General features: G+C 63.6%; 10 protein-coding genes across 23 annotated transcripts in view; 4 read left to right on the forward strand and 6 right to left on the reverse strand.

Moving 5' to 3' along the window:
* PPP6R2 (protein phosphatase 6 regulatory subunit 2) overlaps positions 1-49,377 on the forward strand; it is a 130,586-nt gene extending 81,209 nt beyond the window's left edge. For 2 of the 5 annotated variants that reach the window (XM_075429028.1, XM_075429029.1), the window contains exons 7-25: positions 410-522; positions 7,863-7,976; positions 9,548-9,674; positions 10,385-10,537; positions 11,212-11,415; positions 12,038-12,102; positions 16,237-16,352; positions 18,614-18,699; positions 19,041-19,121; positions 21,081-21,178; positions 26,963-27,020; positions 28,590-28,717; positions 30,636-30,808; positions 33,529-33,691; positions 34,080-34,168; positions 35,287-35,494; positions 39,064-39,087; positions 46,562-46,717; positions 48,812-49,377. In XM_075429028.1, coding sequence (XP_075285143.1) covers positions 410-522; positions 7,863-7,976; positions 9,548-9,674; positions 10,385-10,537; positions 11,212-11,415; positions 12,038-12,102; positions 16,237-16,352; positions 18,614-18,699; positions 19,041-19,121; positions 21,081-21,178; positions 26,963-27,020; positions 28,590-28,717; positions 30,636-30,808; positions 33,529-33,691; positions 34,080-34,168; positions 35,287-35,494; positions 39,064-39,087; positions 46,562-46,717; positions 48,812-48,863 — 2,208 coding nt within the window. In that variant the 3' untranslated portion in view covers positions 48,864-49,377. Of the gene's footprint in view, positions 1-409; positions 523-7,862; positions 7,977-9,547; positions 9,675-10,384; positions 10,538-11,211; positions 11,416-12,037; positions 12,103-16,236; positions 16,353-18,613; positions 18,700-19,040; positions 19,122-21,080; positions 21,179-26,962; positions 27,021-28,589; positions 28,718-30,635; positions 30,809-33,528; positions 33,692-34,079; positions 34,169-35,286; positions 35,495-39,063; positions 39,088-39,725; positions 39,971-46,561; positions 46,718-48,811 lie in introns of those variants that run through there. The other 3 variants (XM_075429031.1, XM_075429030.1, XM_075429032.1) reach the window with 3 other exon arrangements.
* A 19,002-nt stretch (positions 49,378-68,379) lies between these two features.
* Positions 68,380-159,146, reverse strand: SBF1 (SET binding factor 1). Of its 7 annotated transcripts, XM_075427826.1 has the most exons (44): positions 159,023-159,146; positions 115,137-115,222; positions 108,854-108,991; positions 108,538-108,672; positions 104,837-104,947; positions 102,255-102,278; positions 100,660-100,765; positions 99,103-99,235; positions 97,742-97,850; positions 96,470-96,583; positions 95,872-95,949; positions 95,178-95,291; positions 91,824-91,952; positions 91,521-91,619; positions 90,280-90,484; positions 89,806-89,918; positions 89,147-89,296; positions 88,942-89,010; positions 87,545-87,703; positions 87,114-87,373; positions 86,666-86,838; positions 86,400-86,473; positions 86,093-86,288; positions 85,566-85,693; positions 84,130-84,305; positions 83,505-83,582; positions 80,830-80,966; positions 78,647-78,851; positions 78,317-78,513; positions 78,088-78,225; positions 77,175-77,267; positions 76,820-76,897; positions 76,017-76,201; positions 75,752-75,928; positions 73,156-73,257; positions 72,887-73,072; positions 72,674-72,800; positions 72,465-72,595; positions 71,650-71,883; positions 70,617-70,727; positions 70,229-70,440; positions 70,005-70,092; positions 69,779-69,910; positions 68,380-68,998 (listed from the first exon to the last, which is right to left on the reverse strand). In XM_075427826.1, the coding sequence occupies exons 1-44, from the start codon at positions 159,075-159,077 to the stop codon at positions 68,900-68,902; spliced, it is 5,844 nt and encodes a 1,947-aa protein (XP_075283941.1). In that variant the 5' UTR covers positions 159,078-159,146; the 3' UTR covers positions 68,380-68,899. The 7 variants fall into 7 exon arrangements, with proteins under 7 accessions (XP_075283941.1, XP_075283944.1, XP_075283945.1 ...); XM_075427829.1 differs by lacking the exon at positions 102,255-102,278; XM_075427830.1 differs by lacking the exon at positions 83,505-83,582 and having other exon boundaries at positions 159,023-159,145.
* Positions 159,147-165,926: 6,780 nt separating this feature from the next.
* On the forward strand, positions 165,927-168,806 carry ADM2 (adrenomedullin 2). Its single transcript, XM_075428561.1, has 2 exons — positions 165,927-166,044; positions 168,082-168,806. Exons 1-2 carry the CDS (start codon positions 165,938-165,940, stop codon positions 168,788-168,790), a joined length of 816 nt encoding a protein of 271 aa, XP_075284676.1. The 5' UTR covers positions 165,927-165,937; the 3' UTR covers positions 168,791-168,806.
* A 6,046-nt stretch (positions 168,807-174,852) lies between these two features.
* Positions 174,853-178,755, forward strand: MIOX (myo-inositol oxygenase). Its single transcript, XM_075428728.1, has 9 exons — positions 174,853-174,915; positions 175,247-175,327; positions 177,461-177,623; positions 177,709-177,776; positions 177,880-177,989; positions 178,071-178,138; positions 178,285-178,334; positions 178,432-178,544; positions 178,646-178,755. Exons 2-9 carry the CDS (start codon positions 175,289-175,291, stop codon positions 178,752-178,754), a joined length of 720 nt encoding a protein of 239 aa, XP_075284843.1. The 5' UTR covers positions 174,853-174,915; positions 175,247-175,288; the 3' UTR covers position 178,755.
* Positions 178,756-178,988: 233 nt separating this feature from the next.
* Positions 178,989-188,755, reverse strand: LMF2 (lipase maturation factor 2). Its single transcript, XM_075429111.1, has 14 exons — positions 188,633-188,755; positions 185,971-186,224; positions 184,576-184,604; positions 184,279-184,475; positions 183,874-184,052; positions 183,566-183,704; positions 182,559-182,693; positions 182,351-182,456; positions 182,001-182,097; positions 181,721-181,903; positions 180,552-180,720; positions 180,105-180,216; positions 179,828-179,936; positions 178,989-179,758 (listed from the first exon to the last, which is right to left on the reverse strand). The coding sequence occupies exons 1-14, from the start codon at positions 188,727-188,729 to the stop codon at positions 179,429-179,431; spliced, it is 2,136 nt and encodes a 711-aa protein (XP_075285226.1). The 5' UTR covers positions 188,730-188,755; the 3' UTR covers positions 178,989-179,428.
* A 53-nt stretch (positions 188,756-188,808) lies between these two features.
* NCAPH2 (non-SMC condensin II complex subunit H2) lies at positions 188,809-197,870 on the forward strand. 2 transcript variants are annotated; one of them, XM_075428053.1, is made up of 21 exons: positions 188,809-188,875; positions 189,460-189,746; positions 189,903-190,004; positions 190,432-190,487; positions 192,168-192,243; positions 192,690-192,764; positions 192,900-192,979; positions 193,355-193,506; positions 194,395-194,484; positions 194,592-194,701; positions 194,822-194,893; positions 195,050-195,116; positions 195,371-195,478; positions 195,975-196,028; positions 196,555-196,625; positions 196,746-196,818; positions 196,928-196,993; positions 197,124-197,176; positions 197,287-197,388; positions 197,459-197,608; positions 197,686-197,870. In XM_075428053.1, the coding sequence occupies exons 2-21, from the start codon at positions 189,639-189,641 to the stop codon at positions 197,821-197,823; spliced, it is 1,803 nt and encodes a 600-aa protein (XP_075284168.1). In that variant the 5' UTR covers positions 188,809-188,875; positions 189,460-189,638; the 3' UTR covers positions 197,824-197,870. The 2 variants fall into 2 exon arrangements, with proteins under 2 accessions (XP_075284168.1, XP_075284167.1); XM_075428052.1 differs by having other exon boundaries at positions 192,693-192,764; positions 196,555-196,818.
* On the reverse strand, positions 197,698-199,815 carry SCO2 (synthesis of cytochrome C oxidase 2). Its single transcript, XM_075428057.1, has one exon. It carries the CDS (start codon positions 199,624-199,626, stop codon positions 198,502-198,504), a length of 1,125 nt encoding a protein of 374 aa, XP_075284172.1. The 5' UTR covers positions 199,627-199,815; the 3' UTR covers positions 197,698-198,501.
* On the reverse strand, positions 199,815-207,334 carry TYMP (thymidine phosphorylase). Of its 3 annotated transcripts, XM_075428056.1 has the most exons (9): positions 207,107-207,334; positions 206,161-206,363; positions 205,995-206,093; positions 204,514-204,643; positions 204,314-204,432; positions 203,168-203,330; positions 201,613-201,843; positions 200,542-200,682; positions 200,208-200,469 (listed from the first exon to the last, which is right to left on the reverse strand). In XM_075428056.1, exons 1-9 carry the CDS (start codon positions 207,231-207,233, stop codon positions 200,297-200,299), a joined length of 1,386 nt encoding a protein of 461 aa, XP_075284171.1. In that variant the 5' UTR covers positions 207,234-207,334; the 3' UTR covers positions 200,208-200,296. The 3 variants fall into 3 exon arrangements, with proteins under 3 accessions (XP_075284170.1, XP_075284171.1, XP_075284169.1); XM_075428055.1 differs by lacking the exon at positions 206,161-206,363 and having other exon boundaries at positions 199,815-200,469; XM_075428054.1 differs by lacking the exons at positions 200,208-200,469; positions 200,542-200,682; positions 201,613-201,843 and having other exon boundaries at positions 203,200-204,432.
* A 3,100-nt stretch (positions 207,335-210,434) lies between these two features.
* CIMAP1B (ciliary microtubule associated protein 1B) lies at positions 210,435-215,045 on the reverse strand. Its single transcript, XM_075428827.1, has 7 exons — positions 215,018-215,045; positions 213,006-213,172; positions 212,723-212,926; positions 212,537-212,638; positions 211,371-211,492; positions 210,654-210,794; positions 210,435-210,565 (listed from the first exon to the last, which is right to left on the reverse strand). The coding sequence occupies exons 2-7, from the start codon at positions 213,112-213,114 to the stop codon at positions 210,488-210,490; spliced, it is 756 nt and encodes a 251-aa protein (XP_075284942.1). The 5' UTR covers positions 213,115-213,172; positions 215,018-215,045; the 3' UTR covers positions 210,435-210,487.
* Positions 215,046-215,957: 912 nt separating this feature from the next.
* On the reverse strand, positions 215,958-219,248 carry LOC142362335 (struthiocalcin-2-like). Its single transcript, XM_075429574.1, has 5 exons — positions 219,182-219,248; positions 218,995-219,089; positions 217,949-218,110; positions 217,731-217,836; positions 215,958-216,025 (listed from the first exon to the last, which is right to left on the reverse strand). The coding sequence occupies exons 1-5, from the start codon at positions 219,246-219,248 to the stop codon at positions 215,958-215,960; spliced, it is 498 nt and encodes a 165-aa protein (XP_075285689.1).
* Between the last annotated feature and the right edge of the window lie 14,052 nt (positions 219,249-233,300).

A 233,300-nucleotide genomic window follows, 5' to 3' on the forward strand; every position in this document is an offset into this window, starting at 1 on the left:
TTAATACATAATATTTAAATTGTAAAGGATTTTATCAAGGCATTTATTTTTCTTCATGCAGGAAACCTCCTGAGTAGTGACAAGTAAGAACGAAATGCTTGTATTTGAAATTTGCAAGTCAACACACTTGGTCAGGAAGATCAAAAAAAGAGCCCTCACTTTCTGAAATCTTTCCTGCATTTAATCATTAAGTTCAGGAAGACCACCTCTTTGATTTTATAATCTGTTAATGCTTCCAATAATCCGCATCAGTGTTGTATTTGACAGGTGAATAATCTAGAGCGTGGTAGCACTTCTGTGGAAACGTTCTGGTTTGTTCAGCTTCTTGCATTCCCAGCGACGTGGAATTTTCTCCAAGAGCCAAGCAGAGACATTAGCGCTGAAATGTGCCCTGTGTCTTTGCTTGCAGAGGCAATCGAATGCTTCCCAGACCCTGTGTGATATCATAAGACTGAGCAGAGACCAGAGCAATCAACTCCAGGATATACCTGAGCCTGACCCACTTCTCACAGCACTGGAATCGTAAGTACTGGTCGGAGGAGTGTTACTAAACGCGTTGCTACTCACAGTGTTGCTGACGGATAGCCCTCGAGAGACACAAACTGCGTGTCAGGCCTTTGCTTGACTCATGACTTTTGAGCCAATATCGCTTTTAAATTGAGCTGCCTCTGTTGCAGTTTCTGGTTTTGGGGAGCTCAGCCTGAAGGCGGGAGCTCGGGGTTGGTGCTCCCCAAAGCTCATGGCCCGATTCAAGACAAGGCGACGCTCGTGAGCGTGTTAAAACGCTCAGAGAGGAGTTTGGAGGAGGGTGAACGGCGATGGCAGCAGCTGAGGGAAATCCCATAAAGGCAAATCTGAAGATTCCTGCATTGATGGTGTTCCTTGGTGCCAGGTGTAGTCACATTTTGCCGTCGGGGCCGAGGCTTTGGTCATACTTGGCCAAACAGTGGCTGTTACTCCCCTTCCACCACAGAGACGGGTCTCAGATCATGAAGTTGCTGTTCTTCAAAATGGGGAGGAAAATGCTGCGACAACGGGAGGAGTTTCTCACCACCGTAGCTCACATGTCCCCATGTGCTTTGTTTTGCCCCGGGGGGTTATCAGCTTGCCTCCCAGCCTTTGCTGGGGTCTGGCTGCACGCTCGGGGTGTCCTCTGTGTTTGGCTCCTGAGGCAGATATCGGTTGGAGAGTTCTTAACTCGTGTGAATCCTGAGCTGCATGCGCTCGCACGGGGATAAGGTGATGCGGGGGTGCTGCCTGATTTGCCTCACCAAAGGCCACCTGCCTGCCTGCTGCGTGGCCCGAATCAGGAATCTCCCTGGTTTTAATCTCCAGATGGGGTTGAACCCAAAAGAAATAAGCCTGCACGCTTTGAATCCCTCCCTGGTCATTGCAAAAGCTGCTCCGTTGGTTAGTGGCTAGATGGGGAGAATTCAGGTCTCTTCTCTCGCTGTACCATCCCCGTGGATCCCCTAACGCAGCAGAGTCAGCATCAGGGGCTGCTTTTTCCTCAGAGCCCTCTCACCTGCGACCACCGTGACCTCTCACCGTGCCTCGGAGCGTTGTGCGGTGCTTGAGAGGACACGTCACAACGCACACGTGTAATTGGTTTAACCATTTTCTGCCTTCTGCCCGATAAACTTAGCAGACAGGATTTGTAAGCAGAGATATTCCTGTGTGTGTTGGGCCTGGGTAAGCAGGGAAGGTTGGGGAGTGTTTTGTCGTGTTCGCGGGTGAACTCACAGAATCACAGAATAGTAGGGGTTGGAAGGGACCTCTGTGGGTCATCCAGTCCAACCCCCCTGCCGAAGCAGGGTCACCCACAGCAGGCTGCACAGGACCTTGTCCAGGCGGGGCTGGAATATCTCCAGAGAAGGAGACTCCACAACCTCCCTGGGCAGCCTGTTCCAGTGCTCCGTCACCCTCAGAGGGAAGAAGTTCTTCCTCGGGTTCAGCTGGAGCTTCCTCTGCTCCAGTTTGTGCCCATTGCCCCTTGTCCTGTCACTGGGCACCACTGCAAAGAGCTTGGCCCCATCCTCCTGACCCCCACCCTGCAGATATTTGTAGGCATTTATGAGGTCCCCTCGCAGCCTTCTCTTCTCCAGGCTGAACAAGCCCAGCTCCCTCAGCCTCTCCTCGTAGGGGAGATGCTCCAGGCCCCTCACCATCCTCGTAGCCCTGCGCTGGACTCTCTCCAGTAGCTCTTCAACTCGCACTGGACCAGGACAGCAGCTGGCTGGAAGGTAGCCTGGCACCAAAATACTGGCAGAGAGGGGGGGCGAGTGATTCCTGGGGTTCGGAAACTTTTGGGGGGGGTGTTGTGTTATAAGGGATGGAGGAATTTGGCAGAAAATAAACCCCCTTGCGCTCTAACTCTGCTCACCGGAGTGGGAGGCTGAGTGTGGCGAGGTTCAGATCCTGAGCGATGTCCAATTTGCCGCTGCCAGTCCGGCCGCGTGCGATCCGCGCATGGAACTGCCACGACTCTGGGCACGCTCCCAGCGCTCTGCACCCTCCGTCCAGGCGTGCTCAGGAACTGGCACGGCCACGTTTGGTCCCGTTCAGGGACAACTGGGTGCTGAAACGGGGCAGTTTGGTTTGTGACAGAGGTTTTCTGAACTGCCGGTGACAGGGACTGTCTGCGAGGAAGCCTGGGCAGATATAAACGCGTGAAAAGGTGATAAATAACACAGCCTGGCTGCAGACACGAGGGAGTAACTGTTCCCGAGAAAAGCGCTCGGTTTGAGTCTCAGCCCAGGCGTCCCAGGGGGGAGAAGCGAGGCTCAGCCCCTCGGCCGGTCCCGGCTGGTGGAGGCATCTGAGGTGGGGTTTCCCGTGACTTGCTCACGGTGTTCTCTTCTTCTTCTCCCCAAATCCCCCATTTCCCTGGCTATTTTTATAGCCTTTCTACCGTTAAGGTGGAGTTTGAGTGACTGCAGTCACACAGACCTTTTATCAGCGTTGGTGTAAAATTCTCTCTCTCCACGTTTAAAGGTAGAGTTCACCAAAAATCGAGGGCGCAGACTCGAGGAGGGGTGGTCGCACCTCGGAGGCGGGGAGCCTTCGGGATGGAGGTGTGTTTTGATATTAAAATGATATTAAACCGAGCAAAGTTCACGAGAGGATAGCACTCTGGCAAGGTTTTGTGAAGCTGTTGGCTCAGGGGGCCAGAGGAGCTGCTGATCAGTTCCAGAGGAGCATCTCTTCCCGCTTTATCCTCCCGGACCAGGGCCACGGAGTCTCCCCCCGCTCCATCCTCCGTGCTGTGGGGCAGGGAGCTGCTGCGTGAGTGGATTCCTCGCCTGCCCGCTGCGGCCGGGTCCCATCCTCAGAGCTCCTTTTGCTTTCCCTCACTGGGTGAACACTGCGACGTTTTCACATAAACCTTAATTTTCAGATGTAAAACCTTAATTTTACTAACAATTCCACAGGGTGTTGGGTGGTTCGGAAGATGTAGTCTGGTGATAAATGGCACTCGTGTGCAGTCAGCAAAAGAAACATTTGCGGTATTTCAGGTTTTCTGAGTTGCATTTGACAGGAGGTGTCCTCTCGAACAAAGGAGGTGAGGATGCTCGTGGTCCCAGCTAGCGGTGCCTCCAGGCAGCTCGCAGTCCAACCTGGAAGGATGTGTTTCATTTGAAGGTTTTTTTTTTTGGTTTGCATTGTTTTTTAAATCCAGAACTAACTTCTCGAGTGCTACTGAGGGAACAGATTGATGAGCAACTTGCGCTTTCAGAGAGTATTTTTTTTAGGAGTTATTTCCCAGATAACGTTAAGCATGAGCTGCGTCCCAGAAAATGTGGGGTTTTGAAGTCGAGTCTGTTCCCTTGGCGTTGTTTCTTTGCTCTTTAGAATGTAGTTTTGAATTACTCCTGTTCACCTGTTGACTGCTTCCTGTGTTTGCTTCAAACCTAAAAACATTTGCTGGAGGTTCACCGTGACGTTAAGACCAAAAAAGCACCTAAAAGCGCCATTTTGACGGAACAGGGATGGAACAGGAGGCTTGCAGTGAAGATCAGAGCATCTAGAACTAGGGCTCAAAATTCCTTCTACCTGTTTTTGTCAACCCAAAGCTTTCTGAACTTCTGTGACGTCGCTGCTGTTTGATTCTGAGCTGTCGGTTCATGGGTGGATACTGGGGACCTGTCCATATTGACAGGAATGATGTTGGATTTTCCGCACAAATCGTGTCCCTGGTTGGGGAGCCCTCGGCATCTCATCAAGTCACAGAATCACAGAATGAATCCCAGCGTGGCAAGGGTTGGCAGGGACCCCTGGGGATCCCCCAGTGCCACCCCCTGCCCAAGCAGGGTCACCCAGAGCAGGCTGCACAGCACTGCATCCAGCCAGGGCTGGAATATCTCCAGAGAAGGAGACTCCACAGCCTCCCTGGGCAGCCTGGGCCAGGGCTCCGTCACCCTCAGAGGGAAGAAGTTCTTCCTCACGTTCAGATGGAGCTTCCTCTGCTCCAGTTTGTGCCCGTTGCCCCTTGTCCTGTCGCTGGGCACCACTGGAAAGAGTCTGGCCCCGTCCTCCTGACCCCCACCCTGCAGATGTTTGTAAGTATATGAGTAAGTCGGTGTCAGTCATGAGCCCTGCAACGTCTGGAGGTCGGCCTCCAGCTTGGGCGCTTCTCCAGGGAAGCCTGGGGCCGTTAACGAGCCGGGGTTCACTGTGGTGGGCTGTGCAGAGCACAGTACTTCGACTTTTTCAGGAATTTTAGACTTCCTTCATAGTTTCAGACTTTCTCCATGGTTTTGGAGAGGGATGTGGAGCCCCGCTGTGTGGAGCCAGCAGGTTGCTGCCCGTGGGCTTTCGCGAGAGCCTCGGCGACAGCAGTGGTAGAATTTAAGCAAGTTTCCGTAATTATACAACCAATTAGACAAAGCTGGGGTTTGGAGCTTGAATTGTGCTTTACTTAGATGGTCTTTAGCTTCCTCCCCCTCGCCCCTCATGCTCCGTCCCGGTCGCCCTCGCTTCCCTGGTGCTCTGTGTGCTCTTTGCACGCATACAGGCACCACCTGTGACTTCCAGGAGAGCAAGAAATATGGGTTTGCACGGTCAAAAAGCATTTCTAAGAGCCATTATACCACTTCACTGTGGAGAACAAGAAGTATTTTGAATGAAAAGTTGGGCGGAGAGGAACCTGATGAGGTTCAACCAGGGCAAGGGCAGGGTCCTGCACCTGGGGAGGAACAACCCCAGGCACCAGGACAGGATGGGGCTGAGCGGCTGGAGAGCAGCTCTGCGGAGAGGGACTGGGAGTGCTGGGGGACGACAGGGTGACCAGGAGCCAGCAGCGTGCCCTGGGTGCCAAGAAGGGATCCTGGGGTGCATGAGGAGGAGTGTGGGCAGCAGGGCGAGGGAGGTTCTCCTGCCCCTCTGCTCTGCCCTGGGGAGGCCCCATCTGCAGTGCTGGGTCCAGTGCTGGGCTCCCCAGTTCAAGAAAGATGAGGAGCTACTGGAGAGAGTCCAGCGGAGGGCTACGAGGATGAGGAGGGGACTGGAGCATCTCTCCTGCGAGGAGAGGCTGAGGGGGCTGGGCTTGTTCAGCCTGGAGAAGAGAAGGCTGCGAGGGGACCTTCGAAATGGCTCTAAATATCTGCAGGGTGGGGGTCAGGAGGCCGGGGCCAGACTCTTCCCAGTGGTGCCCAGCGACAGGACAAGGGGCACCGGGCACAAACTGGAGCCGAGGAAGCTCCAGCTGAAGCCGAGGAAGAACTTCTTCCCTGTGAGGGTGACGGAGCCCTGGCCCAGGCTGCCCAGGGAGGCTGTGGAGTCTCCTTCTCTGGAGATATTGCAGCCCCGGCTGGACGCGGTGCTGTGCCCCCTGCTCTGGGTGACCCTGCTTGGGCAGGGGGTGGGGCTGGGTGACCCACAGAGGGCCCTGCCAACCCCCACCATGCTGGGATTCGGGGATTCTGTGATTCTGTGAAAGTGGGATTTTGCACAACCTACCTTTCTGCTGAAGGTCACGTTCTGTTACTTTTCGTGGCCAATTTTTCCAAGCATTGCAGGTAAACTTTTTCTGACCTTTGGATAACTTTTTTTTCAATCTGCGAATGGTGAATAAATGATCAGCGAGGGCAGCAAGAAGGAGCCGTGATCAGGGGTACGGAATAAACACCAAGTCCAGATTTTCAGCAGCGGATGGCTGCAGGCAGTGAAGTGAACTCAGTTAATCAGAGTACGCTGTTACTGCTTTTTGCTGACTCTGCCTCTTCTACTTGTGCTGATGGAGGAGAGGTTGAGGGAACTGGGCTTGTTCAGCCTGAAGAAGAGAAGGCTGCGAGGGGACCTTATAAATGCCTACAAATATCTGCAGGGTGGGTGTCAGGAGGATGGGGCCAAGCTCTTTCCAGTGGTGCCCAGCGCCAGGACAAGGGGCAACGGGCACAAACTGGAGCAGAGGAAGCTCCAGCTGAACCCGAGGAAGAACTTCTTCCCTCTGAGGGTGACGGAGCCCTGGCCCAGGCTTCCCAGGGAGGTTGTGGAGTCTCCTTCTCTGGAGATATTCCAGACCCGCCTGGACAAGGTCCTGTGCAGCCTGCTGTGGGTGGCCCTGCTTCAGCGGGGGGGTTGGACTGGGTGACCCACAGAGGTCCCTTCCAACCCCTACTATTCTGTGATTCTGTGATTCTGTGATTCTGAGTGTATTGAGATGCTGCTTATTAAAATAATTTCATCTCATGCGTTATTCATGTATTTTACGGTTTTAGCTCATATTTTATTTATACAAATGTCAATGAGATTTTTTCAAATGTTAGAAAATTGTAAAAATTGAACTATGAACTTGAGTAATACTGGTTTTAGCCGGACGTGCGACTGAGCAAGCCGGGAAGGGCGCTGGCTGAGGCCTGGGTGTCGGAGAACTGCGGCGGGGTTAGCGCGGGAAGGGTGCTGAGCGCAGCGGCGGGAGCGGGCGCTGCTGCCGTCGAGTCGCTGCAGAGGAGCAGCAGTGCCGGCCTGAGCCCGGTGCTCCCCGTGGCAGTTACTCAGCGTGGCGAAGAGTAGACTGGGGAGGGGGCCGGTACCTTTGCGCTCGTTGTTCTTCGGTTCTAAGGCCGCGCTGGTCTGGCAGAACAGATTTAACGCCGGGAAGACGCGCTGTCGTGGTTCCTTCGGCCTCCGGCGGTCTTCAGCGCTTTGCTTGGGCATCCACGTGCCCGGCCCCGGAGCTGTCGGTATTTGGAAGGCATCTTAGCTTGGTTTAAGGGCTCAGAGAGGCGGTGAATTGGTTAAAATATTTCAGGGAGGTCCTAGTGAAGACTGCTAGAAATGTGCGGGTTATTTACGGTTTGTGTTTGTTGGCCTCTGTGTCCAGGTCCTGGAGCATCTTCTGCCGGCGGCGAAGGGGAAGGGTCACCTTCCGCTGTCCCTTGTCCGTCTGTGCGGTTCCGACGGAGAACTTTAGACTGTCAGCTAGTAGCTTCATGATGGCTTTAATAAGTTAATTTAATAAATTAATCTGAGTTAACACTTGGGTTGTCTTCCCGTTTATGGTGAAGAGTTCCATCCCGTTGATAAAGGAGCCCAACAAGCTGGTTTGGAGCCTGACAAACTGGTTTGGAGCCCGACAAGCTGGTTTGGAGCCTGACAAGCTGGTTTGGAGCCTAGGCATCTATAACCAGGCCTTGCCTTAGTGGCGAGAAAGCAAGTTCAGAGACCTGATGGAGAACCATTCTGGTCGTATGAGACGTTAGAGAGGAATGTCTTCAGTCTTGGTCAAAAAAAACCCAAACAAACCAGGGAAAACTGCAGCCTTTTTTTCCAGGAAGCCCAGAAATGGATATATTGTGATTAAAACAACTGCCCGATGCTCGTAAATCTTACCCTGCTAATGCGTGTGCGTTGATCCACAGGCAGGAATGCGTGGAGCAGCTCCTGAAGAACATGTTTGATGGAGAACAGACCGAGAACTGCATCGTGAATGGAACACAAGTTCTGCTGACGTTGCTGGAAACAAGGCGCTCCGGGTAAGCTGGCGCTTGCTTCTCTAGCAAGCGCAATTCTGGGAGCTCCAGTTCAGTTTTATTTAGGCAAAAAAGGAAATGCTTTGGCCTAGTGTGAAGTGCTGCCTGGAAACGGGTATGAGAAAAGTCGTTTGGGTTTTTTGGAGGCTGTGCCTCATGGCAGTTGGACCAGCTGGCAACTGGGCCCTGCTGTGGGCTCTTCCCTGTCTGGAACAGCAGAGATCTGACAGCGAAGTGGGCGAGGAAAGGGGACAGCGTGCGTAATCTGTGGGATGATGCCTGCAGATGTACGTGGCTGCGTAGTTCTAATTTTGTTTTTCAAAATTATATCCGCCTTTTATTTCTTTTTGTGGAGGTAGAGGAGAGAAGAGGCAACAGAGAGTTCTGGGGAGGAAGGGAGACGTGGAAAATCACAATTTCTGCAAAAGGAGAAGATAGGGGAGAGTGGAGGAGATAATGGCAGGTTAGGAAGAGGCGCTGGAGAGCAGGACAGGAGATGGCACTGGGCGGACGGGTTGCCGGTCAGAAGGTCCCGTGCGGAGTTAAAGCAGAGAAGCTGAGATACCAGTTCTGCTTGGTGTCAGGAGGCCGGGGCCAGACTCTTTGCAGTGGTGCCCAGCGACAGGACAAGGGGCAACGGGCACAAACTGGAGCAGAGGAAGCTCCAGCTGAACCCGAGGAAGAACTTCTTCCCTCTGAGGGTGCCGGAGCCCTGGCCCAGGCTGCCCAGGAGGCTGTGGAGTCTCCTTCTCTGGAGATATTCCAGCCCCCCTGGACGCGGTGCTGTGCCCCCTGCTCTGGGTGACCCTGCTTGGGCAGGGGGTGGGCGGGGGATCCCCAGGGGTCCCTTCCAACCCTGCCACGCTGGGATTCAAGGATTCTGTGCTGTGTCTTGCGCCCAGGATGCCGGGAGAGTTAGGAGCTGAGGCTGGGGGGTTCCTGTCCAGCCCATTCCTGCCTTGCTGGAGTTACATTTCGTTACCAAAACGGAAGCGTTTCTGTTACTCCCGTGTGGGACTCTGCTGTTGGAAGGGGCTGTGATAGCTGTTGGAAGGGGCTGTGATAGGTGTTGGAAGGGGCTGTGATAGGTGTTGGAAGGGGCTGTGATAGCTGTTGCAAGGGGCTGCTTGCCAGTGGAGAGGCACGACCAGGAGCACAGCAACACACCTGCTCAGGGTTTTCATCTGTTAGTATATTTATGTACATCGCTTTGGACACTTGGGGAAGGTTGGCAGTTTTTAACAATAGTTTGTGGTGAACACTTGTGGATGTAATTTACTTTCCAAATGTTTGGGAAGAGCTGAAAACCGGGAAGCACTTCAGTAATTTGTCAGCTCTGCAGGCAGCTCGTTGTCTGTCTTCCCCCTCACCTCATTCACAGATCTGATTATGTAAAGATCATCCTGGAAATGCTGTACTAACACAGTGTAGTTATGTAAATATATTCAGTAGCTGGAAATTACTAGTTTTCATATTCATAGTTGTCTTTCAAGCTAAAAAGACCGACACGGTGTGACTGGAGACCCTTCTAAGATGTGGTCAAATCTGAACTGTTGTGCTTTTCCGCTTCTCAGAGTGGAAGGACTGATGGACTCATACACTCAGGGATTCGAAAGGTCTTACACTGTCAACAGCAGCATCCTGCGCGGCATCGAACCGCGGCTAAAGGATTTCCACCAGCTGCTGCTCAACCCTCCCAAGGTAACGCAGCTCAGCCTTTCTCCTGACCTGCAGTTCGGGGTTCCCCTCCCCTGACCCACAGGCGTCCCGGATCGTTTCTGCGAGCGCCGTGTGCTGGAACGGGCAAACGTCTCTGGAAGAAAAATTCCTGCTGAAAGTCTAGAATTCCGCTGCTCAGGGAGAATTCTGGGAGAGTAGGAATTTTGAAAGTGATTGTATTTGAGTAAAAGCTGAACCCAAGGAAGAACTTCTTCCCTCTGAGGGTGACGGAGCCCTGGCCCAGGCTGCCCAGAGGGGCTGGGGAGTCTCCTTCTCTGGAGATATTCCAGCCCCGCCTGGACAAGGTCCCCTGCGGCCTGCTCTGGGTGACCCTGCTTGGGCAGGGGGTTGGGCTGGGTGACCCACAGAGGGCCCTTCCAACCCTGAACATTCTGTGATTCTGTGAAAAGCGGGAAGCAGAGGTGTGCTGGGACCGGTGGTTTGTGTAAAGATGGCTAAGGAGTGAAGAGAAAGGAACTTTCAGCTAGTGGATAGTTTGATTTTAATCTGTGGTTTTGGAAGTAAGAGCCTCACAGTAGTCACACGACGCTGTCCTGCGTGGGCAGATGGTTTAGGTTTCCCTGCAGGGAGGATTTGTGAAAAGCCCTGGCTGTGTTCAGTCAGACCGTTGTGCAGACGCCCCGGAGGCACCGCTGCTCGCGCTGAGGTGCTGTCCCCTGCTTCTCCGACAGAAAACCGCAATCCTGACGACAATCGGCGTCTTGGAGGAGCCGCTGGGGAACGCGCGTCTGCACGGCTCTCGGCTGATCGCTGCGCTGCTTCACACCAACACTCCCAGTATCAACCAGGAACTATGCAGACTCAGTACCATGGATTTATTACTTGTGAGTAGCACGGTGTGACGCCGAACGGGGAGCGGGGCAAGAACCGGGGGCATCGCTGCTTCCCCTTCCATCTGCTCAGTGCAAGGTGGTTTGCTTCATGTGTGCCAGTGTCTAATTATTTTTCTTACCTGAGGAGGAGCATCCATCCTCGGAACAGCTTTGGTAGCACAAACGCAGTGGCTTGGTATTTTGAACTGAACCTCGCGCTGCCGATTGCTACAGAAGTTTGGTGGGGTGGATGCAGAGCGATGGAGAAAGCTTGGGTGTGTTCTGTCCGTCAGCTCGCACATCACCGAGAGCTGAGCTCCTGGGCTGGCTGTCAGCAGGGCCTGAAATCCTATACGACCTGGGCAGGCTTTCAGAAAAATATTTTTGTGCTTAGAAATTATGAATTTAATATTTTTCTTACGGTTAATTCGGCCACAGAATAGATAACTGGGTTTTTTTGGGGTGTGTCTGTGCTGTCAGCCCTTGCTGTGTGTGGTGTGCTGGGTTTCGGGGGAAGCAGACGTTCCGGCAGAGCAAACAGCGTGTCCGGCTACAAGTAGGAGTAAAACTGTTTTGGTGGAATTGCTGGTTAAACAGCTAGTTGGGCAGTGTTCTGAGATCATTTGATTGTTAAGGCTGGGAGGATGTATCTAGAGTGAATTCTTCTGTTCCTCATTTTTTTCCAGGACTTATTTTTTAAATACACGTGGAATAATTTTTTGCATTTCCAAGTGGAATTGTCCATAGCAGCTATTCTCTCACACTCTGTGCAAGAGGGCAGAACTACTACTAACGACCCAGAAAGCAAAGAAGAGGTGCTGAATGGAAACGTGGCCGCAGAGAACGCGGGGACTCCGGAACACAATGCGGAGAATATCATGGTTACTCACGTAAGTCTGGTCGTGTCCCCCGAGAGTTTCGGACTGACCGATGCCTCCTGAACACGCACGCACCCGAAATGGGGTGGGGAACTGGTCGGAGCCTGGCGTTTAGCTACGGGTGTCTGGGTGCAGCTTGGGTCTGTCGGTTCTGGGTGGAAGCGTGTGTGCTTTTGTAGATTTGGTTTTAGCATCCAGGTGCAAAATAAACACACCACCCATCTCATCTAATGGGCTTGTTAATCCATTTTTATTTAATTTTTTTAGTAAAGATGTATATAAACTTTGGACAAAAAAAATACTAACTGCGACTTGCTAACTACAGTTTTGCTTCTGCGTTGTGGCCCTAATGATGAGAACTTCGTGTTGCGTTTCTGTAACGACAGCAATGTTCCTCATTGCTGCTCGTGTGAAGCCCAGGAGCAGGCTGGAGACGTTTACAGGGATTGCTGTTTTCCCTGAATCCTCTGAGAAAAAACTGAGCAAGAAGAAACTTGAGCTCTTGAGAGAGAGAAGAGCTGAAGTTCTGGCTCCGTAGGAGCGAAGTAGTAGCGTAGGCTACCGAAGGTGGGAGTCTGTCTTTGGCAAACTTGTGAAATCTTCTTCCTGTCTCTCTTTTTTTCCTCCCCTCTAGCTGTTCCAGAAGTGCTGCCTGGTGCAGAGGATACTGGATGCCTGGGAAGCCAATGACAAAATCCAGTAAGGGCTTCGGGATCGGAAGGGCTTTGTTCTGGGGCTGCAGATGCAGAAGATTCCCTGGAATTATTCTTTCAGTTGTTCGGATAATTTACAATTTAATGCTGCCTAAAACCATTTGGATTTCGATTGTGGTTTGGAATTAGGATTATTTGCACGTAAAAAAGCAAATGTGGGCATGTAATTTGAAAGCGTGAATTTTTTTTTTTAAATACTTATAACATCTCAGCCCCAATACACAGTGTGGTTCTTGCTTGCTTTCTCGGGAAATTACGTAGCATATTAATTGTGTAGATATTAACTTTATTCTTTTTTTTTTATTTAATGAATAATTAAATTCTCCCTAGAGTGAGCAACTGTGTAGAAACTGAGGTGGGCAAGCATTTTTGCCCCACATTTAATATTCTGATTTTATAAAATACCTGGATTTCGCGCTGATTGCAATGATCAGAACTAAATAATTTTAAAACCCTGAAACCTATCGAAGTAGAAGTATTCTCCAGGCTTCTGGTTCCTTGTCTGTCTGAATGTTCTGGTCCTCCCTCACTATTCTGAGCTCTGGGGCTTCGGAGCGCTGTGTTGAAGTCCCCCTGTGATGATTGTGGGCTCCCTGTCAGGCCAGAACTGGTGGGTTGGCTTCTAGTTTGATTTTTGTGTGTTTGTCTTGGTTTGGGTTTGTTGTTTTTTGGGTTTTTTTTTCCTGTTGCAGCCCCTTGGGCTGTTGATAACAAATTTTGCTGATAGTTTCGTTGCACAGCTGTCATTGTGCACAGTTTTGTAGGTAACAGAAATATCTGTGGTTGCTGTTTAAGAGTTTTCCTAATTAATGAGATAGGAACTAGAGCTCATACGTATTTCATGGCAAGCAGTTCCAGTCACCACACTGGAAAGAATTTTAACAGCAAGAAAAAAAGTACTGAGTTAACAGAGAGGTGTCTCGGATGGTGTGCTCCAGGAAGTTTGAGTTTCTGTGAAGATTACTGAGTGCACTCAGTGAGGAGATGGAGTCAAGCACTGGGAGCCCCAGGTCAGAGATTCCAGACTGAGAGCTTGGGAATGATTTCTTAAAAATCATCAGCAAGAATGGTGGTGATGTATTTTCCTGTTGGAACGTGGAGTTTCTCCTTGGGTTCTCTTAGTTTTAGTTACTCCGTGTTTGTGATAAAGGACTTTGTACCTACTAGAACTAAACTTTTGGGTAGCCCACATCATTCTTTTGTTGCAGTCCATTTCGTCTGCCCAGGTAATTAGTATTTTAAATAAAGCCAGTCTGGTCAGCAAAGTGAGTTTATAGGAAACATCAGTTTACTGTAGCGCATCCTTCCTTGCCTTCCCATTCATGGAACTGTAGTAGATTGTGGTGGGGTTGGTTAAAAAGTATTTGGAAGTGTTGAAATAGAAGTTAATTTTGCGTGTTTGCTGCCTGCATTCCAGCAGCGCCGTAAGGACTGCTCAGCTCACAAACGACGTTGGATGGCTCACAGAATCCCAGCATGGTCGGGGTTGGCAGGGACCCCTGGGGATCCCCCAGTCCCACCCCCTGCCCAAGCAGGGTCACCCAGAGCAGGGGGCACAACACCGCGGCCAGGCGGGGCTGGAATATCTCCAGAGAAGGAGACTCCCCAGCCTCCCTGGGCAGCCTGGGCCAGGGCTCCATCACCCTCAGAGGGAAGAAGTTCTTCCTCGGGTTCAGCTGGAGCTTCCTCTGCTCCAGTTTGTGCCCGTTGCCCCTTGTCCTGTCGCTGGGCACCACTGCAAAGAGTCTGGCCCCGTCCTCCTGACCCCCACCCTGCAGATATTTAGAGGCATTTCCAAGGTCCTCCCAGGGCGTGCAGCCAGCGAGCGCCGATGCAGCGTTGCTGTCCCCTGCTTTGATCCCTCCACACTTTGTATTTCTGAGAAAGCTTTGCAGGTTTGCTGAAGAGCCGACAGTTTATAGAGAGCAGCAGGCGGCACGGCGTGCCCGTGCCCCGTCTGCCCACGGGTTCTGTCCTGCGGTCTGCGCCGGGGCTGTTCGCTCGCCCGGGCGTTCGGGGTGCGACGGACGTAGCCACGAGCCCGCGTGCGAAAGGCTGCAGCTTGGGAGCTCGTTTCCAGGTGTTCGTTGTATCTGGATAGTTCTAAACCCTGAATTTGGGGTTGGGGTGCTGTCCCTATCGTAGGACGTGGCTTGTGTTGGCTTTGTGCTCTGTTCTTAGGTATAGGAACGTGGTGAGGGGTAGGACAGGGGTTTTTTCCAGACCATCTGGTCTCCTCACCTGCATATGTTCAGTTCCAACATTAGGGGAAGCCTGAGACAACTTCAGTAGAAACTCACCCTTGTTAGAGATTGAGGAGGCGAGTCTTATGCTTTTCAAGAGGTGTAGGGGTCGTTAAAAAAAAATAAAGTTAAAAATGTAGCTGTACCTGCGTGCGCTGAGGAGAGCTGACCATGTCCGCTGGCTTTGCTGCTGCACCGAGCCCCCGGCAAAGGCAGAGAGGAGTTCCCGTGAGCGCTGCGTGCCAGCTCAGGGTTCACTCCGGTGGATTTGGTGTCATCCTTGCTCCCAAGGAAAACCGAGATGCTCTATTGTGCGTTGGCTCTGTTAGCATCGCAGAAAGCAACCTTAGTTTTGAGGCTGGAGACTTCGGAACACGTGGTGGTAACTTCTCGTCGTCCTGTTTGCAAGGGGTTTGTTTTTGTTTAGTTTGATTCTGACCCAGCAGTTTCATTTCTGGAGCCAGCCTCACGTGCTGCGCCGAGAAGTGAGCCTGGCTGCAGGATCTGGGATGCGTTGATGTGCACAACAGAACAGCGTTGCGTGTGAGAGCTGTGTCTGGGCTGCTGTCAGCACCTGCCAGCTGAAAGGCACAAATGCTGCTTCGAAACGTGGTGCTGTGGAGTCTCCTGCCAGGAATCTGCCACTGGGATTTACGTTTCTCTTCCCAGAGCTCATCAGTCCTTCTGCAGACGCTGTGGAAAGCGGAATTATTTCAGGCTTGTGGTGCCCTGATTTTCAGATTGCTTCTTCGCTTCCCGGTGAAGGAGGAGCACTGACGAGTCAAAGCAAAGTGACGTAGAGACTGCTTGGACTTAGCGCTCGCTTCCTAGACTGTTTTGTAAGGGGGAGAGCCAGTGGTTGTAGCTTAGTTCTTTTCTCTTGATTTCTGGAACCCCTCTGCTGGGAGGAAAGGCTGGGAGAGCTGGGGCTGCTCAGCCTGGGGAGGAGAAGGCTGCGGGGAGACCTGAGAGCAGCTGCCAGGGCCTGGAGGGGCTGCGAGAGAGCTGGGGAGGGGCTGGGACAAGGGCAGGGGGTGATGGGACAAGGGGGGATGGCTTTGGGCTGAGAGAGGGCAGATTTAGATCAGATCTAAGGCAGAAATTCTTCTCCATGAGGGTGGTGAGGCCCAGGCTGCCAGAGAAGCTGTGGCTGCCTCCTCCCTGGCAGGGTTCAAGGCCAGGTTGGACGGGGCTGGGAGCACCCTGGGCTGGGGGAAGGGGTCCCTGCCCGTGGCATGGGGTTGGAATGAGACAATCTACAAGGTCCCCTTCCAACCCACACCATTCTGTGATTCTGTGAATTCATCTGCTTAATACTTCAATTGCTGGTAAAACTCTAAAGCTTTTCCAGTAGTAGTGATGTAAATTCTTACTGCTGAGAGCTTTCTTCAGTGGAAATTGTAACGATAGCCTTTATTTCTGCGTTGGTCTCTCAAGGTGCCCGATTAGCTTACTTGTTATAACTGGCTTAGACTTCATCTGGTGCGTTCAAACTGGAGGAGTGATCTCTTCCCTCTCAACGCATCTTTAGAATGCCAAAAGGTTCACTTCTTGTGGGTAGACTCATCCCGTGCCCTGCCTGCCTGGGGAGCGAGCGTTCCTGCCGCTGCCCTGCTGCCTGCTCCGCTCGCCCCGGCTGCCGTGACGTGGGCGCAGCTCCGGCGATGGCCGCGGTGGGGGCTCCCAGCGTGCCTGGGTTAGGAGAGGTCCTGTCCAGCCTACTGTAGGTGACCCTGCTTCAGCAGGAGGGTTGGGCTTGATGACCCACAGAGGTCCCTTCCAACCCCGACCATTCTGTGATTCTGAGAGCTGCTGTGCCTGCGACCCAGGGGTTCGTGGTGCCTGGCTGGATTGCCACGGCTGCCTTCTCTTTGCAGGGCAGAAGGTGGAATGAGGCGAGGCAACATGGGCCACCTCACCCGGATAGCCAACGCCGTCGTGCAGAACATGGAGAAGGGCCCCATGCAGACGCAGATCAGCGAGTTCATTAAAGGTACGCGCTCCTCGCTCCAGTCCTTTCCCCCGCTCCCCATCCTTCCTTGATTAAATAGCCCGTGCAGGCCTTTTGGAAAGACTTGGGTTGCGTGTATTGTGTGAGGATCCCTTTTATAATAAAAAGAATTTCCAGTTAAATATCATAATTTCCCATAACTGAACAAAACGTCCAGACCTAGCTTGGTTGCACTTTGTTTTCATACAATTACATCGAAATTGTGGGAATTCTGTTTTCACAGCCGGAGGCTGAAGGTGTCCTTTTTGTGCTAAAGAATGCTGCTTTTCAGCCCGTTTTTCGAGTATGTTCGTAGTGCTTACTTACAGCGTTCTAGGGCAGTGTTTCTGAAAGGTGGTTCTGGACCTCCTTATTCTGACCCCTGTCCGAGAGGAAGAGACACGCCAGAGTCAATGGCCACAGAGGTCCTACATCTCCGCTTCATCGGAGATGCTCACGGTGCCAGGCTTTGTCCATCGTGTCTCCATCGGACTTCATTTGGAGAACTAGTTCCAGCTGACGTTTTTGTGTGAGAGGAAATAAGATTTCCCATCTGCATCTATTAAGGGAAACAATGAGCACAAATACGACTGGAGTTTCCACTTTTGGCGTCTAACAAGCATATCAGGTGGTAATGTGCTGACTCGGTGTGTCATCATATCTACATGAGAAATGAGAACTCATAAATATTTTAGTGAAGACTGAAAGTTTCGCAGGTGACAGTTACTTCTCTCCATTGCTTTACTGCGTTGGGTCTGGCTGGGCTGAGGATGGCTTTGTTCATGGCCGCTCTGTGGTGCTGGGTTTCAGATTTGGGCCTGAAGCTGTGTTGGTACCACACCGCTGTTCCAGCTCTTGCTGAGCAGAGCTTGAGCAGCGCCAAGGCTTTCTCTCCACCCGCTCTGTCCCCACCCCGGCTGGGTCACCTCTGCTGGGAGGAGAGGCTGGGAGAGCTGGGGCTGCTCAGCCTGGGGAGGAGAAGGCTGCGGGGAGACCTGAGAGCAGCTGCCAGGGCCTGGGGGGCTGCGAGAGAGCTGGGGAGGGGCTGGGACAAGGGCAGGGGGTGATGGGACAAGGGGGGATGGCTTTGGGCTGAGAGAGGGCAGATTTAGATCAGATCTAAGGCAGGAATTCTTCCCCGTGAGGGTGGTGAGGCCCTGGGCCAGGCTGCCCAGAGAAGCTGTGGCTGCCCCCTCCCTGGCAGGGCTCAAGGCCAGGTTGGACGGGGCTGGGAGCACCCTGGGCTGGTGGAAGGGGTCCCTGCCCAGGGCAGGGGGTGGAACGAGACAGAATCACAGAATGTTAGGGATTGGAAGGGACCTCTGGGGGTCACCCAGCCCAACCCCCTGCCCAAGCAGGGTCACCCAGAGCAGGCTGCACAGCACCGCGTCCAGCCGGGGCTGGAATATCTCCAGAGAAGGAGACTCCCCAGCCCCTCTGGGCAGCCTGGGCCAGGGCTCCAAGACAATCTACAAGGTCCCTTCCCACCCACACCATTCCGTGATTCTATGGTACGCAGAGGGGTTGGAGAAGAGGCTGGGAGGACTCACCGAAGGGCTGTTCCGTGCCACGTCCTCAGCAGCAGGAACTGGGGGGACCGTCTTTCCGAGGTAGCTCCTGCATGGAGACTGGCTGAGCAGCAGTCTGCTGGTGGGAGGTGTTGAGTGAGAGCCTTTGCATCGCTTGGTTTGGGGTTTTTCCCCTCTTTTCTCCACTTATTAAATTGTCTCAACATGGGAGTTGTTCTCACTTTGGTCTTTGAGTTCTGTTCCCCATCCTGCACTGGGAGGGAGTGACCAAGCAGCTGGGGGCTGCTGAGCTGCTGGCTGGGGTCAACCCACCACAACCACTCTGAAAGAAAAAGAAGAAAAAAGGAGAACTTAAGTCACGTGTATGATGGTTTTCAGCAAGTTGTAGTAGAAGTTCTCTGTCTTTAACCCACTGTAATTCCACGAGCGAGTTAAGGTTCTTAAGACCGGTAATATCTTAGATTCCATGAGCAAGTTAAGTTTGTTAAGACAGGTAATATCTTACCAGTTGGCCTAATGAAAGATGTTCCTTTCTCTGCAGAATTTCCATTTTTAGAAAGTCGCAAGGGACGTGTAATTCCCTTTCAGAGCACCTACATAACGCGTGCATTGCTTTGCCCCTGTGCAAGCGTCTGTGGCTGCTCGAAAAATTCCAGGTGCCCCGTGGGGCTGGGTGACTGGCTTCAGTCCGTCTCGTGAGCTGTGGTAATCTCTGTGGTGGCCTTGTCGTTACAGAGCTGCCTGAGGATTGCAGGGGGAGATGGGAGAGTTTTGTAGAAGAGACGCTGACGGAAACCAACAGGAGGAATACAGTGGATTTGGTGAGAACACTGATATTGTGCCTGTTTCACATAGGCCTGCTGGACTTTCTTTAATTAAAAAAGTAAAAAAAAAGAGATATTGGTGGGGTTTTTTCCTTCTTTTGCTGATTTTTACGAAATAGGCTTACAGGGGCAGAGTGTTTGTAGAAAACTTGCTCCATAAGTTCTTCAAGCACCCGCAGCTCTGAGCCGTGTTGGCAAACTCCAGTCCACGTTGCGGTGTTATTCACTGGGATGGTTTCTGCCTGCTGGGGAGTTTGGTCTTTGCTTGCTTGCATGGAACAAAAGCATTTGAGCCTTCTTAGCTCTCGCTTGTACTTATTGTTTTGTGCTTTTTGCAGGTGAGCACTCACCATCTGCACTCTTCCAGCGAGGATGAGGACATCGAGAGTGCTTTTCCCAATGAGCTTTCTCTCCAGCAGGTGAGCTGGCAGCGTGATCTTCACTGTTCCTGGGGAGCTTGCTGCTCTGATTTCCCCTTAATCCGTCCTGGTATAGAGCAGCTTCCCAAATTCTGCTCTTAGGGTGTTCTGTGTTTTGCCAGTATCGTTACTTATGTGGTGTAAACTCCAACTGGGAGTAAATTTGACTCAGGCTGCGTGCAAGTCCCAGGTACATGAGGTGTCTCACATTCCTGCGAGGCACTGCGTAGTTCTCTCTCTTTCCCTGTTTCTCTCCGTGCTGGGGGTTGTAGACCGGCTGCAGTGAGTTGCTGGGGGTTGTAGACCGGCTGCGATGAGTTGCTGAGGGTTGTAGACCGGCTGCGGTGAGTTGCTGGGAGTTGTAGACCGGCTGCGATGAGTTGCTGGGGGTTGTAGAGCGGCTGCGGTGAGTTGCTGGAGTTCCCAGCACCTACCTGCAGTGGAACTGGAGCGATGGAGGGGTTCTGCTTCCTTTTGGGCTGCGCAGGCTCCTGTTAAAATCTGAACGAGCTGTGCTAAGCTGTTGGCAGTAAAGAGCAGTCAACAGTAGCAGTAACAAGCCTTGACTTAGGAAGAAATGGAGGTGATTAAGGGCTCGCTTGCATTTACCAAAGATCTCAGGATCCTCAGAAGCTGAGGTACGCTGTTAAAGGTCCATCAGATACGCGGAAGCTGACGTTCAGGGTGAAGGATTTGGAGAAGTGTCCCCAGCCTTTTTGGATGCGAAGAACGTAAAGAGCGTTAGCAGAGCATGCAAGTTGCAGCCTACGGGGAGGAAAAAGACAATCTGAAATCGATTAAGGGCAAAAATGAGCTGAAAATAATTGATAGTTACTCTTTTGTCCAAATACTCCAGCTGGCTACTCTGACATTACAAATACCTTGCTTTTCCTCAGCTGGTACTTAGCACGTTAGAGAAGGGAAGTGCCTTGCCTTTGTTTTGTCTTTTGTTGTGCCAAGCGTCGACAGAAGCATTGACAGGAGCCCGCAGAGCTCCTCAGGCGGGGACGTGGTGTCACCTGCAGCGGGGTCACCACACAGCACAGCTGCGGAGGTGCACGTCGGAGCTCCGTGGCCGTAGCTGGGGTGGGCTACCACCAGTACTCAGAATTACCCCCCAAACAGGAGAAAGGATCTGGGAAAAAAGAAAAGCTGCAGCGCATCAGAGCAAGCGTGAGGTTCTGTTTCGAGGCAGAAGCAATCCTTTTCATAAATAGAGGATGAGGCGCGGATGAGTAGGCAAGAACGTGACCGAGAGCACATCTGGGCCATCATCCTGGGGTGTGTGCTGAAAGACAGGAGAGCCAAGCTGCTGTGGGAAACCAGACGCACGAGGTGTGGGAGCGTTGTCTCGAAGCCGTACGGAGTAACTTTTCCCTTCTCCTTGGGGAGTGTCCAGTTGGAGGCAGTGAGTTTCAGAAGTGATCTGTATGAGCAGAAGGTGAGCTGGAGGGTAGCGGTGGGAACGATCAGAGGTGGAAACATGGCGCAGGGAGATACGTTGGAAGAATTTGGTCCACCTGGTCAAGAGAAGACGAGATCAGGTGGAGACGTATGTCTCATCCTACGAGGAAGAGGGGCTTAGGGGAAAAGCCACCACCTTCCTGCCGTCCGTGGCGAGTTGAAGCTGCAGCAAGGTAAACTTCGGATTGCGGCAGGGAAAAACAAGAGAACGAAAGAACCCAGCACAACATTCGAGCAGGAGAAGGCAGGCAGCAGGCGGTCTCCTAGGAGGACTTCCTAACGCTCTTTGGAAGAAGTGAAGAGCAGGTCAGAGAAGCGTCTGTCCAGGACTTGCGGAAGTCGGATCCTGCTTTGAGGAAGGGGGTTGCAGTAGGTGGTTTCTCAAAGTTTGTCAGTTTTCCATGATTTTAATGCTTTTTAGAATATGGGTTTTCAGCCAGCTCAGCGGAGTATCTTCAGACACCTTCATGATAGCTCTTTCTTTCTGTTGCTCAGGCCTTCTCCGAGTACCAGATCCAGCAGATGACAGCGAACTTCGTGGATCAGTTTGGCTTTAACGATGAGGAGTTTGCAGACCAGGACGATAATATCAAGTAAGTTTATAAAACTTCAAGAGGCTTACATTTAGCATTTAAGCCTCTCTGCCTCTAATCTTTTTTTCTTCTGGTTCAGGTTTTAAAACGAAGCTCACTGTGTACCCCCTTTGGTTGGAAGCCAACAGGGGACCACTGGCTTGGAAAAGAGCTGACCTTGTTTGCTTTTTGTAGGAGACCACCCCTGACCTCCAAAGACAGTTGGAGAACCTAGGAAAAGTAGTGCTTCATTTTGAAGAGAAACACTTTTAATAAGACACACAGCTATTATCCAGCCATATTCTAGAATAAATTTAATTGCACAGAAGGCAAAGTGTTAGACCTAACTCGAGGCAATTATACAGATATTCTTCCGTGGCGTGAAGTCCTTATTGACGTTAGGAGCAGAAGGAATAGAGTTCTGGTGAAGTCCATGGAAAAATTCAGCCAGTTTCTTTCTTCTGAAAAAGGAAACGTAGACAAGGCAGGAGCAAATAACAGTTCAGAGAAGGCAGATATAGGTGGGTTTGATGTTACGCAGCTCGCTGAATTCGGTGTTCAGAAGTGGTGCTGCTTGTATAGAAAAACTGCTGTAATCCTGTGAAGACTGCAGCTCATCTTTTCACCTTAAAAACTGCGACTAAGGGTGTGACTGGGGCTGTAATTATCCTGCTTGTCCTTAATGGCTCAGAAACTGTCACCGTTTGGTACACGTTTACTGACAGAAGAGCGTTCCAAGGCCATCAAAAGGGACTTGAGGGCACTGGGGCGACTGGTTGAGGGATCAGGGGCACAAGTGGAGTTTTCCTCCATCCCAGCAGTGACAGGGAAGAGCACTGAGTGGGGCAGGAAGACTCACCTGGTTAACAGCTGGCTCAGGGACTGGTGCTGTCGGTGGAATTTTGGTTTCTTTGATCATGGGGAGGTTCACACAGCACCGGGCCTGCTGGCGACAGCTGGAGTCCAGCTGTCTCAAAGGGGAAAAGGATTCTGGCCCATGGGCTGGTGGGGCTCATTGAGAAGGCTTTAAACTAAGTTCAAAGGGGGAAGGGGACATCACCCGGCTCACTAGAGATGAGCCCAGGTGTGGCATGCTGGGGCTGGGGGTGAGATCGACAGCCCAGCTCAATTGCATCTACTCCAACACACACAGCATGGGCAATAAACAGGAGGAGCTGGAAGCCATCGTGCAGCAGGACAGCCATGACTTGGTCGCCATCCCAGAAACGTGGTGGGACGACTCTCATGACTGGAGTGCTGCGATGGAAGGCTACAAGCTCTTCAGAAGGGACAGGCGAGGAAAGAGAGGCGGTGGGGTGGCTCTGTATGTCAGGGACTGCTTCGATTGTGTAGAGCTCAACGATTGCGATGACGAGGTTGACTGCTTATGGGTAAAGATGAGGGGGAAAGCCACCAAGGCAGACATCCTGCTGGGGGTCTGTTATAGACCACCCAACCAGCATGCAGGGGTAGGTGAAGTTTTCTGCAGGAGGCTGGCTGAAGTCTCAGTTGCTAGCCCTTGTTCTCCTGGGGGGCATTAACGTACCAGACATCTGCTGGAAATACAACACAGCAGAGAGGCAACAGTCCAGGAGGTTCCTGGAGTGTGTGGAAGAGAAATTCCTGACGCAGCTGGTACGTGAGCTACCAGGGGAGGTGCCTCGCTAGACCTGCTGTTTACTAACAGAGAAGGACTGGTGGCAGATGTGGTGGTCGGAGGCCGTCTTGGGCTTAGTGACCATGAGATGATAGAGTTCTCTGTTTGAGGTGAAGTAAAGAAGGGGGGTCAGCAAAACCACCACCGTGGACTTTCAGAGGGCAGACTTTGGCCTGTTCAGGATGCTGGTTGAGAGGGTCCCCTGGGAGAAAGTCCTGAAGGGCAAAGGGATCCAGGCAGGCTGGACGTTCTTCAAGGAGGAAGTCTTAGAGGCACAGGAGCAGGCTGTCCCCATGTGCCGCAAGACGAACCATCGGGGAAGACGACCGGCCTGGCTGAACAGGGAGCTCTTGCTGGGACTCAGGAAAAAAAGGAGGGTCTACCAGCTATGGAAGAAAGGGCAGGCGACTCAAGAGGAGTACAGGGCTCTTGTTAGGTCGTGCAGAGAGGAAATTAAAAAGGCAAAAGCCCAGCTAGAGCTCAGGCTGTCCACTGTATAAAGGATAACAAAAAATGTTTTTGCAAATACATCAAGAACCAGTGCTGGAAGATAGGGAAGGAGAGCAGAATAAACCTCCCATAATCCAGGAGGAAGCAGTTAATGACCTGCTATGCCACCTGGACACTTACAAGTCTATGAGGCTGGATGGGATCCACCCAAGGGTGCTGAGGGAACTGGTGGAGGAGCTGGCCAAGCCACTCTCCATCATCTATCAGCAGTCCTGGCTATTAGAGGAGGTCCCAGATGACTGGAGGATCACCAATGTAACACCCATCTACAAGAAGGACCAGAAGGAGGATCCCAGGAACTACAGGCCTGTCAGCCTGACCTCGGTGCTGGGCAAGACTACGGAGCAATTCATCCTGAGTGCACTCACCGGGCATGTGCAGGGCAACCAGGGCATCAGGCCCAGCCAGCATGGGTTCATGAAAGGCAGGTCCTGCTTGACCAGCCTGATCTCCTTCTGTGACCAGGTGACCCACCTAGTGGATGAGGGAAAGGCTGGGGATGTCATCTACCTGGGCTTTAGTAAGGCCTTTGACACTGTTCCCCACAGCATCCTCCTGGAGAAACGAGCTGCCCGTGGTTTGGACGGGTGCGCTCTGCGCTGGGTAAAGAACCGGCTGGATGGCCGAGCCCAGAGAGTGGTGGTGAATGGAGTTAAGTCCAGCTGGTGGTTGGTCACGAGTGGTGTCCCCAGGGCTCAGTTTTGGGTCTGGTCTTCTTTAACATCTCTATCAGTGATCTGGATGAGGGGACTGAGTGCTCCCTCAGTACGTTTGCAGATGACACCAAGCTGGGTGGGAGTGTTGGTCTGCTGGAGGGTTGGAAGGCTCTGCAGAGGGGTCTGGACAGACTGGATCCATGAGCCGAGGCCAACTGCGTGAGGTTCAACAAGGCCAAGTGCCGGGTCCTGCCCGTGGGTCACACCAACCCCACGCAGGGCTCCAGGCCTGGGGAGGAGCGGCTGGAGAGCTGCCCGGTGGAGAAGGCCCTGGGGGTGCTGGTCGGCAGCCGGCTGAGCAGGAGCCAGCAGTGTGCCCAGGTGGCCAAGAAGGCCAACGGCAGCCTGGCTTGGGTCAGCAATGGGGTGGGCAGCGGGAGCAGGGCAGGGATCGGGCCCCTTTGGGCCCCTCGCTCCCAGCAGGACATGGAGGGGCTGGAGCGTGGCCAGAGAAGGGCAGCCAGGCTGGGGAGGGGGCTGCAGAACAAGTCCCCTGAGAAGCGGCTGAGGGAGCTGGGGCTGCTCAGGCTGCAGAAGAGGAGGCTGAGGGGAGACCTTCTCGCTCTCTGCAGCTCCCTGACAGGAGGGGGCAGGGAGGGGGGGTTGGGCTCTGCTCCCCAGGACCCAGCGACAGGACGAGAGGCGATGGCCTCAGGCTGCGTCAGGGGAGGTTCAGGTTGGAGATTGGGGAAATTTCTTTGCTGAGAGAGTGGTCAGGGGTTGGCCCAGGCTGCCCAGGGCAGTGGGGGAGTCCCCATCCCTGGAGGGGTTCAGACACCGTGTGGCTGTGGCACTTGGGGACAGGGTTTAGCAGGCGTGGGGGGGTTGGGGTGACGGCTGGACTTCATGATCTTGGAGGTCTTCTCCAACTCTAATGTTCGTCCCGGTGGAAGGAAGGACTTGCCATCCAAGGTGGCGGGGGTACATGCGGCAGTGCCGGCTGCGCGTGCCGTCCTAGGGCTGATTCTCACAGCCCGGCAAATGCTGGCTCTGCTCCGCAGACCTGCAGGACCCTGGTGTGCTGGAATCCGGCAGAAGCTGGAAGCTTTTACCCCAGAAAGCGCTGGGCATGCCACATCGCTCCAGCTCTTTGGCAGCTCCAGATCTATTTTGGTGAGGATTCATTTGCTGGTTCTGCTCAGATCCTATTTTTAGCCGCTGTTGGGTTCCATGAAATATCTTAAATGACATGAAAATGTGGAAATAGTTTGGCTGCTTCAGAGTTGCTTTCAAGCGTGAATCAAAGTAGGGAGTCCTAAGATCCCTGGGGTCACAGGAACTCCGTTAAGGTGTTTGCCAGATAGTTGGGAGCGGTATTCTAACGTGGAGAAAGAGGTTTGGAGTCCAGCGTTCCTGTCTCTGTTTTTTCTGAGCATTGCAGATGTGCAGAACTTTAATAAGGCCAAAAAGTTCCAGACTAGAATGAGAGTTCAGTTGAACAGGAATTGCTTAGTTCTATACATTTTTAAAAAAATAAAATACACTTTTAACTTCATATCAGACAGCAGCAGATACTGAACTCGTGTGTGTGCAGGTGGGGGGGAAGAGTTAACTTCTTTGAGGAGCTGCTGAAGATAGCAAATGTCCATTTTAAAGTGAGCGTGAAACTGAACAAAATGGGCAACTGGGATGTGCTGGTCTTCTCTAGAAGGGGAAGGAACCCCCTCTTCTAGGGGAAGGAACAACCCCAGGCACCAGCACAGGCTGGGGCTGAGCTGCTGGAGAGCAGCTCTGCGGAGAGGGACTGGGAGTGCTGGGGGACGACAGGGTGACCAGGAGCCAGCAGCGTGCCCTGGGTGCCCAGAAGGCCGATGGGATCCTGGGGTGCATGAGGAGGAGTGTGGGCAGCAGGGCGAGGGAGGTTCTCCTGCCCCTCTGCTCTGCCCTGGGGAGGCCCCATCTGCAGTGCTGGGTCCAGTGCCGGGCTCCCCAGTTCCAGAAAGATGAGGAGCTACTGGAGAGAGTCCAGCGCAGGGCTGCGAGGATGAGGAGGGGACTGGAGCATCTCTCCTGCGAGGAGAGGCTGAGGGAGCTGGGCTTGTTGAGCCTGGAGAAGAGAAGGCTGCGAGGGGACCTTGGAAATGCCTCTAAATATCTGCAGGGTGGGGGTCAGGAGGCCGGGGCCAGACTCTTTGCAGTGGTGCCCAGCGCCAGGACAAGGGGCAACGGGCACAAACTGGAGCAGAGGAAGCTCCAGCTGAAGCCGAGGAAGAACTTCTTCCCTCTGAGGGTGACGGAGCCCTGGCCCAGGCTGCCCAGGGAGGCTGTGGAGTCTCCTTCTCTGGAGATATTCCAGCCCCGGCTGGACGCGGTGCTGTGCCCCCTGCTCTGGGTGACCCTGCTTGGGCAGGGGGTTGGGCTGGGTGACCTACAGAGGTCCCTGCCAACCCTGACCAGTCTGTGATCCCTGGAGGAGCGCAGTGTAATTCCTGGGTGAAACAGGACTGGAATCCCAGAGCAGCTGGGTGCGGCTCCGTCTCTTTTTAGTTCATTATGTTTGGTGGTTTTCTATAAGATGTGGTTCAGCTGGAGAGACCCAGTGCGGCGACTGAAGGCAGCCTTCACGCTGCGTGGGTACCGGGGGGGCTGCGAAACCGCAGGCAGGCGTTGCTGTGGTCTTCATGAAGCCTTAGAATACCCCATCTCCGAGACAGCGACAGAGGCTGTTTGCTCAGGTGTTGAATCCGACCTAAGACTGCAAACCCCACGTGTTTTTTTGAAATATTCACAAACACGAAATAATGTTTCATCTCAAAGAGGGGAGCCCACGGCACGCAGCGCCAAAGTGGCTCTTCGGGGTTCGAACGCGGGCGGCGGCGCGCGTCTCGGCGGCGTGAGCCGTCCTCGCGGCTCGCGCTGGGGCTGCCCAAGTGCTTCGTTCCCCCCGGCCGTCGCTGAAGCCTCTTCTGTTTCTTCTTGCAGTGCTCCCTTCGACCGGATCGCGGAGATAAACTTCAGTATCGATGCTGATGATGACAGCGTAAGTGGGCGTCTGGGGATACGGGTTCCGGCAAGTTAGTTCCTGCTTGAGTTAGCTGATGCCATTTTGAAGGAAAAAAGATTGCCCTGCAGTTTTGGTAGATGAATACTGGGAAGGGGACTCGTAGCTGAGTCCGGTTAAGGACCTCGGGGCGTTCCGTGTGCCCTCGGAGAATCTCCCTACGTTTTATCGCCTTGTTGAGGTTCAGCAGAAGTCCTGCTCTGCGTTGGAGGAATCTCTGTCTCTGCACTATGGATTGTCCTGATTTCCACTTTGGTAATCTTTCCATACGCCGTCAAGGGAAAAATGCAAATAGAGAGGGTTGGGTGTCCTGTGGGTCTAAATATTGCCATGCCGTGTCTTGCCTTTTCTTTTTTAATGTCCTAAATCGGTGCTGATGGAGGAAGCTGGACAGTGGCTTCAAGCGGCGATTCCAAGCTCCTGTCTGACCAAAGCTCCTTTTAGTCAATACTAACACTTAGGTTTCCTCAGTCTTAAAACATTTTCCTTTTCACCTAAAAGGTCCTATGAAGAGTATTTTTTTTCTCTCTCCTGGCTGCTCTAGGCAGTGCTGTGCAGATACAGAAAACTTGGTTTCTTTCCGAGTCTGCCAGCGAAGTCTGCAGCCACCAAGGGCTGATCTGAACGCGGATTTTTCCCCCCCGAGTGGACAGTTTTTGTGTGTGGTGGAATTCCCGTGGGCTGGGCACCCCCTGGAACAGAGCACGGGGTCTTTTAGCTCAGAGGTCCCGGGATGCTCGGACAGGGAGAGCGTTCGTGGGCTTACAGGGATGGAAGGGTGCGTGTCTGGGGGGGGTGCACCTCGCTTCCCCGGTGCTGGGTGCTGCCAGAAGGGAAGGGTGCGTGTCTGGGGGGGTGCACCTCGCTTCCCCGGTGCTGGGTGCTGCCAGAATGGAAGGGTGCGTGTCTGGGGGGGGTGCACCTCGCTTCCCCGGTGCTGGGTGCTGCCAGAAGGGAAGGGTGCGTGTCTGGGGGGGGTGCACCTCGCTTCCCCGGTGCTGGGTGCTGCCAGAAGGGAAGGGTGCGTGTCTGGGGGGGGTGCAGGGGCCAGGTGTTGTCAGGCTTGCTCAGAAGCTCCCTGCAGATCTGGCAGGAGAATGCAGTCGTTCCAAGAAATCGCGCTGTGGGTTGTTAGTCCGAGCGGGACAGCTTGCGTCCGTGCCATCGCTGTGGCATTCTCCGCGTCCCAGCCTGGTCGGTTTGCGAAGGGAACTGGTCCCAACCCTCTTCTGCGGTGGCTTCGTGTGCAGGGACGCAGCCAGCGCCGTGTGACAGAACAGCCATGAGCAGCGTGCGGGGGTTCTGCTGTTTTGGAAGCAGCGTGGGCCGAGACGCCGTCGTGTTTCTTTCTTGATCCGTCACGGGCTCGCCGCTCCCGAGCGGGCTGTGCTGCTGTTCCTCTACAGCTTGGGATGTAAAACGGGATGAGTGCAGACACCTTCGTGCCATTAGTTGTGTACAAATGCTATGAGTTTCCTCATCACTGAAGTTCTTGCTTCTGTCTCCAAAGAATGAATGGAATTTGATTTCTTTTTAATACCATTTTAGCCCAATGCTTCCCTCTTTGAAGCCTGCTGCAATGAACGGATCCAACAGTTCGATGATAATGAGGAGGAGGAGGATATCTGGGAAGAGAAGGAGATAACCTATGCAACCCAAGTTAAATCAAGGACACGGTAAGGTGAAAACAAAAGATCAGTGTCTTCCTCCCCCCCGAAAATGCTACGAAACTTCAGTTTGGTTCGGTACAAACTTAGTTACGACTCACGTGCTGCGAGGCCTTTTCCTGGCATGAACCAGAGTGCTTCCGTGTCACGCTGCAGCGGAGAGAGGGGGTGGTTTGTCTTGGGTGTGAGGCAAAGATGTGGTGACGATGGGAACACCCGGTTACTGAGTCCTGGCTCCTTCCTTCACGTTGGAGAGGAGGAGGCTGAGTTGCAAGACGGAATATTCTTGTTCAAAATGCTGAAGAAAGTGATGTTTTGCGTGAGAACGAGTGACCTCCCGTGGCGCGTCTCTGGCATTGCAAATTATTTACAGGTCTTCATCCCCTTCACAGAATCACACAGAATCCCAGCATGGCGGGGGTTGGAAGGGACCCCTGGGGATCACCCAGCCCAACCCCCTGCCCAAGCAGGGTCACCCAGAGCAGGCTGCACAGGACCTTGTCCAGGCGGGGCTGGAATATCTCCAGAGAAGGAGACTCCACAGCCTCCCTGGGCACCCTGGGCCAGTGCTCCGGCACCCTCAGAGGGAAGAAGTTCTTCCTCATGTTCAGACAGAACTTCCTGTGCCTCAGTTTGTGCCCATTGCCCCTTGTCCTGTCGCTGGGCATCACTGAAAAGAGCTTGGCCCCATCCTCCTGACCCCCACCCTGCAGATATTTATAAGCATTTATAAGGTCCCCTCTCAGCCTTCTCTTCTCCAGGCTGAACAAGCCCAGCTCCCTCAGCCTCTCCTCGCAGCAGAGATGTTCCAGTCCCCTCCTCATCCTCGTAGCCCTGCGCTGGGCTCTCTCCAGTAGCTCTTCATCTTTCTTGAACTGGGGAGCCCAGCACTGGACCCAGCACTGCAGATGGGGCCTCCCCAGGGCAGAGCAGAGGGGCAGGAGAACCTCCCTCGCCCTGCTGCCCACACTCCTCCTCATGCACCCCAGGATCCCATTGGCTTTCTTGGCAGCCAGGGCACACTGCTGGCTCATAGTTAACCTGTCGTCCCCCAGGACACCCAGGTCCCTCTCCACAGAGCTGCTCTCCAGCAGGTCCACCCCAAGCCTGTACTGGTGCATGAGGTTGTTCCTCCCCAGGTGCAGGACCCTGCACTTGCCCTTGTTGAACCTCATCAGGTTCCTCTCTGCCCAGCTTTCCAGCCTATCCAGGTCACACTGAATGGCAGCACAGCCTCCTGGTGTATCTACCACACCTCCCAGTTTGGTGTCACCAGCAAACTGGCTGAGGGTACGCTCTAACTCTTCATCCAGGTCGTTGATGAAGAAGTTGAACAAGACTGGGCCCAGTACTGACCCCTGGGGATACCACTTGTTACCGCCCTCCAACCAGACTCAGCGCCGCTGATGCCAACCCTCTGAGCTCTGCCCTTCAGCCAGTTCTCTATCCACTTCTCCGACTTTGATATAGTCCATCATTAAATAAAGTTAATTCTAGAATTCTAAACCTGAAAATGCGATCAAATGAGACAGGGAACAGTGGCCGAGACCTTAACGTCTGTTTGCCTGGCGTCAACAAACTGATTGTCCCGTTCAGACACAGAATTGATGCCAGACTGGTGCTGCCCTTGCCGCGGTTTTGCCCGCCCCGGTCGGTCCCCAGCCCTCCGCGTGTCCCTGCAGCACAGCTCCCGTCACAGCGCTGCTGACGCGCGGTGACCAGCGCAGCACTGCGGGGCCGCAGCGGGAGCGGCTGGGGGGGTGCCTGCTGCTGCCTCTCGAGCTCTGTGCCTGGGGGGGGGGAGATGAGCCCTGCACCAGGCGCGGGCAGTGCAGTCTGCGCTTGCTCCCTGGGGCGGGGAGGAGGTGGGTGAGGGGGGAACCGGCTGCCGGAAGGGTTTTTTCTAATCCCGAGCTCTGCGATGCAGATTTGGAGCGTCTCAGACCTCCGAGAGTTCGTCAAAAAGCGATCTGGAGAACGGAGATCATGATGGCAGCGTGGACTCGGAGGAAGAGGAGGAAGCAGAACAGCAGCCACCTCCTCCCTCAGCAAACAACAAGAATAACGTTTCTGAGCAGAAAGACTCTGACTCCTCCGAAGGTAAAGAGCTCAGCACAGCATCGTCGCGTTGGAAGCGCGGTCTGTAACCGTCTCTGCAGAGCAGCAGCCTGCAGATTTCTGCCAGGGTTCACAGAATCACAGAATCACAGAATAGTAGGGGTTGGAAGGGACCTCTGTGGGTCATCTAGTCCAACCCCCCTGCCCAAGCAGGGTCACCCAGAGCAGGGGGCACAGCACCGCGGCCAGGCGGGTCTTGAATATCTCCAGAGAAGGAGACTCCCCAGCCTCCCTGGGCAGCCTGGACCAGGGCTCCGTCACCCTCAGAGGGAAGAAGTTCTTCCTCAGCTTCAGCTGGAGCTTCCTCTGCTCCAGTTTGTGCCCGTTGCCCCTTGTCCTGTCGCTGGGCACCACTGGAAAGAGTCTGGCCCCGGCCTCCTGACCCCCACCCTGCAGATATTTAGAGGCATTTCGAAGGTCCCCTCTCAGCCTTCTCTTCTCCAGGCTGAACAAGCCCAGCTCCCTCAGCCTCTCCTCGCAGGGGAGATGCTCCAGTCCCCTCCTCATCCTCATAGCCCTCCGCTGGACTCTCTCCAGTAGCTCCTCATCTTTCTGGAACTGGGGAGCCCAGAACTGGACACAGTACTCCAGATGAGGCCTCCCCAGGGCAGTGTAGAGGGGAAGGAGAACCTCCCTCGCCCTGCTGCCCACACTCTTCTGGGGTTGTGTAATCCCACCCGGGCCGATGTGGAGTGTGAATGTCAGGTGCTGGCTTTCCCCTCTGAAATGCCAGGGAGACGGAGCCGTGCCCGGCTTCCACGGCGCAGCCGCGTGATGCTTCCGTTACGCTGGGAGAACCCCACGGTGCCAGGGACAGTAGCACCACACGTGCAGCAATGCTACTAGCTCTTAATACAAGTGCTAACGAACAAAATGTGAGTGGAGGATTATGGCATTAACTCCTGACATCATAGTGCCAGAGTTTCATGCGGACCCTTGCCAAGTATTTCCACGCTCCGTGTATCTGCCTGCTCTGCCTGATTGCCCCTCTGGTCTTAGTGTGCGTGGTGCCAGCCCCTGCGTACAGTGCCTGGAGGGAGACCGGAGAGGCACGAGGTTTGCCCGGACCACGGTGTGAATGGTGCTGTGCAAGCTCACGAGGCACGCGGTGCTGTCGGCAGAGCAGACTCCGTCAGCCGAAGCAAAGGGAGCGAAACGTCGGTGGCCGTTCCGTGTGGAGCGAGCATTGTCGGTTTAAAAGCGTTTGGTTTTCAGGGTGACGGCTTTGTGCTGTAACTGTGAGCACACTGCCTGTTTATTGCCGTAATCGGCTCTCTACACAGAATCCCAGCATGGCGGGGTTGGCAGGGACCCCTGGGGTCCCCCAGCCCAACCCCCTGCCCAAGCAGGTTCACCCACAGCAGGGGGCACAGCACCGCGGCCAGGCGGGTCTGGAATATCTCCAGAGAAGGAGACTCCCCAGCCCCTCTGGGCAGCCTGTTCCAGGGCTCCGTCACCCTCAGAGGGAAGAAGTTCTTCCTCGGGTTCAGCTGGAGCTTCCTCTGCTCCAGTTTGTGCCCGTTGCCCCTTGTCCTGTCGCTGGGCACCACTGCAAAGAGTCTGGCCCCGTCCTCCTGACCCCCACCCTGCAGATATTTAGAGGCATTTCGAAGGTCCCCTCTCAGCCTTCTCTTCTCCAGGCTCAACAAGCCCAGGTCCCTCAGCCTCTCCTCGCAGGAGAGATGCTCCAGTCCCCTCCTCATCCTCGCAGCCCTCCGCTGGACTCTCTCCAGTAGCTCCTCATCTTTCTTGAACTGGGGAGCCCAGCACTGGACCCAGCACTGCAGATGGGGCCTCCCCAGGGCAGAGCAGAGGGGCAGGAGAACCTCCCTCGCCCTGCTGCCCACACTCCTCCTCATGCACCCCAGGATCCCATCGGCCTTCTTGGCACCCAGGGCACGCTGCTGGCTCCTGGTCACCCTGTCGTCCCCCAGCACTCCCAGTCCCTCTCCTCAGAGCTGCTCTCCTTTCAGTAGTGTCAGGTAGTTTCAATTCTCAAGATGAACCAGTATAAACAACCTGTGGGTAGCGTACACCAGTTTAGTCACCCTTCCAGAGACTGTGGTTCAGTTCTTGGGTGAGCGTAGACTTGGTGGATCTCTTCTACTCTCCGTTTTGTTGCGTGCAGATCAGTTTGCGCAACAGACCCCCGCAAAGCTTTCTCTTTCTTGAGAAAAGGTGATGAAAAATGTTTTTTTAAAAAATTGTGGCGTTCAGAAGTGTGTTATAATGACTAAGGAGTAGGCTGGGACTGTAAAAAACAAATTATGTTCTTAGTCTTGCTCAAGATCACTTCTGCGATCTTAAACATTTTAACCTACGTATCAATTCCTCGCCTGTAATTGCCAAAATTAAACAATTAGTGATTGAAGTGGTTGACAGCCACGCCACGTAGCTTTTGAGGGGAAACCAAGGCGCTTGGAGCTCAGCTGACAGTCACTGGCTCAAAGAACGAAGGCATTCGTGATCTCGTTTTTCTAAATTGACGCTTCTCCTCTGTGGATAATGTTAAGATTTATCAGGAGAGGGATTTTTCAGCGGGTTGTCGGTAAGCAGTGAGGCAGGCACCTTCCCGTAGGTCTGAGAGGAGTGCTCTTGGGCGGTCGTTCTGCTTTTGTCTCTGGGACCCCTGGAATCCTTCTGGGATGGCCAGAGGTCCTGAAAGCTCACGGGAGCTGCGGGCTGTTGTGCTGTGTCTCCAGGGTCTGGATGGACAGCGGTGTTCGAGCCCGTGAACTCCAAGCCCCCCGCGCCCTGCGTCGCCATGGATGTTGGCTCGAGCGTGTGGGATTCGGCGGCCCCGGAGAACACCACGCCGGAGGAGAAAGGGTGGGCAAAGTTTACAGACTTCCAGCCTTTCTGTTGGTAAGAGGCGCGCGTTCTTTCAATTCCTTTATCACTTTGGAATGAAAGAGTGTTTGAAAGGTGGTTTGGTGGAGTACATTGGCTGTCATCTTTTCTTCTGCCCTTTCCCTTCCCCTTGCTACCCCTTCTGTTTTGTAATGTTGTCTGAGTGTTCTGGATCAGGGCTTCATACTTCTCTCTGCCTTCCAGTGCTGCTAACTGGTGTTAGCGCTCATGTCTGATGATACAGGAATAATTCGTGTATCATCACGGCTGCTACGCTAGGAGTATCAAATAAGTAAATGAATTTAAAGTTAAAAGCCCAAGTGATTTCTTCTGTTGGGGATACTGGGCAGCGCAGCCAAGATACCTGTACTTCATTCTCAAGACTTTTCCCCCCCTGCTTTAGCTCAGAATCAGGTCCACGATGCAGTTCTCCTGTCGACACGGAAAGCAATGATTCCGAGGGAAACCCGAAGCAGAGTCAGGACAAGAACTGTAAGTGAGAATGTTACCAGGAGAAACAGCTGTGTTGTTTGAGCCGTTTGAAATTCTGCGTAGCGTACCAGGCCTGCTGGGGAGAGCGTCCCTCCCGTGTCGTCTGCTTCGCCTTGCCTGAAGGCTGCCTTTCGTATGAGATCAAGCTATTGAAGTAGGAACGCTGCAATCCTGAGCCTGTGTTGGGGTAATATTATTCAGGGAGAAAAGGATGAAATTGAAGTTAGTGAGAGCTGATGGCACGGAGATGATTTGTTTGTAAACTGTTTGGAAGTCCTGTTGTAACTGTACGCTTGGTTGTAAAATCACTTGCCAGAAATGGAAAGGATGGGGTAGGTGATACTGCTGGTAATTGTGCCGAGCCAGCTGGTTACCTTCCGTCTGATTTCTTTCCCCACGTCCTTTCTGAGCAAGGAAAAATAAAATTTAACAAAGGACTTCCATGGAGCTAAGTCACCCTTTTTCCTGCAGTAACCACCGCGAGGTGGATAACGGTGGCGGGGAGGGCACGGTCCCTTTCCCTGCCGCGGGCACCGTCGGGTGGACTCTGCCAGCGGCGCTCGGTTCAGCGGAGCTCAGGCCGGCTGTGATCCCCGCTTTGGGTGTCCCCTGAGCCCGCCCGGGCCGTGCTCTCCGGCCAGGCGCCGGGCGTCACGTCGGGCTGCGGGAGCAGATGCCAGCCGTGGGAGGAAGAACACCTCCTGGCCGCTTTGGCGAGGGGCTTTGCTGGCACGTGGAGTCGAAACCAGTGACCGCTTCAAAACGTGTCGCTGCTTAAATTGTACCATCACGAGTTCTCCGAGCTAAGTTGAGGTAGCAGGGACCCCAGGGACTGCCTCAGGCCTCCAGGCAGAGCTGTCACCGTTCAGCAAGTGGAGGAGATGGTCTCTGCGGTTTGTAGGAACCACAGGCAGGAGGTGGTGGAGCGGGGCTGGGGTTTTCCCTTGCTTGCAGAAATAATCCTGCGTGCTGTGGGACCTGCACGGAAGCCATCATCCCAAACTTTGCCGTGGTTACAAAGACCCCATTTTCCACCCCCCTGCTTCCCCGGGCGGCGCCTGGGGAGCTGTTCCTGCGGTGTGGTTCGTTTTGCCATGCGAGTTATTTACTTCCCTCAGTCAGCACTGCCTCTCCCTGCGTTTGGAACGTCTGCGTCACGAGGAAAGCACCGCTGGTGGCCTCGGACAGCAGCTCCTCGGGAGGCTCCGACAGCGACGAGGAGGAGGACAAAGCCGATGTCGTCACGGAAACCATCAGCACAGGCTCGGGCCAGGAAACCATCAAGCTGACGATGGATGCGAAGAACGAGAAGGCTGTTTTCACCAGGTGCGAGGGGCATCTCCTTGGGCTGGGGCCCTGCGCTGCCCGGGTTTGAGCCCCCGGGGTGGTGGGGGTTAGTGTGTTGCTCTTCCCTTGTAGACACCGTGGTTCCACATGTCCTGGGTGAGGATGTCTTACAGCTCTCTTGTCACAGGGGGGTTTGTTTGAAGAAACATTTGCGGCTCACGTCACAGAAGCGTTGCCCGGCCGGCCGGCTGGCTGCCCAGGAGCTGCAGGCCTGGGCTGGTGGTGGGGATGCTGGGTCGCATGGCACAGAAGAGTCAGGCAAAGCCTCCTGTGATGGCAAGCGCAAGGTGCGACGTGGAAGCAGTGGGCGGTCTGGCAGGGGAAAGATTTAAGTGACCCAAGTTGTCATCTTCCTCTCATTGTCACAGTAGCATGTTATAGACAATGAATGGAAGGAGCCTGATGAGGTTCAACCAGGGCAAGGGCAGGGTCCTGCCCCTGGGGAGGAACAACCCCAGGCACCAGGACAGGCTGGGGCTGAGCTGCTGGAGAGCAGCTCTGCGGAGAGGGACTGGGAGTGCTGGGGGACGACAGGGTGACCAGGAGCCAGCAGCGTGCCCTGGGTGCCAAGAAGGCCGATGGGATCCTGGGGTGCATGAGGAGGAGTGTGGCCAGCAGGGCAAGGGAGGTTCTCCTGCCCCTCTGCTCTGCCCTGGGGAGGCCCCATCTGCAGTGCTGGGTCCAGTGCTGGGCTCCCCAGTTCCAGAAAGATGAGGAGCTACTGGAGAGAGTCCAGCGGAGGGCTGCGAGGATGAGGAGGGGCCTGGAGCATCTCTGCTGCGAGGAGAGGCTGAGGGAGCTGGGCTTGTTCAGCCTGGAGAAGAGAAGGCTGCGAGGGGACCTTCGAAATGCCCCTAAATATCTGCAGGGTGGGTGTCAGGAGGACGGGGCCGGACTCTTTGCAGTGGTGCCCAGCGACAGGACAAGGGGCAACGGGCACAAACTGGAGCAGAGGAAGCTCCAGCTGAACCCGAGGAAGAACTTCTTCCCTCTGAGGGTGCCGGAGCCCTGGCCCAGGCTGCCCAGAGGGGCTGGGGAGTCTCCTTCTCTGGAGATATTCCAGCCCCGGCTGGACGCGGTGCTGTGCCCCCTGCTCTGGGTGACCCTGCTTGGGCAGGGGGTGGCACTGGGTGACCCACAGAGGTCCCTGCCAACCCCGACCATGCTGGGATTCTGTAATGATAGAAACCACAAAGTGCCAGAAGCAGATCTGGCCGATGTGGAGATGTGTTAGCTCTGGGGCGGCAGTTTGGCTGGAGTTGCGTGGCCTCAGGTCTGGCCTGCTCCAGTCATCTGAGAGGGGAAGATGCTTTTCAAAAAGGAAGCGTCTAGTTCACGTTGGTGCATCCAGAAATGCTCCCCAGTTCTAAGATATTTGGGTTTTTTCCTCATAGTCCTTAGAAGTGTGTGGGGTAGGATTCAGCTAGTCAGAGTCCCGGTGTTTGTGCCTCTGACTCAGGAGCAAGTGTTTACGTTTGTAAAGCTGTGGTGAGGTGACTTTTTTAGATGGGCAACGTGAGCTGCTTGTCGTGTGTACACGCTCCAGCAAACGGCTACTAGGAGGTGAAAAGCAGTGAGTTAGGAAACAAGCGAGGTTACAGAACTAGGTCAGACTGTGGGAGGAAGTTGACCAAAGGTATGTTTGGTTGGGCAGCTCAAAATTGGGTTTTTAATAACGTGACTGTTTGTTGTTTTGATGTCCACCTTAAGTGGCCTTTGCTCCTCGTGCTTGGGATGAGTGAGATGCCTGGGATTTCTTTGTTTGCGGCGCGGTGTTGATCAACAGAGTTCGTCTGTATGCGTAGGGGTGGCATGGCCAGGCGGGCTGGCGTCACGAAACGTGGAAGATGAGGAAAACCAGGACGCTGCCTGCTGTGCTCAGACCAGCGTCTCCTTTTCCAGTTTTCACCGCACTTGATTTACATCTAATTAAATCCACTGGCACGTGTGTCTAAACCGAACTCTGTGCTCCAGATGTTTTTCCTCTCTGAGCGGGTGGAGTTTGTGAGTGGAGTGTGTCCCACGTGGGACTGTCTCGGCTCGCAGCAGCGGGGTGAATCTTACTTGGCCTGTTCTTCTGTCTTCCCTGTGTTTTGTAGCAGGTAGCGGATTTTTTTCCGGTTGGACTGGGTAGATGATGTGGGCTCTGCTGCTGTGCCAGGCAGCACGATGTGGAATGTGTTTTTCTCTCCAAGTGTATGTATCTTGAGCACTTGCAGTAAGGACCAGGCTTCCAGAACGTGCTCGGTTTTACGTGGTTGCAAGTCTACAAAACTAATTCCATCCTGGCAAAGAGGGTAAATACTTGAATAACCACGGTCTCCACTTTAAGGGTGCCTGTAGCTTTCCACGACTAGAACCGTAGCCAAAATAGCAGCTGTGGGAAGACAGAAGCCTGTTGCAGAGCTGGTGGTGTCGGCTGCTCCAGGTTTCTTCTGGTGTGTGAATCGCCGTACCGACCGGCGGTGATGCTGGAAGCGTCCTGGTGCGCTCGGCTCTCCCGGACCAAGCTGCCTTCGGCTGGAACGGATGGAGTTTAACGCAGCCAGCCAGGAGTGCAGATGCTCATTCCTTACCACGTTCCCTGATGATTCCAAGGAAATGAACCATACTGGAGGTTTAAGGATTTCTGAGACTGAGTGTGTGGTTCTTGATGACTTTGGACAAGCGCTTCCCCAGAAGTGCTGAGCTTTCAGCCCACCACGTTCCTGTTTCTGTAGAAAAGGGTCTCCCCTCGCCTTTCGTCCCTCCCTGCAGTACTCAGATCTCCTCGGAGTTCCACAAGGACTCTGTAGATCCCACCATCGCTAGGGTCCTGAAGGCCCCAGATGTTCCGGTGTCCGCCTCCGGTACCGCCCATGACCAGCATCTCAAACACTGATGCTCTGCCAGCCCGTACCGCCCCAAATTTAATAACTTGTCCTTGTGGGGCTTGGTAGAGTGTCCCCCATGGCAGTGCTGCTTCAAGTAGCCGTAGTCGTAGTTTAAAAACCTAAATACATCTGAAAAAATACATCTAAAAACCTAAATACATCTGAAACACCTTCTTTGTGTGTACAAAGAAGAAGGTGTTTCAGATGTATTTAGGTAACTTTTCTAATTTAAACGTATTTAGCTAACTTCCTTTCCCATATCTCATTCCACATGGTAGTTTCCTGTGAACAGTTCTGCAGAAGTTCTCTGAAGAGCTTCCAGTATTGCCGAATCCCGCTCTTTGGTAACTTGAGGGTTGGACTAGATGACCCACAGAGGTCCCTTCCAACCCCTACTATTCTGTGTGATTCTGTGATTCAGAATGTGCGTGAGGCTGGAGAAAGATGCTTTTGTTGGTGTATTTTATGTGGAAAATGCCGTGTTCCGTGGTTGTACTCTTTGAAATGTTCCCTCCTGTGTCCTCCTGGCAGGAGCACTGCCTGAGGACACGGTTGCAAAGTTATCTCCTCTGTCTGTTTTTTCAGCAATCTTGACTGTTTTCTTTTTCTTCCTTTCTTTGCTTTCTGTTTCTGCCTCTCTCGCTGCCTTTCTCTCTTGCTGTGGGTGTTGCTCAGAGTACTGAGACCTGCGGTCGGAGGGTACGTATGACGCTCCCCTGCTCAGCGTTCCAAACATCCACCTGACAAGTCATTGCTCCCATTAATTACTTCATACTGGGCTGGAAAAAGAGCTGTCGGACTGGGAGAGCTCTTTTCGCAATTAGTTAAAACAGATCCTAGAAATTATATTTTGAAAACATAATTTGAAGTTGCGTGTAGTCCTTTGGGAAAGCACGCGCGCGGCCGGCGTGGTCGTTGCCGAGCCGCTGGAAAGCAGACGCCGTGTTCAGCGGCGGCGTGCGGCGTGCCCTGGAGCTGCTGCCGCTCCTCCTGTTCGTGAGCTCCGTCTGCACACGGGGCTGCTGTCGTGATTTGCGGAGGGAGGTGCGTGCTGGGGTCAGGATGGCTGCGGGAGAGCCCTGCGGGCTGCCGCTCGCCAGCGCACGCGCTGCCGGAGCCGCTGCCTGCGTCAGGCACCCGGGGTGCTGGGCGCGTCGCACAGCAGCACCAACAAATATTTTGCTTGTATCTATAAACTCGTGGTCGGTGTGTTTTCCAAAGGCTCTATTTTTAAAAAAATGCTGTTTATTTTTCCCCAAAAGTTTTCTTTCTGTTTTAAATTGTGGGGTTCTAATGATTACTATCTGTGATTCATCCATTTAAATGAATTTTCCCAGCTGCTGTGCAAACCAGCAAGACTTCGCTGCGAGTTCTGGATCAGAAATCAGAGACAAAAAGAGAAATTCCCTGTAGCGAGCATGTCTTGTGACTGTTCTGTTTGAGAGGAGCGTGTTCCAGAGCCGCGTGAGCTGCCAGATCTGGAGCAGAAGCAGCGCCCGACTGCTCCGAGCAGGGGTTCGGGAGACGCAGCCGGAGCCTGGGGGCTTCCAGAATTGGAAGCGGTCTGGTATTTTGAAATAGTTGCGGTTAAAACATGTACTTAGGTTACTATTTAAATAATTAATAATGTCATTTTAACAGCCTTCTGAAAGTTTTCTGCCTCTTTTGTCAGCGGGCGAGTACGCACGGCGTCTGTCTCGCAGGACGCGCTGTCAGGCAGTGCTTTTTGCCGGAGGAATTCAGGAATATTCCAGCGGTTACCAAGCGATCCGAGAAGCTGTGCCAGGAGCGCTCCCGAAGCTGCTCAGGGCAAGCACGAGCTGCGACGGTCTCGGGAATTCCTGCGAGGCTTTGCTGCAGCTGGGGAAGGCGTCGATGAACGAGAGGGCTGAGCGTGAGGGCTCTGCCGGGCGTTCGCCCCGGCCGCGTTCACCGGTCTGTGGCCGACAGGACCAGCAGGAGTCAGACTTGGTTTTATGGGGAAAGCAGAATAACGAGCGCAAAAGTGTGCGCGGTGTGAGCAGTGCTTCTCGTGGGAGACGACTTTTTAATTGTATGTGATTAACCTGAGCTTTTGCGTTTCTTCTTCGTGATTTTCAAACGCTGTCGGAAGCGTTCTGCTGCTGAGGTGTTCCAAGAAGGTTCCTAAGCAGCTGCTTGGAAGATGAGCTGCGCTGCATTAGTTAAAAATCTGGCTGTTGCTCTGTATGGTGATCGTGGGCTTGGGCTGTTTGTAACTTCTAATTTTTCTTTCAGTTTGTTAACTTCACCTGAAATGCTTTTTTCCCCTTTTATCTTTTCTTTTTTTTTTTTTTTTTTTTTAGTTTTTTAAGAAAAATATGTTTGCTGTCCGCTTCTCCCCAGTGCCTCCTCACCTGCCTGGCTTGGATAAGCAACTGAAAAAGAATTTCTAGAGGGGAGGCCGGAATCCATCTGAGCAATAGCGCTTGCTGTCTCTTAAAAACAAATGGATTTCTTCAGGGTCTGTGTGATACAAACTCTCATTTAGTCCGTTCCTCAGCTTCGCAGGCAGGCCCTGCGAGTGCTGCAGCGGTTTCCTTAGAACCGGGATGAAAACAAGACACCAGGAGCCACTTCTGCATTTTGCAGGAGTTTCCGCACTGCGGTTTCTGTAAAATCACGGCAAAAGTCTCCTCTTGCTTCTGCCCCGACGCGGCTCGGGGGCGACGGTGCTTGGCTCCCGTTCCCACAGCAGCGACGAGCCCGAGTGGTAGCTCAGAAATAGCAGCTGGCAGCGGTTCCTTCTGGGGCTGGGGGGACCCCGGGACCCCCATCTGGGCTGCCGGGGCGCGTTGGGCGACGGCGACGGGAAGCGAGCGTGCCGCGGGAGGTGGGGCGCGGAGCGTGACGCCACTGCTGCTGTGACCTCCTGTGGAGTCTCCTTCTCTGGAGATATTCCAGCCCCGCCTGGACAAGGTCCTGTGCAGCCTGCTCTGGGTGACCCTGCTTCGGCAGGGGGTTGGACTAGATGACCCACAGAGGTCCCTTCCAGCCCCTACCATTCTGTGATTCTGTGACCTTTGGCTGCATGTCCCTGCGTGTCCCTGCACTGTTCTTCAGAGAGAAACGTAAAAGTGACTGATCCGAGGTCCCATTTCGCCAAAGCTTTCCCAATCAAAGGTGAACACTTAATGCACTAATTGGCATAGATGGGATCTTCGAAGCTGACACAAGAAACATGTAAGTTCCGTCTGAAGATGAGGAAGAACTTCTTCCCTCTGAGGGTGACAGAGCACTGGAACAGGCTGCCCAGAGGGGCTGGGGAGTCTCCTTCTCTGGAGATATTCAAGACCCGCCTGGACAAGGTCCTCTACAACCTACTGTAGGTGACCCTGCTTTGGCAGGAGGTTGGACTAGATGACCCACAGAGGTCCCTTCCAACCCTGACCGTGCTGTGATTCTGTGATCTGAGATCCCATTTCACCAAAGCTTTTCCAATCAAAGCTGAACATTCAATGCAGTAATTGGCACAGATGGGATCTTCTGAGCTGACACAAGAGACATGTGACTGATCTGAGATCCCATTTCACCAAAGCTTTTCCAATCAAAGCTGAACACTTAATGTGCTAATTGGCACAGATGGGATCTCCTGAGCTGACACAAGTGTGGGCCGTTTTCGTGGAAGATTGCACATGAATTTGGAAGCCAGACCTGCCGCGTTGTGTGACTTTGATCAACAGCCAGCGAAGAAGTCCCCGGCGTGGTGAGCAGCACGGCTGCCCGTGCACCTCTGCGTGTCTGCCTGGGGCTGGTCCCTGCAGAGCCCGGGTTTCGGGGACTCGGCGTGGGGCTGGTGTTCAGGAACGCTTTCTCTGCCCATCTTGCTCTTTGTTTAGAGTGCTGGTGTTCTTCCTAGCGTGTCTTCACCGTGTTGGGTGCTCTGTGATAGGAGTTGTTTGCCAGAGAGGGTAGAAAGTGTCTAAAGCGTGGCCTGGGAGCCGTAGCAAGCTGCAGAGGTGGGTGGAACAGAACTCCAAGGCTGTTTCCTTCAGCATCTAATCCTTCTGTCCCGAAACACCTGAAGCCCTCCGATCGTGCGGGACCACAGCCTGCGTTCTGCACGGACCCGCTGGCGGTGAGGTGCAGGTCAGCGCTGCGCCCGGCGTCGGGGGAGCTGCGGCGGGTGCTGCCGGCAGCGCGGCGGGCACGGCGGGGTGGGCTCAGCCTGTGCCAAGCCACCAGCGAAGCTCTCGCAGCTTGGGTCGGCGGCCGGGGTCGCCGTGGCCAGACCGGTGGGAAGACAGGGTGAGAGAGGGTGGGTTTTGCGGTAGCGCTGTCGAAACGGGGGTGAAAAAGAAGTTTGTGCAGTGAAACTGGGCCAGAGAGGTGTTCAAAAAAAATGGCAGTGCTGAAGTGTTTTGTCTGTAAAGCTGGTGGAAATCTGCAGGAAGGACTGGGTTGTCAAAAGGGAAGCGAGCTCCTGAGGTTTGCATCTTCAGAAACAGGACAGCACGTCGCTGTATTTTAGCTGGGTGTCAGTTTTGGTACAGAATGGGTTTCTGGCAACTCCAGTGATGATGAAGCGTGCACCTGGTTGAGTCCTGTTTTTCTAAGAAGAAATTGCAGCTCAGGGAGCACAGTTGTGTCGTGAGCCGGAGGAAGCTTTGCACTTGCAGGATTTGGGCATTACAGCAAAAAGTAGTGAGCAGCCGGTTTGTAGCACCAAAGGTCGGGCAGGAGGATGTGGAATGGTTCTTGGTTTCATGTATCAATATCATATTACATGTAGAAAAAGCTGAGAACGCCATCCTTATGGCAGATTTCTCTCTACAAAGTTGACAGAGTTGAACCCGTTGCTTGAGCGAGCTGCCAGTTCTCAGCAGCGCGTGAAGCGCCCGTCTCTGCGAGGCGTCCACACGAGTGCGGGAGAGCGAGTCCTGCGCCCGGTGCGGGCTCCTTCCCGCGGGGCTCCCAGCCGGAGGGAAGCCTTCTCCAGTGGCCACTGGGAGCCAGAGCTCGTTGTCCTGAGTCCCTTGAGCCAGCAGCGTGCCCTGGGTGCCAAGAAGGCCGATGGGATCCTGGGGTGCATGAGGAGGAGTGTGGGCAGCAGGGCGAGGGAGGTTCTCCTGCCCCTCTGCTCTGCCCTGGGGAGGCCCCATCTGCAGTGCTGGGTCCAGTGCTGGGCTCCCCAGTTCCAGAAAGATGAGGAGCTACTGGAGAGAGTCCAGCGCAGGGCTGCGAGGATGAGGAGGGGGCTGGAGCATCTCTCCTGCGAGGAGAGGCTGAGGGAGCTGGGCTTGTTGAGCCTGGAGAAGAGAAGGCTGCGAGGGGACCTTGGAAATGCCTCTAAATATCTGCAGGGTGGGGGTCAGGAGGCCGGGGCCAGACTCTTTCCAGTGGTGCCCAGCGACAGGACAAGGGGCAATGGGCACAAACTGAAGCAGAGGAAGCTCCAGCTGAACCCGAGGAAGAACTTCTTCCCTCTGAGGGTGACGGAGCCCTGGCCCAGGCTGCCCAGAGGGGCTGTGGAGTCTCCTTCTCTGGAGATATTCCAGCCCCGGCTGGACGCGGTGCTGTGCCCCCTGCTCTGGGTGACCCTGCTTGGGCAGGGGGTTGGGTGGGTGACCCCAGGGGTCCCTTCCAACCCTGCCATGCTGGGATTCTGTGATTCTGTGAAAATATTTACAGCTCCTAGCATTTATTCTAGGCTAGAGTTCAGTAGTAGCCCTCCTGCGTGGGTCGTAGCGTTCTGTGTTCCACCCAGCTCCCGGTTTCCCTTCACCCCTTAGTCGGGGCTGCGGGTGCCCGGCTGCGGAGCTGTGCGTGTCCGGCTTTGCTTTTCCGTGAGCCTGTCATGGAGAGATAACTCTCCGTGCCTCCTCAGCGGTCAGATCACCTCAGGACTTCAGAACATCGGAATCCTTGAGTCACGGAGGCTTTAGTGACTGAGTTTGGGAGGTTTATCTCCGAGCTGCTGAGATCTCGTGAGCTCCAGTTGCTTGCGTGGGAAGTCATTTTCCGACATCTCGGGCAGCTCCGCTCCGTTCTCTGCTGTCTCGTCTCTCCCCGGCGCTTTCTCCGAGGAGTATTTTTGTCCCTGCGGTACTTCGTTTTGAGAGCGTGTTTGCCCTTTAGGGAGAGAAATGTTTTGATCTCATTATTCCTCCTTTTTTGATGTATTTTTTTCAAGAGCACACAGAAATAGAACCTTGATCTGCAAATCTCTGTCACATGTCTTAATTACCAAACTGTGACGATCCGTGCGCGTTACGAGCTCCCCCGGCAGCTGGCGAGAGGAGTCCAGCTCAGCCAGCGCCAGAGCTTCCCTGCCATTGCTGTAGGCTGGCTCTCTGGAAGGAGAAATCGGTCCTGAAGCTGGGCCTGGGTCCAAACTCGGAGGAAGATCATTCACATGCAAGCTTGTCCTCTGCCTTAGAAGGTGAAAAATGGAGGTGTTCACAGAAATCCCTTCCCCGGTTAGAAATAGCGGCTCTTTTAAATGCAGTTGTAGAAGATTTGGAGGTTTTGTGCTAGCAGGTTTTTTCCTTTACCAGCATTTGAGCTTCTGGTTTGCTGTAGGGAGTCGTCACTGGAAACAGTGTCCCTCAGGCGTGGGAATCTGCCGTCTGCCGTGTCGCCGAAAGCGAGTTAACTTCGCCGCGTTCGGTTTCTGAGGATACCGCTTGGGAACGTCCAGTCAGCTTTTTGTCTTCCTCGGGATTTTCGGTTCTGTGCTTAAATTGAAGTCTTTCCTCGGTGCACACAGAAGCATGAGGTGCCACTTGGGAAAAATCTAGAGAGCAGAGCAGGGTAGAAGAAGTAGGCTGTGCTGTGGTCCAGCAAGCCCTGGACAGGCTGGAGAGTTGGGCAGAGAGGAACCTGATGAGGTTCAACCAGGGCAAGGGCAGGGTCCTGCCCCTGGGGAGGAACAACCCCAGGCACCAGCACAGGCTGGGGCTGAGCTGCTGGAGAGCAGCTCTGCGGAGAGGGACTGGGAGTGCTGGGGGACGACAGGGTGACCAGGAGCCAGCAGCGTGCCCTGGGTGCCAAGAAGGCCGATGGGATCCTGGGGTGCATGAGGAGGAGTGTGGGCAGCAGGGCGAGGGAGGTTCTCCTGCCCCTCTGCTCTGCCCTGGGGAGGCCCCATCTGCAGTGCTGGGTCCAGTGCTGGGCTCCCCAGTTCAAGAAAGATGAGGAGCTACTGGAGAGAGTCCAGCTCAGGGCTGCGAGGATGAGGAGGGGACTGGAGCATCTCTCCTGCGAGGAGAGGCTGAGGGAGCTGGGCTTGTTGAGCCTGGAGAAGAGAAGGCTGCGAGGGGACCTTGGAAATGCCTCTAAATATCTGCAGGGTGGGGGTCAGGAGGCCGGGGCCAGACTCTTCCCAGTGGTGCCCAGCGACAGGACAAGGGGCAACGGGCACAAACTGGAGCAGGGGAAGCTCCAGCTGAACATGAGGAATCACAGAATCACAGACTGGTAGGGGTTGGAAGGGACCCCTGGGGATCCCCCAGTCCCACCCCCTGCCCAAGCAGGGTCACCCAGAGCAGGGGGCACAGCACCGCGTCCAGGCGGGGCTGGAATATCTCCAGAGAAGGAGACTCCCCAGCCCCTCTGGGCAGCCTGGGCCAGGGCTCCGGTCACCCTCAGAGGGAAGAAGTTCTTCCTCGGCTCGGAGGGCGGCTCGGGGAGGTGACCCCCTCCAGGCTGCCCTTCCCACCACCCCCGTGTGCTGCTGCCGGCCGTGTCCGGTCCCCGAGGCAGGCGGGCTGCTGCTGCTTGGTGGCTCCCCGTGGTGAACCTGGCTTTCTGGACCCTCTGAACTTGCAGGGTCTCGGCCAAACGTGCTTTGCATCCTCCTCCCGTTTGTTTTCTGTGTTTGCCCTCCGTAGTTGCGGAGGGTGGCGAGATGTCTGGTTTGCCGGCGATGGGGGTGCGTGGGGAACTCCTTGGCCGGATTTTGCAGCAGGAGGTGGGAATGGTTTTCTTGAGGAGTGATCGTTCTTGTGCTTATTTGGTGTCTGGGTGATTTTTAGGATCCGTAGCCTCCAGGATGCTTACATTGCTTTTTGATTCCAGTTTATTTTCAGTTCTCATTTCTTTATGGGATTTTTGTGGCCTGTGTTAGGAGGACTTTTGTTTTTTCCCCCCCTCCATTGGAGGCTGAGCCCCATTAATTGACATTTTAACGTGAACTTGGCTTCTCCCCACGCAGTGATGCGGACTGCATGGTTATTGACAAGCTGGCCATCACGGACATCGGAACGACAAAAGCCTCCAAACCCCTGCACAACGTGGCCCAGCACGCGGAGGAGCACCAGAACACCGCCGCTGTCGTCACCGCTGTCACGGAAAGCGCCACAAAAGACAGGTGAGACCGTCAGGCCTCTCCTCCACCGGCCCCTGCCCAGGAGTTGGTTTGTGCCCTGTCACTGAGTGCGGTTATTGTACCATCAACATACAAAGTTACTCAGGTAGTATGTCTGGAGCATCGTGGAGGGCGTTGTACTGCAGGCAGAGCTCGTACTGTGATACCTTGCACTTTCAGTTCCCCAGAAGGTCTGCCACATCATCTGTTTTATTAAAATTATGGACTTCTCGTTTCTTACTCATGCATAACAAATACTCTGCTAGTATGGGTGTGTAAGTCAGGTGAATGTATAGACATTTGCAGCTGAAATATTACGAGGAAATGTGGGAATGTGTTTTGGTAACCGAAACTGGAAGTGATCTCGAGGAGAAATGATATCAATAATTCTTGTGAATGGGACTGTTTAGGTCTTGTAACATACAGACCCCAATCCTTCTGCGTATCTAGTGCTGTCACCTCCACCGCTCTGCCATGGCTCCTGGTTTTGGCCAGAGAGACGCGTGTCGGTGACGAGGTGCTTCTGCTCTGCTTGAGCGAAGAGAGCCTCTGGGGTGGCTCCGTCCTTCCGGAGCGCGCTCGCTGCTCGTCTCCAGTGACGGTGCTTAGCTGCAGCCAGGCACCTGGGCCATCCGAAGGGATTTCTGCTGTTGGCTGCCTGTGGTGAGAGGAGGAAATTCCAGCCAGCGCTTTGAGCTTCGTGCAGCCGATCCACTCTGTTAAAATCTGGTCTGGCTGTTGGCACTGTTGCTGCTCACATCTCCCTGGCGCAGCGGCTGCCTAGCATTTGAGCTCACCATTTACAGCCAGTCTCACACTTCTGGGGCCAGTTTAACTCGGGTTTGGGAGGAAGCTGAGTATCCCATTGAGTTAGTCCTGCTAGTCCATCCCATCCTCCCCCTCTGCTCTGCCCTGGGGAGGCCCCATCTGCAGTGCTGGGTCCAGTGCTGGGCTCCCCAGTTCCAGAAAGATGAGGAGCTACTGGAGAGAGTCCAGCGCAGGGCTGCGAGGATGAGGAGGGGCCTGGAGCATCTCTGCTGCGAGGAGAGGCTGAGGGAGCTGGGCTTGTTGAGCCTGGAGAAGAGAAGGCTGAGAGGGGACCTTAGAAATGCCTCTAAATATCTGCAGGGTGGGGTCAGGAGGCCGGGGCCAGAGTCTTTTCAGTGGTGCCCAGCGACAGGACAAGGGGCAACGGGCACAAACTGGAGCAGAGGAAGCTCCAGCTGAAGCCGAGGAAGAACTTCTTCCCTCTGAGGGTGACGGAGCCCTGGCCCAGGCTGCCCAGAGGGGCTGTGGAGTCTCCTTCTCTGGAGATATTCCAGCCCCGGCTGGACGCGGTGCTGTGCCCCCTGCTCTGGGTGACCCTGCTTCGGCAGGGGGTGGGACTGGGGGATCCCCAGGGGTCCCTGCCAACCCCTGCCATGTTGGGATTCTGTGATTCTGTGGGTCGTTCTCACTGCCGCACCCTGGGTGCTGTCGGGGCCCTGAGTGTACCAGCGGCAGAGGGAGCTGAGCCGGGACCCCAGGGTGACAGCAAAGTGGGGACAAAACCCCTGCAGACGGGGTGCCCAGTCCCACGGGCCCAGCGATTGCCATTCGTGTCCTTGTCCTGGGACGAGGCGGGTCCCAGAACGAGCCATGGAGCCCAGTCACCAGGTCTGCGTCGGGACGGTGCGGGGCCCGTCACGGCGTGGCTCCGGCAGAGTCCTGGGTCCCACTCCCGGCTGATGGTGGAGGGTGCTGGGAGGGGCCCCCAGATGGGGCTGCTCAGGTCGGAGCCTTCTGGTGGCCTCAGGACCCCGACTGTCACATTCCAAGCTTCTGGTTCGATATATTAATTAATGTTGTGTAATCAGCGGTCAAAGCTGACTTCTCAGTTTCTGTTTTGATTTCTGAGTGTGGTATTTTGTAAAGGTTTTGGAGGAGGTTCTCGCTAGGAAGCTAATAATGTTTTAGCAGGCAGAAGGAACAAAACTAGAGGAAGGATGGCATAGGTGTTACCACAGAGGGAAGTTTCCAGCCAGGGTGAAAGCTTTAGGAGCGAGCGTGTTCCGGTGGTTACATTTCTCTAATGTCACTCTTTGGGTTTCTCTCTAGGAAAGAAGAAGTCTTGCCCTGTGCTGAAGCCACGTTAAATGGCCCTGCTTGATGACGCAGATGCAATGGGACGTGTGTGATCCAGGCCAGGCTGCTACCTGGTGATGCAATTTGTCAATTTTTTTTTTTTTTTTTTTTTCCATTTTAATTTTATTTTTTAATAAATGCTGCATTGATGAGAGAGCTGGCATTCAGGACCAGACACGCAGTTTCAACACCAACAATCTGTTCTGAAAGACACTTGCATTGTCTAAATGTAGCATCGATCAGTTAGTCATCACAGGAATGATGGGCTTCTTCCCGAGCAAGCCTTCTGCCTAACTTCAGTTCCTTGTCCCCCTTCCCTCTCTCCCTCGTTTTTTTGTTTTGTATTTGGGGTTCAGTCCTATTTTCTTCGTGTTATTGCACACAGTATTCAGCTTCTCTTCAGAAAGGTAGCAGGTCTAACGCTGGGACTGGGACAGCGCACAAGAGTCCCGCAGTCGTGTGACCAAAGTTCCCGATGGAGCTGCCCTTGGGCAGCATTTGCACCGCTTTTGTATAGCAATAAAGCCTTATCAGAAACATTTCATAGGAGGAAACGATGCAAACACTTCGAGTGGGGTGAAGCAGGGAGGGAGTTTTACGTTTTTGTGGGGTGGGAGGGAAGCCGCTGACGTTGTCCTGAGCCGGAGGCCGAGTAGCCCCCGTGCTGCGATGCCGAACTGTGGTGGGAAACGGGGAGTCTCTGCCTGCGGTGGCCTTGCCCGGCGCGCTCTCCTCTGGAGACGTGGTGGCTCGCCGCGGGGTCTTGGGTCGGTTAGCAGCTGGTCTCTTCTGTCCGAGCCCTCCAACCTCAGCTTCCCGGCTGTCGTCCTCCCTTGGCTGGAGAGTGCGTGGAGAAGGCGGCCGTCGTCTGCCGGCTGCGAGAGAGGATCGGGATCCGCTGGACTGGTGCCGCGCAGGAGCGAGAGCAGGCGTGGCACACACAGGTTATCGGGTGTTTGCTGGCTTTTCGGAGACTGATGTATTTTCAGATTACTATGGAAATCCTTTTCTGTTTGTTTTGTTCTGTTTTTAAAGTTTTTAATGGATGCAGGAACAGCAACACTTTTGCACTTTGTACCTAGCGACAACGTTGGAGAGTGAGATGGCCCCAGCGCGGGACTCCTGCTGTTCCTCCCCAGGTGGTCACGGAGAGGGCTGGGTGGGGGGCACGCGTACCGCTGCCGCGGGCTAGCAGAGGAAAACGGTGTGGGGAGAAACGGGCTGCGGGTCCGCCCGCCTGGGAGCGAGGTCAGCCGGCGGCGCGTGCTTGGCTCCGAAACGCGGAGGCTGAAGGACCTACGCCGGTATAGCCCGTACCGGTTCCAGACGCGGTCTGTGCTGAGCGGTGCTGGCCTCGGCGCTGAGCTTGCTCCCAGACCGGGCTGGTGCACGCGGATCGTGCGGGTGTAGGTGCGGGGCCGCTGGCAGAAGCGGGCTCGGGCTGGCGACAGCAGATCCCCACGACCGGTGCCCGCGCGCTCGTCCCCTACCCCGTCGTCCGGAGCCGGAGCTGGGCCGGCTGGCGCGAGCGAGCTGTCTGCTGAAATCCGCCTGCCGCCTGTTAAACGCCGCTTATCTCGTTAGTCCAAGGCCTAAGCTGGAAAATCATTCACTTTGGAATAAAAGCATGAAGCTTGACACGTAGGTAGCCACATAGCTGATTTTCAGACACCTTCTCGCTGCTGCGTAGCGAGGGACTCGACCCTGCGAGTACGAAGAAGTGCCCCGCACCCAGCTGTGGTTACGAGCAGAGGCATCCTAGCCAGAGTTCAGTCTTAAAAAATACTTCAACTGTGATATGTATGTAGTGCATCTGAAATTTCCTTTACTGTATTGAGAGGTGGTGTGGGGGGGGAGTGAGATGAGCAAGACGTTGTCGCCGTTCGCGTCGGTCTGTTCTGCCGGGTCAGTACCCACGGGTGACGTGCCCGCGGCACGAGGTTATCCCCGTGTGCCCAGGGATAACGTGCTTTTGTTGTGCTCTCAGGGAAAACTGAGGGTTTGCTTTGCTGGAACACCAGATCCCGAGGTTGCGGTGCAGCAGGCGGGAGGAGAGCCCTGCGTGCTGTTGGAGGCTGGGTGCTGGGTGCTGGGTGCTGGGTGCTGGGCCGGCCGCGTGCTGCTGGCATCGCTGCGCTTTTCTCGGCTGCAGTTTCTCGCCAAGCAGGTGCTTGCAAGGCACAGCACTGGTTGTTCTGGAAGTCTTCTCACTCCTTGTGATTTAAAGTAAATAATTTAAATTTACATTGCGCTGGGAGGGGAAAAAATGTCACTTTCTGCTTTGGTTACCCTGCTTGCTGTTTGGAGCTCAGTCCCACGGTTAGCCGGGATCGTCAGCGGTGGTTGGTGGTTTGGAGTTGCTAATTGGAGACACTTTCAAGTCTTAACTCTCAGAGGATTGGTGCTAGAGGTTTTCTGAAAATCAGGTTCTCTTTGGGCATTCTTTAAACAGGCAGAAAGATACTAGGGAAACTGAAAGATTGTTCTTCTGACGCAAGATCAGGGCAGCTTATTCCAGCAGCTGGTTGAAGACCACCATTGGGCCTCAGTCCCAGTAGATACCAGGTGATGGCAACGGTTCCCTTCCAGTCTGTTCGCATTCGCGGTCCTTGGCCGTGGTGCTTGCGGGTTCCACCATGCTACAGTGATGACCAAGTCCATTTAGGATCATGAGGTCATGATGTCCCTAGCAGGCACAGTTGGATTGTCCTTCTGGCTTGATACGCTTCCAGCCGCCTTGCTGAGCAGATAAATGATCTTTGCGCTAGGTTACGTCGTAGACAGGGGTCACCTTGGCTCACCTCGAGGTGTGGGCCGGGGTGGCAGGGACGCTGAGGAGCTGGGCCCGCCTGATCTGGTGGTGAGGCCTCGGGCTGGGGAGCAGAACCCTCCGGCTGAGAAGATGTGTCGAGATCTACGCAGGGACGTGCTGCTCTGCGCCTTGCGTTGCCGGTTCCGAGCTTGGCATTTGCGAGCTGTTGGCTTTGAGTCTGTAAATTTAAATGAAAACTTTAATAATGTATTTAAACACATCCAGTAAGCAGATCTAAAAACACAGTTTTAGTTACTGAGGGGCTCATTACCTAGGTTTATTAGTTTGAGTACTTGCGTCCAGTTACTCTTGTGATAAGACATTTCACCAGTGGTTACACAGACTTGTAGAAACGCATAAGCTCTCCTGCTTTTGTGACAGTGAATGATTCCTCCACACTGGGGATTTAAGCTCCGAGTTACACCTGATCGCTCCCGCACCAGCCAGCAAGCTGATCTGGAGAGCATTCCTCACCCTTGGTGTGCTGGAGTTCGCGGCTCAGAACAGACCCAGGGCCAGGTGGTGGCTTCTTTGCCTGGCTCAAAGAATTTTGTAGGTAAACCGTGCGTAAATTGCCTTCTCGTTGTAAGGTCTGAGCTTCCCATCTGTCTGGAGTTGGGGTGGGTTTGTAGAGGTTGGTGGGTCCCACTGCCTCTTGCCCGCGGCCTCTCTCGCTCCCCGTCGCTGTCTGAGCGTGCTTCCTCGCCGTCTCAAGCTGCTGCCCAGCCGTGCCCGCTCGCTGCGTTCAGGTGGCCGTAGGGGACGGCACGCCATGACGCTACCAAGCCCTTTCGGCACGCCGGGCCATGCCAGCGCTGTCTCCGCAGCGCGTCTTCGCGGTGGCACCTCGGGCGGGCTCTGACCGCCGGAGAGCTGAGTTCCCTGCTCGCCCGGCAGCCGCGTGCCCTCGGGAAGGACTGTGACCCGGGGCTGGGGCGGGACGGCTCGTCTGCTGAACGTGGATTTGCTGAGCCCGGCGGTACCGTCAGCAGCCCCTGGGCTTGCTCGGCCAGAGAGCAGTGAAGGCTGAACAGAAGTCACTTGGCACTGTCCCTCCTCGTTCCTGTGCAGTATTTTCAATCTGTCCATATCAATAGGGTATATATAATTTTAGGTTTGAATATGTATACTGATGAGTGTGTATATAGATATATATTTGCAATATGTATTATTCCATGTATATTTATACACACACAGTTGGATGTTGTGAGAAACCTGGTGCAGCAGACACTCAGAGCACAGCGAGCCCACCCTTTATACCTGCGTGCAGCCCCGTGACCAACAGCGAGTCGTTGACAAACATCTCTTGAGCAAGGCATCCCTTACTGGGGGGACACGGTTCCGCTAGACCGCCCTGGCTCAGCGGCGTTACGCAGCGGGGCGTCGAGGTGGTGGGTTACAGCAGGGCAGCGGCTTGTCCCGTGGCCCCGCTGCTGCTGCAGAGCCTCTCACAGAATATCACAGAATATCACAGAATATCACAGAATATCTCCCCCCTCCTGCTTTCACGCTGGGGGAGGCGGGGGTCTTTTCTGCACAATTAGCAGTTAAAAACTGATCAGCCGGCGCTAAAGAATTCTTGACTCGCGGCACGTTTGTGGCTGGTTGGGTTGTGGGAGACGATGCTCCTTCGGAGGGTGCGGCCGTAGGGGGGTCCCGCCGTCACCCCAGCGTTTCGCTCCGTTCAGGCGCCCGAACTGCGGCGGTCGGTGCCGGGGGAGCGCAGCAGATGAAAACTCACGTGGCTCAATTATTTCGCTACGGGCTGTTGGTGCTGGGCGTGGGGAGCAGGCAGGTGGGTTCGTGGCCTCTTCATGCCGGGGGAGACCTGGAGTTGGGCGCCAGGGTTGGAGTTGCTGACCCAAAGGGGTCAGGTCCCGTCTGAATTTGTGTCCGCACCGCTGCGGGTGTGTGAAGCAGCTTCCAGGGAACGTTTAGGTGAGAGAGTCCGTTGAAGGACGGGGATCGAGGGACGTGGTTTGGGGTTTGCTGAACAGTCTCTCCAGTCTGCTAACATATTCCACCACGCAGATATAATTTATTGCTTCTTCTCTTGAGTCTTAACAGTTAAAAATCCCAGTTATTCATCTGGATAGGGTGTCCTCAGCGAAGCCTAATGTAAATTTTGTGATGTCCCAGGGCTTTGCTGCCCTCTTGGCTTTTGAGAGAGCTGCAAGGAGAATGGAAAACCCGTGGGTTCACAGGGTGAAAAAAAAATAAAGGGAGGAAAAAAAAAACAACAAAAAAACCACAGTCTTCTCAGCATCTGCTCAGAAAATCTGAAGCATCCCGGTTTGCCAGCGGAAAGGTTTTGGGTGTGGTGCGGTGGGCAAGGTGAGGGCAGGCTCCGGGGCGTTCCGAAATAACAGAGCTAAAGGAAATACGTGAAACGGCGTCTCAAAATCATTGTTCCAAAAATCAGCCAGCCAGCTGTAGGCGAAACCCTTATTTATCAGTGGCAGAACTTGGAGAAGAACCGCACTGCCGGTCGCTGAAGGTTTACACCGCGGTGTACGCTCGGTTTTTACACCTCTTTCTTTGCACTGAACGCTCTTCACCAGCTTCCGCGGCGTTTTCGTCAGCGTTTGCTAGCAGGTTTTGATTTTCGACTTCGCCTTCCGTGGCGCGCAGCACTGTCTCGCCGCGGTGATGACCACCGCGCGGCTGCGTTTTCTCCGGCGGTTCGGTTGATCGGGCAGGGCAGGAGCCGCCGTACGGCCGCGTTCCTGCGGGTGCGGGAGACCCAGCGGTGTGCCGGTCGTGGTGGAAGAGGTGCGGCGAACTCTTGTGAGTACTCTGATGCCGTCCGCGCGGTTTGCTGTCCCCCGAGACTCTCGCCTGGCTGCCAGAGGGGTTGTGCTTGGTAAAGAAGATCATTTGCTGGTTTTGCAAGGTAATACGTGACTTTCCTGATGCCACGGAGCCCCTCATCGTGCGGTCTCCAAGCAGTTAAGGAACAGGTTCTCTTCTCCTCTTGAACAGGTTCTCTTCACCTCTTGAACAGGCTCTCTTCTTCTCTTGAACAAGTTCTCTTCTCCTCTGGAACAGGTTCTCTTCTCCTCTTGAGCAGGTTTTCTTCTCATCTTGAACAGGTTTTCTTCTCATCTTGAGCAGGTTTTCTTCTCATCTTGAACAGGTTTTCTTCTCGAGCGGGTTTTCTTCTCCTCTTGAACAGGTTTTCTTCTCTTGAACAGGTTTTATTCTCCTCTTGAGCAGGTTCTTTTCTCCTCTGAAACAGGTTCTCTTCTCCTCTTGCTCTTCCCAGAGCGGTGATCTCACCCTGAATCACCTTCAGAAATTACAAACAGTTGATTTGTTGTTGCAAGATGGTTTGTTGTCATTAGAAAAAAAGAGATGAAATCCACTGTTTATGATGGCATGCTAATTTTCTTTATTTCGTTCGGTTTTTGGTATTTTTATCCGGCGTCGGTTCTCTCTGAGATCCTCTCCTGCCACGTGCTCTGTTGTGCTGAAAGCATCGGTACCGCTGGTCGCGAGCTCTCGCAAGGCGAGCGTGATGCACCGAGACGTTCTTCTGCCAACCCCCGCTCTACAATAAAACAGTTTGAGGTGCTGAAGTGAAATTCAGATTCTCCATCTCCTCCCGGCCCCGTGGTGTGAGGGGGGATCAGGCTGTGGGGGCTGCGCGGTGCAACACGCGTTCGCCATCAGGAGCAGTGGGCACAAACTGAAGCATAGGAAGTTCCGTCTGAACATGAGGAAGAACTTCTTCCCTCTGAGGGTGACGGAGCCCTGGCCCAGGCTGCCCAGGGAGGTTGTGGAGTCTCCTTCTCTGGAGATGTTCAAGACCCGCCTGGACAAGGTCCTGTGCAGCCTGCTGTAGGTGACCCTGCTTCGGCAGAGGGGTTGGACTAGATGACCCACGGAGGTCCCTTCCAACCCCTACTATTCTGTGATTCTGTGATTCTGAGCGCGGCGCGGCGGGGTTCATCTCCAGTTTGGACATCACCGGCCGCTGAAATCCAGCCACCCACCCGGGTGAAAGACGCTCCCATGTGCGGAGAAGGTCTGGCTCAGGTTGCGTGGGATTTTACTTTGGGCGGAAAAAATAAAAAGCAAAAGTTTGGTGCGCAGGAGAGAGCCGGAGGAGAACGGGGAGCCGCGCTGGGGGGCATCCGCCGTCACGACGCCACGTCGTTCGGGGGCTCGCCGTTAACTGGCGTGAGCTAGGACGCGTTGCGTGCGGTGCTGCGCACAGAAACTGCTCGTCAGCCTCGGAGCGGGAGATGGGCGATGCCGCACGCTGCGGAGTGGGCTTGGAGAAGCCGTTGCGTTCCTTGCAGAGCGCGTTTCACATCGCGGGTGGCTGCTGGCTCCGTAGCGCCTTGCGCTGCTGCCGCTGGCTGTTCTGGTCTGGTCCGAAGGTCTGGAAGGGTCTGTTGACGCTGGTCACTGTGACCATTGAGTGATCTGGAGTAAGGCTGTGTGTAGGATGGTGAACACCAGGCGTGGAAGGATTTAATTTGATTTCTGAGGGCAGTGCGGGCAGGGAGGAGCTGAAGGCTCGCTGGACGCCGATGATTAAACTGAAACCTTGGCTGTGGAGGCTCTCGGGTGCGTTGACGTTGCGTGCGGCGATGTCCATCTTTAAAACACCCAGGGCCTGGTTCGTAGCTGTTCTCCGTTCGGCGCGGTGGGGAACTGGCGGGGTTGCAGCAGGGTTTTTTGCCTTGCCCTGCGGAGGTGGAGCGGGAGCTGGTGGTGCTCGGCAGTTCGGATCCGTGCTGAGCCGGAGCCGCCGGGAGCCGGCGCTCGGGGGGAGCAGTGGGGCCGAGCGCCTCACTGGGTTTTGGAAACGGGGGGGGAGAACGTTTGGAAGGTGCGCTGGGGCGGACCTCACGCAAGTGGGTTCTCCCCCTGTTCTTGATAAAGGTCTTGTCTTGGCAGTTTCTGTTTCATGGCTAGAAGATACCAATGTTGCTGTTTTTCCATCAAAGCGAGGAACATTTTTTGAGCAAATGAGAGTCCCAAACTCAAGAACGACCCAAACCCACTCATCAAATCTTAGAAAGAGACGTTTGGTGTTAATTATTTCTCGGGAAGGTTGCAGCAGTGTGTTCGCTGAGTCAGCATGGAGTGTTTCGTGGCTAGAAGATACCAACGTTGCTGGTTTTCCATCAAAGTGAGGAACGTTTTTTGAGCAAACGAGTCCCAAACTCAAGAAAGACCCAAACCCACTCATCGAATCTTGGAAAGAGACGCTTGGTGTTAATTATTTCTTGGGAAGGGTGCAGCAGTGTGTTCGCTGAGTCAGCACAGAGTGTTTCATGGCTGGAAGATACCAGCGTTGCTAGTTTTCCATCAAAGCGAGGAACATTTTTTGAGCAAATGAGAGTCCCAAACTCAAGAACGACCCAAACCCACTCATCAAATCTTAGAAAGAGACGTTTGGTGTTAATTGTTTCTCGGGAAGGTTGCAGCAGTGTGTTCGCTGAGTCAGCATGGAGTGTTTCGTGGCTAGAAGATACCAACGTTGCTGGTTTTCCATCAAGGCGAGGAACATTTTTTGAGCAAATGAGAGTCCCAAACTCAAGAACGACCCAAACCCACTCATCGAATCTTGGAAAGAGACGTTTGGTGTTAATTATTTCTCGGGAAGGGTGCAGCAGTGTGTTTGCTGAGTCAGCACAGAGTGTTTTGTGGCTAGAAGATACCAACGTTGCTGGTTTTCCATCAAGGCGAGGAACGTTTTTTGAGCAAATGAGAGTCCCAAACTCAAGAAAGACCCAAACCCACTCATTGAATCTTAGAAAGAGACGCTTGGTGTTAATTATTTCTTGGGAAGGGTGCAGCAGTGTGTTCGCTGAGTCAGCACGGAGTGCCACATCCCAGACGCAGCTCCGTGAGCTCCAAGCACGGGATTTACATTATTACTGAATTTTAAAGCAGCTCAGGGTGAAGTTTGAAGTGATGGCTTTACCTTGGCAGGACAGCTAGCAAAAACTAAATCCTTCTGGTCAGGGGAACCGCGCGTTTTTACGCTAATTGTGGACAGTGCCTTAGCTTGCTTCCAGAATTATGCATCATGAATTATTTTTGTAGGTCTTGGGTAGCAGAAATGGCCACCTTAGAGCCATGCCAAGGATTAGACCGCTTTCAAAATTCAGTTCGGTTTAAGATTCTTGGGGAGATGGGTTTGATACAGTTCCTGTGGACCTCATGCTGGCTGAGGTCTCCAGCTTTATAGGGACCGCGGTTTCGCTTGGGGTGGGGAAGTGATTTCTGGTAATGGTTCCCCCCAGGGCAGCTGCCGGCAAAATGCCGGCGGATAGGAAGTTTGTCGTAAACCTACGCAGGTATTTTCTGTGTAATTTACGGAGGAACTTCCTGACAAATTTGGATGCAGAATATAAAAAATTTGGCTCCTGTGTGTTCGCTTATCTCTCTGCGACGCGCAGAGGGGAATTGCGTGACCGGTCCCCGCTCCCGGCTCGTCTCTGTACGCAAGATAACTCTTATTTCCTAGCGACTGGTACCTGCCAGCTTTCACAACCGAAGCGTGCAAAGGTTAGAGAAATACGCCTATATGTAAATCATATTTTTATATTTGATGCTGATTGGGAGAGAAGAATCCGTTTTCTCTCCCGGAGGTTGGGGGGCTTTTATAAAGGACATGTCCTTCCCCGTCTATTTTTTATCTTCTCAAGTGGTTTGGACAGATGTAAACTATTGAAAATCTTTTATCGCCTAATTTTGACGCTGATAGCAGTTTTTCAGAACTTTCTAGGCATTCTAGAGACGCTGCAGAGAACCTCCCGCTGCCGGTGGATTTGGAGGGCGCTTGGCTGCTGCAGGAGAGCGTGCCGTCGCGGGCGCTGCGAAGGCGTCTCCTAGGCTCGGTCGTTAACGGAACTCAACCTGAAACCTAATTAACGAGAGGCACAGCAAGTGCTAATTGAAAACTTCTCGTCATGCACAGCGTGGGACTATTTCTTACTCGTTGGTGAGCCCGTGGACATCCTTTGCCCAAAACGCTGAACGTTGCGTCCCAGGCAGCTGGTACTGCGTGGCTGGTGCCGTGGTCCTGAGCTGCGACGCCGGTGCTGTGATCCTGAGCTGCGACGCCGGTGCCGTGGTCCTGAGCTGTGACGCTGGTGCTGTGGTCCTGCTCTTGCTCTGACCTCCTCGGGTGCTGCATCCACGTGGGCTTTGGTTGGCAAAAGAGGTGCTGAGGAGTGGCCCGCGGTCCTCGCTCGCACTGGAGGCTGTAGGTGGGGGCTGGCTTCTCTTGCTGGGAGCACCATGGTGGCTCGTTTGGTGGACCTTGCATTTGGTGGATCTCGCGTTTGGTGGTCCTCACGTTTGGTGCTCCTTGCATTCGATGGTCCTCGTGTTTGGTGGACCTCGCGTTTGGTGGACCTCGCGTTTGGTGGATCTTGTGTTTGGTGGACGTCGCGTTTGGTGGACGTCGCGTTTGGTGGTCCTAGCGTTTGGTGGACCTCACGTTTGGTGGTCCTCGCGTTCGGTGGTCCTCGCGTTCGGTGGTCCTTGCGTTTGGTGGTCCTCATGTTTGGTGGACCTCGCGTTTGGTGGTCCTCATGTTTGGTGGTCCTCATGTTTGGTGGTCCTCATGTTTGGTGGGCCTCGCGTTTGGTGGTCCTCATGTTTGGTGGTCCTCATGTTTGATGGTCCTCATGTTTGGTGGTCCTCATGTTTGGTGGGCCTCGCGTTTGGTGGGCCTCACAGCGTGGCAGTGACTTTGCACTGAAACTTCAACCCTTTTCCAGCTCGTCTCACCTCCAGACTGGGGCTCAACCCCCAAACCGTGACTGACTGGCCAGGGCGACCTGGAGAAACAGCTTTACGCAGAAAATGGCCTCTCCTCTCCCCACCGAGGTCAGACGGCATCCGACCATGCGCGGCGCTGCGTTCGCGCTGCCCGGCCGCGCTCCACGTGTCACCGCCGCCCCGGGGCTGTCTGCCCAGACCCCGCAAAGGACGAGCGGGCAGAGCGGCGTGTGCAGACCCTCAGCGGGGGTCTGTCGGCTGTCGGCAGCGTGCCGGTGCCGGTTCGGGGAGCAGAGGGCCCCGGATGTGCCGTGAGGCGCATGGATCACGTGCGAGTTCGAAGAACTGATCAAAGAACAGGAAGGAAACGAGCCCTGACCTCGTGCTGTGAGAGGGGGAAGTTTGGCTGTAACGTGTGGATCACCGGGAAATGCGCGCGTTACGGCAAAACGCTGGGAGTTAGAAATGAGAAGGAGCGTTCAGTAAAGAACGCAGCAAGCCGCAGCGGCGAATTCAGTGTTCGGCTCCTGCACGTGGTGGGAAACAGAAGCGTTGTCCTCGTTAGGAAGATCTTCGCAGTCGCTTTCAGAGCACCCTGTGCTTTTTGCCCGAGAATTTGAGCAGACTTTTCTTTCTTTCTTTCTTTCTTTTTCTTTCTTTCTTTTTCTTTCTTTCTTTCTTTCTTTCTTTCTTTCTTTCTTTCTTTCTTTCTTTCTTTCTTTCTTTCTTTCTTTCTTTCTTTCTTTCTTTCTTTCTTTCTTTCTTTCTTTCTTTCTTTCTTTCTTTCTTTCTTTCTTTCTTTCTTTCTTTCTTTCTTTCTCTCTCTCTCTCTTTCTCTCTCTCTTTCTCTCTTTCTCTCTTTCTTTCTCTCTTTCTTTCTCTTTCTTTTTTCTTTCTTTCTTTTTTCTTTCTCTCTCTTTCTCTCTTTCTCTCTTTCTCTCTTTCTCTCTCTTTCTCTCTCTCTTTCCCTCTTTCTCTTTCTCTCTCCCTCTCTCCCTCTCTCCCTCCCTCCCTCTCTCCCTCTTTCCCTCTTTCCCTCCTTCCTTCCCTCCTTCCTTCCCTCCTTCCTTCCTTCCTTCCTTCCCTCCTTCCTTCCCTCCTTCCTTCCTTCCTTCCTTCCTTCCTTCCTTCCTTCCTTCCTTCCTTCCTTCCTTCCTTCCTTCCTTCCTTCCTTCCTTCCTTCCTTCCTTCCTTCCTGCTGTCTTTCTGTCTTAAAACAAGCTGGCCAAGGCACAGGCCGACAGAGCTCAGAGTACTGGGGACTCCTCCGTGTCCTTTCCCAAACCTCTCTTCGCGTGACGCGCAGCCCATTAACTCGTCATTAATTCCCGCTGATTGCAGCACATCCCTCCTGCGTTTTCCCTCGCAGCCTCGGGACGGTTCCTCGCCCGCGGACCTGCGGGGACTTCACCGGGGGAAGGCGTTTGTGCTCACGCGGGTGCTCACCAGCTCCTCGCTGCGTGCAGCCTTGCTTTTGCCGTTGGTAGCTTCCGTTTCTCTCATTCCTCGCGCTTCCGTACTTGACCTTTGATGGTACAAATCCACGAGACCACCCCTCCCCTGGAGCTGCCCGCTGTGTGCCTCCTCCCTCGCGGCACCGTCCCACCCTGGAGCCCGTCCTCGCGCCGGCGGAGAGCTCGCCCCGTTTGCCCGCCACCGAAGCAGCGAGCTGTCGCCTCGTCCCGAGGGCAAAGCCGCCATCAGCAATAAGAATTCCGGATCCAGAAACACCAGTGCCTTTCTCCTCGGCCGGGAGAGCGACGTCGTCTCGCTCCAGCTGCGCAACCCAGTCGTGTTCCACCTCCAGACAGCCAGGCAGCAGGGACAGGGAGCGGGATGCGCGGCAGGACCCCGCGCCGTGACGACAACGATTTTCAGACGCCCCGCTGTCGTGCCGAGTGCCTTATCTCCGTCCGGACCCCGACCGAAGGTATCTCTGCTCCTTGTGGCTTCCTCTCACGCCTCCCAACCTCACGCCGGCGGCCGCCCCGGCGCAGTCCGGCGAGGGCTGCACCGCTTCCCTGCCCCCCATCCCCTCCCCCCTCTCCGTGGGATTTTCTGTGGGGCAGGGAGCGAAGGGGGGATCCGAGGACCGCGGTGCCGCCTCGTCGGCGTCGCCGTGCCTCCTCGCCAGCTCGCGGGTCGGTTTTCCGCCGGGGAGGAGAAGCTGGCGATGGGGTCGGCCGCTCCGTGCGCAGGGTCCGTGGGTGGGCTCTGGGGACGGGGCTGGAGGAGAGCAGGCGCCGGCTTGGGAAGGCGACGCGGTGGGGCGCAGCGTGAGCGCGGGGTGGGAGAGGGGGGTCTGGGGTGGGCAGAAGGTTTTCCTGACGTCTGGCAGAAAAACACACATTGGGTTTGTCCTCCAAGTGTTGGAGAAACGACGCTGAAAAGCACCTGAGGCATTGATTATACGGAATTTTGTCTTTTAAATATAACGAATATTTAATATTAAAAATTTTATTATTTAATGCGTAATTTAAATCAAAACCTCAGTTTTCAGTAGGGGCATGTAAATATTTTCCCTTGTGAAATATAAATATTCCTCACCTGAATTTCGATTTTTAAATGAAAAGCAATTTTTCTGTCAAAACAGTCACTGAGAAAGACTTGAAAAGCCGCTGACCAGCTTCTCCCTGCTAGAAATTCTTCAGACCCTCAACGGCAGCGCGATACCGGCGAGGCCGAGCGTCACGGGAACGTGAAAACGTTCCGTGCTGGAGCGGCAACGCCGGGCCGGGACCTGCTCTGGCCGCTGGACTCGGTGCACGCCAGCGGTGCCGCGCCGGTGGCCCGGTGGCAGAACATCGCTGGCCTCTAATTAGCAGATCGTTAGTCCACAGCTTGGCTTAGGTAAAAACCTGCGTCTCCATCCTGCGTTTCGCCGGTGCGGCCCCGGGTAGCGTGTGAGGGACGCGTGGGTGCCACCTCCCTGCCGAGGGATGCTGGACCGGGCAACGCCGTGAGCCGGCCGCACCGGAGGGGTCAAGCTCTTGGCGTGGCTCTTGGCCGCGGAGCGCGGCGCCCGCCTCTCCGGCACGGCGGTAACGGCGGAGGTGCTGGCACAGGGTTGTCATTCGCCCCGGACCCTGGAGCCGAGACGTGGCTGGGGCCGGCGTCGCCAGGGCAGCTGGGCTGGGCGACATGTGGGGAGAACGCGGCGGCAGGCAGGGAGAGCAGCCCGGCGGCGTGCCGGGGCAGCCGGTCGGTGCGGGCGGACGGACGGACGGTCGGGAAATAACCTGTGAGCACCGCATCCCTGCGACCCGGAGCTTCCCGCTCGGGGTCCGGCTTGGCTGAGGACGTAGGCAGCGGGCTCGGACCCCGAGACGGAGGAGAAGCGACACGACCTTGCGATGAAAGGAATTATTGGGATTTCAAGGAAGAAAATTCTTTCTGCTGCCAGCCTTGGTGGGGTTCACAGAATCACAGCATGGTGGGGGTTGGCAGGGCCCTCTGTGGGTCACCCAGTGCCACCCCCTGCCCAAGCAGGGTCACCCAGAGCAGGGGGCACAGCACCGCGTCCAGCCGGGGCTGGAATATCTCCAGAGAAGGAGACTCCAGAAGCGAGAGACGTCCTGCCGTTTGCTGGCTGTGCCTGAAGCGTTGGTCACGTATTTCTGTGAGATCTCCTCGAAGCACCAGCTCTCCTCTCTGCGTGCAGGAGGCTGCGCCCCGTAAAAGCGGGGGCCGTTCTTGGTGGGACGAGGGCTGCGCTGGCAGGCGGCTGCCGGACGGGCGCGAGCCGACCCCGGGCAGGCGAGGGTTTGGTGGAAGGAGCTGCTGGCCGCAGAGCGCTGGCTTTGGACCTCCCTGGCTCTCTGTTCCCTCCCTCCGCTCTCCATCTTCAGCTGTTACTGTACATAGGGACTATTTATATATATATATATATATATATTTCTAAATTCACCTTAAACCTATTTTTCTCAGAGCTTTTGGGTTTGCGTAGAACTTCTCGCTCAGTAAGCGTGCGCCTGCTAAAACGGCTTCGTCGCTGGGACAGGCAGGAGGAGTCAGGGGTACGGGGCGCACGGGGAGGCTTCGCGGCGGGGCCGGGTGCGCCGGGGCTCGCCGAGGCGGGAGGGCGGGAGATGACTCATGGTTTTTTTCAGTTCAAGAGAAAACGCTATTTTGTACTCGTCGCCCTTTTCTCTGGGTAGGGAAAGCGGTGTCTTCAGACGGAAGCGCTCGAGGGTGTTTTCCGTTTTGGCGTTTTCCTCGGCGAGGCTCGCGGGAAAGGAGCTCGTGGAGTTTTCGCCGGGGTTTCGTGTCCGTTCCTGCCGTTCGCCGCCAGCCCGGCGCTCGGCGGCGTTCAGAGGAGCAGCTTCCGTTGAAATGTCAGGGTTTGTAGAAACTCTTTTCTGGATCTGGTATTTTGTAAACTAAACCTTTTCTTCCACGCAGCCCGCGTCCCGGCGGCAGATCGGTTTGGCAGCGCCGGAGGCGGGCGTCACACACGTCCGTGTGTGTGTGTGTGTGTGCACACGTGTGTGCACGTGTGCATGGAGTGGGTCAGACGTATCATTGCACATCAACCTGTCCATGGTCCCATGTCTGACCCTCGGGTGTATCTGCTCAGACAAACAGAAGCTTCCTTCCGAGGCTCCGGTTTTCCTGGCTCGACAGGACGCCGTCGTTCAACCCGTTAATTTGCACTTCGCATATTGAAAGCAATCAGAATATTAATTACCCTTTCCCACCTCCCCCGGGTCCACAGACTGCTGAATTGGAGCTTCTGGAGTTGCTTCTCCGGGGCTTTCCCGTCAGCTCCGTCGGTTTCTCCGCCGCGTGCGGGGCGGCTGCGAGCGGGGGGCTCTCCCGCCGTTAGCGCCCAGCGCCGACGCGGGGCCCGTCCGCCCGCTGCTGCCTTGGCCGGGAGGACCCAGAATGCTTCTTGGAACTAAAAAATAAACCAAAACAGTTCTGTGGGGTTTTTTTTAAAGAAATTATTATCCCCAGGAGGACAGGAGGCTGTGGCGGCGGCAGCGATGTGATCGGGGCAGGTCCAGCGCCGCGACTCCGGCCGGGGAGGCTGCAGCCGCTGCTGTCAGGAGAAGATGGTGGAGATGGCCACCGCCACGGTCCCTGCGTCGTGACCACGGCAGGGCCGAGGGCCGGGCTGTGAGGCGAAACCTTCCTGGGAACGGGGGGATCCTTCGAACCCGGCGGTCCGGGCTGCGGGGGCTCCGCGGCCGTGGGCAGGGTGGGGACGGGGCAGCGGCGGGCGCGGGAGCTGGGTTGTCGCAGCGCTCGGTGCCCAGACGCGAGCCCGGGTTTCCAGCATCGCTCTGCGCCCGCGTTCCTCCGCTCCCTGAACGTCCGCTCGCCGGGGTCCGGTTGCCCGGAGGATCTGCCTCCGGCCCGCTGTCGGGGAGCCCCGCTGCGACGCGGCTCGGGGGCTGCTGCGGGGCGCGGGCGGGCGCCGGGGGCTGCGACGGACCCCGACCCGCGGCGCGGGGCTGAGCGCGGAGCTGCATAGCAATAAGAACCAGTGGGCTGCGCGGACGGGGGGCCCGGGCTGCGGCCGGCGGGCGAGACCGGGGCCGGCGTGGGGAGGGTCCCGGCAGAGCCCGGCGACCGCGGGGGTCCCGTGGCCGCTCCTCTGACCCGGGTGGCGAAGGGGTGCCCAGCGGGGTGAACGAGTTCAGTGCAATGACGTAGGGGAGCCTTTCTTCTCATGATGCCTACTGCCCTTAAATGTCGAAACCGGGTCTTTGTAAGCACTGTCTGTGTATCTATGTGTATATACGAGGGACAAATTTTAAATTACTGCCTTTTTTTTTTTTTTCCCCTGTTTATTTTTCTGAGTAATTCCAGATGTACTTTAGTCTCTCTACTGTCAAAACTTTTATATTGTAAATCTGATGCTGGTGGCTTTTGGTTATTTTGGTTTTTGTTTTTGTAAAAAAGAAAAAAAAACAGCAAAAAAAAAAAGAAAAAAGAAAAAGAAAAAAAAAAGTCTGCATCTCTCTATGTTGTCAGTTTTAGGCTGTAAATTCCAACTATCAATAAAAGCTCGAAATGGCCGTGCCCGTGGTGGATTCCTCCATCCTGCAGCACACGCTGAGCCCCGCTGAGCCGCAGCCCCCGCTCCGGCTTCGGCCCAACCACCGCGCGCGGGCAGCGTGGGCACGGTGCCCGCAGACACCGGGACAGCTGCCGGACCCGCGGTGGGGGGCTGGAGGAGCAGCCTGGGGGGCTCGGGGGGCTTCCCGCAGCCCCCGGTGACAGCGGAGGCTGGGGGCTTGCTGGTTTTCAAGCCTTCCGGTATGGTCAAAGGCAAGAGAGAAGGGCCCGGCGGCTTTCCAGCGTCCGCGGTCCCGTGGCTGGGTTGGCAGAGCCTCGCCGCGGCCGTCGGACGCGTGCGGCTCTGCTCTTCGTGCACCGCTTGCCCCCGGAGCACAAGCGCGGTGGTCCCGGGGGAGCGGGGCTGCGAGGCGAGGAGGCGATGGGTCTTCTCCCTGCCACCCCCGGCCGTGCTTTCGCTCACCCAGGTTGGGTCTTCACCACGGCCCCGGCGCGGGAGCCGGCAAACCCCAGGCAGCGAGCAGGGTGCGGTGGCCGGCAGCAGCTGGGCCAGATGTTTGCTTCTGGACACGGCCGGGCCCCGTTCGTTGGATTGCGTTGGCTGCGTTCTAAGAAAAGCTCGATCCCGCGGCTGCTTGGGCCGAAATCCTCGAGCCCTCACCCTGCAGAAAGCAGCTGAGGCTGCTCCTCCTGCCTGGGGGCCACCACCCCGGGGCATCCTCGCAGTTGGGGCCACGGAGACCTTTCAGGGCGCTGCGACGAAGCCAAAGCGTGGAGCCTCCTCTCCCACCCTGTCTGGGGCTGCGGCAGGAGCAGGCTGGGGAGCGCTGCACGGAGTTCCCGTGGTTAATGAAGTTCTTGGGTTGGCTGCTCGAGGGGAACCGGGCGCTGGCTTGGGACCAGGGGCCTCCTGGTCTCCAGTGCTCCCCAGTTCCGGCCAGTGACGGGGAGAGCTGCAGACTGGCACCACTGGGTCTGGGTTTCTTCCCAGCTTTCCTTTGACGCCGTTTCCCATCCGCTGCTGCGGAGCAAGGTGGTTCTCAGCGTGCGTCAGCTCAGCAGCTCCGGGCAGCTGCCCTGCGGAGCCCAGCCCCGTCTCCGGCTGCTGGTGATGGTCTCTGGGCGCAGCGGTCTGCTCTGCAGGGACGCGCGTGGTGCGGTGGGGTTGGGTGAAGCGGCCACCAGCCATGGTGCAGCCCCACTTGAACCCCCCCTTATGCAGGGGCAGAGGAATCTGCTGCAAGCCCAGAGCCCACGCAGGGAGGAACACACCCAGGCAAAGCAACACGGCAGAGCCTTGGTGACACCGGGCTCATCAAACTGGCATCCCTTGGAGGGTTACGAGGAGAGGCTGAGAGAGCTGGGCTTGTTCAGCCTGGAGAAGAGAAGGCTGCGAGGGGACCTTCGAAATGCCTCTAAATATCTGCAGGGTGGGGGTCAGGAGGCCGGGGCCAGACTCTTTGCAGTGGTGCCCAGCGACAGGACAAGGGGCAATGGGCACAAACTGAAGCCGAGGAAGCTCCAGCTGAACCCGAGGAAGAACTTCTTCCCTCTGAGGGTGCCGGAGCCCTGGCCCAGGCTGCCCAGGGAGGCTGTGGAGTCTCCTTCTCTGGAGATATTCCAGCCCCGGCTGGACGCGGTGCTGTGCCCCCTGCTCTGGGTGACCCTGCTTGGGCAGGGGGGTGGGCTGGGTGACCCCCCAGAGGTCCCTTCCAACCCTGCCATGCTGGGATCCTGGGATTCTGTGATTTGACTCTGCTCGGGCACAGCCGGGTGCTGTGCCAGCCCCTCTCCCTGCGGCTGGGGACAGCCCCGTGTCCCTGGGCCAGGAGCAGCTGCGCCCACATCCTGTGGTTGCTGCAGCTCTGGCAGGAGAAGCGCGGCCGATACCGGCAGCGGTGAGGCGAAAGGGCACGCGTCATATTAATTTTTTTATTAAATTCAGTTAGTTTTTCTCTTTATAGAATAACCTTCTTCCTCTAGGCACAATACAATACAAGGACTCTGTCGGTCTGACACAATGTACAGAAACTTCGATAATCTACAACTGCTGGGGTAAGTTACAAAAACCTCCGCGTGACGCCAGCGAGCGGCCACAGCCACGACTGTACAGGAAAACCGGGGGGGGGGGGGGAGCCGGGGTTAAGACTGTACAAAGGTCTCCGCGCTGAAATAAAACACTGTACGCCTTTAAAAACAAGAGAGGGCGAGGAGCTGGCCGAGCGTGGGGGGATCCAGAGGGTCGGGGGGGCCAACCCCCCCCCCCAGTCCCATGTTCACCCCGGTGCAGGGGAGCGAGGAGGTGCTGCGGGGTCCGTTCTGTACCGAGATGTCCCCTTCGCACTGGTGCTGTGACAGCAACAAGCGGGGAGGGGGTGGGGGGACGTGCAGACCCCCCCCAGCAGTGCTGCTGCAGGGCTGTGGGGTGGGGGGGCTGCGGGGTGGGGGGCTGCAGCCGGAGCCCACTGCCTGCAGGCTTGGCCGGAGAGCCCAGGCAGAGCACACGTGTGGGGCTGGGTGGGGGTCTCGGGAAGAGCCCCGAGATGGGGGGAGAAGATGGCAGCGCTGTGCGGTGCCCCCGGGGGGGGGGCTGCCCCCCTCCTTCCCGCAGGACCTGGAGGGGGGGAACTGTGCAAAGAGACCCAGTGGCACCCCCAGCACCGCTGCGCCCAGCCCCGGCGTCACTGCTGGCACCGACCCTCACCCACAGCCGAGCAGGACCCCGGGGGCCAGCCTGGGCCTCCCCCCACCCAAGGTGGGGGACATTTCCCCCCCAGTGACAACAAGCCTGACCGAGGAGGTAGAGCCCGAGCCCCAGGCAGGACAGGGAGCCCCGCTGTGAGCCACGGCCACGTCCCCAGCGAGACGTGGGGTGCAGCCACCCCCAGCCTGGTGCCGCCGGGACAGCCGAGGCCGAAGGGCTGGGACGCGCTGCCCGCCGCACGCCGGCCGCGCAGGGTGGTCCCGGTGCTCAGGCGCGTCCCCTCCGCCGTCACCGGACCCCTGAGCTGCAGAGCCCTGGGTCCAGCGAGGCGGGAGCCGAGGCCGGGGCGCGCCGTGGCCCCAGGTCGGTCTCTGCTCGCCGCGCTCCGGCAGCCGTCGCAAGCCAGGGCAGGGAGGCAGCGCGGGTGGGGGGCACGGGGAGAGGGGACACGGTAATGACAGGGCTCAGACAGGCCTGGGAGGACGGAGCGGGACACGCTCCCGCCCGCAGCCCCCGACCCGCTTCAACGCGCAGAATTCCTCCACTCCGCAGTCCCACCGCGGCGTAACGCACCGATCCTGCCCCGCCGCTGCCGGGGCGCGGGGCCGCGGGCCCCCAGCTCCGCACGCCCGCGGCAGCCGGGCGGGAAGGGCCGGCTGCTCCGCTCCGGACAGTCCAGCCGCGGCTCGGACGCAAGCCCGGGCACGGCCTCTGCTCCCTGCGCCGGGGCCCGGGAGACTCCGTGCGGGGACGGCGGCTCCTCCAGGCAGCCTCACGCGTCCGACAAGCAGCTCTGGATGCGGTCGATCCACTGCTGCGCCAGCTGCACGTCCTGGGCGCAGAAATTGTAAACTCGTTTTGTCGTCTTCAGCTGCAGGGGAGGAGAAAAGAGGAGCGGGTGAGCGGGGCTGGGCGGCTGCACCCCATGAGTCGGCTGCACCCCATGAGCCAGCAGCACCCTGTAAGGCAGCAGCACCCCATGAGCCTGCAGCACCCTGTAAGGCAGCAGCACCCCGTGAGCTGGCTGCACCCCGTGAGCCAGTGGCACCCCATGAGCCAGCTGCACCCCGTTTGCCAGCAGCACCCCGTTTGCCAGCAGCACCCCGTGAGCCGGCAGCACCCCATGAGCCAGCAGCACCCCGAGAGCCGGCTGCACCCCATGAGCCAGTGGCACCCCGTGAGCCAGCTGCACCCCATGAGCCTGCAGCACCCCGTGAGCCGGCAGCACCCCGTGAGCTGGCTGCACCCCGTGAGCCGTCTGCACCCCATGAGCCAGCAGCACCCCATGAGCCGGCAGCACCCCATGAGCCGTCTGCACCCCGTGAGCCAGCAGCACCCTGTAAGGCAGCAGCACCCCGTGAGCTGGCTGCACCCCATGAGCCAGTGGCACCCTGTTTGCCAGCAGCACCCCATTTGCCAGCAGCACCCCGTGAGCTGGCTGCACCCCATGAGCCAGCTGCACCCCGTGAGCCGGCTGCACCCTGTGAGCCAGCAGCACCCCGTGAGCCAGCTGCACCCCGTGAGCCGGCTGCACCCCGTTTGCCAGCAGCACCCCAGCCCCTGGAGCTGCTGGAGCCCACGGCAGGGCTCGGCATCGCGGCCGCGGGCTGCTGCGCTCCCTCCCCGCGGCGCAGCTCCCCACCGCACTCACGTCGAAGAACGCTTTCTCGTCCACCATCTTGGGGGCCCCCATGGTGGGGGTTCCTGGGGTGATGGACTCCACCTCGGCCAGGTCGATCACCCCCTTGCACTCCGTGTCCATCCGGCTGTCGTAGTACCGCAGCTGCGGGGAGAGGGCCCGCAGCGTCAGGGCGCGGCGGCAGCGAGGGAGGGGTGGACGGACAGGACGGACAGACCCCCGCGCTGCCCCTCGCTACCTGGTGTTTGGTTTTATCCAGCACGAACCAGCGAGGCTTCCACGGCTTCATGAAGGCTCCTTTCTTGTAGAGCGAGCCCTCGTAGGACCTGCGGAGCCAGGCAGCGCGTCAGGGCGGAGCGGAGAGAGCACGAGAAGCGGCCGGGGTCCACGCGTAGCAGAGCCCCCCACGCCTCCACCCCTCCCCGGCGAGGGATCCCCCTGCCCCGAGCCCCCCGCGCCTGCCTGTTCTCGCTCTCCGACATCTGGAACTGGCTGTAGAGCGTGCTGGTGCTCTTGCGGGCGCCCTGCTTCCCGCTGGAGGGGGTGGAGGTGCTGCTGGCGTCGCTGTCGAGGCTGAGGTTGAGGGTCGAGCCCACCCCGCTCTCCTGCAGGTACACCCCGAGCGAGCGCCGGTGGTGCGAGAGCCCGGAGGACATCAGCAGGGAGCTGGGGGTCTGGGGGGAGCGGAGGGCACGGCGTGAGGGGGAGATGGCCCCGGGGCCCGAGGCGGGGGAGCACCACACCCCCTCCCCAGCCGCAGGAGCCAACACCCGCTTCGCTCGAGGCACCCTGGGGCAAAGCTGAGCCCCCCGCCCCGACGCCGGCACCGTCCCGCAGCCCCCCTGCCTACCCGGCTGCCCTCCTGCCGCGCCTCGGTGCGCTGGGAGGCTTTGACCTTGTCCCACGTGTCCTTCCAGCGCTCCGGGATCTGCCCCAGCTCCATCTCCAGGTTGTGCAGCTCCTGCGGGGTGGGACAGCGGGGGGGATTCTGGCATCAGCCCCGGAGGGGATGAGACCCCCGCCATCCCTGTCCTGGGGGCTCGACCGATGGCAACCCTGCCACGACCCCGTCCCACGGCGTGCGTGGGGCAGCGTCCCACCCCGGGGAGCGCGGGCCAGGGCCAAGCGCGGACTCCACGCACGGGTGGCAGCCTTGGGGTGGACCTGCTGGAGAGCAGCTCTGTGGAGAGGGACTGGGAGTGCTGGGGGATGACAGGGTGACCAGGAGCCAGCAGCGTGCCCTGGGTGCCAAGAAGGCCGATGGGATCCTGGGGTGCATGAGGAGGAGTGTGGGCAGCAGGGCGAGGGAGGTTCTCCTGCCCCTCTGCTCTGCCCTGGGGAGGCCCCATCTGCAGTGCTGGGTCCAGTGCTGGGCTCCCCAGTTCAAGAAAGATGAGGAGCTACTGGAGAGAGTCCAGCGCAGGGCTGCGAGGATGAGGAGGGGACTGGAGCATCTCTCCTGCGAGGAGAGGCTGAGGGAGCTGGGCTTGTTCAGCCTGGAGAAGAGAAGGCTGCGAGGGGACCTTGGAAATGCCTCTAAATATCTGCAGGGTGGGGGTCAGGAGGACGGGGCCAGACTCTTTCCAGTGGTGCCCAGCGACAGGACAAGGGGCAATGGGCACAAACTGGAGCAGAGGAAGCTCCAGCTGAACCCGAGGAAGAACTTCTTCCCTCTGAGGGTGACGGAGCCCTGGCCCAGGCTGCCCAGGGAGGCTGTGGAGTCTCCTTCTCTGGAGATATTCCAGCCCCGGCTGGCCGCGGTGCTGTGCAGCCTGCTGTGGGTGACCCTGCTTGGGCAGGGGGTGGCACTGGGTGACCCACAGAGGTCCCTTCCAACCCTGACCATGCTGGGATTCTGTGATGCCACCGCCGGCCGCGCTCACCTCCAGCAGCTTGGAGATGGCGTCGGGCTCCACGCGGCCGCGGTTGTCGTAGCACGGCCAGATGATCTTGCGCTTGGTCTGGGGAGCGCCGGCGTCCTGCCGGTCCGGCTCCTCCACCTGCTCCGGCTGCCCCTGCGCCAGCTCCCAGTCGTACGAGGGGCCCTCGGAAAGCGTCTCCTCCGTGTAGTAGTCCCACACCTTCAGGTTGGAGATGTTGCTGTAGGGCCTCAGCACCTGCGGAAGCAGCAGGGTGGTGACGCTCGGGAGGGTTGGGCCACCACAGGGACAAGCTGTGGGGATGGGAAACGAGTCCCCGCACGACGAGCTCTGCCCAAGGGTGATGGGTCCTGACCAGCAGGAAGCAGCAGCCCAGGCTGGAAGGGGGGTCAGGAAAAGGCAGCACCGGGCCGGGGAAAGGCAGAGCTGCTCCCGGCTTCGGCCAGGACAGAGCCCAGACCAACGGGGAGCTCCGAGCAGCTCGGCCCATCAGCCCCACGCCACCGACCCGCTGAGGCCACGCTGAGGTCCTCCCCCCGAGGAAGGACCTTCCCAGCTCCTGGTGAAGACCCCCAACAGCTCCAGCCACCAATCTCCCCCTCCACAGCCTCACCCCCAGCCCCCAGAGCTTGACGCTGCTCATGCCCCCCCCCGAGATGGCAACCGGGCGAGACCGCTCCGGTGGGCAAACGCCGCGGTCCAGCCGGCGAGGGGCTGCTCGCTCGGCGGCACGTGGGCGAGGAGACCCCGGGGTGGCCCCGGAGAGCCCACCCGAGCCGTCTGCACCGCGCGGGGCCGGGCAGGAGCAGAGCTCTCACCTCCCCGTCCTCAGGGGCGTACATGTAGTTGAAGAAGATGGGGGCTTTCTTGTTCAGCCGGTCGATGTAGTCCCAGATGGACTTGTAGACCTGCTGGCTCTTCCGCTCGCCCTTCTCCTCGTACAGGAGGCCTGCGGAGCGGGGAAGCGGCGTTACTCGGGGCACGGCACCGGGCCGGCGTCCGCGTGGGCCCCACACGCTGCCCTCACCCAGCTCGATGCGCTCGTAGTCGGAGTCCAGCAGGAACGTCCGGAAACGGTTGGAAATGTAGTGGTAGCTGAGGAACTTCAGGTAGTACTGGCTGAACTCGAACTCCATGGGGAACTGCAGGTGGATCTGCAAGGAGCAGCACGGGCGAGTCCTCAAACCGCAGCTCCCCGCTGCACGCGGAGGCGGCCGGCCCCGGCGCGCTCGGCGCTCACCTGATGGACGCAGTCCAGGAACTGCAGGAAGATGGGGGCAAACCCACTGCTCTGGCCGGCCAGGGTCTGGGCTCCGCGGTGGCTGAAGCGGTGGCCGAAGGACAGCCACTCCTTCTCCACCAGCAGGCGGAAGCCCTCCAGCGTCCGGTAGTAGGGGTCCGACAGCAGCTGCACCAAGGAGACCACCTGCGGGGACAGGGGGGCTCGAGCCGCTCCCGGGGAGACGGCCACGGGGCGGGCGTCGCGTCGAGCGGCTGCAGGGCTCCCACCTGCGTGGTGATGTCCCAGCCGTCCTCGAGGCTGACCAGCACCGAGGAACCCGTGTCCAGGAGCTCCACCACCAACACCGAGATCTGCAGGATCTTGTGGATCTGCCAACGCAAGGGCCGAGGGTTACTGGGGTGCAGGAGACTCGGGTGCTGGGCATCGCACAAATCACAGAATCACAGAATGGTCGGGGTTGGAAGGGACCCCTGGGGATCCCCCAGTCCCACCCCCTGCCCAAGCAGGGTCACCCAGAGCAGGGGGCACAGCACCGCGTCCAGCCGGGGCTGGAATATCTCCAGAGAAGGAGACTCCACAGCCTCCCTGGGCAGCCTGGGCCAGGGCTCCGTCACCCTCAGAGGGAAGAAGTTCTTCCTCGGGTTCAGCTGGAGCTTCCTCTGCTCCAGTTTGTGCCCGTTGCCCCTTGTCCTGTCACTGGGCACCACTGCAAAGAGTCTGGCCCCGGCCTCCTGACCCCCACCCTGCAGATATTTAGAGGCATTTCGAAGGTCCCCTCTCAGCCTTCTCTTCTCCAGGCTCAACAAGCCCAGCTCCCTCAGCCTCTCCTCGCAGGAGAGATGCTCCAGGCCCCTCCTCATCCTCGCAGCCCTGCGCTGGACTCTCTCCAGCAGCGAAGCGACCCTCGCTCCCAGAAGCGGGCGAGCCAAACGAGCGTGGGGGTCATGCAGGGCCAGGACGCGCGACCCCCGCGTTCAGACACCCTGCAGCACCCTGGGGCTGCGACCGCACGGCGCGTGGGGCAGAACCACCACGCCACGGGCAGAGCCGCGGGCCCCTCGCTCCCTCCAGCAACCCCAGGGTCTGGCCCCACAGCAGCTCGGCAGCGGGACCAGCCCCACGGAGCAGCAGCTGCCGGGGCAGCCTGGGTACCGCTGGCACTGCCGCCCAGCACCCGCGTCCTGCCATCCAGCCTCCCCAGCCGGAACACACGCAGCTCTCACGGCCAGCACCACCGAGCAGTGCTCTGGACTATTTTATCCTGTTATGGCCTCAGGTTGTGCCAAGGGGGGGTTCAGATTGGAGATTGGGGAAAATTTCTTTCCTGAGAGAGCGGTCGGGCATTGGACCAGGCTGCCCAGGGCAGTGGGGGAGTCCCCATCCCTGGAGGGGTTCAAACGGTGTTGGGGTGATGGTTGGACTGGATGATCTTGGAGGTCTTTTCCAACCTTAATGATTCTAGGATTCTATGACTTCATCCATAGCACAAAGTAGGCACGGTGATGTTGGGTTGATGGTTGGATTTGATGGTCGTAGAGGTTGATGGTTGGATTTGATGGTCTTACAGGTGTTCTCCACCTTAATGATTCTAGGATTCTACGGCTTCACCCATAGGACGAGGTAGGCATGGTGGTGATGGGTTGGCGATTGGGCTGGATGATCTCAGAAGTCTTTTCCAACCTTAATGATTCTAGGATTCTATGACTTCATCCATAGCACAAAGTGGGCACGGTGATGTTGGGTTGATGGTTGGATTTGATGGTCGTAGAGGTTGATGGTTGGATTTGATGGTCTTACAGGTGTTCTCCACCTTAATGATTCTAGGATTCTACGGCTTCACCCATAGGACGAGGTAGGCATGGTGGTGATGGGTTGGCGATTGGGCTGGATGATCTCAGAAGTCTTTTCCAACCTTAATGATTCTAGGATTCTATGACTTCATCCATAGCACAAAGTGGGCACGGTGATGTTGGGTTGATGGTTGGATTTGATGGTCGTAGAGGTTGATGGTTGGATTTGATGGTCTTACAGGTGTTCTCCACCTTAATGATTCTAGGATTCTACGGCTTCACCCATAGGACGAGGTAGGCATGGTGGTCATGGGTTGGTGGTTGGGCTGGATGATCTCAGAAGTCTTTTCCAACCTTAATGATTTGAGGATTCTATGACTTCATCCATAGCACGAAGTAGGCACGGTGATGTTGGGTTGATGGTTGGATTTGATGGTCTTACAGGTGTTCTCCACCTTAATGATTCTAGGATTCTACGGCTTCACCCATAGGACGAGGTAGGCATGGTGGTGATGGGTTGGCGATTGGGCTGGATGATCTCAGAAGTCTTTTCCAACCTTAATGATTGTAGGATTCTATGACTTCATCCATAGCACAAAGTAGGCACGGTGATGTTGGGTTGATGGTTGGATTTTATGGTCTTAGAGGTGTTCTCCACCTTAATGATTCTGGGATTCTATGGCTTCACCCATAGGACAAAGTAGGCATGGTGGTGATGGGCTGACGGTTGAGCTGGATGATCTTAGAGGTCTTCTCCAAACTTAATGATTCTGTGATTCTATGACTTCGCCCATAGGACGAAGTAGGCACGGTGGTGTTGGGGTGACGGTTGGACTTGGTGATCTTGGAGTTCATTTCCAACCTTAACGATTCTGTGATTCTGTGATCCTTATTCCTCCTACCCACCTTGCTCCCCGAGTGTCCCCCAGTCTGTGCTCTGGAGAGGGCACCCGGATCCCCCTTCTCACCTTGCCAGGAGGTAGGAGCACAGGCCCTCACGCGCCAGCCAACAGCAGAGACTCCCACCGCGGGGACAGACCAGGGCCCCTCCAGGCTTTGGGTGACGACTGACCTGGGACAGCCACTCGGACTCCTCCAGGGACCGTAGGTAGGCGACGCTGGGGTCGGTGGAGGGGCAGCCGGGCACGCAGGCCTTCATCAGCTTCTTGAAGCTGGCCTTGACCTGCCGCACGTCGAACACCTCGATGGGCACCACCTCCCAGTGCTGCAGCGGGTCCGGCTTCACCCCCTGAGGGAGCAGAGCATCAGCGTCACCCCGAGAGCAGCCCACCCACTGCCCCCGGTGCCCATCCGGGGGGAGGCTGCGTCGGGGCTACCTTCAGCTGCGACTTGTCCCCGATGATGTAGAGCGAGGCGCGGTGCTGGCGCAGGAAGCTGGCCTCCGCCGCCGTGCCGTTGTGCTGGGCACCCAGCAGGTCCTTCCCGGCCAGGCGCGACCCGATCTCCACGTTCAGGGCGTAGCTGCTCACGCGCCCGCTGGCGCGGATGCTGCCCCACTTGCCTGCAAGGCAGCGGGCGGTCAGGCCGGGGTCGCGGCCGCGCTGGCGGGCTGCGCCGGCGGCCGCGTTCCCCCCAGCCGGGCCGGCGCGGCACGGCGAGCGGCGGTCGAGCTGCCGTCACCCCGCAGCCCGGCGCCCCAGGAGCAACATGCCGGGAGGATGCTGGGGACCAGGTTTGCTTTCGCTCCTTCTCCTTGCTGGGCGCCGTCGGACTTCCACCCCGCGGGATGCGGACACCGAGCCCGGCGGCTCCGCGTCCCGTCACCCGCACGGCCGCAGCACGCTCCTGCGCCCGCGCCGCCGGGACCTGCCCCGTCCCCGCCAGCCAGACCCGGCCCCGGCCACCACCACCCAAGCGCCAGCAGAAGTGCCAGGAGCCCAAAGCAAACCTGCGAGGACGCTGCGGGATCGGCTGGGGACATGCCCGGTACTTACCGCTGGCACCGCGAGCCGGACCAGGCCAGCGCCGTGCTCGCTGGAGGTGTTAGCGGGCTGCGGTGGGGTGTTACTGGGGTGTTACTGGGGCATTAGTGGTGTGCGGGGTGGGAGTGCGTGTGGGGGGGTCCGTCGGTCAGGTTAGCGCCCGGGCGGTGGTGGTTAGCCGGCCGGCGGTACCGTACCTCGGGGCGACTCGCGGCCCTTCGCCGACACGCACTTGGGGGTGGAGAGAGTGATGACCCTGGCTCTGTGACCGAGCCCTGAGAGCACAGGACGAAAGCGGCCTCAGCCAGGGCACCGGGGCGAAGGCGGACGCACGCCGGGCGGGCACGGGGCGCCCGCCGACCCGGCCGCCATGAGCGGGACGAGCGGGACGGCTGCGGAGCGTCGCCGCAGCTCCCACCCTCCCGCCCCGCGGCCGCCCCAGCGCAGAGAGCTCGGGGGGGAGCGGGGGGGAAGCGTCTACTCTACGAGAGCTGCGCCCGGGCGGGGGTCTGGCGAGGCCCCCACGGGCAGCGTCCGCTCGCACGTCCTCACCTCCGCGGCTAATAGTACCGGGCCCATCGTCCTTCCCTCCCATCACCTGCTTCATCAGCGATCCCAGCTTAGGCTGCCTCTTGTCGGAGAAATCTGTAGCACCAACAAAACGTCAGCTCCCGGCCTCGCCGTGCGGCTCCGGAGGGGACCCCCCCCCGCCACCTCGCCTCCCCACGGCTGCTCGGGAAGGGGCCAGGGAGAGAAAGCGGCAGCAAGCAGGAGAGCCCGGGGTGGGAAGCGCCTTCCAGCTGGAGCCACGGCAACACGGCAGCGGGTGCAGCGGTGGGGGGGGGGGCCCGACCCTCCGGCAGCCTCGCAGCGTGGGGGGATCCCCCCCAGCCACGGCCCCTGCAGCTCCCTGGCCACCACGCCAGCCATGAGCTGAACCTCCCTCCCTCAGCCGCAGCTCCCGGCACGTCCCCCCTTGGAGGGGCTTTCGGCAAGCCCCCCTCCTCCCCAGGCTGCAGGGAGCCCCGGCCGGGTGCCCCCCGCGGTCCGCGCTGCAGCCGTGGTGGGGTGGGATGGCGGGGATGGAGCGGGAAGGGGAGCGCAGGCTGCTGGGAGAGCGCAGGCGGCAGAGACTTACCGAGGGTTCCTGCCAGCGAGCCCGAGCACGGCTGCCCGAGACGGTGCCGAGAGCTCAGCTGGGGGGGTCCGTCCCCACCCGAGCGCCGGGGACCCCAGCACCAGCGCTCTCAGCTCCGGGGCCGCTGGGCTCCCCACAACCCGTCCCCACCACCCCCTCGGGGGTCCAGCCGGAGCCGGGAGGGCTCTGCGGTCTCCGCTGACGCGGGAGACGGGGGGACGGCAGCTCACCTGGCCGCCGGGCTGCGGGACGGACAGCACGACCCACAGCCGGAGCCCCCCGCACGGGACCCCCAGCCCTCGCGCGTCCCGCGAGCGAGCCCCTCACCTGAGCTGCTCATGTGCGCGGAGGTGAAGCCGCTGAGCGTGTTGCGCCCGCCGGCGTCGGCGTAGTGCGGCATGGAGTTGATGACGGCCTGCAGGTACTTCTCCTGCTCCAGACTGGTGGAGTCCGCCTGCGAGGGGCCTGGCGGCAGAACCGCCAGCGTCACCGCCGCGCCGCGAGACCCCCCGCGCAGGGGTCTGCAGCCGGCACGGGGACTGGAGGGGACGGGCACCTGCGGCGGGGGCGTTCTGGGACTTGAAGAGGCCCACGACGCCCTTGCCGTGCAGCCCCCCCGAGCGCAGCAGCACGGCCTTGGTGCGGGCGTTGCGCCAGCACACCACGGGGAAGCGGTTCTGCCGGTAGCAGCGGGAGATGCGCTGGATCGTGTTGTCCTGGATGCTCTGCGGCACGATCAGCAGCCCGGGGTAGCTGCAGGAGAGACCGGAGGCTCTGTGGAGCCCGGCGGGGCACAACCACAAGCCCTCCACCCCGCCCAGCGCCCACAACCCAGGACAGGCCCCCGCCGCCCTCTCCCCACGCTGCGGGCCCCGTCGAGGCTCACCTCCGGCAAATGGCGTACATGCGGTTGACGGTGGAGATGCGGAAGGGCTCGTTCTTGGAGCGCGTGAGGCTGCTGCTGAGGGTGCCCAGCCCCATCCGCTGGTAGTCGCGGCAGCAAGCTCGCTCCACCAGGTTGATGGTCATCTTGTCCGAGGGTTTGATGGTGGTGGTGGGGGTCAAAGTGCTTCTGTCCATCTCCTCAGACACTGCGGAGATGAAGGGGAGTCTGGGTCCACCCTCGGCACCGGCATGGCGTTCCTCGGGAGGACACGGCCAGGCTGGAGGCATCTCCCGTTCGAGAAGACACTGGACAGAGCAGGAGCTCCCTCCCACCACCCTCACCCGAAACAGGAGAGCTCAGCTGCCCCGTCCAGCGGGCTGGGGACCGGGCTTTGGGGTGAGAGCCGTGAGGTTAAACTACTGGCCTCAAGTTGCGTCCAGTTCTGGGCTGCGCCCAGTGCTGGGCTCCCCAGTTCAAGAAAGATGAGGAGCTACTGGAGAGAGTCCAGCGGAGGGCTGCGAGGATGAGGAGGGGACTGGAGCATCTCTCCTGCGAGGAGAGGCTGAGGGAGCTGGGCTTGTTCAGCCTGGAGAAGAGAAGGCTGAGAGGGGACCTTCAAAATGCCTCTAAATATCTGCAGGGTGGGGGTCAGGAGGACGGGGCCAGACTCTTTTCAGTGGTGCCCAGTGACAGGACAAGGGGCAACGGGCACAAACTGGAGCAGAGGAAGCTCCAGCTGAACCCGAGGAAGAACTTCTTCCCTCTGAGGGTGACGGAGCCCTGGCCCAGGCTGCCCAGAGGGGCTGGGGAGTCTCCTTCTCTGGAGATATTCCAGCCCCGGCTGGACGTGGTGCTGTGCCCCCTGCTCTGGGTGCCCCTGCTTGGGCAGGGGGCTGGGCTGGGTGACCCACAGAGGGCCCTGCCAACCCTGCCACACTGGGATTCAGTGATTCTGCATCAGGGGAGGTTTAGATTGGATATTGGGAAAAATTTCTTTGCTGAGAGAGTGGTCAGGGGTTGGGCCAGGCTGCCCAGGGCAGTGGGGGAGTCCCCATCCCTGGAGGGGTTCAGACACCGTGTGGCTGTGGCACTTGGGGACAGGGTTTAGCAGGCATGGTGGGGTTGGGGTGACGGTTGGACTGGGTGATCTTAGAGCTCTCTTCCAGCCTTCATGATTCTGTGATTCTGTGAAAGGGACCAAGAGCAGTCAGCCACCTGGGTACTGCCGTTGGAGCAGATTTCTTTGCTGCTTTCACACCACTTGATACCACTGCGAGATGAGGAACAGCCCAACACTGCTCTGTCCAGAGCCGCTCTGTCCCGCTGGTCTCATGTCCTCCCTCAGAGGAGACCAACACGGGCGAGACCGCGGCCCCAGCGAGGCTTCCAGCCCAGGACACTTCCAACCGGGCAAAATCAGTCAGGCGGACACAGCCCGCGGCGCCTGCTCTCCGCAGGCAGCTTTCCTGATCTTCCTCACGTTCCTACTGCCAGAACTGGAGGACCCAACAGATCTCAGAGGCATCTCTCTCGTGGGGTCTGAAGGCAGCCGGCGCCTTTGCTCATCACTGGGGTGATGGACAGAGGAGGTTTGTAACGTTTGTGGCAGACCTCGAGCTGAAAAGTGCTGCAAACGGAGTGGGGAGCGAACACAAGGAGCAGAGTCCCGAGCATCTCACCGAGCAGAAGATCCACAATCAGCCACGTCCAGGGTGCCGGCGCAGCCCCACGCGCGGCCGGAGGGACTGCTCCCCACTGAGACCCTACATCCCATCCACCATGTCTCCTCCGAGGCCTTCCCACCTGGGAAGGCTGCAATCTTCAACGTGGAGGACTCCTCTCCCTCCCAGGCCTTTGTTGCTCTCAAACCAGTCAAGGTCTTCTTCCGTCTAACCTAACCTGCCCGGCCACATCTTCAATCCAGGACTTCTCATCCGAGGAGCCTCTGTGAGGTCCCTCCTCTCCGCAGCGCTGGAAGCACGCGGAGCTGCTGACCGGCCACCACCAGCAGATGAGAGCTGGTGGACCACCGAGGCCATGGAGAGGCGACCACGGTGGCAAACCTCTGCGCCCCACGCCTGCTCCCCTGCAGAGCGACGGCCGAGACCTCTCCCCGCTGGAAGATGCTCCAGCAAACGTCCCGCTCCCCACAGCCTCCCTTCCCTGCTCGGGACGCTCCCAACCTGAGATCTCGTCCTCGTCCTCTGCGAAGTGCTGGCTGCTGCGCTGCTCCCACGTGGGCGGCGTGTATTTCTTCCGCGTCACGTACTGGCGGCCGATTGTTTTCTTGGCGTTTTTCACCAGGTTTTTGGAAAGTGTCCTGGAAGCAGAGGAGAGGTTGAGGCCAGCTGACCCCACCGCCCGCACGTGCGTGACGACAGCCCAGCGCGGCCGGAGGAGCAGCCTTGAAGGGTGAGAGACACCAGCACCGAGAGCGAAGCAGAGACAGGAGCAGCTCTCACCACCAGCTACAGGCGGGGGGTCACAGTCACTGTCACCGCGGGAGGGGACGTGTCTCAGGAGCTGCCTCCTCAGCCCCAGGAGAGCCGCCAGCACTGGCCCTCCCCTGGGGACCCGGCTGCCCGGGGGTCAGGACAGGGCAGCCAGGCTGAGCAGGCGTCCCAGCCTCCCGACCCGAGGGGACACCAGCCTTGTCCCAGGCTCTAGGGCCATCACCTCCGCGTCGGAGCTCGCACAGGCAGTGACCTGGCTCGGCCCCCAAGGAGATGGGCTCCAGCCCACGGCAGGGGCCAGGGGATCCACCACAGGGACAGGCTGGATCGATGGGCAGAGGCCAACTGTGTGAGGTCCAACAAGGCCAAGTGCTGGGTCCTGCCCGTGGGTCACACCAACCCCACGCAGGGCTCCAGGCCTGGGGAGGAGCGGCTGGAGAGCTGCCCGGCGGAGAAGGCCCTGGGGGTGCTGGTCGGCAGCCGGCTGAGCAGGAGCCAGCAGGGTGCCCAGGTGGCCAAGAAGGCCAACGGCAGCCTGGCTTGGGTCAGCAATGGGGTGGGCAGCGGGAGCAGGGCAGGGATCGGGCCCCTTTGGGCCCCTCAATCCCAGCAGGACACGGAGGGGCTGGAGCGTGGCCAGAGAAGGGCAGCCAGGCTGGGGAGGGGGCTGCAGAACAAGTCCCCTGAGGAGCGGCTGAGGGAGCTGGGGCTGCTCAGGCTGCAGAAGAGGAGGCTGAGGGGAGACCTTCTCGCTCTCTGCAGCTCCCTGACAGGAGGGGGCAGGGAGGGGGGGTTGGGCTCTGCTCCCCAGGACCCAGCGACAGGACGAGAGGCGATGGCCTCAGGCTGCGTCAGGGGGGTTCAGGTTGGAGATTGGGGAAATTTCTTTGCTGAGAGAGTGGTCAGGGGTTGGGCCAGGCTGCCCAGGGTGGTGGGGGAGTCCCCATCCCTGGAGGGGTTCAGACACCGTGTGGCTGTGGCACTTGGGGACAGGGTTTAGCAGGTGTGGGGGTGTTGGGGTGATGGTTGGACTGGGTGATCTCGGAGCTCTTTTCCAATCTCCATCATTTCTACGGTGCTGCCAGCCCAGGCCAGACGCAGGGCAGAGGGGAGGCAGTTGCAGAGGGTGACCTGCCCGAGGCTGGGTAAGGGACAGGGACAGAGCAGCAGGGCTCAGCCTCTCCTCAGGGTAGACCGGGAAAAGCAGGGAGATCTTCCAAAACCCGTGGGTGATTAGGCTGCGTGGCCAGCACAGGCTCTGCACGATGGAGCTGCAGATGGCAGGAATTCCTAATAACCTAATAAATGTTTTAGAACCTAATAAATGCCTCTAAATATCTGCAGGGTGGGGGTCAGGAGGCCGGGGCCAGACTCTTTCCAGTGGTGCCCAGCGACAGGACAAGGGGCAACGGGCACAAACTGGAGCAGAGGAAGCTCCAGCTGAACCCGAGGAAGAACTTCTTCCCTCTGAGGGTGACGGAGCCCTGGCCCAGGCTGCCCAGGGAGGCTGTGGAGTCTCCTTCTCTGGAGATATTCCAGCCCCGCCTGGACGCGGTGCTGTGCCCCCTGCTCTGGGTGACCCTGCTTCGGCAGGGGTTGGGCTGGGGGATCCCCAGGGGTCCCTGCCAACCCCGAACACTCTGTGATTCTGTAATTCCTGCAGGCAGGACGGGGCTGCCCACACGCAGGACCTCACGCTCATCACCATCTCTGTGAGCCCCTGGGCTCAACGGGGAACAACTTCAGGAGACGGGGGATCCACACCAGCCAGGGCAGAGGCCACGTCCAACCCGGGACAACAGCCACGCTGACGCAAAGACATTCACCCTCTCGAGACGGGGGCCAAAGCGGGGCGAGGAGGTGCCTTGTTCTGCTTTGCAGAGCAGACAGTGAGGGAACCCAAGTGTGCCCTACGCTTGCCAAGGGAGGGAGAGCCTTCGGAGTGGGGAGGAACGCTGTCCTGAGAACAAGTGCTCAGGTACGGAGGTGAGGAACGGGAGGGCTTCCTAACCGGAGGGACAAGGTCTGCAGACAGCGTGGGACACTGGAAGCAGACTCGGAGGGCGGTGACAAAGCACATCTCACAAGTTCAGAGCCGGGCCCGGCAGCTCAGGAGGTCTCTGGAAGTTGGTGGCACAGGCACAGCTCCCTCGGCACGTCCCAGGCTCCACCAGAGCGCCGTGGGGCACCGGGATGACTGACGGACCCACCGCCTCCGGGGACTGCGACGGTGAGAGCGCGCACCCCACACCTGCACGGCAGCCCGGCAGCGGGCGCTCCCCGCGTGGCAAGCCCGCAGCCCCGGCCGCATGCAGAGCGGTGAGAAGAAACCCTGGGAGCAGTGAAGGCTGCAGCCTGAGCCAGTGCCACCTCGCAAGCTCCCACCCAGGGTGAAGGCGTCTTACGTGGTTGAATGGCCAAGGTGCCCAAGGGACATGACCCCCACTGTCAGGCCCTGGAACATATCGGTCACCTGCTGGGAGCTGAGTCACAAACACACGGGAGAGATGCTTAGAGTCCAGCGCACGCCAAGCACGAGCGCAGCAGCGACCAGACCCCAGCGCTACAGCATCGCTCAGCCCAGGCCCCGAGCGCAGGAGCAGGGCCCGGCTGCAGGTCAGCACCACGCAGAGAGCCTCGCCGCCGCCCCGCCGCGCTGCCCGTCCTCCGGCACAGCACGAGCTGCTCCCTCGTCCCCGCCAGAACCGCTCCCGCGAGACGGCTCCGCGGGGCTGGTGATGTTGGGGCGCGGGCCACGGGGCAGGGAACGCCGCTGAGGGAAACACCCCGCTTCCCGAGCTCGCCCGGTCCTCGGCGCGGGGCTGGGAGACGGCTGCCGGGCGTGTGGCACGTCCCCTCCCGAGGATGAGCCCAGACCCCGTGCGAGGAGAGGGCTGAGCCAGGTACCTCCTGAGCCCCAGCTTTTCTTGGGTCTCTGCCGGGTGGGCGGGAGGAGGGAGAGGAGAAGCCCTGCAGTGCCTGGAAGGGTGAAGCGCAGCCCGGGAGCGGCTCTCCCCACGGCACGGGTACCTGAGCGAGGGGTTCTTCTCCTTGGCTTTGGGCTGCATGGCTTGCTTGGGCGACTGGCCGACGGTGAAGGCGAAGGTGCCGCGCACGTGCTGGGGGTAGCGCAGCTTGTGCAGGTGCTTCCTGAAGACCTCAGCGCTGTCTGAAGCCACCTCCTCGTCGAAGCCGATCTTCAGCAGCTGCAGGAAGAGCAGAGAGCAGGCTGAAGGGTCGGTCACGGCGTGCTCAGCGAGGGAAGGGCTCTTCCCACGGCACAGGGCAGAGCTCAGGTCCCGGTCGGGAGCCGGGGCTGCAACGGGCACAGGCCAGGCTGGGAGGCTGCCCCGTCTGTCCCCCCGTGCCCGTTACTCTGTCCCCCCATGCTCCTTCCTCCCGGAGACCGCCCCGTACCCGGCACTGCTGCTCCTGGGACGTCTCCAGCGCCCGGTCACTGCAGCTCTGAGCACCTCTAAAGGTCCCTTCCAACCCAAAGCACTCCATGATTCTGTAAGACGGGCAGGAAGGAGCTGCCAGCACACTCCAGGCGCTCTCCTCCCAGCACTGTTCCACCTCCACAGGTCTCTCAAAGATGTAAAACGCTCAGTAACTACTCGCCCTGTGACATCTCTCCCTGCTGTGTTTCTCTCCCTCAAGACCTGCTGCCAGGCTTCGCAGAACCACCTCCCAGGGTGCCGCGTGGGGACATCTCACACCTCCTCGGGGCTCCAGCAGCCTCCAGAGCAGAGCTAATGAGCAAGAAGTTGCTCCTGCGTGTAACAGGACTGCGACTGGAGCACCTCCTCCATGAGGAAAGGCTGGGAGAGCTGGGGCTGCTCAGCCTCGGGAGGAGAAGGCTGCGGGGAGACCTGAGAGCAGCTGCCAGGGCCTGGGGGGGCTGCGAGAGAGCTGGAGAGGGGCTGGGACAAGGGCAGGGGGTGATGGGACAAGGGGGGATGGCTTTGGGCTGAGAGAGGGCAGATTTAGATCAGATCTAAGGCAGGAATTCTTCCCCGTGAGGGTGGTGAGGCCCTGGCCCAGGCTGCCCCGAGGAGCTGTGGCTGCCCCCTCCCTGGCAGGGCTCAAGGCCAGGCTGGACGGGGCTGGGAGCACCCTGGGCTGGGGGAAGGGGTCCCTGCCCAGGGCAGGGGGTTGAACGAGACGGTGTGTAAGGTCCCTTCCTACCCAAACCATTCTGTGATTCCATGGACCACTGCCTACTCCTTCCTCTGCGAGGAACCTCCGGCTCCGTCCCCTCAGCTGCGCCGTCGCCTGCTCCAGAGGTTGTCTTTGGACCCCTCAGGAGAAGCACCCCCAAACCACGTCAGCCCGGGCAGCGAGTGCCTCGTCCCAGGTGACGGTGCCAGGCGCGGCCGCGTACCTGCCGGGTCCCCCCAGCAACGCGCTGCTCAGCCCCGACGGCGCAACGCCAAGGAGCAGCCCCCAGCCCCAGGTGGTCTCACCTGGAATGTGCAGGAGCGCAGCTGCAAGCCCTCCTGGATGAACGGATCCACCTGCGCCTGGATGTTGAACTTCTTCTCTTTGGTCAGCGAGGCGATGGGGAAGGACCGGATCACCACCTGCTCCCCCACTGGGCACAAGCACGGGAACAGGTCAGCCACATCCCGCCGCCTCGGCCCGGCCTCTCTGGACCACCCTCGGTGGCCACCACGGAGAGCCCCGTAGGATCTAGTGGCCAGAAACCGGCCAGACACACCACAGCCAGCCCATGGTGACGTGTAGATGACGCCTGGGACGGGCGTGAGTAATGGATCATCTACCAAAGGCGGGGAGCAAGGGCAACCACCTCCTTGGTAGGACTGGGAGCAACCATCGGCCGTGCGGAGGTTGCAGCAGCCCCAGCGAGGCCCAGTGCTGGCCGGTCCCTCACCCAAGGCAACCCCCCGAGACCCCCGCCAGCAGCAAGCCACCGCCTCCCCGGCACGACCAGCCCCGCAGACAGCAGACGTGGTGCACGCGAGACCCCTACCCAGAGGGTCCGTGGGAGTGCCTTTGAAGATGATGCGGTAAGTGGTGAGGAAGATGGCTCCTTCCGCGGGGAGGAGGGGCGGACCACCGATATTCCCTCCGGCAGCTTCTTCCCGTCCATCGGGCATGAGGTACACGCGGAGCCCCTCCATCACGCACTCCTCACCCACCAGCAGGTTGGGGCGCAGCAGCTTTGGCTACGGGGATGTACGACGGGCAGCTCAGACCCGTGGAGACCGCGGAGGGGGACGCGACAGCCCCACGCGGCCCCAGCACCTTCCCCCCACCGCAGCGGGCCGGCTCCTGACCTTCTGGATGGGAGGAAGCCTCTTGCTCTCCCTGTGCACAGCGTCCAGCGTCTCTATGTGCATCTGCACAATATCTGCGGACAAATATGGAGTTAGCGAGCGCAGGCGAAGTCCTGTCAACCCGCAGCACCGTGCGTGCCTTCTCCTGGCCCTCCCACCGCTTCTCGTTGAAGCTCCTCTTGAGCAGACCCCTGAGCTGACCTGGAAGGGTCCCCAGCGCGAGCCCACGGCCGCCCGCTCCCCAGCGCTGCCGCAACGCGCGTTACCGGGGATCATGACGTGCAGCCCCTTGAGGTGCTCGTTGGTGACTCCGCTCTCCGTGCAGACTTTGTCCACAAAGCGGTTGATGAATCGCACCACGTAGTTGGCCACGTCCGAACTCTCTGCATCCTCAAAGCCACTTTCTGTGTCGTAGCTCTCAGCCACGCTGCCGGCAATGCTGCCGCGCAGGAGGAGAGAAGAGTTACCCCACAGCATCTCTCTCCTCTGCTGTAACCCACACCAGGCAGAGCCCAAAGGACTTTCCACTCTTGATAGGAACCCAGGAGAGCTTCCACTCTTGGTATGAGATGTCCCCAGGCACTAGGACCTGCGCCAACCCTGCTGGCAGCCGCATGACCCCGATGCCCACGGCACCGTGGAGCTCCGTCCCCAGCTGAGTTTGCTCCGGTCTCCCTGCAGCGCGGCGCTGCCCGGCTCCCCGGCCCTGCTTACCTGTTGGTGACGAAGCTGTTGCTGACGCTCTCCACGTCGCCCAGCCCAGAGCTGCGCAGCAGGCGGTTCTTGCTGGTGTCGAGGGGCAGCAGCAGGTAGCTCATGCGGTTGGCGTAGTGGATGGCCTGGCTGAAAACGGTGCTCTCCTCCTTCTGGATCAGCTCCTGCTGCTTCTCTCGGCTCATGGTGGGCCAGAGTCTCAGCTGCTCCGATGCTATCTCTAGGGCAGACCTGGCTTCCTGGGGCCCCTCCGTGCTCTCCTGAAGGAGTTGGAGGGAGACATCAGTCGTCTCCATGGACGGGAGACCCGCCAGCCCTCACCCCACGGCTCCCACGGGGATGTCCCAGAACCAGCTGCACGGTTCGGCATCGCGGTCAGCCCGCGGACCTCAGGGAGAGCCGCTTCTGCAGAGGGTTCTGCACCCCCTCACCTCGTCCGCGTGGTTCTCCTCGTTGTTGTCCAGGTAGAGGGCGCGGATGTGGTTCTGCACGTCGCAGTAGAACATGGCCTCCCAGAACTGGATGTTGGTCCACACCACGTGCTCCTGCACACAGCTGTAGGCAAACTGCGTGATGCCCGGGCCCAGCTTCTGAGGACGCAGAAGGTGGAAGAAGAGTTTCACACACGCGCGGCCTCTGGCCAGGCCCTCTCCTCCAGGTGATCCCTGCCCTAGGCTGTGGCTGGGAAAGCCACCGCACCCTGGGCTGGCAGGAGGGACACCTCGCATCAGAGCTCCTCCAAGCACTGCTCGCAAACCCTGCCCAGATCCACCCAGCGCCCACCCAGAGCCCCGCGGGGCCTCACGCCACAGGCGCTTTGCAGGAGGCGGAATCTTGTCACAGCCCAGCTCGACCCACAGACCAAGCTGGCACCTGAGGGCAGCCCCGGTTTCCGAGCACCCCTCTGCAGGTGTTCCAGGGAGCCTGGGGCCCTGAGAGCGGCACAGCCAGCCTGGCCACGCTCCCAGTGGCTGGAAGCTACTGGGCAGGACCCCTCACTCTGAGAAGCCTCGAGGGGACCCTCAGCCCTTCAGTCCACTGGGCTCTGCAGCCTCCAGGGAGCTCCGAGTCGGCGAGGGCCACAGAATCACAGAATGGTCGGGGTTGGCAGGGCCCTCTGTGGGTCACCCAGTGCCACCTCCTGCCAAAGCAGGGTCACCCAGAGCAGGGGGCACAGCACCACGTCCAGCTGGGGCTGGAATATCTCCAGAGAAGGAGACTCCACAGCCTCCCTGGGCAGCCTGGGCCAGGGCTCCGGCACCCTCAGAGGGAAGAAGTTCTTCCTCGGGTTCAGCTGGAGCTTCCTCTGCTCCAGTTTGTGCCCGTTGCCCCTTGTCCTGTCACTGGACACCACTGCAAAGAGTCTGGCCCCGTCCTCCTGACCCCCACCCTGCAGATATTTAGAGGCATTTCGAAGGTCCCCTCTCAGCCTTCTCTGCTCCAGGCTGAACAAGCCCAGCTCCCTCAGCCTCTCCTCGCAGCAGAGATGCTCCAGGCCCCTCCTCATCCTTGCAGCCCTCCGCTGGGCTCTCTCCAGTAGCTCCTCATCTTTCTGGAACTGGGGAGCCCGGCACTGGACCCAGCACTGCAGATGGGGCCTCCCCAGGGCAGAGCAGAGGGGCAGGAGAACCTCCCTCGCCCTGCTGCCCACACTCCTCCTCATGCACCCCAGGATCCCATCGGCCTTCTTGGCACCCAGGGCACGCTGCTGGCTCCTGGTCACCCTGTCGTCCCCCAGCACTCCCAGTCCCTCTCCGCAGAGCTGCTCTCCAGCAGCTCAGCCCCAGCCTGTCCTGATGCAGGGGGTCGGGCGACGGCAGAGACTCACTCGGCAGAAAGCGGTGACCAGCGGCAGGAGCGCGGCTGCAATCCCGTGCTCGTCCATGGCAGTGCAGTCCTGGGGAGGAGAGCGGCGGTCACCAGAGGATTCACCGCAAGACCCCCGGCCCGCTCCGTCCCCTGCACCGCGCCGCCTCCCACGAGCGCAGACGCGGTCCTTCCCAGGAGCCGTGCTCTCCCCGGCCCCCTCCTACCTGCAAACAGCAGTTCATCATGCGGATTATGAAATCAAACTGCTGGTGATCCAGCACCGCCCGGTTCTGCTGCACGTGCAGGTTCAGCTCCTGGGTCAGGCAGTGCCTGGCTGCTCGGCCCTTCATGGCTCGCAGCACAGCGGGGAATAACTGCAGGGGAAAGGAGAAGTCACGGAGCAGAAAGCCGGGGCGCACGGAGCTCTGGTTGCAGGGCGTGCTCAAGGGCAAGCCCACGGCGAGGAGGTGCAGGAGGGGCTTCCCGCTCCGGCCGCGTCGGCTGACGCCAGGGTGTGGACAGACAGCTCGTCCGCACTCGGACACGGAGGGAAACCAGAGCGACATCCCACACCGGCTGCCTGGAGCACAGCCCTGGGGTGGTCCCTGCCCAGCACGGCCGGGGAGGACCCCAGCCTGGCCACCTCCCCAGGACAGACCCCGAGGGGCACCCGGAGATGCTGACGCAGCGGAGCGACCAGCCGAAAGCCCAGGGCCACAAGCAGGAGGAACAGCGCTGAGGGAACGCGTGGAGATACAGGAATGGAGCTGGGCAGCAAAGCTCCAGACACGGGTGGGGAATGTCCTCTCCAGCCGGAGACGGAGGAGAGGCAGAGCCACCCCCCCCTCCCCTCAACCACCGGCTCCTCGAGAGCCACTCTCACCTTTTTGGCTTCTAACATCTTGTTCTCGAAGACGTAGGAGATGCAGTTCCTGACCACCTCCAGGCGACGGGCGCTGTTGGCCAGGGCATTGCCGTTGCGCTCCATGATGGCAGCTGGGGAGAGAACCGGCTGTTAGCGCGGCCGGGGCAGAGCTTCCACCCCGGGGTGGGGAGAGGCGGGTGCCCCCTCTCCAAATCCACACGGGCAGGGCTCCAGGCTCCCAGAGCTCGTGCTGGAGGAATACCACGGGGTCTTCAGCCGTCCCCTCATGGTGGGGGACAGACCTCACGGAGCTCTAAGCAGCCTGAGGGGCAGAAGCTAATGGGGACAGTGCTGCTGCTTCTCCACGGCACATTTTGCTGACGTGGGACCCTCGGCCGTGCCGTGGTGTGAACAGGAGCCAGCAACACCGTGGTAAAGCTCCTCCTGAGCAGGGTTTCTCACGGCAGGGGAAGGCCCTCTGCGCACACGTACCGATGGGGGGTCCCGAGGGCACCATGCACTTCTTCTCGGCCTTCACAGCAGGAGGAGCGGTCTGCAGCTTGGCAGTGGCCTGGTCGATGATCCACTGCACTGTCCCCTCGTCCAGACGGGGAAAAGGCTTCTGGTGGAGCCGCAGGTGACAGCCTTCCGTGGGCTTCTGCACCTTGTGCATGGTCACCGCCGGGTACGGGTTCTCCTGGCACGGCACGGACAGTTTCTTTTCAGGCACGCAGACGTCACGCGTCCTCTCCCAGGGCAGCAGCCCCAGCGAGGCATCCTGCAGCAACCTCTGGGGCCAAACGCTCGCCCAGCCGGCAGCCACAACCCCAGCAGCCCGCAGCCCTGGGGGTAGGCTGTCGGGGCTCCCAGGAGCCGCCAGGACAGCTCGCTTCGCAGAATCACAGAATCACAGAATAGTAGGGGTTGGAAGGGACCTCTGTGGGTCACCCAGTCCAACCCCCTGCCGAAGCAGGGTCACCTACAGCAGGCTGCACAGGACCTTGTCCAGGCGGGTCTTGAGTATCTCCAGAGAAGGAGACTCCACAGCCTCCCTGGGCAGCCTGGGCCAGGGCTCCGTCACCCTCAGAGGGAAGAAGTTCTTCCTCGGGTTCAGACGGAACTTCCTGTGCCTCAGTTTGTGCCCATTGCCCCTTGTCCTGTCGCTGGGCACCACTGGAAAGAGCTTGGCCCCATCCTCCTGACCCCCACCCTGCAGATATTTGTAGGCATTTATAAGGTCCCCTCGCAGCCTTCTCTTCTCCAGGCTGAACAAGCCCAGTTCCCTCAACCTCTCCTCATAGGGGAGATGCTCCAGTCCCCTCACCATCCTTCGGCTCTGAACACAGCAGCCAGCGAAGCACCGCTCAGCAGCTCCGTCCCGAGACGGCCGAGGGGCCCGCAGCCGCTGCTCTGCTTTCAGGGGACCTTTGCTGGCCCACCCTGGACGAGACGACATGCGCAGCGGCTGCGCTGGAGCAAAGGCGTGGGGTGCCTGATGCCCGGGGCTGCTCGAAACTGAGGACTCCTGCTCCTGGGAGCAGCTCACACCAGGCCAGACCCTTCTGGGCTGACCAGCGGGTGCCCTGCCACACCGGCAGCGCAGGGTGGGACGGGATCGTGCACCGCGAGCAGCAGCTCCAGCGAGAGGTGACGGAGGGGGGACAGAGCTCTGACCCAGGCTCCCCCTGCCCCGTACCCCCCGCTCCTCCGGCACTCAGGCCTCCAGGACTCACGTTTTTGTAAAGTTTCTCCGCCAGCTCCTTGATGTGCCGCAGTATTTTCTGCTTGTTCCCCTCTTCCACGCGCATGCGCTTCACTTCGTAAGCCACAAGCTGGGAGGAGAGGAGACGGGTGAGAGGAGCGGCTGCCTGCGGGGCAGGATCCGGCCACCCCATCCCTGCTCCGGGCGCAACGCCGCAGCCGGAGCGTCACAGCAGGTCCCCGGCTCGGTCCCTCAAGGGTCAGGGGGAGCTGAAGGGAGCAAGGTGGTGTGGGGCAGCCAGGCAGAGGGGTGCTGCTCCCAAACTGCCGCTCACCTCATCAAACAGGTCGATGGAGCGGTACGGGGCCCCCCGCTCGGTCACGAAGCCAGCGAAGGCCATGCCCTCCAGCACCTTGGTGAGGAAGTCGTCCTCCGTCAGCCCCCGCTGCCCGAGGAAGGCTGCCTGGAAGAGGGGAGAGCGTGCGGTCGGCCGGGCTCCGCAGGTGACAGTCGTCCCGGCTGACGCGGCAGCGCGGGTGACACCGCTACCGCAGCGAAGGACGGGCGCCCGGGCGGCAGCGGGATCACGCCGTCACCTTCCCCATCCCACGTGGACGCAGGGACAGGGTCTGCACAGAAACCTGCCCCTCTGCCCCGCTCTGCTGAGACCCCCCGGGAGTCCTGCGTCCAGCTCGGAGCCCTCAGCACAGGACAGAGCTGGAGCTGTGGGAGCGGGGCCAGAGGAGGCCCCAGCCATGATGCGAGGACTGGAACCCCTCTGCTGGGAGGAGAGGCTGGGAGAGCTGGGGCTGCTCAGCCTGGGGAGGAGAAGGACAAGGGGAGACCTGAGAGCAGCTGCCAGGGCCTGGGGGGGCTGCGAGAGAGCTGGGGAGGGGCTGGGACAAGGGCAGGGGGTGATGGGACAAGGGGGATGGCTTTGAGCTGAAAGAGGGGAGATTTAGATCAGATCTAAGGCAGGAATTCTTCCCCGTGAGGGTGGTGAGGCCCTGGCCCAGGCTGCCCAGAGTGGTGGTTGATGTCCCATCCCTGGGAACACTCCAGGCCAGGTTGGATGGGGCTCTGAACACACTGACCCAGCTGGAGATGTCCCTGCTCACTGAGGGGGGGTTGGACTGGGTGGGCTCCGAAGGTCCCTTCCCACCCTCTGCCCCGCTCTGCTGAGACCCCCCGGGAGTCCTGCGTCCAGCTCGGAGCCCTCAGCGCAGGGCAGAGCTGGAGCTGTGGGAGCGGGGCCAGAGGAGGCCCCAGCCATGATGCGAGGGCTGGAACCCCTCTGCTGGGAGGAGAGGCTGGGAGAGCTGGGGCTGCTCAGCCTGGGGAGGAGAAGGCACCGGGGAGACCTGAGAGCAGCTGCCAGGGCCTGGAGGGGCTGCGAGAGAGCTGGAGAGGGGCTGGGACAAGGGCAGGGGGTGATGGGACAAGGGGGGATGGCTTTGAGCTGAAAGAGGAGAGATTTAGATCAGATCTAAGGCAGGAATTCTTCCCCGTGAGGGTGGTGAGGCCCTGGCCCTGGCTGCCCAGAGTGGTGGTTGATGTCCCATCCCTGGGAACACTCCAGGCCAGGTTGGATGGGGCTCTGAACACACTGACCCAGCTGGAGATGTCCCTGCTCACTGAGGGGGGGTTGGACTGGGTGGGCTCCGAAGGTCCCTTCCCACCCTCTACCCAGCTCTGCTGAGACCCCCCGGGAGTCCTGTGTCCAGCTCTGGAGCCCTCAGCACAGGGCAGAGCTGGAGCTGTGGGAGCGGGACCAGAGGAGGCCCCAGCCATGATGCGAGGGCTGGAACCCCTCTGCTGGGAGGAGAGGCTGGGAGAGCTGGGGCTGCTCAGCCTGGGGAAGAGAAGGACAAGGGGAGACCTGAGAGCAGCTGCCAGGGCCTGGAGGGGCTGCGAGAGAGCTGGGGAGGGGCTGGGACAAGGGCAGGGGGTGATGGGACAAGGGGGGATGGCTTTGGGCTGAGAGAGGGGAGATTTAGATCAGATCTAAGGCAGGAATTCTTCCCCGTGAGGGTGGTGAGGCCCTGGCCCAGGCTGCCCAGAGTGGTGGTTGATGTCCCATCCCTGGGAACACTCCAGGCCAGGTTGGACGGGGCTGGGAGCAGCCTGGGCTGGGGGAAGGGGTCCCTGCCCATGGCAGGGGGGTGGGACTGGGTGAGCTTTAGAGTCCCTTCCCACCCAAATCACTCTGTGACTGTGACCAGCCCCGGGGTGCTCCCCGGGGGAGCAGGGGCACGGCAGCCACAGGCTCCTCGTGCAACAGTGACAGGGACCTCACCCTGAACAACGCCTGTTCACCCCCCTCCTGCCCAGATGTGCTTCCAAGGAGCCTCTCACCAGCTCCAAAGGGAGCCCAACGCAGCAGGTTCCCTGCGTCTGCAGAGAGCCCTTAGGACCTTCCCCGTGGCAGATGAGCGCAGGAGCTCATCCCACCTGAGAACCATCGGCCACGGCACAGCACGTGCCTTCAGGAGAGCCGGTGGGAACAGCTCTTCCTCCTCCCAACACCCTCACCCGCTCGCTGCACCGAGTGGGATGGGATGAGGGTGCTGCAGCAGGGATGGCTCAGCCCCAGCCCCAACGAGGCTACGGACCCCTGGGCCACTGTGAATCACAGAATCATTGAGGTTGGAAAAGAGCTCCAAGATCACCCAGTCCAGCCGTCACCCCAACCCCCCCATGCCTGCTAAACCCTGTCCCCAAGTGCCACAGCCACACGGTGTCTGAACCCCTCCAGGGATGGGGGCTCCCCCACTGCCCTGGGCAGCCTGGGCCAACCCCTGACCACTCTCTCAGCAAAGAAATTTCCCCAATCTCCAACCTGAACCCCCCCTGACGCAGCCTGAGGCCATCGCCTCTCGTCCTGTCGCTGGGTCCTGGGGAGCAGAGCCCAACCCCCCCTCCCTGCCCCCTCCTGTCAGGGAGCTGCAGAGAGCGAGAAGGTCTCCCCTCAGCCTCCTCTTCTCCAGCCTGAGCAGCCCCAGCTCCCTCAGCCGCTCCTCAGGGGACTTGTTCTGCAGCCCCCTCCCCAGCCTGGCTGCCCTTCTCTGGCCACGCTCCAGCCCCTCCATGTCCTGCTGGGAGCGAGGGGCCCAAAGGGGCCCGATCCCTGCCCTGCTCCCGCTGCCCACCCCATTGCTGACCCAAGCCAGGCTGGCGTTGGCCTTCTTGGCCACCTGGGCACACTGCTGGCTCCTGCTCAGCCGGCTGCCGACCAGCACCCCCAGGGCCTTCTCCGCCGGGCAGCTCTCCAGCCGCTCCTCCCCAGGCCTGGAGCCCTGCGTGGGGTTGGTGTGAGGGCAGCTTCTGCGTGCCTGGAAGGCTGCTGGACAGCAGGCACACGGACGCCAGCTGCAGCGCATCCGACCACACACGGGCATAAACAGGGAAGCGCTGTCAGACCCGCCAGACCTCGAGATGGTCAAGGACAAACACGGGATGCAGCTGGACGCGGGAGCAACGCAGGAGAGGTCACCAACGGAAGCGCAGAGCTGCCTTGTAGACCCAAAACCACTTCACAAGATCACCTCACCTCAACCTCCTCCTCTGAACCCTCCCAGACATGAGTTACTCCATAGGAGAGTGTGAAAAAATAATTCCGCCGCGCGGACAGGAGGCCGCAGCGCAGCCAGGCTGGCAGACCCGGCGCGTGCCGGCGCCGGCGCCTCACCTTATGGAATCGGATGACCGGCTCGGGATGGATGCGGATGATGTGCAGACACCAGCGATAGCCCTGAAGCAGCTGTGCAAACAAGCGGAGGAAGACGGCACGGATCTCCTTATCCTGCGAAGAGGGAAGGGCTGCGGTCACGGCGTGGTCAGGCACAGGGTGCGGACGAGCCAGCTGACGGGGCAGGAGCTCGCACCCGGCACCGAGGCGAGGGGATCAAACCACGCGTCAGAATCACAGAATCACAGAATAGTAGGGGTTGGAAGGGACCTCTGTGGGTCATCTAGTCCAACCCCCCTGCCGAAGCAGGGTCAGGGTCAGCTTCTGCCGAGCAGAGCAGGAAACTCGGCAGAGATTCCAGGGAAAAAGGGACGCGGCCGGCTGGATTCGCCATCCTGCCACCCCGATGCCCCACACTGAGGAAACGGGAGCTCTCGCGGCCCCGGGGTTTGCTGCGGTGCCCGGCTGCTCGGTGTCTGCCTCCAGCCCCTGCTCTGGTGCCACAGAGCCACCGGGCAGCTACGGCAACGGCCCTGCTGGCTTCCAGGCCACGGCGTCCTGGCAGTAACGTGCTGTGCCTCAACCTCAGCAACCCCGCGACCGCGCCTGCCTGCGCCGTGCCCGGGATCGGGGTGTCCGGCAGCGAGGGCAGCCTCGCCGGAGGGGCCCCCCCCATCCGCCCCGCTCCACCCACCTGCATTTTGAGAGAAGAGGCAGAAATGGTTGAAGGGGGGAACGCGATATCTGCCACCTCCAGCTCCGGGTCCAAGACCTACACAGACAAGGCACGAAGCAGGCTCAGGCCCGGGCGCAGGGGCATCTCCACCTTCCCAGCCGGAAGAGCGAAGCGGCGTTCCCCAGAGACCCACCAGCACCCACAAAAAAGGCCCCAGGGGCTCGGAAAGAAATCTGCGGGGCTGGAACCACCAGGCAGAACCGGCCCCGGCTCCCCCGGCCGCGATCGAGGAGCGGAAGCCGAGGCGTGCGGCGTTTTTTCGGCGCGGCCGCCCCGGGCCGCTCTCGCCCGCCCGGCCGTCTCCGGGAACAGCTTCGGGGCTGCAGCTGCTTCCTGGCAGCCAGCTGCCGGTTCCCAGAAACCTTTGGCAGGAGAACCCCGTGCCGGCACTGCACAGAGGCCACCGGGATCGGGAAAGGCAGGGTCAGCAGGACCCCAAGACACGGACCGCTGCTCTGCGCAGCCCCCGCTGCTCCGCTCCCAGCTCCCCGTGGAAACGCGCGCCGTTCCCGAGGCGTTCGCGCCCTGCCGAGGGGGGAAAGGCTGCGGCACTCACCATGGAGAGGGCTTCCCGGGTCTGCTGGAGCAGAGGTTCAGGGAGCAGGGAGATGTGTACGCACTCGGGGACGTTCACGGTCCCGCCATCCAGGTCGGCGATGACAACATCCAGCTGGAAGGGGCGGGAGAGGGATGAGACGAGGCCAGGCTTCCCGACACCCTCCCACCGCCTCTCGCCGGGCCACGGAGAGCCAGCGAGGGGTAAGCCCAGCTCGGGAGAGGAGGGCCTGGGTCTCCTCTCCATCTTCTGTGAGTCCTCCAACCCTCGGCAGCGATCTTTTCTTACCCGCTGTCACCAAACCCGAGCACTGGCCAATGCACAAGCTGGAAGGGGATCCCATCACTGCTGCCAAGGAGGTGGCAGGGGAGGACATTTATAAATGCCTGAGTCTGAGGGGTGGGGGTCAGGAGGCCGGGGCCAGACTCTTTGCAGTGGTGCCCAGTGACAGGACAAGGGGCAACGGGCACAAACTGGAGCAGAGGAAGCTCCAGCTGAAGCCGCGGAAGAACTTCTTCCCTCTGAGGGTGACGGAGCCCTGGCCCAGGCTGCCCAGAGGGGCTGGGGAGTCTCCTTCTCTGGAGATATTCCAGCCCCGGCTGGACGCGGTGCTGTGCCCCCTGCTCTGGGTGACCCTGCTTGGGCAGGGGGTTGGGGTGGGGGATCCCCAGGGGTCCCTGCCAACCCTGCCACGCTGGGATTCGGTGACAGCCTGGCAGGGGAGGGATGCAGCTTTGCTCAGCAGGGACCTGCCATGGTTTTGTGGCATCCTCAGCACCTCGTCAGCTGGGTGAGGCGTCAGACACAGACCCCGGCCCAACACAGAGGCCACCCCGCTCAGCCAAACCGCACGCTGCCGCTTGTTCAGAGAGCTGCACGAGAGCTCGGTTCAGTTCCCATCAGACTCACTACGCTCTGGTTTAATTCACTTCCCGAACCGAAGTCTGCAGTGCCAACACAGCCTCTCGGACCAACACTGCCCGCCGAGTTTCAGAACCAGACGCTGGGCCAACGCCAGCCCTGGCGCGCAGGCTCCGCAGCCCCAAGCCCCGACGACGCGCGGCCCGGCCGGCCGGCTTGGCTGCTGCGGCACGCCTGGACCGCAGCCCGGGCCGGCCTCCGCACGCAGAGCCCGTGCGAGGCAGCGTGCTCAGCCGGCCGCCCTGGGCACCCTCACGACTGCGTTCGCTGCTCTCCGAGGCTGCCGGCACACGACCCCGCTTCTTCCTCGGACCGCTCCCGGCACGAGGGCCGGGGTACGCAGACTCTCACCAGCTCCTGCGTCTCCGACTGGAAGATGGAGTGGACTCCGATAATGAAGGGCGTTGGCGTGCTCAGTACCTCAAGGAGCTGTGCAGGCAAGATGGGCACGTACGTGAAACTGCAACCAAAAAAGAGCATCAGTGCGGGCAGTCGAGCCCCGCTCCCCGCCCGAGCGCCGTCCTCGACACCGGCTGACGATCCCCTCGCCAGAGGCCACGGGCCGATGACGTTAGCCTTCGGACAGGACGTGCCCTGCAGCTGTGCAATGTCTCCGGGTGCTCGTGGACACTGACCACGATCAGGACACCGACCACGATCGCTCTCTGGCCCAACCCGAGCCTGACCAAGGGAAAGGTTTCCAGCAGAGCAATTTAACTCCAAAAGAAAGCTTTCTTTGGAACACAAATAGCCCTTCTGCCGCCTGGGGGTACTGTGGAAACAGTGCGAGGAGCTGGCAGCAACAAGGGCCTGTCTATCTCAGCCGGCCTGCTTGGGCGACGTGCAAATACCCCCCGTGGGCGCCGGTCTGCCAGCCGGCATCCCCATCCCCATCCCGGCCCCGCGGGTCAACAGCATCCCCAGCTCGCGGGGCTGGGGCGAGCGGGGTGCCAGCCGCCCGCCGGAGTCACCGCGACGGCTTGGCGCCCGCCACCGGCTCCGTCACAAGAGCCCTGTATGCCCGTGCCCCTTCCTAGGAAGGGCAGAGTTGGCACCACGGCTTTCTGGAAGCCTCCCAGTGCCCAGCCGCGCCGTCCAGCGAGGCTCTGTGCCCGGGGCCGGGAGGGAGGGCTGCCCACGGCAGCAGCGCACCGCTGCAACGCAGCCCAGAGCAGGGAAACGGGATGGATTCCGGAGAGATCAGCACCTCTGGCCTCTCCCATGCACACCACGGGGTGATCACGGGGCCGGACCGTGTCCCACAGCCTGGCGGGGTCGCTCCCCCCCGTCGAGAGCTGCCATGGCTAGGAACAGTACGTGCCAGCAGCTCCCGGAGCTACGGACACTGCAGGCGACGCCGCGCTCCCCGCCGCCAGCACCAGAGCCCTGGTCGTGCCCTAGAGACGGGGCAGGCAGGGGTGGAAGGTTCGCACCCCTGCGCTGCTGTGGACACCCTGGAATCGCATCGCTCTGCACGCCCGGGGCTTCAGGAAAGGGGCTTTCAGCACGGCCAAGACCCTTGAGCAGTCACCAACCCATCCCTTCGCCGGCAGTGCCCCGAACACCATTATTTAGAGTGAGACTAGCGATGAAACCAGGAGGCAGCGAGAGGCAGGACGGCCAGCGCGGGCTCGGCAGGCGGCTGCACCGTAGCTGGCCCCGGGGTGCTGCCGGAGCGCCGAGGGGCTCGGGGAGCGGTGGGGTCCCCTCACCTGTACTTGAGGGGGAACATCAGTGCGAGGAGAGCCCGGCAGGCATCGGTCAGCCTCTGGTAACTGCTGGAGAGAAACAGGATCTTGTGCTCGGTGAGCGCCGCGCAGAACAGGTACAGCACATTGGTGATGCCTGGGGAGGAAAGGAGAGAAGAGCGCTCAGAAACGAGGGTTCCCCTCTCGCAGCCCACCTGAGACCACTCAACCCCCCCCGAGCCGGATCCCACCCCCCATCTCCACGTTCCGCACAACAGAGGAGAGTTAGAGCGTACCCTCAGCAAGTTTGCTGGTGACACAGAACTGGGAGGAGTGGTGGATACGCCATACGGCTGTGCTGCCATCCAGAGAGCCCTGGGCAGGCTGGAGAGTTGGGCAGAGAGGAACCTGATGAGGTTCAACCAGGGCAAGGGCAGGGTCCTGCCCCCGGGGAGGAACAACCCCAGGCACCAGCACAGGCTGGGGCTGAGCTGCTGGAGAGCAGCTCTGCGGAGAGGGACTGGGAGTGCTGGGGGACGACAGGGTGACCAGGAGCCAGCAGCGTGCCCTGGGTGCCAAGAAGGGCAATGGGATCCTGGGGTGCATGAGGAGGAGTGTGGGCAGCAGGGCGAGGGAGGTTCTCCTGCCCCTCTGCTCTGCCCTGGGGAGGCCCCATCTGCAGTGCTGGGTCCAGTGCTGGGCTCCCCAGTTCAAGAGAGATGAGGAGCTACTGGAGAGAGTCCAGCGCAGGGCTGCGAGGATGAGGAGGGGACTGGAGCATCTCTGCTGCGAGGAGAGGCTGAGGGAGCTGGGCTTGTTCAGCCTGGAGAAGAGAAGGCTGCGAGGGGACCTTGGAAATGCCTCTAAATATCTGCAGGGTGGGGGTCAGGAGGATGGGGCCAGACTCTTTGCAGTGGTGCCCAGCGACAGGACAAGGGGCAACGGGCACAAACTGGAGCAGAGGAAGCTCCAGCTGAAGCCGAGGAAGAACTTCTTCCCTCTGAGGGTGCCGGAGCCCTGGCCCAGGCTGCCCAGGGAGGCTGTGGAGTCTCCTTCTCTGGAGATATTCCAGCCCCGCCTGGACAAGGTCCTGTGCAGCCTGCTCTGGGTGACCCTGCTTGGGCAGGGGGTTGGGCTGGGGGACCCACAGAGGGCCCTGCCAACCCCTGCCATTCTGTGATTCGGTGATCCTGTGATTCAACACCCTCCCCAAGAGACACTTCGGGGTCAGCCAGGCGCGCAGCCCCCCCAGGACAGACGCTCAGCACCCCTGCTGAGCTGCCAGCGTCCTCTACCCCGAGGCGCAAGGCTGACGGCAGCACCCCCCCGGGCACCCCTCCTGTCACCCCGGCTGTTTCTCTGGCCACGCGTCCGCGCCGGGCGAGCTGCCAGCCCCTGCCCTCCCGGGAAAGGGAAGGGAAGGCTCAGTCCGAGGCGGCTGCAGCTGAGGAGAGCCCTGAGCCGACGAGCCGGGCTGAGGAGCGCGGTGGGAAGCGACGCGCAGGGAACTCCGGCCCGGGACTCGGCCAGCTGGCTTTGGCACGGGACCCGGTGGGAAGGCGGCGTGGGGAGAAGTCTCACCGAGCTGGCGGAAGAGCAGGGCCACGCTGCAGCTGCTGACGGGAAGCGAGTCATTGATGGGTGTCTGGATCACCTGCCGGTCCCCCGCTCCCAGGGAGATCGTCCTCTGCAAGAGAAACCAGACCCGGTCGCTGGGCGGCCACCCAAGCCGGGGCGAGCACAAGCGCCGGGGGCGAGCCAGCTGCCCACCACCCCGAATCCCAGCAGCCCGAATCCCCCCGGAGCCCAGGGCCGGGGCGACGGTGCCCTCGGCACAACCCTGGTACGCAGCAGGCAGCACGTCCTCCCGCGGCGCGCTGCCGCACCGCAGCACGGCCACCGCAGGGCGAGGGACCTCGCCACAGCGCACGCCGCGTGCTCGGCCGGGGCCACGGGCTCAGGGGAGCAGCGAGATCCGCCGAGACGGCCAGCACCCCCCGCTAGCACCAGCGACCAGCAAGCCCCGAGAGCCACACGGCGACGCGGCACGGGAGGGCTCTCCCGAGGGGGTCGGCACGGCCGAAGGGCAGCACCAGCGCTGCCGCCTCTGCTGTCACCCAGGCAGGGCGGGCAGGCCCCGACGGCTGCGGGCGGGAGGGCTGGGGACGGACAGGTTGGGCACGGTCTCACTGCTGCTTCTCCTGCAGAGGAGACCGGTGCCCGGCGGAAAACGACCTTGGGCTGTTGGTTGGCAGCCGGCTGAGCAGGAGCCAGCAGGGTGCCCAGGTGGCCAAGAAGGCCAACGCCAGCCTGGCTTGGATCAGTGATGGGGTGGGCAGCGGGAGCAGGGCAGGGATCGGGCCCCTGTGCAAGCACTGGTGAGGCCACACCTTGAGTGCTGTGCTCAGTTTTGGGCCCCTCACTACAAGAAGGACATTGAGTGCAGCTGAACCCAAGGAAGAACTTCTTCCCTCTGAGGGTGACGGAGCCCTGGCCCAGGCTGCCCAGGGAGGCTGTGGAGTCTCCTTCTCTGGAGATATTCCAGCCCCTCCTGGACGCGGTGCTGTGCCCCCTGCTCTGGGTGACCCTGCTTGGGCAGGGGGTGGCACTGGGTGACCCACAGAGGTCCCTGCCAACCCCCACCATTCTGGGATTCTGTGATCCTGTTTTTCCCCAGACCTAAGCTCGGTCCCAGCAGCCCGGAGAAGCCCACACGTCCCCTCCCTCCCTCCATGCTGCCGGCGCTGCGGCAGGACCGGATCGCTGGCCCTCGTCTCCTCTTTCCACACCTCTCTGGGGAACACGCTCCTCTGCAACAGGAGGTTTCACCACGCAGCCCACCTCCTCGCTCAGCCGTGAGAGCTCACGGCGCAGAAATCCTCTCCCCACGGCCGCAGAGCGGGGCGAGCACCCCTGACCCGCTCTCCCAGGCCAGGCCACCGCGTTTTCGCGGCCCCAGCTGACGGAGCGGCAAGCAGCGCGCAGGCAGCCCGCTGCGGTGCTGGAACGTGAGCCCCTTCCCCAGCGCCCAGCGCGTTGCGCTCCCCGCTGCCCGTCGGAGCAACACGGGGTGCTCCGGCCGGGGAGCAGCGCCCGGGCTCCGACCCCGCTCAAGCACATGAAGACAGAGGTCGTTAACGAGGAGACAGACCCCACGAAGGGAAAGGTGTGCGTACCGCTGCTTCGTCGTCCGCGCCAGGCTGAGGTAGAGACAGACAGAGACAGCACAGTCAGTTAGAGACAGACAGCGAGACAACGCGGGCAGAGGGCAACAAGCAGCAGGGGCTGACACCCTGGGAGAGAGGAGACGCACACAAAGCGAAAGCAAGAGCTGCTGCGCTGGAGAGGAGCGTGTGGGCACGGCAGAACGGGCGAAGCGCGGGACGGGGAGTGCCGCCGACGGACTGTCCTCCCCGCAGCACACCACGCGTTCCCACAGCGCGGATCCGACCCTGCCAGAAGCGGGAGGCGACGAATCGTCGTGCCAAAAAGCGGTGTTCAGCGAGCCACGGCGGCTCGAGAAGCCTCTCCCGTCCCGCACGGCCGCTTGCACGTCCCCCCGGGGAGGAACCAGACGGGGCCGGAGGGACCCGGGCAGAGCGGGCCCGAACGCCGCTGCTCTCGCCCTCTCGGCACGCAGCCGCAGAGCCCCGGGCGCGGGCAGCACCCCGCTTTCCTCTCCGCGGGACTCGGACATGACCGGCACCCACCCTTCTCCTGCGAACACCAGGAACCATGCTGGGCCCTCCCAGGGCTGGCATCGCTCTGGGTTATCAGGGGAAGCCCCAAAACTATGCCAGGCACCAGCTCTACCCAGCAGCAAGCACCTGCCCCAGAAGCCTGCATGGACACGGGTTCAAGCCAGCAGCCTGCCCCGGGGTCACGGGTGGCAGTGGTGGGAGAGAGCTCGGTCTCCAGGCAGCAGAGACGTGTGGGGTTGGGGCAGCCCCACAAGGCTCCTCCACCTGGGTGCAGCCTGTGTGCGAGGGAACGAGACAGCGTCTTGTGCTGGGGGAAGCGGAGCTCAGCTGACAGCGAAGCCGCTGCAGGAGCCAAGTGCCCACCGAGGCCAAGGGCCGGGTCCTGCCCGTGGGTCACACCAACCCCACGCAGGGCTCCAGGCCTGGGGAGGAGCGGCTGGAGAGCTGCCCGGCGGAGAAGGCCCTGGGGGTGCTGGTCGGCAGCCGGCTGAGCAGGAGCCAGCAGTGTGCCCAGGTGGGCAAGAAGGCCAACGGCAGCCTGGCTTGGGTCAGCAATGGGGTGGGCAGCGGGAGCAGGGCAGGGATCGGGCCCCTTTGGGCCCCTCGCTCCCAGCAGGACATGGAGGGGCTGGAGCGTGGCCAGAGAAGGGCAGCCAGGCTGGGGAGGGGGCTGCAGAACAAGTCCCCTGAGGAGCGGCTGAGGGAGCTGGGGCTGCTCAGGTTGGAGAAGAGGAGGCTGAGGGGAGACCTTCTCGCTCTCTGCAGCTCCCTGACAGGACGGGGCAGGGAGGGGGGGTTGGGCTCTGCTCCCCAGGACCCAGCGACAGGACGAGAGGCGATGGCCTCAGGCTGCGTCAGGGGGGGTTCAGGTTGGAGATTGGGGAAATTTCTTTGCTGAGAGAGTGGTCAGGGGTTGGCCCAGGCTGCCCAGGGCAGGGGGGGAGTCCCCATCCCTGGAGGGGTTCAGACACCGTGTGGCTGTGGCACTTGGGGACAGGGTTTAGCAGGCATGGGGGGGTTGGGGTGACGGTTGGACTGGATGATATTAAAGCTCTTTTCCAGCCTTGATGATTCTGTGATTCTATGATCCCTGGTCACACTCCAAGTGTTAGCATGGCCAAGAGCTCCCGGGCGTCATGCTGCTGCCTCCCAACGCCTCCTGCCACAGGGTCCAGCTGGGCTCCCTCCTCTCCTGCCATCTCCAGGCCAGCTCCAGTCAGCCCTTCCTCACCCCTCTGCCGCTCACAGGAGCCAGACTGAGCCCCGCTGGCCTTCCCAGGGCGGGAGGGGACCGCGAGAGGAACACCCGGCTCAGCGGGGAGAGCAGGAGGCTGATCCGACGGCCTCAACTCCGGGCACGAGCGAGGCCGCTGCTCCTCACGCCCCGTCCCTCGGAGACGCTGGCCACGCACGGCCACGCGCCAGCGGTTTGAGGGGAGAGCTCCGGGCTGCTCGGCTGGCAAACGCCGGCCGTGCTCGGCCCGTCTCCCTCGAGCGGCTTCGTCCCCGCTCTCGCCGACGGCCCGTGACCGCTTGGCTCTGGAGCACCTCTCCGGGCAACCCCGCCAGGGCTGAGCGGAGCAGCGAGACCTCCCTGATGCGGGAGTGACCAGGGACCGTGGCAATTGTTTGCGCAGATCCGTCGGCGACTGCGTAAGGCAGGTGGTGGGCAAACCGCCCAGCAGCCCTTCCCGGAGGGGGCGAGGAGCCAAGGCCACGCTGCCTACTCACGGCAAGCTGTAGCTAAGCGAAGCGGCAAGAGCTTCTCAGGTGATGGAGGAGCTGAGCAGCTGCAGACCACACGGGGTTTGTTGTTTCCACACGTGGGAAGGCGCTGCCTGCACCAGCCAAGCGCTTGCCAGCAGCAGCGCACCGCAGCAGCTCCTCAGCTACCGGCGCGCTGAGCCAGACTCTGCCCACGAGGCAAACCAGCCTTGCTCAGCTCGCCCCAGCACAGCAAAACCAGAACACGGCCGAGCAAAGCCCCCCTGGTTCCATCGGAGCTGCCGAGGGGGCCGGAGCACGGCGGGGCGAGAGGCAGCGGGCAGGTCACCCACCTGAGCTCCGCCGGTGATGGGGATGGTGCAGGTCAGGAGGTTCCCGATGACGTTCTCCAGCGACACGCTCAGTCCGTCCACGTAGATGGTGTAGATCAAACCCAGGCTGTTCTGGAGAGGGAAGCAGAGCACGGCTGAGCATCAGGGTGGGCAGCAGACGTGTAGCGGCGCAGCGGGGGGGGGTTCCAGTCTGGAGCACCGTCACTCCGAGGGGCTCCCAGCGCTTGTCACCAGACGTACCCTGCCACAGTCAGCTCCTGGGTGCAGGGCTCAAGGTCTTCCCCCTCAGACCTCACCAGCTCGGACTGGATATTCAGCAGGTACTCAGGGTGCCCCCAGCCAGCAGCACCTCCCTGTCCCAGCACCCAGCCGTCCCCAGATGTCCCCTGGGCGAGAGCTCAGCAGGAGCAGCGCGGAGCGGGTTCAAAAGCTCCAGGGGCAGAGGTGACTGAAAACAGCTGGACCTCTCCAGCACCCCCAAGCACTCCCAGTTCTTGCAGATTTGCACCGACTTTCTCCAAAAGCCCCGAGCACGGGATGGGAAGGACACCCGCTTCTCCACCAAGGGCTGGCCAAGGCACCCGGCCAGGCCCCGCTCCGCTCGCTGCCCACCCGCAGTCGGGAAGCCAGGCCAGCCCCAGCGCAGAGCAGGGCACGAGCGCAGGACAGCACCCCACACAAGCTACAACACGGAGCATAACACGGAATTTGAGGAATTTGTCTTCAAGGCACCCTCTGGGTGTTTGTTTTTTTTTTTAAACTCAAAGCATCTCCCCATGGCAGCAAGGAAAAGAGAAAACACAAACACCGGGGCTTTGGGGAGCAGCGGCCCGGCTGCACGCTGGAATGCCCGGCCGAAGAGCGAGCTCACGCTGCGGCACGTCCCCACGCACAGGCTGCTCCGCTGGACGCTGCATGGAGGAAGCAGGAGGAGACCCGGGAGAAGGCGCCAGAAGGGAGGTCCAGGGTACCCAGCCCCTTCCCCGAGGGTGGGAGCTGCCCAGCTTCAGGGGGCATGGCCGCTACGGCCCCACAGCTGCTGGCCAGCAACACGTGTATGGTGTGACCTCCCCCTGAGCACCAGGTGGGCCCTCAGCCCAGCATCACCAGGGCCAAGAGGACCAACAGGTCCAGGTCCTGGGCTACAGAGACCTAATCAGAGCAGAGCAGGAGCCACAACAACCCAAGTCTTGTGCTGGGGAAGCAAGAGGCTGCACTTGCGGGTGCTGGTCGGCAGCCGGCTGAGCAGGAGCCAGCAGTGTGCCCAGGTGGCCAAGAAGGCCAACGGCAGCCTGGCTTGGGTCAGCAATGGGGTGGGCAGCGGGAGCAGGGCAGGGATCGGGCCCCTTTGGGCCCCTCGCTCCCAGCAGGACATGGAGGGGCTGGAGCGTGGCCAGAGAAGGGCAGCCAGGCTGGGGAGGGGGCTGCAGAACAAGTCCCCTGAGGAGCGGCTGAGGGAGCTGGGGCTGCTCAGGCTGGAGAAGAGGAGGCTGAGGGGAGACCTTCTCGCTCTCTGCAGCTCCCTGACAGGAGGGGGCAGGGAGGGGGGGTTGGGCTCTGCTCCCCAGGACCCCGCGACAGGACGAGAGGCGATGGCCTCAGGCTGCGTCAGGTGGGGTTCAGGTTGGAGATTGGGGAAATTTCTTTGCTGAGAGAGTGGTCAGGGGTTGGGCCAGGCTGCCCAGGGCAGTGGGGGAGTCCCCATCCCTGGAGGGGTTCAGACACCGTGTGGCTGTGGCACTTGGGGACACGGCTTAGCAGGCGTGGGGGGGTTGGGGTGACGGTTGGACCGGGTGATCTCAGAGGTCTTTTCCCACCTTCACGATTCTGTGATGGTGTGCAGCCAGTGCAGCCCCTCCACTCACCCGAAGCGCAAAGGCAGGGTTTCCACCCATCGCCCTTCTCCTGGCAGCGACAGGCAAACGCGTCTCAGCAGGCCAACGCACCGTGCCCTGCCACGCTCCGAGCCTGGACGCAGGGCTGCTTCGGCTGCCCTCGAGCAGGTCAGAGAGCAGAGACCCCGCTCAGAGACCCTCCGGGCACCCCAAGCGACGTTCCTGGCTTCGCAGCACGGCGACGGGGCCGAGGGAACCCACGGCCCAGAACACCGGGGCTGCGGCGCTCGCCTGCGGCTCGGAACTCGCGGCGCAGGATAACGCCAGCTACGAGCAGCGAAACCAGGCAGCGAAACACACGACGCCGGCGTTACCAGGCCTCCTACCAAACCAGCCAGGGAAGACGAGCGGTCAGGACGGCAGAGAGCGAAACGAGCCGGGAGCCGTCTCCGTGCAGTCCCCGGGGCAGAAGCTCTGGGAGGAAGCATCTCTTCTGGCAGGAGTTGCTGACCCGCTTTCCTCCAGAGCCATCCCCAGCCACGATCCAGCTTCCGCCCGGCAGGAGAGCGGCCGACGCCGCAGCCCGGCTGATCTCGCTCCGCTCTCCCAGGCCTCAGAAAATCCACAGCTCCACGGACGGAGCCGTGGCAAACCCACCGCAGAGGCGAGCATGACCGCACGATGCAACTGCTTGCAACGAGGGAACGGGACTGACGACCCGGGCTCGTTTCTGCTCGTATCCCCCCTTGCTGGACAGGAGTTGCTGTTTTAACATCACCCATCAGCCGAGAAGGCTCGGACAGCGTCCTGGTAAAACACCCAAGGCTCCTGAGCTTTTTAGTGCGAGCGTGGTTGAACGCTGGCACGGGTTTCCCAGAGTTGTCCAGTCTCCATCCCTGGAGACATTCGAAACCCAGCTGGACGCTACCCCAGACAACCAGCTCCAGCGGACCCTGCTCCAGCAGGGCTTGGACCGGGGACCTCCAGAGGTGCCTCCAACCTCAGGCACGCGGCGTGGGGCTGCGCGTCCGTGAAGCCCGAAGTTCCTGCTGTTTGAAGCGGCTCCGAGCCAGAGCAGGGAGTCATTATTTCCCCCCCTGTCAGTTATTAACACCTTGAGCACCGAGCGCCCCGAGGGAACACCGTGTGCTCCCACTCACCCAGCGGGCTGCGGACAGGGCGTTCAGAACCCAGCAGCGATGTCCCCGCGGCGGGAGGGGGGAAAGGCAGCACGTGGCGTGCCCTGACGGAGAACGCCGCCCTGCCACAGCCCCAGCAGCCGGCCACGCTAGCGGAGAGCCCACCGAGCCCACCGTCAACGCCGACGGCTTCCCCCTCCGGCCCCGGGGCGCGGCGAGGCAGCCGGCCGGGTCCAAGAGGCTGCCCACAGCCCGCCCGCCCCGGCCACGGAGCTGCCAACACCACGGGAGCCGAGGCAGTTTGCAAACACGCCAGCTCGCCAGCCCGCGCCCTCCCGAGCCTTTCACAGCCACGTAACGCGTCGTGTTTACAGAAAATAAAAGATGGCAAAGATAAACGCTCCCTCAGGAACGGGCTGTTCCTCCCGGTTTTTCTATTAACAAAACTGGGTGAAGGCCACCAGCGGCCCGGCGCGGCCGAGCCCACGGCTCGCTGTTCGGCGGCCACCGGTTCAGGTTCAGCGTGCAGCCGCTGACCCGGCTCGTGGAGCCGGAGCGGGACCCAGCGAGCGGGCTGGGGACGGGCCGCTCTCCCACGGGTGCTGTGCCAGGGTGCTCCGACAGCTCCTGCTCCCGGCAGCGACTACGTGGCTCCTGGTTTCTCCCAGAGCTGGAATGCCTCTCCCAAGCTCTCCCCCCGCCCCAGCACAGGGCTTCCCGGACTCACCCTGAAGACCTCGGCGTGGTCCAGCCGCGACACCAGCACCAAGCTTTTGGGAGCAAAGAGCTGCGCGGGTTGAACGGGAGACGACGGTTCCTCTTCCTCCTCCTCCCCTTCACCATTCCTGGGGTGGCTCGGAGGCTGGGGAGACACGTCAGCGCAGGGTTAGAGCAAGGATGGTCTTCCCTCTCCCAGACCCCTGACGCCAGGGCCCGCATTCCTCAGACGCAGGGAAAGCGGGAACGGCTGGGCAGAGCCACAGGGAGCCGGACGCTTCCCCGCCGGTGCTGCTGACGCCCTTCCCCAGCCGACCCCGCAGTACCTGCACGCTCTCCACGGCCTCCCAGAAGGTGAAGCAGGCGCAGTAATGCCGCTCCGAGTTGATGTCGGTCAGCACGGCCACGAAGAAGGTGGGGGGGTTCCTCTCGGTGAAGAGCTGCCAGCCGCTGGGCTGGCAGAACTGCAAGGGAATCACAGAATCACTGAGGTGGGAAAAGAGCTCCGAGATCACCCAGTCCAACCGTCACCCCAACCACCCCATGCCTGCTGAACCCTGTCCCCAAGTGCCACAGCCACACGGTGTCTGAACCCCTCCAGGGATGGGGGCTCCCCCACTGCCCTGGGCAGCCTGGCCCAACCCCTGACCACTCTCTCAGCAAAGAAATTTCCCCAATCTCCAACCTGAACCCCCCCTGACGCAGCCTGAGGCCATCGCCTCTCGTCCTGTCGCTGGGTCCTGGGGAGCAGAGCCCAACCCCCCCTCCCTGCCCCCTCCTGTCAGGGAGCTGCAGAGAGCGAGAAGGTCTCCCCTCAGCCTCCTCTTCTCCAGCCTGAGCAGCCCCAGCTCCCTCAGCCGCTCCTCAGGGGAATGACCGAATCCCAGCATAGCAGGGTTGGCAGGGCCCTCTGTGGGTCACCCAGCCCAGCCCCCTGCCCAAGCAGGGTCACCCAGAGCAGGGGGCACAGCACCGCGTCCAGCCGGGGCTGGAATATCTCCAGAGGAGGAGACTCCACAGCCCCTCTGGGCAGCCTGGGCCAGGGCTCCGTCACCCTCAGAGGGAAGAAGTTCTTCCTCGGGTTCAGCTGGAGCTTCCTCTGCTCCAGTTTGTGCCCGTTGCCCCTTGTCCTGGCGCTGGGCACCACTGAAAAGAGTCTGGCCCCGTCCTCCTGACCCCCACCCTGCAGATATTTAGAGGCATTTCCAAGGTCCCCTCGCAGCCTTCTCTTCTCCAGGCTGAACAAGCCCAGCTCCCTCAGCCTCTCCTCGCAGCAGAGATGCTCCAGTCCCCGGACAGACTTGTTCTCAGCCCCCTCCCCAGCCTCCTCAACCCAGTGAGGGCAGGGGACAGCGCTGAGAGGGACCAACCAGCCCGCGCCGCTGCCCTCGCTCCCCGCATCGCTCCCGGGGGCTGCATGATTCGAAGGCAATCCCCCAGGTACCACCGGCGCCGGGCACCGGCTCCCGGGGCACGGAGCTTCGTGCGTCGCCGACAGAGCAGTGGCAACGTGTCCATCCCTGGGCGAGCTGCCGGTGCCCGGCGATGGCTCCGGGAGGTGGCACTCCCGCCCCGGGGCAGGCAGCTGGAAACCACCAGCCCGGCTGTGCCAACACCACGGTGCAGGCAGCGCCGAACACAGCCGGCCCGGTTTGTGGGGACTTCCCAGTGGGTAACTCCAGCCACGGGCCCCAGGACTCCCCCCCGGGTTTCAAAGTCTCGAGGGAATTTTCTTTATTTCCCCAGCATCTGCATTCGGCTGGTGAGGAGCTGTGGAAAATTCCCAACACTTCTGGGTCCCCCCTGAGACAGCTCCCCAGGGCAGAGAGCCCGGCTCCTTCTGGGGCCGTGGCCCGATGCACCCTGACGGGGAGGCGACCGGAGCAAAACCGAGGACGAGAATAAAGTGGCAACGGGGCCAGACTGGCAGCAAGGGCTGACACGCCACGAAGTCACAGAAACCGCCGCTCCAGCCCAAACCCTTCTGAGTCGAAGACGGTTTCAGCCTGGTGAAGTTTTCCCAGCCGTTCCCCGCTCCTTGTGCCCACCGTCCCGCTCCCGGTGCACGCACGCTCTGCAGCACAGACCCCGCTCTGCCCCTCTCCTTGGCAGCCCGGCGCAGCCGCAGCTCTCAGAGTTGGGCATCAGCTGCAGCACGAGACAGAATCACCAAATCCCCGAATCCCAGCAGGGCAGGGGTTGAAGGGACCCCTGGGGATCCCCCAGTGCCACCCCCTGCCCAAGCAGGGTCACCCAGAGCAGGGGGCACAGCACCGCGTCCAGGCGGGGCTGGAATATCTCCAGAGAAGGAGACTCCACAGCCTCCCTGGGCAGCCTGGGCCAGGGCTCCGGCACCCTCAGAGGGAAGAAGTTCTTCCTCGGGTTCAGCTGGAGCTTCCTCTGCTCCAGTTTGTGCCCGTTGCCCCTTGTCCTGTCACTGGGCACCACTGCAAAGAGTCTGGCCCCGTCCTCCTGACCCCCACCCTGCAGATATTTAGAGGCATTTCGAAGGTCCCCTCGCAGCCTTCTCTTCTCCAGGCTGAACAAGCCCAGCTCCCTCAGCCTCTCCTCGGAGCAGAGATGCTCCAGTCCCCTCCTCATCCTCGCAGCCCTGCGCTGGACTCTCTCCAGCAGCTCCTCATCTTTCTGGAACTGGGGAGCCCAGCACTGGACCCAGCACTGCAGATGGGGCCTCCCCAGGGCAGAGCAGAGGGGCAGGAGAACCTCCCTCGCCCTGCTGCCCACACTCCTCCTCATGCACCCCAGGATCCCACTGCCCTTCTTGGCACCCAGGGCACGCTGCTGGCTCCTGGTCACCCTGTCGTCCCCCCGCACTCCCAGTCCCTCTCCGCAGAGCTGCTCCCCAGCAGCTCAGCCCCAGCCTGTCCTGGTTCATGCAACTTCCACCCGTGAAAGCGAGACAGTTCTGTGTGGAATTGCTCTCAGATGCCACGCCAAGGGCAGAAGCTACAAATTCCCGCTCCCTACACACACCCAAAAACCTTCTCCCGCAAAAAGCTGCTAAAAAGCAATGCGGCAGCGAGCGCACCGCACCGCACAGCCCAACCCCCACTGGGTGGGCTCCGTCCGATTTTCGGGAGCTGCCTCAGCTTCGGCCCGACGTGCCGCTGGCCCCGGACACGGCTCACTCCCGACAGCTTGTGGGAAGCCTCGGAGCCACCCCTGGCTCCCAGCAGGACGGGCTCCAATTGTTTAAATTCCAGGGATTTTTTGGCTGGACAGTTTGACCCTTGGGAAAAAAAGCAGCTTTTCCCCTTTCTTGGGACAGTTCCCAAGTCCCCTGCGGACAAGCAGGAAACACTAACCAGAAAAATAATGTATACTTCTGCCTCAGACTAAATAGCACATAAATGTCCGAAATTGCGCTGGGGTTACGGTGAGCACGCGATAGGAAGGAGCCGGCCACCGATGCTAATCCCGGCGACTGGCCGCGCTTGCCGGCAGGCGCACGGCACGGCTCGGCGGCTGCAGCGGTAACACCGAAGCCGAGCGCCCAGGACAGGGTAGAGGGACGAGGATGGTGACGAGAGATGTGTCCAGCTCCGATGCTGGGTGCTCCTCTCCTTTGTGAGCGCCGGCAGAGCCCCTCGGGCTTTGGTTAATGAGACACGAGAGCTTCGGAGGGCACACGACACAGAATCACAGAATGGTGGGGGTCAGAAGGGACCCCCGGGGATCCCCCAGCCCAACCCCCTGCCCAAGCAGGGTCACCCAGAGCAGGGGGCACAGCACCGCGTCCAGCCGGGGCTGGAATATCTCCAGAGAAGGAGACTCCACAGCCCCTCTGGGCAGCCTGGGCCAGGGCTCCGGCACCCTCAGAGGGAAGAAGTTCTTCCTCGGCTTCAGCTGGAGCTTCCTCTGCTCCAGTTTGTGCCCGTTGCCCCTTGTCCTGTCGCTGGGCACCACTGGGAAGAGTCTGGCCCCGGCCTCCTGACCCCCACCCTGCAGATATTTAGAGGCATTTCGAAGGTCCCCTCGCAGCCTTCTCTTCTCCAGGCTGAACAAGCCCAGCTCCCTCAGCCTCTCCTCGCAGGAGAGATGCTCCAGTCCCCTCCTCATCCTCACAGCCCTCCGCTGGACTCTCTCCAGTAGCTCCTCATCTCTCTTGAACTGGGGAGCCCAGCACTGGACACAGCACTGCAGATGGGGCCTCCCCAGGGCAGAGCAGAGCAGGTCCTGACCAGCCTCCAACAGCCCCAGCTCACAGGGAAGTTCTCCAGCACCAGCACACACAGAAAAGGAGATGACCGCTGAGTCTGGATGAGGCCACCAAACATGGGAGGGCAGCCAAGGGCAGAACTGAGTCCGGACGGGTGAGTAACGTTGGCCACAGACCGACCGCTCAGAAAACGAGCGTTAAACCGTGCCCAGGCCACGAACCGAGACGCCGGCCGGGCCGCCGGCCCTGCAGCCACCCAGAGCCCTGCACGTGGGCAGCGCAGGGCAGAGCGACCCAGGCCCCTGCGCTTCCCGCGGGCATCGATGAATCACAGAACAGAATAATAAGAGTAATAATCTCAAGATGGAAGGGATGCATAAGGACCCTCGAGTCCAAGCGAGAGGATGACCCTGGCCTTGGCAGCTCGTTTCCGTCGAGCTCGCCCTTTGCTACGCCGGGTGCCCGGGACTCCCTTGGCCAAAACAAGTCCCCTGGCCCACCACGCACGAACGCCCTTCGCCGCTGGGCAGCGACGCCGGCCGGGCTCATCCGAGCAGGGGGGCACAAACCCTCTGCGCACACCCACGGCGGCAGAAAGGCTCAGCTGCCCCCGGCTCCTCCACCCCAGGCGAGGACGGGGGGTCTCGGCCCGGCAGCGGCCCCACACCGACCATCGACCCCGTTTGAGGGTGACGGAGCCCTGGCCCAGGCTGCCCAGGGAGGCTGTGGAGTCTCCTTCTCTGGAGATATTCAAGACCCGCCTGGACAAGGTCCTGTGCAGCCTGCTCTGGGTGACCCTGCTTCGGCAGGAGGGTTGGACTGGGTGACCCACAGAGGGCCCTTCCAACCCTGAACATTCTGTGATTCTGTGATCACACCCCAGCCTCGCCAGCGCCGACGTCTCCCAGCACAGCGAGGCTCCGGCAGCGAGGGAACCTCGAAAGCCTCCTCTGTCTCCAGGCTTCGTGCTCCGCTGCGGTGGGAACAGGGAAGGACTGCGGGGAGGAGGAGGAGGGCAGCTCAGGAGGGGGCTTGGTTCAGGGTGCAAAGGGGTCTGCACGCCCGGCAGCCCAACCCTCTCGCTTTCGCCGGCAGCGCGGCTCCGGCTCCTCTCCGTCGGAGCTCGTCAGCGGCAGCAGCAGCGCGGCGGGGTCCGAGAAGAACTTCCACTCCAATTTAGCAGCGGAGGAGAACAATCCCGTTATCCTTCATTAGCTAAAAGCTGGTTTGGGAAGAGCCCGCGCGGTGCCACGTCAGCCTGGGTGTGCTGCTTTACGGGTACGACCCAGCAGCCATCGCAGCCTCGGAGGACGGGCAACAGCGGGCGAACGTGTCCGGAGGGCCGGGGCAGGACCCGGGGCCCAGCAGAGCACGGCCAGGCGGGTCGCCCGCCGGCACGAGGCGGGGAGCGGCGGGCTGGGCGGACGCGGCAGAGCCCTGCGGTTCGTGACGGGGATGTTTATACGGACGCGGCATCCGCGCGGCTCCTCGAGGAAGCGTTCCAGTATCCCGAGCAGCTGATCCCGGAGGAGCAGGGCGAGCACAGCAGGCGGGAGAGGGCCAGTCTGGGTAGGGAGTGCAGCAGCCATCGCCTCGGGACAGCTCCGGGATGGATCCCAAAGCTCTCCAGAGCTGGAGCCGCACCGGGGGACAGAATCACACAGGATCCCAGAATTTGGCTGGAACATCTCCCCTACGAGGAGAGGCTGAGGGAGCTGGGCTTGTTCAGCCTGGAGAAGAGAAGGCTGCGAGGGGACCTTCGAAATGCCTCTAAATATCTGCAGGGGGGGGGTCAGGAGGACGGGGCCAGACTCTTTCCAGTGGTGCCCAGCGACAGGACAAGGGGCAATGGGCACAAACTGGAGCAGAGGAAGCTCCAGCTGAACCCAAGGAAGAACTTCTTCCCTCTGAGGGTGACGGAGCCCTGGCCCAGGCTGCCCAGGGAGGCTGTGGAGTCTCCTTCTCTGGAGATATTCAAGACCCTCCTGGACGCGGTGCTGTGCAGCCTGCTCTGGGTGACCCTGCTTCGGCAGGGGGGTTGGACTGGATGACCCACAGAGGTCCCTTCCAACCCCTACTATTCTGTGATTCTGTGATTCTGTGATTCCAGGATGGTCGGGTTTGGAAGGGACCCCTGGGGATCCCCCACCCAACCCCCTGCCGAAGCAGGGTCACCCAGAGCAGGCTGTAGAGGACCTTGTCCAGCCGGGGCTGGAATATCTCCAGAGAAGGAGACTCCCCAGCCCCTCTGGGCAGCCTGGGCCAGGGCTCTGTCACCCTCAGAGGGAAGAAGTTCTTCCTCATGGAAGAGGTGGGAGCCCCTCTCCCGTGGGACCCCCCAGCCAGACCCCCCGTGCCCAGCGTTCTCGCTGTGCGCACGCCATGCCACGGCGTCACCGGCCACGCTTCCCGGCGGGCAGCACACTCACCAGCTCGATGCCTTGGGGAAAGGGGTTGTCCTCCCAGTCCTTCTCCGGGAAACGCTGCAGGATCTGCCCCTGTCCATCCCCGCTCCCTGCAGAGACAATAGCAGGATTAGAGGGCAGGCAGCCGGTGCCCAGCCGGCATTTCGGCTGGAAGCAAGGCCGGGACGCTCCGGCACCGCGTCAGCCTGCTGTAGGTGACCCTGCTTGGGCAGGGGCGTTGGACTAGATGACCCACAGAGGTCCCTTCCAACCCCTACCATTCTGTGATTCTCTGATTCTGCGACCCCAGCCCGTTCCGCAAGCACAGCTGCACGGCAGCGCGGCCCCCGCCGCGGGCAGCAGCCGCCATGTAACGGAGTCGGGAGCAAACAGCTCACAAACTCCTGATCGGGAGGAGCGTGACCGGCAGAGCAGGTCTCCGGCCCAGGTTACGTTTCCCTCCTCGTGCTGCTAACACACGGTTGTGCACAGGGATCTCGAGCGGTAACTCACCGCTCGCCGTCCGCAGCCCGGCACCTGACGTCTTCCCCGAGCGACGGCATCGTGCTGCGAGGTTTTGCTTTCGGGTTCCCCCAGAGCTGCCGTTTGCCCCGACATGGCCGGCGTGGGGAGGGCTCCCACCGCGCCGGCCCTTCACCCCACGCCAACCCAAACCAAAACCCCACTCTGCGTCCACGTCGCGCGCTGGCCGAGCTGGCCAGGCGAGCGGTGAGCGGCACACGGGGAGCGTCCAGCTCCGGGGACAGCCCGCAGCAGTGGCCAAGACACCCTGAAACCCAGGCAGTAAGTTTGCTGGTGACACCAAACTGGGAGCAGTGGTGGACACACCGGGAGGCTGTGCTGCCATCCAGCGAGCCCTGGACAGGCTGGAGAGCTGGGCAGAGAGGAACCTGATGAGGTTCAACAAGGGCAAGGGCAGGGTCCTGCACCTGGGGAGGAACAACCCCAGGCACCAGCACAGGCTGGGGCTGAGCTGCTGGAGAGCAGCTCTGCGGAGAGGGACTGGGAGTGCTGGGGGACGACAGGGTGACCATGAGCCAGCAGCGTGCCCTGGGTGCCAAGAAGGCCGATGGGATCCTGGGGTGCATGAGGAGGAGTGTGGGCAGCAGGGCGAGGGAGGTTCTCCTGCCCCTCTGCTCTGCCCTGGGGAGGCCCCATCTGCAGTGCTGGGTCCAGTGCTGGGCTCCCCAGTTCAAGAGAGATGAGGAGCTACTGGAGAGAGTCCAGTGGAGGGCTGCGAGGATGAGGAGGGGACTGGAGCATCTCTCCTGCAAGGAGAGGCTGAGGGAGCTGGGCTTGTTGAGCCTGGAGAAGAGAAGGCTGCGAGGGGACCTTCGAAATGCCTCTAAATATCTGCAGGGGGGGGGTCAGGAGGACGGGGCCAGACTCTTTGCAGTGGTGCCCAGCGCCAGGACAAGGGGCAACGGGCACAAACTGGAGCAGAGGAAGCTCCAGCTGAACCCGAGGAAGAACTTCTTCCCTCTGAGGGTGCCGGAGCCCTGGCCCAGGCTGCCCAGAGGGGCTGTGGAGTCTCCTTCTCTGGAGATATTCCAGCCCCGGCTGGACGCGGTGCTGTGCCCCCTGCTCTGGGTGACCCTGCTTGGGCAGGGGGTTGGGCTGGGGGATCCCCAGGGGTCCCTTCCAACCCTGCCATGCTGGGGTTCTGTGATTCTGTCCACAGAGCCCGCGAGGCTGCGGCAGCACTTCTACATCCTTCCAGCTACGAGGCTGCTCAGGGTAAAGCCAGGGGACCAAGCTGGAGCCTGGGAACTGGAAATCCTGAGCAGGATTTAGCCCCGACGGCTTGGCACAGCCACACTGGCAGGCAGCCGCTGCCGAGCGGGACCTCCGCCGTCCCTCGCCGTGCAGCCGAGGGGTTACCGCTCCGTCCCGGGGGACGATGGCTTCTCCTGTCCCTTACAGAAACGCCCGCCGTCTTCGGGAGCACAAGCACTGCCGGCCTCCCTGCGGCACAGCCGGATTTGGCCCCAGGGCCAGGGAACAGGAGGAGCCTCACCAAGCGGCGCGCACCGCCGAAGGACTATTTTCGGCATCTAGACCCGTTTCCACCGCTCCACTCGCCACCACCCAGCCACAGCTGAATTTAGCAGAACAAGGCATCAGAGAAGATGCCACTTATAGTCGGGGGACCAAAATGGAAAGGTCAGTGCCACGCTGTGAAGAAAATAGCATCGAGCAGCAGGTTAAACAAACCCCCCCACCGTGCTCAGACACCACCTCCTCCCCAGACAGCATCACTCGCTGCAAGGAGGGGGACCTGGGAGTGCTGGGGGACAACAGGGTGACCAGGAGCCAGCAGCGTGCCCTGGGTGCCAAGAAGGCCAATGGGATCCTGGGGTGCATGAGGAGGAGTGTGGGCAGCAGGGCGAGGGAGGTTCTCCTGCCCCTCTGCTCTGCCCTGGGGAGGCCCCATCTGCAGTGCTGGGTCCAGTGCTGGGCTCCCCAGTTCCAGAAAGATGAGGAGCTACTGGAGAGAGTCCAGCGGAGGGCTGCGAGGATGAGGAGGGGACTGGAGCATCTCTCCTGCGAGGAGAGGCTGAGGGAGCTGGGCTTGTTGAGCCTGGAGAAGAGAAGGCTGAGAGGGGACCTTTGAAATGCCTCTAAATATCTGCAGGGTGGGGGTCAGGAGGATGGGGCCAGACTCTTTCCAGTGGTGCCCAGCGACAGGACAAGGGGCAACGGGCACAAACTGGAGCAGAGGAAGCTCCAGCTGAACCCGAGGAAGAACTTCTTCCCTCTGAGGGTGACGGAGCCCTGGCCCAGGCTGCCCAGAGAGGCTGTGGAGTCTCCTTCTCTGGAGATATTCCAGCCCCGGCTGGACATGGTGCTGTGCCCCCTGCTCTGGGTGACCCTGCTTGGGCAGGGGGCTGGGCTGGGGGATCCCCAGGGGTCCCTGCCAACCCCTGCCACGCTGGGATTCTGTGTTCACGGCCAAACACGCTGAGCGAGACCTTCCCGCGCTGGGCTCAAGCTGCAGAGACCGGAGAAGCCCTCTGAGACAGGATCGCGGTGCTCGGATGCGCTGCCCCGGGGAACTCCCTCAGGCCATCAGACTGGGTGATCTTAGAGGTCTGTCCCAACCCGAACCATTCTGTGATTCTCTCTCGGGCCCGCGCCCTCCACCACAGTTCCACTCCAGCGTCTGCACTCGTAAGGGGAACAGATACAAGACCGTTCTCCACACGCCTAAAAATCACTCCAGGGGTTTTTTAGAGAGGGGAAACTTGACCCCCTGGGTTTCCTCAAAGACAAGTGCTGCCATGTGCTTTAGCGGCCCGTGGGCTCCATACACCCAGATTTTCGGGAGCGGCATCATCAAGCAGCCCGGCTCACAAACCGCGGCCAGCCAAGGCGCTCGACGCTCTCCTCAGCTGCCCCTCAGCCGGCCTGGTCCTCGCCTTCCTCCTCCTCGCCGTCCCGCAGACGCAGCGTCCAAGCCGCTCGCCGGCCGTACCGGGCCGTCCGATCAGCGCGTCCCTTCCTGCGGAGGGGAGCGGAGTGGCCCCGCCGCGACGCCTGGGAAAGCATTGTGAGCGGCGAACGCTGCCCTTCCGGCAGCTGCCCCGCTGCCTTCCTTCCTGCCTCCTCCCGCCGCCGCGCCGCAGAAAGGCCGGCACGGCCCAAGGTGACACCTGGTCACTGCTCCCGGGGCAGCCTGTTACCGTCTAAATTAGCGTTAAGTTATATTTGGAAGTTTACGAGATGTTATCGTAATACAGGAAATTCTAAATAAGCAAAAAAGTTAAACACTCAGCTGACACAACACAAGCAGGTGACCTTAGCTCTGGGGCAGGGCAGCGGTGAGCTGGCACGCCGGGGACGCTCTCCAGGAACGGCCGGTTCTCGGTGCAGAAGGGTCATGGCCAAGCGAGAGAGTCCTCATCGCTTCCCTTGCCCTCCACATCTCCTGCCGGACGTGAGCAGAGGAGCTCGGAGCGAACGTTCTGGAGAAAGACTACGCCAGGACTCCATCTCCCGGGGCCATGTTTCCAGTCCCCGGCAGAGAGGTGTCCACCATCCCCAGCAAACTCACCAGCAATGTCCTGCCAGCTCATGGGGAACAGCGACGGGGTCACAGAATCCCCGAATCCCAGCATGGCAGGGGTTGGCAGGGACCCCTGGGGATCCCCCACCCAATCCCCTGCCCAAGCAGGGTCACCCAGAGCAGGGGGCACAGCACCGCGTCCAGCCAGGGCTGGAATATCTCCAGAGAAGGAGACTCCACAGCCTCCCTGGGCAGCCTGGGCCAGGGCTCCGTCACCCTCAGAGGGAAGAAGTTCTTCCTCGGGTTCAGCTGGAGCTTCCTCTGCTCCAGTTTGTGCCCGTTGCCCCTTGTCCTGGCGCTGGGCACCACTGGAAAGAGTCTGGCCCCGGCCTCCTGACCCCCACCCTGCAGATATTTAGAGGCATTTCGAAGGTCCCCTCGCAGCCTTCTCTTCTCCAGGCTCAACAAGCCCAGCTCCCTCAGCCTCTCCTGGGAAGGGAGATGCTCCAGGCCCCTCCTCATCTTTTCACCCACGGACGTCAGCTCCTCCTTCCCGGAGCGCAGGGAGCAGCTTTGGGGATTTATGAAACAACAGGGAGAGAACAAGGCAGGAACAGGGATGCAAAACGGAGCCCAGCGAGCCACCCTCACCCAGAGGCTGAAGTCCTCCCCCCGTCCCACCAAAGCCACCGCACCGGCGGGCACGGCAGCCCCAGAACAACACGACGAGTGTCTGCTGGGAGGACAACGACCGCTCTGTTCCCTCATTACATATTTATGAAAGGAGCACGAAGAATGGCTTTTCTATGGAGGAAAACAAAAGGGCTGTGTGCGGGGCTTCGCTCCTCCCGGCCACCATCCCAGGCGCCCGAGCCCTGCCCCGGGGAAACCCACCCGCCCCAGACCCACCGAGCAGAGTCCTCGGCCACGAGCAGCATCCCCCGGCACGGGAGGGGATGCTCCGGTCCCTACCGCGCCGTATCGGGTGCCGCCCAGCCGAGGGGATGCCCAGGGCACAGCTCTCCTCCCGCAGCCACCCGGGACAGGGCTTGCTCACAGAATCACAGAATCATGAAGGCTGGAAAAGAGCTCCAAGATCACCCACAGAATCACAGAATCACAGAATCACAGAATCAAGAAGGTTGGAAGAGACCTCTAAGATCATCCAGCCCAACCGTCACCTCAACACCCCCATGCCTGCTAAACCCTGTCCCCAAGTGCCACAGCCACACGGTGTCTGAACCCCTCCAGGGATGGGGACTCCCCCACTGCCCTGGGCAGCCTGGCCCAACCCCTGACCACTCTCTCAGCAAAGAAATTTTCCCAATCTCCAACCTGAACCCCCCCTGATGCAGCCTGAGGCCATAGTCACGTGAAGTGGCACTCACTGGACTCCCACCGTCCCCTCCAGCCCCCCCGGATGACCACGTCCCTGTCACCTGCTCTGTCTGCACAGGGGCCAGCACGCCAGAGCGGCAAACGACACAGGTCCCCATAACCCACACGTTTTCCTTCGCTCCACGTTTCAGTGCGACTTCACAGGAGCAGAAACCTGGGAAGGGACAAAGCTCGAGCCCTTCCCTGGCTGCAGGAGCGCCAGAAGCCCTCGCAGCAGCCCAGTCCCCGGCACCTCGCACGTGGCCACGGGCCGGGGGAGACCGGAGCCGGGTACAGACACGCACCCGGCAGCAAGTCCGCAGGACGGGAGCGGGATGCCGCCGAAACTTTCGGCTCTTACAAAGCTCCTTTTGATGGTCTTTAAGGCAAAAGTTTCTACAAAGAGAGAACGACACCAAACTGGGAGGTGTGGTAGATACACCGGCAGGCTGTGCTGCCATTCAGCGTGACCTGGACAGGCTGGAAAGCTGGGCAGAGAGGAACCTGATGAGGTTCAACAAAGCCAAATGCAGGGTCCTGCACCTGGGGAGGAACAACCCCAGGCACCAGTACAGGCTTGGGGTGGACCTGCTGGAGAGCAGCTCTGCGGAGAGGGACCTGGGTGTCCTGGTGGACGACAGGGTGACCAGGAGCCAGCAGCGTGCCCTGGGTGCCAAGAAGGCCGATGGGATCCTGGGGTGCATGAGGAGGAGTGTGGGCAGCAGGGCGAGGGAGGTTCTCCTGCCCCTCTGCTCTGCCCTGGGGAGGCCCCATCTGCAGTGCTGGGTCCAGTGCTGGGCTCCCCAGTTCCAGAAAGATGAGGAGCTACTGGAGAGAGTCCAGCGCAGGGCTGCGAGGATGAGGAGGGGACTGGAGCATCTCTGCTGCGAGGAGAGGCTGAGGGAGTTGGGCTTGTTCAGCCTGGAGAAGAGAAGGCTGAGAGGGGACCTTCGAAATGCCTCTAAATATCTGCAGGGTGGGGGTCAGGAGGATGGGGCCAGACTCTTTGCAGTGGTGCCCAGCGCCAGGACAAGGGGCAACGGGCACAAACTGAGGCACAGGAAGTTCCGTCTGAACATGAGGAAGAACTTCTTCCCTCTGAGGGTGCCGGAGCCCTGGCCCAGGCTGCCCAGAGGGGCTGTGGAGTCTCCTTCTCTGGAGATATTCAAGACCCGCCTGGACAAGGTCCTGTGCAGCCTGCTCTGGGTGACCCTGCTTCGGTAGGAGGGCTGGACTGGATGACCCACAGAGGTCCCTTCCAACCCCTACTATTCTGTGATTCTGTGATTCTGTGAACGTCGCAGCCGGAGCACCAATTCCTGTCTTGAGCAGATTTAAAAAAAGAAAAGAATTAGGGAAAAAATGCACTCGTTCTGCGTGTAACGCTCGCCCTGGTGACGTTTGAGGACACGTCCGACCCTCTGTAAACAGACGACGATAAGGATCAGCAGGACAAACAGCTGGGGATGGGCCCAGCGCAGGGCCGGGTGGCGAGGGAAGCCGTCCGCATGCGACGCCGAGCGGCCCGGCCCGGCTGACACGGCCCCGCTCCCCGCAGGGGCTGGACGGGATGGCTCGAGGGGTCCCTTCAGCCCAAACCACCCCGTGGCTCTACGAATTCCAACCAACACACCACCAACTCGTCGTTGGGAAGGTTCCTTACGACGGTGGAACATCTCCCCACGGCAGGCACCGTGCCCCGTTCCCGGGTCGCTCGCCCCGAGATGAAACACCCTGGAGAAGGGTCCGTGGGAACGTCACCGCCCGTGGCGAGGACCCGCTCGTGCTCTCCCAGCGCAGCGCTTCCACTGCAAGGCACGGCTCCCGGAGGCTCTTCTGGATGAGCCGCTCGGCAGCGAGATGTTTATAGAAGAGCTAAAATTAAAGCCTCTGCAGAACTGGACGGTGTTGTGCTCCTTTACGGAGCTTTTCACCATTCTATTTTCACACCATTCCTTCCCGGGGCTCCCGGCGCCGTCCCCGAGCTGTCATTACCTTCCTCAAACCTGTTCTTACTCCCAAACTCAGGAGGAGGAGTGTTGGTGAGACACCCCAGCGCACCCCTCCAGCGGGCAGCCCGCCTGGGGACCGACCCGCTCCCCGGCAGCGCCAGGAGCTGCGAGGTGCAGACGGGGTCTGGCACGCCAGGAAACCCCCGCGGGACAAGGTGTCGTGGCTGGAAAACCCTGGGAGCCGCGCGGGGATGGGGAGCCGGTCGCTCTCCCACCACGCTGGCTCCCCATGGAAAGCTCCGCTTGGGGCTCCCCGCTCTTCGTGGCCAAGCACGATGCTTCTTCTCCCCAGGACCCCGCGACAGGACGAGAGGCGATGGCCTCAGGCTGCGTCAGGGGGGGGTTCAGGTTGGAGACTGGGGAAATTTCTTTGCTGAGAGAGTGGTCAGGGGTTGGGCCAGGCTGCCCAGGGCAGTGGGGGAGTCCCCATCCCTGGAGGGGTTCAGACACCGTGTGGCTGTGGCACTTGGGGATGTGGTTGAGCAGGCGTGGTGGGGTTGGGTTGGCGGTTGGACTTGATGGTCTCAGAGGTCTTCTCCAACCTTGATGATTCTGTGATTGTATCTCCCTGCCATCCCTCTCCCTGCCACCACCTTCTCCTCCTGCCAGAGGAGAAAAGGCCAAGAGGCAATGGCCTCAGGCTGCGTCAGGGGAGGTTCAGATTGGACACTGGGAAAAATGTCTTCACAGAAAGAGTGGTCAGGCATTGTCCCAGGCTGCCCAGGGCAGTGGGGGAGTCCCCATCCCTGGAGGGGTTCAGACACCGTGTGGCTGTGGCACTTGGGGACAGGGTTTAGCAGGCATGGGGGGGTTGGGGTGATGGTTGGACTGGGTGATCTTGGAGGTCTTCTCCAACCTTAGTGGTTCTAGGATTCTATGACTTCATCCATAGCACAAAGTAGGCACGGTGATGTTGGGTTGATGGTTGGAGCTGACGTTGTTAGAGGTCTTCTCCACCTTAATGATCCTAGGATTCCATGGCTTCACCCATAGGACGAGGTAGGCATGGTGGTGATGGGTTGGCGGTTGGACTGGATGATCTTAGAGGTCTTCTCCAACCTTAATGATTCTGTGATTCTATGGCTTCACCCATAGGACGAGGTAGGCATGGTGGTCATGGGTTGGCGGTTGGGCTGGATGATCTCAGAAGTCTTTTCCAACCTTAATGATTCTAGGATTCTATGACTTCATCCATAGCACAAAGTAGGCACGGTGATGTTGGGTTGATGGTTGGATTTGATGGTCGTAGAGGTTGATGGTTGGATTTGATGGTCTTACAGGCGTTCTCCACCTTAATGATTCTAGGATTCTATGGCTTCACCCATAGGACGAGGTAGGCATGGTGGTGATGGGTTGGCGATTGGGCTGGATGATCTCAGAAGTCTTTTCCCACCTCGATGATTCCAGGATCCTGTGATTCCAGGACGACACTCGGCTGCCCCGGCAGACGGCCCTAACCCTCACCCTGACAGCCAAACTGGTCAGGGAAGATCCCGGAATCCAGGACCGGTCGGCCGAAGGCAGGACCAGCTGGGCAGGACCTCCCGTTCAGCACGAAATAAATCCTCCTGGGCTGGGAGCGGGAGCGACAGATTTACTGCCCGGCTACGAAACAAACCGCAGGTTTGGAGCCCAGGCACGGCACACGCTGATACGGAGCGTCGCTCCGCCGTGAAGCTTTACTGCTCCTTGAGCAGACGCCAAGAGGAGAGCTCTGTTTATCTTTAGAAACATTAAGGCATAAGAGGAAGTAATTAAAAAAAAATAAATAGGTCCGTTTCCGAGAGCCGGTCCCGGGAAAGCGCTGCTCGGGGCCCGAGGGTTACTGGCAGGGAGACGGAGATAAGCGCTCCGCAGCTGCCCGCCGCTTGCTCACCCACGGCCGATTCCGAAAACGCTCCCTGCCCCTGCGGAACGGGAACCCCTCGCAAATACCTCGGGCTTGACGCGGCGAGCGGGGCCTCCACGCAAAGATGGGGTCCCCAGCTGCCCCCCACGCCGTGCCTCGGCCGCTCGCCGGCTGCCGCAGCGAGCACCCACTGCCCCCGGACCCGGGGGTCCCTTCGGAGCAGCCCCCCGGGAGAACGGTCCCCGCAGGGACAGCTCTGAGGGCTGCGGCGCTCGGAAGGCGACGGCGAGATGGGCGTCCGGGGGTTCCTCCGATGCCGGAGGGACCAGGAGCGACGCGGAGCTTTGGAAGCTGCTGGGAGCAGCGTCCTCCACCCCGTGCCACCCGTGGGAAACACTCACGTCAACCGCGGCTTTCGCTCTGTCCCGAGGGAAGCGCTGGCTCCAAACGGCAAATCCTTGCTGCTGGAGCTGCGAGCGCCAGCTGAAGCGGGGGTTGACGGCCTCACCCCCCCGAGACACGGGGTGACCGGAGCTGGAAACGCTGCGAGGCTCTCCCTCCGCCCAACCCCACCGCAAACGGCTTTGCCGGGCTGGTACCCTGCAGAGCGGTGAGCCCTGCAGCTGAACCCCCACGGCCCCGCAAAGCACCGCTCGGGAGCCAGCGCTCCAGGGAGAGCTTCTGGAGGATCCAGCTGGCCGGAACGCGAGGCTCGTGCTGCAGAGGGAACCCCACAGCCCTCAGCCCAGGGCAACGCTCCACAGAATCCCAGCATGGCAGGGGTTGGCAGGGACCCCTGGGGATCCCCCAGTCCCACCTCCTGCCCAAGCAGGGTCACCCAGAGCAGGGGGCACAGCACCGCGGCCAGGCGGGGCTGGAATATCTCCAGAGAAGGAGACTCCACAGCCTCCCTGGGCAGCCTGGGCCAGGGCTCCGGCACCCTCAGAGGGAAGAAGTTCTTCCTCATCTTCAGCTGGAGCTTCCTCTGCTCCAGTTTGTGCCCGTTGCCCCTTGTCCTGGCGCTGGGCACCACTGCAAAGAGTCTGGCCCCGTCCTCCTGACCCCCACCCTGCAGATATTTAGAGGCATTTCGAAGGTCCCCTCGCAGCCTTCTCTTCTCCAGGCTCAACAAGCCCAGCTCCCTCAGCCTCTCCTCGCAGCAGAGATGCTCCAGTCCCCTCCTCATCCTCGCAGCCCTGCGCTGGACTCTCTCCAGTAGCTCCTCATCTTTCTGGAACTGGGGAGCCCAGCACTGGACCCAGCACTGCAGATGGGGCCTCCCCAGGGCAGAGCAGAGGGGCAGGAGAACCTCCCTCGCCCTGCTGCCCACACTCCTCCTCATGCACCCCAGGATCCCATCGGCCTTCTTGGCACCCAGGGCACGCTGCTGGCTCCTGGTCACCCTGTCGTCCCCCAGCACTCCCAGTCCCTCCCCGCAGAGCTGCTCTCCAGCAGCTCAGCCCCAGCCTGTCCTGGTGCCTGGGGTTGCAGGGTCACCTACACGAAACAGAGCCAAAACGTCAGCGTCTCCTTCCCAGCGCAGGTGACACAACGGGAGGGTTTGGGCTGCCGTGGTGGCAGCACGCTTCGCTGCCGAGCACGCCGGTGTTGAGGGTCCACTGCCTTGTAAGGCGAGAGGAGACCTCGCCGTGTATAACCCAACTCGGTCCTTCCACGTTCACAAAGCCCCGTGTCTGAAACGCCGCCAGACCCCACGGCCCAGCGCAGGCTCTCCCGCGGGGCAGCAGCGGGGTGCGGGTGCACCCCAGGGCTCGGGCCGGCAGCACCCGGCTGCGACCGCGTCCCCAGCTCAGCCCGAGAGCAGCCTCACGGCACGGGACGCGCCCACCACCGGCCCCACAGCCCAGATTTCACCCTGCAATGAAAACAACGCCGGCATCCCTCCCCCTGCCCCAGCGCCGCCGTCACGCCGAGCGGCACCGCGGCCGTGGCACGCGGCGCAGAGCACGCAGCGCGGCCCACGCACGGCTCCGCCGGCGCGTGGCGAGCTGCTAAAAGCGGTTCGGGGAGGAACCCGCTCTATTTTTACCTGATGGCAAATTCCAGCTGCTTCCCAGGGGAGCCAGTAGCCAGCTCCACCGGCACCCCGTCCCGGCAATTACAGGGCCACACCACCAACATTTACCCAGCACCTAAAAACAGCACGTGCCGCGCCGACGGCCACTCCTGACCCGGCAGCGCCCGCGGGGACGCGCCGGCCTCCCCGGAACGCACTCGGCCGCGCCGGCAGGACACGGCGGCACCCAGCAGCTCGCCACGAGCGGCCAAGTGTCACCACGCAGACCTCCAGCACGCATCAGGCACTCCCACGCCGTTCCGCCATCGAAGGCGAGGGACTGGGTTTAGCACCGAGGACGGACACACGCGCCACGGACCTGCCCCTCAGGGACAGCCCCTGCATTGGGGGGTCCTGCCTCTGCGCCCCGACAGCCCAGCCCGTGGCCGTCTCCAGGCCAGCATCGCCGGCCACCAAGGCTGCTCACAGTCACCGTCTCTTCTCCAGTCACAGAATCACAGAATAGTAGGGGTTGGAAGGGACCTCTGTGGGTCATCTAGTCCAACCCCCCTGCCCAAGCAGGGTCACCCACAGCAGGCTGCACAGGACCTTGTCCAGGCGGGGCTGGAATATCTCCAGAGAAGGAGACTCCACAGCCTCCCTGGGCAAACTGAGTCGGCACAACCTCAGCCCCTTCTCTAATCAGTCCGGGCTGGGTTCTCGTTGGGTATAACCTCCTTTTAACGCCATTTTAACGCCATTGCCAACACATGTCCCAGAGCACAACAGCAGAGTGAAAAGGGACACAGAAGGCTAGTAAGGCCCCATCTGCAGTGCTGGGTCCAGTGCTGGGCTCCCCAGTTCAAGAGAGATGAGGAGCTACTGGAGAGAGTCCAGCGCAGGGCTGCGAAGATGAGGAGGGGACTGGAGCATCTCTCCTGCGAGGAGAGGCTGAGGGAGCTGGGCTTGTTCAGCCTGGAGAAGAGAAGGCTGCGAGGGGACCTTCGAAATGCCTCTAAATATCTGCAGGGGGGGGGTCAGGAGGACGGGGCCAGACTCTTTGCAGTGGTGCCCAGTGACAGGACAAGGGACAACGGGCACAAACTGGAGCAGAGGAAGCTCCAGCTGAACCCGAGGAAGAACTTCTTCCCTCTGAGGGTGACGGAGCCCTGGCCCAGGCTGCCCAGGGAGGCTGTGGAGTCTCCTTCTCTGGAGATATTCCAGCCCCCCTGGCCGCAGTGCTGTGCCCCCTGCTCTGGGTGACCCTGCTTGGGCAGGGGGTGGGACTGGGTGACCCACAGAGGTCCCTGCCAACCCCGACCATTCTGTGATTCTGTGATTCTGTGTGAAGGCTGAGAGGACCGACCGAGCTGGGAGCACGGCGCGTTCGGAGGCTGCCCCGAGGGGAGCAGCGAGGCCGGGGAAGCCGAGCAGGCGATGGCAAAGGAAGTTGAGGGCACAGGGCCGGAGCAGCCATCGGGGCCAGGGATTTGGGGGACAACATGAGGACAGGCCAGCCGGCGCTCGCCAAGCCATCCCCAGCCCCTCAGAACGCAGCGGGCTCGGTTATCCCCCCCCCAAACACAGTAAAACACAAATCCCCGTTTCCTGCTCCAGGCACGGCTTCTGCCCGCCCCGCTCCCGACAGCCAGCTTGTCGGGAAGCTGCAGGGACAACAGCACGGCAACCCCAGCTGGGAAAGGGAGCGAGGGAGAGCCACGGGCACACAGCAGAGAATGAAACCAGCTCCAAGTTTTGTAGAGTTACTGAGGATGGAAAAGACCTCCAAGATCACCCAGTCCAACCGTCACCCCAACCCCCCCATGCCTGCTAAACCCTGTCCCCAAGTGCCACAGCCACACGGTGTCTGAACCCCTCCAGGGATGGGGACTCCCCCACTGCCCTGGGCAGCCTGGCCCAACCCCTGACCACTCTCTCAGCAAAGAAATTTTCCCAATCTCCAACCTGAACCCCCCCTGACGCAGCTTGAGGCCATTTGTTTCCAGACAAAGCAACCACCTCACCGCCAGCACCTCTCCCACCCCAAGGGCCCGCTCTCCACCTTGCTGGGGAAGACACCGTAAAGCAGACAAGGACAGAGGGCAAAAACCAAACACCCAGACTGGACCGCTCTCCTTTGGCTCGCACGTGAGCACCCCGACTCCCTGCCTCGTCGAGCAAGCCAGGAAAAAAAGAATGACCGAAGCGCCAGCTCAGTTTGCCTCGACCCCGCAGAACCCGTTCACATCCGCAGGGTTTGCCAGGATCAACACCTCCCACCGCTGCAGAAGGAGCTTTTGTTCCCGGTGCCCGGCGCAGGAGGCGGCTGCAGGGAGGAACGCCGGGGTCGGGGCTGCCGCCAGACTGGGGAGCGCGGCACCTTCGGAGGGGAAAAAACACACGGAGAGCGACAACATCGAGAACGGCCGGGATACGAAACTCAGAAACGGGAGTCGAGGTCAGCTTCCACCTGGACAGGCTGGAGAGTTGGGCAGAGAGGAACCTGATGGAGTTCAACCAGGGCAAGGGCAGGGTCCTGCCCCTGGGGAGGAACAACCCCAGGCACCAGTGCAGGCTGGGGCTGAGCTGCTGGAGAGCAGCTCTGCGGAGAGGGACTGGGAGTGCTGGGGGACGACAGGGTGACCATGAGCCAGCAGCGTGCCCTGGGTGCCAAGAAGGCCGATGGGATCCTGGGGTGCATGAGGAGGAGTGTGGGCAGCAGGACGAGGGAGGTTCTCCTGCCCCTCTGCTCTGCCCTGGGGAGGCCCCATCTGCAGTGCTGGGTCCAGTGCTGGGCTCCCCAGCTCAAGAAAGATGAGGAGCTACTGGAGAGAGTCCAGCGCAGGGCTGCGAGGATGAGGAGGGGACTGGAGCATCTCTCCTGCGAGGAGAGGCTGAGGGAACTGGGCTTGTTCAGCCTGGAGAAGAGAAGGCTGTGAGGGGACCTTCGAAATGCCTCTAAATATCTGCAGGGTGGGGGTCAGGAGGACGGGGCCAGACTCTTTCCAGTGGAGCCCAGCGACAGGACAAGGGGCAACGGGCACAAACTGGAGCAGAGGAAGCTCCAGCTGAACCCGAGGAAGAACTTCTTCCCTCTGAGGGTGACGGAGCCCTGGCCCAGGCTGCCCAGAGGGGCTGGGGAGTCTCCTTCTCTGGAGATATTCCAGCCCCGGCTGGACGCGGTGCTGTGCCCCCTGCTCTGGGTGACCCTGCTTGGGCAGGGGGTGGGACTGGGTGACTCACAGAGGGCCCTGCCAACCCTGCCACGCTGGGGTTCTGTGACTCTGGGTGCCTCAGCCAGAGCCGGCAGCGCTGGTACGACGGAGCGACTCGCGTTCAGCGCTGGGATGGGGTGAAATGTTCTCATGAACACGTTACTAACGCTGCCAGCAAGCCCTGCCCCCGCACACCCCCTGTCCTGGCACAGCGCAGGGACGAGCGCATCGACCCTGCCCAACAGCCACTGTCCGCAGCACAAACTGAACGCCAGAGCTCTGCGGGGCAGCCGGACCACGGTGCTCAGCCCAGGCAGCAGCACCCCGGCTGCCCTGGAGCCGCTGTGCGAGGCGGCCTCGCCGGGGTCCCTCCATCAGCTCCCCCTCCAACCCACCAAAGGACCAAGCGTACCCGAGCGAGAGAACAACCGAGACGAGCTCTCAAGCAGCCACGATCCACACAAGTCAGAGGCATCCCCCAAGTGCCACAGCAGGAGAGGACACGGCTCCTGCTGCCCACGCCGGAGGAAGGCTGAGGAACCCCTTGGCTCCGCTGCCTCAGGGCAGACCCACAGGACACGCAGCCACCGGCTCCTCTTCCGAAGCTCCGGCACACTGCGTTCACGTGCAGTGCCTAGGGTTGGACTAGATGACCCACAGAGGTCCCTTCCAACCCCTACCATTCTGTGATTCTGTGGTGCAAACCCTTCCCTGGGCAGGGAGCACAGCGCGGAGCTGCAGCTCGCCCCAGGGTGCCAGACAGCTCGCCGTGTGCCCGGGTTTCCAGCTCTGCGTGCTGGTAGATGGAGCAGCTCTGAGAATCACCAAATCACAGACTGGTCGAGGTTGGAAGGGACCCCTGGGGATCCCCCAGTGCCACCCCCTGCCCAAGCAGGGGCACCCAGAGCAGGGGGCACAGCGCCGCGTCCAGCCGGGGCTGGAATATCTCCAGAGAAGGAGACTCCCCAGCCCCTCTGGGCAGCCTGGGCCAGGGCTCCGGCACCCTCAGAGGGAAGAAGTTCTTCCTCGGCTTCAGCTGGAGCTTCCTCTGCTCCAGTTTGTGCCCGTTGCCCCTTGTCCTGGCGCTGGGCACCACTGCAAAGAGTCTGGCCCCGGCCTCCTGACCCCCACCCTGCAGATACTTAGAGGCATTTCCAAGGTCCCCTCGCAGCCTTCTCTTCTCCAGGCTCAACAAGCCCAGCTCCCTCAGCCTCTCCTCGCAGCAGAGATGCTCCAGTCCCCCTCCTCATCCTCGCAGCCCTGCGCTGGACTCTCTCCAGCAGCTCCTCATCTTTCTGGAACTGGGGAGCCCAGCACTGGACCCAGCACTGCAGATGGGGCCTCCCCAGGGCAGAGCAGAGGGGCAGGAGAACCTCCCTCGCCCTGCTGCCCACACTCCTCCTCATGCACCCCAGGATCCCATCGGCCTTCTTGGCACCAGAGGAGGACCCAGCTCCGAGACTGACTCCCACCGGAGCCGGCCGGGCTGTGGGACGGAGGGGGCTGGGGCAGAGTGTGGGGCTGAGGAGAAGTGAGGAGCACGGTTCCTGCAGGAACCTCTCAGTATGAGCCAGGCAGCCCGGCCCGGAGGAGGAAGGGGCTGATGCTAACGAGAACCGAAAACACCCTCAGTGACAGAACTGCTCGAGGATGGAGAACTCACCCACCCCCTCCAGCCCTCAGCTTCCACACCGACGGTTCCTCAGCGATCCGGGCACGCTTCCCTACGCGGCTGAAGCCCTCCCAGGGCAGCAGCTCCCGTCCCAGCGAGCGACAGCAGCCCCCAGCCCCCCGAGCCAGGCTGACGCGGCAGCCGGGACGCAGAGCCCCTCCGGGAGAGGAACCCCGCTCTCCCCCGGGCTCGGGACCGCCGTCCCTTCCACCCCCCGCACCGGGACGGGACGCAGCAGCGAGGCACGCAGCCCGGCCGGCGGTCTCGGTCTCTGGCCCTCGCAGCTCAGGGCCAGCAGGCAGCTCGCCGCCTCTAATTGCTTCGTAATTAGCAGATGAACAGGGAGACGGTCGCTGCAGCGGGGAACCCAAGCCCCGCGGTGTGCCAGCAGCTCCGCGCCCGGCCGGGGAGATCGCCGGGACTGACGCGTCCCCGGCCGCCTGCGGACCCCACCGACACCCGCGCCGGGCTCGTCCCGGGTCACAGAATCACAGAATCACAGAATAGTAGGGGTTGGCAGGGCCCTCTGTGGGTCACCCAGCCCAACCCCCTGCCCAAGCAGGGTCACCCACAGCAGGCTGCACAGGACCTTGTCCAGGCGGGGCTGGAATATCTCCAGAGAAGGAGACTCCACAGCCTCCCTGGGCAGCCTGGGCCAGGGCTCCGTCACCCTCAGAGGGAAGAAGTTCTTCCTCGGGTTCAGCTGGAACTTCCTCTGCTTCCATTTGTGCCCATTGCCCCTTGTCCTGTCGCTGGGCACCACTGCAAAGAGTCTGGCCCCATCCTCCTGACACCCACCCTGCAGATATTTGTAGGCATTTATAAGGTCCCCTCGCAGCCTTCTCTTCTCCAGGCTCAACAAGCCCAGCTCCCTCAGCCTCTCCTCGCAGCAGAGATGCTCCAGTCCCCTCCTCATCCTCGCAGCCCTGCGCTGGACTCTCTCCAGTAGCTCCTCATCTTTCTTGAACTGGGGAGCCCGGCACTGGACCCAGCACTGCAGATGGGGCCTCACCAGGGCAGTGTAGAGGGGAAGGAGAACCTCCCTCGTCCTGCTGGGCACACTCTTCTTGGTGCACCCCAGGATCCCATTGGCTTTCTTGGCAGCCAGGGCACGCTGCTGGCTCATGGTTAACCTGTCGTCCACCAGGACACCCAGGTCCCTCTCCGCAGAGCTGCTCTCCAGCAGGTCCACCCCAGCCTGTGCTGGTGCATGAGGTTGTTCCTCCCCAGGTGCAGGACCCTGCAAGCCCACCTTGTGTCAGGTAAACCCCCGCACCCTCCGCTCCAGGAGATCACCCGGGAAGCCCCAAGAGGCAGGGCTGCCTCCGGAGGTCCCCGGAGCCGAGCGGGAAGGCCCGGGCACAGGGCAGCAGCCGGCGACCGCTCCCTGCGTGGGGAAGTCCAAAGGCACGTCCCGTGCCCGCGCGGCACGCCAGACCCCCGTGAGCCCAGCGGGAACAGCCTCCTCCCTTTGCAGAATGACCGATTTCAGCCCAAAGGGAGCGAGAATGACCGTTTTCAGCCCCAAGACTGCTTCCAGGCAACCTGAAGCGCAGTCACGGCCTCCACCCACGCAGCAGATGCACTATTTGATGGGTTGGGCAAGGAAACGCCGTTCAACCTAGTTCTTCTGAGCAGGGAACAGAATTCTCCTCCTCCTCCCCAAATCACCAGACCTAAGGCATTGGGCAGGCAGCAGAGCATCTCCTTCATTCCTGGTCCTAAAAGCAGCTCCTGGAGACCAGAGGACAAGGCTGGAAGCACTTCTACGTGGCTTGAGGAGCAACCTCATCTCCACAAGCCCAAAATTTCAAATCTCCTGGAAGAATGCAGGTTAAACCATCAGGTAATTCAGAGCTGGTTCTGAGGGCAAGGGAAGACAGGAAAGCTTCACAGGAGTAAGCAAGGCCTTAGCAGACTGAGCGCTGCCGCCCGCACGACTGAAATCACAGCCGGGAGCACGGAGGAACGACCCCAGCACCGAGCCATCACCCAGAGAGGGGATGGTGGCACAGCTCCGTGCGAGCACGGCCGAGCGGGGGCTGCATTTTCTACCTGTGACAGAGATGAGGAGCTACTGGAGAGAGTCCAGAGGAGGGCTGCGAGGATGAGGAGGGGACTGGAGCATCTCCCCTACAAGGAGAGGCTGCAGGAGCTGGGCTTGTTCAGCCTGGAGAAGAGAAGGCTGTGAGGGGACCTTCGAAATGCCTCTAAATATCTGCAGGGTGGGGGTCAGGAGGTCGGGGCCAGACTCTTTCCAGTGGTGCCCAGCGACAGGACAAGGGGCAACGGGCACAAACTGGAGCAGAGGAAGCTCCAGCTGAAGATGAGGAAGAACTTCTTCCCTCTGAGGGTGCCGGAGCCCTGGAACAGGCTGCCCAGGGAGGTGGTGGAGTCTCCTTCTCTGGAGATATTCCAGCCCCGCCTGGACGCGGTGCTGTGCAGCCTGCCATGGGTGACCCAGAGCCAGAAATTGTTCCATGGACAGGAGACCCTGAACATGCCCAAGATGCAGCTCACCACTACCCCGTCCCCTCTCCCATAGCATCCCACCGTGCCCCACAGTGCAAAGAAAAAAAAAGCATGGCAGCACTGGAAGGTCTGGACGAGTCTCGGGTCCCCCTGGCGCCCACGGTGACCACGCAGCCAGGCGAGCCCGCGGCCCCGCTCGCAGATCTCCCACCGAGGCCACCAAGCCCGCTCGCAGCCCCAGGGCCCGGCACCTCCACCACTCGCACGCAGCCCGCCGGGCTCTCCCGGGTCACGCTAGCTTTTCACAGAATCACAGAATGGTAGGGGTTGGAAGGGACCTCTGTGGGTCACCCAGTCCAACCCCCCTGCCGAAGCAGGGTCACCCACAGCAGGCTGCACAGGACCTTGTCCAGGCGGGTCTTGAATATCTCCAGAGAAGGAGACTCCACAGCCTCCCTGGGCAGCCTGGGCCAGGGCTCCGGCACCCTCAGAGGGAAGAAGTTCTTCCTCGGGTTCAGACGGAACTTCCTGTGCCTCAGTTTGTGCACGTTGCCCCTTGTCCTGTCGCTGGGCACCACTGCAAAGAGCTTGGCCCCATCCTCCTGACCCCCACCCTTCAGATATTTGTAAGCATTTATAAGGTCCCCTCGCAGCCTTCTCTTCTCCAGGCTGAACAAGCCCAGCTCCCTCAGCCTCTCCTCGCAGGAGAGATGCTCCAGTCCCCTCCTCATCCTTGTAGCCCTCCGCTGGGCTCTCTCCAGTAGCTCCTCATCTTTCTGGAACTGGGGAGCCCAGAACTGGACCCAGCACTGCAGATGGGGCCTCACCAGGGCAGTGTAGAGGGGAAGGAGAACCTCCCTCACCCTGCTGCCCACACTCTTCTTGATGCACTCCAGGATCCCATTGGCTTTCTTGGCAGCCAGGGCACTCTGCTGGCTCATGGTTAACCTGTCGTCCCCCAGGACACCCAGGTCCCTCTCCGCAGAGCTGCTCTCCAGCAGGTCCCCCCCAAGCCTGTACTGGTGCATGAGGTTGTTCCTCCCCAGGTGCAGGACCCTGCACTTGCCCTTGTTGAACCTCATCAGGTTCCTCTCTGCCCAGCTTTCCAGCCTATCCAGGTCACGCTGAATGGCAGCACAGCCTCCTGGTGTATCTACCACACCTCCCAGTTCTGTGTCGTCAGCAAACTGGCTGAGGGTGCGCTCTAACTCTTCATCCAGGTCGTTGATGAAGAAAGTCCCTCGCTCTTCGCTACGCCCACTGCACCCCCCAAGACGAAGATTTCCACCAGGGTGACTAAACGCAAAGCAAAGCCAGGAGGATCTTCCGAACCCCCTTTTCACCCACGCCCTACAACGCACCGCGAACACGGGAGGGCACGGAGTTGCGGCCCTCTCCCCGGTAACGCCAGGCACGTCACCAGCTGCTAGCTGAGACCTTTTTGTCTGTAGAGCACTGTCTGGGTTCTGCTCTATCCAAATCAAAATTATTTCTTAACAGGAAAAAAGTCATCACGGCCCCTTCCACCCTGGAGCAGATCGACACTCCCACCCGACTCGCTGTCACCTGCGAACTGACTGAGGGAGCGCTCAGTCCCCTCGTCCAGATCATTAATAACGACGTTAAACAAGACCAGACCCAACGCTGAGCCCGGGGGCCACCACTCCTGACCGGCCGCCAGCTGGGTTTAACTCCGCTCACCGCCACTTCTGCACAGCGGGGACCTGCAGATCGGCTCGTCCCCCGCCGCCGCTCGAGCCGGGCGGAGGGTTTGGAGTCACCCACAGCCCACGCCGGCACAGCCCACGCCGGCACAGCCCTCGGGAGCAGCACTGACTCCCAGGCCGCTGAACCCGCGTTTCTGAGACGCTGCCGGGGACGGGAGACGCGTACGCAGGGATGCTGGGGTCCTCCGCTGCGAAAACCACTGCGCTGTGCCCTCCACCGGCGCAGCCGAAGGGAAGAGCAGCAGAGAAATGAGGAGGCTGCGTTCTCCTGCCACTTCAGGAGAGGGGACGCAGGCGCCCTTCACCGCAGCTGGCTTCCAGACAGGCTTCAAATGGTTCCAGAACTTATTGTGGGTCATCACAGGAATGCCCTGTACCACCGCGTCGCCGCTCCGCTCTCAGCCTCCGCAGGCCCCACTCCCTTCACCGCGCTCGGCACCGCCAAGGCCCTGGACCCCTCCGGAACCCGAGGCACCACGGAGCAGCCGGCGGATCTCCCGGGCACCGGCGGGGACGGCCAGCGCTTGGGAGGACACCTTGAGATCCAGGGATAGAAGATGTCAGGAAACACAGCTGGCTACGTCCCCGGATCCTCTCCCAGATGTGGGCTCGAGCAGCTCGGCGTCGCAGGAGCAGCTCCCGGCACGGGGCCACGAGGGTGGGCGGCAGCCCCACAACCGGGCCAGGGTGGGGGGCCCAGCCAGGGGACACGCCGTGGGGTGCAGGGGGCTGGACAAGACGTGGTACGGGGGCTTGAGGAGGGGAAAGGGAGCGGCGGGGAGGTCCGGGGGCCACAGGGACCGGGGATGAGGAGACAGAAGGGGTCAGCTGCTGGTGAGCGAGCACCGGACCCCCGTGCCCCAGCAGCACCCCTCTGCTAACCCTTCCCGGGCGGGGGGCTCCGCTGTGGGCACAGAGGGGGTTCAGGGGCGATGGGTCAAGCTCACATGTCAGGCTGGGGATGCAGGCGAGACCACCGGAGGGTCCCAGCCAGCTGCCGAGCCCCCGAGGCGCGGGGTCGCGCGAGAACGGGACACGTCTCCGTGGGGCAGCCGGGCCCGGTGCGGCCGCGGGGGATGGCGTGCCTGCACCCCGCTCCCCGAGGGCTGCGCGGGGCCGGGGTACGCCGAGAGCGGGCACCGCGCTCCCGTCTCCCCTCCTCGCACCAGCGAGGCCAGCGCGGAGCTTGTGTCTATATAAGGGCAGGCAGCTGCGGGGCTGCTCACGCTGCGAAAACCCCAGCTTCCCCTCCCGTCCCCTTCCACCCACAGAAGCTGTTTTTGTCTTTTGAGAGCGACAGCAGCAAACAATACCGGGAACTCGACTTTGTCAGCTGCGAGGTAGAGGAGGGCAAGGCAGGCAGCACGGCTTCACCCAGGGCGAGTCCGGCCTGGCCAGCCCCGCGGCTTCCCGTGATGGCGTGACCACGGCAGCGGGCGAGGGCAGAGCGACGGACGGCGTCTGTCCGGGCTGCTGCACAGCCTTCGGCACAGCCCCGCACAGCGTCCTGCTCTCGGACCTGGGGGAGATGGGTTTGATGGGGGGGCTGTTGGGTGGATGAGGAATCGGTTGGGAGGTCGCAGCCAGAGGGTAGTGGTCAATGGCTCGATGTCCAAGTGGACACCGGTGACGAGTGGTGTCCCTCAGGGGTCCGTACTGGGACCAGTGCTGTTTATGGTCTTCACCAATAACCTACACAGCGGGATCGAGCGCACCCTCAGCGAGTTTGCCGGTGACACCAAGCTGAGTGGGGCGGTCAAGACACCCGAGGGACGGGATGGCATCCAGAGGGACCTGGATAACCTGGAGGGGTGGGACCATGCCAACCTCAGGAGGTTCAACGAGGCCAAGGGCAGGGTCCTGCACATGGGTGGGGGCAACCCCCGTTGTCAATACAGGCTGGGGGTGAAGGGATGGGGAGCAGCCCCAAAGAGAAGGACTTGGGGGTGCTGGGGGTGAGGAGCTGGACACGACCCGGCAGCGTGCGCTGGCAGCCCCGAAGGCCAACGGTGCCCTGGGCTGCATCCCCAGCAGCGTGGGCACAGGGACAGGGGGGGGATTCTGCCCCTCTGCCCCACTCTGCTGAGACCCCCCGGGAGTCCTGCGTCCAGCTCGGAGCCCTCAGCACAGGACAGAGCTGGAGCTGTGGGAGCGGGGCCAGAGGAGGCCCCAGCCATGATGCGAGGGCTGGAACCCCTCTGCTGGGAGGAGAGGCTGGGAGAGCTGGGGCTGCTCAGCCTGGGGAGGAGAAGGACAAGGGGAGACCTGAGAGCAACTGCCAGGGCCTGGAGGGGCTGCGAGAGAGCTGGAGAGGGGCTGGGACAAGGGCAGGGGGTGATGGGACAAGGGGGATGGCTTTGGGCTGAGAGAGGGCAGATTCAGATCAGATCTAGGGCAGGAATTGTCTACAATGAGAGTGGTGAGGCCCTGGCCCAGGTTGCCCAGAGAAGCTGTGGCTGCCCCCTCCCTGGCAGGGCTCAAGGCCAGGCTGGACGGGGCTGGGAGCACCCTGGGCTGGGGGAAGGGGTCCCTGCCCGTGGCAGGCGGTTGGACTGGGTGGGCTCTGAAGGTCCCTTCCCACCCAAACCGTTCTGTGAGCCTGTGATTCCATAAGGCAGGAGCAGCACGCGAGCCCCGCGTCTCCCCGAGCTCGGGCGGCACAGCAGCGGGTGCAGGCTCCTCTGGCGAGCAGCCCGAGGCCAGCACGCGGGGACCCTGCTGCTCCAGTCTCCCCAGACACCCCCCACCCCCCGACACCTCAGCACCAGTCTCAGGACAGGCGAGGCCAGCAGAACCCCTACCCCACAACAGTGGCCGCTGACTCACGAGGAACACGCTGCGACAGCATCGCTGCCACGTGCTGGCACCAGGGAACGAGCTGCTGTGACGAACATCCACCACCCTGCACGGTGGGAAACCAGGGAGGAATACAGTCTAGTCATCCTCCTCCATTTCTGTTTGTCAAGCCCTCTCCGATTACCTCTTCTCAGGAGAGATGCTAACGTTCTCCTCTTTGGGAAGCACCTTGCTTGATCCCAACAGCTCCATCCCGGAGCAGGAGGAGCTGCCGTAGCCCTGGCACAACCGACAGCGAACCACAGCGGTGTGAAACCCCCCGAGACCAAAACCTGCCGGGATCCTGAGGACAGGGAGAAGCTACGGATGGGGGGAGCTCCAGGAACGAGAGGTCCCTGCTTGCATTCCAAAGAGCAACCAAACCCACGATGGCTTCATCCCAGAACCCTTCTGGGAATCTGGAAGCCACCGCACGTCGGAGCAAGCTGCTGTCGTCTGCAGTGAACACAACATCTCACTGCAGGGTCAGCCGGAGGGTCCGTGGCTGGAGCTGCTGCGGGACGGGACCCTCGGCGCCAGCGGCTTCACCTACGGACCCGCCTGGACAAGGTCCTGTGCAGCCTGCTGTGGGTGACCCTGCTTCAGCAGGGGGTTGGAATGGGTGACCCACAGAGGGCCCTTCCAACCCCGACCATTCTGTGATACAGACCTGCTCCTGCCGCGCTCCGAGCCGTGCCGACACGGGCACTGTTCCTCTACCACCTTGCCTGTGTGGTCATTGCCACACCAGCGACTCCAAAGCCCTCTGGAGAGGAGGGGAAGAGGTAGAGCGCGCTCTCCCCACCCTTGACCTGGTCAGGCCGTTCCCAGCCCCAGAACCCTGTCAGCCCGGACGCTCAGCTTCTGTCTGCCCACCCTCTCCTCTCACCCCAAACCGGGTCTGTGATTCCAGGCAGGAATAAAGAGTCAGAGCGTACCCTCAGCCAGTTTACTGGTGACACCAAACTGGGAGCAGTGGTGGATACGCTGGCAGGCTGTGCTGCCATCCAGCGAGCCCTGGGCAGGCTGGAGAGTTGGGCAGAGAGGAACCTGATGAGGTTCAACCAGGGCAAGGGCAGGGTCCTGCACCTGGGGAGGAACAACCCCAGGCACCAGCACAGGCTGGGGCTGAGCTGCTGGAGAGCAGCTCTGCGGAGAGGGACTGGGAGTGCTGGGGGACGACAGGGTGACCAGGAGCCAGCAGCGTGCCCTGGGTGCCCAGAAGGCCAATGGGATCCTGGGGTGCATGAGGAGGAGTGTGGGCAGCAGGGCGAGGGAGGTTCTCCTGCCCCTCTGCTCTGCCCTGGGGAGGCCCCATCTGCAGTGCTGGGTCCAGTGCTGGGCTCCCCAGTTCAAGAGAGATGAGGAGCTACTGGAGAGAGTCCAGCGCAGGGCTACGAGGATGAGGAGGGGACTGGAGCATCTCTGCTACGAGGAGAGGCTGAGGGAGCTGGGCTTGTTCAGCCTGGAGAAGAGAAGGCTGCGAGGGGACCTTCGAAATGCCTCTAAATATCTGCAGGGTGGGGGTCAGCAGGATGGGGCCAGACTCTTTCCAGTGGTGCCCAGGGACAGGACAAGGGGCAATGGGCACAAACTGGAGCAGAGGAAGCTCCAGCTGAAGCCGAGGAAGAACTTCTTCCCTCTGAGGGTGCCGGAGCCCTGGCCCAGGCTGCCCAGGGAGGCTGTGGAGTCTCCTTCTCTGGAGATATTCCAGCCCCGGCTGGACACGGTGCTGTGCCCCCTGCTCTGGGTGACCCTGCTTGGGCAGGAGGGTTGGGCTGGGTGACCCACAGAGGTCCCTTCCAACCCCTACTATTCTGTGATTCTGTGAAAGCAAGCGGCATCTTCTGCGGTGGAAGCCAGACAACCCCGGCGGGCAGAGCCCACGGCAGCGAGCACGGCGGCCGCCCCGCCTGCCCCGCAGCCCGACGTACGACCGCGACTCCCCTCGCTGCTCGGCAGGACCCCACGGCTCCCAGCGGCTCGGAGAGCCAGCAGCCTCGGCGTGCCACAGCTCTCCCCACCGCATCCCTCGCCGGGAACAGATTTCTCCAAGCAAATGATTCAGAGGACCAAGGCCCCTGTGCTTCCGTGAAACACTTGCCTCATGACTTTACCCGACAACGAGCCTGCAGAGTTTGGTTTTCTAGAGAAACCGCACTCGCAGTGCCGCCCACCCATCCCAGCGTGCTGGGACCGCCTCAGACGACGGACCACATTCATCCTCCTTGGCCTGATGCCACCTGGGACTTTCCATGTCCAGAAGAAACGGTCAAGACATGGCCACGGATACGTGGATGCTGACGAAGGGCCTTTATGAGAAAGCCACTTCTTCCTGGGCAAAACCTTCCCTGAAGAGGCCAAGACCTTAACGAAGAAGAGGTTACGATGGTTGTCTCGGGGAGGTCTGCCCGCCTTCTGCACTGGTGACACGGGATCTGGATAACCTCGCTATGAGACCCTTCGACGCACCTCCGAGCAAGTCGGATGACGGCTGCACACCCCTGAAGCGGCGTTTTACAACACTCCGTCCACACCTGCCAAAAACAGTTCTCTAGAGTTTATTTTATTTGTTCCCCATCAGGTCTGGTGCAGCCTTCCTCTCCTGCAGGTCCTGGAGGGGCCAGGGTCAGCAGCCCCTTCCGCGCCCACCTCCAGGCCGCACCACGAGCGAACACAAAGCCCCCGAGCCCCGCAGAGACATCCTGGGCTCTGCCGAGAACGGGGAAAAGCAGCATTAATGTCATGAACAAGGATGGTATTAAATGTCCTCCTGAGCAGCCAGCTCCATAACCCTGCTTCAGAAGACGGCTATTTCGAATCATAGAATAGAACCACAGAGTCATTAAGGCTGGACAAGACCTCCAAGATCACCCAGTCCAACCATCACCCCAACCCCCCCACGCCTGCTAAACCCTGTCCCCAAGTGCCACAGCCACACGGTGTCTGAACCCCTCCAGGGATGGGGACTCCCCCACTGCCCTGGGCAGCCTGGCCCAACCCCTGACCACTCTCTCAGCAAAGAAATTTCCCCAATCTCCAACCTGAACCCCCCCTGACGCAGCCTGAGGCCATCGCCTCTCGTCCTGTCGCTGGGTCCTGGGGAGCAGAGCCCAACCCCCCCTCCCTGCCCCCTCCTGTCAGGGAGCTGCAGAGAGCGAGAAGGTCTCCCCTCAGCCTCCTCTTCTCCAGCCTGAGCAGCCCCAGCTCCCTCAGCCGCTCCTCAGGGGACTTGTTCTGCAGCCCCCTCCCCAGCCTGGCTGCCCTTCTCTGGCCACGCTCCAGCCCCTCCACGGCCGCAGCCTCAAAACCCGGCCGCGTGTTTCCCTCTCGGAGGGATGAGCTGCGAAAGCCCCATCGGTGAAGCCCCACGGCAGGGACAGTTGGCCAGCAGAATCGGCAAGGATTACCCGTGCTGCCCGGGGAGGGCACGGCAACAGACCCCCACGGCCGGGCTCGTGAGCCGAGGGGCACCACTGCAAAGAGTCTGGCCCCGTCCTCCTGCCCCCCACCCTGCAGATATTTAGAGGCGTTTCCAAGGTCCCCTCGCAGCCCCACCGCACCCACTCCTCGTGCTCGCCGCTACCCTCGGAGGAGGATGGGTGCCAGTGGGGACTCCGCTCCTGCACGAACAGCGCATGGGCCGGCCCCGGGTGAATTCCTCCGGGTGAAGCAGCTCAAGGAGCCGCTGGAGCTGCGCCTTGAACCGTTCGTTCTGACCAGACGCAAGCCCAAACCGTACGGCAAACCCCAAGATCGTGCAGCAGCGTTTTGAGAAGCGTACAGAATCCTGGCACCCTCCACGGAGAGGAATTCCCAAGGAATGCAACACCTTGAAAAGGTGCTTCTGTAAAACCAGAGTTGCCAAGAAAACTTCGGGTCGACAGCAGGGACTCCACATTCCCACGCTCTACGTGAATACGATGTTGAAGTGACCTCCACGGCCGGGACTTGCAGAGGGCAAAACAAAACAGGGATGTAAACGGAAGATGGTAAGGTTAAAACAGTAAAGACACCGACCGTTCTGCAGAACGAGCACAGCTGCCTTCCACCACCGCCACAAACCCGTCCAGAGCGAGAGGAAAACACAAAGTGAAAACACGGCCCAGAGCCAGGACAGCCGAGAGGGACCCGCAGAGCCTGAAGCCACAGACTGACGAACACGGAGCGTAATTTACTGAGCCCGCGGCCGGAACCCCCCCCCGAGCGAGGCCCAGGCTGTGGGGCCGCAGCGAGGAAGGAGCCGGGTCAGCACAGACCGGTCACGGCCGCAGGACACAGCGGGTTTGCTCGCCGCGCCGCTGTCCCCTCTCCTCCGGCCGCCCCAAGCTGCGCCGGCACAGCACCAGGGCAGCGCTTTGGCCGCAGCCACGCTTCGCAGCATGGAACGTTTCCAAGGAATTCCTCAGATGGGATCTTATGCTTTCCTGTCCATCACAGAATCACAGAATGTTGGGGGTCGGAAGGGACCCCTGGGGATCCACCACCCACCCCCTGCCCAAGCAGGGTCACCCAGAGCAGGGGGCACAGCACCGCGTCCAGCCGGGGCTGGAATATCTCCAGAGAAGGAGACTCCACAGCCTCCCTGGGCAGCCTGGGCCAGGGCTCCGTCACCCTCAGAGGGAAGAAGTTCTTCCTCGGGTTCAGCTGGAGCTTCCTCTGCTCCAGTTTGTGCCCGTTGCCCCTTGTCCTGGCGCTGGGCACCACTGCAAAGAGTCTGGCCCCATCCTCCTGACCCCCACCCTGCAGATATTTAGAGGCATTTCCAAGGTCCCCGCGCAGCCTTCTCTTCTCCAGGCTGAACAAGCCCAGCTCCCTCAGCCTCTCCTCGCAGGAGAGATGCTCCAGTCCCCTCCTCATCCTCGTAGCCCTTCGCTGGACTCTCTCCAGCAGCTCTTCATCTTTCTTGAAGTGGGGAGCCCAGCACTGGACCCAGCACTGCAGATGGGGCCTCCCCAGGGCAGAGCAGAGGGGCAGGAGAACCTCCCTTACCCTGCTGCCCACACTCCTCCTCATGCACCCCAGGATCCCATCGGCCTTCTTGGCACCCAGGGCACGCTGCTGGCTCCTGGTCACCCTGTGGTCCCCCAGCACTCCCAGTCCCTCTCCGCAGAGCTGCTCTCCAGCAGCTCAGCCCCAGCCTGTCCTGGTGCCTGGGGTTGTTCCTCCCCGGGGGCAGGACCCTGCCCTTGCCCTGGTTGAACCTCATCAGGTTCCTCACTGCCGATGCCCAAACCTCAGCCATGTGCTGTGCCCGCTCCCCTCTCCGCACACGGCCCTCGGGGCTGCCCTCAGCCCCCAGACTGCGGGGCTCTGCCCGGCTCCCTCGCGAAACTCTCCCGTTATCGTTAGAGAAAACTTAAATTTGTTCTAGAGCAAATCACAGCAAGAGCCGAGCAGCTCCCCAAATTATTTTTGTGCTTGAAGACACTGCCAACTCTTTCCCTCCATCTTGTATCGGCTGCAAATGTTGACAACATATGGTTCTCTCCTGGCTCATTAAGGGAGGCTATAATTAATCTGTGCCAACCCTGCCACGGTTGCACCTCCCCACCCAGCTCTGCCCCGCGCAGCTCTGCATCACCGGCTGTTTACACCCCCCAGCCTCCTCCTCGGCGAAGCACGAGTGCTCCCACCGCCGCTCTCCGGCGCAGCGTCCCTCGCCGACGCGACCGTGGGGACGCCGTCCTCACCCCCCTCGCCCTGCAAACACCGCCGACGCTCAGCGCTGACCCACCGCCGGGACGGCTGCCGTCCCGCTTCAGCGTCCAAGAGCCCTCAGACAGCGGCACAACCACCCCTCACCTTTTTTGGGGGGAAAAACCCAAAAACCCCACTGCCTCCCGGCCATCACAGCCCGTACATCGCTAATCTTGGGTTTTGCCACACCGGCAACCACGCTGTGGTCTCCTCCTGTGAGGAGAGGCTGAGGGAGCTGGGCTTGTTCAGCCTGGAGAAGAGAAGGCTGCGAGGGGACCTTCGAAATGCCTCTAAATATCTGCAGGGTGGGGGTCAGGAGGCCGGGGCCAGACTCTTTGCAGTGGTGCCCAGAGACAGGACAAGGGGCAACGGGCACAAACTGGAGCAGAGGAAGCTCCAGCTGAACCCGAGGAAGAACTTCTTCCCTCTGAGGGTGACGGAGCCCTGGCCCAGGCTGCCCAGGGAGGTTGTGGAGTCTCCTTCTCTGGAGATATTCCAGCCCCGGCTGGACGCGGTGCTGTGCAGCCTGCTCTGGGTGACCCTGCTTGGGCAGGGGTTGGGCTGGGGGATCCCCAGGGGTCCCTTCCAACCCCGAATATTCTGTGATTCTGTGATTCTGTAGCTGTCCCAGGAAACCAGGCTGCGTTTTCCTCACCCAAGTCAACATCTCCAACAAATCTAACGAACTGGAACCGTCCCACCAAGACCAGGTGCCCAAGCGCGGTCTCCACCACGGGCCAAGCGCGGCTGGAGCTGCCACGGCCTGCAGCGACGCTTCCACCGGTGTTCTCACCCACGCAGTCAGCTAACAACTCACCAGACGTAGCGTTTAAGCTCCCTGCCTCATTGATAACCCGCTGCTCCTGCAGATAATTACCGCATAAATCAGCCCGGGGCTCATCCTCCTCATCGGAAGGTGAACTGGAGCAGCCTATCTTTGGTACATCCCACCTCCCCCCGTGTGCTGTCTGACCTCCTTCCTAACGAGGTCTGCTAAGCTCACACTTATCTCATCCGGGCTTATCTCTGCCGGCTTCTAACCGCTCGCCGCCCCGCAGCCAGCGCTGCCGTACCAGCCCCGCTGCCGGCCGGCCCCACCGTGCCATCCGAGCACCGCCGGCTCACCGGGCGCGCGAGAACGGCCGTTTCACCCATTTCTCAACACATGACGCAGCCCCTTGCTGGTCGCCCTGCTGCCGCCGCAGCCGCTCCTCCAGGAGAAGCTGAAGCGAACGATTGTCCTCCGGCTTCGCCCCGCTCAGCGCCCAACAGAGACGCTGTGTCCGAAGGCGTGCGCAGGGCAGCGTCCTCACTCTCCGCTCGGCAGCAGCTGCCATGACCGGCTCTCCCAGCCCGGTGCCCCACGGCCCGCCGAGCGAGCCCCGGCCACGCCGGAGGGACGGCCGCCACCGGGCAGCCGAGGAGAGTGTGGCCAGCAGGACGAGGGAGGTTCTCCTTCCCCTCTACACTGCCCTGGGGAGGCCTCATCTGGAGTGCTGTGTCCAGTGCTGGGCTCCCCAGTTCAAGAAAGATGAGGAGCTACTGGAGAGAGTCCAGCGAAGGGCTACCAGGATGGTGAGGGGACTGGAGCATCTCCCCTACGAGGAGAGGTTGAGGGAACTGGGCTTGTTCAGCCTGAAGAAGAGAAGGCTGCGAGGGGACCTTATAAATGCCTACAAATATCTGCAGGGTGGGTGTCAGGAGGATGGGGCCAAGCTCTTTCCAGTGGTGCCCAGTGACAGGACAAGGGGCAATGGGCACAAACTGAGGCACAGGAAGCTCCAGCTGAACCTGAGGAAGAACTTCTTCCCTCGGAGGGTGACGGAGCCCTGGCCCAGGCTGCCCAGAGGGGCTGGGGAGTCTCCTTCTCTGGAGATATTCCAGCCCCGGCTGGCCGCGGTGCTGTGCAGCCTGCTCTGAGTGACCCTGCTTGGGCAGGGGGCTGGGCTGGGTGACCCACAGAGGGCCCTGCCAACCCCTACTATTCTGTGATTCTGTGATTCTGTGAGAGGAGATGCGGGCACCCCGCACCACGCCGTCTGCCCGGGGCCCAAGCTCTGCTCTCGCCCCGGGGAGGTGCGTTCTGAAGTTCACCACCGGAACGGCAGAGCTGGAAACCTGGCAGACGAACACGGAGACAACCTGCACCGACGACGCCATCGTGGCTGTGCACTGCGTCAGCGCAGACGGCCGTCCCGGAGCAGCACGCGCCACGGGGGACGACGCGAGAGCGTTTATGCTGCAGCAGAAGTGATCAGGCCCCTGTGCTCGGCGCTGGCATGGCCACCCCTCGAGTGCTGCGCTCAGCGTTGGGCCCCTCGCTCCCAGCAGGACACGGAGGGGCTGGAGCGTGGCCAGAGAAGGGCAGCCAGGCTGGGGAGGGGGCTGCAGAACAAGTCCCCTGAGGAGCGGCTGAGGGAGCTGGGGCTGCTCAGGCTGGAGAAGAGGAGGCTGAGGGGAGACCTTCTCGCTCTCTGCAGCTCCCTGACAGGAGGGGGCAGGGAGGGGGGGCTGGGCTCTGCTCCCCAGGACCCAGCGACAGGACGAGAGGCGATGGCCTCAGGCTGCGTCAGGGGGGGTTCAGGTTGGAGACTGGGGAAATTTCTTTGCTGAGAGAGTGGTCAGGGGTTGGGCCAGGCTGCCCAGGGCAGTGGGGGAGTCCCCATCCCTGGAGGGGTTCAGACACCGTGTGGCTGTGGCACCTGGGGACAGGGTTTGGCAGGCATGGGGGGGCTGGGGTGACGGTTGGACTTGGTGATCTTGGAGGTTTTTTCCCACCTCAATGATTCCATGATTCTGTTCTGTAGCTGCGGGGGTGTCACAGCCTGGCCCCCGCACTGCGCCCTGGAAACGCCTGCCGGTTCTCCAGGCAGCCCGCACGCCCCAACGGTCTGGCCGCGAAGCCTTAGACGTCATTTGCCGCAGGTTCTCCAGGTCATAGAATCATAGAATGGTTTGGGTTGGAAGGGACCTTAAAGATCATCTAGTTCCAACGCCTCTGCATTGGGCAGGGACCCCTTCCACCAGCCCAGGGTGCTCAGAGCTCCATCCAACCTGGCCTTGAACCCTGCCAGGGAGGGGGCAGCCGGAGCTTCTCTGGGCAGCCTGGGCCAGGGCCTCACCACCCTCAGAGTAAAGAATTTCTTTCTTATGTCTAGTCTAAATCTCCCCTCTTTCACTTTAAAGGCATTACCCCTTGTCCTATCACTACAGGCCCTTGTAAAAAGTCCCTCTCCAGCTTTTTTGTAGGCCCCAGTCAGGTACTGGAGGTACCACCTGTGCTTGGGATTGCCCTGACCCTGGTCTCCATCAGCAGACGCACGTCTCCGTTCTCAAAACGTTAGACGCCTGACCGCAGCTATCTGGAACACCACCAAGCCAAGAAATACACGGGTAAGGTCCCTAAACCAAAGCAGAAGTCTCTTCCCGCTCTGAAAGCGCAGCACCGTCGCCGTTCCGGGGCAGAGCTGACTCGGCGGCTGCGAGAGGACCGCTGCAGCGGGCCGGCCGGGGCAGCCAGCGGGACCCAGTCTCGCCCCGGGGTCTGCAGGAGCCGCTCCCCTCCGGCCGCAGAGCCGAGCCGCAGCGGCGAGCGCGTCGGGGCTGCGACCGCTCCGACCGGCAGCTGCCCGAGCGGTGCCTCTCCGGGAAGGGTGCGACTGCCGGACTGGAAAGCGCGGATCTCCGGGCCGTCAGCGCTTCTCGGAGAGCTCCGGTTCGGGGAGGAAGCTGCCGCGCGGAGCAGAGCCAAGCAGCCTGACCAGCTTTCTGCTCCACTCCCTACAGCTACCCACGGCACAGAAACACCTCCAACGAACAGAGGCAGAGAGACTCGGCTTTTCCAGCCCGAAAAACTTCCTGCTGCACCGTCTTGATCGAAAAGCGTTCAGAAACAGAAAAATAACGTGCGAGACTGCCCAAATCGCAGTTACGCGGCAGCTGCCAAATCCGCAGGCGGTTTCCTGCAGACTGACACGTGGCACTTCCGAGCCACCCCATAAACCAAAACCCGTTCGAATCGGCGTGAGGGAAAGGCCTCCGCTCCCGGGAAACGCCGGACCGTGGCGGGCTGCTCCTCCACCGCTGCCCCTTCTCACCAGCAACGGCTGCCGCTCCACCGAACCCTCTGCGCCTTCCCTTCCACCAGCTGCAACGCTGGGAGGGATCAACGCGCTTGGACAGCGGAAGGATACGTTCCCCGAAGCGTCTGGTTCGGCCTAACGACCGTCCCGTGGTCGGACACGTTGTGGCCAAGCGAGGGAAGACCGGCAGCCCGGCCCCGGCAGGCCCCACGCCACGGCGAGAGCGGAGGGAAAAGCTGCCCCGGCCCAGCGGTGCTGCCCCACCGCTCCCCGACCCCCCGGGGGTCTCGTGGTGAGCGAACCGAAGGGGTTTCACGGTGACCTCCTCCTCCTGCCCCACACCACAGGTGGAGCTCCCTCAGGGCACGCAGCTCTGCAGCCTGGGGAGCTCCACAGAAAACCAGAATCCCAGCATGGCAGGGGTTGGCAGGGACCTCTGTGGGTCACCCAGTGCCACCCCCTGCCCAAGCAGGGTCACCCAGAGCAGGGGGCACAGCACCGCGTCCAGCCGGGGCTGGAATATCTCCAGAGAAGGAGACTCCACAGCCTCCCTGGGCAGCCTGGGCCAGGGCTCCGGCACCCTCAGAGGGAAGAAGTTCTTCCTCGGGTTCAGCTGGAGCTTCCTCTGCTCCAGTTTGTGCCCGTTGCCCCTTGTCCTGGCGCTGGGCACCACTGCAAAGAGTCTGGCCCCGGCCTCCTGACCCCCACCCTGCAGATATTTAGAGGCATTTCAAAGGTCCCCTCTCAGCCTTCTCTTCTCCAGGCTCAACAAGCCCAGCTCCCTCAGCCTCTCCTCGCAGCAGAGATGCTCCAGTCCCCTCCTCATCCTCGCAGCCCTCCGCTGGACTCTCTCCAGTAGCTCCTCATCTTTCTGGAACTGGGGAGCCCAGCACTGGACCCAGCACTGCAGATGGGGCCTCCCCAGGGCAGAGCAGAGGGGCAGGAGAACCTCCCTCGCCCTGCTGCCCACACTCCTCCTAATGCACCCCAGGACCCATTGGCCTTCTTGGCACCCAGGGCACGCTGCTGGCTCCTGGTCACCCTGTCGTCCCCCAGCACTCCCAGTCCCTCTCCGCAGAGCTGCTCTCCAGCAGCTCAGCCCCAGCCTGTGCTGGTGCCTGGGGTTGTTCCTCCCCAGGGGCAGGACCCTGCCCTTGCCCTTGCTCCAGGGCACGCTTCAGGCCAGGTCGTCTTTGCTTGGGCTTTAGCATCCATAAAACCACAGCTGCTCCCCAAGCCCAGCATCCCTGCGCTAGAAACTGGAAAATGAAACTCTCCGCAGACAAACTCTTGAGATCCCTGCTCAGACCCAGCCAAACACCAGCTCGAGCAAGAGAAGAGAACAAGAAGTTTGCACAGTTCTCACAGGCAGCACACAGCAGATGAGTAACAGCTGAAGAATCTGGTTGCAGCCCGTGTTTTAGAGCGATGCTTCCTCCTCCTGCTCGCCCACCTTCCCCAACCCGCGACACCAGCGTTACACAGCCGTGCACCCAGTGACGGAGACGACGGCGGGCGTCTGCGGCAGGGACATCCAGCCAGCCATGGCAGAGTCTCCTCCCAAATGCGGAGAAACAGAATCCCAGCATGGTCAGGGTTGGAAGGAACCTCTGGGGTCACCCAGCCCAAGCCCTGCCGAAGCAGGGTCACCCAGAGCAGGCTGCACAGCACCGCGTCCAAGCACCTAAAAGCTCCCACGCCAACTTCTCCTGTGCAGGTGCTGCTCCAGGACCAGAACGACTCGCCCCACGCTGACACAAAACACGGTTATTCCCCCACGAAGAAGGAGGATCCCCCGAGAGGGGGTAGGGAGAACTTTCCATCTCCTCTTAGCCGACACCGCAGGTCCGCAACCGGCGGAGGCGAGCCCGTGGAAAGCTTTCCACCAAGGCGCGTATTTAGCCCGTCTCAAGGTATCGTCCCACTCAGCGACCTTTGGGAAACGGAGCTGCTGACCGCACCAGGCAGCCGCAGCGGCTCGGGCTGCCCTGGCACTGCCGGCGTGCGCCGAGCAAACCGAGCTCCGGCAGCGACAGGAAACAGCCCCAGCGAGAGGCAGAGGGCAGGGAGCAGCCCTGGCGGGGGGAGAAGAGGCCTCACCGCCGCTATGCAGACCGCGGCAGCGGGGAACAGGCACCCCAGCAAGGCCCAGCGCCAGCCAGCGCGCCCCGGGCCCGGCCGCAGCTCGGGGACGGGCCGGCGATGGGCTCCCCGGACCCTGCAGGCTCGGGGGGTTTCAGAGGTGCGAGATGATCGCCCGGTAGCACCCGCGCTGGCGCGCCCGTGACGGTGGCAGATGACAGGCTGCGGCTACACCGCCGGCGCGCTCACGCCTACGCAGCACCCGCGCCGCGCTGCTGGCCCGACGAGCAGGATGGACTGAAGAGCTACTGGAGAGAGCTACTGGAGAGAGTCCAGCGCAGGGCTGCGAGGATGAGGAGGGGACTGGAGCATCTCTGCTACGAGGAGAGGCTGAGGGAGCTGGGCTTGTTCAGCCTGGAGAAGAGAAGACTGCGAGGGGACCTTCGAAATGCCTCTAAATATCTGCAGGGTGGGGGTCAGGAGGCCGGGACCAGACTCTTTGCAGTGGTGCCCAGCGCCAGGACAAGGGGCAACGGGCACAAACTGGAGCAGAGGAAGCTCCAGCTGAACCCGAGGAAGAACTTCTTCCCTCTGAGGGTGACGGAGCCCTGGCCCAGGCTGCCCAGGGAGGTTGTGGAGTCTCCTTCTCTGGAGATATTCCAGCCCTGCCTGGACAAGGTCCTGTGCAGCCTGCTGTAGGTGACCCTGCTTGGGCAGGAGGGTTGGACTAGATGACCCACAGAGGTCCCTTCCAACCCCTACTATTCTGTGATTCTGTGACTCGCACCGCCGCAAAGAAACAGCACGGAGCGCACACGGCGCGTCGCACCTCAGCGACAGCAGGACGCTTCCCTGCTGGGGTACAACAGCACCCGAGGGAAGCCGGGAGGGCCGAGACCGACCGACGGCCGGGCACTGCTGGGCGAAACCCACACCCTGCCCATCAGACCTGGCGCTGGCTGAAAGCAGATCTAACCCCGCGTCACGTCCCCGGCTTTCGATCCGCAGCACGCAGAGCTCCTCCGCCTGGGCTGAAGTTCAAAGACAACGAGACAAGCCTTAATAGGGTATTAATTTGGGAAAGGTGATGGAGCAGCTTATCCTGGAGGCCATCATCAAGCGAGTGCAGGAGAAGAAGGTTCTCAGGAGTAGTCAGCATGGATTCACCAAGGGCAGATCATGCCTGACCAATCTGACAGCTTTCTACGATGGCATGACCGGCTGGGTAGGTGAGGGGAGAGCCGTGGATGGTGTCCACCTCGACCTCAGCAAGGCTTTCGACACAGTCTGCCATCACATCCTCCTAGGGAAGCTCAGGAGGTGTGGGCTGGAGGAGTGGTGGGTGAGGTGGGTTGAGAACTGGCTGAGTGGCAGAGCTCAGAGGGTTGGCATCAGCGGCGCTGAGTCTGGTTGGAGGCCTGGAACCAGTGGTGTCCCCAGGGGTCAGTACTGCGCCCAGTCTTGTTCAACTTCTTCATCAGTGACCTGGATGAAGAGTTAGAGCGTACCCTCAGCCAGTTTGCTGGTGACACCAAACTGGGAGCAGTGGTGGACACACCGGCAGGCTGTGCTGCCATCCAGCGAGCCCTGGGCAGGCTGGAGAGTTGGGCAGAGAGGAACCTGATGAGGTTCAACCAGGGCAAGGGCAGGGTCCTGCCCCTGGGGAGGAACAACCCCAGGCACCAGCACAGGCTGGGGCTGAGCTGCTGGAGAGCAGCTCTGTGGAGAGGGACTGGGAGTGCTGGGGGACGACAGGGTGACCAGGAGCCAGCAGCGTGCCCTGGGTGCCAAGAAGGCCGATGGGATCCTGGGGTGCATGAGGAGGAGTGTGGGCAGCAGGGCGAGGGAGGTTCTCCTGCCCCTCTGCTCTGCCCTGGGGAGGCCCCATCTGCAGTGCTGGGTCCAGTGCTGGGCTCCCCAGTTCAAGAAAGATGAGGAGCTACTGGAGAGAGTCCAGCGCAGGGCTGTGAGGATGAGGAGGGGACTGGAGCATCTCTCCTGCGAGGAGAGGCTGAGGGAGCTGGGCTTGTTCAGCCTGGAGAAGAGAAGGCTGCGAGGGGACCTTCGAAATGCCTCTAAATATCTGCAGGGGGGGGGTCAGGAGGCCGGGGCCAGACTCTTTGCAGTGGTGCCCAGCGACAGGACAAGGGGCACCGGGCACAAACTGGAGCAGAGGAAGCTCCAGCTGAAGCCGAGGAAGAACTTCTTCCCTCTGAGGGTGACGGAGCCCTGGCCCAGGCTGCCCAGGGAGGCTGTGGAGTCTCCTTCTCTGGAGATATTCCAGCCCCGGCTGGACGTGGTGCTGTGCCCCCTGCTCTGGGTGACCCTGCTTGGGCAGGGGGTGGGTGGGGGATCCCCAGGGGTCCCTTCCAACCCCGACCGTTCTGTGGGTATCTGGGATCAGAGGAGCTGCGGTTCCTGGGCTGCCGGGGAGGGTGACCCCTCGACGGGCACCCACGCTGCTCGCCGCAACGCCCTCCCGATCCAGGTACCGGGCAGGTGACGGGCAGCTCCGCACGCACCACGCACAGGGATTACATCTCCTCTCTCCGAGGTGCCCTCTGCAAATATTTATCCAGCACACAGCGCTCGCCGTTAGCAACCACTGGAGGCATTTCGGCGTACGGGACGTGCGCATCACCAGAACCCGGGCTGAGTCAAACCGATGAGTCACTTGGCCAGGTCAGCGCACGACAGAGCGAATCGTATTTTCACTGCCAGCCAGAAAGGCCTCCCACCGGCGAGAGCTGCACGGCCACCTCGCAGCAGCAGCGAGCCCGGCACGCTCGGACCGCAAACCGACCCAAAACTGAGGTGGGATGAGGCAGGACGAGCTGCGAGACGCTTACTCCAGCTCCTCTGGCATTAGCTCCTCGCTGCAGGCGTCGGCCCCATCTGCGCAGTGCAAGAGCGGAGGAGCTGCGAGCTGCTCGGAGAGCACAGGACACGTCACGCCGGCGTCCCCGCTCCTCCGAGCGCCGGCACGGGGCCTGCGCTGCCGGGAGCCGCGGCAGAGGCTCCACACACGGAGATGGCAGCAGGCACGGCGGCAGTTCCCTCTCCGCACCCACCCTCACCCCCACAGAAGCTCCCACCCAAATTATCGGGTCCATACGCCAGTCCCCACCGCGGGAGCCAGACTCTCATCCCAGATGGAAAACCGGCACCCTCCTGGGCTTCCAGGCCTTGGGAAGCAGCAGCAAGGTGGCTTTTGGATCAGAAACACCAGGGTTGGGGCGGGCTGCACGGCTGCAAATCCGGACATGGCTAGAAACAGAGAGTCCAGTGGAGGGCTGCGAGGATGAGGAGGGGACTGGAGCATCTCTCCTGCGAGGAGAGGCTGAGGGAGCTGGGCTTGTTCAGCCTGAAGAAGAGAAGGCTGAGAGGGGACCTTCGAAATGCCTCTAAATATCTGCAGGGTGGGGGTCAGGAGGCCGGGGCCAGACTCTTTCCAGTGGTGCCCAGCGACAGGACAAGGGGCAACGGGCACAAACTGGAGCAGAGGAAGCTCCAGCTGAAGATGAGGAAGAACTTCTTCCCTCTGAGGGTGACGGAGCCCTGGCCCAGGCTGCCCAGAGGGGCTGGGGAGTCTCCTTCTCTGGAGATATTCCAGCCCCGGCTGGCCGCGGTGCTGTGCCCCCTGCTCTGGGTGACCCTGCTTGGGCAGGGGGTTGGGCTGGGGGATCCCCAGGGGTCCCTTCCAACCCCGACCATGCTGAGATTCTGTGATTCCCAGTGGCTTATTCTGAAACGCACGTACTGTGGCCCCCACTTTCTCTTGTTGTTTTCTCACTCCCGACGGGGAAGGGGCCGTGCCTTGCTCAGCGCTCCACACAGAAAACTCTCAGATCAGCCCTTCATCAACGCTAAACGTGTTTTGAACCTGAGCTGTTCCAGGCTCCGAGACAGGCCACGGGGGACGCACAAAGAAAAACCTCTCGGATCCCGAGGCGCAAAGCAGCCAGAAGTCCTGGCTTTGCAATGCAGCCATTTGTCCGCACCAGCGATTCGAGCCGAGGGATTCACAAACATCCACTTAGGAGAATAAAACAAGCAATCATGACTCAATATGAGAAACACTCACATATGAAAAGAGCCATTCCCCGCTGCCAAGGCGTACGCCGCTCCATACGTTTACCCGGAACCCCGGAAGCGCGCGGCCATCCCGCTGCAAGCGCTCGGACGCAGGAGCCGGCTACGATCCCACCCGACATCGGCGTCAGGCAGCCGCAGCTCCCGGTGCGACGGCTCGGATCGCTGTCCCGTGCCGGTGCTGCGCTTCCCTGGCAGCAAGCCCTGCAGCCCCGCGGCCCAGCACAGCGGAGCGCGGACGGCGAAAGCGGGGGCCGAGCGCGGGGACGAGCCTGCCCAGCTCACGGTCAGGCCGGCTGGCCGGGGGATCTCACGCTGTGCCGCAGAGACACCGGCTTCACAGCCAGACAACGCGTTTCTTGGAAGAGCCAACGGTCCTTTTCCGAGCTGAATGCAGCAGAGACGCTGCTTCCATCGCGCCTCTGCCGCACATCCCGGGAGGACCGGGCCTGTCGGGAAGGCAACGCTCAGCACCAGGAGCGGATGCCGCCGGCAAACAAACACGGTGCAGCCCACTGCCGCAGCCCCCGGGGCCTCCAGCCAGCCCCACGCCAGCCCTGCCAAGCTCTGCTCGCTGCCTGCTCCGGCCCTCGAGACGGTCGCTCTTGCTTTCGGTTTTGTTCCCACAAACGGTGCTGAGCTGCGTTAACACCCTAAGAGGAAAGGCTGGGAGAGCTGGGGCTGCTCAGCCTGGGGAGGAGAAGGACAAGGGGAGACCTGAGAGCAGCTGCCAGGGCCTGGGGGGGCTGCGAGAGAGCTGGAGAGGGGCTGGGACAAGGGCAGGGGGTGATGGGACAAGGGGGGATGGCTTTGGGCTGAGAGAGGGCAGATTTAGATCAGATCTAGGGCAGGAATTGTCTACAATGAGAGTGGTGAGGCCCTGGCCCAGGTTGCCCAGAGAAGCTGTGGCTGCCCCCTCCCTGGCAGGGTTCAAGGCCAGGCTGGACGGGGCTGGGAGCACCCTGGGCTGGTGGAAGGGGTCCCTGCCCACGGCAGAGGGCGGGACCAGATGGCCTGTAAAGGTCCCTTCCCACTCAAACCATCCTGAGTCTGTGATTCCACCTCTGGAGCCGACGCAGAGCTGCCTCAGGTCCCACCACCCCAGCAGACCTCCCGCTTCCACCGTCCCCAGCAGCAAACCCGTCCCTGCCCGCCATTAATCCTCCCGGCACTGAACTCCTCAGCAGCCACCGCGCCTCGTCCCACACCCACACGTCCCTGCAGCACGCGCCCGCCCGGCTGCGGGCAGAGCAGAGCCCACACGCAAGGTCCCATCCAGCTCCCGCGCAGCCGAGCCCCCCCCAGGTGCTGTGCCGGCGCCCAGCACCGCTCAGCCCTTGCTGACAGCCGGCAGGGAGGTGCCAGCACGGCCCGGCCGTGGCACAGCAGCCTGCCGCCCCGGTGACAGCTCGGCCGAGACTAACCCAACCTGTCAAGCAGTTAGTCACTCGCCGACGAGCGCGGCGTGCCCTTCCTCCAAACGCCGAGCTCGCGGCGGTGAGGGGAACGGGCCAGCGGGACACACGGACGCAGCGAGCGCTGCCACATCGATCCCAAAATCGGCCAACCGCCACCCGGCAGTCTTGGCGTCCGCAGCGGACGGGTGCTTGGGAGCGCTGGGGACGTCACTCGGACACACGTCCGGCTCCAAACCGCCCGTCACGCTGCTCGGGACAGCGCCGGGGCACCTGCAAACCGGGGCTGGGAAGGGTTTTGCTTTCAGAGAATCACAGAATCATTAAGGTGGGAAAAGAGCTCGAAGATCATCAGGTCCAGCCATCACCCCAACACCCCCATGCCTGCTAAACCCTGTCCCCAAGTGCCACAGCCACACGGTGTCTGAACCCCTCCAGGGATGGGGACTCCCCCACTGCCCTGGGCAGCCTGGAGCATCTCTCCTGCGAGGAGAGGCTGAGGGAGCTGGGCTTGTTCAGCCTGGAGAAGAGAAGGCTGCGAGGGGACCTTCGAAATGCCTCTAAATATCTGCAGGGTGGGGGTCAGGAGGCCGGGGCCAGACTCTTTGCAGTGGTGCCCAGCGACAGGACAAGGGGCAACGGGCACAAACTGGAGCAGAGGAAGCTCCAGCTGAAGCCGAGGAAGAACTTCTTCCCTCTGAGGGTGACGGAGCCCTGGCCCAGGCTGCCCAGAGGGGCTGTGGAGTCTCCTTCTCTGGAGATATTCCAGCCCCGGCTGGACGCGGTGCTGTGCCCCCTGCTCTGGGTGACCCTGCTTGGGCAGGGGGTGGCACTGGGTGACCCACAGAGGGCCCTGCCAACGCCGACCATTCTGTGATTCTGTGTCCAACCCCTGACCACTCTCTCAGCAAAGAAATTTTCCCAATCTCCAACCTGAACCCGCCCTGACGCAGCCTGAGGCCGTCACCTCTCGTCCCATCACTGTCACCTTCAGAACAGACATTCACAGGGTGCCGGCCAGCGTCGCTCTCCGGCAGAGGATGCCCCGGCGACCCCGCCTGTGACTGCGCGTTCCACGATACCACTTCATGATTCGATCTCGGCAGCATGGAGGCTCGGTCTCTGCAGCAGAAGATCCTGGACACATCTCCTCCCACCTCGCCGGGCCCAAGGAAGATGGCTGCACGTCTTCTGCCAGCCGCCCCCAACAGAGGTGCCGCGTTCTCCGCCGTGCCAGCAGCCGGGGGCACAAAGCCCACCCGAGCTGCAGAGAGAGGAGTGGGTCACAGCCACCCCTCACCACGGAGCGACAAACGCCTTGGCTGCGGAGCGACCCGGCCAGCCCCGCACTCTCCACCCACGGTCCCGGCGAAGCAGCGGCCCTGCAGACCTCAAGCAGCTCCGCTCAGCCAAAACAACCGAGGAAAGGCCGACAATTTTCAACGCCGCCGCTAATTAAAGCGGGGCCGCAGTCTACAAGCACCCTGCCGGGAGCAGAGCTAATCACCCCGACACCCACGCCTCCTGGTTCAGGGCCTCTCAAACCCCAGGCCAGCGGTTGAGGTCAGGCCGCTCCGGGGCAGACATCCCACACATCCGCACCGCGACAGCCACCCCCGGACGTGTGCCACAGCCGGTAGCGGGTTTCCGTACCCCCAGAACCCGCCAACGGCTTCCAAGGATGCTTGGCCGAGGCCTGCACTACCCCAGAGATGAGTTCCACTTAGTTCTCCCAGTGCAGCCTGCTCTGGGTGACCCTGCTTCGGCAGGGGGGTTGGACTAGATGACCCACAGAGGTCCCTTCCAACCCCTACTATTCTGTGATTCTGTGGCCCCTGCGCTACAGATGAGATTTAAAATAAACGTGTGAACGTTTAAGCCCGAGGTATTCAGTTCATTAATTGTGAGCTCCTTCCTTTCTAATGCTGCACCGCAATTAACTGCGTCACCTCGGAGCGCTGCCCACCTTCCCCAAACGAGTCTCCGGCCCTTGTCTCCGGCGCGGCACGCGTCGTTCCCTTCTGGAACTCAGGTTTCCGAGTCTCAGGACACGGAACACGAGACCCAGGCGCCCGCCTGCTCCGCGAGCCCCGCGCAGCCGACCAGCTACGAACCGCCACGAACCACCGCCAGCCCCGCGCGCCCAACATCAGCTGCAGCTCCACGAGGGAGGCCGAGACGAGCAAGAAGGTGCCGAAGGCCACGCTCAGAAGGGAGGCGAAGACGGTACGGCCGCGAAGCATCGCCCCGGCCCTCCGCTCGCTCCCGAGGGGCGGCCGCGTCTGCTCCCACGGCTCCCACAGGCAGAGTCCGGGGCGCTGGCGCAGGGAGCGACTCCTTGTCCCCACGACACCAGGGGAAGACGCCTGCGATGACGACGACGATAATAAAACACCCCGCCGCGTGATCGGATGCTACTCGGAAAACACCGATGCTGTGACGCCGGCTGCCTGCTCTCCAGCCCAACAGCTCCCCGAAGCCGGGCTGGTGGCGAAGCCGCAGAGCTCCTGCCTTCCCGGCCTGCAGCACGGGGGCACCGGGGATCTGTGACGGCTGCCGGGATCCGCACCACGCACGGGTGCCAAACGCTCGCATCCGCACGGCTGCGGCCGCTGTGAGCACGAGCCGAGCTCTCGGCCCCCGCAGCAGCCAGACCCAGGGTCTCAGAGGCCTGGCGTGGAGAAGGCCTCCCTCTCGCCAGCCCCCCGCACAGCCAGACTGCTGCTCCCGCGCCAGATGCTCCGGGTGCGTCCTGCAAGAAAGCCCCTGTGCGGGGTAGACCTGGCGCTCGCCCACCCCGCCGACACGGCCCCCTTCTGCCGTGACCAAGGGGGTGCGGGAGGGCAGGCGGCGGCGCGGGGAGAGCCCCCAGGCAAACGGCACCCCGCCACCCAGCCAGGGACCCGCAGACGGGCCGGGACGCGGGCCGGGGAGTCGGAGCCCCCCTCACCGCACCCCGGGCCGCCGCCAGCCGCCGCATCCGGAGCGGGGACGGCCCCGGGGGTGGGGAGGAGCGCCCGAGCGGGCCTGGCTGCGAGGGGCTGGCGGGGGGGCCCGGGGAAAGCGGCCCGGGGAGGATGAAGGGCCCGGGCCAGGCCCCAGACCCCAGGCCCCAGGCCCCGGTACCAGCCGCGGTCCCGCCCGTGGGCCCGGCCAGGCGCCCGCCACGTCGCGGGGGCGCGGCCCGCAGCCCCCCACCCGCACCCGAACCCCGACCCCCCCCTCACACCCCGACCGGCACCCCCACACACACACCCCGACCCCCCTCACACCCCGACCCGCACCCCCCTCAGCGCAGGCCCCGGCCCCCCCGCCGGCCCCGCGCCGCCCGCTCACCGCGCTTGCCGGGGTCGTAGCCCACCAGGACGAAGTAGTCGGCCAGGCGGGCCATGGCGGGGGTCGGGGGGGGGGGGGCCCGGCTCAGAGCCCCGCCGCCGCCTCGCCGCCCGCCCGCCCGCGCCGACCGCCCACCGCCGCCATCTTGGCCCCTACGCGCGGCCGGCCCGGCCCGCGCGCCCTGCGCCTGCGCCGCCGCCGCCGCACCCCATTGGGCGCGCCGGGCGGGGCGGGGCGGGGCGCGGAGGGGGCGGGGACTGGGAAGGGCGGGGCCGCGGCACGGGGGTTCCCCGGGAGGGAGCGAGGGGGCGGGGCTGCGCCGGCCACGGGTGTGCACGGACAGGCGTGTGCGGGGACCAATGGGGTGCGGGAACCCCCGGGTGTGTACGGACAGACGTGTGCGGGGACCAATGGGGTGCGGGAACCCCCGGGTGTGCGCGGACAGGCGTGTGTGGGCACCAGGGGTGTGCGCAGGCCCCTTGGGTGTGCACGGACACGCGTGTGCGAGGACTAACTGTGCACACGGCCCCTGGGGTCTGCACGGACACGCGTGTGCAGGGACCAATGGTGTGTGGGACCCCCTGGGTGTGCATGGACATGCGTGTGCAAGGACTAAAGGTGTGCATGTGTCCCCCGAGTGTGCACGGACACGCGTGTGCGGGGACCAATGGGGTGCGGGACCCCCCGGTGTGCACGGACACGCGTGTGTGGGCACGAATAGTGTGCCCGGACCCCCCGGGTGTGCACAGACACGCGTGTGTGGGCACCAATAGTGTGCCCGGACCCCCCGGTGTGGGCATGGACACGCGTGTGTGAGCCCAGTGTTGTGCACAGGTGACTCAGGTGTGCACGGACACGCGTGTGCGGGGACCAACAACGTCCACGGACCCCTCGTGTGCGTGCACGGACACGCGTGTGCAGAGCCCCCCGGGTGTGCACGGACGCGCGTGACCCCGGGCCCCCATTGCGCGTGCCTGACCCGCCCGAGGGGTATGCAGCCCCCCGGCTCCGCGCAGCCCCCCGCGCAGTGCCACCCCCCCCTCCCGTGCCCGGGTGTGCCCACCCCCACGCGCGCCGTGTCCCCCGTGTGTGCCCAGCCCACGGGCGCGACACCCCCCGCCGTGGGCGGGGCTGGCGGTGTCGGAGCGGGGGGGGCGGGTGAGTCACTGGGGGATGATCACCGTTCCCACTCCCACGCAGGAGCGGGACGTGGGGTGCGTGCGGGGTGGGGGGGCGGCTCGGCACCGCCCGGCCTCGGCCGCTGAGCCGGGGGATCGGGGAGGGGGAGCCCCCCGGGGGCGGGGGGTGCCGGGACCGTGTGGGACCCCTCGGGACCCACGGCACCCCACTGCACACCACGGGACCCGATGGCACCCCATGGCACCCCCTGGCACCCCACGGGACCCCTCGGGACACCACAGCACCCCACTGCACACCACTGCACCCCACAGCACCCCACAGCACCCCACGGCACCCCTCGGCAGCCCATGGCACCTCATGGCACCCCACGGCACCCCTCGGGACCCCACTGCACCCCACTGCACCCCACGGGACCCGATGGCACCCCATGGCACCCCACAGGACCCCACGGCACCCCACAGCACCCCACAGAACCCCTCAGGACCCCACGGGTGGGGCCAGATCCCACGGGGCTCCCCATGAGGCTGCGCGGAGCCCACCCCGGGGTCCACAGGGCTCTCCCCACGGCGTGGGGCAGCGCGTGGCCTCGGCCTCTGTCGGGGGCTTGGGCCTGGTCTGCCGCGACCCCCCCAGCTGCGGGGCTCCACAACGCAGTGTTGGGGGGCCCCGATCTGGGGGGCCGGGTGCGGGCCTGGCACCAGGGCGGCTGGCCCTGTGTCCCTGCGTCCCCGTGTCCCTGCGTTCCTGTGTCCCTGCATCCCTGGGCCCCTGCATCCCCACATCCCACATCCCTGCTTCCCCATGTCCCCATGTCCCCACCTCCCTGCGTCACCACTTCCGTGTGTCCATGCATCCGCACGTCCCTTCATCCCGGCATCCCCGTGCCCCTGCACCCCTGTGTCCCTGTGTCCCTGCATCCCCGCTTCCATGTGTCCATGCATCCGCATGTCCCTTCATCCCCACATCCCCGTGTCCCTGCACCCCCGTGTCCCTGCATCCCCGCATACCCATGTCCCTGCATCCCTGCATCCCTGTGTCCCCGTGTCCCTGCATCACCGCTTCCGTGTGTCCATGCATCCACATGTCCCTGCACCCCTGTGTCCCTCCCTGTGTCCCTGCATCCCCACGTCCCTTCATCCCCGCATCCCCATGTCCCTGTATCCCCATGTCCCTGTGTCCCTGCATCCCTGTGTCCCAGCATCCTGACGTCCCTGAGTCCCTGCACCCCCACATCCCCGTGTCCCTGCACACCCACATCCCCGTGTCCCTGCACACCCACTTCCCCATGTCCCCGCATCCCCATGTCCCCACATCCCCGCATCCCTGCGTGCGCCTGTCCCTGCGTCCCCGCGTCCCCACAGCCTCCGTCCCCGCATCCCCGTGTCCCCGCACCGCGGGCCATCCCTCCGGCTGCGGGGCGGGGCGGGGCTGGCGGGCCCAGCCCGGGGGCCCTGCGGTCCCCTCTGAGACCCCGGGGAGGAGCCGCGGGCCGGGCGGGGGCCGGCGGGGACCCCGGGGCGGGGGCCGGGGGGGTCGGGGTCGGCAGAGCCCGGGGGTGAGGGGTGCGTGGGTCCCTGCGGGAGCGTGGGACGGGCGCGGGGCCGCCGGGGGTGCTGGGGACACTGGGGATACTGGGAATGCTGGGGACCCTGGAGACACTGGGGACGCTGGGGACCCCGGGGATACGGGGGATGCTGGGGACACTGCGGACGCTGGGGACACCGGGGATACTGGGGATACTGGAGACACTGGAGACGCTGGGGATGCTGGGGACCCTAGGGAAGTTGGGGACCCCGGGGATACTGGGGATGCTGGGGACACTGCGGACGCCGAGGATACTGGAGACCCCGGGTATACTGGGGATGCTGGGGACACTGGGAATGCTAGGGATCCCGGGGATATTTAGCATACTGGGGACACTGGGGACCCCGGGGATGCTGGGAACGCTGGGAACCCTGGGGATACTGCAGATACTGGGGACCCTGGGGACGCTGGGGACCCCGGGGATACTGGGGATGCTGGGGACACTGCGGACGCCGAGGATACTGGAGATCCCGGGGATACTGGGGATGCTGGGCGCTCTGGGGACCCTGTGGATGCTGGGGACGCCGGGGATGCTGGGAACCCTGATGATGCTGGGGACACTGGGAATGCTGGGGACCCCGGGGACGTTTAGGATGCTGGGGACCCCGGGGACCCCGGGGATGCTGGGCGCTCTGGGGATGCTGGGAACGCTGGGGACCCTGGGCATACTGCGGATACTGGGGACTCTGGGGATGCTGGGGACACTGGGAATGCTGGGGACCCTGGGGACTCTGGGGATGCTGGGGGCCCCGGGGACACTGCGGGTACTGGGGATGCTGGGGACCCTGGGGATGCTGGGGACACTGGGGACACTCCCCGTGGCGGCAGGGCCGGGGGCCGCGTCCCTCCCCTCCCCCGGCGCCCTCCGGCCGTTGCCGCTGCCCCGCACCGAGCACAGGGAGAGCGGCCCCGCAGCCGTGGGCCCCGCGCCCCCCCGCACCCCCCGGGCCGCCACCGGCAGCGGCTGGGGCCGGCGGCACCGCTCGGCCCCCCCCCCCCGACCCCCCCCAAATGCCCACCTCGGCGGGGGATTCCCCCCAGCGCACCCCTCCCGTGCCCGCCGCCCCACGCGTGGGGGTCAGCCACGATGCGGGGGGCTCCGCTGCGGTGGGGGGCTCAGATCCGGGGGGGGGGGGGGGCTCTGCCGTGACGAGGGGCGAGACGCAGCCCCCCCCCCCCCCCCCCCCGGCGATGCTGCCGCCCTGGAGAACCTGGGTGGGGGGGCCCGGGGATGGGGGCCCGGCTCCTCGGCATGGGCCCCCCCCTCCCCCCGCGTGGTCGTGGGCCGTGGGGGGGTGCAGCCCACCCCGCTCCCCATCCACGCACCCCCAGCAACGCGTTGTGGCGAGCGAGAGCGCGGAGCGGGACCGCTGCTCCCCGCCCCCCCCTCCCTCGGGGCCGCAGCCAGCGGGTAATTAAGCTAATTACGACTTAGCGATTGATTCCCACGGCTGGGAAAGCCGGGCTGCCGCGGGGGCGGGGAGCCGGGCTGCCGCGGCTGCGGGGGGGTCCGGGCCCCCCGACGGCTGCGGGTCCGGTACAGCGGGACCCGGGGCCCCTCCCAGCGCCCAGCGGCGGAGAAACCCCGAGAGGGGCGGGGGGCCCGGGGGGGGGGCAAGCCGGGTCTGCGCCGGGCGCCCGGGGCGGGGGCTGCTGGGGAGACCTCCTGCCCCTACCCCTGCTGCCCCTCCTGCTGCTCCTGCCCCTACCCCTACTCCTACCCCTGCTGCCCCTCCTGCTGCTCCTGCCCCTACCCCTACCCCTGCTGCCCCTCCTGCTGCTCCTGCCCCTACCCCTGCTGCTGGGGACACCTCCTGGCCCTGCTCCTCCTGCCCCTGTTCCTACTGCTCTTGCCCCTCATGCTCCTCCTGCCCCTGTGCTGCTGCCCCTACCCCTGCTGCTCCTGCCCCTGCTGCTCTTGCCCCTGTTGCCCCTGCCCCTGCTCCTCTTGCCCTTGCTGCCGCCCCTCATGCTCCTCCTGCCCCTGCTCCTGCCACTACCCCTGCTGCTCTTGCCCCTGTTGCCCCTGCTGCTCCTGCGCTCCTGCCCCTGCTGCTCCTCTTGCCCTTGCTCTTCTTGCCCCTCCTGCCCCTGCTGCCTCTGCCGCTACCCCTGCTGCCCCTCCTGCCCCAGCTCCTGCTGCTCCTCCTGCTGCCCCTGCCCCTGCTGCTCCCCCTCCTCCTGCGCTGCTGCCCCTGCTGCCCCTGCTCATCTTACCCCTGCCGCCCCCCCTGCCCCTGCGCTGCTGCCGCTGCTCCCCTTGTCCCTGTTCCTGCCCCTGCCCCTGTCCCTCCTCCTGCCCCTGCTCCTCCTGCCCCCGCGCTGCTGCCGCCGCCCCTGCGGCTCCCGGAGCTGCCGAGCCGGGGGTCCCAGCCGAGCCCCTGCCCCCCCCCCCCCCCCCCGGTAACCCGCCTCAGGCAAACGCTGATTAGCCAGAGCCTCCCCCCCCCCCGCCCGGGTTTGTCCCCGCGGTGGCAGCGGCCGGCGCAGGGTCCCGGGGGGGGGACCCCAGCCCGGACCCCCCGAGCCGACCCGCGCCGGGGCTGAGCCGCGGAGCCCGGCGGGGAGCTGCGGGGGGGGAGAGGGGCACCGGGACCCCCCGGCCCCGAGACCCCCCAGCCCGGACCCCCCGAGCCGACCCGCGCCGGGGCTGAGCCGCGGAGCCCGGCGGGGAGCTGCGGGGCGGGGAGCGGGGCACCGGGACCCCGCGTGCCCCCCCCGCACTTCCCCCGCAGTTTCCGTGCCAGGTTCCGTCCTCTCCGGGATAATCCGGCAGCGAACAAGCGGGAGAGCCCCGCACCCCCCCGCACGACGCAGGAATCCCCCCACCCCACCCCGGGAGCTGCCCGGGGGCTTCGGGCCGGGGCTGGACCCGCAGTCCCGCTCGGGAAGGGGTTGGGGAGGGGGTCTGTCCCCCCCCCCGCCCCCCGATCAGGTGCTGCCGCAAATCCCCCCGCACCGGGCCGGGGTGTTGGAAGCCTTTGTGCCCGGGCAGCGCAGAAGAATCCCAGCGATGCGGAGCACGCGGGGGCCCCCCGGCCTGGGGAGGCCGCGGCGGGGGGAGCGGGCAGGGGAGGGGGCGCGGGGACCCCCGCCCCGACGCCCCCCGGGGTGCTGGGGGGGTGCCCGTCCCGGCAGCGGGGACACCGGGGACACCCAGACCCCGACCCGGGGCTGGAGGCGGGGGGGCCCGGCCGAGGGAGCTGGCGGAGCCCCCTCCCCTGCTGAGCTCGGGGTGCCCGGCCCCAGGGGGACCCCCTCGGGATCCCCCCCCGCTGGGTCCCGACCCCCCCACTCCCAAATTGCTCCGGCAGCCCCCGCGTCAGGCTTAAAAACACCACCCGAAATGAGCCCAGGGAGGAGGGGTGGAAGCCCGGGGTGTGCGGGGGTGCTGCCTCCCCCCATCCCCAAGGGCCGGGGCCCCCCCGTATCGTGGGGCGGGAGCGGCTGCCCGAGCTGGCGGCACTGGGCGGTACTGGGCGGCACTGGGCTTCCCCGCCCGGCCGGGCAGGGGGTGGGAGGCGGGGGCGCAGGTGCTGGGGAAGGGGCTGGTGGGGAGGTCGGGGGGGGGACAGCAGCCCCATATTCTCAGGGTGGCTCCCCCAGCTCCATCCCAGCCCCCCCGGATGGGTCCGACCCCCCCCCCAATCCCAGCCCCGCATCCCAGCCCCCCCGGAGGGTTCCCCCCATCCCAGCCCCCCCGGGACAGCCCCCCCAGCCCCATCCCAGCCCCCCCCGGAGGGTTCCCCCCCCCCAGCCCCATCCCGGCCGAGCTCCTCGGGCAGCGGGGGGGTGGGGGGTGCGGGGGGGGGCAGCCCCCGCCCGTGGCTCCTCCCGCAGCCGCCCGGCTCCTCCTCGCCCGCCGCGCCGAGCCGGGCCCGGCGATATTTAACCTGGGCCGGGGCGGGGAGCGGCAGCGCCGAGCGGGGCCCCGCACCCGGCCCCGACCCCCGCACCCGGCCGCGACCCCCGCCCAGGTACGGCCGGAAGCCCCTCGGGACCCCCCGGGGACCCCGCTCCGCCCCTCCGGGCTGCGGGACGGGACGGGGCGGGGAGGGGAGGGACCGGAGCGGGGGGCAGCTGGGGGGGGGGGTCTGGAGCCGACCCCAGCCCCGGGCCCACCCCCGCGACCCCCCCCCGCGCCCCTCTCTCCCCCCGCAGCCCCGGAGCGGAGCCCGGGCCCCCCCCGCCATGCGAGCCCCGGCCCCGGTTGCGCTGGGTTGCGTCAGCCTGGTGCTGTGTCTGCTGGAGCTGCGGGGCTGCCGACCCCTGCCCGCCGCCCGCGCCCCCCGCCGCAGGTGAGCCGCACCCCCGACCACCGCCCCGCACCGCCACCCTGCCCCGCGACACCCGCGGGGCGGCTCCGCGACCCCCGACCGCGACCCTGCCCCGCGACCCTGCCCCGCATCCCTGCCTGGGGCGGCTCTGCGACCCCCGACCGCGACCTTGCCCCGCAACCCTGTCCCGCAACCCTGCCTGGGGCGGCTCCTCGACCCCCGACCGCCACCCTGTCCCGCAACCCTGCCCTGCGACCCTGCCCCGCGACCCCGCCTGGGGCGGCTCCGCGACCCCCGACCGCGACCCTGCCCCGCAACCCCGCCCCGCAACCCCGCCTGGGGCGGCTCCGCGACCCCCGACTTCAACCCTGTCCCGCAACCCTGCCCTGCGACCCTGCCCCGCAAACCCGCCTGGGGCGGCTCCGCGACCCCCGACCGCGACCCTGCCCCGCAACCCTGTCCCGCAACCCTGCCTGGGGCGGCTCCTCAACCCCCGACCGCCACCCTGCCCCGCAACCTTGCCCTGCGACCCCCGTGGGGGCGGTTCGGTGTCCCCCGCCCGCGACCCTGCCCCGCAATCCTGCCCCGCGACCCCTCCAGGGGCCGCTCTGCGACCCCCGCCCACAACCCTGCCCCGCAACCCCGCCTGGGGCGGCTCTGCGACCTCCGACCGCGACCCTGCCCCGCGACCTCCGTGGGGCTGCTCCGCGACCCCCGACCCTGCCCCGCGACCCCCGTGGGGCGGCTCCGCGACCCCCGACCCTGCCCCGCAACCCCGCCTGGGGCTGCTCGGTGCCCCCCGACCGCGACCCTGCCCCGCAACCCTGCCCTGCGAACCCCCGTGGGGCGGCTCCGTGCCCCCCGCCCGCACCTCTGTCCTCACCTCTCGCCCGAGACACCCGCCCGCCACCCTGCCCCGCGACCCCGCGTGACCCAGCCCCGCAATCCCCCGTGGGGCGCCCTGCGATCCCCGACCGCACCTCTGTCCGCCCCCCCCGCCCGCTACCCCCCGTGGGGCTGCTCCGCGACCCCCGCCCGCGACCTTGATCCGAGACCCCCCGTGGGGCGGCTTCGGAACCCCCGCCTGAGATCCCGCCCCGCGATCCCGCGTAGGGCGGCTCGGTGCAGACCTCCCGCACACCTTCACGTGACCCCTCCCGCATCCCTGTCCGCGACCCTGCCCCACGGGGGAGTCTCCGTGCCCCTCGCCCACGCCCCTACCCCACGGGGGGCGTCTCCGTGCCCCCCAGCCCGGCCGCTCCCCCCGGTTCCCGCAGGGAACACTACGCGGTGCCCTGGGGGGTGGGGAGCTGCACGGGGGTCCCCTGGGCATTTGCGCCGCGATGGGGAGGGCACGCGTGGGTGAGCCGAGGTGTGCGGGGCTGCACGTGTGTGCGGGGCAGGGGGCTGCGGGGGGGGGGGGGAGGGGGCTGCGGGGTGCCCGGACCCGCTGGAGGGGGCACCGCGGGTCGGGACCGAACCTCCCGCAGGCTCAGTGGGTGCATGAGTCCACGAGTGGGTGCGTGCCCGGGCTCCGGGGGTGCGTGTGTGCACACGCGTGTGCGTGCGCAGGCTGCGTGGGTGCGTGCCCGGGCTCGGGGGGGGGGAGGGGCTTGCACACGCGTGTGCGTGCCTGGGCTCCGTGGGTGCGTGCGGGGGCTCCGTGGGTGCGTGTCGCTGCCTGGGGAGCGGGTCCAGGCTGTGCCCCGCGCCGTGGGAGCCGCGCGTGGGGGTCCCGGGGGGCTGTGGAGTGTGTGCGTGTGCTGGGACACGCGTGTGCCCGCGTGTCTGGGGCCTATGGCGTGTGTGCGCGTGCTGGGACACGCGTGTGCCCGCGTGTGCGCAGGGGCTGCAGCGGGGAGTACGTGTGAGGCGGCAGGTAGCAGCTCCTGCCCTGCCTCCTCCTCCTCCTCCTCCTCCTCCTCCTTCCCCCCCCGCCCTGGGCAGAGCCGGGCAGAGCGCCCGGGGGGGGGCTGGGGTGGGGGTTACCCCCCCCGGCCCATCGCGGTGCCCCCCCCCTCCCCCCACTGACCGCTACCCCCTCCCACTCTCTCGCAGGGACCCCCCGGACCGGAGACCCTCACCCACCCCCCCCCTCCTCGGGGCCCACGCGGGACCGCAGCCCCCCTCCCCGCTGCAGCCGGTCGGCGGCCCCCGGCGAAGACCCCACGGACCCCGGCTCGTCCCACCCCATGGACCCCCGCACCCCAGACCCCGGCTTGTCCCACCCCATGGACCCCCGCACCCTGGACCCCGGCTCGTCCCACCCCACGGACCCCAGCTCATCCCACCCCATGGACCCCCGCACCCCGGACCTCGTCTCCCCCCACGTCACGGACCCCAGCTCGTCCCACCCCACGGACCCCGGCTCTTCCCACCCCACGGACCCCCGCACCCCGGACCCCGACTCGCCCCACGCCACGGACCCCGTCTCACCCCAAAGCTCGCCCCACGGCACGGACCCCGTCTCGCCCCACGGCACAGACCCCGTTTCGCCCCCCGGCACCGTGCCCCCCCAGCCCCCCGGCTCAGGCCTCACCCGAAGCTCCCCCCGCGCCACGGACCCCGCCACGCCGCCCACCCGGCCCCACGGCCCACGCGGGACCGCCGGCAGGCGTCGGGGCGGCCGCAGCTGGTGCGGGTGGGCTGCGTGCTGGGCACCTGCCAGGTCCAGAACCTGAGCCACCGGCTCTGGCAGCTCGTGGGGCGCGCGGGGCGCCAGGACTCGTCCCCCGTGAACCCCAACAGCCCCCACAGCTACGGGTGACGGGGGGAGGGGGTCCACAGCCTGGCCCCCCGCCCCCCGCCCTGCCTCGCGGGACCCCCACTAAAGCGCTTCCAGAGTCAGACGTGGCTGGGCTCCCTCTGCACCTTGCTGGGGGTGCCCGGTGCCCCCCGCGCAGAGCCCGGCTCTGCCCACGGCCCCACCGGGGACACGGGGCCCGCGGGAGCATCCCCACGGGGGGGGTCTCGCCCCACCGCCGGCCGCAGCCTCGGGGAGCGGAGAGGACCACGGGCGCGGGCTGGGAGCTGGTGGCCGGTGGTGGTCTGTGGTGGTCCATGGTGACCAGCCATGGTCCATGGTGGTCCGTGGTGGCTGGCCATGGTCCAAGGTGGTCAGCTGTGGTCCATGGTGGTCCATGGTGGCTGGCCATGGTCTGTGGTGGTCCATGGTGGCCAGCCATGGTCCATGGTGGTCAGCTGTGGTCCATGGTAGTCCATGGTGGCTGGCCATGGTCCATGGTGGTCTGTGGTGGCTGGCCATGGTCCGTGGTGGTCAGCTGTGGTCCATGGTGGTCTGTAGTGGCCAGCCATGGACCGTGGTGGTCAGCTGTGGTCTATGGTGGTCCATGGTGGCTGGCCATGGTCCATGGCGGTCTGTAGTGGTCAGCCATGGTCCATGGTGGTCCGTAGAGGCCAGCTGTGGTCCATGGTGGTCCGTGGTGGCTGGCCATGGTCCGTGGAGGCTGGCTGTGGTCCTTGGTGGCCGGTGGTGGCCTGTGATGGCTGGTGGTGGTCCGTGGTGGCCTGTGATGGCTGGTGGTGGTCCAAGGTGGCCCGTGATGGCCGCTGGTGGTCCGTGATGGCCCATGGTGGCTGATGCTGGCCTGTGGTGGCCAGCAGTGGCCCATGGTGGCCCGTGATGGCTGGCGGTGGCCCATGGCTGCTGCCGGCGGGTCCAAGGGGCGGCGGGGGATCCTGCTGAGCGCAGCAGCGCCGGGGCCGCGTGCGAGGGCGCGGGGCCGAGTCCTGGCCGCGCTCCCACCTGACTCAGCAGCTCAGCGCCCGGCCGCGGGGGGGGTCCTGCGAGGATGGGGTGTGGGGACCCCCCCTCCAGGCCAGCTCCCCCAGCCAGGGTGGGGGCATGGGGCAGCCCCTAGCACCTTCCCCCTCGGGGTCCGGGGTTGGGCTCGGCACCTCGGGGGGGTCCCATCTCCTACCCCTGTCCCCCCATCCCACACCACCCAGACCGGGTGCTGGGGGGTCCCGGGGAGGGGGGTGAGGAAAGGCGGGGGTCTTGTGCCCAGCTCCTGCCCCATCCCCTCCCTGCTCCTGTCCCTGCCTCTGTCCCCTCCTGTCCCCCCCCCGTGCAGCTGTGGGTGGGCTGGGAACCACCCCAGGCCCCACTGGTGACACTGGTCCCACTGGGAGGGGCTGGTGGCCTGCGGACGGGAGGGGACCCCCGCTATGTCGGTCACCCCACGCTGTGACACCCCGGCCCCCCCATCCCGGGCTGCCCCTCGGCCCTGGCGCGAGGACGGGCGGCTGGGGGGGGACAGGGATCCAGCCCCCCCCGGCCTCCTGCACCCCCAGAGCACCTGCATCTCCCCTGGGTGCAGCCCCCCCCCCCCCCCCCCCAAGGAGCGCCCTCATTGCCCCCCATGAGCATCCTTCTGTGCCCCCCGCCCCCCCCCGGAGCACCCTCTTGCCTTCTGCGAGCAACTTCAGCCACCCCCAGGAGCACCCCATTACCTGGGAGCACCCCCATTCCCCAGAGCACCCCATTTCCCGGGAGCACCTCATTACCTGGGAGGACCCCCGTGCCCAGGACCACCCCCTCCCCAGGAGTACCCCCATCTCCCAGAGCACCCCCATACTCCAGGAGCACCCCCATTCCCCAGAGCACCCCATTTCCCGGGAGCACCCCCATTTCCGAGAAGCATCCCCATTCTCCCAGACCATCCCCATCCCCAGGAGCACCCAGTCCCCGGGAGCACCCCCTTTTCCCAGCGCACCCCATTCCCCCAGAGCACCCCATTCCCCCAGAGCACCCCCATCCCCCGGAGCACCCCCATTCCCCAGAGCACCCTCTTTCCTCCAGGAGCACCCTGTCCCCAGGAGCACCCCACTCCTCGGGAGCACCCCATTCCCCCAGAGCACCTCTATCCCCAGGAGCACCCCCATTTCCCAGGAGCACCCCTATTCCCCCAGGAGCAACCTCATACCCCAGAGCACCCCACTCCTCGGGAGCACCCCATTCCCCCAGAGCACCCCATTACCTGGGAACACCCACATTCCCCAAAGCACCCCATTCCCGCAGAGCACCCCCATCCCCAGGAGCACCCCATTCCCTAGGAGCACCGCCATTCCCCGAGAGCACCCCCATCCCTAGGAGCACCCCCATTTCCCAGGACCACCCCCATTCCCAGGAGCACCCCCATTCCCCAGAGCACCCCCATCTCCAGGCGCACCCCCATCCCCAGAGCACCCTCAACCCCAGAGCACCCCCATCCCCAGAGCACCCCATTCCCCCAGAATCCCCCACCCCAGAGCTCCCCCACCCCAGAGCACCCCAACCCCAGAGCACCCCCATTCCCCGGGAGCACCCAGCCCGCAGCAGCAGTGGGTGAGGGTGGGCGGAGCACTCAGGGGTGCCGCTCCCGGCCCCCCCCGCCCCAATCCCGGGGGTCCCGGCCCTTGCTGGACCCGGCTGCAGGGACGGGGGGGCCCGGGGCCATCACGGGAGGGTCCCGGGTGGGGCTGCCGCTGGACGCGTGGGTCCCCGAGGGTCGTCTCCATCCCACCCCCCCCGTGCCGTGGGTGCCCCCCGAGCTGCAGCGGGGCCGGGCGGGGGCGGGGGTCGCAGCGTTCCCCCCCCCCCCAGCGAAAAATCTGGTTTTGTGCCGAATAAAAGCGTGCGAGGAGGGGTCGCGCGTGGTGCGGGGCGCGGGGGGGGCCCACGGGAGGAGGAGGAAGATGAAGGGGAGACGCGCGGGGGGCTCCCGCGGGGGGGGAGGGCTGCACCCCCGCTCCCAGCCGCTCCCGGTCCCCGCGGGACGTCGTGGCCCCGCGGGGGGGGGGGGACGCGGTCGGGGGTCCCCGGCTCGGGGGGGTGCGGGGTGGGGGCGGCCTCGGCTCCCCGCCAGCCCCCGCCCACTCCGGGGCTCAAACATTAACCGGGGCCGGTTCACGGGTGACCGGTTGCCCCCCGCGCCGCGTGGGCCGCCCCCCGCGCCGCCCCACCCCGCGGGGATAAAGCCGGGGGTCCCGCGGCCGCCCCAGAGCCCCCGCGCCCACCGCAATGAGCAGTCTCCGGGCCGTGAGTACGGGCGGGGGGACCCGGCACCCCGCACCCCGGGGTCAGACCCACCCGCATCCCCCCTCCCCCGCACCCCGGGTCGGACCCACCCGCATCCCTCCCCCCCACACCGTGGGGTCGGACCCACTCACATCCCCCCCGCACCCCGGGTCAGATCCACCCGCCTCCCCCCGCACCCTGGGGTCGGACCCACCCGCATCCCTCACCCCCGCACCTCGGAGACGGACCCATCCTCATCCCCCCCATACCCCGGGGCCAGACCCACCCGCGTGTTGGGGTTGGGTGGGACCCCCCCGCATCCCCCTCCGCACCCTGGGGTCGGACCCCCCCGCATCCCCCTGACATCCAGGGGTCAGACCCACCCGCACCCCATCCCACACCCCGGGGTCGGACCCACCCGCATCCCCCCGCGTGTTGGGGTCGGACCCACCCGCAGCCCCTCACACCACGGGGTCAGACCCACCCGCATCCCCCCCGTACCCTGGGGTCGGACCCACACCCAAAACCCCCCCGCACCCCGAGGTCGGACCCCCCCCACATCCCCCCTCCCCCGGGGTCGGACCCCACTTGTACCTCCCCACGCGTGGGGGTGCAAATCCGCCGGGGTACAGCCCTCCCCCTCCCCCCCCGTGGGTCACGGCCCCACAGCTTTGTCCCCCGTGGGGTCTCCGCACCGGGGCTGCCGCCTTCGGGGGGGGGGATGGGGGAGATCCCCCAGGACCCTCGGCGACGGCCTCCCTGCGGTGGGGGTCTCGCCCCACGGGGGTCCCAGCCCCACGGGGACACCTCCCCGGGGGGGTCCCAGCCCCACGGGTGACCCAACCCCACGGGGACACCTTCCCGGGGGGGTCCCAGCGCCACGGGGGACCCAGCCCCACGGGACACCTCTCCGGGGGTGTCCCAGCCCCACGGGGGTCCCAGCCCCACGGGGACACCTCCCCGGGGGGGTCCCAGCCCCACGGGTGACCCAACCCCACGGGGACACCTCCCCGGGGGGGTCCCAGCCCCCCGGGGAGCGAGCGAGCCTTGGCCCCGCGGCAGGCGACACGTTCCAGCGCGCCAGGGGAGTTGGGGGGCTGCCCCCCACCCAGGGCAGGCGCGTGGGGCCCGTCCTGGGGGGCTGTGGGGTGGGGGGCAGCACCCACGGGCCGTGCTGCGGGGGCTGCAGCCCGAAACAGGGGGTGCCCCGGGCTAGGCCCCCCTGCTCTGCTCCCCAATGGGACGGGGCAGCGGGGCGGGGGGCTGGGGGGCTGCAAGGGTCTGCAGTGCTGTGCAGTGCCATGCAGTGCCATGCAGTGCTGTGCGACGCTGTATGATGCCATGCAGTGCCATGCAGTGCTGTGCAGTGCCATGCAGTGCTACGCAGTGCCGTGCAGTGCGGTGCGACGCTGTGCAGCGCTGTGCAGTGCCATGCAGTGCTGTGCGATGCTGTATGATGCCATGCAGTGCCCTGCAGTGCCCTGCAGTGCCGTGCGACGCTGTGCAGCGCTGTGCAGTGCCATGCAGTGCCATGCAGTGCCGTGCGACACTGTGCAGTGCCCTGCAGTGCCCTGCAGTGCCCTGCAGTGCTGTGCAACGCTGTATGATGCCATGCAGTGCCATGCAGCACTATGCAGTGCCATGCAGTGCCGTGCGACGCTGTGCAGTGCTGTGCAGTGCCATACAGTGCCACGCAGTGCCGTGCAGTGCCATGCAGCGCTGCGCAACGCTGTATGATGCCATGCAGTGCCATGCAGTGCCATGCAGTGCCATGCAGCGCTGCACGACGCTGCGTGATATCATGCAGTGCTGTGTGATGCCACGCAGTGCCACGCAGTGCCACGCAGTGCTGTGCGACGCTATCTGCCGCAGCACAGTGAGCGGCGCGTGGCGCGGAGCGATGCTGAGCAGCAGCGTGCGGCGCTGTGCAGCACTGTGCGGTGCTGCGGTGCGCAAAGCCGTGCCGCGCTGTGCCGCGCTGTGCCACGCTGTCTCATGCTGTGCCACGCTGTGTGATGCTGTGCCACGCTGTCCCATGCTGTGCCATGCCTTGCAACGCTGTGTGATGCTGTGTGACGCCATGCCACGCCGTGCCACGCTGTGTGACACTGTGCAACGCTGTGCCACGCCGTGCGATGCCATGCGATGCCGCGCTGCGCCGTGTGATGCTGTTTAATGCCATGCTGTGCCATGCCGTGCGAGGTCGTGTCACGCCGTGTGATGCCATGCCATCCATGTGAGGCCATGTCATGCCGTGCCGAGCCGTGCCATGCCATCCATGCGAGGTCATGCCATGCCGTGCCGTGCCATGCTATGCCGTGTGATGCCATGCTGTGCCGTGCCATGCCCTGCCATGCCGTGCCGTGCGATGATGCTGTGTGATGCCATGCTGTGCCGTGCCATGCCATGCCGCGCTATGCAGTGCCATGCGATGATGCCGTGTGATGTCGTGCCGTGCCATGCCGTGCCGCGCTGTGCCATGCCGTGCCGTGCCATGCCGTGCCATGCGATGATGCCACGCTGTGCCATGCCGTGCCATGCCGTGCCGTGCTATGCAGTGCCATGCGATGATGCCACGCTGTGCCGTGCCGTGCCGTGCCGTGCCTTGCCGTGCCGTGCTATGCAGTGCCATGCGATGATGCCGTGCGATGCCATGCGAGCCCCCACGCCCAGGGCCGTCCCCGCAGACCCCCGCCCGCCGTAGCCTGGCACCAGCCCCCCCGCCCCGGGGCTTTGCCGCTGCCCCGCGCTGCCGGGCCGGGTGCGGGTCCCAGCCCCGCCCCCCCCAGCCCCCCCCCAGCCCCGCATCTCCCCCGCAGGATTCCCCCCCGCCCGCGGGGCCCAAGGCCAAGGCCGAGTACCGCAACTACACGGTGAGCCCGGGCGGGGAGTGCGGGTGTGGGGGGGGTCCCGAGGGGGGGTGGGGTAAGGGGGGGGTGTCCCGAGGGGGGTGCGGGGTGTAGGGGGGGTCCCGAGGGGGGTGCGGGGTGTAGGGGGGGTTCCGGCTCCGGGCTGGGAAGAGGGGGGGGGGTTGGGATGGGTCCAGCCGCTCGCCACGGGCCGTGCTGGGGGTCCCACCCCGCTGCTGGGAGAGGCGGGGGGAGCCCGGGGAGGGGGTCTGCTGCCCCGGGGCGGGGGGGGGCGGGGGGTGGGGGCTCCCCCCGAGCCCCCCCGGCCCCCCCCGAGCCCAGCGCTGCGCTGCAGGAGGGGAAGCTGCTGGAGCGCGTCTACAGCACGTACCGGCTGATGCACACCCACCAGACCGTGGAGTTCGTCCGCAGGAAGGTGCGGGACCCCCGCCCCCCCGGGGCTGCCCTGAGACCCCCGACCCCCCCGGGGCCGCCCTGGGACCCCCTCGCTCCCCCCCGGGGCCGCCCTGGGACCCCCGCCTCCCCCGGGGTCCCCCCCACAGCGAGGGGTGCTGCAGCTTCCCCCCACCCCCACCCCCCAGCGCTGCGGGTCCTGCCCTGGGGCGGGGGTCCCCGGCACCGGGGAGGGTCCCCAGGGGTTCGGGGAGGGGGTCTTGAGGGGTCCCCAAGGGGTTTCAGGTGGTCCCGAGGGGTTTTGAAGCGTCCCCAGGGGGTACAGGGGGGTCCTCAAAGGGTTTCTGGGGGTCCTGAGGGGCTTCGGGGGGTCCCAATGGATTTCGGGGGGTCCCGACGGGTTTCAGAGGGTCCCGAGGGGTTTCGGGGGTGTCCCCAAGGGGTTTTGGGGGCTCTCCAGGCGTTCCAGGGGACCCCAGGGGTTGCAGGGAGGTCCCGAGGTGTTTTGGAGTGTCCCCAGGGGGTACAGGGGGTCCCCAAAGGGTTTCGCGGGGTCCCAATGGGTTTCAGGGGGTCCCGAGGGGTTTCAGAGGGTCCTGAGGGGCTTCGGGGGTGTCCCCAAGGGGTTCCGGGGGGTCCCGAGGTGTTCCAGAGGTGCCATGGGGTTCCAGGGGGGCCCCGAGGGGTTTCAGAGGGGTCCCCAGGTGTTCCAGAGGGTCCCTGGGGGTTTTAGCGGGTCCCGAGGGTTTTCACGTGGTTCCCTGGGGCTCCAGGGGGTCCTCAGGGGTCCCCGGGGGTTCCAAGGGGTCCTGGGGGTTGCCCAGGGGTTCTGGGGGGGTCCGGGGGGTCCCAGGGTGGTCCCCAGAATTTCAGGTGGTCCTGAGGGGTTTTGGAGTGTCCCCAGGGGTTCCAGGGGGGTCCCCAAGGGTTCAGGGGGCCCCGAGGGGTTCCAGAGGTTGCCCAGGGGTTTTGAGGGGTCCCTAGGGATTCCAAGAGGTCCAGTGGCGTTCTGGGGGTCCCTAGGGGTTTTTGGGGCTCCCCAGAAGTTCCGAGGGGTCCCCAGCGGTTTCAGGGGCTACTGAGGGGTTCTGGGGTCCCCAGGGGTTTTGGGGGTTCCGGGTGGTGCCCAGGGGGTTGCGGGGGTCCCCAGGGGTTTCAGGGGCTCCCAGGGGTCCACAGCGGTTTTGGGGGGTGCCCAGGGATTTGGGGGGATCCTGAGGGGTTCTGGGGGTCCCCAGGGGTTTTGGGACATCCCCAGGTGTTCCAGGGGGTCCCGAGGGGTTTCGGTGGGGTTCCGGGGGGTTCTTGAGGGGTCCTGGGGGTTGCCCAGGGGTTCTGGGGTGGTCCTGAGGAGTTCCAGGGGGTCCCCAGGGGTTTTGAATGGTCCTTAGGGATTCCAAGGGGTCCCGCGGGTCCCAAGAGGTTCTGGTGGGTGCCCATGGGGTTCTGTGGCGGCCCGAGGGTCCCCAAGAATTCTGAGGGGTCCCCAGGGGCTTTGGGGGCTCCCCAGGGGTTCTGGTGGGTGCCCAGGGATTCCAAGGGGTCCCAAGGGATCCTGAGGGGTCCTCAGGGGTTTTGTGGGCTCCCAAGAGATTCTGGTGGGTGCCCAGGGGTTGCCGGGGCTCCCGAGGGGTTCCGGGGGGTCCTGAGGGTCCCCAGAGATTCCGAGGGGTCCTCAGGGGTTTTGAGGGCTCCCCAGGGGTTCTGGTGGGTACCTAGGGGTTGCTGGGGCTCCTGAGGTGTTCCGGGCGGTCCTGAGGGTCCCCAGGGGCTTCGGGGGCTCCCCAGAGGTTCTGATGGGTGCCCAGGGGGTTCCGGGGGGTCCCGAGGGTCCCCAGGGGTTTCGGGGGCTCACCAGGGGTTCTGGTGGGTCCCAAGGGTCCCCAGGGGTTCTGGTGGGTACCCAGGGGTTGCTGGGGCTCCTGAGGTGTTCCGGGCGGTCCTGAGGGTCCCCAGGGGCTTCGGGGGCTCCCCAGAGGTTCTGATGGGTGCCCAGGGGGTTCCGGGGGGTCCCGAGAGTCCCCAGGGGTTTCGGGGGCTCACCAGGGGTTCTGGTGGGTCCCAAGGGTCCCCAGGGGTTCTGGTGGGATGCCCAGGGCTTCCAGGGGGTGCCCCTGGGTTTTGGGGGTCCCCATGGCCCCCCCCCCATCCCCAGAGCGCCGAGTACGGGAGCTGCTCCCGGCGCAAGATGGGCGCCATGGAGGCCCTGGAGCTGCTGGACGAGCTGGTGGACGAGTCGGACCCCGACGTGGACTTCCCCAACTCCTACCACGCGTACCAGACGGCCGAGGGCATCCGCCGCGCCCACCCCGACAAAGGTGGCGCCGGGACCCCCACCCCGCCACCGAGCCCCGGGGGGGGGGGGCCATGACCCACGGGGGTGACGGCCCCGCTCGCCCCCAGACTGGTTCCACCTCGTGGGGCTGCTGCACGACCTGGGGAAGGTCCTGGCGTTGTTTGGGGAGCCCCAGGTGAGGGGCAGGGTGGGGAGGGGGCTGGGGGGCGCAGGGCACCCCCCCACCAGCCAGCGGCCCCTCCTTGGGGACCCCCTGGACGCCTGGCGAACCCCCGCAGTGGGCCGTGGTGGGGGACACCTTCCCCGTGGGCTGCAAGGTGCAGAAGTCCGTGGTCTTCTGGGACTCCACCTTCCACGACAACCCCGACAGCAGGGACCCCCGGTACAGGTGAGGCCGGACCCCCGGGGGTCACGCCGGGCTGCGGGGAGGGGGCACAGCCCTGAGCCCCCACCCGTGCCCCGTCCCCAGCACCGAGTACGGGATGTACCAGCCCCACTGCGGCCTGGAGAACGTCCTCATGTCCTGGGGACATGACGGTAAGGGCTGGGGGGGGGCCGGTGGACCCCCGCGGGGCAGGGCACCCACGCGCCCGGACCCCCTTTGCGGGGGGGGTTCAGGCCCGGAGCCCTTCCGTGGGGGGGGGGGCTGCGGGGCGGGGGGCTGCAGCTCCCTCTCTCCCCAGAGTACATGTACAGAGTCATGAAGTTCAACGGCTTCGCCCTGCCCAAGGAGGTGAGGGCTGGGGGGGCCGTCGCCCGCCGTGGGGAGGGGGCCGGGGGCTGGCACCCGCCCTGGGGAGGGGGCTGCCACGTCCCCGTGCCCCCCCAAGGCTTTCTACATGGTTCGCTTCCACTCCTTCTACCCCTGGCACGCGCACGGGGACTACGGGCACCTCTGCACCGAGGAGGACCTCCGCATGCTGCCCTGGGTCCAGGAGCTCAAGTGAGTGGCCAGGGGGGGTCCAGGGGGTCCCCAGCGCAGCCCGGGGAGGTCCCCAGCGCAGCCCCCCCCCCCCCCGCCCTGACCAGCCCTCGCTCCCGCAGCAAGTTCGACCTCTACACCAAGCAGGAGGAGCTGCCCGACGTGCAGCAGCTCCGGGGATACTACCAGGCGCTGATCGACAAGTACTGCCCCGGGCAGCTCTGCTGGTGAGCGGGGACCCCCGCCCGCCCCGCGGGACCCCCCCGTGGCACCCCAGCCCCTTGCGGTGGGGGGCACCGGGGTTACCCAATAAACCTGCTTCTGACGCACCCGCAGCCCCCAGCCCTGCTGCGGCAGGGACCCCCCCCACCCCGGGAGAGGCTGTGGGAGGAGCCTGTCCCCAACCCCTCGCGCTGGGGGGGGGGCACAGCGGCAGGACCCCCTCCCCCGGGAGAGCAGCGGGGCTGGAATGTCACCGGCTTTATTTAGAAAATTATAGGAAACCTCTGTGCTGGGGGCTGAGCCGAGGGGACGCGGGGTCCAGCCAGAGCCTCCCTGCAGGGGGAGGGGGCTCGGGACGGGGGGGGCAGCCCCCCAAAACTGCCCCGAGCAGGGGGCCGGGGGGGCTGGGCAGGATAACCGTGAGGGCTGGCGCTGCCTCGCTGCCCCGGCGCGGGGGGCACGGAGGGGCGGGGGGCTCCGAGGGAGCTGCTGCGCTCTGGCATCGGCGAGCCGCGACCGCGCTGTGCATGAAGGCACTGGCAGGGGGGAGAGCAGGGAGGGGGGGGGGCCTGCCTGCGCCCCAGCCAGGGACCCCCAAAGCGGGGGGGCGGGCAGGGGGTCCCGCCGGCAGCGCCATCAGTCCGTGGGGTGGAAGACAGGGCCCGGGCCAGGGTCTCCGGGCGCTACTTCTTCTTCTTGGCGCCGCGGGGGCTGTCGGCCGCCCCCCGGGCGCGGGTCTCGCCTCGCTCCTCGCCCTCCTTCCGCCGCAGCTGCCCGTTCCTCTCGCCACCCCCCCGGTCGGCGGGCTCCCCCCGCCGCGGCCCTTTGTGGCGGGCGGGGGGCCCGGCCCCCCGTCGCCGTCGGCTCAGGGCGCGCAGGAGGCAGGCGGTGGCCGCCACCAGGTAGAGGGACCAGAGGACGGCGGGGCCGGAGAAGGGGCGGCTGAGCTGGCGCAGGGCCCGCAGCAGCCGGGGCAGGACGGCGTCCGGCGAGCGCCGCAGCGGGGCCTTGTCCTGCGGGGCGAGGGTGCGGGTCAGGGCCGAGGCGCGGGTCACGGCGGAGGCGCGGGCGGGGGTCCCTACCTTCAGCCCGTGCTGCGTGAGCAGGCTCTCCAGCGCGGGGTCGCCCAGCGAGACGGTGGGGAAGAACTCCTGCACCAGCTGCCGCCGCCACCACGGCGCGGGACCCTCGCTGCGGGACGGAGGAGCTCAGCGCCCGGCCCTGCGCCCCGAGCCCCCGCCGAGCTAACGAGCTCCTCAGCCGGGAGAGAAGCTGCTCCCACGTCCAGGCCCCCACCAGCATCGCGGAGCAGGGGAGGGGGTGCAGAGGGGTCGCAGGCCCCATCCCGGCGCCGCTCACCTGCGCTCGGCGCTGCCGGTGAACCAGTACTTGTAGAGCTGGGCGCGGACGTAGGCGGGGGGCCGAGCGCTGAAGGGGTAGCGGGACTCATCGACCTGCACCAGGCGGATCACTGCCGGGAGGAGCGTTACTCAGAGGGCGCGGGGGTCTCGGGCTGCCCCGGCCGCGGCGCCAGGCCCGGGGAGCCCCCAGCACAGAATCCCAGAATGGTGGGGGTTGGCAGGGACCCCTGGGATCCCCCAGCCCAACCCCCTGCCCAAGCAGGGTCACCCAGAGCAGGCTGCACAGCACCGCGTCCAGGCGGGTCTGGAATATCTCCAGAGAAGGAGACTCCCCAGCCCCTCTGGGCAGCCTGGGCCAGGGCTCCGTCACCCTCAGAGGGCAGAAGCTCTTCCTCGGGTTCAGACGGCAGAGCACGAGCTGCCCCCGGCCCCCAGCCCCGCTCACCGTCCTCCTTGCCCTGCAGCAGGCGGTGGACGAAGCTGGCGAACCAGGGGCTGCTGCTGTGGTGGGCCAGGGCTGCGAACCACATCTGCCAGTCGAGGCGGGGCTGGTGCGGGGCGACCACGGCCGGGGCCGCGCTGACGTTCCCGGGCTTGTACATGAACTCGATCTCCTGCGGGGTGGGGAGCAGGGTGGGCTGGGGGCTGGCACGCGAGGGTCAGAGCTGGAGATCCCCCAGGCTCACACCCTGGGGTTACGGGCTCCTCCCAGAGGGACGAGTGACTGGGGACGGCTGGGTGCCCCAGAGGGGACCACGCCAGCAGGACAGGGATGGTTGGCTCTGCTGGAGTCCGTCCTCAGCGCCTGTCCCCGGACACCCCACACGACCGGCCGCAGGCCAGCCCTTCCCCGCCGCAGCCCCTGCGGTGCCGAGCACGACTGGTGAACTTCAGTCAGCACGGCTGAGGGCCGGGTCCTGCCCGTGGGTCACACCAACCCCACGCAGGGCTCCAGGCCTGGGGAGGAGCGGCTGGAGAGCTGCCCGTTGGAGAAGGCCCTGGGGGTGCTGGTCGGCAGCCGGCTGAGCAGGAGCCAGCAGTGTGCCCAGGTGGCCAAGAAGGCCAACGGCAGCCTGGCTTGGGTCAGCAATGGGGTGGGCAGCGGGAGCAGGGCAGGGATCGGGCCCCTTTGGGCCCCTCCCTCCCAGCAGGACATGGAGGGGCTGGAGCGTGGCCAGAGAAGGGCAGCCAGGCTGGGGAGGGGGCTGCAGAACAAGTCCCCTGAGGAGCGGCTGAGGGAGCTGGGGCTGCTCAGGCTGGAGAAGAGGAGGCTGAGGGGAGACCTTCTCGCTCTCTGCAGCTCCCTGACAGGAGGGGGCAGGGAGGGGGGGTTGGGCTCTGCTCCCCAGGACCCGGCGACAGGACGAGAGGCGATGGCCTCAGGCTGCGTCAGGGGGGGTTCAGGTTGGAGATTGGGGAAATTTCTTTGCTGAGAGAGTGGTCAGGGGTTGGGCCAGGCTGCCCAGGGCAGTGGGGGAGTCCCCATCCCTGCAGGGGTTCAGACACCGTGTGGCTGTGGCACCTGGGGACAGGGTTTAGCGGTGGCCTTGGCAGTGTTGTGTTACTGGTTGGCCTCGATGACCCTAAGGGTCTTCCCCACGCGAGGCGGCTCACCGTCCAGCTCTGCCCGTCGTAGCTGCCCTCCAGCACCACCTCGGGCCGCCCCCCGACGCCCGTCATCCTGCGGAAGAGCCCGTAGGAGTTCACCACCTGGAAGCGCTCGACCGCGTTGAACATCTGGTGGATGCCGGGCCACAGCTTGCCGTTGGACTCGTAGTCGATGTACGTGAAGGGCACCTGGGGAGCGGCTCTGTGAGGCTTGGGGGGCCCCGTGCCCCAACGCAGACCCGCGCCCCGCTGTCCCCCGGCCTCCCGACGCTTCCCGGGCGCTCACCAGGCTGATGGCAAACATCCCCACGGTGGCCGTGGCGAAGACGGCCCACTGCAGCGTGGCCCACAGCTTCCAGAAGCAGCCACGGATGCAGACACACCTTGGGGGGGGGGAGGGGACGAGGAGCAGAGCTGCACAGCCCCAGGGGCTCCGGTGCCGCGGAGGAAAATCCCTCCGAGCTCGGCCAGCGCGCCCGAGCCGAGCCCCCACCGCCCCACGGCAGCTCCCCCAGCTCCTCGCACGAGCGGTGCCCGCGGGGGTGGCACAGGGCACCCAAACCAGCCGCCCTGTTCCTGCCCAGCCCTCAGGGCGGAGCGGGGGGCTCGGGGGGACCCCAGCACCCCGCCACCCACCTGTACATGGCAGAAAGGATCTCCCAGCAGAGCGAGAGGAAGCCCAGCCCCACCAGCGGCAGGGTCACCGTCCGCAGCCACGTCGTGAACTCGTGGTAGGTGAAGGCTGGAGCGAAGGAAGATCCGGGGGGTCAGGGAGGAGCTGCTCCTGCACCAGAGCCCCCGGGGAGAAGGGGCCGGCAGCCCCGCGCGCCCGGCCGGGACGCACCCACTTTGGATTCCAGCTGCTTCTTCTCCCAGTTGATCTCCAGGCCGAAGGACTGGACGCTCCAGTAGAGCAGGAAGCCGTAGGTGCTCAGCTCGAGCAGGATGGAGAGCAGGGTCCGCAGGCTGGGGGGCCAGGCTGGCGCAGAGCGGGGCTGCTGAGCGCCGGGGGCTCGGCCAGCCCAGCCCCCGCGGCACGGAGGGGTGCACACCGCGCCCCGAGAGCCCGGGCAGGGGGCAAGCGGGCAGCGCCGAGCGCATCCCCGCGGCAGGAGCCAGCGTGCTGCTTCATGGGGACCCCCACGCCCCAGCACCCCACGGAGAGGGATCCCTGCGCCCCAGCACCCCACGGGCAGGGGTCCCCTCACCCCAGCACCCCACGGGCAGGGACCCCTGCCCCAGCACCCTATGGGCAGGGACCACCGCGCCCCAGCACCCCACGGGCACGGACCCCCTGCCCCACGGGTAGGAACCCCCATGCCCCAGCACCCCATGGGCAGGGTCCCCCACACCCAGCGTCCCATGGGCAGGGACTCCCACCCCAGCACCCCATGGGCACCCAGCACTCTACAGGCAGGGACCCCCACACCCCAGCACCCCACAGGCAAGGACCCCTGCCCCAGCACCCCATGGGCAAGGTCCCCCGCCCCAGCACTCTACAGGCAGGGACCCCCACACCCCAGCACCCCACAGGCAAGGACCCCTGCCCCAGCACCCCATGGGCAAGGTTCCCCACTCCAGCACTCTACAGGCAGGGACCCCCACACCCCAGCACCCCACGGGCAAGGACCCCTGCCCCAGCACCCCACGGGCAACGACCTCCACCCCGGGGCAGGCGAGGCGGCCGTGCCGGCAGCAGCCCTGGCAGCACGGGGCCGGAGGGCAGCCAGCACGCTGCCTCTCGCTGTGGCACCTGCTCCGGGGTGGCCAGTGACAGCGGCCTGCCCCCTCCCCACCCCGGCACGGCAGGAACCGGGCCCCCGGCCCGCGGAGAGGGTGCTGAGGACTCACAGCTGGCGTGCTTCCTCTTGCTGCGCCCCAGCCAGCGCCCCACGTGCTCCTCATCCAGCAGGGAGAAGGCCAGGACGATGGTGAGCATGTTGAAGAAGTTGTAGTTGCCCGTGAGGATGATGAGGACCTGCAGCAGGACCTGGGGAGGGGCGAAGGCAGGGCTGGGGTGCCGCAGGGATGCGGGGCGGAGGACGTCAGGCACCCCACCACCAGCCCCCAGCACCCGTGGGGGCCGCAGAGCGAGGGGCCTGTCCTGCCCCTCGGGAGCCCCCCCGGCAGGAGTGGGGGGCCTGGCTGTGCCCACCCACCTGGCTGTAGAAGGCGAAGAGCCGGAGGCGGCGGATGGGTGCGAAGAAGAGGAGCGGGACGGCGATCTCGATGACGTAGGTGGCCACCACGCTGAACTTCTGGAACCAGACGGGCAGCTGGTGGGCGAACCAGGCGCCCGGCGTGGGGATGCACTGGGTCTCATAGTGATAGGTGAGAGCTGGGGGGGCACAGGAGGGGTCGGGGTGCAGAGAGGGGCGCGGGGACACGGCTTGGAGCGGGCAGGGCCGGCACCGAGCCGCGCCGAACGCCGCAGAGGCGCCGGCAGCAGCCGCCCAGAGCCCCGCGGCTGCCTACGGGGCACGGGAAGCCCCGCAGCGCAATGCCCCCGCTCCCCGGGGCCCCCCCAAAGCCAGCGACCCCCCGAAGCCGGCGCTGGCCCTGACCTGTGAGCCCCCACCAGGTGGGACAGCGGCTGGTCAGCTTCACCACGCCGGAGGCGAACATCAGGCGGAAGAGGAGCCAGCGCAGCAGCCAGAAGGGCAAACCGTCGTGGGGACGCCAGGCTGCGGCCCCCCGCTTCAGGAGGCGCAGGGGGGCCACCAGCACCGCCAGGAACCCCGCTTCCAGCAGCAGGCTGTCCCTGCGGGGAGCACCGCTGTCCCCCGCCGCCGCAGAGCAGCCAGCTCTGCCCGGGGGCAAGGCAGCCCCCCACCCTGGCCCCCGCCGTGGGGCTCACTTACCACTGGAAGTAGAGGAAGACCTGCCCCACCTGCGGAGGGAGCCGAGCGGTCAGCAGGGCGCAGGTTCGGCCCCCCGGCCCACCCCGTGTTGAGGGGGCAGCAGAAGGGGCAGCTGTAGACCCCCCCCCCGGCAGCTCCAAGCCCACGGAGCGGAGCAGCGGCCTCCGCTCGCCGCCGAGCGCGGCAGCAGCGGGGGGGACGGGGACGGAAGGGGACGCTCCCCGGGCAGGCGCGCTGGAACCATGGCCCGGGACCGCTCGGCTCCAGCGCCCGGAGCTCTGCCCCGGGCACCGCAGCGTCACCAGCGAGTGGGCCGGGGGCTGCAAGGGACAGCAGGCAGGGCTGAGGGGCTCCAGCTATCCCTCCCCACACCCCAGCTTCCCCAGTTCCCTCACCAAACTGGGAATGCAGCAGAGAAAGCCCCCGTGTCTCCACGCCCTGCCCTGCTGTGGGAGCAGCGCTCGGCAGAGGGCTGGGGGGGAGGGAGCCGAGGCGCGGGGGCTTTCTCTCCAGCATCGCCTTAAAAGGGAGCGAGGAGAGGAAGGCCCGGCCGCAGCGGGACGCGGAGGGGGCAGAGCTGCAGCCCCGCAGCCGCTCCGGTACAGAGCCCCCGCAGGCAGGACTCACTGGGGGCTTCCCGGCCCTGCCCGGGCAGCGAATCCCTCCGGAGCCCTGGCTCCAAAACACGGGCCGGGGGGCTCAGCAGGGCTCCCCGTGGGGCAGAGCTCTGTGCCGGGGAGGCCGTGGGCAGTTCGGAGGGGATGGGGCAGCCAGGCAGCCCCCCAGCACGGGAGAAACCTCGCTCCCACGGCTGGCACCCCGCGTTCCCGGCCTCCCGACCCCGCTCCCTGCAGGCACCGGTGCCGGGCACGGCCCGAGCCGCGGCAGGAGAGCTCCTCCCTGGGGTAACAGCCGCCCTGATGTGGGGATTTCAAAGCACAGGAGGTTTTTTCTTCCTTAATTCCCCTGGTTTCAGAGGGAAGGGAAACCTTCCCCAGCCTCTGACTCACCGCAGCTCCTCCGCACAAAGCCACCAGCCCCGGCAGCGAGCACAGACAGCTCGGGAGGGCGAATTCGTGGCTGGGGGGGGGCACAGAGCTCTCATGGGACGCAGGGAAAGGGCCTGGTGAGGCCATGGGCGGGCAGGGGACGGAGCTGCCCCCACAGTGGTGTGGGAATGGGCTTTGCAGGCAAGCCCGGGGGGGTTTTATCCCAGAAAAGGCAGTGAGAACCAGAGCAAGGATGGGGTTGTCCCCGCCACGCGGGCACCCAGCACCTTCCCCCAGCTCTGCGAGGGAAGCTGAGCGTGCCAAGAGCTCGCAGGACGACGCCAAGGCAAGAACATCCCCCCCCTGCCCTCCGAGGGCACCCCAAGCCCCCCCCATGACCGCACACCTGGTAGAGCGAGAGGTAGAGCAGCCAGAGCAGGGCGAAGAGCAGGCTGTCCCGCAGAGCCTCGGACAGCAAAGCGCCGAAGGAGGCGAGGGCTCCGAGGAGGCAGAGCAGCTCCATCCCCAGCTCCGTGTCCAAACCCAGGCGAGGGCCGAGCCACAGCAAGGTGGGGAAATCCCACAGCTGCTCCCATAGCCCCTTCCCGCTCAGGCGCAGCACTCGGCGGGCCGGCAGGATGCCGTCTCTCCCGTACAAGCCTGGAAAAAGGGATGGTGACAGCAAGGACAAAACCTCCCCAGATCTTTAAGCCTAGGGCAGCGGAACCGGGAGCCCCTCGGCCAGCGCCTCGACGAGCAGGGGGCTGCCGCAGAGACGATGTCTCTGCGGCAGCCCCCTGCTCGTCGAGGCGCTGGCCGAGGGGCTCCAGCTATCCCTCCCCGCACCCCAGCTCCCCAGTTCCCTCGCCAAACTGGGAACGCAGTGAGCCCAGCGGCTGCCAAACCCAGCCTTAGCCACGTGGAAAGGAGATGAATGCCCTGCTCTGCTGCAAGCCGGGGGGGTAGGGGGGGGAACCCATGGAGGTGGGGAACGAACCAGTGAGGGGGGGAACAGGAACCAGTGAGTGGGGGGGTACCAGTCGGGGGGGGGGGGGAAACCAGTGAGGGGGGAACCAGTGAGTGGGGGGAGGGGAACGGGAACCAGTGGGGGGGGGACGGGACACCAGTGGGGGGGGGGGACCCGTGGGGGGGGGGAACCCGTGTGGGGGGGGGAGAGAGCCCCGGGGGGGGGGGGGAAACCCAGTGGGGGGGGGGGAAACAGTGAGGGGGGGGGAAACAGTGAGGGGGGGGGGAAACAGTGAGGGGGGGGGGAAACAGTGAGGGGGGGGGGAAACAGTGAGGGGGGGGGAAACAGTGAGGGGGGGGGGAAACAGTGAGGGGGGGGGGAAACAGTGAGGGGGGGGGAAACAGTGAGGGGGGGGGGAAACAGTGAGGGGGGGGGAAACAGTGAGGGGGGGGGAAACAGTGAGGGGGGGGGAAACAGTGAGGGGGGGGGAAACAGTGAGGGGGGGGGGAAACAGTGAGGGGGGGGGAAACAGTGAGGGGGGGGGAAACAGTGAGGGGGGGGGAAACAGTGAGGGGGGGGGAAACAGTGAGGGGGGGGGAAACAGTGAGGGGGGGGGAAACAGTGAGGGGGGGGGAAACAGTGAGGGGGGGGGAAACAGTGAGGGGGGGGGAAACAGTGAGGGGGGGGAAACAGTGAGGGGGGGGAAACAGTGAGGGGGGGGAAACAGTGAGGGGGGGGAAACAGTGAGGGGGGGGAAACAGTGGGGGGGGGAAACAGTGAGGGGGGGGAAACAGTGAGGGGGGGGAAACAGTGGGGGGGGGAAACAGTGGGGGGGGGAAACAGTGAGGGGGGGGAAACAGTGAGGGGGGGGAAACAGTGAGGGGGGGGGAAACAGTGAGGGGGGGGAAACAGTGAGGGGGGGGGAAACAGTGAGGGGGGGGGGAAACAGTGAGGGGGGGGGGAAACAGTGAGGGGGGGGAAACAGTGAGGGGGGGGGAAACAGTGAGGGGGGGGGAAACAGTGAGGGGGGGGGAAACAGTGAGGGGGGGAAACAGTGAGGGGGGGGAAACAGTGAGGGGGGGGAAACAGTGGGGGGGGGAAACAGTGAGGGGGGGGAAACAGTGAGGGGGGGGGAAACAGTGAGGGGGGGGAAACAGTGAGGGGGGGGAAACAGTGAGGGGGGGGGAAACAGTGAGGGGGGGGGAAACAGTGAGGGGGGGGGAAACAGTGAGGGGGGGGAAACAGTGAGGGGGGGGAAACAGTGAGGGGGGGGGAAACAGTGGGGGGGGGGAAACAGTGGGGGGGGGGAAACAGTGAGGGGGGGGGAAACAGTGAGGGGGGGGGAAACAGTGAGGGGGGGGAAACAGTGAGGGGGGGGGAAACAGTGAGGGGGGGAAACAGTGAGGGGGGGGGAAACAGTGAGGGGGGGGAAACTGAGGGGGGGGGAAACAGTGAGGGGGGGAAACAGTGAGGGGGGGAAACAGTGAGGGGGGGGGAAACAGTGAGGGGGGGGGAAACAGTGAGGGGGGGGGAAACAGTGAGGGGGGGAAACAGTGAGGGGGGGGGAAACAGTGAGGGGGGGGGAAACAGTGAGGGGGGGGGAAACAGTGAGGGGGGGGAAACAGTGAGGGGGGGGAAACAGTGAGGGGGGGGGAAACAGTGAGGGGGGGGGAAACAGTGAGGGGGGGGGAAACAGTGAGGGGGGGGGGAAACAGTGAGGGGGGGGGAAACAGTGAGGGGGGGGGAAACAGTGAGGGGGGGGAAACAGTGAGGGGGGGGGAAACAGTGAGGGGGGGGGAAACAGTGAGGGGGGGGAAACAGTGGGGGGGGGAAACAGTGAGGGGGGGGAAACAGTGAGGGGGGGGGAAACAGTGAGGGGGGGGAAACAGTGAGGGGGGGGGGGAAACAGTGAGGGGGGGGGGGAAACAGTGAGGGGGGGGGGGAAACAGCGAGGGTGAAGCTGCCCGGGCCCCCGGTGAGGCCCACCCCGGTGGGGCCTACTCAGGTGGGGCCCACTCAGGTGGGGCCTACCCGCCCCCCAGCCCAGCCCGCAGCCCGAGCGGGCCCCCAGCGCCCCCCCCAGCCGCCTCCCCCGCCGTACCGGGGATCTGGACGTAAAGCGAAGCGAAAGCGGCGAGGTAAGCGGCGGCCAAACCGGCGAGGAAGAGGGAGCGGGGCCGCCGCGGCGGCTCCCCCATGACGGCGGCGGCGGTGGTGGCGGGACCGCACGGCGCGGCGCGTTGCGTCATCACGCAGAGGGCGTCGGCGCGCACGGCCACGCCCCCGGCACGTCGGGCGGGAAACACAAAATGGCGGCGGAGAGAGGAGCTGGCGGTGGGGTTTGGTGAGTGTTGGCGTTGCTGAGGGGAGGGTGGGCCCCAATATCCAATATCCAATATCCAATATCCAATATCCAATATCCAATATCCAATATCCAATATCCAATATCCAATATCCAATTTGATGTTGGGTCTGTCCGATCTGATATTGGCTGGAGAACGAGTCCCCTGAGGGAGCTGGGGCTGCTCAGGCTGGAGAAGAGGAGGCTGAGGGGAGACCTTCTCGCTCTCTGCAGCTCCCTGACAGGAGGGGGCAGGGAGGGGGGGTTGGGCTCTGCTCCCCAGGACCCAGTGACAGGACGAGAGGAAACAGCCCCAAGCTGCCCCAGGGGAGGTTCAGGTTGGAGACTGGGGGAAATGTCTTCACCCAAAGGGCTGCCGAGCACTGGGCCAGGCTGCCCAGGGCAGCGGTGGAGTCCCCGTCCCTCGAGGTATTTAGAAGCGGTGCAGATGTGGCGCTTAGGGACGTGGTTTAGTGGTGGGCTTGGCAGCGTTTGGTTAACGATTGGCCTCGATAATCCTAAGGGTCTTTCCCAATCTACGTGATTCTTGTGTTTACTGAAAAATTTGTATTTCTGTCGAAATCCAGCTGACTTCAGGTTTCTACGATAGCCAGCTGTCACAAGGTGTCAGCTGCGGCAGAGCTCTAAGTGACCTGCTGCCCTCAGATGTCACCTGTGGGACCAGCTGTCTGGAAGCGGGGGGTTTAAACCCACGGAAACGGCCCTGTGGGCCCGCACGGGTGCCGAGCGGCCGGGAGCTGCCGCCATGGAGGAGGTGGAGTCGCGCTTCCTGCACCTCCTGCAGCCCATCCGCGACCTCACCAAGAACTGGGAGGTGGACGTGGCCACCCAGCTCGGGGAGTACCTGGAGGAGGTGAGCTGGGGGGGCCCCGTGCCCCAGCGTGGGGCTGGGGAGGGGCAGTGGGGGCTTCCTGCCTGCTCTCTGCAGCCCCCCACGCGCTGCCGGTGCTCCCGACTCTTCCCTCTCCCAGCCTGCGTGTCAATTTTCCTTCTTTTCCGTGTTTCGCAGCTGGACCAAATCTGCATTTCCTTTGACAACGGCAAAACCACCATGAACTTCATCGAAGCGGCCCTGCTGATCCAGGGCTCCGCCTGCATCTACAGCAGGAAGGTGAGGAGGCCGGCGGCGACCGCCGCGTCGTGGCCCTGCTCCTGTCGCTCTGCCCGTCCTGCGATCCCTCGGCCGAGCTCCGCGAGGGCTGCGCTCGGCTTCGAAAGACTTGGATGTAATAACAACTAGCGTGAAAGGAGATAGATTTATGATTCCTAAACTGAATCCTTTTATATGTGTTGGGGTTGGGAGCCTAGAAAAGGGCAAGACTTTTCCCATTCAGTGCTGCTTTTGTTTAGAGAGCGGAATATAAAAGCGCTGCTTCCCCAAAGCTGGCCTCAGGCAGTGCAAAGAGGGAGATTGCCAGGGGATCCACCTCTCGCTGCTTGGGGATAGAGGAGGGCGGCGGTTCATCCCGGTGGCAGCCGGGTCAGCTCTTCTGGGAGCTGCCTGCTCCTTCTCCAAGAGCCTGGCTGCTGTTTTGCAGGTGGAGTATCTCTACCTGCTGGTCTGCCAGACGCTTGACTTCATCTGCGATAAAAAGTGAGTAGAGCCGCCCCGCTCGGGGGAGGGAGCTTTGCTGGGGGCTCGGGGCAAACCTTGGGAAATGCTCTGGAAAAAAGAAATATTCCCTAAAGCTCAAAACCTTGGGAAATAATCTGGGAATAAAAAAGGGAAATAATTTGTGAAAAAACAAATAGAAGGGGGAGAAGTGCTGAGCTTCTCCAGCGTGCGAGTCCTGAAGGGAGGAGACCGCTCATGGAAGCTGCCGCAGGGGTGGCAGAGGATGCTGTGCCTCAGCCAAGCATCACAGAGATTCATGAGTTCTGCGTATAAATATTATTTTTCGAAGACATATGGTGACATACATTATATATATTGTTTTTATCTATGTAGAACAGGCTGTATAAAAGGGCTGTCTGTATGGAACTGTTTTATGTATACAAAACGCCTGCTTCCGCCTCGCTGCTCTTGCCCCCTGCGTTGCGGCGAGGCCCGAGTCCTGCCCCGCTCTCCCTCCTGCCGAGGTTCGGTAGCTCCTGCCCCGACAGCGCGCGAGCTGTGCGACCGCTTCTGGGGACAGGCTGGGACCTGCCCCGCCTGCAGCGGGAGCCCTGGGAAGGTCCGGGATCCCACTTCTGCTACGATGGGTCGCTCCGCCCCACGGCTCTGATCTCTGTAAACAAAACCCAAGCAAACCTGTCCCAGCTTATTCTTTGGCGCAGGAGGATTTTTGTGGCCGCAGGAAAGGCGCCTGCTGGGGCTTGCTTCAGCCCAGAGGGCCTGGGGCGACGCTCGTCCCCGCGGCGGCATCGCCCTGCGGTTTTCTTGCTGCGGCGCTGTGCTGTCGCGTAAGGAGAGGGCAGTGCCCAGCGTCCTGCGGCGTAAATCCGAGCGGCCCGTCTGGCAGAGCAGCTTGTGGTTTATTTTCCCCCCGACTGCTGAAAGCAGGGCTCTGCCCGCCCGGCTGCCGTTCGCAGGCTGCCGTGCGTAGCTCGCCGGTTCCCAGCCCGGCGCCGGCTCCGGACACGCTCCCCGCCGAGGAGGGGCCGGCTGACGGCACCCTCCTGTCTGCACTCAGACTGGGCGTTTGGGGGAAGACGGGGGTTTTTTTGGTATGCCTCGCTCCACACAGCTGCTCGGCTCCAGCCACGTGAACGGGCGTTCTGAGGGAGCCGTCTTGCCGCTGCTTTACCCGGCCACCGGCCCTGCGTGGAGGAAGCGCTGCCTGAAAGAGGTCCTGCTTGGGCTGGGGCAACGCCAGCCTGCTGCGGAGGCTTCTGAAAGCCTCCAAGAATTATATCCATGCTGTGGGATTGAAGTGAAATGTCCCCTCCTGTTTCTAAGAATTATATCCATGCTGTGGGATTGAAGTGAAACGTCCCCTCCTGTTTCTATAGCAGAGCTTCCGAGCTGGAATTGGCAGGACGTTTTGGTTTCACAGAATCACAGAATGTTCGGGGTGGGAAGGGACCTCTGGGGATCATCTAGTCCCACCCCCTGCGAAGCAGGGTCACCCAGATTTGTCAGGCAGGCTGCTTCCCCCCTTCCCACACGCCCCAGTTCCTCCGCAGCCTCCCTCGCCTCCCCGGGCAGGCACAGAGCAACGCCGAGAGCGTGTCGGCTCGCTGATGGCACGGCTCTCCGCTGTCACCTCTCCGTGCTGTCCGCGGCGCCCAGCCATGTGCTCCGCTCCTGACTGCGTTCTTCTTCCCTTTCCAGGCGAGAAAAACTGCCCAGCTCCTTGGGGCCGGATGGCAAAGACGCCGACGCGAGCTTTGGGGCTGAGGAGGAGGAGGTGAGAGGGGCGCGGGGAGCGGAGTGCTCGGTGGTGTGCGGGCACGGGCAGAGCCGGCGTCGGCTGCCGGGCTGCGAGGGGCTGCGGGCAGGGGGGTGTCCCCAGCGCTCCCCCCTTTCTGACTGGCGCTGTGGCTGCCGTCTCCCCTGGGTGCTGAGCTGCTCTTCCCTAGCACGGGGGGTTTAGCCCTGGGGCAGCATGGTGGGAGCGCTCGGTGGGCTTTTCGTCCCGACACTGCTGCGCTGGCCTCCAAGGGATGTGACCTGCCGCCCCGCAGCCCCCCGGGAGAAGAGCTGCCCCCCGAGCAGCACCTGGAACCCCCCCCGCCCGCCCCAGGGCTTTGCCTTCCTGCTGACCCTCGCCTCGGGCCGGCCCTCGGGACTGTGTCCCCAGGCGGGTGGCAGCTGCCCGCCAAGCCGGGGTGATGCTGGTGGGGCCTCTCTCAGCAGTTCCTCTCCCTGGACGACATCAAGGACAGCAGCCAGGCGAGCGTGGACATGAGCAAGGATCATCAGCCCAATGTAAGAGAAGCCATGCTCCTTTCCTGGCGGGCCCTGGGTCAGGGTTTTCCGCCCTCCCGGCCAGGCTCTGCGGGGATGGTGCCGTGCCGGGCACCTTCCCCGGGCCCCATCTGCCCTGCCACCCTGCCTTTGCAGGCCGTGACCATCGTTCCCTTGACTCCCATGTCTTTGGTCCCCCCGGAAGACGCAGAGAAGAGAGACAACCCTCTGTTCAGGTGAAAGCCCCCCTCGCCGTGCCCCTCAGCCTCCCCCATGGCGTTAGCTGGGCCCCCCTCCTGTTGCTGTAGTAGGGGCAGGCTTTCCCTGTGCCTTGGCCGAGGAACTAGCGCTTTCCCAGTTAAAACTGGGCGGCAGGATGGTGGGATAGCCCCGCAGGCCCCGGGGGAGGGACGCTTCAGGGCCACCCGGGGAAATCCGGCCGGACTTTGCTGGGCCAGAGCGGCTGGGAATGGCCGGTGGGAGGGCTGGGCTGGTCCCCCGCACCTGGAGCAGGGGCTTCGGCTTTGGGGATGCCCCAGGGGGAGCCAGTGCCCCCTCCTGCGGGCAGAGCTCGGTCTCGGGGATCCCCTGATGGGGTTTTTTCCCCTCAGCCGGAAAGGGGAGATCCTGGCCAGCCGGAAGGATTTCCGGATGAACACGTGCACGCCTCACGCCTCCGGAGCCTTCCTGCTGGAGCTGGCCGGCCTCTCGCCCACCTGCCTGCAGCAGCGGCAGCGCGGGGACAGCCCCGGCAGAGCGGCAGGTACGGGGCTCGGCGTGACGATCGCCGGGGGGCTGGGGGGCCAGCGTGGGGGGCAGGCACCCTGGGGGGCTTTGCTGTCTGCCCATCTCCGGAGAGCCCAGCTCCCTGGGGCAGGGGAGAGACGGGCTGCGGCTTTCAGAGAATCCCAGCATGGCAGGGGCTGGCAGGGCCCTCTGTGGGTCACCCAGTCCCACCCCCTGCCCAAGCAGGGTCACCCAGAGCAGGGGGCACAGCACCGCGTCCAGCCGGGGCTGGAATATCTCCAGAGAAGAAGACTCCACAGCCCCTCTGGGCAGCCTGGGCCAGGGCTCCGTCACCCTCAGAGGGAAGAAGTTCTTCCTCGGCTTCAGCTGGAGCTTCCTCTGCTCCAGTTTGTGCCCGTTGCCCCTTGTCCTGTCGCTGGGCACCACTGGAAAGAGTCTGGCCCCGTCCTCCTGACCCCCTCCTTCAGATATTGATCGGCATTTCGAAGGTCCCCTCGCAGCCTTCTCTTCTCCAGGCTCAACAAGCCCAGCTCCCTCAGCCTCTCCTCGCAGGAGAGATGCTCCAGGCCCCTCCTCATCCTCGCAGCCCTGCGCTGGACTCTCTCCAGTAGCTCCTCATCTTTCTTGAACTGGGGAGCCCAGCACTGGACCCAGCACTGCAGATGGGGCCTCCCTGGGGCAGAGCAGAGGGGGAGGAGAACCTCCCTCGCCCTGCTGGCCTCTGCTGGGCAGGGGGCTGATGCCGGCAGCTGCCCCCTGCCCACTCCCTGTGTGGGGGCCTCGCTGGGAGGGGGCAGCGCCGGGGTGCTCTGCGGCCGTGCCGGTGGCGGGGGCTCCTGCGGGCAGGGACAGTGTCTCGCCTGCCGGGGCGGCCGGTGACCTCTCGCCGCTGTCACCTCGGCAGGAGCGATGTCCCAGGTCCTCGGCAGCGGGAGGGAGCGCATGAGCATCGGCAGGGACCCCGTCCAGGCGCTGAATTTCTCCGAAGAGGGAGGTGAGCTGCGTGTGGGTGAGCGGGCGGCGGGGAGATCCGGCTGTTTGTCCTGTCTGTCTGTCGGGGCCAGGCTTTTGCGGCGTTTAACCATGGAGTTCCCCTGCCAGGCGCCGCAGGACCAGACGACGACGACAGCGGAGGGGATGACGTGCCCGGGGCCCTGGAGGATGGTGTGGAAGTGACTCCGGCCGCTAACGAACGTGTCGAGGCGCAGAGGGTAGGCTTGGGCGGGGGCTTGTGGCCGCAGTGCCGCTGCCTGGCTCCTTCCCCCTTCCCTGCCTCGTGCTTCGCTGCCCGGCGCTGCGGGAAACTCAGCGGCTCGTTCCGTGTCTGCCAGAACACGCCCCGGGAGAAGGGGTACGTGCTGCGGGAGCGAGCCCCTGCCGAGGAGCCCGAAGCCCACGCCAAGGTACGCGTGCCCAGGGCTGGGGAACCCCTCAGAGTCCACCTGGGAAGCCCCCTGCCCTCCACACCGTTGCTGATGGTGGGGTGACCCCCTGGGCCGGGTGGCCCGGGGTGCTGCAGGGAGCTCTGTCAGCTTCATCTCTGCTCGCTCCTCCACCAGGAGATGCTGGATCCGTGGCAAAGCCTTGACCCCTTCGACGACGCCGAGGACAAGCCCTTCAAGAAAGGTATTTGTGGGGGAGCTGGGGAAGGCGGGGCTGCTCCCCGGGTCTTGGTTTGCCCTGGTTGGGCCCGGGCCCGGCTGTGCTGGGACAGTACAGCTCGGTTTACCAGCCCCTCGTCCTTCGGCGTGCCTGGAGCCACGGCGGTGGTGGGCAGAGGGGCCTGGGAGAGGGGCCTGGGAGAGGGGCAGAGGGGCCTTGGAGAGGGGCAGCCTGCCCATCCCAGACCCTGGGGGTGGCTGATCTCCGCCTGCCTCCAGGGAGGCCCTTCGTGGTGCCGCATGGCCTGGGCGATGTGGTCGGCGGCAAGCGGAAGAGAAAGGGACCGAGGAAGCTCCAGGACTTCGTGAAGTGGTTCGCTGCGGCCTGTGAGTACCATGGCCGCGGTGTCTCCTGCAGGATCCTGCTGTGCTCCGACCCCTCTCTGTCGGGAAGCGCCTTGCCCACACCTCGGCGGGCGTTGAGCGGGACGTGACGGCGGGGGGGCTGTGCTGCGGGGGCTCGCTGCGGGGGGGCGAGGAGAGCTCCGAGCAGGGCTCTGCCCGCTCCCGTGCTGCCGCGGTGGTCTCTGCAGTGCCCCTCGCTCCCTCTCCCGAGGTGGGGCTGCGCGTCTCCCGGCCGAGCGGGCTGCCGCAGACCCCGGGCACGGCCTTTGCGGGCAGGAGGTGGCCCTGGAGGTGACAGCCAGCTTGTTGCATGCCGTGATGGGAGCAGAAGCGGTCGGTGGTGCTGTCACCAGCGGGCTGCCTGCCGCTGCCAGCCCTCGCACCTCGCGTGCCCGTTCTCCCTGCTCTTCCCTGGGAGCGTGTACGGCGTCAGCACCTTCGGCCCCTGGTGACTTTAATCCTCTCTGGTTCCCCCCAGACGACAACGTTCCCGACGGCAGGAAAACCAGGAGGAAAGGGCCGACGTTTGCAGGTGAGCGGGACGTGGTGCGCCTGTCGGAGCGTCGGCATTTCGCTCCCGGCCCGCGCCTCGACCGGGGCTGCGAGGATTTCCCCGAGCGCTGGTAAAGGCGCTGCCGTGCCCCATACCCTGCACCCCGCAGCCTCCCTGGGCGGGCTTTGGGCTGGGGAGCAGCAGGACCTCTCGCTCCGCAAATACCCGGGGGAGCTCACGGCGGAGGATGCAGGTGCCCCGGCAGAGCCTCGTGCTGGGGCCGCGGGAGATTCCTACGTCTGGCAGCCGCGGTGGGACGGCCGTGGTGGTGTGGCACGGTCACATCGCCCGCAGCCCCCCGAACCTGGGGTCTGGCTAAGGGGACCCTCGCCTCCCGCACCCGCGGTGGGACGGCCGCGGCGGCGTGGCACGGTCACATCGCCCGCAGCCCCCGAACCGTGCGAGGGGGGTCCTGGGCAGGCGCCCCGGCAGCCGCGGGGCGCAGGGCCGGGGGGCTTCGCTGGGGTGGGGGGCCCGGGGTGCGACGCGCCCCGTCTCTGTGCAGATCTGGAGGTGCTGTACTGGAAGCAGCTGAAGGAGCGGATGGCGGCGCAGAGGAAGCGGCAGAGCCGGGCGGTGAGCGGGCACGGCGCCGGGGGGGAGTGGGGCTGGGGCGGGGGGCTCCTGGCCTGGTGCCCACCCCCCTCCTGCGTGCCCCCAGGCACCTCGCCGGGGCTCAGCGCTGTGCTCTGCCAGGGGCTGCCGCTGTACGAGGAGGAGCTGGACCCGCTGGAGGAGGAGCGTGGGGCTGACTGCGACGAGGGAGCGGGTACGTCGGCACCCCAGACCCCCCCCCAACCCCACCGGGGGGTCCCGTCCTGCCCCTCGCCGAGAGGGGGGGGCTGGCGGGCACTGAGCGGGGTGTCCCCTCCCGACAGACAACTTTGGGGAGCAGGAGGATGTGGAGCCCGAGGGCCCGGACGAGCTGCTGGAAGGAGCCCTGGGTGAGCGTGGGGTGGGCAAGCGCGCTCCCCTCAGCACACGCTGCCAGCCGGGGGGCTGCTGCCGTGCCCCCCGCAGTCCCCCTGCCCCGGGAGGGGGTGGCACTGCTGGTGACGCTCTGCCCTCCCGCAGACCCCCCTGAGCAGAGCTCGCTGGGCTACGAGGAGCTGGTGCGCAGGAACGTGGTAGGGGCCGGGGTCGGGGCGTGCGGCTGGCGGTGGGGGTCCGGCGCGGGGTGGGCAGGAGGGTGTGGGGGGCCCCCTTCTCCCCTCTCCTCTCTCCTTCATCCCCCCAGGAGCTCTTCATCGCCAGCTCGGAGAAGTACGCGCAGGAGACGGAGCTGTCGCAGCACATGCGTCGCTGGGAGGAGAAGACCACGCCGCTGCTGCAGGAGCAGGCAGGGCCGCGGGCGGGGGGCCGGGGAGGCGGCAGCCCCCCGCCCGCGGCTGAGCCCACTCTGCCCGCAGGAGGAGCGAGCCGCCTTCGACATCCACCGCTACGGCGACGCGCTGGCGGGGGGCTGCGGGGCGCTGGGCCGCTGGCGCTCCTTCGCCAGTCTCGTCGCCGGGCAGCCCCCCTTCGAGGTGTGCCGCTACATGCTGGCCTCGCTGCAGCTGGTAAGCGTGGGGGGGCTGCTGGGGGGGGGGGTCCCCGGGGTCTGCTGGGCCCCCCACACACCCCTCTCTCTCCCCAGGCCAACGACTACGTGGTGGAGCTGGCGCAGGACGCGGGGCTGGAGCCGGCGCTGGACACCATGCGCCTGCGGCTGCTCACCCACGCGCGGGCGCAGGACCGCTTCCGCACCTTCCAGCTCCCCTCCGCCTGCCCGTGAGCCCCCCCCTGCTGCGACCCCCGGCAATAAAACCCCCGCTTGGTAAAGGCTCTGCTCTCGGTGGGGGGGGGGGGGGGGCCGGGCAGCCACACCGCGCCGAGCCTGGCAGCGAAACGCCTGGGTCCTGCGGGTCAGCACCCTCCCTCCTCGTGGGGGTGGTCCTGGGGGGCCACATGGATGGGTGGGGGTCCCTCTGCCTGCCTGCCTAGGGCCTCTGCCCCCATAGGACAGTCCTAGGGGGCTGCAGGAGGTGTGGGGGTGGTCCTGGGGGGCCACAGGGGTGGGGGGGGTCCCTCTGCCTGCTAACCAGGGGTCTCCCCCTCTGTGGGACAGTCCTGGGGGGCTGCAGAGCGGGTCTCTCCCTCCCTGTGGGACAGTCCTGGGGGGCTGCAGAGGGTGTGGGATGGTCCTGGGGGTCCCTCTGCCTGCTAACCCGGGGTCTCCCCCTCTGTGGGACAGTCCTGGGGGGCTGCAGAGGGGGTCTCTCCCTCCCTGTGGGACAGTCCTGGGGGGCTGCAGAGGGTGTGGGATGGTCCTGGGGGTCCCTCCACCTGCTAACCTGGGGTCTCCCTCCCCGTGGGACAGTCCTGGGGGGCTGCAGGGGGTGTGGGATGGTCCTGGGGGTCCCTCTGCCTGCCAACCCGAGGTCTGCCCCTGCATGGGACAGTCCTGGGGGCTTCAGGGGAGGTCTCTCCCTCCCTGTGGGACAGTCCTGGGGGGCTGTGGGACAGTCCTAGGGGCCCCTTTCCCTGCTAACCCAGGGTCTCCCCCTCCGTGGGCTGGCCCTGGGTGTCGCTGGGGGGGAGTCTCCCTCTCCGTGGGCCAGCCTGGGGGTCGGCAGTGGGGGGGTGGGGGTCTCCCTCCCGGTGTGCCGGCCCTGGGGTCCCCCCGCCCCGCCGGTGGTCGAGCCGCGGGCGCGTTGCGGCGGATGGGGGCGCTCTCAGCCCCGTTTATTCCCCGCCGCGGGGGGGGGGGGTCGGTCGCCTCGCCCCGCATGTGCTGGCGGACGCTGCGGGCGATGTGCTCGGCCGTCTTGGCGCGGCCGTAGCAGTCCCGGAAGAGCCCGTCGGGCCCCAGCAGGTAGATGAGCACGCTGTGGTCCACGGCGTAGGCCCCATCCTCGTCCGGCGGCCCCGCCCGGGCGTAGACGCGGAAGGCGCGGCCCACGGCTCGCACCTCCTCGCCGCTCCCGGTCAGGCCGAGCAGGCGCGGGTGGAAGTCGCGCAGGTAGCGGGCCAAGGCCGCCGCGTCGTCGCGCTCCGGGTCGACGGTGACGAAGAGCGGCTGGACGGGCGGCAGCCCCGCCTCCCCGTCCAGCAGCTCCACGGCGCGGCCCAGCTTCTCCAGCTCCTCCGGGCAGACGTCGGGGCAGTGCGTGAAGCCGAAGTAGAGCAGCACCCACTGCCCGTGGAAGTCGGAGCGGCTCCGCGGCCGCCCGGCCTGGTCCAGCAGTCGGAACTCGGCCTGCCCCAGCGCCAGCGCCTGCAGCTCCTCCCGCCGCCGCGCCCGCCGCCGCCGCTCCTTCTCCTCACGCAGGTACAGCCAGCCCGCCCCCGCCGCCGCCGCCGCCGCCGCCACCACGGCCGCCCGGCGCCGGAGGGGCAGCCCCGGGGCCGGGCCAGAGGCGAGCGGGCGGCGGAGCAGGCAGCGAACGGGCCGCAGAGCCCGGAACATGGCGGCGCCCGCTCCCGGCGCCGGGAGCCCGGCGGGCAGCGCGCATGCGCGGTGAGCGCCCCCACCGCCCTCGGACGGCTCTGCGCATGCGCGAGGAGCTCCCCGCCGCCGAGGGACGGCTCTGCCCATGCGCGATGAGCTCCCTGCCGCCCTGGGAAGGCTGTGCGCATGCGCTAGCCGCCCGGCTCCACTAGGGGGCGCTGCCTTGAGGGAAGGCAGGAGCGAGGGTGGCACCCGCTCCTCCCGGCACCGGGAACCCGGCGGGCAGCGCGCATGCGCGATGAACTCCCCGCCGCCATGGCACGGCTCTGCGCATGCGCGAACCGCCCGCCTCCGCTAGGGGGCGCTGCCGTGAGGGAAGGCAGGAGCGGGCAGCACCGGGAACATGGCGGCTCCCGTGACCGGAGGGGACGGAACCCTGCGGGCAGGGCGCATGCGCGATGAGCTGCCCCGCCGCCATGGGGCGGCTCTGCGCCTGCGCGGCCTGCCCGTCTCCGCCACAACATGGTGGCGCCCGCTCCTCACGCACGGCACCGGGAACACGGCGGGCAGGGCGCATGCCCGCTGGGTTCCCCGCCGCCGTGGGACGGCTCTGCGCATGCGCGAACCGCCCGCCTCCATGGCGGGGCGGGCAGGGTGCATGCGCGCCGAGCACCCCCACGCCGCGCTGAGAGGCTCTGCGCATGCGCTGTCCGCTCCCACCCGCTCTCACGGCGGCGCCCCCTAGCGGGCGGGAGCGGGCAGAGCGCGGGCAGGAGGCGGCTGCCCACGTCCTCCCCCATCTCCCCCTTCCCCGCCGTTACGGCCTCTCGCAGCGGCCGGGCTCCGGTTCGGCGGAGGGCAGAATGGTCTCGGCCACGAGGGGGGGCGAGGGGCCGGGCGGGTGCGGCCCCAGGCGCAGCGCGGCCTGCAAGGCCTGGCGGGAGGCCTCGGCCAGGCCGCCGTCGTGGTGCAGCCGCAGCCAGGGCTCGCCTGCGGGGTAGGGCCGGGCGTCGGAGGGGGGGTCGTGGGTATCCCCCCGGCCCCCCCTCACCTCCCCGTTACCTTCCCGCAGGTGCTGTCCCACAGCCACCAGCAGCTCGGCACCCACGCGGGGGTTGACAGGGTCCCCGGCCCGCGCGCGGCCGGCCCCCAGCTCGTGCAGGACGTGGGCCAGGGGCAGCGCCTGCACCCCCTGCACCCAGCCTGGGGGAGGTGGGGGGGGGTGGAGTGGGGACCCCGGGACCCCGAGGGGTGCGGGGTTCAGGGTTGGGGAGGCCCAGGAATGGGGAGTGGGGGCCCTGTGGGGAGCCCCAGATATAGGGGATGTGTGGCTGGGTTGTGGGGAGCCCCAGGAACAGGGGGTGTGAGGTGGAGGGGCTGGGCAGTGGGGGGCTGGGCAGTGGGGACCTCAAGGGCTGTGGGGTGTGGGGACCCCCAGTAATGGGGTGTGGGGCAGAGTGGGGCTGGGGAATGGGGACCCCAAGGGCTGTGGGGAGCCCCAGGAATGGGGGGTGTGGGCGGAGGGGCTGGGGAGTGGGGACCCCTGGGGACCCCGAGGGCTTCAGGGTCTGGGGAACCCCAGGAATGGGGGATGTGGGGTGAAGGGGCTGGGGAATGGGGACTCTGAGGGCTGTGGGGACCCCCAGGAACAGGGGGTGTGGGACAGAGGGGCCGGGGAATGGGGACCCAGTGACTCCTAGGGAAGCAGGATCTGGGGCGTGGGGAGCCCCAGGAAGGGGGATGTGGGGCTGGGGGTGCAGGCAGGGACCTGGGGGTGCTGGGGAGTGGGGGTACCGAGGGATGCGGGGTATGGGGCACGAGGGGTGTGGGGAGCCCCCGATATAGGGGATGTGGGGCAGAGGGGGGCTGGGGAATGGGGACCTCGAGGGCTGTGGGGTGTGGGGACCCCCAGGCTTGGGGAATGTGGGGCTGGGGGTGCAGGCTGGGACCTCAGTGGGGGGGACAATCCTAGGGAGCCCTGGGCGTCCCAGAAGGTGACGGGATGGGGGGGCGAGGCAGGGGACAGGAGGGGCGGGGGCGCAGGGACCCCGGGGGCTAGGGGGGGTATGGGGTGTGGGATGGGGGGGGCAGCCCTCTCCCTCATGTTCCCCCCGGTCCCCCCATTCTGCTCACCCCCACCCGGCGCGCGCAGCTCCTCGCGGACGCTGGCCTGGCCCAGGAGCTGGCGGCGCTGGGCGGGGGTCCCGGTGCAGAGGCGGCGGGCGGTGGCGGGGGGCACCCCCTGCGCCCCCAGCATGGCCTCGAAGGCGCCCAGGGCCGAGCCGTCGTCCAGCGCCCGAGCCAGCCGCCCCTGGCCCTGCTCCGCAGCCCCCGCCAGCCCGCAGCGCCACAGCAGCAGCCCCCCTGCGCCGGAGCCGACGGTTTGGGGGGGCCGGGGGCGCGGGGGGGGGCCCCAGGGTGTGTGGGTGGGGGGACAGGGCAGGGCTGCTGGGGAGGGGGTACACGGACTGACCCCAGGGCTGGGGGGGAGACCCCGGGGCTGTAGGGGGGACCCCGGGGCTGGGGGGGACCCCGAGGCTATGGGGGGGACCCTGGGGCCGGGGGGGTGCAGGGCCAGGGCTGGGGGGGACCCCGGGGCTGGAGGGGGGACCCCGGGGCTGGGGGGACACACCGGGGCTGGGAGGACCCTAGGGCTGGGGAAGGGACTCGTGTGCAGACCCTGGCCCATGCCCCCATGTCCCCATGTCCTCGTCCCTGTGTCCCCATGGCCCCGTCCCGTTGTCCCCGTATCCACTTCCCAGTGTCCCCATGTCCCCATCCTTGTGTCCCAGTGTCTGTGTCCCCATCCCTGTGCCTCATTCCCGGTGTCCCTGTGTCTTCATGTCCCTGTCCCTGTGTCCCCATGTCCCCATTCCCATGTCCTGTGTCCCCGTGTCCCCACACCTGTGTCCCCATGTCCCAGTCCTCTCATGTCCCTGTCCCCATGTCCCCATCGTGTGTCCCCATCCATGTGCCCCCATGTCCCTGTGTCCCTGTGTCCTCCTCCCCATGTCCCCATCCCCATGTCCGTGTCTTCGTGTCCCTGTCCCTGAGTCCCCATGTTCCCATTCTCATGTCCCTGTCCCCCTGTGTCCCCACCCCTGTGTCCCCATGTCTCCGTGTCCCCATGTCCCCATCCCCATGTCCCTATCTGTATGTCCCTGTGTCCCTGTGTCCCTATGTCCTCCTGTCCCTGTGTGCCCATGTCTGCGTCCCCATGTCCCCATCCCCATGTCCCCGTCCCTGTGTCCCCATGTCTTCATGTATCTGTCCCCATGTCATTCTCATGTCCCTGCGTCCTTGTGTCCCTGTCCCCGTTTCCCCCATGTCCCCATCCCTGTGACCCTGTGTCCACATGTCCCCATCCTCGTGTCCCTGTGCCCCCATCCCTGTGTCCTTGTGTCCCCATGTCCCCCTTCCCATGTGCCCCTCCCCATGTCCCCATCCCTGTGTCCCCATGTCCCGGTGTCCCCATGTTCCTGTCCCCGTGTCCCCATCCCCGTGCCCCTGTGTCCCCATCCCTGTGTCCCCGTGTCCCCCTCCCTGTGTCCCCATGTCCCTGTGTCCCCATGTCCCTGTGTCCCCATGTCCCTGTCCCCGTGTCCCCATCCCCGTGCCCCTGTGTCCCTGTGTCCCCGTGCCCCCCTCCCTGTGTCCCCATCCCGGTGTGGTGGTCCCCGAGGCTGACCCAGGGTGGTGACCAGCTCCCGCAGGTCGGGGGGGCCGCCCCCCCCCAGGCACTCGAGGGCCTCCAGCACCTCCAGCGCGCTGCCCACGCAGCGGCCCAGCGGCTGCTCCATGCGGCTCAGCACCGCCGCCGTGCGCACGCCCAGCCGCTCGCCCACCGCCACCTGCGGGCACGGCGCGGGGCAGGGGCAGGGCAGGGGGGGCAGGAAGGGCAGGGTAGGGCAGGGCAGGGGGGGCAGGGGCAGGGACTGGGCAGGGGGGGCAGGGGCAGAACAGGCAGGGCAGGGGCAGTGCGGGCAGGGCAGGGACTGGGCAGGGTGGGCAGGGGCAGGCAGAGTGGGCAGGAGAGGGAGGGCAGGGGCAGGGTAGGCAGGGAGGGCAGGAACTGGGCAGGGAGGGCAGGGGCAGGGGTGGGCAGAGCAGGCGGGGGGGCAGGGACTGGGCAGGGGCAGGACGGGGCAGTGCGGGCAGGGCAGGGGCAGGGACTGGGCGGGCAGGGTAGGGACTGGGCAGGATGGGCAGGGGCAGGCAGAGTGGGCAGGAGAGGGAGGGCAGGGGCAGGGTAGGCAGGGAGGGCAGGGGCAGGGGTGGGCAGAGCAGGCGGAGGGGCAGGGACTGGGCAGGGGCAGGATGGGGCAGTGTGGGCAGGGCAGGGGCAGGGGAGGCAGAGGCAGGGCAGAGCAGGGACTGGGCAGGGAGGGCAGGGGCAGGGGCAGGGCGGGGGGGCAGGGGCAGAGGCAGGGAGGGCAGGGACTGGGCAGGGGCAGGACGGGGCAGTGTGGGCAGGGCAGGACAGGGGCAGGGCAGGGACTGGGCAGGGGCAGGACGGGGCAGGGCAGGGGGGGCAGGAAGGGCAGGGCAGGCAGGGTGGGACTGGGCAGGGGGGGCAGGGGAAGAGTGGGCAGGGCAGGGACTGGGCGGGCAGGGGCAGTGCAGGCAGGGCAGGGACTGGGCAGAGTGGGCAGGACAGGGAGAGCAGGGGCAGGGGTAGGCAGAGCAGGCAGGGGGGGCAGATCAGGGGCAGGGGCAGTGTGGGCAGGTCAGGGGCAGGGAGGGCAGGGGAAGAGCAGGCAGGGCAGGGACAGAACAGGCAGGACAGGGCAGGGACAGGCAGGACGGGCAGGGCCGCGGGGGGCCGGGGGCTGACCAGGCTGCGGGCCAGCTCGCGCGCGCTCTCCTCCGTGGGGCACAGGGCCGCGCTCCCGAACTTGACGTCCAGCACCAGGGCCGAGAGCCGCTCGGCCGCCTTCTTGCTGAGGATGGAGGCTGGGGGGGGGCAGCTCGCTGGGCCGCTGCCCCCGCCCGCGGCACTGCCCCCCCCGGCCCCCGGCCCCCGGCCCCCCGTACCGGTGACGAGCGGCAGGCTGTCGACGGTGGCGGTGACGTCGCGCAGGCCGTACAGCACGCGGTCGGCCGGCGCCAGCTCCTCGCTCTGCCCCACGATGCAGCAGCCCACGCGCTCCAGGATGCTCAGCATCTGCGGGGCCGCCCGCATCCCGCATCCCCCCAGCATCCACCGGCATCCCCCCGGCATCCCACCCACATCCCACAGCATCCTGCATCCCCCCGACATCCCACCCACATCCCACAGCATCCTGCATCCTGTCAGCATCCCACATCCCGCCGGCATCCCCCTGGCATCCCGCATCCCCCTGGCATCCCACCTGCATCCCACATCCCACCAGCATCCTGTCGGCATCCCACCAGCATCCTATTCACATCCCGCATCCCACCGGCATCCCCCATCCTGCCGGCATCCCATCAGCATCCCATATCCCGTTGATCTCCTGCATCCCGCCGGCATCCTGCCAGCGTCCGGCATCCCACTGGCATCCCACATCCCATGGATCTCCCACATCCTGCCGGCATCCCGCTGACATCCCACATCTCATGGATCTGCATCCCACCAGCATCCCGCTGGCATCCCACATCCCATTGATCTCCTGCATCCCGCCGGTGTCCCGCTGGCATCCCACATCACACTGGCATCCCGCATTCTACATCCCACTGGCATCCCCCAGCCCACTGGCATCCTGTTAGCATCCCACATCCCATCGGCATCCCGCATCCCATCGGCATCCCACATCCCGTCAGCATCCCACATCCCATCGGCATCCCACATCCCATCGGCATCCCGCATCCCATCGGCATCCCACATCCCGTCAGCATCCCACATCCCATCGGCATCCCACATCCCGTCAGCATCCCGCATCCCATCACCATCCTGCATCCCGTCAGCATCCCGCATCCCATCGGCATCCCACATCCCATCAGCATCCCGCATCCCGTCAGCATCCCGCATCCCATCGGCATCCCACATCCCATCACCATCCCACATCCCATCAGCATCCCGCATCCCGTCAGCATCCCACATCCCGTCAGCATCCCGCATCCCATCACCATCCCACATCCCGTCACCATCCCGCATCCCATCAGCATCCCACATCACCATCCCGCATCCCATCACCATCCCACATCCCATCAGCATCCCGCATCCTGTCAGCATCCCACATCCCATCACCATCCCGCATCCCATCACCATCCTGCATCCCATTGGCATCCCGCATCCCATCGGCATCCCACATCCCATCACCATCCCGCATCCCATCACCATCCTGCATCCCATTGGCATCCCGCATCCCATCACCATCCCACATCCCATCACCATCCCACATCCTGTCAGCATCCCGCATCCCATCACCATCCCGCATCCCGTCGGCACCCCCCTGCCCGCCGCCATCCCGTGTCCCGCCGGCGCTCCCCGGAGCCGCCAGCCCGCGGTGCCCGCCGGGTGCCGGGGCGGCGGTGGCCGCGTCCCCGTCCCTCACCTCCTCGGGGCTCTGGGCGACGCGGAAGCCGGGGATGGCCTCCAGCTTGTCCAGCGTGCCCCCGGTGTGGCCCAGGCCCCGGCCACTGATCATGGGCACCTGCGGGCGCGGGGTGGGTGGGCGCGGGGTCACGGGGACCCCCCACCCACCGCGGCCCCCCGCTCACCTTGCCGCCGCAGGCGGCCAGCGCGGGGGCCAGTGCCAGGCTGACCTTGTCGCCCACGCCGCCCGTCGAGTGCTTGTCCACCAGCAGCCCGCGCCAGGCCGGCGGCCAGGCCAGCGCCCGCCCCGAGGCCGCCATGGCCCGCGTCAGCGCCAGCGTCTCGCCCGCCGCCATGCCGCGCAGCCGGATGGCCATCAGCATGGCGCCTGCGGGGGCCGGGTGGGCAGGGGGCTCCCCGCAGACCCCCCGCGCCCTCCGATCCGCCCGCCCACCCCGAGGGGCACCCTCGTGTACCCCCGGGGCGCCTCACGGCCTCTGGCCATGGCACCCTGCTGCGGTGCCCACCCTGCTCCACCACCCTCTGGGACCCCTGCCCTGCCGTGTCCTCCACCCTCTGTGTCCCTGTGCCAGCCTTGGCCGGGTCCCTGTGCCGGGTGTCCTGGCATGTGTCCACCCCCCGGGGCCGTCATGTCCCCCACCATGTCCCCCTGTGCCCCTGCCACATCCCACTGCCACCCCCCCATCCCTGTCCCCATCCCCTAGGCCGGGTCCCCATGCCGGGTGCCCTGGCGTGTGTCCACCCCCCAGGGCCGTCATGGCCCCCACCGTGTACCCCTGTGCCCCCCACCATGTCCCACTGCCACCCCCTGTCCCCGTCCCCTTGGCCGTGTCCCCATGCTGGGTGCCCTGGCATATGTCCATCCCCCGGGGCCGTCATGTCCCCCACCATGTCCCCCTGTGCCCCCCACCGTGTCCCACTGCCACCCCCTGTCCCTGTCCCCGTCCCCTTGGCCATGTCCCCGTGCCAGGTGCCCTGGCGTGTGTCCACCCCCTAGGCCTGTCATGTCCCCCACCGCGTCCTGCTGTGCCCCTGTCACATCCCACTGCCGCCCCCCGTCCCCATCCCCTTGGCGTGTCCCTGGACCCCGTCCCCCATCCCCGCGCCCACCGATCTGGCCCTCCTGCGCGGTGCCCGCCGTGACGGCGCGCACGAAGCTCTGGATCTCTTCCTCCTCCAGCTGCTCGCCGTCCCGCTTCTTGCGGATGAGGGCCGGGAGGGAGGCCTGGGCGGCCATCGCTGACCCCACAGAGCTGGCACCCTGACCCCGTGCAGCTGGCACCCTGAGCCCGCACGGTTGGCACCCCGATCCCGCACGGCTGGCACCCCGAGCCCACAGAGCACCCGCTCCTGCCCAGCCTGGCCCCGTGCCCACGGCGAGGCGGCGTCTCCGGCGCTGGACTCTGTACCCGGGGCAGCGAGCGAGGGTCAGGCCGGGCATGGAGAGGCTGGGGTGGGGGTGGGGGGTGGGTGGCAGGGCTGAGTCCCCCCCCCCGGCCCCCATGCTGCCCCCGGGACAGCACCCGGCAGTGCTAAGGGCTCTGTGGCCAGCCCTGCTGTGGACCCGCACAGCTCCCGGCATCGCACCCGCAGCAGCCCTGGCACCCCGGCTGCCACAGCACCCACGGTACCTGCAGCACCCACGGCAGGCATTGCACCCGTGGCACCCCCAGCACCCATGGCAACCATGACACCCATGGCACCCATGGTATGTGCAGAACCCATGGTACTCCAGGCACCCATGGCACCCATGGGATGTGTAGCACCCAGAGTACCCATGGCACCCACAGCACCCATGGCACAGAATCACAGAATGTTGGGGGTTGGAAGGGACCCCTGGGGATCCCCCAGCCAAACCCCCTGCCCAAGCAGGGTCACCCAGAGCAGGGGGCACAGCACCGCGGCCAGGCGGGGCTGGAATATCTCCAGAGAAGGAGACTCCCCAGCCCCTCTGGGCAGCCTGGGCCAGGGCTCCGTCACCCTCAGAGGGAAGAAGTTCTTCCTCGGGTTCAGCTGGAGCTTCCTCTGCTCCAGTTTGTGCCCGTTGCCCCTTGTCCTGTCGCTGGGCACCACTGCAAAGAGTCTGGCCCCGTCCTCCTGACCCCCACCCTGACCCCCAGATATTTAGAGGCATAATGTGGAAAGAGGGACAGGCCACTTGGGAAGAGTACAGGAATGTGATCAGAGCGTGCAGGGACGCGACGAGGAAGGCCAAGGCCCACCTGGAATTGAAACTGGCAAGGGATGTCAAAAACAACAAGAAGGGCTTCTTCAACTCCATCAGCAGCAAAAGGAAGGCTAGGGACAACGCGGGGCCGCTGCTGAATGAGGCGGGTGTCCTGGTGACGGGGGATGCGGAGAAGGCAGAGCTACTGAATGCCTTCTTTGCTTCAGTCTTCAGTGCCAAGGCAGGCCCTCAGGAATCCCAGGCCCCGGAGGTAAGAGAAGAAGCCCACAGAGAGGACGACTTTCCCTTGGTCGAGGAGGACTGTGTGAGGGATCGCTTAAGTGATCTGGACGTCCACAAGTCCATGGGCCCCGATGGAATGCACCCACGAGTGCTGAGGGAGCTGGCGGATGTCATTGCTGAGCCACTCTCCATCATCTTTGAGAGGTCCTGGAGGACAGGAGAGGTGCCCTAGGACTGGAGAAAGGCCAATGTCACTCCAATCTTCAAGAAGGGCAAGAAGGAGGACCCAGGGAACTACAGGCCGGTCAGCCTCACCTCCATCCCGGGAAAGGTGATGGAGCAGCTTATCCTGGAGGCCATCATCAAGCAAGTGGAGGAAAAGAAGGTTATCAGGAGTAGTCAGCATGGATTCACCAAGGGGAGATCATGCCTGACCAATCTGACAGCTTTCTACGATGGCATGACCGGCTGGGTAGATGAGGGGAGAGCCGTGGATGGTGTCTACCTCGACTTCAGCAAGGCTTTCGACACGGTCTCCCATCACATCCTCCTAGGGAAGCTCAGGAGTTTTGGGCTGGAGGAGTGGTCGGTGAGGTGGGTTGAGAACTGGCTGAAGGGCAGAGCTCAGAGGGTTGGCATCAGCGGCGCTGAGTCTGGTTGGAGGCCTGGAACCAGTGGTGTCCCCAGGGGTCAGTACTGGGCCCAGTCTTGTTCAACTTCTTCATCAATGACCTGGATGAAGAGTTAGAGCGTACCCTCAGCAAGTTTGCTGGTGACACCAAACTGGGAGGAGTGGTGGACACACCAGCAGGCTGTGCTGCCATCCAGCGAGCCCTGGGCAGGCTGGAGAGTTGGGCAGAGAGGAACCTGATGAGGTTCAACAAGGGCAAGGGCAGGGTCCTGCACCTGGGGAGGAACAACCCCAGGCACCAGCACAGGCTGGGGCTGAGCTGCTGGAGAGCAGCTCTGCGGAGAGGGACTGGGAGTGCTGGGGGACGACAGGGTGACCAGGAGCCAGCAGCGTGCCCTGGGTGCCAAGAAGGCCAATGGGATCCTGGGGTGCATGAGGAGGAGTGTGGGCAGCAGGGCGAGGGAGGTTCTCCTGCCCCTCTGCTCTGCCCTGGGGAGGCCCCATCTGCAGTGCTGGGTCCAGTGCTGGGCTCCCCAGTTCCAGAAAGATGAGGAGCTACTGGAGAGAGTCCAGCGGAGGGCTGCGAGGATGAGGAGGGGACTGGAGCATCTCTCCTGCGAGGAGAGGCTGAGGGAGCTGGGCTTGTTCAGCCTGGAGAAGAGAAGGCTGCGAGGGGACCTTCGAAATGCCTCTAAATATCTGCAGGGGGGGGTCAGGAGGCCGGGGCCAGACTCTTTGCAGTGGTGCCCAGCGACAGGACAAGGGGCAACGGGCACAAACTGGAGCCGAGGAAGCTCCAGCTGAACCCGAGGAAGAACTTCTTCCCTCTGAGGGTGACGGAGCCCTGGCCCAGGCTGCCCAGGGAGGCTGTGGAGTCTCCTTCTCTGGAGATATTCCAGCCCCGGCTGGACGCGGTGCTGTGCCCCCTGCTCTGGGTGACCCTGCTTGGGCAGGGGGTTGGGCTGGGTGACCCCAGGGGTCCCTGCCAACCCCTGCCATGCTGGGATTCGGGGATTCTGGGATTCTGTGGGATGGGAAGAGGTGGAGTGGGATGGGAAGGGATGGGATGGGATGGGACGGGACGGGGTAGCACAACCAGCCCGAAAGCAGCAGCTGGGAGCGCGGGGCCGGCGCTGGGGCTGGGGCTGGAGCAGGCAGAGCGCTGGTACCCGAGCAGGCAGCTCCTCCATCCCCGCCGCGCACTGCCCGGGCCGTGGGGCCACGGGGCCGTGGGGCCGTGGGGCTGCGGGGCCGTGGGGCTGCGGGGCCGTGGGGCCGTGGGGCTGTGGTGCTGCCCAGCCCAGGCGGGAGCGGGACGGGGACCCCATCGGGGCGACGCGACAGGACATGAGCAGAGCAGAGAGTGGCTGGCTGAAGGCACCCATCTTTTGGCACTGGCTGTCGCCGTCATCACCCACGGTGGCCCCCCGGCAGCCCCCGGGCAGCCCCCCTAGTCCGGCACCTCCACGATGAGGGGAGCCAGGTACGGCGAGTGCCGGATCCCGAAGGTCAGCCCCGGCCGCCGGCCCTGCTCGGGGGAGACACGCGGCGCTGAGCCCGGGGTCCCGGCGGCTCCCGGCCCCCCGCCACTGCCGGGACCCCCGCTGCCCCCTCACCAGCTTGGGGCTGTAGGTGCTGGGGCCGGGCTTGGGGCTGTGGTCGCTGGGGAGGGGGTTGCGTGCCAGCATGCTGAACTGCGGCGCCCGCCGCTTGTAGACGTCGGTGTCGACCACGCGGTAGTTGCAGGGCCCTGGCGTCTGCGGGCGGAGGAGCGGTGACACGCCCCAGACCCCCGGCCCCCCAGACCCCCGGCCCCCCAGATCCCCAGACCCCCGGCCCCCCAGCCCCCCAGACCCTCGGACCCCTGGACCCCCAGACCCCCAGCTCCCTAGACCCCCAGACACCCCGGACCCCCGGATCCCCAGACCCCTGGATCCCCAGAGCCCCGGACCCCTGGACCCTTGGATCCCTGGACCTCCCAGACCCACAGCTCCCTGGACCCCCAGACTCCCGCATCCCCGGACCCCTGGCCCCCCAGACCCCCTGACCCTCTGGACCCCCAGATCCCTGGACCCACTGGATCCCCCGGACTGCCAGATCCCCGGACCCCTTGACCCCCCGTCTCCCTAGACCCCCAGATCCCCAGTCCCCCGGACCCCCAGACCCCCCGGGTCCCCAGACCCCTGGCGCCCCTGGATCCCCAGATCCCCAGTGCCCCGGACCCCCAGACCCCCCGGCTCCCTGGACCCCCAGACCCCTGGACCCCTGGCCCCCCCGGATGCCCAGACCCCCAGATCCCCGGCCCCCCAGCCCCCCGGCCCCCCACCCTGCACCTTGCACAGGTCCTGGTAGAAGGTGCCGATGTTGCTGCGTCCTGTCATGGAGTAGGTGGGGGCCGAGGTCTTGCCCACCACGCGCGGCCCCAGCATGGGGGGCAGCCGGTAGGCGGTGGGGCCTGGGGAAAGGGGGCTCAGCCGGGGGACTGAGAGCTGGGGGGGGGGCTACCCCCCTGGGGAGGGCCCACACCGGGGTTGATGGGGGGCTCGGAACTGGGGGTGATGGGGAGCTCAGAACTGGGAATGATGGGGGGTTCAGACTGGGGGTGATGGGGGGTTCAGACTGGGGGCAATGGGGGGGCTCGGACCTGGGGGTGATGGGGAACTCAGAACTGGGAATGATATGGGGCTCGGAACTGGGGGTGATGGGGGGCCCAGGCCAGGGATGATGGGGGTGCTTGGAACTGGGGATGATAGGGAGTCAGATCGGGGATGATGGGGGGTTCAGACTGTGGATGATGGGGGGCCCAGCCCAGCACAGGGGGGATGGTGAGGGGGGCGCAGCCCAGTCCAGGGGTGACAAGGGGCTAAGTCCAGGGGTGATGGGGGCATTCAGACTGGGGGTGATGGGGTGGCTATCCTGGGGATGATGGGGGGGCTTGGAACTGGGGGTGATGGGGAGTCAGACTGGCGATGATGGGGGGTTCAGATTGGGGATGATGGGGGGTTTGGACTGGGGATGATGGGGGTCCCAGCCCAGCCCGGGGATGGGGGGGTTAGCCCAGGGATGATGGGGGGTTCAGACTGGGGATGATGGGTGGTCTGGACTGGGGATGATGATGGGGGTCCCAGCCCAGGCCGGGGATGATGGGGGGTCCAGACTGGGGATGATGATGGGGGATGATGGGGGTCCCAGTCCAGCCCAGGGGGGATGGGAGGTTCAGACTGGGGATGGTGGGGGGTTTAGACTGGGGATGAGGGGGCGTTTGGACTGGGGATGACGATGGGGGATGATGGGGGTCCCAGCCCAGCCCAGGGGGGATGGGGTGCCCAGCCTGGGGATGATGGGGGTCCCAGCCCAGCCCGGGGATGATGGGGGAGTTCAGATTGGGGATGATGGGATTCAGTCTGGGTATGATGGGGGATCCGGACTGGGGATGACGGGTGCCCCAGCGCAGCGCAGCGGGGTGTTGGGGGGCACAACCGGCCCCCGTCTCTCCTACCCGGTGTCTGCTGGCTGATGCAGTGCCTGGTGCGGGAGTGGAGGGTGCAGGCCGGCGCGGAGGGGAAGGCCACCCTGTCGGCACGCTCCGGGGAGTAGCACCCTGGGGGGAGCGGGACGCTGCACCACGGGCTCGGCTGGGGGGTCCTTGCCCCTGCCCCCCCCGGCAGCCCGCAGCCCCCCTCACCTGGCCCGGGTGTGTGGATGGGCGGCAGGTCGTGGGGGCGGCCGTAGATGGAGAAGGCGGGGGTCCCGTCCTTGCCCTTGGCGGTGGTCCGGGAGGGCAGCAGGTACACGGGTCCCGGGGATCGGTTGTCCAGCGGCTCCGCCGTGCGCATCCCGAAGCTGTACGCTGGGGCGCGGGCGCGCGAGGGGTCGTGCAGGCGGTAACCTGGGTGGGCAAGGGGTTCGGTGGGCTGCGGGACCCCCCGACCCCCGGGCCCCCCGCCGGCACCGCCGCCCCGACTCACCGACGTTGGTGGGGAGCCCGTACTTGGGGCCGGGGCCGCCGTAGAGAGCCATGATGGGACCCCGCGGGCGGTGGGGTCTCCAGCTGCCCACCCAGGCCTCGGCCGACATGGTGGGTGCTGGCAGGAGCGAGCGCGGACCCTCAACCCTGGCCCCGGGGTCCGCAGCGCTGGAGGCAGCCATGAGCAAAGTGGTGGCACTGGTGTCACAATGGCCGGGGTTCTCTGGGGCCCCACCCCGGCACCCTCCTGTGCCGCACCATGGGGTGACAGCCCTGACATCCCGCGGGGACCCCCAGCACCCCGGGCCTGAGCCCGGCGGGGGGCCCAGTGCCCCGTGGGTGAACCCCAGCAGCCCCTCGGTGAAGGCTCCGATGCCCCAGGGGAGAAGCCCCGGCACCCCGGGGGGTGAAGCCCCCAGTACTGCATTAACAGCCCCCAGCACCCGTGGGTGCAGATGCGGCCCCTGGGACCTCAGGGGTGCAGCCCCCAGCACCCCATGGATGCAGACCCCAGGACCTCAGGGGTACAGTCCCAGCTCCCCATGGATACGGTCCCTGGGACCCTGGGGGTGCAGCCTCCAACACCCCAAGGATGCAGCCCCCAGGACCACATGGATGCAGCCCCCAGCACCCCACGGATCTGGACCCTGGGACCCTGGGGGCGCAGCCCCTAGCACACCATGGATACAGCCCCCAGGACCCCATGGATGCAGCTCCCAGCACCCCATGGATGCAGCCCCTGGGACCCTGGGTATGCAGCCCTTGGCACCCCATGGATGCAGCCCCAGCACCCCATGGATGCAGCCCCTGGGACCCCCACAGCACCCGTGGGTGCAGATGCAGCCCCAGGCACCCCAAGGATACAGCCCTTGGCACCCCGTGGGTGCAGCCCCTGGGACCCCACAGATGCAGCCTCTGTGACCCCGGGTGTGCAGCCCCCGCACCCCATGGTTACAGCCCCATCTCCCCATGGATACAGCCCCAGATCCCCATGGATACAGCTCACAGCAGTCCATGGATGCAGCCCCCAGCACCCATGGATCCAGACCCTGGGACCCTGAGGGTGCAGCCCCAGCACCCCATGGTTACAGCCCCCAGGACCCCATGGATACAGCCCCCAGCACCCCCTGGATCCAGACCCTGGGACCCTGAGGGTGCAGCCCCAGCACCCCATGGTTACAGCCCCCAGGACCCCATGGATACAACCCCAGGAACCCATGGATACAGCCCCCAGCACCCCCTGGATCCAGACCCTGGGACCCTGAGGGTGCAGCCCGAGCACCCCATGGTTACAGCCCCCAGGACCCCATGGATACAGCCCCCAGCACCCCCTGGATCCAGACCCTGGGACCCTGAGGGTGCAGCCCCAGCACCCCATGGTTACAGCCCCCAGGACCCCATGGATACAACCCCAGGACCCCATTGATGCAGCCCCCAGCACCCATGGATCCAGACCCTGGGACCCTGGGGGTGCAGCTGCAGTACCCCATGGTTACAGCCCCCAGGACCCCATGGATACAGCCCCCAGCACCCCCTGGATCCAGACCCTGGGACCCTGAGGGTGCAGCCCCAGCACCCCATGGTTACAGCCCCCAGGACCCCATGGATACAGCCCCAGGACCCCATGGATACAGCCCCAGCACCCCATGGTTACAGCCCCCAGCACCCCATGGTTACAGCCCCCAGGACCCCATGGATACAGCCCCCAGCACCCATGGATCCAGACCCTGGGACCCTGGGGGTGCAGCTGCAGCACCCCATGGTTACAGCTCCCAGGACCCCATGAATACAGCCCCCAGCTCCCCATGGATACAGCCCCCAGGACCCCATGGATGCAGCCCCTGGGACCCCAGGGATGCAGCCCCAGCATCCCATGGCATGCAGCCCCTGGGACCCCCCCAGCACCCCATGGATGCAGCTCTGGGACCCCAGGGATACAGCCCCCAGCGCCCGACGGACGCAGCCCCTGGCAGCCCCCGGGGTGGGTGTCCCGGGGGGGCTGAGGCCCCTTACCCCGAGCGGTGCGAGCGCTGGCCGGGCTCCCCTCCCCCAGTTACTATGGCACCTACACAACAAACTGCGCTGGGCAGCCCGGGACGGTGATGTGGGGACGTGGGGACAAGGGGACGTGGGGACATGGGGACGTGGGGACAGGGACAGCTCAGGCAGGACACGGGCACAGGGGGGACGAAGGCAGCCGTGGTTATGGGGCTGCCCCACTGCAGGAGTCATCGGTGGTCCTAGGGCATGGGGGTCCCACGGGGCTATAGGGTGTCTGCAGGGCTGGGGAGGGGGCTTGCTGGGGGAAATGGGGGCCCCACATGGACCATGGGGGGTCCCGTGGGGGCCCTGGGGGGGCCCAAGGGGTTCCACAAGAGCTGTGGGGGATCCCACGTGGGATCCCACTGGGAGCTTGGGAATCCTCTTGGGACCGGGGGGTCCCATGGAGGTCACAGGCTCTCCTTGAGGCCATGGGGGACCTCTGGGACTACAGGAGCCCCACGGGTGCTGGGGGTCTCCCAGAGGCTGTGGGGGTCCCGTGGGGGGGTACGGGGGTCCCATGGGGTGTGCTGCAGGGGTTGCTCCCCAACCCTGGCGCTTCCCCAGGCAGAAGCTCTCCCTGCCCCGGGTCGCCTGGACGCTGTCCCCGTCCCCATCCCTGCACCCCGTGGTGGTCGGTGGCCGGGTGGCCCCGGCTCCCCAAACCCCCGGCTGGGACCCTCCCTCACGGCGCTGTGGGGTGGTGGGGGACCCCGATCCGGGCAGCGAGGCCCAGGGTGGGTGGGAGGAAGGATGCGCAGACCAGGCTGGGCTCGGGGACTTTACTGTGGCCGGCGGCCGGGCTGCCCCGCGGCGGGCAGGGGCAGGGGCAGGGACAGGGGCAGGGGCAGGGGGAGCGGGCAGGGGGAGCGGGCAGGGGCGGCAGAGCCAGCGCAGGGGTCCGCGGGCTGCTCTAGATGCCGGACTTGCAGACGAAGGGTTTTCTGTCGGCGCAGGCGTCGCTGTACCAGGTCATGAAGTCTGGAAGGGAAAGGGGCCGTCAGCCCCCCTGCCACCCCCGGCCCCGCTGCGGGGGCCATCAGACCCCCCAGCCCGGGGCACACGCCCCGCACATGTGTGTGCGAAGGACGTCCGTGTGCGCACGTGCTGTGTGCGTGTGTGCGTGTCGGTGTGTGCATCGTGCACACGTGTGTGCGTGTGTGTGTGTGCGCAGCGTGTGGCCGTACACGTGTGCATGTGGGTGCCCCAGCCGTGGGCTGGCAGGCGCCGAGGGGGTCGGCAGGTGCTGTGGGTGGCCGGGGACGCTGGTGGCCAGGGACACCGGTGGCTGGGGATGCTGGTGACTGGGGACCCTGATGGCTGGGGACCCTGATGGCCAGGGACACTGACGGCCAGGGATGCTGATGGCCAGGGACACTGGTGGCCAGAGACTTTGGTGGCCAGGGACTCTGGTAGCTGGGGACTCTGATGACTGGGGATGCTGGTGGCTGGGGACGCTGGTGGCTGGAGGATGCTGGTGGCTGTGGATGCTGGTGACTGGGGACCCTGATGGCTGGGGACCCTGATGGCCAGGGACACTGACGGCCAGGGATGCTGATGGCCAGGGACACTGGTGGGCAGAGACTTTGGTGGCTAGGGACTCTGGTAGCTGGGGACTCTGATGACTGGGGATGCTGGTGGCTGGGGACGCTGGTGGCTGGGGATGCTGGTGGCTGGGGATGCTGGTGACTGGGGACCCTGATGGCTGGGGACCCTGATGGCCAGGGACACTGACGGCCAGGGACGCTGATAGCCAGGGACACTGGTGGGCAGAGACTTTGGTGGCCAGGGACTCTGGTAGCTGGGGACTCTGATGACTGGGGATGCTGGTGGCTGGGGATGCTGGTGGCTGGGGATGCTGGTGACTGGGGACCCTGATGGCTGGGGACCCTGATGGCCAGGGACACTGACGGCCAGGGACACTGACGGCCAGGGATGCTGATGGCCAGGGACACTGGTGGCCAGAGACTTTGGTGGCCAGGGACTCTGGTAGCTGGGGACCCTGATGACTGGGGATGCTGGTGGCTGGGGATGCTGGTGGCTGGGGATGCTGGTGGCTGGGGACTCTGATGACTGGGGACCCTGATGGCAAGGGATGCTGGTGGTTGGGGACCCTGATGGCTGGGGATGCTGGTGGCCAGGGACACCAGTGGCTGCGGATGCTGGTGGCTGGGGACCCTGATGACTAGGGACCCTGATGGCAAGGGATGCTGGTGGTCGGGGATGCTGGTGGCCAGGGACTTTGGTGGCCAGAGGCTGTGGTGGCCGGGGAATCTGAAGGCTGGGGATGCTGGTGGCTGGGGATGCTGATGGCTGGGGACCCTGATGACTGGGGACCCTGATGACTGGGGATGCTGGTGGCTGGGGACCCTGATGGCCAGGGATGCAGGTGGCCAGGGATGCTGGTGGCTGGGGACCCTGATGGCCAGGGATGCTGGTGGCTGGGGATGCTGGTGGCCAGGGATGTTGGTGTCTGGGGACCCTGATGGCTGGGGATGCTGGTGGCCAGGGATGCTGATGGCTGGGGACCCTGATGGCTGGGGATGCTGGTGGCCAGGGATGCTGGTGGCCAGGGATGTTGGTGCCTGGGGACCCTGATGGCTGGGGATGCTGGTAGCCAGGGACACTGGTGGCCCGGTCCCCGTGATGGCCGGGTCCCCGGTGCCGGTGGCGGGGCCGTGCTCACCGGCGGTGTCCCGCAGCGCGGCGCAGGCTCTCCTCCTGGGGCCGGGCTGCCGGTGCCAGGAGCTGTAGTCCACCTCGGAGCTGTCGGACCACAGCCAGCGGCGGCTCTGTGGTGGGGGGGGGACACGACTCCGTGACTCCCAGCCCCGCTCAGGGCTGCTGGGAGCGGGTCCTGGGGGTCCCGGGGGGGTCCGGGCTCTGCCCCGGGGCCGCACTCACCCCCAGGGGCCGGTGGAGGCCGATCCAGACGCCCTCGTCCCCGTCCTCCTGGCTGTCCTCGCCGGAGCGGGAGGAGGCGAGCAGGGCGGCGATGGCCTGGAGCTCCTCCTCGCTGTGCACCGAGGCCAGGTGGCTCTCCATCCCGAAGCGCTGGCAGAAGGCCTGCCGGGGGGACCAGAGGGTGACGCCGGACCCCGACCCCAACCCCTGGTGCCTGCTCCCAACCTCTCTGGTCCCCAACCCCAACACCTGGTCCCCAACCCCAATTCCTGGCCCCAGTCTTCAATCTCTGGCCCTAGACCCCAATCCTTGGTCCCCAACCCCAATCCTTTGTCCCCAACCCCAGTTCCTGGCCCCAGTCCCCAATATTTGTCCCTAGACCCCAACCCTTGGTCCCCAACCCCAACACCTGGTCCCCAATCCCAGGTCCCTGACCCCAATTCCTGGCCCCAGTCCCCAGTCTCTGGTCCCAGACCCCAACTCTTGATCCCCAACCCCAACCCCTGGTCCCCAACCCCAATTCCTGTCCCCAGTCCCCAGTCTTTGTCCCTAGACCCCCACCCTTGGTCCCCAACTCCAACCCTTGGTTGCCGACCCCCTAATCCCAGGTCCCTGACGCCAGTTCCTGGCCCCAGTTCCCAGTCTCTGGCCCCAGACCCCAACCCTTGGTCTCCAATCCCAATCCCTGGTCCCCAACCCCAGTCCTTGGTCCCTGTCCCCAGACCCCAGTCCCATCCCCAACTCCTGGTCCTCGACCCCAAACCCCGAGCCCTGGTCCCCAGCCCCTGGTTCCCCACTCCTGGCTCCACCGAGGATGAGGATGGTGGGACTGGTGCTGTGGGCACAGCCGGGTCGTGGTGGCACCGCGGTGGCAGCCGGACCAGGACCTCCTCGGAGAGGAGCATCCCCATCCCGTGTGGCACCAGCACCCCGACACACAGCCCCAGCAGGGACCAGCAAAGCCCAGCTCCGTGCCGGCCATGGGGGTACCCACGGAGGGGGTCACCCCTAAACCCACGCCCTCCCAGCCCCCCAGACCCCCTCACCTCCGCCCTCCTCCAGCTCAGCTCCCGGGGGAAGAAGCCGTAGCACCCGTCCTCAAAGAGCACCCAGCCCCAGGCGCAGGCAGCCGGGTCCTGCCCTGTGGGGCAGGCGCAGGGGGGGTCAGGCAGCGGCGAGGAGCTGGGGGGCATCGCTATGGCCCCCCCCCCACCCAGAGACCCCGGCACTCACCGTGCAGCCGGGGGACAAGCAGCAGGCAGCCCAGCAGGCCGAGCCTCAGCGTCCTCGTCGGTCCCATCTGTCCCTTCCCTGGGGAGGCACGGCGGCAGGATGGGGGGTGCTGAGCCGACCCCCACCCTATGGGTGCCCAAGCCCACTCCCCATCCCTCCTGCTGGCGGGGTGAGCCGGGGTCTGCCCGCCAGCAGGAGGGATGGGGAGGGGGCTCGAGGGAGGTACATGGGGACCCCCCAACCTGGCAGTGTTGCAGTTGCAGAATTGGGTGCAGGGGACCCCATAGGGTGCAGAAGAGGGGGGGGTCAGGGTGCTGCAGTGGTGTGCAGGGGAGCAGCTGTGAGGTGGCATCAGGAGGGAGGGGAGCGGGGTGTAGGGTTGGGGGGGGGTTCAGGGGGTGCAGGGTGTGGGGAACAGGGCAGTTGGGTGCGGGGTGTAGGGGTATGGGGTGCAAGGATGTGGGGTGCAGGGGTGAGGGATGCAGAGCATTAGGTGCAGGGATGCTGGGGTGCAGGATTTGGGGTGCAGCAATGAGGGGTGCAGAGGTGCAGGGTGTGGGGTACAGGGGTGAGGGATGCAGGGATGCGGGGTGCAAGGATGTGGGGTGCAGGGGTGACGGATGCAGAGAGTTAGGTGCGGGGGTGCAGGGTGTGTGGGGGTTCAGGGGGTGCAGGGTGCAGGGATGTGGGGTGCAGAGGTGCAGGGTGTGGGGAACAGGGCAGTCAGATGCAGGGATGCTGGGTGCAGGATGTGGGGTGCAGGGGTGAGGGGTGCAGAGCGTTAGGTGCAGGGGTGCAGGATTTGGGGTGTGGGGATGAGGGGTGCAGAGGTGCAGGGTGTGGGGAAAGGGGGTGAGGGATGCAGGGATGCAGGGGTGCAGGACTTGGGGTGCATGGATGAGGGGTGCAGGGCTGCTGGGTGTGGGGAACAGGGGTGAGGGGTGCAGAATATTTGGTGCAGGGATGCAGGGTGTGTGGGGGTTCAGGGGGTGAAGGGTGCAGGGATGAGGGGTGCAGAGGTGCTGGGTGTGGAGAACAGGGCTGTTGGGTGCACGGATGCGGGGTGCAGGGGTGAAGGATTCAGAGCATTCGGTGCAGGGGTGCAGGATTTGGGGTGCAGGGATGTGGGGTGCAGAGGTGCAGGGTGTGGGGTACAGGGGTGAGGGATGCAGAATGTTGGGTGCAGGGATGCAGGTATGTGGGGGTTCAGGGGGTGCAGGGTGCAGGGATGCGGGGAGCAGAGGTGTTGGGTGTGGGGTACAGGGCAGTCAGATGCAGGGATATGGGGTGCAGCAATGGGGTACAGGGCAGTCAGATGCAGGGATGTGGGGTGCAGCAATGTTTGGTGTGTGGGGGTGCAGGGGTGCAGGGTGCAGGGATGTGGGGTACAGGGTGTGGAGTACAGGGTCGAGGGGTGCAGGATGTGGGGTGCAGAGGTGAGATGTGCAGGATGTGGGGTGCATGGGTGCAGGGATATGGGGTGCAGGGGTGAGGCGTGCAGGATGTGGGGTGCAGTGGGTGCAGGGTGCATGGATGTGGGGTGCAGAGGTGAGAGGTGCAGGATGTGGGGTGCAGGGGTGCAGGGATATGGGGTGCAGGAGTGAGGGGCGCAGGATGTGGCCTGCAGGGGTGCAGGGTGTGGGGGGGTGCAGGGGTGTGAGGTGCAGGGGTGCAGGGTTTGGGGTGCAGGGGTGAGGGGTGCAGGGGTGCAGGGTTTGGGGTGCAGGGGACATGATGGGCGGTGCCGTGGTACCGGGGTGCAGGAGCGGAGGGCTGCGGGGTGCAAGTCATGGAGCGTGGGGTGCTCAGATACAGGGGTGCGGGGGTGCAACGTGCTCAGGGGGCGCAGGGAATTGGGTTGCAGAAAAGCGGGGTGCGGGGCGCAGCCTTACTGGGGTGCAAGGGTGCAGGCTGCAGCGTGCCAGGTGCAGGGACACGAGGCGCAGGCACAGAGGGGTTCAGCGTGTGGGGTGCAGGGGTGCAGGAGGTGGGGTGCAGGGGTGCAGGAGGTGGGGCTGCAGGGGTGCAGGAGATGGGGTGCAGGGGTGCAGGAGGTGGGGGTGCAGGGGTGGGGGGAGCAGGGGTGCAGGAGGTGGGGGTGCAAGGGTGCAGGAGGCAGGGGTGCAGGATGTGGGGTGCAGGGGTGCAGGAGGTGGGGTGCAGGGGTGCAGGAGGTGGGGGTGCAGGAGGCGGGGTGCAGGGGTGCAGGAGGCGGGGTGCAGGGGTGCAGGAGGTGGGGGAGCAGGGGTGGAGGGAGCCGGGGTGCAGGACGTGGGGCTGCAGGGGTGCAGGAGGTGGGGTGCAGGAGGTGGGGTGCAGGGGTGCAGGAGGTGGGGTGCAGGGGTGCAGGAGATGGGGTGTGGAGGTGGGGGGAGCAGGGGTGCCGGGGTCCCCTGGGCTTGCTGTGGCTGCAGGCTGGGGGTGCCTGCACCCAGGGCACCCCGAGGAGGGAGCGGCTGCAGGACCCACCTGCGTCCCCGCGGAGCTCGGCACGGCAGCGGGCGCTGGCTCGGACCCTCGGGGAGCTGGGCAGCACCCCCGGATTTATCCCCGGCCAGGTAGGGTGGGGTGGGGTGCGGGGGGGGGACACCCAAAATGTCACCCCTGCCCCAAAGCAAACAGGGCCCGACGCACCCGGGCCCCGCCGACGCACGCGGGCGGCTCAGCGGTGCGTGGCCCCGGTGCTGCCTTTGATGGGGTGCCCGCGGCGGGGTGACCCGGCTGCGCTGCCATCGTCACCCCGCGAAGGGTGGCCGCGCCCGGGTGAGATGAAAAGAACTCGCCGGGCCCCCCCCGTGTCCCACCTCCACTCGCAGCGTGGCCCCCCACGCCTGCGCACGTGGACCCGATGCCACCGCTGCCACGTGTCCCCCTCTCAACGCATCCTGGGTGGTGGCAGCACCCCGGCATCGTCACACACAGAGAAGGGTGCTGGCACGGTGCTGTCCCCTGGCACGGGCTGCCCCGGCACAGGGAGCAGCACCCGGCTGCCAGGGCTGCTCTGGGTGGGGGGGTCCCTGCCTCGGGTGGGCAACAGGGGTGGTCGGGCTCTCTTCCACTGTGCGTCCCCCCAGGACGGAGGGCAGGGGGTGCCCAGCTCCATTCCAGGACCCAGGGCAGCAGATGCCCAGCTCCAGCCCCCTGTGACAGAGGGCAGGGGGTGCCCAGCTCCATCCCAGGACCCAGGGCAGGGGATGCCCAGCTCCATCCCAGGACAGAGAGCAGGGGGTGCCCGGCTCCATCCCAGGATGGGGGGCAGGGGATGCCCAGCTCCATCCCCCCTGGGACAGAGGGCAGGGGATGCCCAGCTCCATCCCCCGAGGATGGAGGGCAGGGGATGCTCAGCTCCATCCCAGGACCCAGCGCAGGGGGTGCCCAGCTGCATCCCCCCGGTACCCAGCACAGGGGATGCCCAGCTCCATCCCAGGACCCAGCGCAGGGGGTGCCCAGCTCCATCCCCCCTGGGACAAAGGGCAGGGGATGCCCAGCTCCATCCCCCGAGGATGGAGGGCAGGGGATGCCCGGCTCCATCCCAGGATGGGGGGCAGGGGATGCCCAGCTCCATCCCCCCTGGGACAAAGGGCAGGGGGTGCCCAGCTCCATCCCAGGACTCAGGGCAGGGGATGCCCAGCTCCATCCCAGGACAGAGAGCAGGGGTCGCTTTGCAGACGGAGGGACAGTGGCATGAGGTCCCCCTCAGCCCAGCTGCACCCCCAGCCCCTCACCCTGGCACCAGGGCCGAGGCTCCTCCAGCTCCCTGGCACCGAGCCCACCCCCGAAGTGCCGGCCCGGGCGAGCGGCCCCGCAGCCGTTCACGCCCCGAGATCAAACGCTTCCACCCGGCGTCAAACCGGCCGCGGGCCCCGTGCCAAGCCGGCCGGCGCGGCAGCGAAAGCGCCGGCACAGGGGGCTGGGGGGGCCTCCAGCCCCTCCCAGGGGGTGCAGCACCCATCGGGGGGCTCAGCACCCAGCCCTCAGTTTTGGCACCCATCTGTGGTTCTCATCATCCAACCATGGGTTCTGGCACCCGTCTGTGGGTCTCATCATCCAACCATGGTTTCTGGCACCCGTCTGTGGGTCTCATCATCCAACCATGGGTTCTGGCACCCATCTGTGGGTCTCATCATCCAACCATGGGTTCTGGCACCCATCTGTGGGTCTCATCATCCAACCATGGGTTCTGGCACCCATCTGTGGGTCTCATCATCCAACCATGGGTTCTGGCACCCATCTGTGGGTCTCATCATCCAACCATGGGTTCTGGCAACCATCTGTGGGTCTCATCATCCAACCACTTGTTTTGGCACCCATCTGTGGGTCTCATCATCCAACCATGGGTTCTGGCAACCATCTGTGGGTCTCATCATCCAACCATGGGTTCTGGCACCCGTCTGTGGGTCTCATCATCCAACCATGGTTTCTGGCACCCGTCTGTGGGTCTCATCATCCAACCATGGGTTCTGGCACCCATCTGTGGGTCTCATCATCCAACCATGGGTTCTGGCACCCATCTGTGGGTCTCATCATCCAACCATGGGTTCTGGCAACCATCTGTGGGTCTCATCATCCAACCATGGGTTATGGCACCCATCTGTAGGGCTCATCATCCAACCACTTGTTTTGGCACCCATCTGTGGGTCTCATCATCCAGCCATGGGTTCTGGCACCCATCTGCAGGGCTCAGCACCCAGCCCTGGGTTTTGGCACCCGTCTGCGGGGCTCAGCACCCAGCTTTTCGCACTGCTGGAGCAGCCTAAGGGCAGCCCAGTTGTAATGGAAACTGGCTGGCAGGGCGGGATCTCCACTCACCTGGGAGCCTGCGGCGTCCTTGATGAGGGCAGCAGAACCGGTGATAACGAACGGCCCTTCCACGGCAGCAGAAGTCGTCAGCAGCCGTGCCAGCAGCCGGTCACCCTTCCCAGGGAATGACGTTGGCCGGTGCCGAGGGCGTGACTCTGCACGTGCAGGGGACGCTTGGGGGAGGCAGGGGGAGGACGGGACACGGAGGTGGCAGGGGGAAAACACCCAGGTCCGCTGGAAGCGGTGATGGCAGGGCGAGCCGGGGGTGCGGAGGGTGAGCAGCCACCTTGGGGTCTCAGTCGTGCCAAGAGCTGACAATTGTTCCCCCCCCCCCCCCCTCCCCGGGCCGTGTCACCGCCTGAGCTGCCATGGGCAGGGTGCTGGACCCGGGACAAGACAGCCGCGATGGCAGTGGGGGTGTCAGAGCCACGGGGGAAGGGCCCCCCAGCACCCAAAACGCGAGAGGCCGAGGGAGCACCCAGCCGAGCCACGGGCCGTGGTGCTGGGTGCCAGATGGGCGCCTACGCAATGCATACAGGGTCCTACACAGCAGATACGGGCACCTACTCAGCATATACAGGTGTCTACATAGCACGTATAGGCTCCCACACAACACATACGGGCACCTGCACAGCATATATGGGATCCTACACAACATATATGGGCCCCTATGCAACATATATGGGCTCCTACACAGCAGATACAGGCTCCTACATAACATATATGGGTGCCTACACTGTATATACAGGCCCCTGCACAACATATACAAGTGCCTACACAGCATATACGGGATCGTACACAACATATACAGGCACCTACACAGCATATATATGCACCTGTACAGCATATACAGACGCCTACACAGTATATATGGGCACCTGCACAGCATATACAGGATCCCACACAACATGTATGGGCCACTACACAACATATATGAGCTCCTACACAGCATACAGGGGCCCCTACACGGCATATAAGGGCTGCTACATAACATATGTGGGCGCCTACACCGCATATACGGGATCCTACACAACGCTTATGGGCTCCCACACAACATATGGGCCCCTACACAATGTATATGGGCTCCTACACAATGTATATGGGCTCCTACACAGCATATAGGGGTCCCTACACAGCATATACAGGCTCCTACATAACATATACGGGTGCCTACACTGCATATATGGGCACCTGCACAACATATACAAGTGCCTACACAGCATATACAGGATCCTACACAACACATACAGGCACCTACACAGCATGTACAGGATCCTACACAACTTATACAGGATCCTACACAACACATACAGGCACCTACACAGCATGTACAGGATCCTACACAACATATACAGGTGCCTACACAGCACACATGGGCACCTGCACAACGTATATGGGCTCCTACACAGCATATAGGGGCCCCTACACGGCACATACAGGCGGCTACATAACATATGTGGGTGCCTACACAACACATACAGGTGCCTACACAGCATATACGGGATCCTACACAACATATATGGGCTCCCACACAACATATGGGCCCCTACACAGCATATATGGGCCCCTACACAGCAGATATGGGCCCCTACACAACGTATGTGGGCTCCTACACAGTGTATATGGGCCCCTACAACATATAGGGGCCCCTACACAGCATATACAGGATCCTACACAACATATATGGGCCCCTATACAATGTATATGGGCCCCTACACAGTGTACATGGGCCCCTACAAAATATAGGGGTGCCTACACAGCATATAGGGGCCCCTACACACCGTATACAGGCCCCCACACAGTGTACTTGGGCCCCTACAACATATAGGGGCCCCTACACAGCATATACAGGATCCTACACAACATATATGGGCCCCTATACAACATATATGGGCCCCTACACAGTGTACATGGGCCCCTACAAAATATAGGGGTGCCTACACAGCATATAGGGGCCCCTACACACCGTATACAGGCCCCCACACAGTGTACTTGGGCCCCTACAACATATAGGGGCCCCTACACAGCATATACAGGATCCTACACAACATATATGGGTCCCTACACAACATATATGGGCCCCTACACAGTGTATATGGGCCCCTACAACATATAGGGGTGCCTACACAGCACATAGGGGCCCCTACAACATATAGGGGTGCCTACACAGCACACAGGGGCCCCTACACAACACGTACAGGTGCCTACACAGCATATATGGGCCCCTACACACCGTATACGGGCCCCCCCACAGTGTACATAGGCCCCTACAACGTATAGGAGTGCCTACACAGCATAGGGGCCCCTGGGCGGTGCGGGCTGGCAGGGGCAGGGAGCACTGGCGGCGGGGTGTCCCCTGCGAGCCCCTCGTCATCACCGTCCCCCCGCGCCCGGTGGCACCGGGGGGAGGTCGGGGAGACCGGCGCTGGGCGGGGGTTTGGGGGGAAACTCCTTAATTGCCTTTCCCTCTCGTAATTAGAGACCCACACCCCGGGCAGCTCGTCCTGCACCCTCTGCGTCCCGGTCTGGAAATTCAACGTTTAATTTCCTGCGCGCGGCGAGCATGGAGCGCCCGAGCCCCGGCAGCGGGACCAGCCAGGTCCCACCAGCCTGTCCCCGTGATGTCCCCTGCCTCGGGCATCACCGCGTGCAAGGCTGCTGTCGGTGTTTCGGCTGCATGGGAACGACCCAGACTGCTCCTCCTGCTCCTCGGCAGGACCCACAGCCGGGCACCCATCCCCTCTCCCAGACAGCTCGCCCATGGCCTTGGACCATCTTCAGCCTCCTGAGGGGTGTTGGTGTTACCCCTCGCTGCCCACCGGCCTCATGCCAGCGGGTCTCGCTGATGTGCTGGTGACACAGAACTAGGAGGAGTGGTGGACACCCCAGCAGGCTGTGCTGCCATCCAGCGAGCACTGGACAGGCTGGAGAGCTGGGCAGAGAGGAACCTGATGAGGTTCAACCAGGGCAAGGGCAGGGTCCTGCCCCCGGGGAGGAACAACCCCAGGCACCAGCACAGGCTGGGGCTGAGCTGCTGGAGAGCAGCTCTGCGGAGAGGGACTGGGAGTGCTGGGGGACGACAGGGTGACCAGGAGCCAGCAGCGTGCCCTGGGTGCCAAGAAGGCCGATGGGATCCTGGGGTGCATCAAGAAGAGTGTGGCCAGCAGGACGAGGGAGGTTCTCCTTCCCCTCTACACTGCCCTGGTGAGGCCCCATCTGCAGTGCTGGGTCCAGTGCTGGGCTCCCCAGTTCCAGAAAGATGAGGAGCTACTGGAGAGAGTCCAGCGGAGGGCTGCGAGGATGAGGAGGGGACTGGAGCATCTCTGCTGCGAGGAGAGGCTGAGGGAGCTGGGCTTGTTCAGCCTGGAGAAGAGAAGGCTGCGAGGGGACCTTCGAAATGCCTCTAAATATCTGCAGGGTGGGGGTCAGGAGGCCGGGGCCAGACTCTTTGCAGTGGTGCCCAGCGACAGGACAAGGGGCAACGGGCACAAACTGGAGCAGAGGAAGCTCCAGCTGAACCCGAGGAAGAACTTCTTCCCTCTGAGGGTGACGGAGCACTGGAACAGGCTGCCCAGGGAGGCTGTGGAGTCTCCTTCTCTGGAGATATTCCAGCCCCGGCTGGACGCGGTGCTGTGCCCCCTGCTCTGGGTGACCCTGCTTGGGCAGGGGGTTGGACTGGGGGATCCCCAGTGGTCCCTTCCAATCCTGCCACACTGGGATTCAGTGAGGTCCAGGCCTTGCAGCACACGTCCCGGGGCTGCCCCTGCGCAGGGTCCAGCATCGCCTGCTCGTGGCCGTGGTCGTGGCTGCAGGCCTGGGCGCAGGGGCCCGGCGCGGTTCAGTGGGGTTGGCACTGTCGGACAGTGCCCTGCGGCGGGACAGCTTGTATGGCAGCTGGCATCACTTCCATCTAGACGGCGCTGCGTCCTCGTGGGTCGACTGGTGGCACTGGTGGGAGTCCCAGCAGCAGCACTGCACGGTCTGGGCACAGGTCTGCTCCGCACGCAGAGAGGAACCCCGGGGACACTGCGGTCTGACCCCAGGTGACCCCAGGTATGCTGCGGTCTCAGTCCCAGTGACCCCGGGGACGCTGTGCTCTCACCCCAGGTGACCCCAGGGACGCTGCGGTCTCACCCCCGGTGACCCGCCATGCTTTAACCCCTCAGCTGGCACTCAGGACCCGACAGCCGCTCGCTCACCCCCCTCCAACCCAGCGGGACTGGGAGGAGGAGTGGAGAACAGGGGAAACTCGTGGGCTGGGGTAAAGACAGTTTAATAAGACACCAAAAGAAATACTACTACTACTGCTACTGCTACTACTGCTACTACTACTACTGCTACTACTGCTGCTACTGCCACTGCCAATAATGCCTGTGCCCAACAAACTCCATGTGACACAATTCTCTCGCTGCCCGGTGACCGATTTTCCGCCCTTCCCTGCGCCGCGGTCGCAGAATCCGCAGCTTTCCCCGTGCTCACGGTTTTCGCGGATTTCACCGATCTCACGAATTTCTTGTAACTCGCCAAACTCACGGAAAAAGACCAAACCCCCAGAGAAGTCTGAGCTCCGGGAGAAGAGAGGATTGGAACTCACGGACAGGCGGGAGGAAGAGTGGAACTCCCGGCCCCGGCCAGGCCATTGACAAAGCGGTGCCCATTGACAAAGCGGTGCCCATTGACAAAGCGGTGCCCATTGACAAAGCAGTGCCCATTCATAAACCGAGCGTGACTCCCAGGCGACCCCATTCACTGGCCCCATTCACAAACCCGCCGTGATGTCCATGGGGTGGAACATTCCCCCCAGCCAGCGGGGCACCCGCCTGGCCGAGCTCCCTCCCAGCTCACCGCCGGAACGCGAGAAGCTGGGAAAGCGTCCCAGATGTCACCGGACCAGTGGAGACCGTCCGTGTCATCAACGTCCTTCTCCGACGTAACCCAAACCACAGCAGCTACCGGGAGGAGGGTGACCTCCGTCCCAGCTGAAACCAGGACGTGCTGGGTGCCTGGTGCCCCTGAGGTGTCCGTAGGTCAAGGCGGGAAGCCGCACTGGTTGCACTGGGAGCACTGGGAGCCCGAGGTGCCCTCGTTAAGGGCAGAGCGGAGAAGCTGCAATAACGAAGCCACCTTCCAGGACAGCAGGAGTGGCCGGGCTGTTCCAGGCCCGCTGTCCCGTGCTGTGAAGCCCGAGCGCGACGTTTCCCTCTGGGCTCCTGCGTGACCACCGGCCGCCCTCAGAGGGACCAGGAGCCTGTCCGTGACTTGTCCCCAGGGCAGCCACCACGTCACAGTCCCCAAAGGCCATCCCTGGCCATCCCACCTGCCCAGCGCCACGCTCCAGTGAGGCCCTGCCCTGGGCTGGATCTCCCTCACCTTGAAGGGTGCTGGGTCCGGCTGCACCCCAGCTCTGCTCCCGGGGGTGCTGAGCTGAGCTGGGCACCCCCTGCCCTGGGTCTGGGGGTGGAGATGGGCACCCCCTGCCCTGGGTCTGGGGGTGGAGCTGGGCATCCCCTGCACTGGGTCCTGGGGGGGTGGAGCTGAGTGTCCCCTGCCCCCCATCCTGGGATGGAGCTGGGCATCCCCTGCGCTGGGTCCTAGGGTGATGGAGCTGGGCATCCCCTGCTCTCTGTCCTGGGATGGAGCTGGCCACCCCCTGCCCTCCCCCCACCCCTGGGCTTTCTGGGCGGGGGTGCCCAGCACCCCATTCCCCGGGGGGCTGTGGTGCTGGGCGCTGAGCCGGCTGCCCATGCCCAGGCCTGGTGCCAGCGGTGCAGCCCCGAGGGGCACCTGGGCTGCGTCCACAGCCAGGCGGGCAGCGATGACCCCCCCCGACGGCGTCGCCAGCCGAGGGGACAGGGCCAGCACCTGGGCCGGGCTGTGGAACCAGGACCGCGTGAGTGACGGGGGGCTGACCCTGGGCAGCTACTGACCCTGTCCTCTGCCCCAGGCACCCACTGACCCCCACCCTGGGCACCCGCTGATCCCCGGACCCAGGCACCCACCGACCCCCTCCCCTGCCATGGGTGCCCCCTGACCCCCACCCCCCCCCTTCGAGGCACCCACTGACCCCCATCCCCTGCTCTGGGTGCCCACTGACCCCCTTCCCCCCAGCCCTGGGCACCTGCTGACCCCTGGACCCAAGCACCCACTGACCACCTCCCCAGCCCTGGGCACCCACTGACACCCACCCTGGGCACCTGCTGACCCCTGAATCCAGGCACCCACTGACCCCTAACCTGGGCACCCCCTGACCCCCTGCCCCAGGCACCCACTGACCCCCACCCTGGGCACACGCTGACCCCCGGACCCAGGCACCCACTGACCCCCATCCCCTGCCGTGGGCACCCACTGATCCCCGGCCCCCCACCCCGGGTGCCCACTGACCCCCGGCCCCCCCAGCCCAGCCAGTGGGAGAGGTTGGACTACGAGCGGTGGGGGGGGCCAGCCCCAAGGCCAGGGCAGGACGTGGGCTGTGCCGTGCTCCGCGAGTTCTCGGGTGAGCCAGGCCCCGGCGGTGGGGGGCTCGCGTGGCCCCCCTGCCAGGGCTGGGACCCCCGTCCGCTGTGGGAGGGTTGGGGTGTCTGGAGGCAAAGGGGGGTGATGGAGGTGGGGAGTGATAGAGATTAAAGAGGTGATGGAGGTGGAGGTCATGGAGATGAACGGAGTGATGGAGGTGGAGGTGATGGAGGTGGGGGGTGATGGAGGTGGAGGTGATGGAGATGAACAGGGTGATGGAGGTGGGGGGTGAAGGAGGTGGGGGGGTGAAGGAGGTGGGTGATGGAGATAAAAGGGGTGATGGAGATAAATGGGGTGATAGAGGTGGGGGTGACAGAGAGGTGGGGAGTGATGGAGGTAAAAGGGGTGATGGAGGTGGGGGGTGATGAAGGTGGGAAGTGATGGAGGTGGGGGTGATGGAGGTGGGGGATGACAGAGGTGGGAGGTGACAGAGGTGCGAGGTCATGGAGGTGGGTGGGTGACGGTGGTGGGGGCTGATGGAGCTGGGGGATGATCAGGTGGGGAGTGATGGAGGTAAAATGGGTGACGGTGGTGGGGGGTGACGGCAGTGGGGGGTGACGGCAGTGGGGGGTGACAGCGGTACGAGGGGGTGCGCCGGGGGGTGGCAGGGCTCAGGGTGACTCGCTGCTCCCCCAGCCCCACGTTTCCAGCTCTGGCACGACCGCGACTCCCAGCTCCCCCACCTGTGCCAGAACAAGGCCTGAGCGGGGGCCGGACCCCCTGGCACTGGGGTCTGGGGGTGCCCCCGTGCCCCCCCTGCCCACCCCTCCGCTGGAGCCCCTCACCCCCGACAACAGGCAGTCAACCTCGCCTTGAGCACCCAGCACCCACCACGCCTCTCATCCTTCCCCAGCACACGTGGGCACTGCCAAAGCCACCCATGCCCCATGGCTGGGGACACCTCCTGCGGAGACACCTCCTGCCCTGGGGACACCTCCTGCCTTGGGGACATCTCCTGCCCTGGGGACATCTCCTGCCTTGGGGACACGTCCTACTGGGGATATCTCCTGCCTTGGGGACACCTCCTACTGGGGACTCTTCCTGCCCTGGGGACATGTCCTGCCTTGGGAACATGTCCTACTGAGAACACCTCATGCCCTGGGGACATCTCCCGGCTTGGGAGCACATCCTGCTGGGAACACCTCCTGCCCCATGGACACCTCTTGCTGGGGTCACCCCCTGCCTTGGGGACATCTCCTGCTGGGGTCACCCGATGTCTTGGGGACACATCCTGCCCCAGGGACACCTCCTGCCTTGGGGATATCTCCTGCTCTGGGGACACATCCTGCTGGGGCCACCTCTGCACCCTGGGGACATCTCTTGCTGGGGTCACCCCCTGCCCTGGGGACATCTCCTGCCCCAGGGACACCTCCTGCCCTGGGGACATCTCCTGCTGGGGTCACCCAATGCCTTGGGGTCACCCCCTGCCCTGGGGATGTCTCCTGCCTTGGGGACACCTCCTGCGGGAACTCCTCCTACCTTGGGGACATCTGCTGCAGGGATATCTCCTGCCCTAGGGACATCTCCTGCCTTGGGACATGTCCCCGCCCCTTATGGGTGCCCCTCGGGGGGGGGGGTGGTCGTGCCCTGCCAGGGCCGGCAGGGTGGGCAGCACACGGCCACGGACTCGGCAGAGGAACAGGCGGGGCACGGGGGCTTCGGGGCACTGTATTGTGGGGGCGGGGGGCAACGGGCGCTGGGGAGAGCGGTGCGGGGGTCCGCGTGGTGATGGGTGCGGGGGGGGCCCAGGGGTGCGGGGGTCCGGGCTGTGATGGGTGCGGGGGGGCACAGGGGTGTGGGGGTCTGGGCTGTGATGGGTGCGGGGGGGCACAGGGGTGTGGGGGTCTGGGCTGTGATGGGTGCAGGGGGGCGGAGGGGGGGTGGGGTCCGGGCTGTGATGGGCGCGGGGGGGCACAGGGGTGATGGGTGCGGGGGTCTGGGCTGTGATGGGTGCGGGGGGGCAAAAGGGGGTGGAATTTGGGGGTCCTGGCTGTGACGGGTGCAGGGGGTGGAGGGGGGTGGGGGGTCCGGGCTGTGATGGGAGCAGGGGGGCACGGGGGGGGGGGGGTGGTGGTGTCCGGGCTCTGATGGGGTGCAGGGGGGCACAGGGGTGCGGAATGTGGGGGTCCGGGCTGTGCTGGGTGCAGGGGGGCACAGGGGGGTGGAGTTTGGGGGTCCGGGCTGTGATGGGTGCTGAGGGGCATGGGGGCGCGGGGGTCCGGCTGTGATGATGCAGGGTGCGATGGGGCGCGGGATGTGGGGCGCAGGCCGGGGGTCGGGGGGGGGGGGGGTCTGCCCGGCGGGCAGACGAAGGGTTTCCTCTCGCTGCAGGACTCCTCCTCCCAGGCCATGAAACCTGCGGGGGGGGCGGGGAGAGGAGCGAGCGCTGGGGGCTGGGGGGGCCGGGGGGGGGTGTCTCCCCCCAGCCCGGGGGTCCGCGCCCGGCCCCGGCCCCCCCCGCTCACCCGCGGAGCCCTCCAGCGCGGCGCAGGGCTGCCCGGAGGGGGGGTCGTCCCCCCCCCCCCCACGCGAAGTAGCGCGGCGCGGAGCCGTCCGCCCACTGCCACGCGCAGCCCTGGGCGGGGGGCGAGGCGGGCTCAGGGGGGGCGGGGGGGTTCTGCCCGGGGCGGGGGGCGAGGGGGGCACGGGGGCCGGGGCTTGGGGCGGGGCTTGGGGCGAGGCGGGCTCGGGGGGGGGCGGGGGGGGGCCGGGGGCTGCCCGGGGCGGGGGGCGATGCGGGCTCGGGGGGAGGGCGGGGGGGGGCGGCCGGCCGCCAGCGCAGAGGGGATGTGGGCAGCACGGGCAG

The sequence above is a fragment of the Opisthocomus hoazin genome, chromosome 8 (genome assembly GCF_030867145.1).
Source record: "Opisthocomus hoazin isolate bOpiHoa1 chromosome 8, bOpiHoa1.hap1, whole genome shotgun sequence".
In the NCBI taxonomy this organism is placed as follows: domain Eukaryota; kingdom Metazoa; phylum Chordata; class Aves; order Opisthocomiformes; family Opisthocomidae; genus Opisthocomus; species Opisthocomus hoazin.

Coding starts and splice junctions, on each gene's coding strand:
- SBF1 (XM_075427826.1), bottom strand. CDS start 159,077: ATGGCCCGCCTGGCCGACTACTTCGTCCTGGTGGGCTACGACCCCGGC. Junction 115,223..159,022: donor CTACGACCCCGGCAAGCGCG/GTGAGCGGGCGG, acceptor TTGTCTCTGCAG/GGAGCGGGGATGGACAGGGG. Junction 76,202..76,819: donor GGGCCGCGAGTCGCCCCGAG/GTACGGTACCGC, acceptor GCTGCCTTGCAG/GCAAGTGGGGCAGCATCCGC.
- ADM2 (XM_075428561.1), top strand. CDS start 165,938: ATGCGAGCCCCGGCCCCGGTTGCGCTGGGTTGCGTCAGCCTGGTGCTG. Junction 166,045..168,081: donor GCCCGCGCCCCCCGCCGCAG/GTGAGCCGCACC, acceptor ACTCTCTCGCAG/GGACCCCCCGGACCGGAGAC.
- MIOX (XM_075428728.1), top strand. CDS start 175,289: ATGCACACCCACCAGACCGTGGAGTTCGTCCGCAGGAAG. Junction 177,990..178,070: donor AGCAGGGACCCCCGGTACAG/GTGAGGCCGGAC, acceptor CCCCGTCCCCAG/CACCGAGTACGGGATGTACC. Junction 178,139..178,284: donor CATGTCCTGGGGACATGACG/GTAAGGGCTGGG, acceptor CTCTCTCCCCAG/AGTACATGTACAGAGTCATG.
- LMF2 (XM_075429111.1), bottom strand. CDS start 188,729: ATGGGGGAGCCGCCGCGGCGGCCCCGCTCCCTCTTCCTCGCCGGTTTG. Junction 182,694..183,565: donor CAAGAGGAAGCACGCCAGCT/GTGAGTCCTCAG, acceptor GCTCTGCGCCAG/CCTGGCCCCCCAGCCTGCGG. Junction 182,098..182,350: donor ATCCTTTCTGCCATGTACAG/GTGGGTGGCGGG, acceptor CCCCCCCCCAAG/GTGTGTCTGCATCCGTGGCT.
- NCAPH2 (XM_075428052.1), top strand. CDS start 189,639: ATGGAGGAGGTGGAGTCGCGCTTCCTGCACCTCCTGCAGCCCATCCGC. Junction 192,244..192,692: donor TTGGGGCTGAGGAGGAGGAG/GTGAGAGGGGCG, acceptor CTCTCTCAGCAG/TTCCTCTCCCTGGACGACAT. Junction 195,479..195,974: donor GAAGTGGTTCGCTGCGGCCT/GTGAGTACCATG, acceptor GGTTCCCCCCAG/ACGACAACGTTCCCGACGGC.
- SCO2 (XM_075428057.1), bottom strand. CDS start 199,626: ATGGGCAGAGCCGTCCCTCGGCGGCGGGGAGCTCCTCGCGCATGCGCA.
- TYMP (XM_075428054.1), bottom strand. CDS start 207,233: ATGGCCGCCCAGGCCTCCCTCCCGGCCCTCATCCGCAAGAAGCGGGAC. Junction 206,364..207,106: donor CGCGCAGGAGGGCCAGATCG/GTGGGCGCGGGG, acceptor CGGCCCCCGCAG/GCGCCATGCTGATGGCCATC. Junction 204,644..205,994: donor TCGCCCAGAGCCCCGAGGAG/GTGAGGGACGGG, acceptor GCGGCCCCGCAG/ATGCTGAGCATCCTGGAGCG.
- CIMAP1B (XM_075428827.1), bottom strand. CDS start 213,114: ATGTCGGCCGAGGCCTGGGTGGGCAGCTGGAGACCCCACCGCCCGCGG. Junction 212,927..213,005: donor CGGGCTCCCCACCAACGTCG/GTGAGTCGGGGC, acceptor TTGCCCACCCAG/GTTACCGCCTGCACGACCCC. Junction 210,795..211,370: donor TCTACCAGGACCTGTGCAAG/GTGCAGGGTGGG, acceptor CTCCGCCCGCAG/ACGCCAGGGCCCTGCAACTA.
- LOC142362335 (XM_075429574.1), bottom strand. CDS start 219,248: ATGGGACCGACGAGGACGCTGAGGCTCGGCCTGCTGGGCTGCCTGCTG. Junction 218,111..218,994: donor TGAGCTGGAGGAGGGCGGAG/GTGAGGGGGTCT, acceptor TCCCCCCGGCAG/GCCTTCTGCCAGCGCTTCGG. Junction 216,026..217,730: donor CGCGCTGCGGGACACCGCCG/GTGAGCACGGCC, acceptor TTTCCCTTCCAG/ACTTCATGACCTGGTACAGC.